The sequence below is a fragment of the Theropithecus gelada genome, chromosome 6 (genome assembly GCF_003255815.1).
Source record: "Theropithecus gelada isolate Dixy chromosome 6, Tgel_1.0, whole genome shotgun sequence".
NCBI lineage: Eukaryota > Metazoa > Chordata > Mammalia > Primates > Cercopithecidae > Theropithecus > Theropithecus gelada.
In genome coordinates this window covers 63,113,985-63,374,899 of record NC_037673.1, presented here as the reverse complement: position 1 = coordinate 63,374,899, position 260,915 = coordinate 63,113,985, and the positions used below count along the sequence as shown (strand labels likewise).

The 260,915-nt window shown below is 37.8% G+C and overlaps 1 protein-coding gene and 2 pseudogenes across 6 annotated transcripts; all 3 read right to left on the bottom strand.

The window, feature by feature from the left end:
- Nucleotides 1-64,932: 64,932 nt before the first annotated feature.
- Nucleotides 64,933-225,000, bottom strand: ERBIN (erbb2 interacting protein). 5 transcript variants are annotated; one of them, XM_025387460.1, is made up of 27 exons: nucleotides 224,973-225,000; nucleotides 215,609-215,852; nucleotides 156,108-156,155; nucleotides 151,783-151,980; nucleotides 149,443-149,560; nucleotides 132,788-132,866; nucleotides 131,268-131,357; nucleotides 130,183-130,239; nucleotides 123,668-123,731; nucleotides 121,384-121,458; nucleotides 120,611-120,755; nucleotides 119,498-119,570; nucleotides 119,072-119,201; nucleotides 118,297-118,412; nucleotides 116,411-116,480; nucleotides 100,393-100,492; nucleotides 95,616-95,737; nucleotides 94,497-94,673; nucleotides 92,342-92,527; nucleotides 90,147-90,261; nucleotides 88,327-88,510; nucleotides 84,382-85,924; nucleotides 76,468-76,611; nucleotides 70,374-70,580; nucleotides 69,040-69,132; nucleotides 68,493-68,567; nucleotides 64,933-67,022 (listed from the first exon to the last, which is right to left on the bottom strand). In XM_025387460.1, exons 4-27 carry the CDS (start codon nucleotides 151,969-151,971, stop codon nucleotides 66,915-66,917), a joined length of 4,260 nt encoding a protein of 1,419 aa, XP_025243245.1. In that variant the 5' UTR covers nucleotides 151,972-151,980; nucleotides 156,108-156,155; nucleotides 215,609-215,852; nucleotides 224,973-225,000; the 3' UTR covers nucleotides 64,933-66,914. The 5 variants fall into 5 exon arrangements, with proteins under 5 accessions (XP_025243245.1, XP_025243246.1, XP_025243248.1 ...); XM_025387461.1 differs by lacking the exons at nucleotides 76,468-76,611; nucleotides 224,973-225,000 and having other exon boundaries at nucleotides 64,935-67,022; nucleotides 215,609-215,851; XM_025387463.1 differs by lacking the exons at nucleotides 76,468-76,611; nucleotides 224,973-225,000 and having other exon boundaries at nucleotides 64,935-67,022; nucleotides 94,509-94,673; nucleotides 215,609-215,851.
- Nucleotides 160,590-160,978, bottom strand: LOC112625923 (annotated as a pseudogene).
- LOC112625924 lies at nucleotides 184,903-186,124 on the bottom strand (annotated as a pseudogene). The gene has a single exon (XR_003119801.1). The product of XR_003119801.1 is annotated as a U6 snRNA-associated Sm-like protein LSm8 pseudogene (transcript).
- Nucleotides 225,001-260,915: the final 35,915 nt, after the last annotated feature.

Sequence of the window (260,915 nt, the reverse complement as noted above, 5' to 3'; positions counted from 1 at the left end):
TATTCACTTCTGGGAATAGTTTCATGATAAATACTTGTCATTTATATGAGAGTCCCAAGGAGGACCCTGCCATATGACCAAAGCTCTAGAAAGATGAATTGTGGATTTAAATGACACAAATTACTCTCATTACTTGTCAAATTTTCTGTGATTTACAAATGAAGAAACCAAAGCACAGAGAGTTCTACTCAACTAACATGTGTTGAGCATAGAATGTGTCAGGCATTATTCTCAGTGCTAGGGACACACCAGAGAGCAAAACAGCCCCTGCCTTCATGGTAACATTCCAGCGAATTAAATTCCAGACGCTAAGAAGCTTGTCCAAGGTCACCTAGCCAGTGAGTGATTACTCCAGTCTGTTTGACCCCAAAACCCTTTTCATTTTTCCACAATGCCCCCTCAGTAACAACTCAGGTGGGAATGATGCTTTTCAGTATCAAGTGAACTTTCAACATTTCAACCTTACTTAATCCTCGGAAGAAATCCATGAAGTAGAAGTTTTAATGAAAGTTAATCTGAGGTATACTTGAGTAACTAGATCTTGAATTAGAAAAGTTGAATTAAAAAAAATTGCAAAGTAAATTTCATGTGGACTTTTCCCTTTGTACCCTAAGGGAAGCCAAACTATTCCACAAAACAAACTTAAGTTTCTCTACCTCTAGAGGCAAGAATGTATTTGTTTGAAGCAAAGAAAACCAAGTTAATCACTCTGGAAACAGAAATTCTATGTGAAGTTTTTAGACCTGAGTTTAATTAAGACCTAATTATTTTTAGCACCGAATTATCTAAGAGTTTTTAAAATAAGGAATCGAGATGGGGAATAGGAAAGAGCGGTGATGTTTCTTCTCTAAAAGCAACATTTATAGGCCAGGTGTGGTGGCTCACACCTGTAATGGTTTCACTTTGGGATGCCGAGGGGGAGGATCACTTGAGCCCAGGAGTTTGAGACCAACAGGGGCAATGTAGCGAGACCCTGTCTTCACACACACACACACACGCACAAATGCTGAGTGTGGTAGCACATGCCTGTGATCCCAGCTGTTTGAGAGGCTGAGGTGGAAGGATCACTTGAGCCCAGAAACATGAAGCTGTAGTGAGCCATGATCTAGCCTGAGCAACAGAGTGAGACTCTGTCGAAAAAAAAAAAAGAAAGAAAAGAAAGAAAGAAAACATTTATAAAGTCTGATTACAAAAGTAATATATCTTTGGGCCAGGCATGGTGGCTCACACCTGTAATCCCAGCACTTTCTGAGGCCAAGGAGGGAAAATTGCTTGAGCCTGGGAGTTTGAGACCAGCCTGGGCAACATAGTGAGATCCCATCTCTGAAAAAATAAAAAAGGTAATACATCTTTGATATTTTTAAAAATATACAGAAGCACAAAATAATTCATCTAATGTCTGACTACTCAGAAGATTTAACATTTTGTTGTATATACATTTAGTATTTTGTGTATGTGTATGTATATTTATATTATACATTTTATATATGTGATATATAAACAATACTGTGCCAGTCCCCTGGATTGGGTTTTGTCCTTAGTGCCCATCTTTCCTCTATTGTCTGTCTTAGCTTTCTCCCTCATTTTGCTAGAGTATATCCCTAGGTAACTTCCTAAAAGAATTTGTTTCACTAAAATTCCTGAGTCCTTATATATCCAAAAATGCTCTCTTTATTTGACAGCTTGATTGGTGCTTGATGGATTGCCTCGGTGGTACAGAAAATTATTCAAAATAATTTTGGAATCATTGCTCCTTTCTTTTCTTTTTTTTCTTTCCTTTTTTTTTTATGATCCAAAATGTAATTTATTTATTGAAGTAGTATGATGCATTTTAAAAGTCATAGACATGTAAATGAGATAATTATCATTTTTAAGTGACAGGACTAATTATTGATATTATGATGAATTTTATATTCAGAGTACATATACACCTGTAACAAAAGATTATCTTTCCTTGCAATAATGATTTTCACTTCCTTCTTTTTATTTATTTATTTATTATTATTATTATACTTTAAGTTCTAGGGTACATGTGCATAACGTGCAGGTTTGTTACATATGTATACTTGGGCCATGTTGGTGTGCTGCACCCATCAACTCGTCAGCACCCATCAACTCGTCCTTTACATCAGGTATAACTCCCAGTGCAATCCCTCCCCCCTCCCCCCTCCCCATGATAGGCCCCGGTGTGTGATGTTCCCCTTCCCAAGTCCAAGTGATCTCATTGTTCAGTTCCCACCTATGAGTGAGAACATGTGGTGTTTGGTTTTCTGTTCTTGTGATAGTTTGCTAAGAATGATGGTTTCCAGCTGCATCCGTGTCCCTACAAAGGACACAAACTCATCCTTTTTTATGGCTGCATAGTATTCCATGGTGTATATGTGCCACATTTTCTTAATCCAGTCTGTCACTGATGGACATTTGGGTTGATTCCAAGTCTTTGCTATTGTGAATAGTGCCGCAATAAACATACGTGTGCATGTGTCTTTGTAGCAGCATGATTTATAATCCTTTGGGTATATACCCAGTAATGGGATGGCTGGGTCATATGGTACATCTAGTTCTAGATCCTTGAGGAATCGCCATACTGTTTTCCATAATGGTTGAACGAGTTTACAATCCCACCAACAGTGTAAAAGTGTTCCTATTTCTCCACATCCTCTCCAGCACCTGTTGTTTCCTGACTTTTTAATGATTGCCATTCTAACTGGTGTGAGATGGTATCTCATTGTGGTTTTGATTTGCATTTCTCTGATGGCCAGTGATGATGAGCATTTTTTCATGTGTCTGTTGGCTGTATGAATGTTTTCTTTTGAGAAATGTCTGTTCATATCCTTTGCCCACTTTTTGATGGGGTTGTTTTTTTCCTGTAAATTTGTTTGAGTTCTTTGTAGGTTCTGGATATTAGCCCTTTGTCAGATGAGTAGATTGCAAAAATTTTCTCCCATTCTGTAGGTTGCCTGTTCACTCTGATGGTAGTTTCTTTTGCTGTGCAGAAGCTCTTTAGTTTAATGAGATCCCATTTGTCAATTTTGGCTTTTGCTGCCGTTGCTTTTGGTGTTTTAGACATGAAGTCTTTGCCCATGCCTATGTCCTGAATGGTACTACCTAGGTTTTCCTCTAGGATTTTTATGGTATTAAGTCTAACATTTAAGTCTCTAATCCATCTTGAATTAATTTTCGTATAAGGAGTAAGGAAAGGATCCAGTTTCAGCTTTCTACTTATGGCTAGCCAATTTTCCCAGCACCATTTATTAAATAGGGAATCCTTTCCCCATTTCTTGTTTCTCTCAGGCTTGTCAAAGATCAGATGGCTGTAGATGTGTGGTATTATTTCTGAGGACTCTGTTCTGTTCCATTGGTCTATATCTCTGTTTTGGTACCAGTACCATGCTGTTTTGGTTACTGTAGCCTTGTAGTATAGTTTGAAGTCAGGTAGCGTGATGCCTCCAGCTTTGTTCTTTTGACTTAGGATTGTCTTGGCAATGTGGGCTCTTTTTTGGTTCCATATGAACTTTAAAGCAGTTTTTTCCAATTCTATGAAGAAACTCATTGGTAGCTTGATGGGGATGGCATTGAATCTATAAATAACCTTGGGCAGTATGGCCATTTTCACGATATTGATTCTTCCTATCCATGAGCATGGTATGTTCTTCCATTTGTTTGTGTCCTCTTTTATTTCACTGAGCAGTGGTTTGTAGTTCTCCTTGAAGAGGTCCTTTACATCCCTTGTAAATTGGATTCCTAGGTATTTTATTCTCTTTGAAGCAATTGTGAATGGAAGTTCATTCATGATTTGGCTCTCTGTCTGTTACTGGTGTATAAGAATGCTTGTGATTTTTGCACATTAATTTTGTATCCTGAGACTTTGCTGAAGTTGCTTATCAGCTTAAGGAGATTTTGGGCTGAGACAGTGGGGTTTTCTAAATATACAATCATGTCATCTGCAAACAGGGACAATTTGAATGCTTCTTTTCCTAACTGAATACCCTTGATTTCTTTCTCTTGCCTGATTACCCTAGCCAGAACTTCCAACACTATGTTGAATAGGAGTGGTGAGAGAGGGCATCCCTGTCTTGTGCCAGTTTTCAAAGGGAATGCTTCCAGTTTTTGCCCATTCAGTATGATATTGGCTGTGGGTTTGTCATAAATAGCTCTTATGATTTTGAGGTACGTTCCATCAATACCGAATTTATTGAGCGTTTTTAGCATGAAGGGCTGTTGAATTTTGTCAAAAGCTTTTTCTGCATCTATTGAGATAATCATGTGGTCCTTGTCTTTGGTTCTGTTTATATGCTGGATTATGTTTATTGATTTGCGAATGTTGAACCAGCCTTGCATCCCAGGGATGAAGCCCACTTGATCATGGTGGATAAGCTTTTTGATGTGCTGTTGAATCCGGTTTGCCAGTATTTTATTGAGGATTTTTGCATCGATGTTCATCAGGGATATTGGTCTAAAATTCTCATTTTTTGTTGTGTCTCTGCCAGGCTTTGGTATCAGGATGATGTTGGCCTCATAAAATGAGTTAGGGAGGATTACCTTTTTTTCTAGTGATTGGAATAGTTTCAGAAGGAATGGTATCAGCTCCTCCTTGTACCTCTGGTAGAATTCAGCTGTGAATCCATCTGGTCCTGGACTTTTTTTGGTTGGTAGGCTATTAATTATTGCCTCAATTTCAGAGCCTACTATTGGTCTATTCAGGGATTCAACTTCTTCCTGGTTTAGTCTTGGAAGAGTGTAAGTGTCCAGGAAATTATCCATTTCTTCTAGATTTTCTAGTTTATTTGCGTAGAGGTGTTTATAGTATTCTCTGATGGTAGTTTTTATTTCTGTGGGGTCGGTGGTGATATCCCCTTTATCATTTTTAATTGTGTCGATTTGATTCTTCTCTCTTTTCTTCTTTATTAGTCTTGCTAGCGGTCTGTCAATTTTGTTGATCTTTTCAAAAAACCAACTCCTGGATTCATTGATTTTTTGGAGGGTTTTTTGTGTCTCTATCTCCTTCAGTTCTGCTCTGATCTTAGTTATTTCTTGCCTTCTGCTAACATTTGAATGTGTTTGCTCTTGCTTCTCTAGTTCTTTTAATTGTGATGTTAGAGTGTCAATTTTAGATCTTTCCTGCTTTCTCTTGTGTGCATTTAGTGCTATAAATTTCCCTCTACACACTGCTTTAAATGTGTCCCAGAGATTCTGGTATGTTGTATCTTTGTTCTCATTGGTTTCAAAGAACATCTTTATTTCTGCCTTCATTTCGTTATGTACCCAGTAGTCATTCAGGAGCAGGTTGTTCAGTTTCCATGTAGTTGAGTGATTTTGATTGAGTTTCTTAGTCCTGAGTTCTAGTTTGATTGCACTGTGGTCTGAGAGACAGTTTGTTATAATTTCTGTTCTTGTACATTTGCTGAGGAGTGTTTACTTCCAATTATGTGGTCAATTTTGGAGTAAGTGTGATGTGGTGCTGAGAAGAATGTATATTCTGTTGATTTGGGGTGGAGAGTTCTATAGATGTCTATTAGGTCTGCTTGCTGCAGAGATGAGTTCAATTCCTGGATATCCTTGTTAACTTTCTGTCTCGTTGCTCTGTCTAATGTTGACAGTGGAGTGTTGAAGTCTCCCATTATTATTGTATGGGAGTCTAAGTCTCTTTGTAAGTCTCTAAGGACTTGCTTTATGAATCTGGGTGCTCCTGTATTGGGTGCATATATATATAGGATAGTTAGCTCTTCCTGTTGAATTGATCCTTTTACCATTATGTAATGGCCTTCTTTGTCTCTTTTGATCTTTGATGGTTTAAAGTCTGTTTTATCAGAGACTAGTATTGCAACCCCCGCTTTTTTTTGTTCTCCATTTGCTTGGTAAATCTTCCTCCATCCCTTTATTTTGAGCCTATGTATGTCTCTGCGTGTGAGATGGGTCTCCTGAATACAGCAGACTGATGGGTCTTGACTCTTTATCCAGTTTGCCAGTCTGTGTCTTTTAATTGGAGCATTTAGTCCATTTACATTTAAGGTTAATATTGTTATGTGTGAACTTGATCCTGCCATTATGATATTAACTGGTTATTTTGCTCGTTAGTTGATGCAGTTTCTTCCTAGCCTAAATGGTCTTTACATTCTGGCATGGTTTTGCAATGGCTGGTACCAGTTGTTCCTTTCCATGTTTAGTGCTTCCTTCAGGGTCTCTTGTAAGGCAGGCCTAGTGGTGACAAAATCTCTAAGCATTTACTTATCTGTAAAGGACTTTATTTCTCCTTCACTGATGAAACTTAGCTTGGCTGGATATGAAATTCTGGGTTGAAAATTCTTTTCTTTAAGAATGTTGAATATTGGCCCCCACTCTCTTCTGGCTTGTAGAGTTTCTGCCGAGAGACCTGCTGTTAGTCTGATGGGCTTCCCTTTGTGGGTGACCCGACCTTTTTCTCTGGCTGCCCTTAAGATTTTTTCCTTCATTTCAACTTTGGTGAATCTGGCAGTTATGTGTCTTGGAGTTGCTCTTCTCGAGGAGTATCTTTGTGGTGTTCTCTGTATTTCCTGGATTTGAATGTTGGCCTGCCCTACTAGGTTGGGGAAGTTCTCCTGGATGATATCCTGAAGAGTGTTTTCTAACTTGGTTCCATTTTCCCCCTCACTTTCAGGCACCCTAATCAGACGTAGATTTGGTCTTTTTACATAATCCCATACTTCTTGCAGGCTTTGTTCATTTCTTTTTCTTCTTTTTTCTTTTGGTTTCTCTTCTTGCTTCATTTCGTTCATTTGATCCTCAATCGCTGGTACTCTTTCTTCCAGTTGATCGAGTCGGTTACTGAAGCTTGTGCATTTGTCACGTATTTCTCGTGTCATGGTTTTCATCTCTTTCATTTCGTTTATGACCTTCTCTGCATTAATTACTCTAGCCATCAATTCTTCCACTTTTTTTTCAAGATTTTTAGTTTCTTTGCACTGGGTACGTAATTCCTCCTTTAGCTCTGAGAAGTTTGATGGACTGAAGCCTTCTTCTCTCATCTCGTCAAAGTCGTTCTCCATCAAGCTTTGATCCGTTGCTGGCGATGAGCTGCGCTCCTTTGCCGGGGGAGATGCGCTCTTATTTTTTGAATTTCCAGCTTTTCTGCCCTGCTTTTTCCCCATCTTTGTGGTTTTATCTGCCTCTGGTCTTTGATGATGATGGTGACGTACTGATGGGGTTTTGGTGTAGGTGTCCTTCCTGTTTGATAGTTTTCCTTCTAACAGTGAGGACCCTCAGCTCCAGGTCTGTTGGAGATGGCTTGAGGTCCACTCCAGACCCTGTTTGCCTGGGTGTCAGCAGCAGAGGCTGCAGAAGATAGAATATTGCTGAACAGCGAGTGTACCTGTCTGATTCTTGCTTTGGAGTCTTCCTCTCAGGGGAGTACTCCACCCTGTGAGGTGTGGGGTATCAGACTGCCCCTAGTGGGGGATGTCTCCCAGTTAGGCTACTCAGGGGTCAGGGACCCACTTGAGCAGGCAGTCTGTCCCTTCTCAGATCTCAACCTCTGTGTTGGGAGATCCACTGCTCTCTTCAAAACTGTCAGACAGAGTCGTTTGCATCTGCAGAGGTTTCCGCTGCTTTTGTGGTTGTTTACTGTGCCCTGTCCCCAGAGGTGGACTCTACAGAGACAGGCAGGTTTCCTTGAGCTGCTGTGAGCTCCACCCAGTTCGAGCTTCCCAGCGGCTTTGTTTACCTACTTAAGCCTCAGCAATGGCAGGCGCCCCTCCCCCAGCCTCGCTGCTGCCTTGCTGTTAGATTGCAGACTGCTGTGCTAGCAATGAGGGAGGCTCTGTGGGCGTGGGACCCTCCCGGTCAGGTGTGGGATATAATCTCCTGGTGTGCCTGTTTGCTTAAAGCGCAGTATTTGGGTGGGAGTTACCCGATTTTCCAGGTGTTGTGTGTCTCAGTTCCCCTGGCTAGAGAAAGGGATTCCCTTTCCCCTTGTGCTTCCCAGGTGAGGTGATGCCTCGCCCTGCTTCAGCTCTCGCTGGTCGGGCTGCAGCAGCTGACCAGCACCAATTGTCCGGCACTCCCTAGTGAGATGAACCCAGTACCTCAGTTGAAAATGCAGAAATCACCGGTCTTCTGTGTCGCTCGTGCTGGGAGTTGGAGACTGCAGCTGTTCCTATTCGGCCATCTTGCTCCGCCCCCCCCTTTTTTTTTTTTTGAGACGGAGTCTCACTCTGTCGCCTAGGCTAGAGTGCAGTGGCAGCTCACTGCAAGCTCCACCTCCCAGGTTTACGCCATTCTCCTGCCTCAGCCTCCAGAGTAACTGGGACTACAGGCACCTGCCACCACGCCCGGCTAGTTTTTTTGTATTTTTTTTAGTAGAGACGGGGTTTCACCGTGTTAGCCAGGATGGTCTCGATCTCCTGACCTTGTGATCCGCCCGTCTCAGCCTCCCAAAGTGCTATAGTGTTGCTAAGGATGAGTCTGTTATCAGCATTCACAGCATTATCAGCGACCAGATTTTTCTCTATACAGGATTTTAGAATTCACTAAAAGGCATCTGAAGTTTTTTTTGTTTTGTTTTGTTTTGTTTTGGTTGGGGTGGGTGAGGGAGAGAAGAGGAAAGGCTTTTAAGTACAAACTAATAATTTAATAGTTATAGAAGTATTCAGATCTTATATTTTATATTTATATTTCTTCTTGGGCCAGTATTGCTAAGTCGTATATGTGTATGTGTTTTAGGAATTTGAACATTTATTAAGGTTTGAAAATTTGTTGGCATAGAGTTGTTCTTAATATCCCTTTATGATATATTTAACGTTTAAAAGATCTACAATGGTGTCCCTTTTTTTTTTTTTTTTTTTTTTTTTTGAGACGGAGTCTCGCTCTGTCGCCCAGGCTGGAGTGCAGTGGCCGGATCTCAGCTCACTGCAAGCTCCGCCTCCCGGGTTCACGCCATTCTCCTGCCTCAGCCTCCCGAGTAGCTGGGACTACAGGCGCCCGCCACCTCGCCCGGCTAGTTTTTTGTATTTTTTTAGTAGAGACGGGGTTTCACCGTGTTAGCCAGGATGGTCTCGATCTCCTGACCTCATGATCCGCCCGTCTCGGCCTCCCAAAGTGCTGGGATTACAGGCTTGAGCCACCGCGCCCGGCCTGGTGTCCCCTTTTTTGTGTCCAATATTGTAACTCTTCTCTTTTTCCCATGATCAGTCTCACAAAGAATGTTATAATTTGATTAGTTTTTCAAAATTTTTTTGTATTTGATGCTTCTCTATCTTAAATTTCCTTTCTCCTCTTTCTTTGGGTTTAATTTGTCTTTCTTTTTCTACTTTCTTCAGATGGATGCTTAAATTGATTTTTAGTTCTTTTTCTCCTCAATTATGTGAATTTCTTTTTTTTTTTTTTTTTTGAGATGGAGTCTCACTCTGTTGCCCAGGCTGGAGTGCAGTGGTGTGATCTCAGCTCACCGCAACCTCCACCTCCCAGGTTCCAGGTTCCAGCCATTCTCCTGCTTTAGCCTCTCGAGTAGCTGGGATTACAGGCATGTGCCACCATGCCCGGCTTTTATATATATATATATATTTAGTAGAGATGTGGTTTCACCATGTTGGCCAGGCTGGTCTTGAACTCCTGACCTCAGGTGATCTGCTTGTCTTGACCTCCCAAAGTGCTGGGATTACAGGCGTGAGCCAAGTGCTGGGATACAGACAAGACCCATCATGCCCAGCCTCAATTATGTGAATTCTTTTTTTTTTTTTTTTGAGACAGAATTTCACTCTTGTAGCCCAGGCTAGAGTGCAGTGGCATGATCTCAGCTCACTGCAACCTCTGCCTCCCAGGTTCAAGTGATTCTCCTGCCTCAGCCTCCCAGGTAGCTGGTATTACGGGCGCTCGCCACCACGCCCAGCTGATCTTTGTATTTTTAGTAGAGATGGGGTTTCACCATGTTGGTCAGGCTGGTCTCAAACTCCTGACCTCAGGTGATCCACCCACCTCGGCCTCCCAAAGTGCTGGGATTACAGGTATGAGCCACCACACCTGGCCATGAATTCTTATAACAACCTCTCAGAACAAGATATAAAATATATTCAGCATCCCAAAAAGCTACCTTATGTCTCTTCTACTTAATAATTCCCCAAAGGTAACCATAATTTTTACCTCTATCACCACAGATTAGTTTGGCCTCTTCTAGCTATTCATATAAAGGAAGTCATGCTGTTTTATGCTTAATATTGTGTTTTTGAGATCGATGCATTTTGTTGTGTTATAGGATAGATATATATCTAACTTTGAAAGAAACTACCGAAGAATTTTCCATTTGGTTGTACCATGTCATATCCAACAAACAATATTTGAGAACATTCATGGGCAAACAAGAAAGTCCTAGATGGAAAAGTTTTTATTTTTCTTGGGTAAATGCTTAGGAGCAGAATTTCTGGATCACATGGTTAATTCTTTAATTTTATAAGAGTCAAATTCAGAAGGTGGACATGTGAGTGTGGCAGTGTTTCTCTATCTCTCTGCTGCTTCTATTAACAAGCTGGTTATGGAGGCACAGAGTTGTTTGTTGTTTCCCTTTTCTTTTTTCTTTCTTTTCCTTCTCTTTCCCTTTCCCTTCTTTCCCTTTAACTTCCCTTTCTTTTCTTCCTTTCCTCCTTTCCTTTCCTTCTTTCTTTCTTTCCTTCCTTCCTTCCTTGCTTCCTTCCTTCCTTCCTCTCTCTCTCCCTCTCCCTTCCTTTCCTTTCCTTTCCTTTCCTTTCTTTCTCTGAGGTGGGGTCATGCTACGTTGCCCAGACCACTCTTGAACTCTTTGCCTCAAGCAATCCTCCTGCCTCAACCTCCCAAAGGGCTGGGATTACAGGTGTGAGCCACCACTCCCTGCCCATTGTTTGTTTTTGTAGCTGCATAAAACACCCCAAGGAACATGCTCCAAAGGTGTTGAGAAGAGGGACACAGGGTATTCATTTTTTTAAATGTAGATGGAGCAGGTGTAGCATGGCTCCATAAACGTTCTAGCAGCAGATTCCTGGTCCCTGGATTGTAGTTATGGTATTATAGTTTGTTCCTGGAGGTGGTAGGTTTTGTGGCAGTTCCAATGCCTAGAATACAGATAAGGTGGTGAATTTCTAGAGCCAAGAGCTGCAGGGGCAGCTTTCAGATCCAACAGCTCATTACCAGTTGTGTTAGAGACAGCACTTCCCCAAGTAGGCTAGTTTTGTTAGATTGTTTTGAGAGTCATTCCAGGGAGGTGTACCTTACAGCCTGATCCTCCAGCCCTTACAGAGATTTATAAGTGCTAAGGTCCCTGTACTGAATTCCTTTCTGCTGAAAATAATTACAACAGTTTCTAGTATCTGATAGATATATTAACTATATACTGAACATAAATAAAGTGACATAGAATGTCTAAAATAATAACGTTGGCTAAAGAAAAGCAGAGGTCATGATCTTTGTATTGGTTAAGGCTGAATGCAGAGCAAGAAGCAATAACAATGAAATAGAATTATTATATACCTCAAATATATAAAATCAGACTTGTTCAAAATTATAATGGAAATTACAAACTACAAGTTTACTTGGCACCTAATGAGATTCTTTTAGTGGGGAAGTTGTTGACCCAAATACCTTTGAAAATCTGAAGCACTGGGTTTGCCCTCAATCTTTGAATAGAAAATAAACAATTAATGTTAAAATATATTAAATTGTGTTTACTATAATTTTTTTTTTGAGATGGAGTTTTGCTCTTGTTGCCCAGGCTGGAATGCAATGGCGTGATCTCAGCTCACAGCAACCTCCACCTTCCGGGTTCAAGTGATTCTCCTGCCTCAGCCTCCCAAGTAGCTGGGATTACAGGCATGTGCCACCATGTCCGGCTAATTTTGTATTTTTAGTAGAGATGGGGTTTTTCCATGTTGGTCAGATTGGTCTCAAACTCCCGGCCTCAGGTGTGTTTACCACAAATTTTAAGTTAAACCTATAGTTGTTCTTTATTTGGCATCCAAAATTTAAGTTTCTAAATGATTTTACAAAAAAAAAAAAAAAAAAAAAAAAGCACTGAGAGCTTTCCTGTAATATTCAGAGGTTTGTGCCAATAAGTATTTTCCAAGGACTACTGACCTGCCCTTGGAGTTACGTAGATCCGTTATAGGTAGCCACATTTGTTAGTATGCTTGTTTAGTGAATTGTTTTGTTCACATACAGTTCTAAGTTTGTTGGCGTGAAGTTTTTTATATCTTTATTATTGTTATTTTATTTGATGGAGTTTTGCTCTTGTTGCCCAGGCTGGAGTGCAATGGTGTGATCTCAGCTCACTGCAACCTCTGCCTCCTGGGTTCAAGCAGTTCTCCTGCCTCAGCCTCCCAAGCTGCTGGGATTATAGGTGCCTGCCACCACGCCCAGCTAATTTTTGTTTTTTTTAGTAGAGACGGGGGGTTTCGCTATGTTGGCCAGGCTGGTCTCAAACTCCTGACCTCAGGTGATCCACCTGCCTCAGCCTCTCACAGTGCTGGGATTACAGGCGCGAACCACAGCACCTGGCTCAAAGTTGTTTATATCTTTATAATGCTTTAGGTATTTCTAAGATCTGTAATGATGTTCCATCTTTCATTTCTAATATTTTGCCTTCTGTCTTTTTTCCATAATCAATCTCACCAAATCCAAGAACTTAAAAACAAGGAAAAAAACAAGTAAAATGAAATGATAGCTACTCACATTGTAGTCAAATTACTGAAAAAGAATGATAGAAAAAGTAAAAGCAGAGACAAAAGACATCTTACACACAAAGGAACACTAACAAGAATAACGGCTGATTTCTCATCAAAATTAATGCAAATCAGAGAGAATGGGGGATATTATAGTATTGAAAGAAGAACAAATGACAACCCAGAATCTCATATCCTATAAAAATGATTATAAAATGAAGGTAAAATAAGACATTTTTATAGAAATGAAAGCTGAAGAAATTGTAGCCAGCAGACCTCATTCTTTAAAATACTTCCCTGAAGTATAGAATTCCATTCATACTGCTACTTTTTGGCTTCCATTTTGGCTGCTGAAAGTCAGCTGTCAGTCTGCTTATTACTTGCTTAATGATAACCTGTTGTGAGATTTTTTCTGGCTGCTTTTAATATCTTCCCTTTTATTTTTGTGTTCTAAAATTTTATTATTATTATTTTTCCTGCTTGCATTTCATTTGGTTTCTGAATCTGTAGATTTGTGTCCATACAGTTTACTTCCCTGAGTGCCCCTCCTCACTTTGGTTTTGGCCTGGGAGTTGAGTCCTTCTTTGCCAATTCATAGATGCATTTAGAATTTTTTTTAACTTTTATTTATTTATTTTTGAGACAGAGTCTCACTCCGTTGCCCAGGCTGCAGTTCAGTGGCACGATCTCAGCTTACTGCAACCTCCACCTCCTGGGTTCAAGCAATTCTCCTGCCTTAACCTCCCGAGTAGTTGGAACTACAGGTGCCCACCACCACACCCAGCTAATTTTTGTATTTGTAGTAGAGATGGGGTTTCACCATGTTGGCCAGGCTGATCTCAAACTCCTCACCTCAAGTGATACACCTGTCTTGGCCTCCCAAAGTGTTGGGATTACAGGCATGAACCACCATGCCTGGCCATAAATAATATTTTATCCAGAATTTTTTTTTGGCGACAGGGTCTTGCTCTGTTGCCCAGGCTGGAGTATAGTGGTGCAGTCATGGTTCACTGTAGCCTCAGCCTCCTGGGCCCAAGCTATCCTCCCACCTCAGCCTCCTGAATAGCTGGGATTACAGGCACTTGCCATCATACCAAGCTATTTTTAATTTTTTTGTAAGACAGTGTTTCAATATGTTGCCCAAGTTGGTCTCTTAACTCCTGGACTCAAGTGATCCTCCCCACTCACCCTCCCTAAGTGTTGGGATTATAGGCATGAGCCACCATGCCTGGCTCAGAATTTTTTTCATTATGAAAGTTTGACCAGGGACCTAATCTATTGCATTAACCCAGGTAGAGGTCTTCTTTGGATATTTAATTTCAGCAACCATATTTTAGATATCTTAAGATGATTTTTTGTTTTCTGTTCTTTTTATTATAGCATATCATTCTTTCTTTTCTTTCTTTCTTTTTTTTTTTTTTTTTTTTTTTGAGACAGAGTCTCACTCTGTTGCCAGGCTGCAGTACAGTGGTACAATCTTGACTCACTGCAACCGCTGCCTCCCAGTTCAAGCGATTCTCCTGCCTTAGCCTCCTGAGTAGCTGGGACTACAGGCAAACGCCACCACACTCAGCTAATTTTTGTATTTTTAGTAGAGATGGGGTTTCATCATGTTGGCCAGGCTGGTCTCAATCTCTTGACCTCGAGATCCACCTGCCTCGGCCTCCCAAAGTTCTGGGATTACAGGTGTGAGCCACCGTGCCCGGCCACATATCATTCTTTTATGGAAGCACATCTTCAAATAACTTAGAATTGTTAATTTATTTTCCTTTTATTGTTCTCCTTTTTATCTTTTCTTTCAGGGCGCTGGCATATATCTTGTAATTCTTTGTTGTCAATTTGTGTATGTGAATGAAAGACTAATGACTATTGTGATTTTCCTCAGGTGCTATGTAAGTAGGCCTGTTTCTTCACGGCTGTTTGCCCAGCTTAGAAAGTCAGCCTGGAGTTGTTGACCTACAGACAGACAGCATCACCTACAGACCTACAGACAGCATCACCTACAGACCAACGGACAGCATCACCTATAGACCTACAGACAGCATCACCTACAGACCTACAGACAGCATCACCTACAGACCTACAGACAGCATCACCCTGTAAGTTTTACTACTGTGAAAAAGCCGTGAGGCTGAATGCTAGAATGAAAAAACCTTTATGCCTAGAATAAATATGGAGCTACTGGCACTTGTGGCCCAAGAAGGGAATGGGGGTGAGATCAATTATTCAAGTAGAGACCTTCAGTTAATTTGGACCATCATGAGATGGTCTGATAATGTGTTGTTGCCATGGTAATCCGGCTCAGTACTCCAGGCGCAAACATTTGGTGTGTGTGCATGGCTAAGGAACCAATGGAGTGAAGCTGCCATCTGTGAGATTATAACTGAGTGCCTCTAGGTCAAAATCCTGCCTAGGTGAAACAATAGTATTTTCACTGACCAGATGAGACAGGGAGTTGCGTCCCGAAGGAATCTCATTCCTGATACTAAGTGCCTGGCTGCAGCAGCTGGACATGACCTGTTACATAGACAGTGCCAGACGGGAAGTTTGATTGGGACAGTACAACCATAAAACAGTAATGGAGGTGTCCTAAGGCAAGCTCAGGGAGGAGGGAAGACAGAAGCTTCCTTTGTTTGTATCATGAAAGAGCATTGGATTTTGTCAGATGCTTTTTTTCTGAATCAGTCGAGGTAATCATGTGGATCTTTCCCTTTATTCTGTTAATTCAGTGTATTCCATTGATTAATTTGTGTATGTTGGCATTTATTAACCTCTTTTCCATCTCTATAGCTTCGCCTTCTCCAGAATATCACATAAATGAAATCATCTAGTATATAGCATTTTGAGACTGGCATTTTAAATCTGATATAATGCTTTTGAGATTCACCCTTGTGTTCCTGGGGTAAATGTCACTGGGTCATGGTGTCAGATCTTTTTATTATGATGCTGGACTCAATTTGCTAATATTTTGTTTAGGATTTTTGCATCTACATTTATAATGATATGGGTCTATAGTTTTCTTATCTAACTGTTCTGTTCTCTATTTTTGAAAGAGTTTGAGAAGAATTAGTGTTAACTCTTCTTTAATCATTTGATAGGATTCATCAGTGAAGCTATCGGGTCCTTGGCTATTTTTCTTGCACATTTTTTGATTACTGATTCAATGTTTATTTGTCATAAGTCAAGATTTTCTAGTGACTTTTTTGTGTTAACTTTGTATCCTGCAACATTGCTATTATATAATCACTTATTAGTATCAGGAGGTTTTCTGTTGATTCTTTGGGATTTTCCATATAGACAGTCATGTAATCTATGAACAAAGACATATATTCTTGCTTTCTTCCTTTTCAATCTGTGTACCTATTCTTTTTCTTGTATTATTGCATTAGTATGACTTCTAGTGGTGAGAGGGAGGAACATCTTTGCCTTGTTCTTTTTTTTTTTTTTTTTTTTTTTTGAGACAATGTCTCCCTCTGCCACCCAGGCTGGAGTGCCTTGGTGCAATCTTGACTCACTGCAATCTCCGCCTCCTGGGTTCAAGTGATTCTCCTATCTCAGCTTCCCGAGTAGCTGGGATTACAGGCGTGTACCACCATGCCTGGCTAGTTTTTGTATTTTTAGTAGAGAAAAGGTTTTGCCATGTTGGCCAGGCTGGTCTGGAACTCCTGACCTCAAGTGATCCTCCTGCTTTGGCCTCCCAATGTGCTGGGATTACAGGCATGAGCTGGTGCTCCTGGCCTTTTACCTTGTTCTTGATCTTAGCAGAAAGGCATCTAATTTCTCATGATTAAGTATGATATTAGGTGTAGGTCTTTTATAGATGTTCTTTTAAAAAAATTTGTAGTGGAAAATTTCACACCTATACAAAGTAAACAGAATAGTATAGTTATCCTCCATGTACTTATTACCCAGCTTCAACTGTTATCTACATATTGCTATTCTTATTTCAGCTATATCTCCATTCATTTTCCTATCCAGCACTCAACTTGTGACTTTTCTAAAATTGTAATTTATTTTTATTTTACATAAGATGAAAATCACTTTTTGGTGTACAGATCTATGAGTTTTGACAAATGGAGAAAATGGAGTCATGTAACCGCACCCCAACCAACACACAAACCAAACCAGTTCCATGACCCAAAAAATCCTCTCATACTGCTCCTTTGTAATCAAGACCCCCCCACTCCCCAGTTCTTGGCATGCATTAATCTGTTTTCCATCTCTATAGTTTCACCTTCTCCAGAAGATCATATCAATGAAATTATCCGGTAGGTAGTATTTGAGACTGGCTTTTTAAATCTGGTATAATGCTTTCGAGGTTCACCTATATTATTGTGGGTAACAAGAGTTTCTTTTGTGTCTGGGCGGGGTGGCTCATGCCTGTAATTCCAACACTTTGAGAGCCCGAGGCAGGCGATCACTTGAGGTCAGGAGTTCCAGACCAGCCTGGTCAACATGGTGAAACCCCTACTCTACTAAAAATATAAAAATTAGCCCGCTGTCGTGGCACACTCATGTAATTCCAGCTACTTGGGAGGCTGAAGCATGAGAACTGTTTGAACCCAGGAGGCAGCGGTTGCAGTGAGCTGAGAGTGTGCCACTGCACTCCAGCCTGGGTGATGGAGTGAGACTCTGTCTCAAAAAAGTAAAAAAAAAAAAAAAAAAAAAAAGTTTTTTATTTCTGAGTATTCCTTTGTATGAATGTACTAGTTTGTTTATCCAACAGTTGAAGACTATTTGAGTTGTTTCCTATACTGTTATAAGTAAAGCCACTATAAACGTTTGCATACAGGGTTTTGTGTGAACGTAAGTTTTCATTTCTCTTACATTGATTTTCTTTTTTAATTTTAATTTTTAAGAGATGGGCTCTTGCACTGTCACCCATGTTGGAGTACAATGGTGCAATCATGGCTCACCGCAGCCTCAACTTCCTGGAATCCAGTGACCCTCCCATCTCAGCCTCCCAAGTAGCTAGGACTACAGACAAGTGCCGCCATGCCCAGATAATTTTTATTTTTTCTGTAGAGGGATCTCACTATATTGCCCAGGCTAGTCTTGAACTCCTGGCCTCAAGGAATCCTCCTGCTTTCACCTCCCAAAATGCTGGAATTACAAATGTGAGCCACTGCACCCAGCTTACATTGATCGATTTTCAAATGCTGAAATAGTCTTGCATTTCTGACATAACTTTCACTTGACTATCTTGTATAATCCTTTTTATATATTGTTGAATTTTTTCCTTAAGAATTGGGAATGTTTATCTGGTTCTTTGTATGTCAAATAATTTTAGATTACATCCTGGGTATTTTGAACATTATGTTGTGATTTGTGAAAGTGTTAAATCTGGAGTATGTGTGTGTGAAGTTTGGACTGCAAGTTATCTCTCACTTTCTATGAGTTTTGAGTCCAATGAGTTCAGTTTTCAGAGCCTTTGCTCTGCTGCACTGAATTTGTCCCATGCTTGTCCCACTCAGGGGTTAGGCTGGGACTCAGGCGTTCTTTTGTTGTTGTTGCTGCTGTTGCTTTTAAATCACAGTTCAGGTTTTGGGGGGTTTTTTGGGGGTTTTTTTTTTTTGAGACGGAGTCTCGCTCTGTCACCCAGGCTGGAGTGCAGTGGCCGGATCTCAGCTCACTGCAAGCTTCGCCTCCCGGGTTTACGCCATTCTCCTGCCTCAGCCTCCCGAGTAGCTGGGACTACAGGCGTCCGCCACCTCGCCCGGCTAGTTTTTTGCATTTTTTTTTTAGTAGAGATGCGGTTTCACCGTGTTAGCCAGGATGGTCTCGATCTCCTGACCCCGTGATCCGCCCGTCTCGGCCTCCCAAAATGCTGGGATTACAGGCGTGAACCACCACGCCCGGTCCACAGTTCAGGTTTTAAAGCCTTTGCTATCCCGCTTTGCATCAGTCTTGCTAGTGCATAACTCAGGAGTGGGGCCTGAGACTTGTGATTTCAGTCACAGAATTAAAGGGTCCCCTTCTCCAGCTCTTTCCTCTCCATGTTTTCCTCCACACTCTCCAGTCCCCAGAGCTCCACTTTGCTGGTCCTCTGGCTAGAAAGATGGGTTTCTCCTGGGGTTGTAGCTGTCTACACTGCCACGCAGACCTACATGACTAGAACCACCCTCAGAGTAATGAGAAAAAATGATTCCCTTCACACTTTTTGGACTCAGGATTCCCTTTCTCAGGTTTACCAGTTTCTCTGGTCATAAAGATGAGTTTTCCCTTGGAGTTTTAAGCCCCTGCACCTTCACCACCTCAGTGCAGCTCTGTGACTGGGGCCACCCTTGGCACAAAACTGAGAGAAGTAACAGGAAAAACAAAAACAAAAAAACAGCAATTGCCACACTCTCTCCAGCTTGCAGGGGTCCTGTTTTCCTTCCTCTGGACAGAATAACAGGGTTTCCCTCAGAGTTCTTGCTGCTTATGTTTGTTTCACATCAATCTGCCTTCAGGTTAAAGCTGGAAGATGGGAGTCAAGGAGGCAGGAATTGTGGGACTCATTTCTGTACAGGCCGTTCTTCAAATTTTGGCTACCCTCTTGTACTGCCTGGTGTTGCTAACTTTCCACAGAGCTTCTTTGTGTATTTCTCTCACTTTTTCTTCTTCTTCTTCTTCTTCCTCTCACTTCTTCTTCTCCTCCTCCTCCTCCTCCTTCTTCTTCCTTCTTTCTTCTTCTTCTTCTTCTTCTTCTTCTTCTTCTTCTTCTTCTTCTTCTTCTTCTTCTTCTTCTTCTTCTTCTTCTTCTTCTTCTTCTTCTTCTCCTCCTCCTCTTCTTCTTCTCCTTCTCCTTCTCCTTCTTCTCCTCCTTCTCCTCCTTCTTCTCCTTCTTCTCCTTCTTCTCCCCCTCCTTCCCCTCCTTCCCTTCTTCTCCTCCTCCTCCTCCTCCTCCCTTCTCCTCCCTTCTCCTCCCTTCTCCTTCTCTTTTTTTTTGAGGCGGATGTTATCTCCCTCTCTTACCTACCTACTGTCAGCACTCTTCATTTTACCTGTCCTTATCTGTCTTTAATTTTTATATTTATACTGAGATCTTCCGATGAGTATCTTCAGTCCAGACCCTGACCTTAGATGCTTTTTGTGTTTTCTTCAGTTTTTAGTTGTAATCTGCAATACAGACAGTCTGTAAACAGCTTACTCCATCTAAGCAATCATTCATGTGATTTTTTTTTTTTTTGAGACAGTCTTGCTCCATCACCCAGGCTGGAGTACAGTGTCATGATCTCGGCTCACTACAACCTCTGCCTCCTGGGTTCAAGCAATTCTCCTGCCTCAGGCTCCCAAGTAGCTGGTAATACAGGTGTGCACCACTAATTAGTGCCAGCCAATTTTTGTATTTTTGGTAGAGATGGGGTTTCACCATGTTGGTCAGGCTGGTCTCAAACTCCTGACCTCAGGTGATCCGCCTGCCTTGGCCTCTCAAAGTGCTAGGATTACAGGTGTGAGCCACCACACCTAGCTTTGTGTGATATTTTTATTCCACTTAATACTCAAGACAGAAATATTTCTTCTTAGTTTCTCTGGTCCTGTGGGCCAAGTTTTTCTAGTCCAGGAAGACAAGCATTTTGAAGCACTAGGCTCTCTACCAGGACATGGTTCTAGTTCCCTCGAATCCCATGGCTAGGGCCACATCTCCTGCCTGGTGAGGTTGTGGAATCCCCCTCTTGTCATTCTCAGGATCCTACAATTATTCACCACCATGGAGAGCCATGGTATTTGGCTACCCATAGCAGATTCCTCTGTCTTCATTTCTGTAAGATTTGTGTTCCTCATTCTTTTCTTTGTCTTTGACTATTCATTTGGGATCACTTTCTGTTTGAAAAAATCATTTAATTTTTTTTTTTTTTTGGGTCTCCTGATAGTGATTTTTTTTAAATTTTTGTTTGTTTGAAAATCTTTCTTCAAGTTATTTCTACTGACTATATGATCCTGTATTGACAATAATTTTCTTACAGCTCACTGAAACTATTATTCAACCGTCATAGCTTTCACTGTTTTGGTTGACACATCAGCTATATATTGAACTACAGCTCCTGTGAAGAGGTAACTTTTTCCTAGCTGATTTTAAGATTTTTATCTCCGTTTTCAGTTTTCTGCAGTTTCACTATAATGTGTTTAGCTGTGGATTTCTTTTTACCTATGCTCCCTGGAATTTGTTGGTTTCCTGAATCTGGATATTGGAGTCTTACTTTAGTTTTGAAAACTCCCAGCCATTATCTACTCAAATAGTGTACATACCTTATTTTCTTACTGGTTTTCTGTTCATCCTTTTGTTTCTGACACCTGTTGATTACTATTGCTTTCTTTGAGGTGGACTGTGTACTTATCATTTTAAAGTTTTTGTTGTTGTTTGTTTTTTAGGCAGAGTCTCACTCAGACGCCCAGGCTGGAGTGCAGTGGTGCAATGTCGGCTCCCTGCAACCTCTGCCTCCAGGATTCAAGCAATTATCCACCTCAGCCTCCCGAGTAGCTGAGATTACAGGTGCCCACCACCACGCCCAGCTAATTTTTGTATTTTTAGTAGAGATGGGGTTTCACCATCTTGGCCAGGCTGGTCTTGAACTCCTGACCTCGTGATCCACCCACCTCGGCCTCCCAAAGTGCTGGGATGACAGGCGTGAACCACTGCGCCTCGTTTAAAGTTTTTTATATAGAATTTCTAAGTGCTTGTAGCAGGAGGTTTTCAACTTTGACTTAGTTTGCAATCTTTCTAGAATTGGACCCCATTCACTTACCACTCACTACCACTGAACTTCAGCTCTCACTATATACAAAATGAGCTCTCAATTTCCCACTCTGATAGCTCTTTTTCAAATATGATCAGACATGGCCATACTGCAGGATTTAACACTGTGATTATTCTTTTTTTTTTTTTTTTTTTTTTAATTTTTTCTTCTTTTTTTAATTCAGAGAAACCACTCTTATTTAATTCTTTTTTCTTTTTTTTTTTCTTCCTTTTCTTGCGGGGGGGGGGGGGGGGTTTGAGGGGGCATCTCCCTCTCTTGCCTACCTAATGTTGACACTCTTTTCATTTTACCTACCCTTATCTGTCTTTAATTTTGACATTTATACTGAGATCTTCCAATCAGTATCTTCAATCCAGACCCCTGCCCTAAGTATATCTAACTGCTTCCTGGTCATCTCCCCTTGGATGTCTCATAAGATGTTCAAACTCAAAATGTCCAAAGGTGATCCATAATTATTCATGATCCCTATATCAAACCTGCTGCTCTTTTGCCCTTGTCAGCCTCTTCAGTTATATGCATCCCTCAAACCCTCACCTGCCATGCTTGCTATGCTCTAGCCTTGTTGGCTGCATTTAGTTCCTCTGAGGTGCCATACTATTATTACATTTTTTGCAGAATGACTTTTAAACTACACAAATGAATAAATGTCATTCACAGTTCATTGTCCCTGACTCATTCCTATGAGTCAATCAACAGTTGGCACTTACTGCTACACACAAAAGGAAAAGATTGATGGCCCCTATTCTTTCACTCCTGAATCCTGGCTAGAAGGCTATGTGGGGTCTGACAATTCTTTTGCAAGGGATATGGCTTTCAGGAGTTACAATGTTATTGGTGCCTTCTGGACTCCAACTTGGCCCCTCAGCCTAATCTCTCCCATCTCGGCAATAACTGGAGGAATGAGGTTGGACCTTAGGGCACCAGCCTACCAAGATGAACACAGTTCCAGCTGCAGCCACCCAGTGTGTGACTCCTACCCCACTTTCTGCTCATCAACTCTCTCCCCCAAAGTTGATGTATAAGAAATAGAGTAGTACCTCTCATACATATGTTTCCTCATATAACATGTAGGGAAATGAGGGGTCTTATTACTCATTAATTTACTTTATGTAGGGAGACAAGTTTAATAAACAAAAACTTTCTTCTAACTGGCTTATGATTACCAGGAGATATTTATATTTTGATTCATGATACATATTTGGCAGGAATGTAATTTTACCCCCAAACATTATTATAGCCTTAGCTTTTAAGAGTAGAAAAATATTTATAAAGAGATTTGCACCAGGTGTAGTGGCTCATGCCTGTAATCCCAGCACTTTGGGAGGCCGAGGCAGGTGGATCACCTGAGGTCAGGAGTTCGATACCAGCCTGATGACAACATGGTGAAACCCCATCCCTACTAAAAATACAAAAATTAGCTGGGTGTGGTGGCATGTGCCTGTAATCCCAGCTACTCAGGAGGCTGAGGCAGGAGAATCGCTTGAATCCTGGAGGCAGAAGTTGCAGTGAGCCGAGATCATGCCATTGCACTCCAGCCTGGGGTGACAGAACAAGACTCTGTCTCAAAAAAAAAAAAGAAAAAGAAAAAGAAATTTTCGCATTCAGGCTAATGCTTGCTTTATTTTTTCCTTCTAAAATTCCTGGGTTAGATAATCACAAAACAGAACTTTAATAAATAACTTCCATAGCTTTTTTTGCCTTGTTTTTACAATACTGTTTCCTTAATCTGGATGCTATATTAGTTTGCTATGGCTGCTGTAATAAAGTACCACAAACTAAGCAGCTTAAACAACAGAAACTTATGATCTCACAGTTCTGGAGGCTAGAAGCCTGAGAGCAAGGTATTAGCAGGGCGGTACTCCCTCTGAAGGCACGAAGAAAAGATCTGTTCCAGGCCTCACTCCTACCTTCTGGTAGTTCCTTGGCTTGTGACAGGATCCACAAGATCTTCAAATCCTCAGATGGTGCTGTCTCTGTCTCTGTCTCTGTCTCTCTCTCTCTCTCTCTCTCTCTCTCTGTCTCTCTCTCTCTCTGTGTGTGTGTGTGTGTGTGTGTGTGTGTGTGTTTGGGGGGGGAGTGGCTGTGTGTGTGTCCAAAGTTTCCCTTTTTATAAGGACACCAGTCATATTGGATATGGGACCAACCTAACTCCAGTATGACCTCATCTTAACTAAGTATATCTACAATGACCCTATTTCCAAATATGGTACCCATCTTGGGTTACTAGAGGTTAGTACTTCAAATGTGAATGTAGGGGGGTGGGGCATAGTTCAGTCCACAACAAATGTCTTCCTTCATTTGTTCACCTAGTGATTCCCGCTCTCCCTAGTTGTCTAGTAGTTAGGAAAGGAAAAAAAAGAAAATGCCTGTCCATTTTTCATGGTTCATGGCACCCTCTGAGATCTCCCAGAAATCACCAATGATTCCTTCCTTTGTGGCCACATTGGGCCCTGTCCTACCTCCATTGCATTTATTTACACACTCACCTTTCTTCCCTATTAGGGTATAAATTGCTTGTGGGAAAGGGCCTGTTTGCTTATTTTTGTATCCCTAGCATCCAGCAGACGGCACAGCACATGATTAATGATGAATAAATATTTGTAGATTTGGGTATAGGTCAATTTGAATATAGAAAAAAAAATAAGCTAACTCCCAAGCACTTGTTTCAAAAAAGAAGAGTACAGGGAACTTGTTTAATTAGGCTCAGCATTTGAGATAATCCTGCTATTCTTCAACACAAATAAAATCTTGCAGGCCTAGATCTTTATCTTCCAATATAGTTGCCACATGGGGCTATTTAAATTCAAACTCATTAACATGAAATATAATTAAAAATTCAATTCCTCAGTTGCATCAGCCATATTTCAATGTTCAATAACCACATGCAGCTATTAGCTACTGCACTGCACAGCACAGAGAACGTACCCATCATTTCAGTAAGTCCTATTGGATTGTGCTAGTCTAGATAGTAAACATTTGAGGAGACAATCAAAGATATAATTCAAGTTAACAATATTAATTAATAATATTACTTAATCCTTTCGTATAAGTAGATACCACATTTGGTATTGGCAAGAAACAAAAAACAAAGTTAACTCTGATATTCAGGAACTCCCCATTTATTACTTCACTAAATTTGTTTAAAAATATTTTGCTACAGAAAGTTTGTTACATTTGAGAAATCATCTACAAAAGTTAGAAAAGCTCAGAAAATGTCTTAGCAATGATACCTCAGGAAGTGGTTGTCACTGTCTCTCTCATTATTGGATTATCAAATAAACAACTTAAAAATGAAAATAGACTCCAGATACCCCAGACACTCGTGAAAGTTATGGCTATCATGCACACATGCTGATCACTGTGTTAGATATAGAGTAGGGCCATGTTCCCATCTAACCCACAGGTTCCTAATCTGAGTCTTCTTAGAATCAAACAGTTTTAGTATTAAGCTGTGGGAAGTACAATTAAATCAAACTAAATTACATTTCTTTTAGTTTAGAAACTGCCTTAGCAACGTTTTTCCTACAAACAATTGGGTCAGATAGGACCTAGAATCTAGTGGAAGTCAAGGGAAAAGCAACTTTCCAGTGACTTATGGCAAAACCCCCCTCAGGCTTACTGTTAGACCATAAGAAACCAAAGATCACCTTATGTGTCACAGAAGGTGTTTGTGCAAGCATTCAAGACGATCAAGTCGAATTTCAGAATGGACATATTAACTTACAGACTAAACATATTGGATAAATGAAATCATTTAGTATAAAAAATAACTGTCTTTCATGCACAGTACATTCGAAGACATATTTATAGAAATATTTCAATCCTTTTCAAAATAACTACTTCAGAAATCATATTTGGTTTTGAATTATACACAATTCCTGCTTTCAGACTTCTCCGCTAGTTGCTGGTGGCCAAATATTTTCTATTATATTTGTCTAGAAAGACAATGGTTACAAAAAGTTTTTATAACCTTCCATAACCTATTACTCCAGCCTTCACATAAATTTTCTGTGGTGGCAATCAGAGTATATATATTTTTATAAATTGTCTTTTCCATTTACCTTATGTTTATCATAAGCATTTTTTAATGTTGCCTTCCTACCTTCCTAGTTATCACTTTTACAATGTATACAATAAACAAAGTACTGTACTGGGTTCTTTTAATTAAGTATTCTCATATTATTGCATATTTGCATTGCTATCAGTTCTTTGTTTTTATATATAGTATCACCACAAACACTAAAAAACTTTCTAAGACTCAGTAACATCAAGAATCCTATTTTTGTCGTGATGACAATGAATTAAAAAATCAATATTCTAACGTGTGCCCTCTTTTATATTTAGCAGAATTTAAAACAAACTAGACAATATAGACTTTTTTAAACTGTTCAGAATGAAATATCTTAATTATCTTCTACTGTTACAGAAGGCTTCTATTTCTAGATTTTCAGGGTGATGGGAAATTTAGTAGATTTTTGTTGCTGACCAAAATAAAAGATGCCCAGAGACTATTAATTACAAATAAATGAACATTTGATTTTTCCTGTTATAGCAAACCTGTGGAATTCTTCCCTCTTTTTAAATGTTTCAACACAAATTGGCATTTGCCAATTTATTTTACATATTTTACCTATATATAATATATTTTAGCAATACATTTTATAATAAATGCTTGATAAATAAAAACCTTTAGCTTATTGGTAGGTTTCCTTTAAAATGAAAAGATTATGTACAACTGTATACCTTTTCTAGCACAGTAGCAAGAAGGTTTTCAAAAATATTTAGGTAAAAAAACTGCTGTTCTATACCCTAACACATGTATACAGTTACCTGGTGTATCCATAAATATTAATAATACTTGAAAAACTTAACCTGTTAAATCCAGTTCATTTAAAAACCATAAATAGGATACATTTAAAAACCATAAATAGGATAATTAAAGTAGACATGTTCTTGCCTTTGTTCCTAAAGATAATGAACATGCCATTGACTTGTGAAGAAACTGAGGATAGACAGCAGATGGGATTTTTGGCAAACATTAGGCAAGTGTGACTGCTGGCAGCAGGAACTGGCTAATGCTCTGGCAAACAGTGCTGATAATACCTCAGTCAATTAAAGAAGTGCTGTCCAGGATTTGCCAGTCAGAAGATATCTTAACTACTTTTTCCTAAAGCCAAGAGCAGCCCCTCTATAACCTCCTATGAGGCCAAGCAGCCAATTTAGGATTCACTTTTGACAGTCTGCTGATGTCAGTTTTCCAGTGAATGTACGTTCATGCCTAGAAATATTGCTAACATAGAACGCTACTGTTTTGTTTGAGAGTATATTACAATCTGAACAGCATACATATAATTTATTCATTGACCCACAAATATCTATTGAACTCCGGTGTTGAGTACTTTAATGTTTTTATTTGTATTTTTTGAGACAGAGTCTTGCTCTGTCACCAGGCTGGAGTGCAGTGGCGTGATCTCGGCTCACTGCAACCTCCGCCTCCCGGGTTCCACTGATTCTCCTGTCTCAGCCTGCCAAGTAGCTGGGACTACAGGCACACACCACTATGCCCAGCTAATTTTTGTATTTTTAGTAGAGATGGGGTTTCACCGTGTTAGCCAGGATGGTCTCAATCTCTTGACCTCGTGATCCCTCTTGACCTCGTGATCCGCCCACCTCGGTCTCCCAAAGTGCTGGGATTACAGGCATGAGCTCCTGTGCCCAGCTATTTTAATATATACATACCACATCTTCTGTTTTCTAAGTTGATTATGCTGCAAGTCAGCATGAGGCTTCCTATGAATGCCATAGCTCTTCTTCCTGCACATCTCTTCAAGGCCTTTTTCACTTTTTATACTCTCTCTTGCAGAGTAAAAGCCAAAGTTGTCCTTACAAAGGCCTAAGAGACCCTTTGCAAACAAACTTCCCTTATATATTGACACCATGACTTCTTTTCTCTCTATGTGTGTGTATGGGGTAGGAAGGTGAGATGTAAAATTCCATTGCAAGCTAGGCGTGGTGGCTTATGCCTGAAATCCCAGCACTTTGAGAGGCTGAGCAGACGGACGGATCACCTGAGGTCAGGAGTTCAAGACCAGCCTGCCCAACATGGTGAAACCACAGCTCTACTAAAAATACAAAAATTGGCCAGGCGTGGTGGTGTGTGCCTGTAGTCCCAGCTACTCAGGAGGCTGAGGCAGGAGAATTGCTTAAACCAGGTAGGTGGAGGTTGCAGTGAGCTGAGATTGCACCACTGCACTCCAGCCTGGGTGACAGAGCGAGATTCCATCTTTAAAAAAAAAAAAAAAATCCATTGCAGAAAAGCAAACAGTCCTTTTCACAGTGCTGACTACCTATTATATACTTCATACACCAGAGTGGATATAAAAGCCTCTTCCGTCAAGAGTTTCCCATAGTTCTTGAAAGGAAACTAACATACATGACAGTATGAGAATAAATAAGTTATTAATTTTAAATAACAAGGAATGGGAAAGTTCAAAGTTCAGAAATGGCATCATGAGGACTATCTTTTCATATCCAGTTATCATCATGACAACAATAAACTGAAGGCCTCCAAATCTTTATCTCTATCCCACTCCTTTCTCCTGAGTGCCAGGTGGGCATTTCTAAGTGCTCCAAATCAAGCAAGAGCAACACATAAATCATTATTCTTGATTTCAATTAGTACCACCACCTCAACTCCAGATACAACCTTGGAAGTCACCCCTAAGTCATCTTCAACACTATCTGAATTTTATTTGCCTGACACTTTCTAGGTATGCCTTACCTAGGAAGAGATCCCCTTCTCTCAACTCTCATTACCAGTACCTTAGCTGGAGCCAATATCATTTCTATACTGGGTTGTTAACAACAGTATTCTAACTATGTCACTAACTCTAAGCTTTGTACTCCAGTCACTGCCACACCAATTGATTTACATAGGGCAGATCAATCTTTCTATAATTCGGATCATTTCTGCCACCCACTATTATCCTCAGAATAAAACTCTGCATGACAGCAATGGTCCTCCTTGTAACACACCCTTTCCAGATGGCATTCTGGATACTGTTAGGTCTGATGGAAGGGAAGGGGGTGCTCTTCTAGCTACCAAATCTGTCAAAGTCTATGTCAGTCAAGGGTGTCTAATCTGAGGGAGTAAAGTGGGGTCTGAGAGGGATTTTGGAAATGTGGTTCTGGGTACAAAGCCAAGGTCAGGGTTTCAGGCTTTCAGTTAGGCTCTGCACTATCCCTGTTGGGTAGTTTTGGAGGAGTCAAGGGGAATGGAAGTAGATACTAAATCATGGCTAGTTGTATTCATTTTCTATTACTATGACTATAAATTTAGCATCTTAACACACACATATTATCTCACAGTTTCTGTGGATCAGAAGTCTAGGCATGGCTAGACTGCTCAAGGTCCCACCTGCTGCAGTCAAGATATTGGCTGGGCCACATTCTCATCTGGAGTTTGAGGTCCTCTTCCAAGTTCATTCCAGTTGTTTGCAGAATTCAATTCCTTGCAGTTGTACAGCTAAGGCCCTCAGCTCCTAGAGACTGTCCCTCTCCACAAGTGGTTCACAAGATGGCTGTTTGCTTCTTCAAGGTCAACAGGAGAACATCTCTCTTATTTCAAGTCTTTCTTTCAGAGAAGGCCTGGACTCACTCATTCTTTCTGTCTTACGTGGTCTCTCTCTCTTTAGCTTCTTCAGCTTTTTCCATTTTATTATTCTTTCTTCTCTGGTACTAGCTGTAAAAATGTATCACAAAAGGGGAGTTTTTCTTCCTTTTTTTTTTTTTGTAAGTTGTTGAATGATTACTGTCATCCAGTATCCTACCAACTAGGTACTATTACCATCCCTATTTCATATATGGGGAAATGAGGCACAGAAATATTCAAGAACTTGCCTAAGTTCACACAGCCAGTACTAGCTAAAGGGTGGATCTGGAATCCAAGACAGTTCGGGAGGAGACAATTAGGTAGTCTATGTCTGCTCACAAGGACCCTAAATGAAAAAGAATACAGAAGAAGGAGTAGCTGGAGACAGAAGTAGACTTTCTCTGCAGAGACAGGTATGTGGGTGTCAGGAGACAGGGCATTGAGAGTAATGTCAACCTGAAATGTAACTAAATCCCACTTGAGTCTGCCATCCAAACGGGGTCTACATCATAGAGATAATGAGATCAGATCTACTGTAAGGGTCTTGTTAAAATGAAGGGCCTATGAGTGTCTTTATCCCTTTGGAATGAAAGAGGGATAGAATGGAGGACAAAATTCACTGTACTTTCTAGTGACCCAGATGAAAACCAGAAGGCATATATATCATATTTGTGGATTGCAAAAAGTTAGAATAGCAGCTTCGTCAACTTGCAGAATAAGAATTTAGAAAGATATCATTAGGTAGGAATGATAAACTCCAGCTTACAAAGTGAAACTCAATAGTAACAAATGTTTAAGACTCTGCCTTTAGGTTTGACTTTCTTTTAAAAAGAAAATTGTGGTAAAAAACACCTAATATTAAATTTACTGTCTTAACCATTTTTAAGTGTACAGTTTACTAGTGCTAAGTACATTCACATTGTTGTTGTGCCACAGATCTCTAGAACTTTTTCATCTTGCAACACTGAAACTAAATCCACTAAAAACTAATTCCCCTTCCACCCCAGCCCCCCAGGCCTTGGTAACACTTTTCAACTTTATGTTTCTATTATTTTGACTACTTTAGATACTTAAAATGACTGGAATCATACAGTATTTATCCTTTTGTGACTGTCTTATTTCACTTAGCATGATGTCTTCAAGGTTCATCCATTGTTGTAACATGTTCCAGGATTTCCTTATATTTTAAAGCTGAATAATATTCCATTGTACATACATACCACATTTCATTTATTTATTTATCTGTCCATGGACACATTTGGGTTGCTTCTACCTCTTAGCTATTGTGAATAATGCTGTGATGAATATTGATGTACAAATATTTCTAAGAGATCCCACTTTGAATTCCTTTGGATATATACCAAGAAGTGGGATTGCTGGATCATATGGTAATTTTTACATTCCTACCAACAGTACACGAGGGTCCCAACTTCTCTGCATCCTCTCCAACACTTGTTATTTTCTTTTCTTTTGATAGTGGCCATCCAGATGGGTGTGGGGTGGTACCTTATTATGGTTTAGATTTGCATTTCCCCAATGATTGATGTTGACCGTATTTTCATGTGTTTATTTTCACTTGTATGTATTCTTTGGAGAAACATCTATTCAAGTTCTTTGCCCATTTTTAATTGGGTTATTTGATTTTTTTTCTAAGAGTCAAGGTCTCATTCTGTCACCCAGCTGGAGTGCAATGGTATTATAGCTCACTGTAGCCTTGAATGCCTGGACTCAAGCAATCCTCCCACCTCAGCCTCTGAAGGAGCTGGAAATGTAGGCATGCATGACCATGCACTACTTACTTATACTATGTTGGCCAGGCTGGTCTTGAACTCCTGGCCTCCAGCAATCCTCCTGCCTTGGCCTCACAGAATGCTGGGATTACAGGTGTGAGCCACTGTGCCTGGCCTAATTGGTTATTTGTCATAACGTTATTGGGTTATAGAAGTTCCTTATATATTCTGTATATTAACGCCTTATCAGGTATATGATTTGCAATTATTTTCTCCCATCCCATAAGTTGCCCATTTTATTGATTATTCCCTGTGACCACAGAAGTTTTTAAGTTGATGTAATTGGTTTTTTTTTTTTTTTGTTAAGAGATGGGGGTCTTACCGTGTTGCCCAGGCTGGTAGGCTGGTCTCAAACTCCTGAGCTCAAATGATGCTCCCGCCTCCGCCTCCCAAACTGCTGGGATTACATAGTGGGTCACTATGCCCAGCCATATTTATCTATTGTTGATCTTGTTGCTTTGGTGTCATATCCAAGAAATCATTGCCAAATCCAATGTCTTGAAGCTTTTCCCCTATGTTTTTTTCTAGGACTATTAGAGTTTAAACCTTTCATTCATTTTAACTTTTGTATATGGTGTAAGGAAATGGTGCAACTTCATTCTTTTGCATGTGGATATTCAGGTTTCCCAACACATTTGTTAAAGAGAATGTCCATTTTCCGTTGTGTAGTATTGGCACTCTTGTAAAAAATCATTTGGCCAAATATAGAATGGTTTATTTCTGGGCTCTCTATTCTGTTCTATTGGTCTATATATTTGTCTTCATTGATTTATTCTTATCTTCAGCAACCCCACATCTTATTTATCCTTGCTTTGTATTATGTTTTGAAATCAGGAAGTGTGAGTCCTGCAATTTTGTTCTTCTTTTTTAAGACTGTTTTGGTTATTTAAGGTCCCTTAAGATTGCATATAAAATTTAGGATGGTTTGTTCTATTTCTGCAAATAAATGTCATTGAGATTTTGATACAGATTGTATTGAAGCTGTAGATCCCTTGGACAGTGTGGACATTTAATATTAAGTCTTCCAAACCATGAGCACAGATGTCTTTCCTTTTGTATCTTTTTTTCCTTTTTTTTTCTAGGCAACGATTTGTGCTTTTCAGTGTACAAGTTTTCTCCACATTGGCCAAGTTTATTTCTAAGTATTTTATTGTTTATCATGCTATAATACATAGTATTGTTTTCTTAATTACCTTTACAGATTGTTCATTGGTAGTGGATAGAAATGCAACTGGTTTTTGTGTGTTGATTTTGTAAACTGCAACTTTGCTGAAATCGTTTATTAGTAGCAACAGTTTGTGTGTGTGTGTGCGCGTGCGCGCATGTGCACACATGCACACACACATATCTGTGTAATCATTAGGGTATTCTACACCTAAGATCATGTCATCTGCTAACAGAGTTAATTTTACTTCTTGTTTTCCAAGTTGGATGCTTTTTTTTTTTTGTCTAATTGCTTTGGCTAGAACTTCCGGTAATATGTTGAAGAGTAGTGGCAACAGTGGTTATTCTTGCCTTGTTCCTGATCTTAGAGGAAAAGCTTTCAGTCTTTTATTGTTGAGTATGATGTTAGCTATGGGATTTTCAAATATGGCTTTTATTATATTCAGGTAGTTTCCTTCAATTCTTAGTTATTGAATGTTTTTATCATAAAAAGATGTCAAATGCTTTTTCTGCATTGATTACAATAATCATGTGGTTTTTGTTTTTAATATCATTAAGGTGGTATATTATTTTCTTTTTTTCTTTCTTTTTTTTATTATACTTTAAGTTCTAGGGTACATGTGCACAACGTGCAGGTTTGTTACATATGTATACATGTGCTGTGTTGGTTAGCTGCACCCATTAGCTCATCATTTACATTAAGTATTTCTCCTAATGCTATCCCTCTCCCATCCCCCTACCCCATGACAGGCCCCCGTGTGTTATGTTCCCTACCCTGTGTCCAAGTGTTCTCATTGTTCAATTCCCACCTATGAGTGAGAACATGTGGTGTTTGGTTTTCTGTCCTTGCGATAGTTTGCTCAGAATGATAGGTTTCCAGCTTCAACCATGTCGCTACAAAAGACATGAACTCATCCTTTTTTGTGACTGCAGGGTATACCATGGTGTATATGGGCCACATTTTCTTAATCCAGTCTATCATTGATGGACATTTGCGTTGGTTCCAAGTCTTTGCTATTGTGGATAGTGCTGCAATAAATACACATGTGCATGTGTCTTTATAGCAGCATGCTTTATAATCCTTTGGGTATATACCCAGTAATGGGATCACTGGGTCAAATGGTATTTCTAGTTCTAGATCCTTGAGGAATTGCCATACTGTTTTCCACAATGGTTGAACTAGTTTACAGTCCTACCAACAGTGTAAAAGTGTTCCTATTTCTCCACATCCTCTCCAACACCTGTTATTTCCTGACTTTTTAATGATTGCCATTCTAACTGGTGTGAGATGATATCTCATTGAAGTTTTGATTTGCATTTCTCTGATGACCAGTAATGATGAGCATTTTTTCATGTGTCTGTTGGCTGCATAAATGTCTTCTTTTGAAAAGTGTCCGTTCATATCCTTTGCCCACTTTCTGATAGGGTTGTTTGATTTTTTCTTGTAAATTTCTTTAAGTTCTTTGTAGATTCTGGATATCAGTCGTTTGTCAGATGGGTGGATTGTAAAATTTTTCTCCCAATCTGTAGGTTGCCTGTTCACTCTGATGGTAGTTTCTTTTGCTGTGCAGAGGTTCTTTAGTTTAATTAGATCCCATTTGTCTATTTTGGCTTTTGTTACCATTGCTTTTGGTGTTTTAGTCATGAAGACCTTGCCCATGCCTATGTCCTGAATGGTATTGCCTAGGTTTTCTTCTAGGGTTTTTATGGTTTTAAATCTAACATTTAAGTCTTTAATCCATGTTGAATTAACTTTTGTATAAGGTGTAAGGAAGGGATCCAGTTTCAGCTTTCTACATATGGCTAGCCAGTTTTCCCAGCACCATTTATTAAATAGGGAATCCTTTCCCCATTTCTTGTTTTTGTCAGGTTTGTCAAAGATCAGATGGTTGTAGATGTGTGGTGTTATTTCTGAGGCCTCTGTTCTGTTTCATTGGTCTATATCTCTGTTTTGGTACCAGTACCATGCTGTTTTGGTTACTGCCACCTTGTAGTATAGTCTGTAATATAGTTTGAAGTCAGGTAGCATGATGCCTCCAGCTTTGTTCTTTTTGCTTAGGATTGTCTTGGAAATGTGGGCTCTTTTTTGTTTCCATATGAACTTCAAAGTAGTTTTTTCCAATTCTGTGAAGAAAGTCATTGATAGCTTGATGGGGATGGCATTGAATCTATAAATTACCTTGGGCAGTATGGCCATTTTCATGATATTGATTCTTCCTATCCATGAGCATGGAATGTTCTTCCATTTGTTTGTGTCCTCTTTTATTTCATTGAGCAGTGGTTTGTAGTTCTCCTTGTAAAGGTCCTTCACATCCCTTGTAAGTTGGATTCCTAGGTATGTTATTCTTTTTGTAGCAATTGTGAATGGGAGTTCACTCATGATTTGGCTCTCTGTTTGTTATTTGTGTATAAGAATGCTTGTGATTTTTGCACATTGATTCTGTATCCTGAGACTTTGCTGAAGTTGCTTATCAGCTTAAGGAGACTTTGGGCTGAGACAATGGGGTTTTCTAAATATACAATCATGTCATTTGCAAATAGGGACAATTTGACTTCCTCTTTTCCTAATTTAATACCCTTTATTTCTTTCTCTTACCTGATTTCCCTGGCCAGAACTTCCAACACTATGTTGAATAGGAGTGGTGAGAGAGGGCATCCCTGTCTTGTGCCAGTTTTGAAAGGGAATGCTTCCAGTTTTTCTCCATTCAGTATGATACTGGCTGTGGGTTTGTCATAAATAGCTCTTATTATTTTGAGATACGTTCCATCAATACCTAGTTTATTGGGAGTTTTTAGCATGAAGGGCTGTAGAATTTTGTCAAAGACCTTGTCTGTATCTATTGAGATAATCATGTGGTTTTTGTCATTGGTTCTGTTTATGTGGTGGATTACGTTTATTGATTTGCATTTGTTGAATCAGCCTTGCATCCCAGGGATGAAGCCAACTTGATCTTGGTGGATAAGCTTTTTGATGTGCTGCTGGATTTGGTTTGCCAGTATTTTATTGAGGACTTTTGCATCATTTTTCATCAGGGATATTGGTCTAAAATTCTCTTTTTTTATTGTGTCTCCACCAGGCTTTGGTATCAGGATGATGCTGGCCTCATATAATGAGTTAGGGAGGATTACCTCTTTTTCTAGTGATTGGAATAGTTTCAGAAGGAATGATACCAGCTCCTCTTTGTACTTCTGGTAGAATTTGGCTGTGAATCTGTCTGGTTCCAGACGTTTTTTGGTTGGTAGGCTATTAATTATTGCCTCAATTTCAGAGCCTGTTATTGGTCTATTCAGCAATTCAACTTCTTCCTCGTTTAGTCTTGGGAGGGTGTATGCGTACAGGAATTTATCCATTTCTTCTAGGTTTTCTCGTTTATTTGCATACAGGTGTTTATAGTATTCTCTGATGGTAGTTTGTATTTCTGTGGGACCGGGGGTGATATCCCCTTTATCATTTTTTATTGCGTCTATTTGATTCTTCTCTCTTTGCTTCTTTATTAGTCTTGTTAATGTTCTATCAATTTTGTTTATCTTTTCAAAAAACCAGCTCCTGGATTCACTGATTTTTTTGAAGGATTTTTTTTGTGTCTCTATCTCCTTCAGTTCTGCTCTGATCTTAGTTATTTCTTGTCTTCTGCTAGCTTTTCAATTTGTTTGCTCTTGCTTCTCTAGTTCTTTTAATTGTGATGTTAGGGTGTCGATTTTAGATCTTTCCTGCTTTCTCTTGTGGGCATTTAGTGCTATAAATTTCCCTCTACACACTGCTTTAAATGTGTCCCAGAGATTCTGGTACATTGTATCTTTGTTCTCATTGGTTTCAAAGAACATCTTTATTTCTGCCTTCATTATTTACCCAGTAGTCATTCAGGAGCAGGTTGTTCAGTTTCCATGTAGTTGTGTGGTTTTGAGTGAGATTCTTAATCCTGAGTTCTAATTTGATTGCACCGTGGTCTGAGAGACAGTTTGTTATGATTTCTGTTCTTTTACATTTGCTGAGGAGTGCTTTACTTCCAACTATGTGGTCAATTTTGGAATAAGTGCAATGTGGTGCTGAGAAGAATGTGTATTCTGTTGATTTGGGGCGGACAGTTATGTAAATGTCTGTTAGGTCTGCTTGGTACAGAGCTGAGTTCAAGTCCTGGATATCCTGTTAACCTTCTGTCTCTTTGATCTGTCTAATATTGACAGCGGGGTGTTAAAGTCTCCCATTATTATTGTGTAGGAGTCTAAGTCTCCTTTTAGGTCTCTAAGGACTTGCTTTATGAATCTGATTGCTCCTGTATTGATTGCATATATATTTAGGATAGTTAGTTCTTCTTGTTGAATTGATCCCTTTACCATTTAATAATGGCTTTCTTTGTCGCTTTTGATCTTTGCTGGTTTAAAGTTTGTTTTATCAGAGACTAGGATTGCAACCCCTGCTTTTTTTTGCCTTCCATTTGCTTGGTAGATCTTCCTCCATCCCTTTATTTGGGACTATGTGTGTCTGCTTGTGAGATGGCTCTCCTGAATACAGCACACTGATGGGTCTTGACTATCCAATTCTCCAGTCTGTATCTTTTATTATTATTATTATACTTTAAGTTCTAGGGTACATGTGCACAATGTGCAGTTTTGTTACATATGTATACATGTGCCATGTTGGTGCACCTATCAACTCGTCAGCGCCCTTCAACTCATCATTTACATCCGGTATAACTCCCAATGCCATCCCTCCCCCCTCCCCACTCCCTACAATAGGCCCCAGTGGGTGATGTTCCCCTTCCTGTGTCCAAGTGATTTCAATGTTCAATTCCCACCTATGAGTGAGAACATGCAGTGTTTGGTTTTCTGTTCTTGCAATAGTTTGCTGAGAATGATGGTTTCCAGCTGCATCCATGTCCCTACAAAGGACACGAACTCATCCTTTTTTGTGGCTGCATAGTATTCCGTGGTGTATATGTGCCACATTTTCTTAATCCAGTCTGTCACTGATGGACATTTGGGTTGATTCCAAGTCTTTGCTATTGTGAATAGTGCCACAATAAACATACGTGTGCACGTGTCTTTATAGCAGCATGATTTATAATCCTTTGGGTATATACCCAGTAATGGGATGGCTGGGTCATATGGTATTTCTAGTTGTAGATCTTTGAGGAATTGCCATACTGTTTTCCACAATGGTTGAACTAGTTTACAATCTCACCAACAGTGTAAAAGTGTTCCTATTTCTCCACATCCTCTCCAGCACCTGTTTCCTGACTTTTTAATGATTGCCATTCTAACTGGTGTGAGATGCTATCTCATTGTGGTTTTGATTCGCATTTATCTGATGGCAAGGGATGATGAGCATTTTTTCATGTGTCTGTTGGCTGTATGAATGTCTTCTTTTGAGAAATGCCTGTTCATATCCTTTGCCCACTTTTTGATGGGGTTGTTTGCTTTTTTCTTGTAAATTTGTTTCAGTCTGTATCTTTTAATTGGGGCATTTAGCCCACTTATATTTAAGGTTAATATTGTTATGTGTGAATCTGATCCTGTCATTATGGTGTTAGCTGGTTATTTTGCCCATTAGTTGAGGCAGTTTCTTCCTAGCATTGATGGTCTTTACAATTTGGCATGTTTTTGCAGTGGCTTGTACCAGTTGTTCCTTTCCATGTTTAGGGCTTCCTTCAAGAGCTCTTGTAAGGCAGGCCTGGTGGTAACAAAATCTCTCAGCATTTGCTTGTCTGCAAAGGATTTTATTTCTCCTTCACTTATGAAGCTTAGTTTGACTGGGTATGAAATTCTGGGTTGAACAGTCTTTTCTTTAAGAAGTTGAATATTGGCCCCACTCTATTCTGGCTTGTAGGGTTTCTGTCGAGAGATCTGCTGCTAGTCTGATGAGCTTCCCTTTGTGATTAACCGAACCTTTCTTTCTGGTTGCCCTTAGCCTTTTTTCCTTCATTTCAACCTTGGTGCATCTGACGATTATGTGTCTTGGTGTTGTTCTTCTCAAGGAGTATCTTTGTGGTGTTCTCTGTATTTCCTGAATTTGAATGTTGGCCTGCCTTGCTAGGTTGGGGAAGTTCTCCTGGATAATATCCTGAAGAGTGTTTTCCAGCTTGGTTCCATTCTCCCCGTCACTTTCAGGTACACCAATCAAATGTAGATTTGGTCTTTTCACATAGTACCATATTTCTTGGAGGCTTTGTTTGTTTCTTTTTACTCTTTATTCTCTAAACTTCTCTTCTCACTTCATTTCATTAATTTGATCTTCAATCAATGATACCCTTTCTTCCATTTGATCAAATTGGCTACTGAAGCTTGTACATGAGTCACGTAGTTCTTGTGCCATGGTTTTCAGCTCTATCAGGTCATTTAAGGTCTTCTCTACACTGTTTATTCTAGTTAGCCATTCACCTAATCTTTTTTCAAGGTTTTTAGCTTCCTTGCAATGGGTTCAAACATCCTCCTTTAGCTTGGAGAAGTTTGTTATTACTGACTCTCTGAAGCCTGCTTCTGTCAACTCATCAAAATCATTCTCCATCCTGCTTTGTTCTGTTGCTAGCAAGGAGCTGCAATCCTCTGGAGGAGAAGGAGTGCTCTGGTTTTTAGAATTTTCAGCTTTTCTGCTCTCGTTGCTCCCCATCTTTGTGGTTTTATCTACCTTTGGTCTTTGATGCTGGTGACCTACAGATGGGGTTTTGGTGTGGATGTCCTTTCTGTTGATGTTGATGCTATTCCTTTCTGTTTGTTAATTTTCCCTCTAACAGTCAGGTCCCTCAGTTGCAGGTCTGTTGGAGTTTGCTGGAGGTCCACTTCAGACCCCGTTTGCCTGGGTATCACCAGCAAAGTCTGCAGAACAGCAAATATTGCAGCACAGCAAATATTGCTGCCTGATCCTTCCTCTGGAAGGTTCATCTCAGAGGGGCACCCGGCTGTATGAGGTGTCAGTTGGCCCCTACTGGGAGGTGTCTCCAAGTTAGGCTACATGGGGGTCAGGGACCCACTTGAAAGGGCAGTCTGTCTGTTCTCAGAGCTCAAACACCGTGCTGGGAGAACCACTGCTCTCTTCAGAGCTGTCAGACAGGGACGTTTAAATCTGCAGAAACTTCTGCTGCCTTTTGTTCCACTATGCCCTGCCCCCAGAGGTGGAATCTACAGAGGCAGGCAGGCCTCATTGAGCTGTGGTGGGCTCCACCCAGTTCCAGCTTCCCAGCTGCTTTGTTTACCTACTCAAGCCTCAGCAATGGTGGATGTCCCTCCCCCAGCCAGGCTTGCTGCCTCGCAGTTTGGTCTTGGATTAGCAGTGAGCAAGTCTCTGTGGGCATGGAGCTGCTGAGCAAGGCGCAGGATATAATCTTCTGGTGTGCCGTTTGCTAAGAGACCTTTGGAAAAGCACAGCGTTTAGGTGGCAGTGCCCTGATTGAAAGTACAGTCTGTCATAGCTTCCCTCAACTAGGAAAGGGAAATCCCCTGACCCCTTGCTCTTCCCGGGTGAGGTGATGCCTTGCCCTGCTTCAGCTCGCTCTCCGTGGGCTGCACCCACTTCTTGACCAGTCCCAATGAGATGAACCAGATACCTCAGTTGGAAATGCAGAAATCACCCGTCTTCTGCATTGGTCATGCTGGGAGCTGCAGACCAGAGCTGTTCCTATTTGGCCATCTTGGAACGGAAGCCTTTTTTTCTTTTTTTTAGATGGAGTTTCACTCTTGTAACCCAAGCTGGAGTGTAGTGGCACAATCTCGGCTCACTGCAACCTCCACCTCCTGGGTTCAAGTGATTCTCCTGTCTCAGCCTCCCGACTATCTGGGACTACAGGCATGTGCCACCCACGCCTGGCTAATTTTTGTATTTTTAGTAGAGACAGGGTTTTACTATGTTGGCCAGGCTGGTCTTGAACTCCTGACCCGTGATCCACCTGCCTTGGCCTCCCAAAGTGCTGGGATTACAGGCGTGAGCCACCATGCCCGGCCCTGATTTATTTTCATATGTTAAACCACCATCCTTGAATTCCAGATATAAATACCACTTGTTCATAGTTTATAATCCTTTTAATGTCCTGTTGAATTTGGCTTGTTAGTATTTGTTTAGTATTTTTGCACCAAGGATATTGGTGTGTGTTTTCTTTGTCTTGTCTGGTTTTGGTATTAGGGTAATGTTGATCTCATAGACTGTGTTTGGAAGTATTTCTTACTCTTCAATTCTTTGGAAGAGTTTGAGGGAAGAGTTTGGTATTAATTCTTCCTTAAATGCTTGGTGGAATTCTGCAGTGAAACCAAGTGATCCTTGGCTCTCCTCTATTGGGAAATTTTTGATTACTAATTTAATTTCCTTACTAGTTAGATCTGTTCATATTTTTATTTCTTCATGATTAGTCTTAGAAGGTTGTTTATTTCTAGGAACTTATCCATTTCTTCTAGAATATCCCATCTGCTGGCATACAGTTCTTTCATGGTAGTCTCATAACCCTTTTTGTTTCTGTGATATCAGTTGTAATAACCCCTCTTTCATTACTAATTTCAACTATTTAAGTCTTCTTTTTTCCTTACTTAGTTTAGTTCAGAGTTGGTCAATTTTGTTGATTTAAAAATCAACTCTTAATTTGTTTTTTTCTGTTCTCTATTTTGTTTATCTCTGTTCTAATCTTCATTATTACTTTCCTTCTGCTAACATTGGGTTTATTCTTCTTTTTCTAGTTCTTAAGGTGTAAGATGAAGTTGCTGATTTGAGGTCTGTTTTCTTTCTTTCTGGTCTTCTTTCTTTCTTTCTTTCTTCTTTCTTTCTTTCTTTCTTTCTTTCTTTCTTTCTTTCTTTCTTTCTTTCTTTCTTTTTTTCTTTCTTTCTTTTTGGTCTGTTTTCTTTCTCTTTCTTTCTGGTTTTCTTTCTCTCTCTCTCTCTCTCTCTCTCTTTCTTTCTTTCTTTCTTGTTTTGGTATTAGGGTGATAACGGCTTCATAGAATGAATTAGGGAGGGTTCCTTCTTTCTCCATCTTGTGGAATAGTGTTAAAATGATTGGTACTAATTCTTTGAATGTCTGGTAGAATTCTGCTGTGAATCCGTCTGGTCCTGGACTTTTTTTTTGTTGGTAATCTTTAAATTACTGCTTCAATCTCGCTGCTTGTTATTGGTCTGTTCAGGGTATCTAATTCTGATTTAATCTAGAAAGGTTGTATTTTTCCAGGAGGTTATCCATCTCTTCTAGGTTTTCTAGTTTATGTGCATAAAGGTGTTCATTGTAGCCTCGAATGATATTTTGTATTTCAGTGGTGTCAGTTGTAATATCTCCTGTTTTGTTTCTCAGTGAGATTACTTGAATTTTCTCTCTTCTTTTCTTGGTTAATGTTGCTAATGATCTATCAATTTTTTTTTTTTTTTAGACAGAGTCTCACTCTGTTGCCCAGGCTGGAGTGCAGTGGCATAATCTTGGCTCACTGCAAGCTCCACCTCCTGGGTTCATGCCATTCTCCTGCCTCAGCCTACCGAGTAGCTGGGACTACAGGTGCCCGCCACCACCACGCCCAGCTAATTTTTTGTGTTTTTAGTAGAGATGGGATTTCACCATGTTAGCCAGGATGGTCTCGATCTCCTGACCTTGTGATCTGACAACCTCGGCCTCCCAAAGTGCTGGGATTACAGGTGTGAGCCACCGTGCCGGGCGTGGTCTATCAATTTCATCTATCTTTTCAAAGAACCAGCTTTTTGTTTTATTTATCTTTTGTATTTTTTTGTTTCTTTGTTTCAATTTCATTTAGTTCTGCTCTGATCTTGGTTATTTCCTTTCTTCTACTGGGTTTGGGTTTGGTTTGTTCTTGTTTCTCTAGTTCCTTGAGGTGTGACCTTAGGTTGTCTGTTTGTGCTCTTTCAGACTTTTTGATGTAGGCATTTAGGGCTATAAACTTTCCTCTTAGTACTGCCTTAGCTGTATCCCAGAGGTTTTGATAGGTTGTGTCGTTATTGTCATTGAGTTCAAAGAATTTTTATTCTTTGAAGATGGAAATTTTAAAATTCTTTGAACTCAATGACAATAGTGACACAACCTATCAAAATCTCTGGGATACAGCTAAGGCAGTGATGAGAGATTTCCATCTTGATTTTGTTTTTGAGCCAATGCTCATTCAAGAGCAGGTTATTTAATTTCCACGTATTTGCAAGGTTTTGAAGGTTCCTTTTGGAGTTGATTTCCAGTTTTATTCTACTGTGGTCAGTGCCTGATATAATTTCAATTTTCTTAAATTTATCAAGGCCCATTTTATGGCCTATCTTACGGTCTATCTTGGAGAAAGTTCCATGCACTGTTCAATAGAATGTATATTCTGTGGTTGTTGGATGAAATGTTCTGTATATATCTGTTAAGTCCACTTGTTTGAGGGTATTGTTTAAATCCACTGTTTGTTGACTTTCTGTCTTGATTGTGTGTCTAGTGCTATCAGTGGAGTATTGAAGTCCCCCACTATTATGGTGTTGCTGTCTATCTCATTTCTTAGGTCTATTAGTAATTGTTTTATAAATTTGGGAGTGTTAGGTGCATATATGTTTAGGATTATGATATTTTCCTGTTGGACAAGGCCTTTTCCCATTATATAATGTCCCTCTTTGTCTCTTTTACCTGCTGTTGCTTTTAAGTTTGTTTTGTCTGATATAGGAATAGCTAACCCTGCTTGTTTTTGGTGTCCATTTGCATGAAATGCCATTGCATTCATCATGCTGTTTAGTTTTGTTTTTTAACTTGTATTTTTGTTTTATAGGTCCTGTGTGATTTATGCTTTAAGGAGATTCTGTTTTGATGTATTTCCAGGATTTGTTTCAAGACTTAGAGCTGCTTTTAGCAGTTCTTGTAGTGGTGGCTTGGTAATGGCAAACTCGCTCAGCATTTGTCTGTAAATGAGTGTATCTTTCCTTCATATATGATGCTTAATTTTGCTGGATACAAAATTCTTGGCTGATAATTATTTTGTTAGAGGAGGCTGAAGATAGGGCCCCAATCCCTTCTAGCTTGTAGGGTTTCTGGTGATAAATCTGCTGTTAATCTGACAGGTTTTCCTTTGTAGGTTACCTGGTGCTTCTCTCTCACATCTCTTAAGATTTTTTCCTTTGTCTTAACTTTGGATAATCTGATGACAATGTGCTTAGGTGAAGATCTTTTTGCGATGAATTTCCCAGGTATTCTTTGTGCTTCTTGTATTTGCATGTCTAGGTCTGTAGCAAGGCCAGGGAAGTTTTCCTTGATTATTCCCCCAAATATGTTTTCCAGGTTTTTAGAATTGTCTTCTTCCTCAGGAACACCAATTATTCTTAATATAATCCCAGACTTCTTGGATTAACATAATCCCAGACTTCTTGGAGGCTTTGTTCATATTTTCTTATTGTCTTTTCTTTGTCTTTGTTCGATTGGGTTAATTCAAAGACTTGTCTTCAAGTTCTGAATTTATTTTTTCTACTTGTACTTGTTCAATTCTATTGCTGAGATTTTCCAGAGCATTTCACATATCTAAAAGTCTGTCCACAGTTTCCTGAATTTTTGATTGCTTTTTCTTTAACCTATTTATTTTGCTGAATATTTTTCCTTACACTTTTTTTTTTTTTTTTAAAGACGGAATCTCACTCTGTCACCAGGCTGGAGTGCAGTGGCATGACCTCAGCTCACTGTGATCTCTACTTCCCGGGCTCAAGTGATTCCCCTGCCTCAGCCTCCCAAGTAGCTGGGACTAGAGGCATGCACCACCACACCCAGCTAATTTTTTTGTATTTTAGTAGAGATGGGGTTTCACCATGTTGGCCAGGATGGTCTCAATCTCCTACCTCATGATCTGCCCGCCTTGGCCTCCCAAAGTGCTGGGATTACGGACGTGAGCCACCGCACCCAGCCTCTCCCTTCACTTCTTGTATCATTTTTTGGATTTCCTTGCATTGGCTTTGCCATTCTCTGGTCCCTCCCCGAATAGCTTAATAACTAACCTCCTGAATTCTTTTTTAGGTAAATCAGGGATTTCTTCCTGGTTTGGATCCATTGCTGCTAAATTAGTATAATTTTGGGGGGGGTGTTGATGAGTCTTGTTTTGTCATATTACCAGGGTTGGTCTTCTGGTTCCTCCTCATTTGGGTAGGCTCTGTCAGAGGGAAGGTCTAGGGCTGAAGGCTGTTGGTCAGGTTACTTTGTCCCACAGGGTGTTCCCTTGATGTTGTACTCTCCCCCTTTTCCTGTGAAAGTGGCTTCCTGTAAGCCAAACTGCAGTGACTGTTGTCTCTCTCTGGGTCTAGCCACCCAGCAAGTCTACCTGGCTCCAGGCTGGTACTGGGGGTTGTCCGCACAGAGCCCTGTGATGTGAACCATCTATGGGTCTCTCAGCCATGGATACCAGTGCCTGTTCCAGTGGAGGTGGCAGAGGGTGCAATGGACTCCATGAGGATCCTTAGTTCTATGGCTTAATGCTCTGTTTTTGTGCTGGTTGGCCTCCTGCCAGGAGGTGGTGCTTTCCAGAAAGCATCAGCCATAGTAGCGTGGAGAGGGGCCAACAGTGGGTGGGGCCCTAGAACACCAAAGATTATATGTCCTTTGTCTTCCACTACCAGGGTGGGTAGGGAAGGACCATCAGGTGGGGGCGGGGCTAGGCATGTCTGAGCTCAGGCTCTCCTTGGGTGGGTCTTGCTGCAGCTGCTGTGGGGGATGTGGATGAGATTCCCAGGTCACTGGAGTTGTGTAACTAGGAGGATGATGGCTGCCTCTGCAGAGTCATGCAGGTTGTCAGGGAAGTGGAGGAAAGCTGGCAATCACAGGCCTCATCTAGCTCCCACACAAACTGAAGGGCGAATCTCACTCCCACTTTGCCCCCAGCAACAGCTCCGAGTCTGTTTCCACACGGAGGGGGAATCAGGCTTGAAAACTTGTCTGAGGCTTTCTGCCTCCCAGCTGCAAAAGAAAAGGGCTTTAATTCTTTCCCCTCCCAACCACCCCAGGTGAAGTCCGCAAGCTGGATTCAGGTCCTCCCCTGAGTTCTGGCCGGGAAGCTTCTCGCCCAGTTCAAACTGTAACAAAGTTCAGCTAGGGAAGTCCTTCTCCCCATGGAGTTTTACCCCCTGCTCTTCTGGCCTCCCTCCTGATGGATCCCTGCAGTGCCAGGCAGGAATTAGCTGCTTGGGGATACAGCAAGCTCTCAGGGCCTCCCTGCTGCCTCCTCCAACCCTGAATTTCGCTTGACTCAGCCCTCTAACTTGACTCCACTCCAGGTAAAATTGGGAACTTCTCCTGAAAGCTGACCTACAGTTTCTCCAGTTGCGGGGGGTGTTCGGGAGAGGAGGGTCTCCCTTTCCCACTTCTGTGGTTGGGGCACTCACAGCATTTGGGGTGTCTCCTATGTCCTGCAGGTGCAGTCTGCTTCCTTCAGAAGGTCTGTGGGTCCTCTTGGGATTGCTGGTTTGTTCTTGTAGTCAATCTGGAGCTAAAATTCACAGTGCAAGTCTCCACATGCTGTTCTGTCCAGAGCTGCAGTCTAGTCCTGCCTCCCATCTGCCATGATCCTTCCCCTTCCTCTCCCCTAATTTCTGTCAATGTTTGCTACCTATATTTGGGAACTATAATCTTAGATGCATATGTTTATAATAATAAGTATAATTTATAATCAACAATATAATAAAGCTGTAATAAAATTATAAATGTAGTCATTTATACTTTTTTCTAGTGAATTCACACTTTTATCATTATATAATGTTCTTCTTTGTCTCTTTTGACAGTTTTTATCTTAAAGTCTATTTTAAGTCTTAAGGTTTAAGTATGGTTCTCATTTGGTTCTTATTTACATAGCATATCTTTTTTTACCCTTTCACTTTTAGCCTGTATGTGCCCATAGATTTAAAATGAGTCTCTTGTAGACAGAAAATAGTTGGATCTTGGTTTTTTAATATCCATTCAGCCAATTTATGTCTTTTAATTAATGTGTTTAATCCATTTACATTTAAAGTAATTGCTGATAGGGAAGAACTTACTATTGCCATTTTGTAAACTGTTTTCGGTGTGTCTTGTAGTTTTTTTGTCCCACCTTTCTTCCCTTGCTGCTTTCTTTTGTGTTTCATTGAGTGTTTTTGTAGTGACATGTTTTCATTCCCTTCTCATTTCCCTTTGTGCCTTATGCTATAAATGTTTTCTTTGTGGTTACCATTGCAATTACATAAAACATTTTAAAGTTATAACAATCTATTTTAAACTAAAAACAGCTTAACTTCAGCCATGTATTAAAACTCTACTCCTTTACATCTCTACCCTCCCCACTTAACATTGTTAATGATATAAATTACCTTTTTATATTGCATATTCATGAACATAATTTTATAATTACTTTTTATGCTTTTGGTTTTTAAATTCTTTACCACATTTGAAAGTGATTTACATGCCTACATTGTAATACTGTAGGATTCTATATTTATCTAAATATTTACCTTTACCAGTGAGTTCAATATTTTCATACGGTTTTGTGTTGCTGTTTATTACCCTTTTGCTTAACCTTGAAGAATTCCCTTCAGCATTTCTTATAGGATAGGTTAAGTGGTGATAAACTCCTTCAGGTTTTGTTTATCTAGGAAAAATCTTAATTTCTTCTTTATTTTTTGAAGAATAGTTTTGCCAGATATGGTATTTTTGGATGGCAGCTTTTTCCCCCCACTATTTTAAATATACCACCCCACTCCCTTCTAACCTGTAACTGCTGATACACTAATAGTTGCTACTTTCAAGATTTTCTCTTTGTCTGTGACTTTTGATTATGACACGTCTCAGCGTATGTCTCTTTAAATTTATCTTAGTTGGAGTTATCTGAGCTCCTGAATTTGCGTATCTATTCTGCTCCTCAGAGGTGGGTAGGTTTTGGCCTTTATTTCTTCAAATAAGTTCTCTGCCCCCTTTTTCTCTTTCTTCTTCTGCATGATGGAGAATATGCTAACACCAATGAATTCCATTAGTCTGGGACCATTGTTGCAATTCATTTGCTGTGAATTTACTTCCTTGATTAAAAGCAATGCTATATGGAGTATCGTGAAATTGGACAAGGCATTCTGCAAGTTCACACACAGTAGCTTTTGTAGAAGCATTGTGCATAGGGGAGATAAATCCATATCCACATGGTTTATTCCAGCAAGAATAAAGTACTGCCACTTCCATAATGGAAGTAGTCCATTACAATCAACCTGTCACCAGGTAGCTGGCTAAACACTTCACTACTGGTACCATAATCTTTATTAGTTTTCTATTGCTGCTAATAACAAATTGCCACAAATTTAATTGCTTAAAACAACATAAGTTTAGTATCTTACCTTGGTCAAAAGTCTAGCACAGGTCTCACTGGGCTAAAATTATGGTACTGGCAGGGTTGCATTTCTTCTGGAGGCTTTATAGGCGAATCCATGTCCTTACCTTTTCCAGCTTCCAGAGGCCACACACATCCTTTGACTCATGGCCCATTCCTCTATCTTCAAGTTGACTCAGATCCTTCTCATGCCAACATCTCTTTGGTTCTCTCTTCTGCCTCCTTCTTCCACTTATTAATGACCCTTTTTATTACACTGGGCTTTTCCCAATAGTCCATGAAAATCTCCGTATCTTAAAGTCATCTGATTAGCAACCTTAATTCCATCTGCAACCTTAATTCCTCTTGGGTGTGTAACCTAACATATTCAAAATTTCAGGAGATTAGGACATGTACATCTTTAGGGGGTGGTCATTACTCTGCCTATGACACTATTGCATTCAATATGTCATCTTATTTAGGGTGTTTCATGTGTGTATACTACTGAGATTGAGTTATTTTCTTTTTTGTTATTATAGTTAAATTTGAGAACCAGTGTTATTTTAGCTTGGCAAAATGAGCCAATTAGACTTCCATTCTTTTATATGTTTTGGGATTTGGGATTATTTATATAACTTGGGAATAATCTGCTTCTTAGAATTATTGAATTTTTGAAATTTCAGTAAACTCACCCATTAAATCAACTGGACCTGGTGTCTTTTTTTAAAAGGCTAAATATCTGACTCTGTTTTCAATTTCTTTTATAGTCTCTTAGGATTTCTTCTTCTTTCTGAGGTAATTTTGGTAATTAGTTTTTTTTAAGAAATCATGCTGTTTGTTTCAAATTTAGTATATAAAGAGCGACATAGTACACAGTTCTGTGTTGTCATTTCAAACGTATTTTTTCTTCTCCTTCCTCCATCTACTTCACTTGGTCATGGTTGCTATAAGTTTGCTTAGTTTATAGTCTGTTAGAAACCAATTTTTATTCTTTATCATTGACTAATTTTACTGGATATTTTTCCTGGTTTAATAATTTCTGATTTTACCTTTAATAATCCCTTCATTGTGCTTATTTAACCTTTATAAAACTTCACAAGTTAAAATTATATTTTGTTTCTAACATATATTGCTTTCTTAGAAATTCATTTAAAGCTATTAATTTTCCTTTGGGTCTCTTTTTACATAGGTTTTGATCTGAAGCATTCTCAGTATAAGTCACTTACACATTTTTTTCTTTCTTTCTTTTTTTTTTTTTGAGATGGAGTCTTGCTCTGTCCCGCAGGCTGGAGTGCAGCGGCTCAATCTCTGCTCGCTGCAGCCTCTGCCTCCCAGGTTCCAGTGATTCTCCTGCCTCAGCCTCCCAAGTAGTTGGGACGACAAGCATGCACCACTGGGTCCAGCTAATTGTTGTATTTTTAGTAGAGATGGGGTTTCACCATGCTAGCCAGGCTGGTCTCGAACTCCTGACCTCAGGCAATCTACCCACCTTGGCCTCCCAAAGTGTTGGGAGTACAGGCATGCGCCACCATGGCTGGCCTAAAATTTTTTTCTAATTAAATTTTTATTTCCACAACAACAACAACAGCAGGCGCTAATAGTTATTGAGTCAGAAATCAGGCCAAAACCTTAGGCATGCATTATTTAATTTAATCCTCAAAGCAATTTTGAGGCAGAGTCTATTACTATCCCTACATTAAAGATGAGGAAAGTATAAATCATGTAATCTCTGCATGACTTATTCTAGATCACAGAGCTAAAAAATAATTTTATTTGAATTCAGAAAGTATATGATTTCAGAACTTACAAACTTAACCACTTTATTATATTGTAGACAGCTATTTATAAAGGTGTTTGAGAATGTCTAGATAGATGGATTCTTTTATTTTTTTCTTGCTTATTTCTAATTTTACTGCATGTTGTGTATGCTTTCTAAATTGAAAGTTCTTTTGTGTTTTACTACAGGATTATTTTTTGTGGTAAATATTCCATATTTGAAATCAACTAATGTTCTTCAGTTTCATTGAGTATAATATCCACCTCCTCTTCTCTCTCGGTAGACAGATAATACATACATATGTTTTTAAGGTGTTTTTAAGGATCAAACTTGTAAACTGTGCTATTGAAATGCTTGCATTTTGTCTCTTTGACAGGTCTGTTTCTGAGAGAAGCATATTAAAGTCTCTTACTACGATAAATTTGTCAAATTATTCTTCTATTTTTGTTATTTCTTATAAAGGAACTACAGGATTTTTATAATTATATGATAACTAATTATAAAATTTTTATAACTACATGATAAGAAGTAACAGGATTTTTATAGTTACAGGATAAAAGAGAGGACCAAGAAAACTAAAAAAATAAAATTTTCTTTTCTTTTTTTTTTTTTTTTTATAGAGACGAGTATGCACTATGTTGCCCATGCTGGTCTCCAACTCCTGGGCTCAAGTGATCATCCCACCTTGGCTTCCCAAAGTGTTAGAATTACAGGTGTGGACCACCATGCCCAGCCAAAAATGAACATTTTAATAATGCATTATCTTTTGTAATTCTCACTAAGACTCTGATTAAATATTACTAGCTCCATGATTGTGATATTTACTTTAAAATCTAAATAATACAGAGATATAAAGAGCAAATCTGATAGTGCGCCATCACACCTTTCCCCCTCAAATATTTCCTGAGAAATATTATCAACATATCCTTCCAAATCTCTTTATTTTCCTCTTTTCCCAAGTTTTTAAAATTTAAAATCATTGGCCAGGTGCAGTGGCTCATGCCTGTAATCTCAGCACTTTGGGAGGCCAAGGCGGGCAGATCACCTGAGGTCAGGAGTTCGAGACCAGCCTGATCAATATGATGAAACCTTGTCACTATTAGAAATACAAAAATTAGCTGGACATGGTGGCATGCACCTGTAATCCCAGCTACTCAGGAGGCTGAGACAGGAGAATCGCCTGAACCCGGGAGGCCCTCAGAGGTTTCAGTGAGCCGAGATTGTGTCATTGCACTCCAGCCTGGGCAACAAGAGCGAAACTCCATCTAAAAAAAAAAAAAAAAATTAAAATCATTGTTATACTTTTCAATTATGAAAATGTGCATGTGTAATGTAAGTTCATACAATCAATTATTGATTGATTCAGCTTCACTATTATAAACAATGCTGCAAAACAATCTCTATTGTTTATAGACATCTACATGTTATAGCTTTGGCTATATTGGGCTGTTGGATAATAATTTCCACATATAGATTTATAGAAGTTGAACTATAGTCCTTTTTCACTATATATAAAGCCTATTAATTCTTTTCTTTGAATTACAAATCTCTACCCAATTGGCCTCTTCTTATGTCTCCAATCTCAATTTGCTTCCTTTCCCTCATTCTTACTTCTGGCCTTTGTACCAACTCTTCTCTCAGTTTAGAATGCTCTTTCCCTTGATTCTCACAAGATTGATTCTTCCTTGTAACTTAGATCCCAACTTAAATGTCACCTCCTCGGAGAAACATTTCCTGGCCACCAAATCTAAAGTGGTTCTCGGCCATGCACGGTGGCTCATACCTGTAATCCCAGCACTTTGGGAGGCCAAGGCAGTGGATCACCTGAGGTCAGGAGTTCGAGACTAGCCTCTCCAACATGGTGAAACCCCGTCTCTACTAAAAAATACAAAATTAGCCAGCTGTGGTGGTACACACCTGTAGTCCCAGCTACTCAGCAGGCTGAAACAGGAGAATCACTTGAACCTGGGAGGGGGAGGCTGCAGTGAGCCGATATCCCACCACTGTACTCCAGCCTGAGCAGGACAGAGTGAAACTTCATCTCAAAAAAAAAAAGTGGTTCTCTAGTTGTACTCTATTACTATACAATGCCTTTTATCAGTAAGTCAGTAAGAACTCTCTCTGTATTTTTTTAAAGCTTCATATTTGAGCTCTATTTGGTGTACTACTAATGTTAATATAACACTTTTTTATTCAACATTTACCAGGTATATCTTTTGACATCTTTTAATTTTCAATCTTCTTGTGCCATTTTAAACATGTATCACTTATAAACAAGATATATAAAGATCCAAGCTAAGAGATTAATTAAACCTTTCTCAATTATTGTGATTACTGACACTTAGAAGTATTTGAACAATTTCAAGTATTGGAAGAAAAATGACAGAATTTTCTAAAATTAAAAATGAGAAATCAGGGCCAGGTGCAGTGGCTCACACCTGTAATTCTGGTACTTTGGGAGGCTGAGGCAGGAGGATTGCTTGAGCCCAGGAGTTAAAGAGCAGGCTCAGCTCTTGGTGAGACCCTCTCTCTTAAAAAAAAAAAAAAAAAAAAAAAAAAATTAGCTGGGCATGGTGGCGTGCACCTGTAGTCCCAGCTACTTGGGCAGCTGAAGCTGGAGGATCACTGGAGCCCAGGCAGTAGAGGCTGCAGTGAGCCATGTTCATGCCACTACACTCCCTCTGGGCAACAGAGGGAGGCCCAGTTTCAAAAAATAAAAGGAATTCAGATTGAAAATGCACAAATTTTTAAAAGCACAAGATAAAAAAGAAAAACCCCATTCCTAGTCATATTATAGAAAGACTGAATTCAATCAAATAAAAAATTTTAATAACATGAAATGTAAATAAGTAATTATAAAAGCTTACAGAAATATCTGTTACATATAAAGGAACGAAGAATCTGAATCAGATTCTTATCAGATATCTCAAAAGTAACACTTTGATAAAAAAGATAATGAAGACTCCAAACAATAGGATGACACCAATAATATAACAGTAAACTCAACCATGCCCCCTAAGGTCCTAGACCCAACCAGCTAAACAAATCCCATACACTGCTAGGATTTACCTTTGAAAGCCAGGTGATTTTCTTCTTAAGATCCTGCTGACCTTTTCACTTGGTTTGAGATATTAATATGAGTAGAGCAAGTTGTATTAGCAATTGCCCGCACTGCTCTGGCCTGCAACGTGGAAGTCTAGGACAATTCTATCACCCATAATAACCCTGGCCATTGAGTTGAAGCTGACCTGAGTATTTCCAGGGTCAAGGTGATGTCATTGAAAATGTCAGCTAAATTCAAGAAGAAATATTATCTTTTCTAATTGAATAACTCTAATTGGGGATAACTGCCTGCATCAGCTGCACATATGTAATGAGTCAGTCATCCCATCAGGAAGTTCTCTTGAATATCCAATATTCGCAGTTTGAAGAGATAATTGCAATCACTTGAGGGATACATGATCTACTGGTGATGTTTCCGTAAACATTTGCAGGTCTCTCATTACCACCCCTAAAGTGCAAGTCACATTGTTTTCAGGAAGAAGGCAAGTTAATTGTCCAAGTGGCACTTACATATCAGTTGAGGGGCACAGATTGACAATGCCTCCAATGTGGCTTCCTGGCTGGCTTATGCAATGAAAGAGTCCCAGATCAGTTTAGATAAATAAGTCTACTCCTTATTTTGGAGGAGTTGCCTTAGGGTAGTGAATCCGATTTATCCTGTTTGTGTAAGCCACCAACTGGATGACATCTATTCACTCCACGGAATGACTGAATGACCATTGTGAGAATGGAGGTGGGAAGTAACATCTGAAATATACCATTACTATTTGACAAATGAGCATGTTGGACCCTTCCCACGTTGCTAGGTCATTGAGTCCCTATATAGGAATAATCTGGTACAGGCAAAAGAGTCACAAGGTCTCCATAGGTCAGTCATTCCCCAGTAGCAAGCTAATAGCTGCTTTTCAAAAAAGGTGTTCCCCGCAACAGGAGATGACAAGTTCAAAACCTCGGGGGCAGCCTCCCATTGCAAGAAACTCCAACTGGCAAAATCTTCAGTCATTGAGACTTATTGTTCAAAAATGTCATTAGGATTTGGGGGTCTTTAGGTAGAGAGGTTGCCACAGATGGCTTCATAGCAATCACAGAACCACTTACTGGTTTGTGGGACAGTCTATATAAAGGACAAAGTGTAATGCTCAAGTAAGGCACATACGGTCTCTAATATTAGACTCCACAGAGACCAATAAGGTGCTAGGCCTGTGTTTCTGTGGTGGGATGCTAAAGAGACAACAGCTCTTCCTTCACTTCCAGGAAGACTGAGCATTGTTAATGTGCCACATAGTCCCGAAACACTTAGTAGGCAGGCTCCTGAATTTTTTCAGTGTTTATCAGCCCATCCCTTCTGATGGAGGTGCTATAATTCTGCCTTCATGGCCATTAACACCAAGGCATCTGACTTTTCAACCAACATGATATCTTCTATACAGTGAAAGCCTACTGGAAGAAAGTGAGCAACCATTAAGTCACCATTCAGGTGACTTGTTTCAATCCTACCTTTGCTGCTCAGCCTCTAAACATTCACTAACAGGTAAGATGGTAGGGGATCCTTCTACCACCTTCTTCCAACCAGCTGGGTGAGATCACATGCTAGAAAATTTTCTCATTTCCTCTTACCTGCACCACTGGAACCCTTTCCTTTCTTTTCCAGAAAGTCAGGTCTCTGTCAGCATCCCATTTTTATCACCAAAAACTGTCAAGAACTGTGAAGAGTCTGGGAGTTTACCTTACTTGCAAGCCAATAGTTTAGACTGCCATAATATCATTAATACTGGTAAAAGACAACAGACCCTTCAGTCTGAGATAAAAGACTGTATTACCGACAGTATAGCAGGTATCATGTGTTTCATATATATGTTGGTTCCTCTCCCCCAACCCCAGGACCCATGGGAGTGACACAGAGCAGCCCAAGTTGATGGTGCATATGCAGTGGGTTTGCATCAAAGCTGAAGAACTCCAAGGTTAGGAAATCTAAAGCTTGTATAATGGGCTACAAGCAAACCAAGCTAACCTTTGCCCCAAAGGAAAACATTATCCTTATTATATTGAACAGTAAACAAACCTGCCCTCTGCTTCAGAGAGAGTCACTATCTCTATCTTACAAGATATCTTACAAAGATTTTGGAAAAGACAGTTCAGATCAAAGGTAACCAGTGCCTCACAAGATGTGCAGAAAAAAAGAAACTCAGGGACAGTCATCTTCCAACAATAAGTTCCATGAACACAAACACAAAATTATTTACCAAAATATTAACCAAATCTAGCAACATATAAGATGGGCAATATGTCATTACCTCATAGGAATTAACCCAATAATGCAAGATTATCCTTCAAAAATTAATCAATGGAATTTAACATATTAACACATGAACAAAGAAAACTCTATGATTGTCTCAATGAACACAGATAAAGCATTTAACAAATATCAACATCAATCTATGGTAAAAGTCTTAACAATCTAAGACTAGAAAGGAACTTCTACAATCTGATCAGAGGCATCTATCAAAAACAATAAAACAAAAAACCAGCAGCTAACATAATATTAAAAGACTGAATTCTTTCTTTTTAAAATCAGGAAAAGGCAAGTATGTTCTCATCACTTCTATTCAACATCGGACTAAATAGTTCAGCCAATGCAGTAAGGCAAGAAACATAAATGCATATATTTAGGATGAAAAATGGAAGAAATATGATAGTCTGTGTAAAAACTAGAACTGATACATTTAGTTAAGTTGCAAGATACAAGGTTAATATAAAGTCTCCAACTTGATGGTTCAACTTAATGATTTTCTGACTTTACAATGGTGTGAAAGTAACAAATATTCAGTAAAAACTGTACTTTAGTACGTTATTAAATAACCTACATGAAATATTCAACACTTTGTTATAAAATAGGCTTTGTGTTAGATAATTTTACCCAATTGTAGGCTAATGTAAGTATTCTGAGCACATTTAAGGTAAGCTAGCCTAAGCTATGATGTTCAGAAGGTTAGGTATATTAAGGCATTTTCCACTTATGATGGGTCTATTGAGATATAACCCCTATTGTAAGTCAAGATGCATCTGTATATAAAATCAGTTGTATTTCTACAGTTAGCAGTGAACAATCAGAAATTAAATTTTAAGAAACCATACCATTTGTAATAGCATCAAAATATGAACTACTTAGGGACACATTTATTAAAACATATGAGATCTGTACACCAAAATCTACAAAATATTACTGAGAGAAATAAAAGAGACCTCAAGTAATATCATGCTTTTGGATTGGAAAACCAGTATCATTAAGAAGTTAATGCTCCCCAAATTGATCAACAGATTCAATGTAATCCCAAGTAAAATCCAATTAAGCTTTATGTGTTGTAATTAATAAACTCATTCTAAAATGTATTCAGAAATGTAAAGGTCTTGGAATCACCAAAACAATTTTGAAAAAATAGAAAAATTTGGGAAGAATTACTCTACGTAATTTCAAGACTTACTGTAAATCTCAGTAATCAGGACAGGGTGGCACTGGCATAAAGATAGGCATACAGATCTATGAAACAGCATAAAGAATTCAGCTATGTACCTGTACGTACAAGGCCAATTTATTTGACAAAGCATCATGGCAATTCAATAGGGAAAGAACAATGTTTTAAATAAACAGTACTGGAACCAAAAAAATGAACCTCAACTTACATCTCATTCTATATATCAAAGTCAAGTACACTAAAAGTGATGACAAGGGCTTGGGGCTAGGTTCAGTTAGCTTTCTTTCTTTTTTTCTTTCTTTCTTCCTTTTTTTAAAGACAGAGTCTTACTCTGTTGCCCAGGCTGGAGTTCAGTGGCACAATTTTGACTCACTGCCTCCCAGGTTCAAGCGATTCTCATGCCTCAGCCTCCCAAGTAGCTGAGATTACAGGTATGCACCACCACACCTAGCTAATTTTTATATTTTTAGTAGAGGTGGGGTTCCACCCTGTTGCCCAGGCTGGTCTCAAACTCTGAGCTTCAAGTGATTCACCTGCCTTGACCTCCCACAGAGCTGGGATTACAGACGTGAGCCAGTGCACCTGGCCTCTTGCTAAAAGCCTATCTGAAGTCACTGCCTTTTAATTGAAATATTTAGACCATTTACATTTAATACAACTTTTGATATGGTTAAGCTTAAATCTACCATCTTACTCTTTGTTATCCCTTTGTCCCTATTGTCCCTGTCTTCACTTTTTCCTCTCTATATGCCTTCTTTTGGATTATTTTATGATTTCATTTATCTCCTTTGTTACATTATTAGCTACAACTCTTTGTATTTTGTTATTTTAGTGGGTTTTTTTTGTGGTTTACAGTATGTATGTTTAACTTATCACAGTTTACCTTTGAATGATATACTACTTCACATATAAGAACCTTATAATATACTTACATCTCTCCCCTCCTAACCTTTGTATTATTGTTGTTATTTTACATGTACATATATTATAGATCCCCCCCTACAATGATTGTTACTTTAGTTCTAACAGGTAAGATTTGAAGATATTTAAATAATGAAAAATTTTAAAAATATTTACCCATGTAATTACCAATTCTGGTGCTCTTCATTCCTTTGTGTCAATCCAGATTTCAATTTAGTATCATTTTCTTTCTGCCTAAAGTACTTCCTTTAACATTTCTTATAATGTGAGCTTGACGGTGATAAATTCTTTAAGTTTTTATATGTTATAAAAACTTTTTTTTCTCTTAATTATTTCAAAGATAGTCTTTGGTACATACAGAATTCTAAGCTGACAGTTTTTTTCTTTCGTTAGTTTAAAGGTGTTAGTCTATTGTCTTCTCACTTGCATTCTTTCAGACAAGAAATCTGCTATTACCTTTGTAATATATTGAAGACATTTAAATAATAAAAATTTTTTTAAATGTTTACCCATGTAATTACCAATTCTGGTGCTCTTCATTACTTTGTGTAAGTCCAGAGTTCAATCTAATATCATTTTCTTTCTGCGTGAAGTACTTCCTTTAATATTTCTCATAGTGTGAGCTTGATGGTGATAAATTCTTCAAGTTTTTATATGTCATAATTTTTTTTCTCTTTATTTTTTCAAAGATAGTATTTGGTACATACAGAATTCTAGGTTGACAGTTTTCTTCTTTCATTAGTTTAAGGGTGTTAGTCTATTGTCTTCTCACTTGCATTCTTTTAGGCAAAAAGTGTGCCATTACCTTTGTCTTTATTCTTCTGTGCATGTCCTTTTTCCTCTGGCTACTTTTAAGGTTTTCAGCTTATCACTGGTTTTGAGTAATTTGATTATAATATTCTTTGGTATAGTTTCCTACATGTTTCTTGTGCTTAGAGTTTGTTGAGTTTGTTGGGCCTTTGGGTTTTTAATTTTTATCAAATTTGGAAAATAATCAGTTATTAGTTTTCTTTCTGACCCCTCTTCTCTCCTTCAGAAAGTGTAATTACACATATATTAGTGAAATTCACCCATAATTTATAGTTATTGTTCATTTTTTAAATTCTCTAAAAATCTGAGCTTCATTTTGGAGTTCCTACTATTTTGTCTTCAAATTTAGTAATATTTCGTTCTCCAGTGTGTGATCTGCTGTTAATCTTATTCATTGTATTACATACCTCACACATTTCTAGTGTAGAATTCACTTCTACAAGTGTAGTTTTCATTTCTAAAAATTTAATTTGCATTTAAACATCTTTTATGTCTCTTAACTTTATGATTATCTGGAATATAGTTATAACCATATTGCCATTATATGAATTCTAACATATGTGTCAGCTTTGAGGTCAGTTTTGATTTATTTATCTCATTATGGGTCATATTTTTCTGCTTCTTTGCATATTTGGTAATTTTTTGTTGGATGACAGATACAGTGAATTTTATGTTGTGGGTGCTGGGTATTATTGTATGCCTATGAGTTTCTTGAGATTCATTCTGGTTTACAGTTATATTACAAGGAAACAGTATAATCCTTCCAGGTCTTGCTTTTAAGATGTATTAGGTGGGTTATTTATCTAGGGTTAATTTATTCCCCACCACTGATGCGGGATCATTTTGTATACCCTACCCTATCTTGTGAATCATGAGGTTTTCCAATCTTGCAGATAGGAATAGGTATTATTACCCATTGTGTGTGGGTACAGGGCACTGTTAACTGCAAGTGCAGGTTACTGTTAACTTCTAATCCTTTCAGGTAGTTCTTTCCCCAGCCTTGGGCACTTTTCTCACACACATGTGCTGCAGTACTTGGGTGAATTTACAAAGGCAACTCTATGCAGTTCTTTGGGGTTCTCTGTGTGCAGCCCTGTTTTCTCCATTATTCTGCCTTGTGAACTGTACCTTTGTTGGTTTCTCTGAACTCTTAGCTCCACTTCCTCAACATAAGGAGTGTGCCAAGCTCTGTGGGGTTTTGCCTTCCTGCTCCATGGCCTGGAAATTCTACCAAGGTAGTAATCTGGGGATAATCATAGTGCTCACCTTTTTTTTTCTCCATCCTTCAGGGGCCATGGTCCTTCATTTCTTGATGTCCAGTATTTTGAAAATCATTGCTTCAAATATTTTGTGTGCTTTTATTCATTTCGGGAGTTAGGGCAAATCCATCATGGCCAGGAAATAAATGCCAAAAAAACTTACTCTGAAATATATATGGAAAAAGCAGGAGCAAAGAAGGAAGACTCATCCTATAAGATGGTGATTCTCTGTTATCCTTAAACCATAAGCATCAGCATTACCTGAGAACTTGCTAGACATGTAAATTCTTGGGTTCCAACTCAGACTTAATTAAAAGCCATGTGGGTGGGGCCCCATACGCCCTCTAATTGACTCTGATATATACTGAAGATTGAGAATCACTGCTAATAAGATATTAAGATAGATACAAAGTTTTAGTTATAAAAATAACATGGTACATAAAAGCAAATATAGAAAAATGTTAATAGAAGAATGTGGATGATGACTGGTCATTATAAAACTTAAAACTTTGCTGAAACAGAAAATACAACACAGAGGCATGGACAGAAAAATAGACCAAAGAACATAATGGGGAGCTCAGAAACAGTCCTGCGGTATACATAGGTATGCAACTGTATTGATATACAGTAAAGTTTGCATCAGATTAATAGGAAAAAGTAGCCATCAGAAGAGAAAACTTGGAGCTGGATCACTACCTTCCATCATATTTAGTGGTAGACTCAAGATGAAAGATCGAAATGTTAAGTAAATCTAAGTAATTAATAGAAGTAAATGTGGGAGAAAACCTTTGTGACTCAGGAATGAAGAAAACTTTCTTAAGAACGATGAAGCGTAAATGATGGATCTGTCCTTATCCATGTTAATCTTTTTTTTTTTAAACAAACAAACAAGAGATACCATAAACAAAGAGAAAGAGAAACAGGCCATGGACTGGGAGAAGATATTTGGAATGTTTCAAATGACGAGTGTAATAACTGAAATAGACAATAAACTGGCCAGGCGCGGTGGCTCATGCCTGTACTCCCAGCACTTTGGAAGGCCAAGGCAGGTGGATCACCTGAGGTCAGGAGTTCAAGACCAGCCTGGCCAACATGGTGAAACCCCATCTCTACTAAAAATACAAAAATTAGTTGGGAGTGGTGGTGAGTGCCTGTAAGCCTAGCTAGTTGGGAGGTTGAGGCAGGAGAATTGCTTGAACCCGAGAGGTGGAGGTCGCAGTGATCTAAGATCGCACCACTGTACTCCAGCCTGGGTGACAGAGTGAGACTCCATCTCAAAACAAAAAAAGGAAGGAAAGAAAGAAAAGAAAATAGACAAAAAAAAAAAAAAAAAAAAAAACTGCTACCAATTAGTCTTTACAGAAAATGGGGAAAAAAGGAGATGAATGGGCAAAAAGAATAGGAAATTTACAGAATGTTAAACCTTAATAGCTGGGTAGTTGTCAAACACCCCAGTAATCAGAAAAATTGAATTCAAACCAATACCAAAATAAAATGTTACATCCACCAAATATGCCAAAGTTAGAAAGTCACATAACATTGTTTGCAAATATGTGAGGAAATGAGAATCTTCACATCTAGCTAGCGAGAATATAAACTAGTACAGATTTTTATGAATGTAATTTAGCAGAATTTACCGAAATTAAATAGCCCTGTGACTTAGCAACTATATTCCTAGGTGTATATGCTAGAGAAATTTTTGCACAGGTCCATAACATGACATGAATTAGGATACTCACCACTACATTTTCTATGGCAGCGGTGAAGTGGAGAAATTAGCAGTATCACAGGTGTCCATCACTAGAAAAATAGGTAAGATGCAATAGAGTCAAACTGTATGTATTTATATAAACAAAACAAACATAACACTAAATATTTATTGTTTCTGTAGTTATTATTCACCCAAGAATTCCAACTTAGATTTTTCTATACGCACTTAAAATTAACCAATCTGTAGTTTCTTTTAGAAAAAGTTATTTATGGCCGAGTGCAGCGGCTCACGCCTGTAATCCCAACACTTTGGGGGGCCAAGGCAGGCAGATCACCTGAGGTCGGGAGTTGAAGACCAGCCTGACCAATATGGAGAAATCCTGTCTCTACTAAAAATAACAAAATAATGCATGCCTGTAATCCCATCTACTCAGGAGGCTAAAGTAGGAGAATTGCTTGAACCCTGGAGGTGGAGGTTGCATTGAACCAAGATCGCACCATTGCACTTCAGCCTGGGCAACGAGAACAAAACTCTGTATCAAAAAAAAAAAAAAAAGAAATTCATTTGTTTGACTGGGCATAGTGGCTCACATCTGTAATCTCAGCACTTTGGGAGAAAAGTGAGAGGATTGTTTGAGGCTAGGAGTTCGAAACCAACCTGGGCAATACAGTGATACTATAAAAATAAATTTTTAAGTTGGATTCTTGTCTCACCTGTAGAAACCATCTAGTATTTTACTTCCATTCTTATTTTACTATCACTTCTAATTGCACTTATTTCTGTTCCACGACATGTGGTTTTGGTCAATATTATTTCTTAGATCCCAAATCTACTTTTAAGATTTATTTTTCATTTCATTGGAGTATTCCCTGGTACTTCTTATAGGGAGGTAAATTTTGAGCCCCTGAATTTCTGAAAATATCATTATTTTGCCCTCCAACTTGAATAACTTTTAAATTTTGGATGTATTGCTTTACTGTCTTCTTGTAACCAAATCGCTGGTGAAAATTCCAATGTCAATCTCATCCTGTTCACTTTGTAATCATTTCCTTTACATTTTGGAATCTTTTAAAGAGATGTTTTTTATTTTTTTAATTTTTTTGAGGCAGAGCCTCACTTTGTTGCCTAGGCTGGACTGTAGTGGCACAATTGTCGGCTCACTGCAACCTCCGACTCCTGGCCCAAGTGATCCTCCCATCTTACCCTCCCAAGTAGCTGGGACTACAGATGCGCATCACCACACCTAGCTGATTTTTGTATTTTTTCTAGAAACAGAGTTTCACCCTGTTGCCCAGGCTGGGCTTTTAACTCTTGGACTCAAGAGATCAGCCCACTTTGGCCTCCCAAAATGTGGGATTACAGGTGTGAGCCACCATGCCTTGCCAATGATGTTCTTTACACCTACTCTAAAATTTCATGAAGATGTATCTAGAAGTGTATGTTTATAGTTTTGCTTGGTACTAACTGGACTCATTCAGTCTGAGAACCTATGCTGTGCTTCATTCAGCTCTAGGAAAGCTTATTTTTTCCCCTTCATTGTTTCCTTTGAAGAAGGATTCATGTTGGAACATGAGGACTCCTCTTCCATGTCTCTTTTCACATTATTTCTTAGTTCATTTGCATTACTTTCTATGCAATCTAAACCTAAAGAGCTTTTTAATTTGCTCTATAGATGTCTCCTTTCTACTCTCCAGCCCAACTGTTGAATTTACTTTTGACGGTTCTATTTTACATTATAAACATCTAAATCCTTTCATTAACAGCTTGTTTTCTAAACTCAATATCCTTTATACCTCAGAAGATATCATTTTACATATTGATTTCTTTAGACGTTGGTACTTATGTTTGTTGACTCTCATGGTGTTACTATCTGCACTAATGGTGGGCAAAAGGAAGAACATGCCAATGGTCAGATCATGCTAGCTCAATAGAGCTATACTGGTTTTCCTTCTTAATCTAAGTACCCACACTCTTTGCTCCTGCTTTGAACCAGATGTCCTTTCTGCACACAGCTTGGCATATAAAAGGTGGTTGAACTAAACCAATTACTTATGATGCACTATCACCACCATTCTTGGTCCTTTATATTGTCTTCTGAGGCATCTGAAGCAAAATCCACATCTCATGGTAGAATCCTCTGGCTCTAGCCCTTCAAAGAATTTCTCAAAAATTATGGATCCAGTGTACTCCCTTCTTTACAAAACTGGCAAGATTATTACATAACACTTTTGCCTATCATAGTATTAATCTTTGCTGTCCCTTGTAGGTATGTGGACAGGATGAGATTGAAGCATGCTCCATTTTGCTACTTTGAATAATTTATCTGCGAATAATTCCTCCTGTTCTTGGGAGAATGAATGTTCCTTTGAGGGATGCTGCAGTGAGGGATGATCCAAATATGAGATGTTTAGTATGCATTCTGGACAGGCATTAGTTCTCAGTGTATTAGGTTCTTCCTTTCATGAAGATGAGGAAACTTAAAATCATCCATCCTAAAATCCATGCTCTCTGCTCATGCTTTAATTTTTTAAGAATTTGTGTTAGTTTTTCTTTTCTGACAAGGAAAAGTTTGAAAGAGCAACTGAAAGATCCTTCTAAAGCTATACCTTGGAGGAACACAATTAATTTGATTAGGTTTAAGGAAAGTCAGTATTTATAGGTTTGTTTTCTGAAAAATAAGCTTTATTGAATCCCTTGAGGGGAAAAGCATAATTTTATAGCTTAGGTTTCTTCCTTCCCCAGTGATATGTTTCTCAAATTTTATCCTGAAATAAAATTGTGGGCCGATTGAGAAGCTAGATGGGCAGATGCATGGCAGATCACCATTGTCCCTGGTTGTTACATTAGAAAAGAAAGTTGTAACAGAAGATTCTTTTTGTCAGCCTCTTTCCTAAAGATTCTATAGAAAGGTTCAGAAGTATTTTGATTGTTCTCTACAATAAAACCTAGGTTGTTCTCTTAAAAAAAAATTTCAGGTGTTTTCTCTAAACATTCTCTAACATTTTAGGCTTTCTCAGCTTAGGATGAGCTTCTCAGGTGGTTGGACATTAGGACTGTGTATTATAGCTGACCACAAATTCTAATCTTGAAAAACTGCTTCATGAGACTATAGAAGATAGCATTCTCTTAAGAACTTTCCAAAACTAAATGACTACTTACTATCCCCTGGGCTTATGAATTCTGTAAAGAATTAGCAGCTTTAGGTAGAATATGGCCAACTTTTTCTGAAGGTTCTTATTTAGAAACAAAGGAATACCTGAAGGTCTGAGTTGGCTGCCTGTCTAGATTACTTTTTTTTTTTTTTTTAAAAGAGGCATCTTGTTCACTTGTTCATCAATTAATGCTCTTGATGAATCATAATTTTTATTTCGATGTCTATTTCATAAGAAATCTATTCACTGAACATTAAAACAGAAGGCTGTATTAACAAAAAAGGCAACAGACTGAGTGAAAAAAATACCCTTCCAAACAGATTTCACGTGTCAATCTCCATCAGAGAAACATTTCCCATCTTAACGGCTCCCTTTAGAAGTAAATAATAATAATTTGAGATAAACTACACTTCTTCCACACCCAGATATACAGGTTTTTAATGCTCAAAAAAATTGTGTATTTTTCATGAGAATTTCTCTAACCCTGAATTTTGTAAATAAACCAGTTTAAACATCATTAGTTTATCGATCCTCTATGTGTTACCTCATCTAGATATATACAAAAATTTGGAATGGATAAATGTTGGTTGATAAAAATATTACATAGCTGCTAATGGGATTTTTTAAGTACAGCAAATTAATACTTAAAAGTGTAGTTCTGCTTATGGCAAGTTTTGTGTTTAAAATAATTAAGTATATATACATCTTCACATCCAGGCCAAAGAGGTCAGAAGAATATTTACAAAATAAATATGCAGGGAATTTTAGAATTTCATTGATTCAGATGAAATGATGATTCCTTAATTAGCATAAAGCTTTAGATTGTGTCAACTATTGTATACTGTGTAAATTACTCTGATCAGCATAATTTTTTACTGGTTTGAGTAAGAAATTTTAACCACTAAAAGACAGTTGTGGTTTTGATGAATTGCTATATACTACTTATTAAAATAAAGTTAGTTATGGGTATAGGCCTTAACTACAATTTACTCAACAATATATAAACTAAAAATGTCTTCTCCATTTCCTCAAAAAATTTATTCTTTTATTCAAATTTTGAAACTTAAGTTATTACTACAGCAAACTTCTAATTAAAAGTCCTTGTCATTTAATTTTAGTTTTCCAATACTTTCAAAGAAAACTTGGTATAATACTCCTCTTGGTTAAGTTTCTTACTCAACTTTGTGTTGCAAGAATACTATAAAATTTTAATTAACTACAGTAGAATAAAATACCAGTGCATATAACATCTGTTGCATTTATAATACTTCAATGTAATGTGCAGACAATGAAGTTAAGGTTTGCTAAAGATCCATTGTTCTGTGGGGCTTAATTCCTTTTCCAAAATTATAATCTATATATGTGGTTCAAGGTAAAGTAGTTGAAAACTTCACAATTATTAAATATTTCTGATTAAAAGTAGAATGTGACTGTGAAAATCTGAAATCAATAAAAGAAATGTTAACTATTTTAGAATGCCAAAATTAATATTTAAAAACAAACTAAGAATAAAGGGAACACCGAGACTTGTCTTAAAGAAGCTGTTTGTCATTCTTTTTTTTTTTTTTTAGATTACAACACACATACAGTAAGTGAATTTTATCAAAATACAGCACATTTCTTATACTATATCCATAAAAATCAATTCCTATGTAAATAGTACTGAAAATCAACTAAAATGAGTTAAAATTTACAAAGAGTTGTTAAAGGGTTTCAATCAAAATTATTAAAACTATACAGTACAATAACCAATTGATAACATCTTGAAAGAAGTGCAATATTTGAGTTCACATATTTTTAAAAGTGCTGCCTACTTTGACTAGCAAGAATGGAAAGTGAGTCCAACTCACTTTTGCTAATATAATGTGGCTTGGTGTTTTAAGCTAGTCTTATAAAAGTCTTAATTAAAATCAAGGTTGATAAACAAAGCATAACAGATTAAAAATTCCCAAATTGCATTTCTTAGTAAATAAAAATGAAGTGCAATAACCAAATATTGCTCTAATGAAAAGTTCCAGACTAGCCTCAACTAAACCGTTATTGGTCTTCTATGGCACTTTTTTCTGGTCCAAATAACCATGCATTAATCCTTACCATTACTTGTTACTCAAATTTTATTTGATTACATACAACAAAAACAAATAAAATTAATAGTCTGGATAAACAAAATTAATAAATCTCTATCATCACATATTTGTTACAGTAACTAGGAACAAAGAAAGGCAGTTGGTGGTAAAACACTATTACATTGATACACGTAGAAACCCTTTAAAGACTCTGAAGTGTTGAGTTCACATTTAATGTTAACCTGTAGAAACAGCCCTTTATTTGAACACCTTTACACAATGGCAGGCCTCAAGGACCCATCCCTTTGCTCTACAACTCTCCACAGCAATTCTCTATCACTGTGCCAGTTTCACAAACTTGCTTTGGTTTCCTAGCTCCATGCGTACTGTTTCCTTTTACTTTACCAAGGCAATGCAAGGCCAAACAAAAATCAAGAGGTTTTCCTAAACCTTCTTACATTTTGTGTTACAGGCAACACAATCTTAAAACTGGCCATTTTTGTTTCATTTGCTGCTTAAAATAAAAATTATAAATTAGATTTAAATGGAGCGCTGATTATAAAACAGATTGCAAGTACCACCATTTGCAAAAAAAAAAAAAAAATTGGGATTTCCATAACACAGAGAATGCATGGACATGCAACCACAGTAGAGTTAAAAATTTCCTGTGACTAAAAAATTAAAAACTGAATCACCAGTAGCAAATGTATAGTCAATGGCTATGACAAGAACAGATCCTGCCGAGCTCATAAAATGCAATTATTGTCTTTTTTGCTTTATAAAAAAGACATTACCTATTTTATTGCATTATTCTCTTAATAAAAACATACTACCACATAGTACCCCCCATCCCCATTCTTTGCTTCCAGATTTTTATAGAAAATAACTGTTTTAATCTGGCCTTGGAAAGTGAACCCACCAGCACCACCTTCACCTACTCACTCTTCAATTCAATATGCACATAGCAAAAGCCAACACTTCAAATCTCTTGCCCACAACAAAAAAAAGTAGTTTCAGGAGAAAAACATTAATACCAGTTGAATAAAAATAAGGGCATAAAAGCTATGAGAGAGATAGCTCTGCCATCTGTCTCTGGGCTAAAATCAAGGCTAACTATTGCCTTGCACACAGTTCAGTCATGTATATGAAATCCAAAAATAAACCTACAATCTATACAAAAACAACACAGGTTTGTTTTTGTAGCCTTGATTGCTATGTTTAAAAACCTAACAAGTTTTATATGGTATGAATTCAACAGTCTCCTTTATATTCTGTACAGTGGTTCTTTCCCTCTAACCACAAGTTCCATTACTTCATTAATGTACAAATTTGAACATAATTTTTTGAGTTCTTCTTTATATATAAAAATAGTCAAAATATTAATTTCCCCTGCAAGTATCTTCCAATAAATCTTGCTGTCTTCCCCCCTTTTTTTGTCCACAGTGCTTATGAGGAAACTTCTCGTACAATGATGAGTTCAACTGTATTCTGGAAAGTTTTTAGCAAGGACACTGCTTGTCCATGTTCAATATTTATAAAACTGTAGCCATTAGCCTGGAAGAAAGAGGAAAAATGTTTTTAGGAAAAACATTTTATAGTAATTTATTTGCATTTCTGCCAAGTAGTTCACAAACCTGTAAGAAAATAAGAATCACTTTGGCAACTTAGAATAACATATGGATTCACAGGCCCTACCCAAACCAAGGAATAAAGTCTCTGAAGATGGGGTCTAGAAATGTGTGTTTTGTCCAACTTTTCAGACAATTCTCATGTAGCAGTTCAATGTTAGGAATCACTAAGAAATAATGTCAGACATGGTGCTGTATAATGCTAATGTGCGTCTGAGGTGACCAAACTGTAGCACAGCAAGGGGCAAGGGCTAGCCTTCCGATTGTCTTGAAGCCATCACATCAAGACCACCATATTTCTTACAATTAAGGTTAATATTTACTGAGGTTCTACTGTGTACCAAACATACAATTCTAAGTGTGTAATATGAATTAGATCCTTTGAGTCTCATAATGCTCAAAAAAGATTCTTTCACCATCTTATTTTAGAGAAGAGAAAGCCCAGGCATGGAGAGGTAAAGTAACTTGCTCGGTCACAAATTGAAACTACAGATTCCCAAATGGTTCAGGAAAATAAACGCGTATAACTGTATGAGTGTATGAGTGAGTGTGACTCTCTCTCTCTCTCTCTGTGTGTGTGTGTGTGTGTGTGTGTGTGTGTGTGTGTAGACGGAGGGAGAAAAGCAGAAGAAAGAGGAGAATAAACACTAAAGACAATGTAGCAAATTATGAACAACTGGTGACCAAATGATGTAATACTGGTGTTTATTGTACTATTTTTGTGGCTTTTCTCTAAGCTTGAAATTATTTAAATTTTTTTTAAAATTAATTTTATTTTTAAAAAGTGTTGGAACCAGAATTTAAACTCAGGAAGTCTGGTTTTCAGAATCTGTACTTTCAGCTACTAGATATTAATGTCTCTCTCTTTTTTTTTTTCTTGGTTTGAGGGTTATTTTTTAGTTCTTTAGTTCTCAACTAAGAACAGTGATGGTAGGGGTAGAAAATGAGAGCTAGACTTGTGTCCTAGGCTTGTCTTCTTCTAAGACTGCAAGTGTTTACGTAAAATGAGTAGCTGAAAGAACAAAGAAAAGGAAGGGAAAAATGAGTTTCTCAGATTTAAAAATTTTCTTCTCCATTTCTGAAAGGCCAATAGCCCACATCCAAGAAGTAGTACTCTAATCCCCCTCAAATTAGTAAAAATTAACATTCCTGAGCTTAAACAAAATCCTATGATGTATCAAACTTTTTTTTTTTTTTGAGACTGAGTCTCGCTCTGTCGCCCAGGTTGGAGTGCAGTGGCGTGATCTCAGGTCACCGCAAGCTCCGCCTCCCAGGTTCATGCCATTCTCCTGCCTCAGCCTCCCACGATTTTCAAAGTTGAAGTGAAAACATTTTAAACTATGAAAACATTAGAGTGTTATAAAATGAAAAACAAATAAAGATTTATTTTAATTACCTGAATAATTTTATCACCTGGCTGCAGTAATTTTGATGCTGGTCCTTCAGGCTGTACCCTTGTTACAAATATACCCTTTAATAACAAAAAAATAATTGTTTATTTAACTAAAAACAGTATGTATAAATAACAGAGTACCAAGGAGCAACTTCTCCTCCACACCATGCAAATATTTCAATCATGGTACAAGTTTTCTCCCTGACTTCTCTGAGTAATACTGTAACAAACTAGCTATTTTTACCTCTAGTAATTCTGACTTCAGTGATTTCTCTTGAGAGTAATAAAATTGCTTTTATAGATGTGTGAAAAAGCAATAAGAAAATTAAAGATCACTTGATAATATCACAAACATTCATAGTTTTTGGTTAAATTGTTTTAACTTGAACTGATCAAATTACAAAACAAAAAGGTAAGCAATAGAGTGGGGAATCAAGGTGATGTCTACCTAGATTTACATAAACATCTACTAGATTTTCACTTACATATAAGTATTGAATCAGCAAATAAAACTTTATAGGTGTTTCAAGAATATACAAAGAAAACTTACATCATCATCAGGTCTGAATGGGTTTCCTCTACCCCCGACACCACCTGATATGCTAAATCCAAGTTCTGGATCCTTTTCAACCCTCACTCGAATCTGAGTTAATATGAAAATAAAGGAAACTTACTATTTCAGAAAAAGTTATAATGCCACAACATCTATATTTAAATACTGATGGGTTAAGTCCAAGCAAACATAAACATAAGAATTCATCAAAAATAAACATTTGGTCAGATGAAGTGAAATACAACATAGAATATTATGTTAATGAGTTAGTGAGTTAAAGGCAGAGCTGAGATTATATAAAGCATAGCTCCTAATTTTATTGCTTGTCTTATAAGGATAAGGAATCAATTAAAATTGACCCTGTTTTACTTTCTAGACATCATAGATTTTAATGCCATAGTATATAAACACAAAACATGTATATTATTATCAGTTTCCACTTGTGGGACATCTAAATTACACAGCATCTCTGTTTAGCGGCTTGTTTCATAAGATATCTAAATGATCCACTGGTGGTTTTGTGATACTAACTCTTCATTTACTGAATCTGTTTAAAGGCTTCAAAGGAGGTAGGATTTTAAAATATGACCAATTGATAGTTTTTATAACCAAGCTATAGAAAAAGATGCAAGAATTAAAACTTGTGTTATAAAACACTCCCTTTCACCACACAACCAAAATGAATAAAGCATTTGTTCTCTACCTTTCTAATATTGATCATTTTATTAATAACTATCAAGACATAAGAAATGTGTAGCTTGCTGACTTTTTAAGTAATTTTTAAGATTAAATACTCAAAGTAGTTTGAAGTCTGTAGTCAAATTTCAAAATCTAAGGAGTTAAGATTTTAAGTGTCACAGAACAATTTCAGCTTAATGGTCTCCTATTTATATTCTTTTTTTTTTTTTTTTTTGAGACGGAGTCTGGCTCTGTCGCCCAGGCTGGAGTGCAGTGGTGGGATCTCAGCTCACTGCAAGCTCCGCCTCCTGGGTTCACGCCATTCTCCCGCCTCAGCCTCCCGAGTAGCTGGGACCACAGGCGCCCGCCACCTCAAGGAATGTCTGACTACTGGAGTATCAACCAGTTGTGGAAAAGCAACTGTACCAGAATAAATAAATCATGCCCAAAATACTAAATCCTATGTTGTATGATCACAAAGTCAAATAAAAATCACCAAGTTTAATACCTTATAAACATAACATAAAAATAAAACTTTAAATGGTAACAACTATGTTAACATTCTATATGGATTTACTGCTAATAATTAAGTAACCTATAAAAATACATAAAAAGCTTAGTCCCATATTTCAAATAGTCTTGATTATTCTTACCTCTTGTTTTGCCAGTTCATGGCCTTGTCTAGGAGAACAATGGGGCTGTGTATATGGAGGCTGGTGGGCCACTTTCAGCATCAAGTAATCAATTAGTTGTTCTCTAGAGGGATGCCTTGCCACAGATGCCTGAGGGGGGTGATGTATTTGACTATAATTTGCCTGAGGCCTGAGAGGCTGGCCCATCTGTCCATTACTCAAAGGCATCTAAGAAAAACATGAAGTATCTTAAAATGACCAATAATAATGTCTTATTTCAAATATTTGGATTTCTTCTTGGAGCATTACAAAAGCACTAGAGTTTCACATTCCAATTAAGTCAAACAATACCATGCCACTTACTATTTTTCTATTAATTTTAAACCTTAAAAGAAATAAGCTATTAATGTCTTAATTCTAAAGTTTCCCGAGTGCTTGTTACATTCACTTTTTTAAGCTTTCAAATGGAAGTACATCATATCTATATTTTAAATTACTTGCTTTTTTGGGAGCTATATTTGTATTTTCTTAGATGTATCTGTATTATAGTAACCAAATGTTAAAATGGCACATAGTATACCAAAATTTTAAAATTTAAGCGTCTATGAGATGCTATCTTTTCCCATACTAAATCAAACACACATACACAAAAGGTACATTTGCTGATGTTTTTCTTCAGAAAAAAACTAATTTTGTGGTAAAATTCTTTCCAAATTTAAATATATTTTTCTACTTTTATTCCTTCTTTCCCAGAATTAACAAGTCAATTCAGCTATCTATGTAGAAAACTGATTTATTCCTTGTGTGTATGTTAGCAACTTTTACAATCTCTTAATATTAATTTCAGACTGTTAGCCACAAAAATTAAATGTTGACATTCTACCCTATTCATAAAGCAAAAAGCAAAAAAAAAAAAAAACAAAAACAAAAAAATAGAAATTATTAGTTTGTTGTTGTTAGAGAACTATCTTTGTTTTAATGTCTCTCATTTTTAGAGAATAAACCTGACTTAAAATCACCTTTGTAGAAATGTGGCTAATAGCTTATTCTGTTAGCATGAGTAATCTATCTTAAGGTGGGATGCAGTAGCTCATGCCTATAATCCCAGCACTTTGGGAGGCCTACACAGGAGGACTGCTTCAGGCCAGGAGTTCAAGATCAGCCTGGGAAAACAGCAAGACCCTATCTCTTAAAAAAAAAAAAAAAAAAAAAAATTGGCTGGGCATGGTGGTGCACACCTGTAGTCCCAGCTTCTTGGGAGGCTCAAGTAGGAGGATCATTTGAGCCCAGTAGTTTAAGGCTGCAGTGAGCTATGATTATGCCCCTGCACCCCAGCCTGGGTGACAGAGCAAGACTCCATCTCTATACACACACAAAAAAGGTTACAGTCATATTACAAATATTTGCATATAAAAAGATTTTTGTGTAGAAAAATATGGTTAAGCTATTAACTTATAATTTCCTTGTTGGTTAGTAACAGAAAGAAAATCTCATCGACAAGAAAATTACGGGAAAACTCTGAGGGAAATAGTTGAGGTCCAGTTCCCTAAATTAACCCAAAGTAGAAAAGTTTGGAGAAAGATATGGCAACAGTTTCAAAACTACATGCTTTTCTTGGTGAACCTTGCTGAAAGATATAAAGTAGTTTAGCTTTGGTAAAGATTTGTACTTTTTAAAAAAGGCATTCTATTTCACTGTTAAACTGCGTTGTACTTGAGAACTCAGTTAAATTCTGAAGTCTGGGAACACACATGGGTATTCTGTGACAGGACACAAGGATGTTACTGACAAATCTTATACTGGTTGGAGAGAAGGAAAATGAAGTGCTATATTAGCCCAACATTTTTAGGGAAAAAAACCTGTTTATTACTTGATCACTATAGATTTAATGCAACTGGTTTGCCCATGAGTAATTAACTGGTTCTGCTGTTGCTTTATTACTCACATACGATTCTGCAGATAGCCCATGATTTTCTCTACGTTTATACCATTTATTCCTACATGTAAATTCAGTATCTTTCTCCTGGGTAAAATCCAGGTGATAATTACTACTGACCTTAAGACTCCCTGACACCAGATATTTGGTCTTGCCTACATCAGTGTTAAACATACACATGGAATGTATTAAGCTACAATTAGCAGATGGCTCAGGAAATTAAAAAGTATTAAAACAAACTCAGTAACCCTAAACCACAAAATATATGTAATGAGAAAAAACTGGGTGACAAAGCTCAGTTAAAAGAAAAGAGGGTTAGAAACTTATGAACTTATGTATTAGATGAACTTAAGTATTAGATGACTGGGTAGCTACTACTCTGAAGGGCAACATAAAAGTTTTATGTCATAAATAACTATGCTTCATAATTATATCTGGTCATACTAGAGGGATGGAATCAGTTAAGAAAATAAGGAAAAATAGCTGAGGGAGGATAGTAAAAAATTATCTGCCTGGCACTGGCCATACATAGATAATTGCAACAAAAGTACTAAAAACTCAACCATCATCTATTCTGTCATATACAAAAATCTTTCAAGATGATTTCTAATTACATTTGAGGTAATTACATTTGACTTTGGTAACAGTAAAAGATCCTAGAATGAAGAATTTAACACAAGTTCATCTTCAATTCTCCAAATAGTTTTACTATCAGGAATACCAAAAAGGCCCTGATTCAAATGATAAAACAAATAGGTGTTACTATATAAGAGAAATCTAAATGCAAAAATAAAACAATTTCTCCAGGGTGGAAAAATCATGGAATGAATTGAGAAATAGTAGACAGGGTCAAATCCTATTTTGTATTTCTGATATTTTAAAAATCCTTACTAATAAAGGAGGGAAAGCCCTCAAAAAAGTATTTTCATCTAAAGCAAATATAATATCTAGTCCAAAAGCTGCAAAATATAGAAAGCTCACAGATACTACATTATGTTTTCCCAAGCACCCACTTTCATCAAGCTGTCTGGAGGAACATCTTTGTGACTAAGTGTGGCTGATGAGTAGCTCTGCTGTCCTGAAATCAATATACCATCTTGACAAGAATCTCCTGAACTGGATGTTTGGGTATGCTTCAAATGAGAAGGAAATAAAAGGTAAACAAATAATGTTCTTTAAGATGTGAAACCAAGGGGATGACACTTGAAAGACGATTAGGAAAAAGTACTGCCAAATAGTGCAAAGATGAAGACCCAAATCAAACACTGCCATCATTATTGCCATCAATTAGTATCTTTCACGTCTTCCAAAGGTACAGAGCAAGATGTTTTTGTATGTATGAAAAGCTTATATGAAAATATAATCTATTTATGTACAATACACACATGTAGAAGATGAATTCTGCATGTTATTTTCCTTTTAGTTTTACTTACAGCAATACCTAGCTTTTAAGACCTTTGAACAAATATAATTATTAATCAAAGTTCAGAGTCTCAAATTTTAAGACCAACTAAAACACACTCATGTTGAGCACTATAAAAAGATTTTTGGTAAAAATAAATAAATAACTGCTGTTCTTCTAATAGAACAGTCCCCATGGGATTTTTTTTCCCCTAAATTTTAATAAGCAGAACCAATACACTTATAGTCTTATAAAACTTACTTTATTGGGATAAGACTGGGGTGTGAAATGAATATAAAATTTGCTGTAGCTTAATTCTGCCACACTGAGTTCAACAGTTTCAAAAGTACTGATTTGGAGAAATGCTATTAAACCCAATTAACTGGTTAATATTATTCCTGTATTATAGTTTACCAAGCCGATAGCTTTAGGGGAAAAATAGACTCAATCTCATTATCCCTGAACATATATATACACACACGTATCTCTGTCTACATATACATATATATATACACACACACACACCTCTCTCTCTCTCTCTTTGGAGATAGAGTCTCACTTTGCCACCCAGGCTGTACTGTAGTAGTGTGATCATGGCTCACTACAGGGGGGTGGGGCAGGGCAGAGACAGGGTCTCCCTACATTGCCCTGGCTGGTGTCAAATTCCTGGGCTCAAGTGATCCTCTAGCCTCAGTATCCCAAAGTGCTGGGATTACAGGTGTGAGCCACTGCACAGAGCCCCTGAATATTTCTTATTATAAATATGCCAGGAAGCAAGACACATATGTTTTTCACTTCAATTTTAGTTCTAAGCACATCCCTATATATGTTTTAGAAAACAAAACAGATTGCGATAAATAGCACTATTGTTACGTTCAAAACAGCTTATGGCTAGCAACATAGAAATGCAGACTACATCATCATATTGAAAAATTAATCTAAAATCTACTTTGTTATGACATACTACAGCACACATGTAAAGTTAAGGATTTCAAATTTAATCTTAGAAATTATATCTGCAACAGATCTATCATGTGCAGTTAGTTCAAACCATGGCTTAGAATTTTTAGACATGATCTAATTTTGTGTATTTACGCAATGAATACTTTATTTTCCTTCTCCCTTTCTGATATGTGCTTTTAGAATACATAATAATGAATTTAGCTCTCAGCTTGAAATTTTAACTGAGGTGTGAATGTATAACTATGTTTACCTTTTAAAAGAACAAGGATACCATGAATGTAAAAGTCAATGGATTCAAAGGCTCCAAATTGAAAAAAAAACAAGCACAAAATGTTACTATAAAAGAATCTGGAAAATACAATTGCTCCAGGTGACTATAAATGGCAAAGATTACCCCTGAGTTAATAAAAGCCACCGATCTTTACCCCCATGGACTCTTGGAATGAGAGACTGATAGTTATCACCCTTCTCTCTTATCTTTTAAATTGAGAGGTTCCTGGCTGGGCACAGTGGATCACGCCTGTAATCCCAGCACTTTGTGAGGCCGAGGCAGGCAGCTCATCTGAGGTAAGGAGTTCAAGACCCCTGGCCAACATAGTGAAACCCCGTCTCTGATAAAAATGCAAAAATTAGCCAGGTGTGGTGGCGGGCACCTGTAATCCCAGCTACTTGGAAGGATGAGGCAGGAGACTCGCTTGAACTCGGGAGGCGGAGGTTGCAGTGAGCTGAGATCACGCCATTGCACTTCAGCCTGGGCGACAAGAACAAAACTCTGCCTCAAAATAAATAAATAAATATGTAGATAAGTAAGTAAACAAACTTGGGAGGTTTCAACATGACTACTGCCACTCAACAGCATAGGAATCACATGGTGGCAGGTGACAGAGGACAGTGTTTAGGTCAGGTACAGCCAGAGCCAAGAGAATCCAGGAGATTGCTCCTAATCTGTAACACCAGAGGAGAGTCAGGGATATATTAAAATAGGGGATACCATCGCTCAGGTAGAAGTAAAGGACCCAGAAGTAAGCAAATACTTCACATGGAAACAATGGGGAGGGGATAAAATAGGGTTATTAGAGAGAAAACAGTCTTTTCGGGATTGAAGGAGAGGGGCAGAAGGAAATATTTTAGAGGCCAAGCTACTACTTCAAGTTGTTATGCGAAAAAAATCTTAAAACAGGGCCACCCAGAGTTCTTCTTTCTCTTTCTCTGTGTTTTTATCCCCCAGACTTAATTTTGGTTAAAATGATAAACCTTTCTTCTTCACTACTAAGGAAATGTTTAGTAAAATGTGAGTAAGAAAGGATTTGTATTTTGTCTTTTCACTGATACTTATCACAATTTCTCCAGTCTCACAGCTAATCATGCTCAGTGAATTATGATTAACTTTAGTTCAGGGTAGTGCTTTCTCTCAGTCAATTCTCAATCACTGGAGTTAAAATTATTCTTCCTTGTAACAGGTCTATGGATTACATATAGCATAGCCTTAAAATCTTTAGTTAGGAACAGAAAAGTTTAATATTAAGAGAAAAAATACTATAAAGAATAGTTTTTAAAAACTCTCAGTTATTCCTATTGTACACTGCTTTTTGCTTTTTGCTGACTACATCATTAGTTTATGACCAAAGAAACTCAAGAGATAATGACTGTATCAGCTTTGAAGAAAGGTTTAGAACTAAGCCATGGAAGAACTCAGAGGAAATCAAGGCTTCTAGCCCAGAGTAAACATTTTTTTCCTGGAAACATTAAAACACTTAAAATTTGGGGTTTTCTCTTCTACAAACTAAAAGTATTGGTCTAGTGTAGGTACTCACTCGAAAAATGTGCCCACCAGAACCTCTTCCATCTGCAACACTCAAGGCAAGACTGCCTTGGCTGCTATGCAAATCCCTAGAGCTGCCATAGTGAAAACTGCTTACAGCAGTAAAATTGGAATTAAAGGACCTTGACAGCATGCTCTGAATAAAGAGGGGATAGATTTAACAGAGATTAGTGTAGCATGCAAAATCCACGAGACATGTTATATATGCAGACTTATTTTCAAGTAACCCCAAAACCAGAGAAGTATCATGCAACACTAATTTTCAGAGTCACTGAAAGAAATTGGAACCATTTACCATGTATTTACATGACAACATATACATATACACAAATTACATGTAAATACAACCATTCGCATGTTTAAGCAAAGGAAGTACAGACATATAACTGCTTTTAGAATGCTATTTCCTTTACTCCTAACACATCTTTTATGTCAGAAAATAGGAACTGACGCCATATGCAGATCTATGTGTATCTAAAGTCATACACAGAACAGAAATTAATTTATCTATATAAAGATAAATTTTACCAACACCCAATAATTCTAAGTCAAATGAATTTTTAGAGATCTACTTCATTTTATGCAAATTCTAATGTATTAAATAAACAGTGTTTAAATATACATAACACAAAATATATTTGCAAAAAATACCATTTCAATTTTTTTTTATTTTTTTAAGAGGTAGACTCCCAGTCTGGAGTACCATAGCATGCTCCTGGCTCACGGCAACCTCAAACTCCTGGGCTCAAATGATATTGCCTCCTGAGCAGACAGAACTACAGGTCCTCAACACCACACCTGACTAGTTGTTATTATTATTTTTTTTGTAGAGACAAGGTCTCACAACATTTGACCAGGGTGGTCTCAAACTCCTTCCTTCAAACAATCCTTTTGCCTCAGCCTCCTAAACTGCTGGGATTACAGGTGTGAGCCACTGTGCCCAACCACATTTCAATTTCTAAATGTTTAGATGTTTAGAAAAATATCTTGCATTACAGAACAGTTTTAACATACACAAACTTATGATATACTCTTTTTATTTTTTAAAGAGACAAGAGTCTTGCTATGTTACCCAGGCTGGCTTCAAATTCCTGGGGTCAAGCCATCCTCCTGCCTCAGGCTCCTGAGTAGCTGGGACCACAGGTGTGCACCACTGTGCCTGGCTAATTTTTTTTTATTTTTAATGGAGACAGGGTCTCACCATATTGCCCAGGCTGGCAAATATAACTTTTAAAATGCTCCTGCTGCTCTAAAATTACAACAAGAAGAAAACGAGAAAATGTGTGGCAAATTTTCCCCATTCAAATAAACTCGTATTAAAGATCACTGTATTTTAGGAGTTAGTGGTGGCCTTTGCTGCCTAAATTTAAAGAGCCATTGATGGAATCCTCTCACAAACTGAGTTCATATGAATACCTAATTGCTAATCCCAGAACCGCCTGAAGATGTACCTCAATAAACGCACTGCCTGATTCCTGCTGTTCCACTTGTTTATGAACTGCTGTTCTTTCATGTGAGTACCTTTAGTCATGTCCCTGATGAGGGCTTAACAGTCTAACTGGGGAAACCACATTTTGAGCATGGCTTATTATTAATACAGAAATATCATAACAAGCATTTCTGTATTACTCTTAGCAAATATATTCCTTCTCAAAATTTGAAGTTGACATCTGATGCCAAGAAACAATACAAGATTCCAGAAAGAAAAGGATCCATAAAATTACCATGTACACTTCCAGTTATTCTGTGAATTCTAACATAAAAGCTAAACTTATAGCCCAGACCTGCATCTTCCCAAACCATTTCACCAAGGATAAGATTTAGCAGAAGCAATTCGGAGGTTTCATAAACATTTGACTGGAATAAAAAAATAAATCATTCATACATACATAAATAACAGACACACACACATTTGCTGTGCAGAGAGCTTTAATGTGTTATTGACTCAAGTGGCCTGATTAACCCTTTACACAGATCTTGCAGCAAAGCCTTCTCTGAAGTCATCTCTAAACACATGAGCCTACTGTAAATATTTTACTGACGAATAAAGCTGAAGCTCAAAACAGGTCTGGTTTTAAATTCAGGTTTGTGCAGACATCCACATAAAACCGCTTCCTGTCACAACACATTGTGCAGTGCTCAATTAAATGCTAGGCATAATGTCCCAGGCAATGTTGTTCATTACATACTGATAGTTGTATAATAACAAGTGAACCTAACACTTACCATGCTGTGTTAATCATATTATGGTTTGGAATGCTTAATATCTGAGTTCTCATAAGGAATGTTAGTAAATGCTGATAGTAACCATTCACCTTTGAAATATAAAGTTCTTATTCCTTTTCAAATTTTGCTTATTAGTTTAATTAAGTAAATTTTGAAATTTTTAAGGTGACATCTACTACTTTACATCTTTGGATTCGAGGTAGGTTTTTTTGTTTGTTTTTTTGTTTTGTTTTGTTTTTGGCAGTGGGAGGTAAGAGGGGTGACTATTAAAAGGTTTAAAAACTAATTAAGTTTCAATAGATTATCTGTTATTACTAACTCTCGGCTGAGTAAAGTAGCAAATTTTAATTTGGGAACTGACCTCATGAGGTAGGCCAGACATTGTGAAAGCCACTAGGGAAACATTTTTACATGTCTACTTTGCCATTAGAATTAAGATGGTGGGTGTAGGGGAGTGAATGGAGATCCTCCATCATCTTCTACCACTTTGAATCAATGCTTTGAAGTCTGGAATCTAAATCCTGCTGCTATTAAAGTAGTTAATTAGTAATATATTTATGTAGCACTTTCAATCTGCTTCTAATGCCCATACATTCTGATTACACCATCTAATGAATAAGAGCATAAATGTAGCATAAAGTAGTTTCTATAAATAAAACAGGGACAATTTTCAAAATTATAAGATTTTAGAATGTTTTGAACATATGAAAAGAAAGCATCCCCACACTGAGACTTGCAGAGTATTGAGTAATTTGCCAGTGAAAATTAACTCTTTATTTCTGCAAGTCTCACAACTACTTTGTGATTTCAGTACTTTAGGTTATATAATGTTAGATATGGTTCTTTCGAGTTGTCTGAGAGTGGTTTAACGTGATTCTACCACCATTCTCCTAAAAATAATTTTATTCAGTAAAATAATCCTAAAGTACTATATCTGCTCAGGAAGTAACAGTGGCTTCACCTTATTTATTGTGTCAACTTGAAATGTTTCTGACCAGCTTTTAAAGTTGTTCCCCCTCCTTCACATAACATATATATCATCCTGGGAAAATTAATTAATCTGCACCTAAATTTCCTTACTGAAAAATGGGATAACGAATAAATGGATGCCGGTTCACATACAAAGCAAAACACACACACACACACACACACACAGAGGTCAAAATTAATCTGAAAATCTCTGAAATCACTCAGAATGTCCAGTTTTATTTATAGACCCTATATAGTAAAGTTGAAAACCACTTACCTAGGTTAAAGGAAGAACAAAGGTAAAATCTAGGTACAAATGTTTGGTTATTCAAATTCAGTATCTTCAAAACCAACTAAGTTATTTTTTTGCCAAACTTTTATATTATACCACAATGCTTTAAAGACTTCATTTCCCTAACTACCAGAACGTTAAAAAAAAAAAAAAAAAAAACTGATTTGGCAGGGCATGGTGGCTCACATCTGTAATCCCAGCACTTCGAGAGGCTGAAGTGAGAGGACTGCTTATCTGAGAGGCTGAAGCAAGAGGATTGCTTGAGGTCTGGAGTTTGAGACCAGCCTGGGCAACACAGCGAGACCCTGTCTCTATTTTTTAAAATTAATTAATTAATTAAGGTTGATAACCAAATATCCCAAATCAGAAACCCTGGCTACCTCTTCAATCTTTTTTCTCAATTCCTAAAACTAAGTAATTTTGACCCGTGTTTTTCAGACTCATCACCACGAGAGCCAAAATCCCAGATCAACTATCTCTCATTTGGCTGTTTAATTATTGAAACTGTTTCCTAAGCTACTTCTTATCAATTCATCCTGAACACTTTTGCCTAAGATGTCCTAAAGTACTCTATCTACTCAGGAAATAACAGTGGCTCTCTCTTGTTTATTGTGTCAACTTGAAATTCTTCTGATGGGCTTTTAAAGTTGTTTCTCTCCACTACGTAACACATACCATCCTGGGAAAATTACCTAACTATTCTGTGCCTAAATTTCCTTATGGTAAAATGAGATAATAAAAATATCACACACGACTCATGTGAAAATTGAGAAACATTTGTACAGCAAGGTAACTGTACAGTGATGGTAGTTTCTGGCACTTTGTAAGTACTAAATAAACTTTATATATTATGACTTTCTAATATCCATACTTTATTATCAAATGTTCTCAAAATAAATCCTTAATTCAACCAGGTTGAACTCCTTGTCTCTTTCTGCTTTCAGAATTCCTTCTTCATATATAATTTTTACCTTAATCTATTAAACTTAATCCTATTTATCAAAATTGTAAGTTTTTCAAAAAGCACTGTTTCTTGAATAATCCCATCTTCTGCGATTACTCTTGCATTTATCATTACCATTTTATCTTTCAAAATGAAAACATTTTAGAAATGTATCAAAAAGTCCCCAAATCTCACTGACAGATAATTACTAGCAGTACATTAACACATTTCATCTTTTGAACCAGTTATTTCCTAAACAATGAAGTAATCTTCTGAACTATATTTTCTGAAGAAGAGATGACTAATAATGAAATCATGAAGGAAATACCAAATTTCTATTGAAATTTCTATTTTTGTTAGTTTTATGTATGTATGTACGTATGTAAGTGTGTGAATGAATACAAATGTCTCTATTGACATTTTATTGGTATTGTTTCTGACAGGTAAGTATATATAACAGAAATATTATTCAAGATCATCATCCTTGATAAATAGGTATTTAAAACAAATTTTTGCAAGCTAAACATACAGAGACTATCTTCACTTTCTAAAAAGGCCTTAATCTTTGATATAATAAATCTGTTTATATTTTAAAATTACGAACTACATTTAAATTTTTAAGAAAAATAATTTTACCATCATAAAATAACCTATTGCACAGTATTTTGTTGTTTTAAAAAATAACTTTAATCAGCTGATAATTTCTTTATATTTAAAAGATGGTGATGATGAGGATGAAGATAATAGCAATAAACACTTATTTAGCACTTAGTTATATATGCCAGGTACCATTCTAAGTGCTTTGCATGTATTCACCCATTTAATTTTTAAGCAATCCTGGTAGTTCCTTTTATTGCACCTAATATACACATCAACCAAGGTAAGGAAAGTCAAAGTTACTTGTCCAAGTAGCTAACTGAGCAGCAGAGCTAGGATTCTGAACTGTTAAGACTAAAATGTCTCTCTAAAAGCTTTAAAAAAAATTTTTTTTAAGTAATTCTTTAAATTCTTTTAAAAATGTGGTTTATAAAACATGAATCCATTTAAGATAAAACTTTCACATATGTTAGATAAAAACAGTCTCACGTGTGAATACTTTTTAAGAACTGAAACAGGCAAACACAGCATACATTTAAGAAAGACATGGAGTCAGGCATGGTGGCTCATGCCTGTAATCCCAGCACTTTGGGAGGCCAAGGCGAGCGGATCACCTGAGGTCAGGAGTTCGAGACCAGCCTGACCAACATGGAGAAACCCTGTCTCTACTAAAAATACAAAATTAGCTGGGCGTGGTGGCACATGCCTGTAATCCCAGCTACTAGGGAGGCTGAGGCAGGAGATTTGCTTGAACCTGGAAGGTGGAGGTTGCAGTGAGCCGAGATGGTGCCACTGCACTCCAGCCTGGGCAACAAGAGCAAAACTCCGTCAAGGAAAGGAAAGGGAAAGGGAAAGGGAGACATGGAGAATAAAATACCCTAAAAGAAATGCAGTAGAGCTATGGTAATGGCAGGATATGTACTTTGGTATTTGCTAGAAATGCTTCCCAACTGATGAGCTAGAAGATACTACAGTGTAGTCAACCAGTGGTCCAAAACGCAGGAGTCTGGGCAAGCATATGATGAGAGAAGCACCCCATGTAACTTCAAAGTATGATATCCTTGAAAATGGGAGTCATCAGCTGCAGATTTGTGTTCACAGTTTGCCCTGTTTCTTTTCTTACAAGGCTTCTCTTTAGTTTCAATCAACTAATTCACACCTCTAAATAATTAGTGGAAACAACTAGGAAACTGGTGTCATATACTCTTCAAGAACCTGTACCGTGAATTTCAAAATATGTAAATATTTTAAGCAATTAAAAAAAAGCAGAGTGGCACACTGAACAATGAGATAGTTACTACTTGCTTCTTATGTACTAAAATCCAGGTATATCTCTGTCAGACAGGAGTAGGAGAACAGCCATATAAGATGTAAACTACACAGAACAGAAAAACCAAACTCATCTCATCTTCCAAATCTCCCAATCCTCCTCTGTGTTCAGTAATAGCTAAAGACATTGCCAACAACCAGTTATTCAAGGCACAATCTCAAGCTTTATCCCTTTTCCTTTCTGATTGATTACAGGAATATTCAATCAGAAGTAAACTCTTGTTAAAAGTCTATTTCAGAACTCTCTCTTGAACTCATTTGTCTTGACTGCACTGATAACACTTCACATTTCATTTCTTATCTAGATTACTAAATGGCATCACAACTCAATCTCTTTGACTACAGCCTCTTCCCCTAAAATCTAGTTTCACAATGTCACCAGAAATTTATTTATAAAACACACCTGTGTTACTCTTATGTTACTCTTCTGCTTAAGACATTTCCAAGTGCCTTAGAAAAAGCACAAAAGTTAAATAGCCTCAACAGTGTGTACAGAGTTACTAGATGAAATAAAATGGATAGATGAGAATGAAGTAGCCTAATGCTTGTGGATGTTTACCTATTTAAAGTTTATATAAAGTTGAGGACTGCACTAAAAAGAACAATTATAGGCTGAGATTTCATGTAAACTGATAAGAGGTACTAATCATATATTTTAGGCATTTCTGAAAATTTTACTTAAGGAATTTTAAAAAATGGCTAATTGAAGTTGTATGTTCACCTGTTTTTAAGAACACATTTATATTTAATAAAGAAAGAAAGATAATGCTTGCGTAAAATCTAGTGAGTAAACATAAAGTCAAATCTTAAAGATCATGTCTTGTACACTTGGGCCACATGACTATGGTACTCATATTGGTTTTACAAGGATATATATTTACATTTTTAACTCCTTTCAAAAGACGAACATCTACACATAAAATTATAAATTGAACATGAGCATCAGTTATTTAAGCAACTACTGCTAAGCCACACTAGAGCCACAGAAACACTTAACTGAGTTTAAGTAGGTCAGAAATGCAGAAATTCAGAAAAGTTAAGAATAAACGCCATGCCAGAAGCCATCTGTGTCAGTGACAATGTTAGTTCATATACTGTGGACTGGGGAAAAAATATTAGATGAAATATTTACATATGCAATACATTTTTTGTTATTCTGTTAACTATATAGTAAACTTTTTTATATTTAGATAATCAACAATTATTAATAGCAAAGTTCAGAAAATGCTAAAACAGAGATACATGTATTATTTTTAGTATATGTGCACAATCTCAAAGAGACAGACACATAAACATATAAAATTAATATTTTTGTTAGAAACAGTGGGGAGTAAAGGAGAGGATAGAAACACACATTATCATCCCAATTGTCCTGGCTGAGTTTAAATTTGGAACTCTATTCCCAGTACCAGAGAAAAACACCTAGAATATAAAGAGATAATCAGTAATTCAGAGACTCTTGTTTCATCTTGTTTAGAAAACAAAGAGTGCCAATTAAGGAAAATAATTAAGTTCATAAAGAAAAGAATGAAAAACTCACGTTCAATTACCTTTTCTAACTTTTTGGCTTCAATATGTCGAAGTACTTGTTCTCTCCAGTCATGAGGAACTTTACTTTTTCCTGGAGGATCTAATAAAGAATGCTCAGAACCAACCCTTGCATTTGGTCTTTTTGAAGGACTAGTCCGTGAATAATTGAAATCACTAACTGACATAGTTCTCTCTGGTATTTCATTAACAGAGGGTCGAGCACTCTGAGGTCTTGATGCATTTGGACCATCTATGCTGTATGTTCGTGCAGAAAGAGGTCTCTGTGATCCTGGCATCATTTGAGGAGTTCTTCCCACTGAGTGGAACTCTCTGTATGATAAATAATCTCCTTCAGGAATCTGGGCCCGCCTGGTAGAACCTGGATCACCAAGATTTACAGAGGCTGTGGAGGACACACTACTTTGTCGCTGAATTGTACTTCGAGTTACTGCAGGAGTAAGTCGGTCGTTTGGTGAGATGGCCCACATTTCCCCATGTCTCGCTGGGCCAAGTCTCTGATGTAAATGGTATGCAGTATTAGCTCGAACATTGTTATGGTTAGAGAAATTCAGATTGGCAGAATGTTTAGCATAACTTTGATTTTCTGTGCTCTCTGATCTAGGAAGGCGCTGAGGAGGAAAACTGGCATGATCTATTTGGGGATTTTGTTTGGAGTGCCACAAGGTGTCTTTGACTGCAGCACTGCTACTGTATTGGATATTATACTGTGGAGGACCATATATTTGAGGTGTAGATTGTGGGCCACTTGTGGGACCTCTTATTATATTTGGTTCTTCAGGATTATGATTTGAATCGAACTTGAAAATTGCCTTTGTTCCTGATATTAAATCAGAAGATGAAGAAGAACCAGTAAATACCTGCAATGGTTGATCATACAACAGTGTGGCAGACTTGCTCCTGACTATATTTTTTCCATCGACAGTAGATGTGATTTTAACGGTTGTACTTGGTTGCTGAGGTCCATTATCACTAAGAATATCATAGATTTTTAGCCCTCCAATCTCCATATTAGTTATGCTATGAGATTTCACAACAGATCCAACTGGACCACTTTTCTGAGGAGAGAGATCTTCAGTGCTTTTGGAAATACCTAAGTCAACAGAACAATCACTGTCATGTGGTTCAGTCCTATTAGGAGACTGTGAAGTTTCCTCAGAATGTCCATTTACCTTATTTACAGATTCCAAATTAGGATACTTGTTTCCATTTTCCAAGTGCTCAGTTTCCTCTTTAGAATTAATGCTTAAAAAGCTTGTTCCAAGCATGATATCCTGTGGTTTTGATCTTTCCATCTCTGGTTGAAACGTATCATTAGTTATAAGCTTATTAAGATTCATATTGATGTGATCTAATTTATGAGTGTCATCAGCTGTGGCTGTTGAGTCAACACTTTTCTCAATTAGAACTAATCGCTCTTCGATATTCAAATCATATTCAGGTAAGTTAAAATCTTTTTTATCATGAGCTTTGAACTTTTCCTCTGTTGAATTGTTTAAAATATCTCCATTTTGTAAAAGGCTGTTAAAATTTTCATCTTCTTGCCTAAAATAAAGATAATTTTATGAAAAACATAATAAAGCCAAACTTTCTTAGTAACAGGGAACATTAATAAATAAATTGCGTAGGTAGACAAGTTAAAAAACTTAATAAATTAAGTCAAAGACAAAAGGCATTTATTATCAAGTATGTAATTTAAAAATATTATCTTAATAGAGCTTTATATTCAGTTGCAGACAAGTAATACAATTAAGTTATAGATAAAACCAAGATTAATTTTCATCAATATGCTCAATCTAATTTGTCACAAAATTCAAAGGGCTGAACTATGAATAAAATTAGAATTTTTAATCTGCTGCATCTTTTCATGAATATGCTAAAAAAACAAAATGCTTGAAGGAGGGCAAATATATGGAAAGAAAACTAGTAACATGAATAGTGGAGTAAAGCGCACAGGACATTTTTACAGTTAATTTTGAAGCCTTACATTATTAACCAAATTAACCACAGTTAACGAAGTACACAGTTGTTATTACATTCAAATATACAGGTAAGAAAACTGTACAAAGCAAAGAACTGAATAATTGTCCAAAGTTTTATATCAAATATGTAAAAGGCATAAAAAGATACATGAAGTCTAATCACTCTTCTAAGTAGCTAGCTGTATTTGGCAAATACTTTTAAAAGTGTCACTCCAAAATTATAGAAAATATTTTATTTTTACCTGGTGGTATAAAGTATTTGTGTCCTCTTGAATACATATTCAAGTTATGTTTCCACAAAAATCCCCTAATACTGGGTCTTCCCATTACAAAAAAGAAAACTTTCATTACTAGAAACACAGCACAAAAAGGTGTTGCTGTATTCCTTGCTTAGGCTTTATTCATTATATTAAAAGCAGGATTTAGAAAATATACCACTTTCCCAACAATAAAAAAAATTTTATTATTCAACAAATTAATACGATAATATCTAGGAGGTTATAAAAATTAGTATTTTAAACAGTAGCTCATAGCCTCAAATTCAAAGAATAGAAATAAATGATTGATTGTAATTACACAATACCTTAACTCATTTTCAGGCATAAAATTCACGTCCCTTTTCCAACAATACACGTTAATATACAAATTTTACTTAAATACGCCTGAAATTTAAGAACAACTCTAAATGACTGTTAAAAATATCCATACATTAAGCTTTTGGTTTAGTAGTAACCCCAAGTAACCCTATTTTTTTTTTTTTTTTTGAGACAGGGTCTCAATTCTGTCACCCATGCTGGAGTGCAGTAGCCTGATCATGACTTGCTGCAGCCTAAACCTCCCAGGCTACAGAACCTCCCACCTTGGCCTCCTGAGTAGCTGGGACTACAGGCATGTGCCAACATACCTGGCTAATTTTTTTGTAGAGACATGGTTTCACCATGTTGCCCAAGCTGGTCTTGAACTCCTGGACACAAGCAATCTATAGTCTTAGTCTCAAAAATTGCTGGGATTACAGGTATTCTACCACATCCAGCCAACCCCAATCTCTTTTTTTTTTTTTTGAGACACGGTCTAGCTCTGTCACCCAAGCTGGAGTGTGGTGGTGTGATCACAGCTCACTGCAACTTCCGCCTCCTAGGCTCAAGTGATCCTTCTAACTCAGCCTCCCAGGTACCTGGGACTACAGGCACATGCCACCACACATGGCCAACTTTTGTACTTTTTTTGGTAGAGATGGGGTTTCACCATGTTGCCCAGGCTGGTCTTGAACTCCTGGACTCAAGCTATCCACCTGCTTCAGCCTCCCGAAGTGTACAGGTTTAAGCCACCACATCCAGCCCATCTTTCTAACAGAGTTTAGCTGATAGAATAACACTATGGTAGAATGGCAGGGCCTTACTCTGATAACCAAATTTATTTTTTTCTTTTCAAACCCACTGCCAACATTATAAACAACCAATTTCTCAAGAGCCTAAATAATAAAATGTGTTTTAGACTTCAGCTAAATTCCAGGCTATACAAATTAACATTTATCTCTCTCAGTGAGTGTGTCCTCCAAAATTAAGCCTAAGCCAAATATACACCACCAGTCAAGAGTATTTGAATGAATCCTTTAATGGCAGCCCCCAAAATGATTCTGCATTTCTAACTATAAAAATACTCCTTTCAATTTATATTACCTCAAATATGTTTATGTTGCCATATCTAAAAATATATAAATATTCAACTTTTTAACCAGGATATTGAGAATCTAGTCTATTCTTCCCCATTTGAAAATCTAATTTAAGATGGAAATGTATAAAAACTAAATAGAAAATCAGCAATAGAAATGGGGAAAGAAAACATATTGCTGGAACCACTTCTATAGTATTTATTTATTAAACCCTATATGTTTATATATTCGTTATCTGCCTTACTACTTCTATTTATTGTATAAATGAAAAACTGTAAAAGATGTTCACACACCTGATTTTGGAATTAGTATCAATATGAGTTTGTTTCACTGGAGAGCAGAGTGAGGTGTCCTGACTACTATCAGTATTAAGAGAAACTGAATCAGACATCCGAGATGGAGAAGAACAATTGCTGTTATTCTGATTGCTATTGTGTGTAACTTCATCTGATAAAGAATCTGTTTCCTTTGTATCATCTGAAACAAAACAAATTTAATATCAATGATAAATTCCCCAAGAATTGTGTGAAATGTTTTTCAGTGATGACAAATGGCAATTATACCGTCCTGGTTCTTAAGAAAATCGGAAGCACCCCAAAAATTCAGTCCTAATACAAAGACTAAATTTTTAGATGGTGATATAATTTTTTAAAAAGTAACCAATGTTGGGGTTACTAAGAATTTGATTTAGTTACTGACAAGGTGATATTATTATGTACTGCTTTCTAAGGTCAGTTAATTTCAGTGAATATGCTTTTCACCCATTTACAATTGGAAAAACTGATGATGGAAATATAATTTACAACCTTTTTGAACTTATCTGGGCAAGAAATTATGTCATACATATATGGAATTTTTTCCCCGTCCACTCTAATAAAAATAAGCAATTCAGTCAATCTACAAACATATAATTACCAAACAAATCAAGGAATTTTCAAAGGTCAGCTCTTCCTTAATGTTTTAAAAACGTTTCATAGACTTGTTTATGAATGGTAAACTCTCAATATGTGAGGTGGTTGTGTGTGTAGCAATTATATGAACAGAAACAGACAAGTGTTCATATTCCATAATGGGTAGTATAAAAAGTAGTATTTTTTCAAAGTAGTGCTAAAAAGGTTGTTTTTTTAACTAACTCAATTCTAGCCAAATCATGGAAATAGTGTATATAGACATATCCATAGAAGATTATATGAATTAAGGATATCTTTGATGTTCTGAGATCTTAGGAGCACAGCTCAAGTAGTCCGGATTGTATTTACAGTTAACAGTAGCAAATGGGACTCTAAGTTTGATCTCAGTGTGTTTAGGTTTTGAGCTCTTAACTTAACCGGTAAAATAGATGGTTGTTAGGTTCTTTCTTAGATACATTCCACTTCCTCCTCATCATGGGGGCTATTGTGACAATTAGATAATAACACGTAAAATATTTAGCACAGTAACTAAGCAATTAGTGCTCAACAAATTTTAGGTATCACTACTACAAGTATTATGAACCCAAGCTATCCAAGGGCCACCTTGATAATAAGTATCATTGATGCCATAAAGACAAACGGTTAAACATTTGAGGATGATGATGTAAAGATACTCAGGTGCTGGAGGGGAGGGGTGAGGGAAGGGATAGATACCCTTCAAGATCTCTGAGTCTAAGATTGTCTTATATGAAAGAATGGCTGGCAGAGGTTGGACAGCGTGTAAAAAATGTTTTGCAATAGAATGAATAAAAATAAGGTACTGTGCTGAAAGATATATTATCTAGCCTATTTGATGCAAAATTGTTCATTAGTCTCATTGTATGTCAAATCAGATATGTACACATGGATAAAATTAACTCAAGGCTCACACAGCAGATAAGTGGCAGATATGAAATTACAATCCAGGCTTATGTGTCGGTAAAGTCCATCCTTTATAAGTAAATTTGCATGAGGAGAAAGAAAAGACTATCAAGGCCTTTCACTAAAAATGAGAGGGAAAGAGAACCTTTCAGAAAGCCAACCTTAAAAATTTGTTTCTAAAATGTTTCAAATAACATAATATTGAATGAAATTTATTCCAAAAAAATTTATAAATTTATTGAGGCAATTTCTACTCTTAGTACTTTCCTTCAACATCTAACCTTTTTTGTTATTACTAAGTGCTACAACTTTTGGCTGGTTAATAGAGGTTTCAATTAACGGTGGTCGCATCTCCGCCATTTTCATCTCTTCATCAGAAGAAAGTTCTTCAGATTCCTAGTAAAAAGCGGGGAGGGGGATAAAAATTAAATTTTTGTTTCTTCAAATAAATATTAAGTCATAAGACTTTAAAGGGAAAACAAATATTATAAACATATATTAAACCTTTTCAAGATATTGCAATAAAACACAACTAGTCCTTCCAAGCCTGTTTGTACAATTTGCACCTCTATCCTTTTCATGGCATCATTATCCTAATCAAACATTAGGATACTGCTCTCTCTATTCCCTTTTTTATACTGAGATATTAACGTGCTGCATCTGCTATAATATTCTCACAACTATAATAACTTTCAACCACATATAGCTCTATGAATTAGAGTAACACTCTATTAAAAGCCTTTAGTGGCTCCTCAAGACAACAGAACATTAAGTCCAGACTTCTTAGCTTGGCTTTTCAGAGCCCTGTAATCAGGGCCCTATCTACTCTACCGATCTTATTTCATAATATTGCCTCTGACTCATTCAGTAACGTAAAATGTTATTTTCCATGTGTTCCAAATGCCATTCTTTTGCTCTCATAATTCCTTCCCCTTTCATTCCATTCTCCTGTATCTGTGAATTAAAATCTTCCAAAACACAGGTGAAATGCCCCCTTCTCAAGGCAGCCATAAATCTTCCTTCTAAATTTTTGCAACACTTAGTACTTTTTTAACACACTTAGCACAGTGTATCCTTAATTATATGCGCTTGCATTCATTTAAATCCCTATATCCACTTATCCATTCTGCCACCTTACCTCCAAACACAGTGCCTTACACATAAAAATTACACTAAATGAGTCATAAGTTCACTGTAACAAACCTAATAATTTTTTCACAGCCTATGTTACATTAGCTTCAGTACATACCATAGTGTATTGAGTGATATTAACCATCCTTTTTTTTAAAAAAAAATTATTCCTGTTGTAAATGACAGCTCACGGATAACCAGGAAAAGAGATGGTGTGCTTGAATGCACTTTGAAATTTTAGGGATGAAGATGTCTTAACTTAAATAGCCACTTGTAGCTAGTATACACTGCAGTGAACAATGCAGCTATAAATCAGAAACACTTCAGATATTCATATTAAAAAGTTACAGCTTCACTATTTTACATTACCATTAGCAGCGTATGAAGGGAATATAAAATGGTGCAATCATTTTTTATTCATGAAAATATATATCCACACAAAAACCTGTACACAAAAATTCACTGCAGACTTACTCATTACAGCCAAGAAGTGGAAATAATTCAAGTGTCCATTAATTGAAGAATGGATAAACAAAGGGTGGATATACACAATGTAATATTATTCAGTCATAAAAATGGATGCTGTGTTGATATATGCTATAACATAGATAAACAAACACATTATGCTAAGTGAAACAAACCAGGCACAAAAGACCACATATTGTGTGATTCCACTTAAATGAAATGTCAAGGATAGACAAATTTATAGCGGCATATAAAGTAGATTTTTGGTTGCCTAGCGCTGAAGGGGATAAAGAGTGAGGAGTAACAGGTAAGGAGTAGGGGATTTCTTTCTGGGGTGAGAAACATGTTCTAAAAGTGATTGTAGTAATGGCTGCACAATTTGGTAAATATACTAAAAGCCACTGAATTGAATACTTTAAATGAGTGATTTGTATGGTATGTGAGTTGTATCTCACATAAAGCTGTTTAAAAAAAAAGGTTCCAGGTCTTATTGATCCACTAGAAGAAACTCCACATCTAAAACTGTCTCAGACATTCAACCAAAAAACCTTTCACATTCAAGGATAAATGCATAAATAAGTTAAATAACTGGGTATGCTTATAGTAGTCTTTTCATTTTTAAGCTACAGAAATAAAAGCAATTATGTATTTTACAGTAGCCTCGACTACCTATAATCTAATTCGCATAAACATCTGAATACAAAGGGCATAATAATTTGTAAGTTTAAAGTGACAAATGAGTGATATTTTTGCAGATATGAAATTTCTCAATGATGAATGCATTAATATACTTTCTACAATCAATATCAGGTCTTTAGCAACAATAAAATATTAAATTGAAAGTTCTTATGATTGCTCCAAAATAATCATAAAATCATACCTCAAAAACATCATCATGGTTAACAATATGCTTCAAGTCCTCAGAGGCTTTCATATTTGCAGTCACTGGTAAACTCCCAGGACTAATCTCAGCTTCAGGTTCATTGATCTTCTGTATAGAGTTTCCTATCATATATTTTTCTCTTTCATCAACTTTGCTTTTTACTGTAGTAGTACTTTCTGAGGTCTAAGTAAAAGAAAATATAAAGAGTTCATATTCTTTTAAGTTTTATATGTATTTTAAAGGTTCAGATAAAAATTTGTAAGCAATTTGCCAACTTCCAATTCTGGGACTAATCTCAAACACGAAAACTTTAAACATAGAAACCTGTGACAGTCACAGATAAAATGCTCATTTTAGGATCACGTGGCCCCCAAAGATCCATGAGCCACATTAAAATTTAAAAGTGAGCCAAGGTTACTTTCCTCTTAGAAACTGCAAGGCTTGTAAGTGTGGACAACTGAGTCACTTAGCTCAGCATACTCAACTCCGGATGGTTAAAATTGTTTTCTGCTCATTGTGGACTGAAGAGTAACTCTAATGACATGTAAAACTTTTGTTTCTGTGATACAATGATGTGTGTGTGGCAAAGTCCTAAAGGAATATACCATTTAGGAATTTGTGAAAGTTTTTGAAACATCCCAAGGAAATGAATGCCAACTGTCTGTCATTGCAATTACATTTAAAATGAGAATGGGGCAAAATGGATCAATATTACTGGGGGAAAAAAATTTCCATCATAATAATTTTTCTGGCATTCATTATGTTCTTTGTTCAGACAATGATTTTTTTAAAGGTTACGCTGACGCTACACTGCCAATTGGACATTCTATAGCCAGAGACCGGTAATGACAGTAATTATGGACTTCACTGATTATTACAGTTTCCCAGTTCAGGTAGCTGAGAACAAAACCTTAAACTGGCAAGTGCAGTCATGTGGCACTTTACAACAGTGGTATGTTCGGAGAAATTTGTTAGGTGATTTTTTTTTACTCTGTGAACATCATAGAGTGTACTTACACAAACCTAGATGGTATAGCTTACTACACAAATAGGTTATACGTTATATAGCCTATGGCCCCGAGGCTACAAACCTGTATAACATGTTACTGTACTGAACACTATAGGCAATTCTGACACAATAGAAAGTATGTGTGTATGCAAACATATCTGAATATAGAAAAGTTGTGTTATGATGTCATTAGGCAATAGGAGTGTTTCAGCTCCATTGTATGTTTTTTCTTTTTTTGAGACAGTGTCTCGCTCTGTCACCCATGCTGGAGTGCTGTGGCATGATCACAGCTCACTGCAGCCTTGAATTCCTAGGCTCAAGGGATCCTCTCACCTCAAGTCTCCCAAGTAGCTATGACTACAGGAGCATGCCACCATGCCCAGTTAATTTTTAAATTTTTTGTAGAGACAGGTTGTCTTGCTATGTTGCCCACGCTGGTCTTGAACTCCTGGCCTCCAGTGATCCTCCTGCCTAAGCCTCCCAAATAGCTAGGACAACAGGCACACATCACCAAGCACAGCATTTTTTTTTTTAACTTTCTGTAGAAACAGTCTCACCACGTTCATCAGGCTGGTCTCAAACTCCTGGGTGTAAGCGACCATCCCACCTCAAGTCTCCCAAAGTGCTGGGATTACAGGGGTGAGCCCCCATGGCCAGCCATCTCCCTTATATTCTTATTTTTTGTTTTTGAGACAGAGTGTTGCTCTGTTACTCAGGCTGGAGCACAGTGGTGTGATCTCAGCTCACTGCAACCCCTGCCTCATGGTTCAAGCGATTCTCCTGCCTCAGCCTCCTAAGTAGCTGGGATTACAGGTGCCCACCACCACGTCCAGCTAATTTTTGTACTTTTAGTTGAGATGGGGTTTTACCATGTTGGCCCAGGCTGGTCTCAAACTCCTGACCTCAAGTGATCTGCCTGCCTTGGCGTCCCAAAGTGCTGGGATTACAGGCGTGAGCCACTGCGTCCAGCCCCTTATACTCTTACAGGACCACCATCATACGTATGTGAGCATGTTGGCTGAAATACCATTCTGTGGTGCATAACTGAACATTTAGAGTACGTGAAAAGGGTCACTATATCAACTGCCATTTAAAAATAAGAACTTGAAATAGGCTTTGGTTAATCCTTTTGAATTTTCTAACCTTCACACCCACATCTTTATTTGTATCTTGTTGGTCTTCATGTGGTTTCAAATCTCTGGTTCCAGAGTCTTCATTGGTCTCTTCATCTTTTAATCTATGTACAATGGTTTGAACGGTTTTGACCATATTCTTAAGCTCATCTGGATATGGTGTTGGATATCTTTTTAAATTTCCCTCCTAGAGAAATAAAATAAGTGAAATATGAAGTACAAATATTTCTAATGTCAATCTCAAACAAAATTTAACCTACAATCCATCTGAATTACATTAGATATTAAGCTCATAGAGATAACTGTGAAGACAGATAATAGACTTTGAAGGCATTTTAGGCTTAATAAAAATATGGTTTTATAACAAAACAGTAAGACTTCACAGTAAATTTCAATGTTTTAAAAGTTTTATCAGACTCAAATATTTCCATTTAGAGACATACAGTATGAATATTGCCAAAAATTGTGCCACTTAGCTTTGAAACAGATACACATTTTTCAGCTAGATATTCATCTACGTATATATAAAATTCAGATATTCATCTATTTATGTCTCACATACCAAGAGCCATATTTTTCCAAGGTCAGCCTGTCATTTTCTGAGATTCAGCTAAGCTTGTATAAGGGGCAAATAATTACATTCATAAGTAACTCAAAAATATGTATTTACTACTCCTATCACTGTGATATGTTTTCAATTCCATAAAGAAACAAAATGTTCATAACAAAGAGTTCTTTATCTCTAAGATGTATAAAAATGAATCATTAAAGAAAGGGAAAGTGGAGAAAATCATCATTACAAATATGGTGGGGGGAAGTCAGCTAAACTGAAGTTAAACATAAAGGGCACTAATTTGAAATAAAGTGTTAGTCCACTTCTCTAGCCTATAATAACGTTTTCCTCTTATAGTTATATATACTATGAAATTTAGTTTTAAATCACACAGTTTTATATTGTTCCCACGTTCTTTCATGTCTGAATATTTGGAATCAATAACACTTCAAGTAACTTGAGGACAAGGAATAAATCTAATACTTTTTTATATCCCCAAACATCATAGTATATATAGTACCAACTTAAATATCAGCAGACTTGTTTCAAATTTTAAAGAATAAAGAACAGACTCACCCGGGGAGGTGCCTCCCTTTCATCTTTGTCTTCATCACATTCAAATGCAACTTGAGCCCGCTGTTTCCTCTGTTCCTCCCACAATGAAGGGTTAAAACTTTCATTATCTGATATAAACATAACTAGAGAAAAGTAAAAAACAAACAAAAACCTACTATATTTTACTGTAATTATGGAAAACTATCACTTGCTCATAATTTCTGTACGAGTTACGTTCATTACAATAAGTCTAAAATAGTTAAGAATGGTCAATGCAAGAAATTAGAAATCCTAATGCATAGGCTGATTCTTGATAATGTCAATGTAAGATTTCTTTATAATGTCAATCACATATCCTTTCTTCCCTGAAGCTGATTCATCTTGTATTTTTACCAGAAGGGTTCCTGAAGAGAATCTACCAATGAAAACACCACAGATACATGGTTTTGGGCAGTGCTCTAAAAGGTGCTATGGTAGAAATGCAATTTCAACACTGTATTAAACATTATACATAACATGGATTATATACTAAGTAAAGTTCTTACAATATATTTTCTATATCAAAATGTAAAAAAATGGAAATTTTAAGGTAAACCCAACACTTGTATATTCTATCAGATATATAGGGTGAACATCCCTAATCCAAAAAATCCAAAATGCAAAAAACTCTAATGAGCATTTCCTTTGAGCATTGTGTCAGCACTCCAAAACGTTTGGATTTTGGCACAGTTTGAATTTTGGGTTAGAGAGGTTCAACTGATATGAATTCTGCAAATATTCCAAAGTCAAAAAAAAATCAAAACCTGAAACACTTCTGGTCTCAAGCATTTTGGATAAGAGATACTCAACCTGTAACATCAAAAGCAAAGATTTAACAACTCTCAGTTTTTTGTTATTATTAGGCATCTAAAAAATACATAAGGCTTAAAAATTAATTCATTCAGCTATTATATATCATTCCATAGAAGTTGTGCAATACAAAATAAAATCACAATTTTTTTGCCCATTAAAAGAAAATGATTATCCCCTACTCAAAACAGAGATTATGAGTATCCAAAATGAGCTTTAAAGAACCCCAGAAACTCCTGGAATACCCAAATATGGTCAATTAGAATATTTCCACAAAAATAACATAATACAAAAACTTCTAATTATCATTTTTATTAAGCCTGTATTTGGGGCTTGCTTAACCTTTTAAAATCTCATATCCCAACTAAGGATGTCATGAAACCAAGTCTTACCAATGGGAATGAAATTCTTTAATTTAGCCTCTTCTTTGTTTTCATTACTCCATTCAAGATTTTTTTTTCCTTATAATTGCTTTTTTTAATTGCTTAACACATACTCAATGAAGTAATGTATTTGTTTTCGTTCAAAACAAATGTGGAATGTGATTCAGATTCCTATTGACATACTTTTGTGGTATCATTGGAAAGGCAAGGACAGCCCAGCAGTTTCCAACAAAGTCTATTTTTTAACTCATATAATTCCCTCTCCCTTGTAATTTCAATCACCAGCTTGGCCCAGAGATTCCAATTAGTGTTAGATTATGTCTAAAGCAATTTTACACCAGAACTTATTCAGAAGCCCAAGGTAAGTTAACTTTTACCATGCTTCTCATTCTTGTCAAATTCTGGTCACTCACACTTTCTACTCTTTTTTATAAATCTCACATCTTTGAAGATTCAGGACATCAGATAGTATCACTTTCTATCCATTCTAGAGGCTACTCAAACTGATCACCCAGGTATAGACTTACTGAGGACTCTAGTATTTTGGCTACAGATTTTTCTCTCCACCTAAGACCTGCTAAAATCCTGAATGATGTCAATATGGGATGATAAGCCACCACCTCAACACTACAACTTTATATTCCTTGATGTCCTCAATCCCAATGTCCCTATGCATATCAGCTAAATGATTCACAACCACAGTCATACTCAGGACTTTTCCACCTCTTTGACCACGATGCCTGTTCTTCCAAATCACTCAATTCCTTATTACTGCTGGTAAACTTTCAGTTCCTTAACTACCTTTCTTTTGCTCCTTGTAAAATCACTCTAGGTTTTACTTCCTTCTCTATTAAGCTTAGATTTTATGATACATTAATTACTACGACTTCCCTGAAATGCCCTTACCCCAACTTCCAGAGGCAACTTCCACTTCATTGTAAAAAGAAATGCAATAAAAATCCTCAGACTCATATTTCCACTAATATCCTGCTTTCTTAGCTACAAATGTATTGTTACAAGAAGGCATACTTCCTTTTCTCTCTGATTAAGACTGATTCCTCTACCTAGGCCCAAGATCTCACCCCTACTCTTGCACATTTATTCATCACTATCTACCTTTAGAATCTTTCTTTTTTCCTTCTTCTTTTTTTAAATCTTCCCACCTTCAGAATCTTGAAGGCAAGAATTTTTGCCTTTACTTAGCTCTAGCACAATACCTGTCACAAAGGTGGGATGAAAAACAGAATTAATTGTGAACAGTGTCTACTTCTCTCAAATTGGTATAAAACCCAAACACAAATACGTAATATTTTTTGACTCATCTATTTCTTGGAGGCACTAGGATAAAGACAAAAGCCTTTCTTATAGTTGAAAGGAAATTCATTCACCTTGTTTAGTACTCTGTGTATAATATCCATGAGACACTTTAGGTGACAAATGAACTCTAAGAGGACCCAGAATATCATAATTGATACTGTATTTCAAACTTTTCTATTAGAAACTCTTCAAACAAATCTCAAAATCAAAAATTAGTAGTGGCAAGATTTTGCTACTTCTATTCTTCCTATCAGAAATAAATGTTTTACCTGAATTGTGATCTCTTTTCAAATTAAACAGGAAGGGAATAAATTACAATAGAATAGAAAAAGAAGGCAAGGTAGATTTGAATCATTAGTAGATTCAGTATGAGTAGAAATCAGTATGAGAAGTATGAGAAATCAGTATGAGAAGTATGAGAAATCAGTATGAGAAGAAATCAAGGCACGAATATACCTATGATTCTGACAGTTTAGAGGCAGAATGAGTAAACTTTTTCTATAAAGGGTCAGATAAATATTTTAAGCTTTGGGAGAGGCAACTAATGATAACAGCATCTATTTTGGAAGATTGTAAAGATGAGAAGTTATGGATATATAAAGTGCTTAGCATCGTGTCTGACTCAAATTGGCTATTATTTTTACATTGCTATAGCAGGTTTAGCTTTGAATTACTGAAATGGAATAAAAACTTATTTAACTTATATTCCAGAACTAGTGCTAAACTATTAGAAAACTCTTTACTTTCTATAGGATAATTATTTCTTGCTCTCTGCCAGAAGCAATAAAAGACTTGCTTTGATAAGTTATTATTTCATGGGTATAATCTGATGACTTGTATTTATATGTAGCAAAACCTGTTCAGCTTTCTAATCCAATTAGAAGATTTGTGAGATAACTAACGTAAAGAGCTTCATTCACTGGAGGTTCTACAGTTAAAGCTTTGAGAATAGGTTTACAAAGAATCTCTCTTCTATGTATTTAAATTCACCCATAATCTCCAAATTTAGCAATACAATAAAATATGGAAGTATGTTTCCATAACAAAATATAGTATACTTAATATTAAGCTGTCAATAGTGATCACTGTTTTATGTGAACAATAATTTCATGAATTAGAAATTAAGTTAAAAATAGAAATGCAAACTCTGCTTATGCTGTAAGCAGTGCCATGTGGGGAATTACAATAAATACTCGAATGCATCAGTAGCTAAGTTTTTTTGTTTTATTCACTAAAACTTATGTCTCAATTTCCTACTTTTCTTTGTCTCTGAAGATGATTTCTGGAAAACAGGAAGTAAGGGTAAGCATCCTCTAAATAATGTTATAATCAGCTATGCAATATACTAGATAATTGTTCTTTTACATGAGAGGACAGAATACTAGCATAAGTATCCCTTATCTGAAATGCTTGGTTCCAGAGTGTTTTGTAGTGAACGAATGTGGATGTGCTCCAAAAGAACTATTATCATCATTTCAAGATAAGGAAACTGAAGTTCAATAATCTATTTAACTTGCCTGTGGTATAGTTTATAAATTAAGACTGATGATTGAAATGACTGATTTACATTTTTTCTTCAGTGTTTCTATGTATTAAGAATTAATTTATAAATAATTTCAAACGACAGGTATTTTCACTGGTGTCAGAAAAAAGATACATAAAAATTACAGTTACTTTAAGTGTAATATAATAAACACACACACACACACGCAGAGAGTAAAACATATACTAGAAACAATTTGCTCGTTAGTCTAAAAGGTTGTCGCACCATAATCTATAAAAAACATCTGTGCCCAGTAGTAAAAGGTATATTCCCCCTTGTCAGGCAAAATAAAAGAATTTAAGAGTAGCATTTATAGTCAAAGAGTTCAACAGATTATGCTGATCCAGTGTAGATCCAAGTGTAATATTAAGTTCACGAGTGAAGAAAATATTTCCTGGTTTAATAATTCTTATCACATAACACTTAACATTTATTCCTAGCATACAGCTAAATGTTTTTAAGTTACCAATTTTAACACTGTGGTTTAATTTAAAAGAATCATTTAAGGAAGCATATGCTACACTTATACCTCTAAATTCAACCCCTGAAATCGTGCCCTATTTTTCCATTATTTTGAAATGAACTTTTTTGGTCAATTCTCTAAAGTCCCATCAAACTAGTAAAAGTCTTCGAGACTTAAAGTTCACTTCACACCTTTTAAATTAGTATGTGTTTTTAACAAGAAAATAGATTATGAAATTCCTACCATCCTCAGTCCTTGGCTGTTGAGGGAACATGTAGTTGGTAAGCACCATTTTCTGGGTCTCTGAATCAGTTTCTTTTTGAAGAGGTATCAGGGGTTTGGACTAGAGAAGGAAAATAAATGCTTAATTTTCAATAACCCTAAAGCAAATACATATTCAGCAATTCCTCTGCATAAGTACATACCACTTTTTCTATAAAATATCAATGTGTAGGTTACAAACAAATCTAACTATATACAATAATACTTTAGGCATTGATTTGAAACCATATTAAAATCTAACAAATAAAATTTAGTTTTTAGTATAAAGTAAGTAAATCAAGTTAATGAAATATCAAGGTTTAAAAGATTTCATATACTAAGTTTACCCACAGTCCATTACTTATTTACACAGTGATATATTTAATAAAGTTATAAAATAAGCCTTTCCATTGTATATTATTTTGCCCTCTCTAGTATTCCCGTTCACTAAAATGCTTTTGGAAAAAATTACTTGGAAGGGTTAGTCTGGTTATCTAAATGTTTATTCTAGTTAGCAGCTGAAAAGAGAAAGATGAAAACAATTCATCACTGAGGAAAAGAGAATGATGATTCTCTTCATGAAAATCATTGTTTTCATCATGAAAACAATGATGAAAAGAGAATGATGAAAAAAAGCTTCTCTTTCTTCCTCTTGTGCACTCGTGTATCCCATCTACAGTAATGACACCAGTAAGTCACTCAGTGGTGGAGCCCCCCAGGAAATTTGGACCTTCTTTTTTCTTATGATTTTTTCCTTAACTAGTTAACAAATGTTATCCATCTATTTTTTAATATAATTAATTCTTTTTGCTATTCACCTAAAATCCTACCAATAAAAGCCTTGGCTGACTCCAGACGGACAGAGAACTACGCAATTCTCCCCTCACATGCGACCCTATTACTTAATTCTTTGCACCTACTCCTGTGAAAACCTTCCAGCTAGTTAATTCCATCCTGTAATCTTACTCCCATTCAAACATTCCCCTCTGCTCCTCAGCAAACAAAAACTGCCCTACATTTCAAATTCCTGGACAATTTCCTTGACCCTCAGATAATGGAAATGGTAGCTCTACTCCCTTCTCAAAGACAGTGCTTCCCTCAGGCCTCAAATATAGGGGTTAATTTATTCTCTCCTACCTCATCCGCCCCAAGTCAGGAGGTGAGGGTAGCACTTACAATGCTGTGACATCATTCCTCCCCTATCCTCAGATTTAAATTCCTGTTCCTTTGAGGCATTTATAACCCGTACCTTCCATAGTCAATCTCCTGTCCTATTATCTACTGGCCTCTTGGTGGTACTCATCTATTCTTGGCTCTTTTACACCAAATTTTTCCAAAGTCATGGGTAATTCAACATATACAAAACACAGATGACATTTCCATACTTCTGGCTTCTCAGAAGATGAACAATGTGTGAGAAGAAAAAATAAGTCCCCTTAGATGAGCATTTAAAAATTATCTGGAAGGCTTTTAAAAACTTATCGCCCTGAAAATCTTCTAAAACTGTTATAATTGTTGCGTAACTCTGTGACTATACTAAAGATCACTGAATTGTATCCTTTAAAAGGGGTTCATTGTATGGTACATGAATTACATGTCAACAAAGATGTAATAAGAAACCTAGTCACCTGTTATTTATGAGGCACAGAGACAGAAAAAGGAATTGAGAACAGTGTATCTGGCCTCTCAGTTCCCTGAGCACCCAACTTCAGAGATCTTTAATCCGATTTCATTTCAGATATTCTATTCCTATGCCACAATTCCTAAAATATCACCTGTAAATATTCTTCTCTGAAATATAAAAATGACTCATTCAATGAATATTTACTAAGAGCCTTTTATATTGCAAAGCACTATGACAGGCTCTGTGTACAGAGTGGTAAGCAAAGCATGTTATCTTTACTGACTTTGTAGAGTTTATGAGAGGAAGAATACAGGTAACAAAATAGGCAACTGCAATTGTAATTTCAAGTGTAATTACAGAGTAGACAGGGTATAGTATGCAGGGAGAACATATAGGAGGAGAAATTCACTTCCCATTATCTTGAATGATTAGCAAAGCATTCCTGAAAGAAAGTCTAAGGTGAGGATAAGACGGTAAGAAGCCAGGTAAGAAAGAGAAGGAAGAATTTTCCAAGAAAGCAGGACTGATTTGGAGAAATGAGAATGAATGTGTACGAGATAGAGACAAAGCCACAAGACGAGCAGGCTCTAGAGGCATATAATATAAAGAAAAAAGAAACAATGAAAAGGTTTTTAAGTAGGTTAGTGCTGGGATCAGATTAAAGAATCACTCAAATTACAATGTGGTTCAGAATGGGTAATAAGGGATTGGAACTGGGAGCAACACTGGAGGCAGAGACCTATTAGGAAGTTAGCTCAACACTGTCAGCACTGTTCGAAAGAACTGTAAGATAAGACAAAAATGAGAACCACAGATTATTTATAATTTTCTTTTTCTTTTCCTTTTTTTTTTTTTTAAAGAGAATCTTGCTCTGTCACCCAGGCTGGAGTGCAGTGGCATGATCATAGCTCACTGTAAACTAGAACTTCTGGGCTGAAGCAATCTTCCTGCCTCAGCCTCCCAAGCAGCTGGTACTACAGGTATGTGCCACCATGACTGGCTATATATATATATCTTTTAAGAGATGGGGTCTTGTTACATCACCCAGGCAGGTCTCAAACTCCTGGCCTCAAGTAAGCCTCCTGCCTTGACTTCTCAAAGTGCTAGGATTACAGATGTGAGCCACCACGCCCAGTCTGATCACTTTAGAATCCTTTAGTAGCCACATATTTTAAAATGGCAAAAAAAGATGAAATTTTGATAATGCATTTAACTTTACATATTCAAAATATCATTTTAACATATAATCAAAAAAATTATGAACATGATCATATATATTCTCTGTTAATACTAAGGCTACAGATACCAGTGTGTATCTTACACTCACACCAAATCTCAATTTGGACCAGTCCCTTGACACTAGTGGCTATGGTACTGGACAGTGCAAGTCTTAAGTGAAAGATGATGGTGAACAGTATTTAAGGGAGTGGCAGTAGGGATAAAGCAAAATACACAAACACTTGAAGATGTTTAAGATTCAATAGGGCTTGTCTATGAACTGGACTGAAGTACAGGGAAAAACAGTAGTTAAGGGTTGTATTTCCAGGCCTCTGCCTCCATCAAGTATTATTTACCAAGCTAAAGAAGCTGGGGGGTGTGGGGGAAATATATTTGGGGCAGAAGATGGGGCAGAAGATGGTATACTCAATTTTGGGCTTATTGAATTGGAGACATTTAGGTGGCAATGTTAAGCAGGAATTGAGCTATATGAATGTGAAGCTCTGGCACAAGAACTGGGCTGCAGATACTGTTAGGAATAATGAGGATACAGATAGCAATTTCAAGACAAAGTATGGAGAAATTAAAGCAGAGCCTAGGGTAACCATGAGGAGCACAAACATGTAAGGCACAGGCAGAACAAATATGTCTGAAAAGGAGACTGAGGAGCAGTCAGGCAAAAGGACAACCAGCAGAGTATGGTAACACAGACATCATGCAGCCCTCCCACTCCGCTGCTCTCACAGTACTTGCTGATCACCCTCAGCAAGACTACTAATACCCTGACCTTTTAACATTCTTCCCACCCTTTACTCCGTCTTTGACTACCCTTTTGTACCACACTGTATCTTAAACCACTTTCTTGCCACAAACCAAGATCTCCTCACTGCATTATTCTTTTCTTGCACCTGTCTTGGCAAAACTACAGCCCAAAATCCTTCCAGTTGTGTGCTTTCTCTATATTACATTGCTGAGCAAATTAGTATCACCACAAACTTGTGGAGTGATTATTAATTTGTACTCATATTAGTGTACTGATACTAATAATACTTCAACCAGGCTCTACATGCTACCTAAAAATCCTTCTATGTTTCCTAAATTATACTCTGAAAATATCTTCCCTAAAAAACAAACAAACAAACAAAAAACAAGGATTCAAGAACAGCTACGAGGTTGTGCGGGGTGGCTCACGCCTGTAATCTCAGCACTTCGGGAGGCCGAGGTGGGTGGATCACGTGAAATCAGGAGTTTGAGAACAGCCTGGCCAACATGGTGAAACCCCGTCTCTACTAAAAATACAAAAAGCTAGGTGTGGTGGCAGGCCTGTAGTCCCAACTACTCAAGAGGCTGAGGCAGGAGAATTGCCTGGACCCGGGAGGAGGAGGTTGCAGTGAGCCAAGATGGAGCCACTGCACCCCAGCCTGGGAGACAGAGTGAGATACTGTCTCAAAAAAAAAAAAAAAAAAAAAAAAAAAAAAAGGACAGCTCTGAGTATGGAAAATTCTATATTCTAAGAGTATTATAACGTACACTATTTCCTCTCCTCCCTTTCACAAACATCACACCCAACTCCCTCCAACAGGCTGAGAATTCCTGTCATAGCTTTTCTATCATTTTCTACCCATTATCCAACTGCTTCTCTCTTTTTTTTTTTTTTTTTTGAGACAGAGTCTTGCTCTGTCACCCAGGCTGGAGTGTGGAGTGCAGTGGAGTGATCTCGGCTCACTGCAACGTCCACCTCCCGGGTTCAATCAATTCTCCTGTCTCAGCCTCCTGAGTAGTTGAGACTACAGGCACATGCCACCATGCCCAGCTAATTTTTGTATTTTTAGTAGAGACGGGGTTTCACCATATTGATCAGGCTGGTCTTGAACTCCCGATCTCAGGTGATCCAACCGCCTAGGCCTCCCAAAGTATTGGGATTACAGGCATGAGCCACCGCACTTGGCCCTCATATTCTTAATCTTACTCGTCACACAGCTTCTTTCCAACAACCTGTAAACATGTTCTCCAATATTAAAGGATCCCTGCACTTTTCCTGCTGCTAGCTACCAATTGCTTTACGTTCCATTCCATTTTCTTCTCATCCAACCTTCTTAAAGAGTAATCGGAACTGGGTAGAGCTCACAGCAGCTCAAGGAGTCCTGCCTGTCTCTGTAGACTCCACCTCTGGGGACAGGGCACAGCTAAACAACAACAACAACAACAAAGCAGCTGAAACCTCTGCAGACGCAAACGACTCTGTCTGACAGTTTTGAAGAGAGCGGTGGATCTCCCAACACGGAGGCTGAGATCTGAGAACGAACAGACTGCCTGCTCAAGTGGGTCCCTGACCCCTGAGTAGCCTAACTGGGAGACATCCCCCACTAGGGGCAGACCGACACCCCACACCTCACACGGTGGAGTACACCCCTGAGAGGAAGCTTCCAAAGCAAGAATCAAACAGGCACACTCGCTGTTCAGCAATATTCTATCTTCTGCAGCCTCTGCTGCTGATACCCAGGCAAACAGGGTCTGGAGTGGACCTCAAGCAATCTCCAACAGACCTACAGCTGAGGGTCCTGACTGTTAGAAGGAAAACTAACAAACAGGAAGGACACCTACACCAAAACCCCATCAGTACGTCACCATCATCAAAGACCAGAGGCAGATAAAACCACAAAGATGGGGAAAAAGCAGGGCAGAAAAGCTGGAAATTCAAAAAATAAGAGCACATCGCCCCCTGCAAAGGAACGCAGCTCATCGCCAGCAATGGATCAAAGTTGGACGGAGAATGACTTTGACCAGATGAGAGAAGGCAGCTCCAGTCCATCAAACTTCTCAGAGCTAAAGGAGAAATTACGTACCCAGTGCAAAGAAACTAAAAATCTTGAAAAAAGAGTGGAAGAATTGATAACTAGAATAATTAATGCAGAGAAGGCCATAAACGAACTGACAGAGATGAAAACCATGACACAAGAAATACGTGATAAATGCACAAGCTTCAGTAACCGACTCGATCAACTGGAAGAAAGAGTATCAGCGATTGAGGATCAAATGAATGAAATGAAGCGAGAAGAGAAATCTAAAGAAAAAAGAAGAAAAAGAAATGAACAAAGCCTGCAAGAAGTATGGGATTATGTAAAAAGACCAAATCTACGTCTGATTAGGGTGCCTGAAAGTGAGGAAGAAAATGGAACCAACTTGGAAAACACTCTTCAGGATATCATCCAGGAGAACTTCCCCAACCTAGTAGGGCAGGCCAACATTCAAATTCAGGAAATACAGAGAACGCCACAAAGATACTCCTCGAGAAGAGCAACTCCAAGACACATAATTGCCAGATTCACCAAAGTTGAAATGAAGGAAAAAATCTTAAGGGCAGCCAGAGAGAAAGGTCGGGTTACCCACAAAGGGAAGCCCATCAGACTAATAGCAGATCTCTCGGCAGAAACTCTACAAGCCAGAAGAGAGTGGGGGCCAATATTCAACATTCTTAAAGAAAAGAATTTTCAACCCAGAATTTCATATACAGCCAAACTAAGTTTCATAAGTGAAGGAGAAATAAAGTCCTTTACAGATAAGTAAATGCTTAGAGATTTTGTCACCACCAGGCCTGACTTACAAGAGACCCTGAAGGAAGCACTAAACATGGAAAGGAACAACTGGTACCAGCCATTGCAAAAACATGCCAAAATGTAAAGATCATCGAGGCTAGGAAGAAACTGCATCAACTAACGAGCAAAATAACCAGTTAATATCATAATGGCAGGATCAAGTTCACACATAACAATATTAAATTTAAACGTAAATGGACTAAATGCTCCAATTAAAAGACACAGACTGGCAAACTGGATAAAGAGTCAAGACCCATCAGTTTCCTGTATTCAGGAGACCCATCTCACATGCAGAGACATACATAGGCTCAAAATAAAGGAATGGAGGAAGATCTACCAAGCAAATGGAGAACAAAAAAAAGCAGGGGTTGCACTACTAGTCTCTGATAAAACAGACTTTAAACCAGCAAAGATCAAAAGAGACAAAGAAGGCCATTACATAATGGTAAAGGGATCAATTCAACAGGAAGAGCTAACTATCCTAAATATATATGCACCCAATACAGGAGCACCCAGATTCATAAAGCAAGTCCTTAGAGACTTACAAAGAGACTTAGACTCCCATACAATAATAATGGGAGACTTCAACACCCCACTGTCAATATTAGACAGATCAACAAGACAGAAAGTCAACAAGGATATCCAGGAATTGAACTCCTCTCTGCAGCAAGCAGACCTAATAGACATCTACAGAACTCTCCACCCCAAATCAACAGAATATACATTCTTCTCAGCACCACATCACACTTATTCCAAAATTGACCATAATTGGAAGTAAAACACTCCTCAGCAAATGTACAAGAACAGAAATTATAACAAACTGTCTCTCAGACCACAGTGCAATCAAACTAGAACTCAGGACTAAGAAACTCAATCAAAACCGCTCAACTACATGGAAACTGAATAACCTGCTCCTGAATGACTACTGGGTACATAATGAAATGAAGGCAGAAATAAAGATCCTCTTTGAAACCAATGAGAACAGAGATACAACATACCAAAATCTCTAGGACACATTTAAAGCATTGTGTAGCGGGAAATTTATAGCACTAAATGCCACCAGAGAAAGCTGGAAAGATCTAAAATTGACACTCTAACATCACAATTAAAAGAACTAGAGAAGCAAGAACAAACACATTCAAAAGCTAGCAGAAGGCAAGAAATAACTAAGATCAGAGCAGAACTGAAGGAGATAGAGACACAAAAAACCCTCCAAAAATCAATGAATCCAGGAGTTGGTTTTTTGAAAAGATCAACAAAATTGATAGACCGCTAGCAAGACTAACAAAGAAGAAAAGAGAGAAGAATGAAATAGACGCAATAAAAAATGATAAAGGGGATATCACCACCGACCCCACAGAAATACAAACTACCATCAGAGAATACTATAAACACCTCTACGCAAATAAATTAGAAAATCTAGAAGAAATGGATAATTTCCTGGACACTTACACTCTCCCAAGACTAAACTAGGAAAAAGCTGAATTCCTGAATAGACCAATACCAGGCTCTGAAATTGAGGCAATAATAAATAGCCTACCAACCAAAAAAAGTCCAGGACCAGATGGATTCACAGCTGAATTCTACCAGAGGTACAAGGAGGAGCTGGTACCATTCCTTCTGAAACTATTCCAATCAATAGAAAAAGAGGTAATCCTCCCTAACTCATTTTATGAGGCCAACATCATCCTGTTACCAAAGCCTGGTGGAGACACAACAAAAAAAGAGAATTTTAGACCAATATCCCTGATGAACATCGATGCAAAAATCCTCAATAAAATACTGGCAAACCGGATCCAGCAGCACATCAAAAAGCTTATCCACCATGATCAAGTGGGCTTCATCCCTGGGATGCAAAGCTGGTTCAACATACGCAAATCAATAAACATAATCCAGCATATAAACAGAACCAAAGACAAAAACCGCATGATTATCTCAATAGATGCAGAAAAGGCCTTTGACAAAATTCAACAGCCCTTCATGCTAAAAATGCTCAATAAATTCGGTATTGATGGAACGTATCTCAAAATAGTAAGAGCTATTTATGACAAACCCACAGCCAATATCATACTGAATGGGCAAAAACTGGAAGCATTCCCTTTGAAAACTGGCACAAGACAGGGATGCCCTCTCTCACCACTCCTATTCAACATAGTGTTGGAAGTTCTGGCTAGGGCAGTCAGGCAAGAGAAAGAAATCAAGGGTATTCAGTTAGGAAAAGAAGAAGTCAAATTGTCCCTGTTTGCAGATGACATGATTGTATATTTAGAAAACCCCACTGTCTCAGCCCAAAATCTCCTTAAGCCGATAAGAAACTTCAGCAAAGTCTCAGGATACAAAATCACTGTGCAAAAATCACAAGCATTCTTATACACCAGTAACAGACAAACAGAGAGCCAAATCAGGAATGAACTTCCATTCACAATTGCTTCAAAGAGAATAAAATACCTAGGAATCCAACTTACAAGGGATGTACAAAGGACCTCTTCAAGGAGAACTACAAACCACTGCTCAGTGAAATAAAAGAACACACAAACAAATGGAAGAACATACCATGCTCATGGATAGGAAGAATCAATATTGTGAAAATGGCCATACTGCCCAAGGTAATTTATAGATTCAATGCCATCCCCATCAAGCTACCAATGAGCTTCTTCACAGAATTGGAAAAAACTGCTTTAAAGTTCATATGGAACCAAAAAAGAGCCCACATTGCCAAGACAATCCTAAGTCAAAAGAACAAAGCTGGAGGCATCACGCTACCTGACTTCAAACTATACTACAAGGCTACAGTAACCAAAACAGCATGGTACTGGTACCAAAACAGAGATATAGACCAACGGAAGAGAACAGAGTCCTCAGAAATAATACCACACATCTACAGACATCTGATCTTTGACAAACCTGAGAGAAACAAGAAATGGGGAAAGGATTCCCTATTTAATAAATGGTGCTGGGAAAATTGGCTAGCCATAAGTAGAAAGCTGAAACTGGATCCTTTCCTTACTCCTTATACGAAAATTAATTCAAGATGGATTAGAGACTTAAATGTTAGACTTAATACCATAAAAACCCTAGAAGAAAACCTAGGTAATACCATTCAGGACATAAGCATGGGCAAGGACTTCATGTCTAAAACACCAAAAGCAACGGCAACAAAAGCCAAAATTGACAACTGCGATCTAATTAAACTAAAGAGCTTCTGCACAGCAAAAGAAACTACCATCAGAGTGAACAGGCAACCTACAGAATGGGAGAAAATTTTTGCAATCTACTCATCTGACAAAGGGCTAATATCCAGAACCTACAAAGAACTCAAACAAATTTACAAGAAAAGAACAAACAACCCCATCAAAAAGTGGGCAAAAGATATGAACAGACATTTCTCAAAAGAAGACATTCATACAGCCAACAGACACATGAAAAAATGCTCGTCATTACTGGCCATCAGAGAAATGCAAATTAAAACCACAATGAGATACCATCTCACACCAGTTAGAATGGCAATCATTAAAAAGTCAGGAAACAACAGGTGCTGGAGAGGATGTGGAGAAATAGGAACACTTTTACACTGTTGGTGGGACTGTAAACTAGTTCAACCATTATGGAAAACAGTATGGCGATTCCTCAAGGATCTAGAACTAGAAGTACCATATGACCCAGCCATCCCATTACTGGGTATATACCCAAAGGATTATAAATCATGCTGCTATAAAGACACATGCACACGTATGTTTACTGCGGCACTATTCACAATAGCAAAGACTTGGAATCAACCCAAATGTCCATCAGTGACAGACTGGATTAAGAAAATGTGGCACATATACACCATGGAATACTATGCAGCCATAAAAAAGGATGAGTTTGTGTCCTTTGTAGGGACATGGATGCAGCTGGAAACCATCATTCTCAGCAAACTATCGCAAGAACAGAAAACCAAACACCACATGTTCTCATTCATAGGTGGGAACTGAGCAATGAGATCACTTGGACTCGGGAAGCGGAACATCACACACTGGGGCCTATCATGGGGAGGAGGGAGGGGTGAGGGATTGCATTGGATACCTGATGTAAATGACGAGTTGATGGGTGCTGACGAGTTGATGGGTGCAGCACACCAACATGGCACAAGTATACATATGTAACAAACCTGCTCATTATGCACATGTACCTTAGAACTGAAGGTATAATAATAATAATAATAAATTTTTTTTAAAAAAAGAGTAATCAACATTATGTGATTCCATTTCATCATCTATTTATTCCTTAAACTTCTTCAATCTGGGTTTTGACATATACCTCTATAATTACTTTAGCTAATTGCCACATATAATGGATATTTTTCAGATTTAATCTGAACTGACTTCTCAACAGCATTTATCTTATTAACAATAACTTGTTAACTTCTTTCTTCAGGCCAGTTTCTTCACTCTTAATTGAGACCATCATCATTCAGTTCTCCTTCTACTTCTATGGCTACTCTCTTTAAGCCTCTTAGTCTACTGCCATTCAAATGTTGGTTTTCCTCAGGATTCATCCATCACTAACATTTTAAAAGTTTTTTAAATATAATTTTATATAATTCCTTTTGAGAAACAACAAAAGCTATGAAACCATTCCCTAGAAAAAGTTAATTAAGATCATAGGCTGAACACCAATGTGTATTTCTTCTTGTGCCACAAATCTTTTTAAATAAAGAATACATTTTTACAAATAAGCACAAAGAATAAACCTATAATAGTACTGAAAAAAGAAAATGAGGACTTCAGGAGCAATTTTGAGAAATTTCTGAAGGTTAGAAATTTTTAAATGGAGAAACCAAGAGCACAGAAACCATACAGAAGAAAATGAAGTCAGGTTCATGGTCACCAGCGTGTTCTATACATAGCTACTTGGATATACCAAAGGTACTTCTAAATCAACATGTTTAACTAGAACTTAACATCGTCCCATAAACATATTTCTTCATTTGTGGTTAGTTTTCCTGGGTGTGGCAGCATTATCCACCTAGTCACTGAAGTCAAATCTCTGGCCCTCATCTTTGCTTTTACTCTCTTTTCACATACATGCATTCTTCATGCTCTATTGATGCAACCTTTTAAATTATTCCTCAAAAATACCTGCTCTTCCCTCAGCTCTGTTTCATTACTTTAGTTCAAGGCAACGTATTCTGTTGCCCAGAGTATGACAATGTCCTCCAACTCAGTCTCCCCTGCCTTCATGCTTGGCACTAACCCCTGATGAATCCATCTTCCACCATGCAGCCAAAAAGGCCTTTCTAAAATATCAATGAGATCAGACTATTTGCCTGTTCAACATTACACTGGTTCCCGTATTATCCTATATGTGTCATAAAAATCACTTCTTTTATACTGATGGCAGATATGAATAATTGATCATGACTAGAACGATCGAATGTCCATTTTGCCTGAGACAGACACAATTTACACATGTTGTTCTCATGTATTTATCAATGGAGCCCCTTTCACTCCCCCAAAAGTGTCCTATTAGGGACAATAAATTACACAGCCACCCAAATCACAGCAATTTTCCACTAGCTTGAATTTAAGTCAGAATCTGCAACACAATTTTTCAGGAAGCCACTCATAATTGATAAGAGAACAAGATTTTTAAAAATCTTATTTGCCATCCTTGAGATATAATACAAGTTTCTCTGCATGGCATACAAGATCCTCCACCAACTGATCTCTTTCTGCCTTTGTAGCCTCGTTTTCTACCTTTTCCTTCTCACTGTTATACTCTTGTCACAATGACCTGCTTGTAGAGTTATGGAATATACTACGCTGCTTTGCACCTAAATGCTTATGCTCATGATATTCTTCCAAACCAGAACACTGTTCTCTTTTTTTTCTTTAAATCCTACACCTAGTTGGTCATGGTGGTGCAGGTCTATAATCCCAGATACTCAGAAGGCTGGGGTGGGAAGATCACTTGAGCCTGGAAGTTTGAGATCAGACTCGGCAACACATGAAAACCCAATCTTAAGGGGGAAAAAATAGACAAAAAATCCTATTCCTCTTTTTATTTAAAAAAGCTTTATCTTACAGATAGAATCTTGCTCTGTTGCCCATGCTGGATTACAGTGGCAGGCTCACAGCTCACTGTAACCTTGAACTCCTGGGCTCAAAGGATCCTCCAGCCTCAGCCTCCTGAGTAGCTTGGACTTGTACAGGCATGTGCTACCCCACCTGGCTAATGTTTTAATTTTTTTGCAGAGATGGGATGTTGCTATGTTGCCCAGGTTGGTCTCAAACTCCTGGCTTCAAAAGATTCTCCCACCTCAGCCTCCCAAAGCTCTGGGATTAGAGGTGTGAATCACCATACCCAGCCCCATTCCTCTTTTGAGAGATAATTCAGGCATTGCAGGCATTTCCTCCTCTTCAGAAATTCGCCTTTACATCCCTCGGTTATCTTCCCCATCTTTGATCCTAAAGCTTAGTCCTATTAAGTCTCTTAACCACATTGTATTAAAGTAACTTTCTAAATATTGTTCTTCCCACCTTAAACTTCCTGGCACAAAGCAGTTGTTCAATAAATGGTTCTTGAGAATCACAAAATGGATGAGGGAATTAATAAATAATTGTTCTGCTCACGCCTTCAGCAACTCATGAAAATTATATTACTGCATGTACTGTTCTACATACCAGAGCAATTTATTTTCATAAACATTAAATAGTAGAACAGTTTATTTTTATAATTCACAACCAAACCTCTGTATACCTTCTCCTCTACATGTCATTCTTTCACAGCAAAATTATTGCTTCATATGGTAAGGGTAAGGGAAATTTTCTAGCCATACCTGATTTGTTTTACTCAATATTCTGTCAAACTTTGAAGAACAAAGACTCCTACATATAATTTTTGTTTTAAATCAATTGGAGAAGTGTAAATAGAATGAAAGAACACTGTAAATATGAAGAAACTGTAGCAGATACTTGGTTAATTTCATTAAAATGAATCATCTGGTATAATTTGCTGGCATTAATTTATCCACAAAAGTGCTACTGCAGGCCAGGCACGGTGGTTAACACCTGTAGTCCCAGCACTGTGGGAGGCTGAGGCAGGGGGATGGCTTGAGTCCAGGAGTTCGAGACTAGTCTGGGCAATATCATGAGATCTTGTCACTACTAAAAACGTTTAAAAAAAAAAATTTAGCTGGGCGTGGTGATATGCACTTGTGGTCCCCCAGCTACTTGGGATGCTGAGGCAGGAGGACTGCTTGACCCCAGGAGTTGAAGATTCCACTGAATCTTAATTATACCAGTGTACTCTAGCCTAGATGACAGAGCAAGACCCCGCCTCAAAAAAAAAAAAAAAAAAAAAAAAAGTGCTACTCTACTTAGAATTAGTCTAAGAGTTCCTCAAGATCAGGAGGTACATCTCATTCATTGTGAAGTTAGTAAATGGCATAAGATGGGGTCCAGCAAATGTTTTCTGAATCTAGTCGCAAAATTTCAAATCAAGTTTAAACATATACTATTCAATTAAGAGAAATCAGTTCCACATATAATAGATACAGTAATTGCCTGTGTTAAAAAGCTCCAATAAGGCCGGGCATGGTGGCTCACACCTGTAATCCCAGCACTTTGGGAGGCTGAGGTGGGCGGATTACCTGAGGTCAGGAGTTTGAGACCAGCCTGGCCAACATGGTGAAACCCCGTCTCTACTAAAAAAATACAAAAATTAGCCAGGCATGGTGGCACACGCCTGTAATCCCAGCTACTCTGGAGGCTGAGGCAGGAGAATTGCTTGAGCCCGGGGGACAGAGGTTGTAGTGAGCCAACATCATGCCACTGCACTCCAGCCTGGGTGACAGAGCAAGACTCTGTCAAAAAACAAAAACAAACAAACAAACAAAAACCTCTAATAACGGCAATGTATCATCATTTTAACATTCTCTCTAAATTTGCAAAGCAGGTAAATAATACAGTCTTATTCATAACCATAGATTAACATAAATTTAAGGCTTTTGGGATAACAGTAAGGGCTAGGTAAGAAACGGGCCCCAAGGCAGGGTGTGGTGGCTCACGCCTGTAATCCCAGCACTTTTGGGAGGCTGAGGCCGGCGGATCATGAGGTCAAGAGATTGAGACCATCCTGGCCAACATGGTGAAACCCCATCTCTACTAAAAATACAAAAATTAGCTGGGAGTGGTGGCACATGCCTGTAGTCCCAGCTACTCAGGAGGCCGAGGCAGGAGAATTGCTTGAACCCGGGAGGTGGAGGGTGCAGTGAGCTGAGATCACGCCACTGCACTCCAGCCTGGCAGCAGAGAGAGACTCTGTCTCAAAAACAAAAAAAAAAAAAAAGAAAGAAAAGTACAGCATGGAACAAGACAGAACAGAACAGAGAAGGATACCCAGTTAAAAAGTTATGAAGAATCCTTGTGGGTTTCTTTACTGTATTAACACCTCAGGGTGGTTAATATAATCCAGAATTAGAATACAATATAGTTTCCCAAGAAAATTTGGCTGCAGAGTTCATAAGTATCATATGAGACCAGTGTATCCAACACTGGGAAAATAGAGCTTTAAATAAATTATTATAAAGTATTGCCCAACATTAAATAACAAGCATTAATTTTTTAATTAAGAAGATCAGTAAATTGTATATTCTATTTTGTTATAACAACTTACAAGGAATCCTTACACACTGTTGGTGGGAATATATTATGGAGGTTCCTCAAAATATTAAAAATGGAACTATCATACAATCCAGCAATCTCATTACTGGATATATATTCAAAAGAAATAAAATCAGTATGTTGAAGAGATGTCTGCACTCCCATGTTCACTGCAGCAGAATTCACAATAGCAAATCAGAATAAGTGCCCATGAACGGATGAATGAAAAAAGAAAATGTAGTGTGTGTACACAAATACACATACAATCACAATGGAATACTATTCAGGAAATCCTGTCACTTGCAACAACATGGATGAACCTAGAGGACATTATGTTAAGTGAAATAAGCAGGAACAAGAAGATAAATGTCACACATTTTCACTTATATGAGGAATCTAAAAAAGATAAACTCAAAGAAACTAAGAGTAAAATGGTGGGTTTCGGAGCTGGCAGGGGTGGGCTGGAGCATGGATTGGGATATACTGGTCAAACGGTACAAAAGTCAAGTTAGGAGGAATAAGTTCAAGAGCTCTACTGTACAACGTGGTGACTACAGTTAATAACACTGTTATAGTCTTGAAATTACCAAGTAGACTTTAAGTGTTCTCACTATAAAATATGACAAGTGTATGAGATAATGCTATTAAAGTCAGAGTTTGAGTCTGACTTCCTAATCTCTCAATATTTTCACAGATTTAGGAGAAATCAGGCAAGTCCAACAGAATTCATTACTTATAAATCGATACCTATTTTATAAAAAGTTATGTCCTTCTAAATAGAGATTTTTCTTATATAAAAGATACATTTACACGTGTACCACCGTATAGCTGCTCTTAAATGACCCTATGTAAATCACAGTGCAAAACTATATAACACAAATAGGAACTCCATTAACTTATAAAATCAGAATGCCCACCTGATTATCTGAGAGCCACATAGCTGTCAATTGCTGTAGCTTTGTAAAGCTAAAGGGCAAATTCTTTAATCTGTAGGAAAAAATACAAACAAAAATTAAACTTTAAAATTTGAGAAGATTTAAAATGAATGAGGGCTCAAAGGTTTTCTGAAAAATGCTATATAGTTGCACATGAAAATAGGAAAAAAAAATCTAGAAAAGTCCCATATAATTATTTGTACAGGACATAAGACAAAATATCTAGTCTTACAAGAATTCGTTTCAAAAATATTAATTCTTCAATTGAATCAATTCACCTGGCAAGAAAATGGACAACAGAATAACCTTTAAAAATAACAGTTAATTGTCCCTGCCTTAGAGGAAAGAACACATTAAGGAATGTCTCATAAAACTGCTTTGGTTTATTTGTACTCAGAACAAACTGTTATAGGAAGCACTCTTAGTGATAGTTTGATATAAAAACTGCACTGCTCTCTATTTGTGAGCCAGCAGTTATGTAATCTAGAAGACTATCCTAAGATGATAATGAGTAAAAACAAAGTGCAGTCATTCATCAGTATCTGTGGAAGACTGGTTCCAGGATCTCCCTCAGACACCAAAATCTGCAGATGCTCAATCCCTTATATAAAATTGTATAGTATTTGCATATAACCTATGTACATCCCCCCCATATATTTTAAATCATTTCTAGAGTACTTATAATACCTATTAGAATACAAATGCTATGTAAACAGTTGGTATACCGTACTGTTTAGGGAATAACAATGGGAATGTTGGTACACGTTCAGTACTGACACAATTTTCTTCCAAATATTTTCGATCTGAAGTTGTTTGAATCCACACTTGCAGAATCAACTATAAATACTCATTAGAATACTAAACGAAAATATCCTATTTAAGAGGGAATTATCCACTTCAGCCTTGCTATCTTATGCCTAACTAGTCTTCCATGGCTTTCTTTCAAGGTAATTTGCACAACCTACTGTGAGTTGTAGGAATTAAAGGGTGAAACACTGACTTAAGAAAGCAGTGGTTCTTTTAAATAAAACAGAAGTTAGAATAACATAATTAGTCAAAAAATTGAGTTTAAATTAAAGCTCTACCTTATAAGCTATGTGAGTCACCTTAAATCTGAGTCTTAAAACCCTCCTACATAAAATGGGAATACTATTATACTATTTCATAGAGCTGTTTTGAAGACTTCACAAGACACTATGAAAGCAAAAAGTGAAAACACTCTACAAATGCAGTTGAATCATCATTAGTATGTTTACCTCAGGAAAAAGTATGGACATTCTGTTTTTAACTTAAACATTGTTCCAATTTACAACCCTAGTGATCAATTTGCTCTGCATCTGTCCAGAAAAATATTAGCAACAGACTAGATACATTCCAAAGTTGTTTTGTTAAATAGCAATATTAAGGTGAAGATGTGACTTTAGGAATAAAAGGTAACTGTAAGGAGAGAATAAGGAATATATAGCTAAGTCAACCCACAATGAACAGTAACAACCACCGTATGATAAATTAACATCAGAAAAATTAGACCACTCCTTGTATTTAAAGAAAAAACAAAAATACACACTTAAGACCTCATTTAATGTTACTGATAAGTTCCTGGAAACCACAGCTTTTGCAAAACTGTGTATGGCAGGTCCTCAAATAATGTCATTTTCTTAAAACACTGATGAACGAAAGAAGTGATTTCATTATATGTTGTTTCACTGAAAGTCACACTTTCCAAGAGCCTATCAGTAACATTGAGGACTTACTATGTATATTTAAAGAGAAACAAGCACTAGTTATTCTATTATATATCATATGAAACTTAATTTCATCTAACCAACATCTCCTATAAACCAACTGATGAATATAGTATCACAAACCTATTGTCACTTAAATTAATGACTTTTAATTTTTGCATATCACCCATTTCCTCTGGAAGTGTCTCAAGTTTATTGGAATGGAGAAACAGCACAGTTACATTTTTCCAGCTTCCAATCTGAAAGAGAAATATAAACTGAGGATCAAAAAATTTGGCCTACAGGTTGATCAACACATAAAAACATCATTTTTGAAAGTTATGGGCCGGGCGCGGTGGCTCAAGCCTGTAATCCCAGCACTTTGGGAGGCCGAGACGGGTGGATCACGAGGTCAGGAGATCGAGACCATCCTGGCTAACATGGTGAAACCCCGTCTCTACTAAGAAATACAAAAAACTAGCCGGGCGAGGTGGCGGGCGCCTGTAGTCCCAGCTACTCGGGAGGCTGAGGCCGGAGAATGGCGTGAACCCGGGAGGCGGAGCTTGCAGTGAGCTGAGATCCGGCCACTGCACTCTAGCCTGGGCTACAGAGCGAGACTCCGTCTCAAAAAAAAAAAAAAAAAAAAAAAAAAAAAAAAAAAAAAAAAAAAGAAAGTTATGAAATATACTCCATATTTATAAAAAAAATAATGATTAGACTTTCTAATTATTAACTTTTATGTACATAAAGCATTTAGGAACCTCTTCTAAATTAACATAGCTAATTATTATTCAGAAAATAAATAACTTGATAAACTATTTTAGAAAGAAAATAAATGAAGCCACACTAAATAGCTATAATGAAGATAATCAGAAAAAAATGAAAAGACAAAAATCTAGATAAATCTAAAATACATTACCTCTGGGGGCAACTGTTGTAAGTAATTATGATCAGCAGCAAAAGTTCTTATGTTAGTAAGCTGCCCAATAGATGAAGGCAAAGCTTCAACTTCATTGAAACTACAATCCAGTTCTTCTACTGATATTAACCTTTAATTTAAAAAAGGAAATATATATTATTTTTTAAAGGTTTCCTATATAATCCAAAATTTCAGAACATACAAACATTTGAACTCAACTTTGAAAACCTAGTGAAACCATTTCACAAAGCTAAACTTCACCAATAATAAGCAGGTCTGACTATCAAACACACACTCAACCTGTATACTAATTACTTAAATGTTTACAAAATCTTTAGGTCATTTATGCAAATATCTGAAAATATGTATGGCATGCTGAACTGAAAGTAAAATCTTTGAGGGTGTATACATTCACAAAAAACTTACCCTCCTATAGAGTCTGGCAGATACATTAACTGGTTTTCATCTATTTTAAGAGTTGTTATATTCTTCAACGAACCTGAGGGAAGAAACAACATACAATTTTTCAGCTTAAAAAAGAAGCAAGTCCACCAACAGTCATTGTGAGACATATTACATCTGACAAGAATTAGAAACAACTTTCCTAATAAACTTATCTAAAAGAGATACCACTCCCAATCCCAACATTCTATTCCCTTATCCTGTACTTTCAATCTTCATCCACATCACTATTTAACACAGTGTACATCTGTTTATTAACTCCCACTAAAATATAAGCTTTACTGATAGTAGCAACTTTTTCTCTTCCTTGTTCACTGTTGTAGATATGCTTCTAAAAACAATGTCATGGCACAGAAAAAACAGACAATACAAACTTGTTGAATTAACAGACTAAAGAAATGGTAGTATGAAGGTAGTTCATAACAGGTGTATAACAAACTATTCCATATATCCTAATACTAAAACAGTAAAACATTTTTTAAGTTTAAGAAGTGTTGACTAAATAACAGTAGAATCGTAACGAACTTACAAAAATGTAGTTTAGCTAAAACCACCATGTGATTTAACTGAGAAAGATACAAAAATATTTTTGGTTTTTATATTAAAACATCAAAAAGATGTCAAGATTGAAGTTTTGGGTCCTTTCATCAAAATAATTCAATTCCATTGACATATCATTGAACAAGCAACAACACAGACTCAATTATAGATCTCTCATAATCTGTTCAACTGATCTGTTTTCTTGTCTGTCCATAATGAAACAGGAATGAAAAAAGTTACCAAAATAAAAGCTATGACAACAAAAGCTAACAGTTAAGCCAAATTTGGATAAATTAACTTATTTCAAAGAATTTAAATATATTAGAAATAAAAATGAGATTTCCTTAGAGTAAATAAAAAACAGTAATATCAACAAAGGAGCAAACTGTACGACTGATCATACCAGGAAAAATTCAAATAAAATCTGTTCCTGTGGTAATGCAGTATAATTACCTCATAACAAGTGAAATTTGAGATTATGTGGAAGCCTTGCATTTATTTTGATAAAAATTGCATGAATTTGAAAGCAATACAAACCTATAGTCTCAGGCAGCTGCTGAAGTGAATTGCTTGATAATAGGAGGTCTTGAAGGTTTTCACATGCTGAAATTCCTTCTTCAACCATTTCAATATTATTTTTAGAAACATCCAAATATGTAAGCTGTTTCAAACTACCAATAAACTGTAAGTAAAAAAAGAAAATCTAATGACTCTATTAAGATTAGTAATTTGTAAAAAGTTTAAGCAATGAACTTGACACCAAGTTTTAATTCAAAATTAAATGTTAATACAAGAAAGAAGACTCTCAGGTAGTTTTTAAAATGCCATTAGAAATGTATTCAGTAATAAAGCTAAGACGTTCTACTAATCGTAGCATAGCAGAAGTGACAAAGGACATATTCTTTGGGAAGTCAGTTGTCGATTACCTCCTAAGGAGATAGCATATATGGGGATTCTTGTGGTTTTTTCATGGGAGTAAACAATTTGTCAGTTGTTAAAACAGAAAGCTCAGGAAAATATCCGAGTTTACCAATTCCTTGGGTAAAGCAAATAGGGACATAAGTTCAAGTGATACCACTGGAAAGGACACACTCAACAGTATTAAAAGGAGACTTACAAATGTTTATTATGAGAATTCTTAGATTATAATCAAGAACGTGCTCATGGAAAAAAATGTAATTTGCTTCTGTTTAATAAAGAATAATCCAATTTCTTTTTATTAATTAAAAGTAATTATAAAAGATATAATTCACAAAACTGCAAAGGAGAGCCAGAAATAAGTGATGCCATTTAAATTTTCATATACATACCCCTGGAATAAAAGTCAGTCTATTAGCATCCATCCAAAACTCTTTCAATCCACTTAGTTGCTCAAGTACTTCAGGCTGTTGGGATTAGGGTAGGGGATAGCAGTAATTCAATTAATTTATATGAATGTCTTTATCTGGCAAAAGAAGCCCTGGGAATTTCTAATAACCTTTAGTTTCAAATCATTAAATAAAAGGAGCCAGGAGAAGGAAAAAAAAAAAAAAAAAAAAGAAGAGCCAGGATGTGAGCCTTTCCACTGCATTATACGGACTACAGTAAAATTATTAATGGAGAAATCGAAGAGGCATTCCATAGAAGTAGATTACAAAAAACACATTTAAGCTTTGGATTACACAATAGGGTCAAGTTTTTATATAATTAGTAAAGAAATAAAAAATAGGACTCACTGCTTAGAAGTATAAAATAACAACATGCACTCATTCATTATCAGTAAGAAGATACAGCCTTTTAGAAAATAGAAAAACTACAAATGTTCCCTGGTGACATTCATTAAGAGGGAGATAAAAGACAACATACAGGCCGGGCGCGGTGGCTCAAGCCTGTAATCCCAGCACTTTGGGAGGCCGAGACGGGCGGATCACGAGGTCAGGAGATCGAGACCATCCTGGCTAACACGGTGAAACCCCGTCTCTACTAAAAATTACAAAAAACTAGCCGGGCGAGGTGGCGGGTGCCTGTAGTCCCAGCTACTCGGGAGGCTGAGGCAGGAGAATGGCGTGAACCCGGGAGGCGGAGCTTGCAGTGAGCCGAGATCCGGCCACTGCACTCCAGCCTGGGTGACAAGAGCAAGACTCCGTCTCAAAAAAAAAAAAAAAAAGACAACATGCATCCTAAATGTCCATAGTCAGGGAAAGGTACATAGACAAAGTCATAACCACATGATACAAATATACTGTAATTTAAACCTCTAGTAAAAACTTCTAATTACATGGTGGAAAATTCTTTATAATATGGTGTTGAGGACATCAAAATTAATCCAAGTGTTGTGGCAGACCTTCATATCCATGCAAAATTTGCTCCTGGGCATTGTCCCTTCAAAGCTGCCCTCTTCAAAGTTATTTCTATCACCTCACAAAGCCACGTGCAATCAACGATCATGTGATGGCACAGAGTACCATCATATCTAATAACCATAGTTAACAGTCATACATAAAAGGCATGTCAACCAGATTTACTGTTAACCTATACATATAGATAAGAATCCTAGATGTAACTTGGATTAAAAGAAATTTCCTTTTGTGCATTCTTGTAATAATTCTACTGTAAGTTTTAAAAAGTGTATAATGTTAGAAGACCAAAATGGTACAAAAACTAATGATGATTTTGAAAGCCTGTTGGATTCTTAAACTGAACAAATGAGAATTTTGAAATAGTCAATATGCAAACAGATTAATTCATACAGAACAAATACTGAGAAAGGACATAATAGATAAATAATTTGGGAAGCACAGCATGTATTTTAGAGAATGAGGTACTCCAAACTACCATGTTCCTCCTCAAACCTCAGCTGAAATTTATAATATTAATACAATAGCCACAGGGCAATACTATAGCAAACAGTTTTAAGAAATTCCTATGCTTAAAACCATCATTTGTGAGCTACCCCAATTTTAAACAACAAACTTGTAAACTAATTTAAAAGCAATAATGATACTCAGCTGGATATGTTCCTCTTCAAAAAAAAAAATCTAGCTTATTTTCTGAGTTCTTTTGGAAAACTCACTAGAGACAAAAGCTACTTAAACACTACTCCTTTCCTTTTGGATTCAGCATCATAGTGCACTTGGCATACAAAGTACAAACAAAAAGGTTCTCATTACTACTTCAAAAATAACAGTTGTTTCACTCAATGATTTTCCCCTTAGCTATTAAGTAACATAGAGAAGTATCTTATTACTGAATAAATTCACAAGCCATACCCCATGGAGCTATCTCTGATTCAGAACTACTTTCACCTGCTGCATTCCAGACTGATGTTTCTCACTTATAATCACTCAAATTTTCTGCTTCCTATGCTAAAAATTGTTTAGGTATCTCTTCCATGGACTTCTCATTGCTTTTACATTTTATGCTCATCTGTCTGGTTAATTTTTCTATCTGTCTGGAAAGTTCTGGCTACGAACTTCCATATCTTATAACTAAAAAAAAAAAAAAAAAAAAAAAGGCAAACCTTTATCCAATTTTTAAAAGAAATACATTAATTTTCACATTTTGTTCTTCATCAAATATAAGAACTTAGGGAAAGTGAGACTGATGAGAACTTACCACTTCCGTGAATTCGTTACTTCCCAAATCCAGTCTTTCCAGCTGGGTCAGTCTGTTCATGGTTCTGTTCATAATGGAGTAATGAAAAATTAACTACAAAAATATCAATTACATGGAAGCTTTCAAAACATAGTCTAAAACATTCTTATGAAATATGTAATTATTTATAGGCTTTCTATGTTGACAAAATAAAAATATTAATTTTCTAAAAAATTTTAAAAGTTAGATTTCTAGATAAAATAGATGATCAGTTATTATCTTACTTTGTCTTCTCATTGGTATTTTCATTTCTATTTTTAAGAAGCAACTGCAACAAATTTAAACCCACAAGCCAGAATACGAATAATGAGTTTCTATTTTTTCACATAATAAATTTTCATATAGTACAAGTCAGCTAATAAATTTTGGCAGATGCCTAGTAATTACTACCATAATTACAAAAATTCTTTTTCAAAACTGCTCATATATTTGTAAGACTTTAAGATAACTGTAACTCTGAAAATTAATATTCAAAATGCTAACAGTACATGTATTATTACTCCCCACATGTTCAAATTAAATCTAATACAATTCAAAATAAAGTTATATTATATGAATCACAAATTAGTAGTTGACATTTATTTTAAATAAAAGCAATAATACACCATTCTTAACTTCCAACTTAACATCAACACTTCACTGAAACTACAGGAACTTGAAAGATGTACAAACCAGTTTTGTAATGAAATAAACTATGTTGCACTTTTATCCTTTATCTCTCCTTTTACAAAGGTACCTTTTGAAACTAATTCAAACAAATATTTATGCTCTTAAGTTGCTATTTTTGTATAACCTCTATTATTTAATATAGAGATGCTACCAGTTACCCAGATAAGAAATCCTGTATTAAGGATTTTGTAGGATATGACAAAATGAGAGCAAAATATAGTTACAATCACAATATCAGTATATTACATTAATGTTAATACTTTGAAAATGAGTATCATTTAAAATCCACAGGCGCTTCAAATTATGGCACGAAAAACAAACTATTCCTATCTTTTCTGGAATTTTAACAAAAATAAGTGGTAAGTAAAATAAAACTCAGTTGCAACATTTCTCCATCTTTTTAGTTAAAAAATATAAGAACAAACACCATCATTGTAATGAAACTGTCATTGGTCTACATTAGAAGCGAATTTTCCCTTTACATTTTAAATATGCCATTCTGTCATCAACCCTTCAATTCATCTCATAATGCCAATTTTTATAAAACTGCTTTCACTTAGATTTACTAAGTGCCTATTCTCAGGTACTATAATTCTACTTCCTTACTCATATCTTTCCCCAGAAAACCTGTAAGTTCTAGCTTCCTTCATAACAAGCGAAAGGTTGTTTCCAGGATCTTTCTCCAGATGTATAAAGCCACATGCTATGATAGTAATTTCCTATATTCAAATAACTATACCAGGTGGAGATTTGCAAAAAGTAAAGAGGATTGTGAGGAGAAAGAGAAGACTGAAAGAACAAAACATAATCTTACATTTCTTGCTTCAGTATTGTTATGACAAGATAACAGAAAATTCACATGCAACTATTGAGCACATAATGTCAATGGCGTAACAGTTTTAGAATAGGGTACAAAAATGAAAAGCAGTGCATTGGAAAAATTCAATTACAGATGATGGCCTGGAAAAGTTAAATTTTAAAACAATTTTAGGAAAATGTGAGTGATACAGATATGTAATAGAAAAGAAAATATATTGTCATGTCAAAAAGTGTCTCAATCTCAACTCTCTGTAGTTAATAATGACAACTGTGGCTATACTCAAACACTTTAGAAATCTCAGAAGTAAAACTGCATCCTAGATTAAGATCTAGCCGCCTATCTCAAGGAGAAAACATAAACAATATTCCTCAGATTTTCTCCCATCTGTTTCTAAAACTCATCTGTATTGAACTCATTTTACTTTCTCCTCTCCTCAAAGGAAAAGTAAAACATCTTTTGTGTTCTTGGTACTAGTTCTCTCCAATATTCTTTAGGTAGCATTAAATTTCACTTAACTATGTATCTAAAACAACAGCTCTTTCCATTGCTCTAATCTTTGATATAGTCATATAACCTAAATGCACATTACTTTGTAATATTTACAACTATATCCTCTTGTTTGTGAGGTCTCAAAAGTTATAATCACGCAAAAACAATTAGGAAAGAGAAAGAAAGAGCATCCAAATTGGAAAATAAGAAGTCAAAATTAGCCTTGTTCACAGACAACATGATCTTATACCTAGAAAAATCTAATGACTCCATCAAAAAACTGTTAGAACTGATAAACAAATTAAGTAAAGTTGAAGGATACAAAATCAACATGTGAAAATCAGGAGGATTTACATATGCCAACAGCAAACAATCTGAAAAATCAAGAAAGCATTCCCATTTATAGTAGTTACAAAAAATATAAAATACCAGCCAGGTGCAGTGGCTCACGCCTGTAATCCCAGCACTTTGGGAGGCCTAGGCAGGCGCATCACGAGGTCAGGAGATAGAGACCATCCTGGCTAACATGGTGAAACCCTGTCTCTACTAAAAACACAAAAATTAGCCGGGTGTGGTGGTGGGCGCCTGTAGCCCCAACTACTCAGGAGACTGAGGCAGGAGAATGGCATGAATTTGGGAGATAGAGTTTGCACTGAGCCAAGATTATGCCACTGCACTCCAGCCTGGGCGACAGAGCGAGATTCCATCTCAAAAATATATTTATATATATGTGTGTGTGTGTGTGTATATGTATGTGTATATAGTTATATATGTGTATGTGTATATATATATATACACACACCTAAGAATCAGTCTAAAGACATGAAAGATCTATACAAGAAAAACTGTAAAACTCTGACGTAAGAAATTAAAGAGGACACAAAAAAATGGAAAGATACTCCATGCTCATGGATTAGGATAGTTAAAACAACAATACTACCCAAAGCAATGTACAGATTCAATGTCATCCCCATCAAAACACTGACATTCTTAACAGAAATATTTTTAAAATCCTAAAATGTATACAGAACCACAACAAAAGACTCCAAATAACCACAGTGATGCTGAGCAAAAAGAACAAAGTTGAAGGTATCACACTACTAGACTTCAAAATATACTACAAAGCCATAGTAATCAAAACAGCATAGTACATAGGCACATAGACCAACGGAAAGGAATTGAGAACCGAGATATAAATCCATGCATTTACAGCCAACTCATCCTAGGAAAAGGTGCCAAGAAGATAAAATGGGGAAAAGACAGTTTCTTCAATAATTGATGCTGGGAAACTGGATAACTATATGCAGAAAAATAAAACTAGACCTCTATCTCTCACCATACACACAAAGTAACTCACAATGGGTCAAAGACTTAAATCTGAGACCTGAAACTATGAAACTACCAGAAGAAAACACTGGAGAATGTTAATTCCCAATATCAGTATCAAGGATACTGGTTTGGGCAATGAATTTTTTGTGTAAGACCTCAAAAGCACAGGCAATCAAAGCAACAAAAATAGACAAATGGGATTACAGCAAGCGAAAAAACCGCACAGCAAAGGAAACTATCAACAAAATGAACAAACCACAGAATGGGAGAAATATTTGCAAAGTATCCATCTGACAGGAATTAATAATTAGAATACATAAGAAGCTTCAACAAATCAATAGCAAAAAAAAAAAATTATATTGTAAAATACACCAAAGATCTGAATAGACATTTCTCAAAAGACGACATACAAATGACAAACAGGTATATGAAAAAATGATCATCACTAATCAGAGAAAACTACAATGAGATATCATCTTGCCCTACTTAAAATGGCTTACATTAAAAAGATAGGCAATAACAGACGCTAGCAGGGATGTGGACAAAGAGGAATCTCTGAACACTGTTGGTGGGAATATAAATTAACACAGCCACTATGGAGAACAGTACAGAAGTTCCTAAAAAAAAAATTAAAAATGGAACCATCCCACAATCCAGCAATTCCACTATTGGGTATATATACAAAAGTAACGAAATCAGTATACTGAAGGGTTATCTGAACTGCTATGTCTATGGCAGCACTATTCGCAATAGCCAAAATATGGAATCAATTTAAGTAACCATCAACAGATGAATGGATAAAGAAAATATGGTACATGTACAAGATGGAATATTATTCAGCCATAAAAGAGGCTGCCTACAGTAACATGGGTTGATCAGGAGGCCATTACATTAAGTGAAATAAGCCAAGCATGTACTCACTCATATGTGCGAGCTAAAAAAAGTAGATCCCAGGCCGGGTGTGGGGGCTCACGCCTGTAATCCCAGCACTGCGGGAAGCTGAAGAGGGCAGGTCATTTGAGGCCAGGAGTTCAAGACCAGTCTGACCAACATAGCAAAACCCCGTCTCTACTAAAAATACAAAAAATTAGCCAGATGTGGTAGTACATGCTTGTAGTCCCAGCCACTCTGGAGGCTGAGGAACAAGAATCACTTTAACTCGGGAGGCGGAGGGCGCAGTGAACTGAGATCATACCACTGCACTCAAGCCTGGTCGACAGAGACTGACTCCGTCTCAAAAAAAACAAAACAAAAAATGAAAAACAGATCTCATGAAGATAAGAGTAGAATGGTGATTACCAGAGGCTGAGGAGCGCAGTGGGGAGGAAGGAATGAAGGGGAAAGAATATAAATGTATTTATTACCACTGAACTGTACACATAAAAATGGTAAAGACAGTAAATTTTAAACATATTTTACCTCAGTAAAAATGTATTTATAAGGCTACAATCATATCTTAAAAGGAGAAAAGAATATCTGCAAATTCACTGAGAGTCTAATTTGAATCTCTAAAAGGTGTTAAAATCAGTTAATTACCTATGATATCACATAGTAATTGCAGGCTTAGCTATTACAGTAGACAATTTACATCTTGTTATTCAAATCTCTTAGAAACCAGTCACGTTTTTAGCTAAGGAATTATCAATGAGAGTGTCAAATCTGCAATATATATATATATTTTTGAATTTTAATATGGATTATAATTTGACTTTAACTTATACTCACAATCATCACTATAAACATTCATCCCTGCATAAAACAATTACTCAAAACATTGTCTTTTGGAATAAAAAATAAGACACAGTCTCTGTCCTCACAGATAATCATGGGAAACCAAGGGGAAAGATATACATGCACATACATGCATGTTATATGCTGGTCAGGGAAGAAGAGAGTGACATACAATAAAAATAGATCGAGCAAATACTGTTAACAGATATAAATATGTTAACATTATCCAGCAAATACTGTAACAGATATAAATATGTCATAGAAGCTGAGTAAACAGAACATCTCCTGGGGTAACTGGAGATGTTTTCCTTCTCAAGAGGTGAGAAGTTTGTTGTTTGTTTTGAGACAGTCTCACTCTGTTCTTACGCAGTGGTGCAATCATTGCACACTACAAGTGCAAATTCCTAGACTCAAGAGATCCTCACTCCTCAGCCTCCAGAGTAGCTGGGACTATAGTTACATGCTACCGTGCCCAGCTAATTTTTTAATTTTCTGTAGAGATGGGGGTCTTGCTTTGTGGCCCAGGCTGGGTGGGCAAATCTTGATGATCCAATTTCAACATGAGTTGACAGATTTTTTCCATAAAGGGCCAGAGAGTAAATATTTTAGGTCCTGTACACCTAAAAAAGTTTAGAGCCTACAGTGATAGAGCAGTGACAACCACTCTAACACCAACAACAGATGCATACAGTAGTGACAACTACTTTATCACTGTAAAGCAAAAGCAGTCACAGACAATACGTACATGAATGCATGTGGTTGTGTTCCAATGAAACTTTTGTTTACAAAACCTGACAGTGGACTAGATTTAATCACAGACTGCAGCTTGCCAACCCTTAAAATGTAACACTATAGCAATGCATTCATAGTGTTTTAAGATATTTGGTCAACGAATGGCCACAGACTACAGTGCATTTTGAGTTTGTAGACCTGTTTCTTTTATAATTAAATCTTTTTATTTGCTCCTGGATTGCCATTTCTTGTTGTTAGCTTACCATTAGGGAACCAATCATCCCATTTCTAATTTACAACACACTAGAAAGCCAGAAAATCAAGTTCTACTGTTACCAGGCTTCACGTGAAGATCCTATGGATCTTTCTAATGAGCAATATGTGTATGAACTTTAGTAGACAAATCTGGGATTTCTACTCAGTATTGAGGTGGGCTTTACATACTTATTATTTTGACTTTTACGTCACACACAAGACTGCATTTCAGAGAGCTATAAATCATTACCAACACAGTACCACGTTAAACACCAACAACAGACACATACATTTCAATATTTTAACACCACTAATTAAAATATGATGACCACACAGTCAAGATTTACAAATAATTTACACCACATTTTAGGTAATAAAAATTTACATTTTTAAAGACTTAATCATTAAAAATTATAAATTAAGTTTTTTAAAGAACAGCACCTTTACTTACTTAGGCAACATTTTTAACTGGTTTTCTCTAAGCTCTAATATTTGGAGTTTAGTTAATCTGCAATACAAAAAACAAATCACGTATCTAGAACAAAGACAATGAATTTAATAAATTAATGTTATATTCTAATGTTTTAAAGGAAGCAATATAATTGTGTAATTACTATATGCAAAGTAATATATTAGAAATTACAGAATACAACATAAAATACAAAGAAAGAAAAGACTATTTTTGCTCCTCAAAATTATGGTCAGAGGAAAAGGGTTAGCACTTCTACACATTTTCAAAGTGACAAAGTGATTATCCCCAAGAATCAATCCTCCGGAATTTCATACCTTTTACCAAAAATGCTCACAAAAATTGTTAACTCTTGGTAGATTCAAAAACAATAATGCAACTCTAAAGTGCTGCCCTGAGAAGAAATAAAGAAACAAAACGAGGAGGAGAAATCCTCTGGCACTTCATTGATGTACATTCCACTAAAACTAGAGAGAAAATGAACAGACTAAGTGATGCAAATGCCAGATACAGAAGAGGAATCTGACAAGAACATCAATGATTTTTACATAAAAGATGGCTACAAAATTAACATTTAGTTGACTAGCATTTTCTCTAGTAGTTAAACTCAGTAATAACTTCATATCTATTATTCATTCATCTGTTTAAAAAATTACTCAGAGATTTGAGGGTGGCAGGGAGATGATGAGGTCACCCCCAGAAACAGATTCCCTTTTCTCAAGAATTTTGATTACAGCAGGGAAGACAGATAAATCAATTATTAGATCATTTTAGAATGCTAAGAATACAGCTTTCAGTATCTCAAGCATACAGAAATTACCCCCATTGAAACGTTGTTTTGGCCACCTAAAAAAACATTTTCTTTTTCCTTCAAACTCTCACTGATTATTGTTTACTAGGAAAAATTAATTCAAAGCCACCAAAGAGACTATTAAAGTCACAATGCTTGGGAATAATTTAAAAAGAGCCTATGAAACTGTAATTAGTAGTACTACCAAAGCAGCTTATAGTTTTGTAAACTTTATAAGAGCTAATAATAAAAGGTTTTAGAAGAAACCATAATTTACCTGCCAAAATTAGCTGGCAAGAACTCAAGAAAAGCATCATTCAGATACAACTGGGTTAGGTTTAACAGCTGAGAAAATCCATCAGGAAGCCTACATAAAATACCAGAATTTAAATTAAGTTCATGTAAGAAATTCAGTCTTTTACTAAAATCTAAGACTCTCATATTTTTCCAACAGACAGAAAACAGTCACTTCTTTACTTTTATAAGAGCCCCTTCAAAGATTTGCCTTTTATAATAACCTACTTGTTTCAATGTATCTTCATCACATTGTAAACAGAAAATGAGGCAATATTTGTTTTAATAATGTAAAATCTGAACAAAACACTCATCTATGAACGAGCCACAATACATAAAAATGTATTTAGGGTACAACTCTGAAATCAGCAGGCACTCTTGAAATCTGTCTTATCTACTCTCAATCAAAAGGACTATCAAAAGGACTAGATAAGAATTTCTAAACCTTGGCAGAGAAATTTTGGGCTGAATTTTGTTGTACCTAGGCTGTCCTGTGCACTGTAGAATGTTTAGCTACAACACTGATCCCTACAAACTAGATGCCAATAGTGTGCATGCACGCACACACATATCCCACTATGAAAACCAAAAATGTGTCCAGAAACTGCCAAAAGTCTCCTGGGGCACAATAGCCCCCAGCTGAGAACCACTGGTTGAGATTACTTTCAATTTCAATATTTGGCTCCTGAACAATTTTAAGACTATATTATTTTATAATAAGCAAACGAAAAGAAATAACATTTAAAGCTAAATGACGTTAGGGCCATGTAACAATCTACATGTGTTAGCTTTACTTCTATTTTTTGTTGATTATGAAACAAGTAAAGATCTAGAATTTGATGCTAGAGCAATATTTTCAAATGAAGAGACTATGCATAATCTTTACATGTTGGTTCTGGATTGCTATGCTTCTTTCATCTTTTGCTTCACCGTTCCATTTTTGCAAAATTTAACAGCCTTGGTGCCAGGAAAACTTTCTGTTTACAGTCATCACTGTCATAAGTGGACATTCACAATCTCTGATACACTGCAACCAATCATATATTGTTGTTGTTGTTGTAGTTATTGTTTTGTTTATGTTTCCTGTTGTTTTGCCTTCTATTAAAATTGTGAAGAAACTTTTGGTTTCCTTTACTGTTTTCAAAAGTTTGAAGGTACCACACACCTGATTTGAAGGCCAAGACACTCTTCTAGGGTGTAAATAACACAGAGTGAGGGAATGTGGATTCTACTCTCATTTCTGACATTATCTGTGAGACTTGGAGCAAAACACTCTCACTATCTTTTTGGGATCACAATTTTACGTTAGTAGTATATGGGGTTAGAGAGATTATTTAAAAGATTCCTTTTAAACTCTAAAATTGAAATTTTTTGTATAGACTTAAGACTGATAAAAAATTTTTGTTAAAATATGTACAATAATATCTACTACTGTTTCATAATTGTTTTATTCACAAAAGTAATTTATAATTCACCTAAGAACTTACTAAAAAAAGAACTTACTTGGAAATAGGGTTTACACTGGCCTCCACAACTGTCAAAACTTTACAATTTTTTATATTTTCTGGAAACTCCTGTATGCCTAGAAAACAAACAAAGATCAAATTAAAAGATTACAAAGGCCAAAAATAACACTAACAATAATACATACCTTCCAGATTCTAAAGTAATATACCAATTAACAAGTAGATGAACTGACAACATCAATGTGAACTAAACAATGACCTCCACAACAATTTCTTTATCTTTCCTCCTCGTTTTATTTGCCTCTTTATAACTGCTAATTACATACTGCTAAAAAACTGATTTTTACCTTTCCTTCTTTCTTCTGAAAATTAGTGCCTTCTCCATGTGATGTTAAGGACCTAAACTGTAGAACATTTAACATTCTTTCTGTTTCTCTCATTTTTTTAAAAAAAAGGACTCTTTTTTATCATTTTTATTTGTTTTTAAGAGGGAGTCTTTATCTGTTGCCCAGGCTGGAGTGCAGTGGGGCGAACTAGGCTCAGTGCAACTTCTGCCTCCTGGGTTCAAGCAATTCTCCTGCCTCAGTCTCCTGAATAGCTGAGATTACAGGCACCCACCACCATGCCCAGCTAATTTTTGTATTTTAGTAGAGACGGAGTTTCACCATGTTGGTCAGACCAGTCTCGAACTCCTGACCTCAGGTGACCCACAAACCTCGATCTCCCCAAGTGCTGGGATTACAGGCATGAGCCACCCCACAGGCCAAGAATTGTTTTTTAAATGCTGGGCTCTTGATTGAGCTGGTTCCTAACATACATAAGCAAAACTGAAAATAAAGCTGCAGATAGAAGAGGAAGACAATCTACATCAGATATGCCAGTGGATATATTGCCTGAAGGCAGCACTGTCCACCGTAAGATAATGAAACACTTTCTCTTTCCTGCACCTATCCTATTTTTCCTAACTATATTTATATTCCCCTTTTCTCAACCTTTCCCCTTCACATAACCCAGTGTCATGCCAAAAATATTAACTGCTTTAAAATGCAGTGATTTCTTAATACTATGATAGATATATTCAATAGATCTATTAGACATTTCAGCTTTGGAGTATCCTAGACGAGTGCTTTTCAAGCCAAAAGAGGTAAAGGATCATGGTTTTTAAATTTTCCAATCTGTTGTGGACCAATACATTTACAAAACACTGTACAACTGGAATAATATCAAACTGCAGTGAAAGATTCTGAGCATTTCCTCATTCCCTGACATTATCACAGCCAAAATAAAGTAATAAATAATTTGTGGACTACCATTGGTCCACAGATCAACTTTAAAAAGTACTGTTCTAATCTAAATTAAAGGAATGCTAATTAATAACATTTAAGACATTCCAAAAATGAATTTTACATAGTCTGTGTTTGTAAGATCCATTGCTCCATTAACATGATATGATTAACAGGATTGTCATTAGAGAACCATTTCAGACCCTTTCGACTTCATCACTACATGATTTTAAGTAAACAAGTTTACCACAATATCATATATAGAATGTCAGGTGATGAAAAATGAATGATGCAAAACCACCAAATAGGAAATGACACAGTAGTAACTGTTTCAGTCAAAACTCATCAATGGATGCTAAAAATTGTGGGTAAAAGTATGATGAAAAACAGGGTATTAATAGAGACTCAAAAGATTATTTCCACACGACACTTAGCAATTAAAAGGGAAAATTCACTTCACAGTAGAGAAATCTGACAAGCACCACCTTAACCTTCAAAATTGCTTGAAAGTTGGCATTATCAGTTATCATCATCATAGTGTGGCAACTAATCTGAGATGTACTTGAGAAACAATATCATATCACTTTGGACATACACTTGCCAAAAACACACAACCTGAATTTAATCATAAGCAAGCACCAAACTAATCCAAATTAAGTAAATTCTGTCAAATAAATGGCCAATAACTTTCAAAACTATCAAGGTCAAAAAAAGACAAAGGAAGACTAAGGACCCATGAGACCTAACAAATAAATGTAATATGTGAAAGTAGCAAGTGTTTGTGAGGATGTCAAGAAACTGGGAACTACACACATTGCTGGTAAGAATGCAAACTGATATACCCACTATGGAAAACAGTTTGGTAGTTGCTCGAAATGCTAAACACAGAATTTTTAACTGGCACTTTTTTTGACTACTAATTCAATTTAATGTTGCATTCCCTGGCCTTTTCAGTTTTCTACTTCTTACACTGATTTTGGTAATTTATTTTTCACTTAATCTAAGTTTTAAAATTTAGTAGCTTTGTATCATTCATTCTTCCCCTGTTGAGTGGAAAAAAAGTCATTTTTAATAAAAAGACGATAAAATAGGAATGTGGGAGATTTTTTTTTGGAGATAGGAGACAGGGAAATTTTCTTACTGGTAAAACAAACTTGGCAATCCTATTCCAAGCCTCCAAATTAATACTCATTTACAAGACATTCTTTTTACTTAGAATGCTCTTCCTCCCAGCAAAACCAGTAGGATCTTCTGAAAGCCTATCCTGATCTCTAAACTCAATGAAATTTAACTCTCTAAAAAGTTCAATTATGCATTTTATGGCATTTTTACAATTGTTTACTTTGTACTAGTTGTGTATTCTTTGTATTACTGCTAGGTTTTATTTCGATTGACTCAATTCTCCACTTTAAGTACATGTTACTATTTAGTACATTGTATCTTTGTACAACAAATGCTTGCTGAATTTCACTTACCTACCATCTTTTCTCTCATTCATTTACATACAAAATACTTAACATTATTGCGTTTTTCCTTAGGAGTGAAATCTTTATTAGTTCTTCGACGAACAATTGTCTTTAAGAGATCACTCCACTGAGGATGCATTAAAATGATGCTCCTAATATATTACAAGAGCATCCCTTTGCTGAACTGACTAAATATTTTTTAAATGAAAGGGCAGTGTCTGCTGCTGCAGAGCCTAAGGAGAGCATGTAGCAGTCCCTGGTGGCAGTGGGGCTAGAATTCTAGGGTACGTGTGGTGCTCAGGGACCAATGTGGAGTTACAGAGGAAGCAGAGGCAGTTTTGAATTACTATGAAAAAGTTGCACTGAAAATTTCTGTATTTTTTTAAAGTCATTCTGTGGAAATGTTTGCATTTCTCTTGGGTAAATATCTAAGACTGGAACTGCTGAGTTAATTATGTGTCTACTGATGTGGTGGATTACACTGATTTTCAAGTAATGATCCAACCTTGAATACATGGAATGGATTTGGTTGTGGTGCACAATTCTTAATATTTTTTAAAAGTAAAACATTCCATGTTTGGGTGGAGCAAGAAAACATTCTATAAAGTTCTCACTGGCATTCAAACTCATTTTAAAATTTAGCTAAATAACTCAACTTTATTGGTTGTTATTAAAATCTATAAAGTATTTTGAAATAACAAAGTAAAAGATATTATTTCTAGGAGTTATAGTATTTTTAGTACATGACAAAGTCTATCTAAAGAGAAAAAGACCTAAGACTATATAATACGTTCTACTGATCTAAAATATCATATGGAGAATAATTTCAAGTTTTAAATTATAAATATTGTGTTTAATTCCTATAAAAATGTATTTATTAGTTTAATATTATTTAGTGGAAATTAATACTTGGATCATCTCCCACAAATACAAATGAATACTTCATATTTATTTATTCATTTATTTGAGATGGAGTCTCACACTGTTGCCCAGGCTGGAGTGCAGTGGCACAATCTCAGCTCACTGCAAGCTCCGCCTCCTGTGTTCACACCATCCTCCTGCCTTAGCCTCCCAAGAAGCTGGGACTACAGGCATCCGCCACCATGTCCAGCTAATTTTTTGTATTTTTTAGTAGAGACAGGGTTTTACCATGTTAGCCAGGATGGTCTCAATCTCCTGACCTCGTGATCCACCCGCCTTGGCCTCCCAAAGTGTTGGGATTACAGGCGTGAGCCACCATGACCAGCCCTGAATACTTCATACTTTTTATATTTTAAAGTACTTTATTTCATAGCATGTGGTTTATAAAAAGTACTCCACAAATGCCTGTGAAATTACAAAATCTAAATTATTATTGGCTTTCAGATACATAGTAGTAATTTTGCCCTAAGCAAATAGTTTTGAAACACTGGTTTTCTACTTTTGAAAATTGCTAGCAATGTGTTTAGTCTGACTTCAATTCCTACCATATACATTTGTAGGTTCTAAATCTGTATCTCTAGTTCCCACCTCCCTCCTTAGCCGCTGCTAAGAATTTTCAAATGCCCATTAGATTTTGTTCACAAGCCTCAAACTCAACCTATCCCAAGCTGAAATTACCTATCTTCAAAGTTATTCAGCAAATATTAGTATCAGACACTATGCTATATACCACAGATATTTAAGGCATAGTCCTTTTTCATGAGAAGCTAAAATGCAGTAAGGAAAAGAAACATTTTCACTTGACTAGCTTCTCCCCCCTACATTAGCAGTGCTCCTTCTCAGTAGCTTTTGTATCTTCTCTTCCGCCAGATCTGTTAAACGTTGGGGTCCAACCAGGGCTCATTCTTTAGCCGCCTTTTATCGACAGTCATGCCCTTGGCAAATGCATCTAATCTCAGGCTTTAAATATCCATATGGTGACAACTCCCAAATATTTATCTCTAGCACAGTTTTTCTCTTGACTAAACTCCAGACCCCTATGAACAACTAGAACTCAAAAAAACTGAGCTCCTGATTTGTTCTATTAAAAATTACAACTCTCACAGATTTCCACATCTCAGCTGATGGCAACTGTCCTTCCAAGGGCATGACCAAAATCACTGACGGCATCCTTGACTCTTCTCTCACATCCCACATCCCATCCATCATGAACTGCTGTCAATTCCACCTTCAAGCATATCCAGGGGCTGTCCTCATCTCACTATGTCCATCACTATCACCTCAGATGACTGAAACAGCATTTGAACTGGTTGTTTGTCACCCATATGCTCACAGTCCCTGTCTATATATATAGCCAGATTAAACTTACACACAAGTCATATCATGCTCTGAATTACCTATTCAAAACTTTCTAAGCGACTCTATTTTACTGACAGTAAATGTCAAAGTGCATACAAATGCCTCCGAGGCCCTTCAATAGCAGCTCCTTCAAATCGCCACCTCCCTGGTTTCTATTCCTATTGCACTCCCATCTTGCTCACACTGTTTTAGTTACCCAGGGAACAGTCCTCACACATGCTGTAGACACTCGCACCTTACAAAATAGCTTCTCAAACATCCTTACCTTAGTTATTCACATGGCTTCTTCAAGTTCTTGCTCAAGGCCTACCCTCAACAACTGTGTTACCTACTCTCCAAAGATGGCTCATTTTATCCTTTCAGATAAAGTATACAGGGACAGGGCACAGTGGCTCATGCATGTAATACCAGCACTTTGGAAGGCTGAGGTGGGCAGATCATTTGAGATCAGGATTTTGAGGCCAGCCTGGCCAACATGGAGAAAACCCGTGCAAATTAAAAATACCAAAACAAATTAAGCCGGATGTGGTGGCCTGCACCTGTAGTTTCAGCTACTCAGGAGGCTGAGGCACGAGAATCGCTTGAACCTCGGAAGTGGAGACTGCAGTGCGCTGAGATTGCACCACTGTACTCCAGCCTGGGCGTTGGAGATTCTGTCTCAACTCACACATACATACATACACACGCACACACACACAACTGAATTTTATCACAATTTACTTCTTAATTCTCTAACAGCGCCAACTATCTGTTCTTTTCTAATTACTGTGACTTCAATAAATAATGCTGCTTCTTTGACGTATACTTTTTTAGTAAGAAAATTCTGCCGGCCAGGCATGGTGGCTCACACCTGCATTCCCACCACTTTGGGAGGCCAAGGTATTGGGAGTATTGTTTGAGGCCAAAGAGTTCAAGACCAGCCTGGGCAACATGGCAAAACCCCATCTCTACAACAACAACAACAACAACAACAAAAATTAAAAATAGCCAAGCATGATGGTGCACACCTGCGGTCCCTGCTACTCAGGACGATGAGGGGGAAGGCTCCCTTGAGCCCAGGAGTTCAGGATGCAGTGAGCTATGATCATGCCACTGTACTCCAGCCTGGGCAACAAACAGAGTGAGATGCTGCCTCTTAAAAAAAAAAAAAGACTGCTGCTCAAATGTAAAATGAAGCTCTAGATTAGATATCATAAAACACAATTGTCTTCTCCAAATCACTCTCACTTAGTTACAGAGGAACTCTCTCTCTTAACTTCCGAGAATGAGAAAATCCCTCCTGACGCCTAGGAGCTGGCCTGGTACTATCACTAGTTCTTGGTCTTAATACAAACAAGCCCTGGCATTCAGATGGAGGCCTCAGTGTTCTCCTGCTGAATAAAACTATTTCACAGAACATCAATATCACATCAAGTCATTCTGTAACCATGATATATCAAGACAAAAACAAATTTATAATCATGTCTGAAAAAAGACAAAACATGATATTGTCCAAGCCAAAATATACCATACAGCACCTTTTCCCAGACAGTGACTGATTACAGCTTTAGTTGTACTCTAATCAACTTCCCTATAGAAAACATTAAGACACCCAATTGAAGACTGCGAAGAAGGCATCAAGCCCAGACGGCGGTGGAAAGGCTGGAGGACACACCTAAACATGTGGAATCCCAATGCTGGGCAGCCAGGGCCAAATCCATATACCCCCAACATCGGGTGCCCTGGAGGTTCCAATCCTGCCCACCCACCAACTATTAACCCACTCTTTCCCCCAGGCCCTGTCCTCCTCCCCTAGGAGCACCCCAGAGCAATCCAGCTTTCCCCCCAGGCAATAAGCATTCCTCCTCCTCTTCCAGCAGTGATTCTGACTGAATACAGGCCCTGGACCCTTCCCTTAAGTCTCACTAGTTCTGCTCTCCCATCAAGCTTCAGATGCCATGTTGTACTGGGGAAAAGTAGCCCTTGTGCTCCCCACCCCCTACCTCCACCTGAGCCTCACCCTGCTGTTAGAGGAAATGGGAAGAGGATTGCCATGGCCTGGCCATCTTGTTTCTGCTTGGATAGATCACATAGCTAATGAATTAGGCAAGGGAGCTATTTTTTGAAGATGATGAACTAAATGATGAAGACAAGTTTGAGATCTGTAAAATGTAATTTTTTACTTCCTGTGATTGGGGAGGTTTGTGGAAATTTAATTATGATGAAAAACCTCTATCTTTTTTGTAATGTTGGCATAGTTGAGGAATTTAGTGGCAAATACATTCCCCAGCAGGCCTTTTGTTGGTTGCACTAACTGCAAGGTTGCTGGGAAGTAGAGTCTGCTTGGTCGATGAGCTGTGACTGCCGTTTTGGAACATTACCTCTCCTCCTTAGCCCAATATGCTGTCTCAGGTCCTATTCAAATAAAGTTACTTCTCCTAGTAAAAAAAAAAAAAAAAAATACCCAATCATAGAATTATTACCCCACTTCTTGGCAGCATCCCATCCAGGGCAAACCATTATTTTCTGAAACCTTCCCAATATCACCAAACAAAAGCCCAAATCCTGTAATTTTTTTTACACCTTCTGCAACCCTCATGAATCCCAATAATATGAGTTTTTGCTCACTATGAAGTAATAAACCCAAACTGTTCAACTGCAAGTGAGTCCCTGGTGGTCTGTGACACGCAGATGTCAACATCCCACTGTCCCAACTTTAAATTAAAGTTGTTTAATTTAAGTCAATAGGAGTCCCTTACTGTTCCTGCACTCTAAAGGCAATGATTACCATACTACAGAATAAAACACTCGAGTTCTGGTCAAAACTAACCGGAAATTGCAAACTCAAATGATAGTTTCCAGAGGATAACAGATGTATGATTTGGACCAGATATAACACAACGAATAATAATGCCTATGCTATGGTAGGCCACAAATGAGGGCACACTCTAGTTAACAGTCTCCATTTATCAAAAGTCTTGGCAGTGGCCAGAAATCACCAGTCTAAACATGGACAGTGTAAAACATGATTTTCTTTCTTTCATTATCTTAAATAAAGTGATTTATTAAAACAGCTGAGCTCAAGCATCAACTACAACGCAGAATGGCAATTTTGGAAATTTAAAACACAAGAGCAAAATACCATAACTTCCCCATCAATCTGTAATATTCTCTTAATTTAACTTCTTTTAGCTTAATGTGAAAAGGCTTTTCCACTAATTTGTCCCCAGTCATCGGATTTTCTCAAGTTAAAAGAAGCTTTCTGCTTTGACCACAAACTTTCAATTCACTCTTCCTGGGCTTTTTAATTCAACTAAAGAGAAATTCCTTGGTTAACCTTGCTAGTATTGCCATATTAGACAGAAAGATCTGAGCTACTCTTTCTGGTTTCTCTGCCTTGTAATCCCTGGCATTTTATTCAGTATGTTCATACAAGACAATTAATAGCTACACGTTTTTCTTTTATCTCCCCTCCCCACCAGCTTTCCCCATCCACCACTTTGACAGAATGTTTTAACCACATCATCCCAGTCTTCCCTACAAGAAAAGTCATTTGAATGCAACAGCAGATCATTTCTCTAATACTGGTTGCTATTTGCATCGGCTGGGATAGCACCTGAGAGAACTTTTTATAACTTTAAAAAGTGTACACGCACATGTATGTTTATTGCAGCACTATTTACAATAGCAAAAACTTAGAACCTACTCAAATGCCCATCAATGACAGACTGGATAAAGAAAATGTGGCACATAATACATCACAGAATACTATGCAGCCATAAAAAAGAAGGGGTTCATGTCCTTTGCCAGGACATGGATAAAGCTGGAAACCATCATCCTCACCAAACTAACACAGGAACAGAAAATCAAACACCGCATGTTCTTGCTCCTAAGTGGGAGGTGAACAATGAGAACACATGGACGCAGGGAGGTGAACATCACACACTGGGGCCTGATGCGGAGTGAAGGGAAAGCAGAGGGATAGCATTAGGACAATGCATGTGAAGCTTAAAACCTAGATGACAGGTTGATAGGCGCAGCAAACCACCATCGCATGTGTATGTCTATGTAACCTGCACGTTCAGCACATGTATCCCAGAACTTAAAGTAAAATTAAATTAAATTAAAAGCATACAGTAAACACAACTCGAGAAAAGAAAGAGAAGAGCAAATTAAGACTCAGAACAAATTAACATTCCAGTTTTATCACAGACTGTAAAAGAAAAAACTGAATTTGTTGATAAATACAAATATTAAATCCCTTAAAATTACGTATTTCCTAGACTGATCCATTTCATGTGTTTAACAAGCTACAGATGAACTAACAAATTTAGATTAAGTCCCCAGTGTAACAACCAGATCAAGCAGAGAAGCAAAGAACAGGGGCCATTTCTTTTTATTCCTAAACCACGCTAACTCAACAAATGAAAAACACTGATAAGAACTACATAAAAAATCAGAAACTGGTCAGGCGTGGTGGCTCACGCCTGTAATCCCAGCACTTTGGGAGGCTGAGGTGGGCAGATCACGAGGTCAGGAGATCGAGACCATTCTAACACAGTGAAACCTTGTCTCTAATAAAAATACAAAAAATTAGCCGCGCATGGTGGTGGGCATCTGTAAGTCCCAGCTACTGGGGAGGCTGAAGCAGGAGAATGGCGTGAACCTGGGAGGCGGGGCTTGCAGTGAGCCAAGATTGCACCACTGCACTCCAGCCTGTGTGACAGAGCGAGATTCCGTCTCAAAAAAAAAAAAAAAAATCAGAAACTATGACAGCCTGAAAGTCAGAATCCTAAAAGCAAGTGCTTTTAAAGAAATACAGTTTGATGATAGGATGAATAACAAAGTATGCCACAAGTTTCCTGCCTCCTTCCAAACAGTGCACAACAGCTAATGAATCTGAAAACTGTACCTAGCATATTATGATAAACTTAAATATTAGACTGAAATGACATAAAAACCTTAAAGGGGAAAACACTAGAGCTTAAATATAAGTAAAACAGTAATAGCTTAAATTGTATTATTACATTTTAATAATTTCAAAATGTTACACTTGTTTAAATGTACTAACCTTTCTTTTAGGCAGTCTATTACCAAATCAAAAATGCAACAAAATTTGAATTTCTCACATCCAGCCACATCAACCTAATATGCATGCTAATATGCAACCTAATATGTGTGCTTTATTAATTTTCTTTTCAACACACCAGAGCTATACAAAAGCATATATATTAGGGTTGAATACTACAGGCTGATTAATATTCGCTCTCTAAAAGTAAAATGGGTTAAACATACCACTTACGACGAATATAAGATAAGGAATTAAAATAACTAGAATTTTTACTTGGCAAGGTAATTTCTGACACTATGATAGTCTCTTGTCTCCTTTCAGCTAGCCTTGTTATGAACAATGAAGTGAAGTTTCACTTAGACATCAAGACTAAAAGGAGAGAAAATACAAGTAACAAGTAAAATGTAAGGGCCGGGCACGGTGGCTCAAGCCTGTAATCCCAGCACTTTGGGAGGCTGAGACGGGCAGATCACGAGGTCAGGAGATCGAGACCATCCTGGCTAACATAGTGAAACACCATCTCTACTAAAAATACAAAAAAATTCACCAAGGGTGGTGGCACGTGCCTGTAATACCAGCTACTTCGGAGGCTGAGGCAGGAGAATGGCATGAACCCGGTAGACAGAGCTTGCAGTGAGCTGAGATCCGGCCACTGCACTCCAGCCTAGGCAACAGAGCGAGACTCTGTCTAAAAAAAAAAAAAAAAAAAAACAAGTAAAATGCAAAAAACTGATTCTGCAAGTTAAATAATAGATGTGGCCCTTTCTATGTGAGGAATCATATAAAAATAACAGACCAATTTAATTTTTAGTCAAATAAACTAAGTCTTATTGGCAACAATAAGTAATAAGTAATGTCATTCCTCCTCGAGGTAGAACACTTAAGTACTTATCCTAAATCTTTTGATCACATAAAGATTATCTCCAATGCCTCAAAAACACTCACAGGTTGAAATAATTGTTTAAAAGTTTTCAGTATAGTAGAAGCAACAACAAAATGCTAAACTAGAAAGGTAAAAGAGCTACTCTGCAGTCTAATAGGTTGCCATAACTCTACGACATGTAATTCTTTAAATAGTTATACAAAAGCCTAGGATATTAATTTAATGACGCTGTAGGGTTAGAACATAGCCATAATTCCACTATTCTCATTTTAGAGTAATAAACATGAGGTTAATCCATTTTCATGAAGCACATATGCAAGTATTTTCATTACTGAGCCAAGCAATATTTCTATATCATAAAGAACGTTAGCAAAGTTTACCCAATACATACAATTCCAAATGCGTAAGATTTTAAATCAATACCCAAATTATCGAGTCCCTTTCCTTATACCTTAACAACTCCCATTTAAAAAGACCAGAAAGATACTCCTTTATGATGAAAAGGTAGATGTGATGACTTCTAAAGTGACAATAATTCTAGAATTCTGTAATACTCTGGATTAATTTATCTGTCAACATATGTAGAGATACTCCTTTAGGATGAAAAGGTAGACGTGATGACAACTAAAGTGACAATAATCCTAGAATTCTATAATACTCTGGATTATCTGTCAACATCCGTAGAGATCTCATGGTAATCCAGTTTATTTACTTTGGAATGTATCAGGCACCACCAGGCACTATACTAAGTACTAGGGATGGAAACACAAATTTCACACTGCCCTCAAGGAAAGGTCTGAAACGGCAGACATTCAGCCTGAATAAAATAATGAGGGGAAAAGTCACACAAATCAAAAGCCAACTGATCTAAACTCTTCAAAAATGGAAACTTTCATGAAAATCATCAGCAAACTGTTCCTGATTTAAAAGCACCAGAGACACAACAACTATAGGCTTTACATGATCTTTAACTTGAGAGGAGGGATATGGAGAAGGGGCCTAAAGAATTTAAAAGAGCATTATTAGGCAACAGGGGAAATATGATGTTAAATTTCTCGAGAGTGATGATGATGATGTGGTTATTCTGATTCCCCTGTTCTTAGGGGATGTATATTCAAACATTTAGGAGTGAAGACAAGATGCCTCCAACTTAAATTTAAATAAGCTTAGCAAAAAGACTTTTGCTGTTTTTATTTATTCATTTATTTATTTATTTATTTATTTATTTATTTATTGAGACAGAGTCTCACTCTTGTCCCCCAGGCTGGAGTGCAATGGCAAGATCTCGGCTCACTGCCACCTCTGCCTCCCAAGCTCAAGCAATTCTCCTGCCTCAGACTCCCGAGTAGCTGGGATCATAGGTGTCTGCCACCACGCCTGGCTAATTTTTTGCATTTTTAGTAGAGACGGGGTTTCACCACATTCACCAGGCTGGTCACAAACTTCTGACCTCAGGTGATCTGCTCACCCTGGCCTCCCAAAATGCTGGGATTACAGGGGTGAGCCACTGCGCACAGCCAAAAAGACATTTTATATAAGCAATGATACGCATATATCTTTTTCCTGAACATATTTAAATTCATATAAATGAAAAAGAGAAGTAAGACAAAAGTAACAAAATGCTAACAACTGGTGAAGCCATGCACGTTCTTTCAGCTTTTACATAGGTTTCTTATTTGAGCACAATTTTTTTTTTTTTTTGAAACAGGGTCTTGCTCTATTTTCCAGGCTGGAGTGCCATGGCATGATTACAGCTTACCACAGTCTTGACTTCCCAGGCTCAAACAATCCTCCCACAACAGCCTGAAGTAGTCGGAACCACAGGCACATGCCACCATGCGCAGCTAAGTTGATGATTTTTGGTAGAAACAAGGTTTTGCTATGTTGCCCAGGCTGGTCTCAAACTCCTGAGCTCAAGAGATCCTTCCACCTTGACCTCCCAAAGTGCTGGGATTACAGATGTGAGCCACTGGGCCTGGCCAAAAATTTTTAAGATAGCTAGATAAAAAGCAGGACACCACTATGAATGAATCCAATCTAAATAAAAATTAAACAATAAATTTATTAAAAATACAAATAGCCCTAAAGTTAAACAGCTCAATAACAAAAGGTAAAATAAAATACAGTACTATCTTTAAAGGTAAAGTTTATTAGTTATTGTGAACTGAAGGTCAGTACAGCACTAACCACTATAACCTTCACTTTAACCTAGAATGAATATAATAAATAAATCCTTAAAACAGATTTTATTCCTTAAAACAGAAGTCCTGATTTTATCATAATCCTATAAAACATACATTTTGATGATCTGCAACTAAAATAAATAGAATTTAATAAGTGGAGACATATATATATATATATATATATATATTTTTTTTTTTTTTTTTGGAGAGTCTTGCTGTGTCGCCCAAGCTAGAGTACAGTAGCACAATCTTGGCTCACTGTAACCTCCGCCTCCTGGGGTTCAAGTGATTCTCATGCCTCAGTCTCCAACTAGCTAGGACTACAGGCACACGCCACCACAACTGGCTAATTTTTGCATTTTTGGTAGAGACAGGGTTTCACCATGTTGGCTAGGCTGGTCTTGAACTCCTGACCTCAAGTGATCTGCCCGCCTCAGCCTCCCAAAGCGCTGAGATTACAAGTGTGAGCCAACATAACTTTGTGTGTGTGTGTGTGTGTGTGTGTGTGTGTGTGTAGACAGACCCCTGGTTAATTAGCTTGCCAAAGTTAACTGTTAATTATGAAAACAGGATGACTTCTAATAAGCCCTAAATGCTTCATAGTAAGTCCTAAAATCTAGGAAAACTTACAGGAGAAGGATTACTTCTGGATACTCATATCATTAGGACAAAGCTAAAAGCTGTGGAATATGATTACTACAAAACTGCTGGCACTGTTGCACTAACTTGGTGGGACTTGTTTATAAACTTTATTTCCCCAATTCGTATTAAGAAGTATTATATGACAGTATTTAGTGTTTGTGAAAGTCCTGTATTTGGTCAGACCATTTAAAATTTATCCTCGGGTGATTCTTTTTTGTAATTATAAAAGAAACACACGCTCATTCTAAAAATTTCAAGGGCTGATTTTTCTCTCCTTCTGAGGTAATAAGGACTTAACATTTTAGAATATATCTTCCATACTTAGTATCAAACTAAACATACTAAATAAGATACTTGGCCTTGTTAATAATTTCAACATATATATAAATGTGATATATCATATTAACAAAATGAAGGAAAAAAAGCTCTCAAAGGATGCAGAAAAAGCATTTGACAAAATTCAATGTCCTTTGATAATAAACTCTCAACAAATCAGGTATAGACGGAAAGCACCTCAACACAATAAAGGCCATATGTGACAAATCCACAGCTCACATCATACTTAACAACGAAAAGTTAAAAGCTTTTCCTCTAAGATCTGGGACAAGGTAAGGATGCCTATTCCTGCCACTTCTTTTCAACGTTGTACTTAAGTCCTACCCAGAGAAAGAAATAAAAGGATTCCAAATTAGAATAGGAGAAACTGAAATGTCCCTATCTGCAGACAATATAACCTGATATATAGAAAACCCTAAAGACTCCAACCAAAATACTGGTAGAATTCAGTAAACTTGCAGGATACAAAAATCAACATACAAAAATCAGTAGCATTTTTATATACTAACAAACTATATGAAAAGGTTATTAAGAAAACAATCCCATTTATAATAGCTACCAAAAAAATAAAATACTTAGGAATAAATTTAACAAAATAGGTAAATGACACACACACTGAAAACTACAGAACATTCGATGAAAAAAATTGAAGCAGCACAATAAATGGAAAGAAATCTTGTGTTCAATGGACTTGAAAATTAATATTGTTAAAATGTCCATACTACCCAAAGTGGTCTACAGATTCAACCCAATCCCTACCAAAATTCCAATGACATTTTTCATAGACAAAGAAAAAAACAATCCTACGATTCATATGGAGCCACAAAAGACTGAATACCCAAAGCAACGGTGAACAAAAAGAACTAAACTGCAGGCATCACACCTGACTTCAAAATATGCTACAAAGCAACCATAATCAAAGCAGCATGGTAATGACATGAATACAGACAGACCAATGGAATGAAATAGACAGTCCAAAAATAAATCCATGTATTTTGTCAATTATTTTTTGACAAGGGTGCCAAGAACACATACATAATGGGTAAAGGACAGTCTCTTCAATAAATAAAGGACAGTGTTGGGACAACTGGACATCCACATGTGGAATGAAATTATACTCTTATCTTACACCGTATAAAAAATCAACTCAAAATGGATTAAAGACTTAACTGTAACACCTGAAAGTATTAAAAAAAAAACCACTAGAAAAAAATATAGGAGAAAAGCTCCATGACATTCCAGAGCCTGGCAATGGGTTAAACAATTTTTTTAATATCACCCCAAAAGCACAGGCATAAAAAGCAAAAACAGACAAATGGGATCACACCACACAGAACAGCTCCTGTACAGCCAAAGAAACAACAGAGTAAAGAAACAGCCTATGGAGTGGGAGAAAATGTTTGCAAGCTATACATCTGAGAAGGGGTTAGTATTTAAAATATGTAAGAAACTGAAAAACCTCAATAACAAGAAAACAAGTAATCTGACTTAAAAATCAGCAAATGACCTGAATAGATGGTTTTCAACAAAAGACATACAAATGACCAACAGGTAAATGAAAAATGTTCAACATCATTAATCACCAGGGAAATGCAGATTAAATCTACAGTGAGATACGACCTCACACTTGTTAGAATGAGTAAAAAGACCAAAGATAAGTGCTGATGAGGAAGTTGAGAAAAGGGAATGCTTGCACACTGTTGGTGGGGATGTAAATTAGTATAGCCACTATGGAAAACAGTATGGAGGGTTCTCAAAAAATTAGAACTACCACAAGATCCAGCAATCCCACTACTGGATATGTATCAAAGTGAATGAAATCAGTATGCTGAAGAAATATTTAGACTCCTATGTTCATTACAGCCCTATTCACAATAGCCAAGACAGGGAATCAACCTAAGTGTCCATCAATGGATGAATGAATAAAGAAAATATGATATACACAATGGAATACTATTCAGCCTTTAAAAAGAAGAAAATCCTGTTAATTTGCAGTAACATGGATAAACCTGGAGGACATTATGTTAAGTAAAACAAGCCAGGAACAGAAAAAAAAAAAATACCACATAAGCTCACTTACATATGGCATCTTGCAGAGGCAGAGGCAGAGTAGCATGGTGGTTACCAGGGGCTGGGGATGGGGAAGCAGGGATGGAGGATTGGAATATGTTGTTCAAAGGATATAAAATTTCAGTTTGACAGGAGAAATAAGTACAAGAGATCTATCCTGCAACATGATGACCACAATTAAAAATGTAAAAACAAACCAAAAAAACCCCTTACATTTATTCTCCACGTGCTTTAAGCTATGACAGATTTTATGTATACATATTAAACAAATTCTAAGCCAAGGCTATAACATTTAATTTTACTGTATTTGATACAAAACAGGTGGCAAAACTTGTAAAGTGGGGCAACTATCTTTACATAAAATATTCTTAGATGAAGTTCATATTAATATATTAGATTTAACTTATTTTTATATTCTTATTTTTGAAAACTCAATAGAAATCTTAGTAATGAAACATGTTCCCAAGTGCAAAAAATTATGGGCAAAAAAACCCCTTACCATTCTTGCTGACATCCAGTTCCCTGAGATTAATAAGGTTTGCAATGGATGCTGGTAACGTTGTTAAATCATTGTCTGGCAAACTCAGTTTGTGTAAAGACTGACAGTTAAAAAGTTGCTATTGAAAAAAGGGAGGAAAGAATGTCAATTATATATATCTTTAACTATTTCATGAACTTTTATACATATAAATAATATCAGCCATATTAAAACTGAATGAGTTTTAACTTATACTAATACCAGGAAAGATGTCTCCTTGTTCTCGTTACGCTATTATAGATATGAATACAACTGAACCATTCACATTAATTTATATCTTCATACTTCTACCTTAAGCAAAATGCACTTAGTGAGAGTAAGTATATAGCTGTATTCTCTGTTGAGTTAGTACAAAAAATAAGTGGCTATTAAATGTGATCAACTCTGGAGCTTGTCTTTCAAGCAATCTTATTCCAAAATGAAAGTCCTATTTAAGAAGAATATTCTTCTAAAAATGTAAAAGTGTTAGGTATGATAAGATATAAATGATTCAGTTATTTGCACTGTTGTAGCAAAACTTTCCCTTTCCAACAAAACCCCTAAACCAAGACTCTACTGGTGGTGATCAGAGGAGGAGACAAATTTTGGTCTTCCATATTCTCTAGAACTAGCTACGGAAGATAAACTGCCTGCTGAAGAACAACATATAAAGAAGAACAGTGAATTACCCTACCACAACCTAGGTTTCTAGTTCATAAATATGTGACCAACAACCTTTAATTTTTATCCACAGCCATATAAAGATTTCTCTGTAAGATAACCCCTAGGATAGCAGTGGCTTTCAAAATGTTCTTACTGACCACCAGAAAAAAACCTGTTGCGTACCATCATCCAGTATGTATATACACACAAATCTAAAATATTTTCATGAAACAATGGCTATATACAACACACTCTGTTCTCTATTTTTTATAATGAAGGCTGCAAGAATACATATAAGATGTTCATTAAATTTGAATTTCAGATAAATAATTTTTTAGCACAAGTATATCCCACAATTATATGGAACACACTTACACTAACAAATTATTCCTTGTTTATTTGAAAATTCTAATTTATTTATTTATTTATTTATTTATTTATTTTTTTGAGACGGAGTTTCGCTCTGTCGCCCAGGCTGGAGTGCAGTGGCCAGATCTCAGCTCACTACAAGCTCCGCCTCCCGGGTTCACGCCATTCTCCTGCCTCAGCCTCCCGAGTAGCTGGGACTACAGGCACCTGCCACCTCGCCCGGCTAGTTTTTTGTACTTTTTAGTAGAGACGGGGTTTCACCATATTAACCAGGATGGTCTCGATCTCCTGACCTCGTGATCCGCCCGTCTCGGCCTCCCAAAGTGCTGGGATTACAGGCTTGAGCCACCGCGCCCGGCCAAAAATTCTAATTTAATTGTCCTATATTTCCTAATTCTCACAGTCCAAATTTATGGTTCTTTTTTCAAAATGCTACCCATACATACTAAATTGATTTTATGAGCTACCAATGGGTCTCTACATAGTTTTAAAAACACTGCTGTTTGGGTGGCAAAATTATAGCAATTTAATTGGTATAGGATAATAAGAGGAGAAATTGATATAGGATAATAAGAGACTGGGATTTAAGAAGAAAAAGTACACTGAAAAAAGTTTGGTGAAAAAAAAACAAGGTGATAACTTGAGAAGGTGTTTCATGGCAACAAACTTTCTCCTTTCAGTTGTTACTAGACTTCAGAAATTTAAGTCCTCCAAAACCTTTTCAAACAAATTATAAATGGAGGAAAACAATAACTGTATGAACCCAAAAAAAGCTGTTTAACAATAAAATTATGATATGGTAAAAGGACAATTACCCTCAATTATAACAATGCACATTAACGTCTTACGAAAAGTCGAAAAAGACAGCATTAATTTCAATTATTGGTCTAGTCAAATCTACTGACTCCAGAAATTATTTAGTCTCATTATTTACCTCAATGGCTACAATGCAACTAAAATTAAATACAAAATTTTACGTTATCTGCACAAGTATAAAAGCAATTAACTTGAAGAAATACAAGTTTAAAAATCGACTTTTAAAAATATGAATTGTGCGGCATACTCTAAGATACAATTAAACCAAAAAATTCAAACACCACACAAACATATTGGCAACTTTATAGCAATATTAGGAATATCATATTTCTAGGTATAAAATAAGATACAATTAAACCAAAAAATTCAAACACCACACAAACATATTGGCAACTTTATAGCAATATTAGGAATATCATATTTCTAGGTATAAAAATAACCAAAGGTAATTCTTGAAAGAAAGTATTAGCATACCTTTGGAAGCTCTTCAATCTGATTAGCATCTAAATAGAGCTCCTCCAAGGTTTTTTCAAAAGTAAAAATCTCTTTCGGAACTTGCTCTAAGCTGCAGTGAGAATAATCAAGAGTAGTGACAGTCTCCTCTTCCCCTCGTAGACAGCGACATGGTACCAACCGCACAAACAAACTTCGTTTTGTAGTCATTTTTAGACACTGCAATATTCGAATAAAAAGAAATTAAAAACATACATACTACAATGGTTTTTCAGAACAAATCATTCCCATTTATCACAATTCATATGTCACAGATAAACACTTCTCCCGCCACTATACAAGCACAATGGAACCCATTTAACATTGCTTTAATACCCACATTTATAGCTACTGGATTTCAAATTAAACTCAAGCTCTATAGTACTTCACAAAACAATCCATGAAGTAGCCATTTACATGCTTCTTCAAAAACTGTGCTTTGAGGCCGGGCGCAGTGGCTCACGCCTGTAATCCCAGCACTTGGGAAAGCTGAGGCAGGCAGAACACAGGTCAGAAGATCGAGACCATCCCGGCTAACACGGTGAAACCCCATCTCTACTAAAAATACAAAAAATTAGCTGGGCAAGGTGGTGGGCGCCTGTAGTCCCAGCTACTCGGGAGGTTGAGGCAGGAGAATGGCGTGAACCCAGGAGGCGGACCGTGTAGTAAGCTAAGATCATGCTACTGTACTCCAGCCTGGGCAACAGAGTGAGACTCCGTCTCAAAAAAACAAACAAACAAAACTGTGCTTTGAGTCTGCTTCTTACTTCTCAACAAAAAAAACTCTAATAAGACAAAGATTTTTTATTTAATTTTACTTAATTTCTGACTCTAAGAGTTCTACGTGTCTTCATTAAGGACTTGATTAAGTGCAGTTCTGAGTAGGAAGTGGGAATGCAAAGATACTTTCAGGTCTTCTTAAACAGCCATCAGGGATCAATCACCCTATAACCTTCCCATGAAAAGTCAAAGTTTCCACATGAAAATTCCCACCTACTCCAAGTATATTTTGCTTAAATTAAATATGGGCCCTATAGTTTTTCTAAAGAACTTACATGTCTGAAATGTGTTTAAGGTTACACACTGGTGCAAAACTTGCTTAAATAAATAACAGATTTCAAATTAATTGAGGGAAAAGGCCAATTCTGAATTAGTGAACATTCTCAGGGCCAACTTTATTAAGTACACAATGTATATACATAGGTTAATTCTAACTACGCTAAGATTATATTAGCAAAGTAAGATTATATTTGCACAAGTAATAAAGCAATTAACTTGAAGAAATAAAAGTTTAAAAATCAACTTTTAAAAATTTGAATTGTGCGGCATACTCTAAGATAAAATTAAACCAAAAAATTCAAACACCACACAAATATACTGGCAACTTTATAGCAATATTAGGAGTAAATAAAATAAATAAAAATGATAATTAGTGTTATCAATTCTTTCTATGTAAAACAATCTATTCTTGCTGTAGTCAGAAGATTCCATTAGAGTATTAGATTACCTCTAACCAGGACCAAGACTAGGTTAAGGCCAGTGAGGTCTCAGGCACAAAATATAAGGAGGTATCAAAAAATTCAGTAATCAAGATAAATACAATATCTTAATATAATGTTTTAAAAATACAGATTACTGAAAAAGAATCCATGTATAAACCAAATGTCCAATGTTAAAACAAAAACGGGATCTGGTATTAGCGATTTTTCCTTTTGCCTCAAGCTGTAACAGGGATCTGCAAGGCACTGCTTCTAATTCGTCTGCTTCATATTATACGGTATTTTAGAAGTGACAAAGAGTAAGATATGTATTTCCCTTGCAATCTTTTTAAAAAATTGGCTATTCTAGGCCGGGCCACCGCAGTGGCTCACACGTGTAATCCTAACACTTTGGGAGACCAAGGCAGGCGGATCACTTGAGGTCAGGAGTTTGAAACCAGCCTGGCCAACATGGCGAAACCCCATCTTTACACAAAAAAATTAGCCGGGCGTGGTGGCACATGCCTGTAATCCCAGCTAGGGAGGCTGAGGCAGGATAACTGCTTGAACCCGGGAGGCGGAGGCTGCAGTGAGCCGAGATGGTGCCACTGCACTCCAGCGCAAGCAGCACAAGACTCCGCCGCAAAAAAAAAAAAAAAAAAAAAAAAAAAAATTTTTTTTTAAACTATACTTAATCACTCTATACCAGGCACTGTGCTAAGTTCTTTAGATAAACTATATGCAGACTCTCATTTCATTGTCACTACAACTTTCTTTTTCTTTTTTTTTTTTTTTGAGACGGAGTCTCCCTCTGTCGCCCAGGCTGGAGTGCAGTGGCCGGATCTCGGCTCACTACAAGCTCCGCCTCCCGGGTTCACGTCATTCTCCTGCCTCAGCCTCCTGAGTAGCTGGGATTACAGGAGCCTGCCACCACGCCCGGCTAATTTTTTTGTATTTTTAGTAGACGGGGTTTCACCGCGTTAGCCAGGAGAGTCTCAATCTCCTGACCTCGTGATCCGCCTGTCTTGGCCTCCCAAAGTGCTGGGATTATAAGCGTGAGCCACCGCGCCCAGCCTACTTACTCAATCACTCCATACCAGGCACTGTGCTAAGTTCTTTAGATAAACTATATGCAGACTCTCATTTCATCGTCACTACAACTTTCTAAGATATGTACTGTTATCTGCATTTTTCCATGAAAAAATTGAGTCTGTGCTCTTCCATACCATAATAATACATACTTGAAAGGAGGTGCTTTTTTTTTTTTTTTTTTTTTTTTTGAGACGGAATCTCACTCTGTCGCCCAGGCTGGAGTGCAGTAGCTGGATCTCAGCTCACTGCAAGCTCCCAAGTATCAGTAAATCTTCGCTACATACTCCTCCTTCAGAATTTAAAAAAAGAAACTAAGATGTCAAACATTAAATGTTTCCATCTAAAATCTTTGTCAACAAATAAATATCCATAAAAGTTTACTACTTAGTAACAATCTGTTTATATTAAGGCATATTTTATCAATAAGAATAAACAGTTCATCTAATAAGAAGATTTTAATTGCCAGAAGAGAATTTAGATTTTTACCTATGTACTTGAGATCATTTAAAAAATTCCAAAAATGAATACAAAATTTCTTGTTCTAAACATTTTAATACAACTGATACTGAGTTAGGAGGACACTTAAGAATGGGAAAGAATTCTATCTGCTAGGTCCAGTATGGTAGCCACTAGACACATGTGGCTATTTAAACTTACTATTAAAAGCTAAATCAAATAAAATTTAAAATTCAGTTTATTAGTCACACGTTTAAATGCTTAATGGCCACTGGACCATACTGGGTCCAAATATATAAAGATAACATATAAAGATGTAGGGCACTTGAGGTATAAGGCAATTTATAGGGTCAAGTAATTGTTAATGGAGATATAACAATTTCCAAGTTTTTTTCTGTAGAGCTAATCATGTTGCAGACAGACAAACAGAAATTGTAGAACTTCTCTGAAAGGAGAACTAACTCAGAAAAGGAAGATTAGATGTTGGGGTCTAGGAAGCTAAATAGAGCTTACGTCTCAAAGGAAAACTTTCTGTGAACAGAGACTACAAAGAGAGCAATTTAGACCTCAGATGAAATTCAGTGGGCCTGGTGCCAATATAAAAATGAGCGCCAAATCTAGATAGGCCTGCAAGTGCAAGTGGTATAGACTAAGAACTGCTGACTGATAAGAAAGGTTGAAAACCTTAATTCTTGAGGGCAGAGGAGGAAAGTAACCTATGAAAGAGAAGTAAATCAGTAACAGTACCCAGAGAGTGATTCTCCTTTACAGAATAACACAAGGAAGTAATCCAAAAGGAAGAAAGCCTAGCCTGATCGGAACTGAATTGATCAACATGGGAACTGCTAATTAGAATTTCAGGTATGTCATAAGGAAGAGCCACTTTATAAATCAGAAGTAATACTGTATATATAAGAATCTTCTAATCACAATGGAGAAGAAAGTGTCGACCCAGAATAATAAGCTTTTTTTTTTTTTTGGCAACAGGGTCACACTCTGTCACCCAGACTGGAGTGCAGTGGTGTGATCTTGGCTCACTGCAGCCTCGATCTCCCAGGCTCAAGCGATCCTCCCACCTCAGCCTCCCAAGGGTACTACCATGCCACCAGCCACCACACCCAGCTAATTTTTGTAATTTCTACAGAGATGGGGGTTTCGCCATGTTGCCCAGGCTGGTCTCAAACTCCTGCACTGACCTCCCAAAAGTGCTGAGATTAGAGGCGTGTGCCACTGTAACTGGCTGCTGAAAACTTTCTACCAAAAGAAATTGAAGTTACTTACCACCGGGTTGAATTTATCTCCCTGATGTTTCTTAATTGAGCCAACATTCTATGGAAAGCCAAAAAAAAAAAAAAAAATTAACAATAAAAATGGATCCTTATGACTTTAAGGAACATCTCTTTTAATACCTCATTTATATAAAAGTTAAATTAAACTTCTCAAAAATTAACCTCTGTAAACTGAAAATAGTTAAGACCAAATAGTCACACCAAAATATTAGCCTCTTAAAAACACACACACAAGTGTATGCACACACATACACATATTTACTAGCTTCTAAATAAATGACTAGCTTTTTTTTTTTAAGAGACTGGGTCTCACTCTGTCACCTAGGCTGGAGCCCAGTGACACAAACATGGCTCACTGCAGCTTCAAACTCCTGGGCTCAATCAATCCTCCCACCTCAGCCTCCTGAGTAGCTAGGACTACAGGTATACACCACCATACCCAGCTAATTTTAAAATTATTTTTAGAGACAGAGTCTCACTATGTTGACCATGCTGGTCTTGAACTCCTGGCCTTAAGCAATTCTTCCACCTCAGTCTCCCAACGTGCTGGGATTACAAACGTGAGACACTGCACCCAGCCAAATGGCTATCTTTACAGTGGATAGTCTTCATACATTTATAAACTATTGAGAGGCCTCATTATATAAATAAATACTCTTTCACCTACCACTAAAATGCCATTAATTTGAACTTACTGGGAAATAATTTTCCAAGCAAATAAACTCGGCCAATTATATCTTAGTAATTTTTCATAGTTCTATGTGGCAGGCACTGTTAACTGTTCATGGATTTATTTCCCCTTCTAATTTTTTTTTTTTTTTTTTTTTTTTGAGACGTATCACTCTGTTGCCCCGGATGGAGTACAGTGGTGCAATCTCAGCTCACTGCAACATCTGCTTCCTGGGTTCAAGCAACTCTCCTGCCTCAGCCTGCCGAGTAGCTGGGATTACAGGTGTGCGCCACAGCTGGCTAACTCTTTTTTTAGTATAGACGGGGTTTTGCCACGTTGGCCACGCTGGTCTCAAACTCCTGACCTCAAGTGATCCACCTGCCTTGGCCTCCCAAAGTGCTGGGGTTACAGGCGTGAGCCACCATGCCTGGACTTTTTTTTTTGAGACAGGATCTTGTTCTGTCACCCAGGCTAGAATGCAGTGGCACAATCATGGCTCACTTCAGTGTCGACCTCCTGGGCTCAAAGGATCCTCCAGCCTTAGACTCTTGAGTGGGTGGGACTACAAGCATCCACCACCACAGCCAGGTACCCTTTTTTTCTTTTCTTTTTTTCTTTTGTGTGTGTGTGTGTGTGTAGAGACAGAGTCTAACTATGTTGCCCAGGCTGGTCTCAAACTCCTGGCTCAAGCAATCCTTCCACCCACCTCAGCCTCCCAAAGTGCTGGGTTTACAGGTGTGATCTGGCCTTCCTTTCAAGACTCTAGATTATTCAGGGCAGTAAGGGGCCCAGCTCAATTACCACTTTTGAGCTTTCCATGCCTGGAGGGGTCACCAAGAAATGGGTAACACAGTGAAAATCAAAGGCTTATATTCTGAAGTCTGCTTTGGTGGTGAAATGCGGGTTCATTCTGGAAAAACATTTGCTTTCCTGATAAATCAGAGCAAATATGTCTGACACCACCACTCTCCCATTTTTCTAGCCTTGTATGTGTTCACAGTATCTAGTGCTGTAACAACCATCCTATTACCATAAGTCAACAAGCATGAGGATTAATAAATAACCAGCCAATAAATAAGACTGACAGAGGAAAAAAACAAAACAAGCTGGAGTTTCAAATAGCACTGCTGAGCAGCTGAATTAATGCTAACTATTCTCTATTTCTGGATTTCTTGGTATGTGGGAAAACTAATTCCCTTATTTGCTTAAATTATTGCTATGTTTTCTGTACTTGCAGCCAACACATTCCAAAGTGAGACAGCTTAATAAATAATACTCTTAATAAAAAGTGCATACATCATAAATCATCTTTTTCTTAAAAACTCAAGAGTGATATCCATTTATGTGTTTCAGAATTTCAGAATTGCCCTAAATACATCAAACTATTTGTCGCTATGCCAAATGGTATAGGACTAACGTGTTTAACGTGTGTGTTTAACGTTCTCTAAGAATTCTACATATACTGCATGCCACAAAAAATAACAACAGCAACGACGAAGCTGTGTGTACAGCAAGCAAAGTTTGCCACCAAGTCTTCTGTCACTCATACATACTCCCAGATATGACAGTCTGGTGGAATGGAGCTGCCAGTAAACTGAAATGGAATAAGACCATGGTAGGAGCAGGGCAGAGAGAAGAGAGATGCTTGTATTCAAAAACTTTAGTTTGAAATACTTGAAAGATATCTGAGTAGGACATTGAGTAAGCAGCTAGATACAGGCATTCAGAGATGTGGGAAGAGATCCAAGCTGTGGATATAAATTTGAAAGTCATCTGCTTATAGATGATATTTAAAGCAATGAAATTAGATGAGATCATCAAGGGCATGAGGGCAGACAGAAAAGAGAATAGGTTCAATGGTTGAGCCCCAAAACATTATAGACCAGCAAAGGACACTGAAGAGAAGCAGTCAAGTGAAGCAAAAGAGACACTCTACTCCGACAGAAAAAGTGTGATATTCTAAAAGCCAGGTGGAAAAAAAAAAATGTTTCAAGGAGGAAGATGTTATCACCTCTGTTAATAAGGACTTAGAATGGCCATTGTGTATTAATGTGAAAGTCATCGATTATCTTGACAAAATCACCTCTAGTTGGTGGGGCAAAACACTACTTGGAAGGGATTCAAGAAAGAGCAGAAGAACTAGAACAGACAACTCAGGTAGTTTTGCTATATAAAACATTAGAAAAATAAAGTAGTCGCCAGACCCGAATATGAATGAAGAGCTACAACAGTAGATTTGTAGGCAGATAGATAGAAATAATCTAGTAGAGAAAAAGAGGAGCTCATTGATAATTTTCATAAGCAGGATTTGGGCAACCATTCATAGACTGCCCTAGTAAACTCTGCCACCAATTTAAAAAGCTGCTCATGAGGAAGAAAAACAAATCTTGGCTGTAACTGCAACTAGCTACTTAATATTCACTCATTGTTTTTGAAAAATACAGATACTATACCCTCTCCCTAGAGATTCTGATTTACTAAATTAGGTACAGTATAAAACTCAAAATTCTTTGTCTTAAACAAAATGTTGGGCCGGGTGTGGTGGCTCACGCCTGTAATCCCAGCACTTCGGGAAGCTGAGGCAGGTGGATCACGAAGTCAGGAGATTGAAACCAGCCTGGCCAACATGGTGAAACCCCATCTCTACTAAAAATACAAAAATTAACTGGGTGTGGTGGTACACACCTGTAATCCCAGCTACTCAGGAAGCTGAGGCGAGAGAATTGCTTGAACCCGGGAGGCGGAGGCTGGAATGAGCCAAGGTCGCGCCACTGTACTACAGCCTGGGCAACAGAGACTCCATCTCAAAACAACAACAACAACAAAATGTCATGTGATTCCTTTTTCCAACACAGTTTCAACAATAATCAATGCATGGTCAATCTTATTTCATTTATACCATAGCCACTATCATTTAGCCTTCCCCATCCTCTGCTTGAGATTATTTTGACAAAAGTCTCAGTTTGAGAATTACTATAAAAATTGAAAAGTAAAATCACTATAAAGATTTTTTTTTTTTAATACAGCACATTTTCTATTTACCTAAAGAGATCACAAGATATACCTGGCTATGTATTTTTTTTTTTCGGTGAGCAATAAAGTTTAATTAACCAGTACTGCGAGGTCACCTTCATGAATTAGCATCCTGCTCTGGGCTGAAGGACGGAACAAGCAGAAGCAGAGGCCAAACCCATCCCTCCATGCTCCCCATTGTGCAGATGGACTCGCTGAGGCTCCAGCACACACTGCTTGCTCAGCACTTCATCTATTTCAGGCCAAAGTGTCAGCAGAACTGATACCCACAGGGCATCCAAGTCCACATCCAGACCCAGTTCCCTCTGTGGCCATCTCTTAAACCAAGCCACTGACTGCTGATGGTGAGTTTCCAATCATGGGCTGCACTGAGGGTGCCAGAGGCCTGGCTGGGTATGCAGCCTAGTGGGTATGGAGTGAAGGAGATTTGGGAGTGGCATCTAGAATATCAGCATGAGGGGCAGAGAGGAGAAAGAGAACCCATGGCTTGCAGCCAGCAGGGGAAACGGGCCCAGTGCACAGACGGAGCCCCTAGTGAAGCCCATCCAGGCCAAGCGCCCTCAGTACAGATCTGAGTGGAACAGGACAAGACTGATAAGTAAAGAAAATGAGAGAAGCTGAGCAGGCAGGGGCCCCACTGCCTCCTGCCTGCAAGGAGGCCATGCTGGATGTGCAAACGGAATAGCAGGTACACAAAGATCCTCACTGAGGGGGCCCGAAGAGACATGAGGCCAGAGGAGTCAGGGCAAGCAGGGCGCGCCACTCCCAATGTCAGTCATTCCTTGCTGGCCAATATGTTAGGACCAGCTGCTCCATGGAAACGATCTGGTCCACTATTTCCCAGAAACTGGAATTTGCTGCTTGGTACCTCCTCCTGGGGTAGAGCTGCCACACGGGGAGCAGTTGGGAGAAGAGCAGCTGGCTGGGGGACAAGTGGCTCTGGGGTGTGCACTGGCATCAGCCACATGTGCACCGTGATGCTGGGTTCATATGTGCTGCCCTGGGAGCTCAAGCCCCCGGGCCATTCTCTGTTCAGGGGACTGAGTCGTATAACCACGGTCACCCAGGTCCTCCCCTCGTCATCCTCATAGATGCCAGGCCTCCAGATCCACAGAGAGTTAGGGGGGCGCCCTGAGATGCAGAGAAGCTTCGGAGGCCATGGCAAGGCTGCACTCCGGGGTCGCCTCGAGGCGCACGCGTATACTCAACTGGATTTAAGAGCAATCTTATGTGGTGCAATATTTCATTTAGTAAAAATGTAAAACAAAGCCTCCTCAGGCATTCCCACACCTATCAGATGATATTTAGTGGTTGTGTAAGATCATTTAGTTTAATCATAGTTATCACAATGTTGCTAATCTGTATTTGGTATATTTGTGCTTAGTTCCAAGGCATTTTATGAACATTATTAACCCCTTACTGATAAGTACATAAATAAACAATTAAAATAATAATATGAAAAAGAATAAAGATAGAAGGTAGAAGAGTAAAAAAAAGTTTTTAAACTACTTAAGTAATGAAAAAATTATAAACGCTGTGTAAGAGTAATTCTGAAGGACAACAGTCAAAAACTAAATATATATAAAATGTGATACGCCTATAACATATACAAGAAACAAAGAAAAGATGCTGATGGCTAGATCATACTTATAACTAGAAGATCAACATCAGTGTCTGGTCCCATTAGCCTAATTCTAATCAAGAAGAAAGCTGGGTGTTTTTTCAATATGAACAGTGTTAAAATTTAACAGTGTTAAAATCAAACTATGGTTAACCTAAACATGTCTGAAAATGTATTAGTGTGCAATTAAATGGTAGACATACACACTGAATTACCAGGGAATCCGTACATCTGCAAAATTTTCCATTTTTATATTTTTAGATACAATTTACACAATGAACACATTCTAAGAGTATAGATGGTAGAGAGATACAATCATATAACCAGCAGGAATCAAGACATGTTAACATTTCCATCACCCTAAAAGGTTCACACTTGCCCCTTCCCAGTCAACACCTGACCAAGGCAGCCTGTCCTGAATAAAAGTACATTTGTGTACAAGTGTTAATAAGAACACAGGCTTCTGTTCTCATGGGTAAAGATATGCGAATGAAACTGCTGGGTCATAGTCTGTAAGCTATTTAATTCTATTCAAAACTATTGTCTTACAAAGTGGTTTTATTATTTAACACTCCCAGAAAAGAGAATTACAATTACATTCTCAGCAACACTTGGTATTTTCAGTCTTCCTTAATTTTGCATTTTTCTAATTACAAATGGCATTGAGAAGCCTTATCTGTATCTAGATCTCATTTTGATGAGACAGATCAACAAGTCTCATACTTTAATGGAATAATGCTTTCGGAGAAGAGAGATCAAATTTTGTATATGAGAGGAAGGCAAATTATTGTGATCGAGAGTACACTGTGTTGAAAGAAAATTCTCCATAAACATTTCACATTCCTGCATGTTCTCGGTCCTCTGAGTAATGTTATTTACATAAGGTGTTTGTATAGAGACATTGTAGGATAGTAACACTAAGCAAGATTCAGAGTCCACCTTCCCCTCTCCAGAAAAGACTTGCTTACACTCCAGAGGAGAGGATGGACAGGTTACCAGTGGTCCTAAATAAGATCAGGTTTTCTATTTTGGGGTTCTTCTCCTATAACGTACACTACTGCATGAGCAGGTACTATAGGACTCTCAGTATGTCACCCTGTGAAGAACTGACACAAGACATTGCTCTAGTTACTGCTTTTGTGGTAATAATCTCTCTGTCTCTAATCTGAAGGTATTCTGTTTTCTGGCAGGCTTAACTTTTTAGCTTATAAATAGGGTAAAATCTCAGACTTCACTATTTCTGACTTAACCACTGTAGACTGAAAAACACGGCCAGAATGTTTTACACCACCTAAAATAATGAGATAGAATATTTCCCCAACCCCATGAATTTGGGCAGGCCTTGTGACTTGTTTACATCAACTCAATGCAGCATAAGTTTTGTTAGGCAAGTGACAGTCCCTATGCCTCATGATTTGCAAAGTCCACCTTTACCTTCTTTGAATGTTGCCCTGAGAATACAATGCCACAAAGAAGCCTGGGATAAAAGACCACATGCTGATTCACATAATTCAGAGAAACAGTCAACTGCTGTTGTTTTAAGCCACCAAGTGGTGGAGAGATTCTTAACACAGAAACAGATACCTAAAACAATTGGTTTTGGTTGTTTAAAAATAACAAACAAAAGTTTTAAATAGTTATTTCCTTTTTATCCTTCTAACAGCTATAGAATCTGTACCATAAGCACCCCTCCATTTTCTATATCAGTAATCTGCGGATTTTTTTATTCCCCTCAGTCAATCTTGCTACAGGTTTATCTACTGGATTATCTTTTCAAAGAGGAAATGTTATATTTTGTTCATTTTCTTAGAGTATGCTTTCTATTTCATTGATTTCTGCTTTCTTCTCTATATTTTCTGCCTTTCACTTATTCTGAATTTCTTTTTCTGTCCTTAGAATAAAACTTTCTAATCCTTATTTCTTCATTAAACTTTAAAGATACAAATTATCCAAGTACTACTTTAATAATTTAAGCACACATTTAATAATTTTGATGTTGTCTTTTGCTGAATATATTTAATGTCCTTTCTAATTTTCCATCTGATTTATTATTTTACTGATGGGTTATTCAAAACTGACTTCCTTAATTTCAAAATATTTGGTAATCTACCAAACCTCACTTTGTTACTGATTTCTATGTAATTCCAATGCAGTCAACAGAACAGTACTATCATTTCAAGTCTTTGAAATATGTTGAGACTTTCGATGGTCCCACATAATTCTTAGTGAGAGGTTCCATGTGTACATGAATGTCACATACTACATCTCTTGGGTATAATGTTCTATAAATGTCAATTAGATAAAATTGGTTGACAGTTGTGTTCAAATCTTCTATAGCCTTACCAATTTATGGCTTTCTTTTTCTGTAAGTTATCGAAAAGTATAGGCATCTCTTAACTACAGTTGTAAATCTGTCTATTCTTTTATTTTTATTTCATGTATGTTGGAGGTCCACTATACCGTGAATAGATATTTAGGGCTCATACCTCCTTGGTGAATGGATCCTTCTAACATTATGAGGTTTTTTTCCCTGTTAGTAATCCTTGTCTTTTAATATTTTGCCTGATGTCACGATAGTCCTATAGGAGCTTTCTCTTGATTAGTGTTAATGTGGTATATATTTTCCATCCATTACTTTTAACTAAACGTCTTTACATTTCAAGTACCCATTTGTAGGAAGCATAATGTTGGGTCTTTTTAGAAATCAAATTTGACAATTTCTATGTTTTAATGGTGGGCTTAGATCTTTCATATTTTATGTAATTATTGCCACGACAGAACTTAAAACTATCACATTATGATTTCTTTTTTTTTTTGAGACGGCGTCTTGCTCTGTCACCCAGGCTGGAGTGCAGTGGCACGATCTCAGCTCACTGTAACCTCCACCTCCCAGGTTCACGCGATTCTTCTGCCTCAGCCTCCCGAGTAGCTTGGACTACAGGCGCCCGACACCGTGCCCGACACCAGGTAGTTTTTGTACTTTTAGTAGAGACAGGGTTTCCCCATGTTGGCCAGGCTGGTCTCAAACTCCTGACCTCAAGTGATCCCCACCGCCTTGGCCTCCCAAAGCACTGGGATTACAGGTGTGAGCCACCACACCCAGCCTCATATTTATTTTCTATTCGTTCTTTGTTCATCTTTTCTTACCTTCTAATAAAGTTTTCCTTTTATTACATTTTATCTCCTTTTATGGACTTTTAGCTATCCTACATTTTTGGTTGCTCTAGAAATTACAATATGCATTCTTCATTCAATATAGCCCATTTTCAAATGATATACCATTTCACATATAATCTAAGTACTATAAAAGAGTATGCGTATATTTACTTCCATCTTTTGTGCTGTCTTATATTTTACTGACACATACTATAAATTCTACAATACATTGTTATTTTTGGCTTTGTGCTATCCACTGTCATTTATATAAATTTAAAAACCAGAAAATAAACTTTCGTATTTATTCACATTTACCATTTCCTTCTGTCTTTATTTCTTATCATAGATCTGCTATTAAGGCTATTTGATCAATTTTTTAAATTTAAGATATTCTATTTTTCAGTTCCAGAATATGCATTTGGTTTTTTGGCATTTCCATTACTCACCTGAAATACTCAATCCCCCATATATTATCCTGCCAATTGCCTTAATGTTCTTTTCTCCTAATTCCAATAACTGGGTCATCTATAAGCCTATACAATCACCCTTTTCCATGTCTTTGTATATTTCATATATTTTATAATATTCTAGACACTATAAGGTAATAGTCAGAAATTCAGTATAATTTTATTCATTTGGTTTTGGGGCTTTTTTTCAGACAGGGTCTCAGTCACCCAGGCTGGAGTGCACTGGCACAATCTCAGCTCACTGTAGCCTCAACCTCCCAGGGTTCAAGTAATCCCCAATCTCAGTCTCCCAAATAGCTGGGACTATAGGCATGTACCACCACCACAGTCAGCAATTTTTTATTTTTTGTGGAGACAGGGTCCTACTATGTTGCCCAGGCTGGTATTGAACTCCTGGGCTAAAGCAATCCTCCTGCTTCCACCTCTCAAAGTGCTAGGGTTACAGGCATAAGCCACTACGCCCCACTATAATATTGTTTTAAGTGTTATTTCCCAGGGAGTGTAAGGTCCTTCTACTTCTCCCAGGATAAAGGTTGGAAATTCAGATTTCTAGTAGAGTCCATTTCAGCTGGGACTGGCAGCAGCTTTAATTAGACTGAATTCATCTGTAATAAGCCCAAATCCCAACCTCCCCATCACTGACCCAAAGTCACCTTTTCGATCTTGTCAAATCTGAGGTAGTAGAAGTTTGGGTTGCAGTTCCAAATATTTTTTCTTTCAGTTTACCTTTAGATTCAAGTCCAACAGGGCCCCAAATTCCAAGCACTCTTTGAATTTGCAGGACTACATGATTTCTCTATGCTTTCAATCCTCTCCTATCCTGCGACTTCTTGGCAAAATGTAACGGGAAGACAGAACCAAAGTATCATGCTTAATTATTTGATTTTTGTCTTTGAGGCTCTGTCAGAGTCCCACATCTCCCTTAAAGCCCCCACTGTCATTCAAGGATCCTAATTCTCGAATGCCTTTATCCTATAACTTCAATGTCTCTCCATATTATCCACCTATACTGATACCAGACACTTGCCCCCAGGCAGGCAAACCGCCACATTCACCTACACAGAACTCTTGTTAACTCTGAAATTCAGATCACTAAGGCTTCTTTGAGTCCACCAATTTTTGTTAGCCCTATTTTATAAGTGTAGGTCAAGGTAGAAGAATCTGTGGAATTCTCTTCCATCTCAGTGTAGCAGGACTGACATAACTTAGGAAACAAGAAAGCCTCAATTTTTTTTCAACAGAAAAACTCGCTCATTCCACAATTAGACATATGACTACAAATGCAAACATCTCAGACAGAATTAACTATGAAAAGCTGACATAAGACCATTCTATAATCTGAAGGAAGAAGTGGGAGAGAACAAGGAAAGAAAACAGCTCAATATGGCTCATAACAATACTTGGAAAAGGTGAAACTGCATAAAATAAAGACTGGAAGTCTGTGGGTAAATTTCACCTGTTCCTAGCATAGAGTTGACTTGGCTATTTTCAACAATAGGTCAACAAAAGGTGTGCAAAAAGACATTTGTGACAATACGGATTACAAATATGTATATTCACAAAGCTGTTGCTTAATATGACAGGGAAATTAAATCATGGCATTGTTTCAAACCTAGAAATAGCTTTCTTGTCTAATCTTTCTTTTTTTGTGTGAGACAGTCTCATTCTGTCACCCAGGCTGGAGTACAGTGGCGCGATCTCAGCTCACTGCAACCTCTGCCTCCCGGGTTCAAGCAATTATCATGCTTCAGCCTCCACAGTAGCTGGGATTACAAGTGTACGCCACTACACATAGTTAATTTTTGTAATTTTAGTAGAGATGGGGTTTCACCATGTTGGCCAGGATGCTGGCCTCAAGTGATTCAAGCACCTCAGCTTCCCAAAGTGCTGGGATTATAGGTGTGAGCTACTGTGCCCAGCCTCTCATACAGTCTTGACTAGATTCTAAACTCTTCCCCATAAGATGCAATCCTGTAGCAGGATTAATTTCCCCACATGTATTTTATCACTTCTCTTCACTTCCTCATGTTTATGTCTACGCCAGAGTAATTCCCAATCACCTTTGTTTCTCCTAGTAATTTGTAATAACTTCTTTTCCTCCATGAATTCATTATGCATGACTTAGGGAGCCCTAAATGGAAACAGAAAAAGGCAGTCAAATTCACTAGAAAGAACCCTAATTATGATGGGGAATATTAAGTCTATCCTTACAAAGAGAAACAGTCTAAAATACTCTAAACTGATTGTGACCACACACAGCAATATGCTATACCAAGCAGGTGTATTTTTTCTCTCATCTTAAAAAGAATCTCTCCTGAAACCACATCTCTCTCTACAGCTACCAACCCATTACTCTGCTGTCTTTTACAGAAAAATTCCTCAAACAAGTTGTCCACATGCAGTGACTTCAATTATTCTATCAAGTGTTCCTATATCCACTCCAATGACACTTTTGTCCCTATCGTTTCAAGAAAAACTGTTCTTAAAACATCTAAAGTCAATAGACAATCTGGCCAGGCACAGTGGCTCACACCTGTAATCCCAGCACTTTGGGAGGCGCCACGGCAGGCGGATCACTTGAAGCCAGGAGTTCGCGACCAGCCTGGCCAACATGGTGAAAGCCCATTTCTACTAAAAATGCAAAAATTAGCCAGGCATGGTGCAGGGCACCTGTAATTCCAGCTATTCAGGAGGCTGAGGCAAGAGAATCGCTTGAATCTGGGAGGCAGAGGTTGCAGTGAGCTGAGATTGTGCCACTGCACTACAGCCTGGGTGACAGAGTGAGACTCCATTGCGAAAAATAAAAAAATAAAAAAATACAGCTGGATGTGGTGGCTCACACCTGTAATCCCAGCACTTTGGAAGGTCGAGGCAGGCAGATCACTTGAGGTCAGGAGTTCGAGACCAGCCTGGCCAACATAGTGAAATCCTGTCTCTACTAATAACACAAAAATCAGCTGGGCATCGTGGCACATGCCTGCAATCCCAGCTACTCGAGAGGCTGAGGCAGAAGAATCACTTGAACCCAGGAGGCAAAGGTTGCAGTGGGCCAAGATCCCGCCACTGCAATCCAGCCTGGGCGACAGAGCGAGACTCTGCCTCAAAAATAAACAAACAAATAAATAAATAAAATAAATTCAATAGACAATCTAAATTCATTTCTCCCCCTTGCTTTCTTAGCAGCATCGCTTCCCCTTACTTTCCAAGTTTTCTTCATTTAGCTTCCAACACACCACACATTCTCCTAGTTTTGTTTCTATACCACTGGTCAAACCTCAGTTTCCTTTGCTAGTTGCTCCTCTTTATGCCAACCTCTTAACTCATTCCTAATGATACAAAGAACACAGATCTTGGCCTTCTTTTCTATATATACTCACACATTTGGTGCTCATCCAGTCTCAATTCCTGAACTCTTATCTACCTTTTAAATACTAAGTACTCTAATGATTGCTATCTTAGTTTGGGTTCTCCCAAAGGCAATGACTGAGGTAAGAACCTGAGTAAAAGTAGTTTGTCTAGAGAATGACCTACGGGAACAGGAAGAGTAAGACAGGGATGGAAGAAAAGCCAATATAAGGAATAGTATACTATCAATGTCATCCCTAAAGATAACAGGGGATCAATCTACTTAAACCTCCCAAGAAGCATATAGATGGTCTCTCAAAATTCTCTCCAGATAGAATGAGACGTGACCTTTTATCCATCCAGTATGATACAGGAACAGCACTGCCTCTATAGGCATTACCTCTGCCTCACTACCAATCTATGCTTACTTTCTAATCTTTTTGGCCTCCCACAGAAAAGAAATCACTGGGGCCAAAAAATGAAGAGTGTGTTTGCAGCAGGAAGCTCAGCCTGAGGAGAGTCTAAGCTTTCATAGTATTATTTCCTGCAGGAGGGGTTAAAAATCAGAGGTGAGCCAAGAGAACTGTGATGCAGGACACCAGAAATGCCTGCTTTACTGAAGCCTGGACCACTCTCCTAAACCTCAGACTTGTATATCCAACTCCCCATCCAATGTCTCCATTCAGTGAAGGGATTTAAAGAAAAAAGCAGGAATTAATTATTTAGAAAAGAGAAACAGTAAAAATGACTAAATCCATCAGCTAGTTCTGTTTTTGGTAGAAGCAGAGAAACATAAAGAACAGACAATTTCCCAGCAGATCTAAAGAAATAAAACATACGAGTAGGAATCAGAATGGTAATTTAACAATACAGATAAGTATTTTTAGGCAAGGTGCAGGTGGGAGGATCATTTGGGGCCCATAGTTAAGAGACCCGCCTGCACAACATAGTGAGCTCTTGTCTCTACAAAAAAATTACAAAATTAGCTGGGCATGGTGACACATGCCTATAGCCCCAGCTGCTCAGGAGGATAGCATGAGTCCAGGATTTTGAGGCTATCAGGCTACAGTAAGCTATGATTATGCCACTGCACTCCAGCCTGGGTAACAGGGCGAGGCCCTGCCTCAAAAATAAACAAACAAAAAAGTATTTTAAAAAATAAAAAATTACTAAGCTCAGTGACGTGCTTTACAATACATGACTTTATATAAAAATATAAATTATAAGAATTTTCTCAAGAAATAGAAAATCACAGATGAAATTAAGGGTGAAGTTTGTCAAAACTACTACTGTAAAGGACAACATGAACCCAGTGCTTGCTTGCAAACTTTCAGGAGGTGAAATTTGCAAGGTTCAGGGTTCACAACAAAGAAGGAAGATTCAATATAACTGTGATACCAACACCTCTCAAAGTCAGTATAAAGCAACCATTTAGTTGCTTCTGTATAATTTAGGATTTTCTGAAGTATTCTTGAATCTAACATTTAGATCTAACATTAGAATTTAACATTTAGATTCAAGAACAAAAATGTTATATTTAGATTAAAGAATACTTCAAAAAATCCTAACTTATACGAAAGCAACTCAAATGCAACAGTAATAGTAAAACATGACTAAGGAGAATTGATTCTAGGAATGCCAAGACGATTTTTCTCTACGTGAGAACAATCTACTGACAATACCTCATCATACAATGAGACAAAAGGGGGAATACCAAAAGGTAATAAATCTAAATAAAAGTCAACATCTATTCTTGACAAAATTCTTAGTATATTAGAAACAGTGTATTTCCTCAATAGGAAACTAACCATCAGTGTCCAGAATAAAACACTAGAGATATTCCTATTAAAATAAAAAATATGAGTATTACCAATAAAGTACAAAGACAAACCACAGAATGGGAGAAAATATCTGTAAATCATATATCTGATAATGAACTTTTAGCTAGAATAGATAAAGAACTCTTAAAACTAAACAAAAAGACAAAAAACAAAACTTTAAAAAGGGCAAAGGATTTGAACAGGCATTTCTCCTAAAGATAAAACAAATGCCACAAAAAGCCCATAAAGATGCTAATATTACTAGTCATTTGGGTAATACAAATCAAAACCACAATGATATTACCATTTTATACTCACTAGGATGGCTGTAATCGAGACAGGCAATAACATACTGGGAGGATGTGGAGAAACTGGAATTTCAAAGACAGCTGATGGGAATACAAAATGGTGTGGTCACTTTGAAAAATAGGCTGGCAGTCCCTCCGAAAAGTTAAACACAATTATCATATGATACAACAATTTCACTCCTAGGTATCCAAAAGAACTGAAAACACATGTTCTTGGAAAAATTTGTAACTAATGTTCATAACAGCGTTATTCAGTGACCAAAAAGTAAAAACAACTCAAATGTCCATCAGCCAATGAATAAACAAAATGTCATCTATCCCTACAGTGGAGTATTATTCAGCTATAAAAAGGATGAAGTACTGATACATGATACAACATGTATGAACTTTGGAAACATTATGCTATGTTAAACCAGACACAAAAGGCCACATGTTGTATGATTTGATTTTTATCAAATATCAGGAATACTCAAGTCGACAGAGGCAAAGTAGATTAGTGGTTGCCATGATCTGGGGACAGACAAGAATGAGGAGTGCGTGCCAAGGAGTATGGGTTTTGTTTTGGTTTGGTTTGAAGCCCCAATGAAATGTTTTGGAATTAGATAGTGATAATGGGTACACAACTTGTAAAAATACTAAAAACTATTGAACTGTATACTTTAAAAGGGTAAACTGTATGTGAATTATACCTCAATTTAAAAATATATTTAAAAGAAAAATATTAGGACATCAGTTAATGTCACTTTTATGCATTTTCTTTTCTTTGAGACACTGCCTCTCTCCTCTGTCACCTAAGCTGAGGGGCAATGGCACAATCAACCTCTTAGGCTCAAAGCGATCCTCCCACCTTGGCCTCTCAAGTAGCTGGGACTACATGTGTGCACCACCACATCTGGGTAATTTTTTTAGTTTTTATTTGGTAGAGACGGAGTGTCGCTATGTTGCCCAGGCTGGTCTCAAACTCCTTGGCCTCAAGCAATCCCCCAGCCTTACCCTCCCAAAGTGCTGGAATTACAGGCATTAAGTCACCATGCCTGGCCTCAGCCCACTTTTATGTATTAGCACCATAGATTCCAAACTGATTCCCTAATTCTATTTAGTCAGCACCTATTTTTTTTCCTTAAAATCATTTATTTTACTATCTCCCTTTCCACTTTAAAAACCTAAAATACATTACTTAATCCCCAAACCTCCTTAATCTACTCCCAATTTGCCTTTATACAACTTTACTACTGAATCAAATCCTTTGTTCAGGTGAGGCCTTTTGCCTTACTACTGACTCCTCATTCCACCTACCCAATTCAATATACTAATTACTTCTTTGGTTCTTCAAGTGGTATTTTAAGAGAAACTCACTATAAATAAAATGTTTTTATGCAGTGTGTCTACTGCCCTAGAAACTAAACCAGACCTGTTGAAAAGCATGACCTGATTTGAGAATCTTAGATGTGAGTGCCACAGTGCATGAAATTCCACCATTAGTTATTTCTTCTGGTCCCTCCTCATACATCCTTTAGTAAAATGCAAACAAATCTGGAAGAGACACGTTCCTAATTTCTTAAGGTGAATTTCTTTGTAAGTTTATTCTTTCCCCTAAACTGAACAGAAATAAAAGAACCAAAAAGAAACAGAAAAAAAGGTAGGAATTGGCAAAACAATGAGAGGTCAGGTTGAAGTTCTCATTTTCCTTGGGGTTAATTTAGGCTGGGAATGATTAGGAACATCAAAAACCTTCCAAAGAAAGCTAGATCACTCTCAACACCTTATTACAGCAGGATTTTCAAAGGTTAATTATTACCACTTATAAGCAAAGCTTTAAAATACCACCACTTGATGAAAATCTTATCTTTAAAAAGTTTCACTTTCAGTAGCATTCAGATTTATTTTAGGAATAAAATCCATAATCCTGTAAAACTATCCCAAACATCCCTTAGGGCTGAAGATTTATTTTGTAAGTGAAATAGTACAACAGATATGGAGAGGAAAAGAAGAAAAACAAAAATTTAAGCTTCTACTTAACCAAACATAATTTTAAGTAACAAATATTCTTTAAATTTTTCTGTAGAAACTATGGGGTGCTTAGTGCCAAGTTCATTCACATACATGGCACTCCAAAACCCTCTAAAGTATTTTATGCATGTTGAAATATAATCAAAGGTCACAGGACAAATAAGAAGTCTTAGATGCAAAGTTTAATAGCATTTGCATAACATCAGTGGTTCTCAATGAGTGTGAGGACACCTCAGCAGGTCCACAAATGTCAAAGCCCCACATTATAGTAAGTCCACTATCAATATTCCTATTGAGAAAACACATATACATACAGATTTTTGTTTTTGCTGCAATAAAACTCCATGGCCCAAGGGTGAGAGCCAATCTAATAATTCAGTGCTAAGAGTTTGGCAATACTAAGATGGACAATAAATACCCACAAAAAATGACTATTGGAATAGCCTCTTGGAATAGCCCCCCAATTCACAATGACTCCTCCTTTCTCTGAGAAAAGGTTACCACAAATCCATAAAGCACCTTTGTACAAATTTTAAAACTGCAGCCCTTATAGGTATACAGCTTGGCAAGCAGCATGTGGAATAAGCAACCTGCACTATAATATAGAAGCCCTGTTGTGAGGGCTATTCTCCCATTTGAAAGGGGTGGCCCTCTAACATCTATTTTGGTACCAGGTAACACTGCCCTCCTAGATGGAGCAGACTGGAAAGGGGACGGGCACCTGACTCAAGCCAGTCAATCATTTCTCTCTCCCCAGGATATGTAAGTGGGACGGAAAGACAGCAAGTCTATCTCTGCATTTAACGGAACTGTAACATCTGAAGCCATAAGCTATGGAGCTGCTGCCTTCTACCATATGGACACAGAAACAGAATGCTCATCTGAAGAGAGAAAAATATAAAAGAGTGATGGTTCTGGATTCCTGATGGCCTTCCAGTTACTTGTTCTAATTCCTTTCTGAGACTAACTGCATTCTAGCCCTTGAGTATCCATAAGAAACTATTACATCCTTATTATCTTATTTTTACTGGTTTCGGTTACTTTCATGCAATGGGTCTTATTAATATACTTTACTTATACCAAAGCTTTTGAGCTGAAATCTGAAAGTTCAAGTAAGTGAAAATTCAAATATAAATATGATTCTCAATTATTTTGCAAATCAGTCTGTCTCTGTCTTTCTACCCACACTCAAGGACTCAATACCCATTCTTCTAAAAACGGAACTTTGTGTTCCAAAGTTAGGAAATCTAAACCTGAAAACCTGATGTAACACAGGCTTTGAACACTGAAAAAAAAAAAAAAAAAAAAGCATGCACAAACAAGATAAATCTGCAACTGTCACAGTCACTTCTAGACAACTGACTCCCTTTTTCATTACACCTCAACCAATTTAGATTTATCATCAAAAAGACTAGACTTCATGGGCACAAAAAGGTCAAACCTAAACACTTTGGTAGCAATTCTGGACTAAAATAACAAATGGAATCAGTAAAATTAATGCTGAATGACCATATTTGGCTTTCTGATGCTAAATACAACAAATACAAATATGACAAATACGTCAGAAAGAAAACAAACATTTGCTGAGTTACTACTAGGTGCTGAACACTGAAGATACAAAGATAAATGGTCCCGGCCTCAAGGAGTTTCCAATTTTAGATAAAACATGATAGCCACCCAGCCCAGTGGCTCACACCTGTAATCCCAGCTGAGGCAGGAGTTGAGACCAGGAGTTCAAGACCAGCCTGGGCAACACAACACCACCCTGTCTCTAAAAATAAAAATAAAATTAGCCAGGCATGGTGGTGTATGTCTGTAGCCCCAGTTACTTAGGAAGCTGAGGCAGGAGAATTGCTTGACAAGCCCAGGAGTTTAAGGCCACGATGAGCTATGACTGCACGACTGTACTCAACTCTGAGCAAAAGAGCAAGAACACGTCTTAAAAAGAATATTAAAAAGTTACAAATGTGGGGGAAAGGAGACCAAATAGTCTGGTGGTAAGGGAAACAGACTAACAGGACAGAATAAAATAGAATATATAAACCAAAGTGTAGAATATCTGTACATACAGAAAAAAAGTAGTTAGTGTTGCCAGCGGACAAACTTAGGTAGGATAGACTTTGAAATATATAGGAATGACGTTAGTCAGCAGGGGGCCAGAACTTAAAAGCTTTAAATACCATACTAAGTAATATAAACTTTGACGGGTAAGCAGCAGTTTTTAAGACTTAAGGCAAAGGAGGGACATAGTCTAATTTAAGATTTAGATAGATCACTCGGTTAGCAATGCAGAACTAAAAACAATCCTGATACTATTTAGCCAATAATATAACTTACAAAATATGAGGTGAATGTCCCTATACCATCTCTTTCACTGTTTGGTTTAATAAATAAAAGTCATTAATACTTTAACAGTGTAGTCTTCATACTTCACCAGATTATGTAATTTGATGTAGACAATTAAAATGTCATGCATTCTTCTGTTGCTGATTCAATTACTTTGGGGCAAGGTAAGAAAAGTGAAACCACTCAATATATGAGAACCCGGTCTTTAAAAACAGGAACATCTGAAGTTTATCATGCTTAATATTTAAAAACAATTAATAGTAATTCCCTAAACAAAAATGGCAAAACAACTATATGTGATTATTGAAAAATAACAATATATGGCCACCTTGGAACAAATAGAACTGAAAAGCTAGGATATTTGAACAATTTAGGAGGCAGTATCTGAAACTACTGTTCCTAGAAAGCTATGTTTATATGTGGTTTTTGTTTTTGCTCCCTGGGGAAGCAGGGGATGGTTTAAAAGTGACACAAAATCAAGCTGTGTCAATGCAACTAGTTAAAACCTGCATATTTCAAAACTTGACAATATAATTTTAATAGAAGGAATTCCCAGATAACAAAAAGCCTACCAATAAATCACTGAAAATTCAAGAAACAATATAGCTGAACATAAAAGTAGCTGGCTTTGGAAAAATACTGTTTTACATTTGAGTCCAGATTCCACCATTTACCATTCTGTAATCCTGAACACATTAACTCTTCAATCTCAGATTCTTTATGTCAAAAAACAAAGGGCATAAAAACTACATTTTCGTTAGCTGTTCTAAGAAATCCAAATGTCCAACACAAAGCCATATTGAGTGGCTTTTCTTGTGCTACGTTTCCCAAAAGTAACTGAATCAGCAACAGAAAACATAATTATACATAAGTTGAATAAATAATAGTTTTTCCTTTCTATTGAGGATACATAAGAGTAATTTGTTTCTTTGAAAATATTTTATTTATACTATTCATCCTCACAGGTACTTTTTGTGTTTGCCTCTTTACCTGTTTTATTGGGTGTGGGGTGACCATGGCTGGCTGGCATGCTTGTTCTCACATAAGCATTTTTTTCTTTTTGCTTTATCCTCCGAAAGTTGCCACATTAGCATTTTTTAATTGACATATATCACAGTAGCTTAAGGTCGATACTAACTCTCATTCACTTATATGCCCTTAAACACTGTACTGCATTATTTTTACTATAAGAAGGGAAGAGACCACTCAATCATATTTCCCTTCTCATTTGAAACAAATATTTAGGAAAAGAAAGTAGTTGCATCATTCATATATTTATTTATGAATTGAGCTATATAATTTCTCCAAACTAAATTTTAAAATAAAAGTAATAGGCCGGGCGCAGTGGCTCATGCCTGTAATCCCAACACTTTGGGAGGTCGAGGCAGGTGGATCACCTGAGGTCAGGATTTTTGAGACCAGCCTTACCAACACAGGGAACCCTGTCTCTACTAAAAATACAAAAATTAGTAGGGCATGATGGCAGGCGCCTGTAGTCCCAGCTACTCAGGAGGCTGAGACAGGAGAACTGCTTGAACCCGGGAGGCAGAGGTTGCAGTGAGCTGAGATTGGGCCACTGCACTCCAGCCTGGGCAATGAAGCGAGACATCGTCTCAAATAAATAAATAAATAAAATTAAAATTAAATAAAAGTAATAATGCAAGTAATTCTGCCTATCTTCTTTATTCAATAAATGTAGGTCTTGTAATGAGTTTGACAGTGATGTCAATTTTCTTTTCCACAGAGCTTCTCAAAGTCTGATAACTGCACTTTGCTAAATGTTACTCTAGTACTTAATTATATTTTCCATACAAGAGAGGCACTGAACACAAGCCAAATATATCCTATTTGATATTCAGTGGAAGAAACAGTGACTTTTTCTTGAACCTATAGAAAATCCTCACCATGCTGGACAAAGATGTATAACGGTCTCCCCATCATGATACCTTCCATTTACACTGACTTTAGAACTTAATCCCTAACCAACAAGATGCCACTATTTTGCAGAATGAGGTCTGTGGTAGGCATAACATTTTCCACAAATTCTTTTACACTTCTCCCCTCAAGAGGTAAAATCTTCTTCCCCAACACTGGAATAAGAGCTGGTCTTAGTGACGTGCTTCTTAAAAACAAAATACAACAGAAGTGATGCTATACGACATCCAAGGCTAGGATAAAAAGGCTAATACAGTTGCCACTTAGGCTTTTGCCCTTTTCCTTTCATCCACTTGCCCTCTGAAACCAGCCACTTGCTGTAAGGAAACTCAAGTCTTACTGAGAAGCCACATGCAGGTGCTCTGGCTCATGGCCCCTGGCAACCATCTAACTGCAACCACATAAGAACTTGAGCAAGAACCAACTAGCTAAGCCAAGATAAGCCCTAGACCCATGATAGGTAATAATGATGACTCTTCTCGGTTTATAATATCACTAAGTTTCAGATGGTTTATTTCAGAATAAATAATCGGTATAAGGTCTGATTAACCAAAAGCACCTTTGTTGGAAGAAACAATCATGCACTGCTTGACAGAATATGTTCTAAGAAATGCACTGTTTGGCAATTTCATCATTGTACAAACACCACAGAGTCTACTTACGGAAACCCAGATGGTATAACCTACTACACATCTAGGCTATATGGTGTAGCCTATTGCCACTAGACTAAGAACATGTACCACATGCTGATGTAGTGAATATAGCAGGCAACTATGACACAATGGTATTTGTGTATTTAAACGTACCTAAACATAGAAAAAGTACAGCAAAAATATGGTATAAAAGATTACAAAAAAAAAAAAAAAACTAGTACACCTATCATAAATGGAGCTTGCAGGGCTGGAAACTGCTCTGGGTCAGTAGTGAGTGAATGTGAAGGTCTAGGACATTAATATGTACACTACTGCAGACTTTATAAACACTTTACGTAAATTTATTTAAAAAATTTTTTCTTTAATAATAAACCTTAGATTATAACTTTATAAACTTTTTCTTTTTAAAAAAATCTTAACTTTTGTAATAACACGGTGTAAAACACAAACACACTGTACAGCTAACCAGAATATTTTTTCTTTTTCTTAAGAGATGGAATCTCACTATGCTATCCAGGCTGGACTCAAACTCCTGGGCTCAAGCCTCCTAAGTAGTTGGGACTACCAGGCACACACTACCACACCCAGCTCCTATATCCTTATAAGTTTTTTTCTTTCTATTAAAAAAAATATTTTTTTAACTTTTTAAACTTTCTTGTTAAAAACGAAAACACAAACACACACATTAGCCTAGGCCTACCCAGGGTCAGGATCATTACTATCCGTCTTCCACCTCCATATCTTGTCCCACTGGAAGGTCTTCAGGGACAACAACACAACTGGAACTGTCATCTCCTATGATAACAATGCCTTCTTCTGGAATACTTCCTGAAAGACCTGTCATGGGATGATTTATAGTTACCTTTTTTTTTTTTTTTGACACAGAGTTTCACTCTTGCTGCCCAGGCTAGAGTGCAATGGTGCGATCTTGGCTCACCGCAGCCTCTGCTTCCCGGGTTCAAGCGATTCTCCTGCCTTAGTCTCCCGAATAGCTCGGATTACAGGCATGCGCCACCATGTCCAGTTAATTTAGTATTTTTAGTAGAGATGGTGTTTCTCCATGTTGGTCAGGCTGGTCTCGATCTCCCGACCTCAGGTGATCCGCCCGCCTCGGCCTCCCAAAGTGCTAGGATTATAGGCGTGAGCTGCCATGGCCGGCCTACCTTTTTATATGGAGGAGCACACTCTAAGATAATAAAAGGTATCATACAGTAAATACATAAACCAGTAACAACTGTTTACTGTCATTGTGAAGTACTGTGTACTGCACATAACTGTACTATACTTTTATACAACTGGCAGTGCAGAAAGTTTGTTTACACAAACATCAACACAAACCCATGAGTCATGTAATATACTATAAAATAAGTATATACCAGCTATACCACTAAGGAATATTTTTCAGCTCCATATAATGTTATGAAACCAATATTGTTTATATAGTCTATTACTGACCAAAATGTCATTATGTGGCACATGACTATATATTAAACAATTTTACAGAAAATGTTCAACTCGAACGTAATTTCACATGAGAACATATACAGAAAAAGCCTAACATACCTTGTTATAGTAGAGGTTAACTGCATCGTCATTTTATTTGCATGTGATGATGCTTCAAGGGACACTATTTGATCCCATGGATTTATCAAGAGGATACAAGCATGAATATATACAAGATATATGGGCTTAATGAGCTTACATTCCAAGAAGGAAAAAACAATAGTAAATGATAAGAAAAATTCAGACTGTGTTAAGTGCCATGAACTAAAAACATATTAAGGGGAGAAGAATCAGAGGAAGAACAATTTCAGACAGAGTGAACAAGAGAAATCTCACTGAAGGTTAAATCTGATAAGAACTGGGCCAGGTGCAGTGGTTCACACCTGTAACCCCAGCACTTCAGGAGGCTGAGATGGGCAAATCACTTGAACTTAGAAGTTCAAGACTAGCCTGGCCAACATGGTGAAACCCACCTCTACTAAAAGCACAAAACTTAGCCAGGCATGGTGGCACATGCCTGTAGTCCCAGCTACTTGAGAGGCTGAGGCAGGAGAATCACTTGAACCCAGGAGGCAAAGGGTGCAGTGAGCCAAGATTGCCCACTGTACTCCAGCTTGGGCAAAAGAGTGAGACTCCACCTCAAAAAAAAAAAAAACAAAAAACAAATCTGGTAAGAACAGCCTGTCACAGATCGGGAGAAAAGCAATCCAACCAAAGGAGAAGGTATAAATGCCTGGACGTGGCAACAAACACCAGCGTGACCACAGCATAATGAACACAGAAAGAATCATGTAAGATGACATCACAGAACCCAACCAGACCAAGTACCCACCTTATAAATCATAATAAGCAGTTTACATTTTATTGTAATCACAATGAGAATTCATTAGAGGGTTTTAAACAAGAAGAGTAATATCTAATTTAAGTTTTTAAAAGATTGTTCTGGCCAGGCACAGGGGCTCACGCCTGTAATCCCAGCATTTTGGGAGGCCAAGGCGGAAGGATCACTCAAGGTCAAGAGTTCAAAACCAGACTGGCCAACATAGTGAAACCCCATCTCTACTAAAAAAAAAAAAAAAAAAAAAAAACTATATACACACACACACACACACACACACACACACATTAGCTGTGCGTGGTGGCCTGCGCCTGTAGTCCCAGCTACTTGGGAAGCTGAGGCAGAATTGCTTGAACCTGGAAGGCAGAGGTTGCAGTCAGCGGAGACTGTACCACTGCACTCTAGTCTGGGTGACAGGGTGAGACTCCATCTCAAAAAAAAAAAAAAGATTGCTCTGGCTGCTATATTGAGAAAGTGCTATAGAGAGGCAATATTAGTGCAAATGTCTACAGTACCTGAAAATCAATGCTTCTGCATAGGATAAGTGCCCTACAAACCTTGGCTATCATTATTATTGCTGTCATCATACACAACCCACGTTGTTGCACGTATATAGTTTTCCTTCCTCTGACAAAGTATATATTCCTTGAGGATAGAACTTCAGTAATCTTATATAAATGAGTATATCAGAATTAGAGATTTTACCAAACTACACTGTGTGTCCTCCAACCAGCAGGATTCTGCCCCAAAAGGCCTGGGACATAGTCAAGGCATGTACACGTTATGGGCTCCCCAGGGGATTCCAATATTGTGCCTTAAAACCACTAGTCAGCGCCATTCCTCTTCTACATCATCCTCTGATACAACGCAAAATCAATGTTTAACAGATTTCTAGAATTAATGACACACATGTTCAATTACGAAGTAGCTGCTTTGAAGCAAATGTAGTAAGAGGTTCACTACTGCTTAATTAGTTATATTTCAGGCCTCAAACAACCAGAGGTATTAACCTTCACCGAAATCCATCTAATATTAGAGTTTCATGGAACCCGACTTTCAACTTGAAAGAAAATACTCACACTGGCCAGGCGCAGTGGCTCACACCTGTAATCCCAACACTATGGGAGGCCGAGGCAGGCGGATCACAAGGTCAGGAGACTGAGACCATCCTGGCTAACACGGTGAAACCAAGTCTCTACTAAAAATACAAAAAATTAGACAGGCGTGGTGGCGGGCACCTGTAGTCCCAGCTACTTAGGAGGCTGAGGCAGGAGAATGGCTTTTGTATTTAATACTCCATGAGGCAGAGCTTGCAGTGAGCTGAGATCCCACCACTGCACTCCAGCCTGCGCCACAGAGCGAGACTCCATCTCAAAAAAAAAAAAAGAAAGAAAAGAAAAGAAAAGAGAAAATAATCACACCAAAAATGCAAATCACTTATAAAAAAATAAAATTTGTCTATATTAAAATTTCACTACCAAATACAACTTAGCAGTGGTAAAGTAACATGGTAAAGTAGTAAAGTATACAACTTAGCATTGGTAAAGTAACAGCACATTCTCATTTATTTTCCCTAAGAATTTCATGTAAAGTAGTTTTTTTTGTTTCTTTTTGAGATCGAGTTTCCCTCTTGTCACCCAGGCTGGAGTGCAATGGCACCATCTCGGCTCACTGCAACCTCCACCTCCCGGGTTCAAGCGATTCTCCTGCCACAGTCTCCCGAGTAGCTGGGATTACAGGTGCCTGCCACCATGCCCAGCTAATTTTTTCGTATTTTTAGTAGAGACGGGGTTTCACCGTGTTGGCCGGGCTGTCACGTAAAGTTTTTAAAGCTCAAAAGCAAACTCTAGATATAGCTGACAGAGTGATAACTTGAGAATTCCATTTGTTTGGTTGTATCCTACTCAAAGTTGCCAATTTAATATTATTCAGTTAATAGTTTCCAAATAATAACAACCAACGCATACAGGAAACTACTTTAGAAAGGAACAAAAGAATAAAAAACTAATTTATTCACCTTTATTTGGATGGATCTATGAGAATTATTGCTATGCAATAAAAAGCAATTCTAGGCCGGGCGCGGTGGCTCAAGCCTGTAATCCCAGCACTTTGGGAGGCCGAGACGGGCGGATCACGAGGTCAGGAGATCGAGACCATCCTGGCTAACATGGTGAAACCCCGTCTCTACTAAAAAATACAGAAAACTAGCCGGGCGCGGTGGCGGGCGCTTGTAGTCCCAGCTACTCGGGAAGGCTGAGGCAGGAGAATGGCGTAAACCCGGGAGGCGGAGCTTGCAGTGAGCTGAGATCCGGCCATTGCACTCCAGCCTGGGCTACAGAGCGAGACTCCGTCTCAAAAAAAAAAAAAAAAAAAAAAAAAGCAATTCTAAAGTAGTTATTTTAACTAATTCCATCAAAAATTTATCTTTTAAAAAGTAATCAATCACATGATGAAACTTCTATGAATAATGGAATTATGACCTGATACTCAAATGAGACAAATGTATATTTTGTTGTTTTAAAAAATTAATCTCGGGACAGACAGATCATCTGGAAAACAAAAAAACCTTTAACTGGAAAAGATAATATCCTATGAACAACCACTGTAAGAATTACAAATCAGACGCATTAGACTAAATTAAACAATCCTAATTTTCAAAGTTTTAAATTTTAGAACCATTCTTAATTAGTATTACTAAACCAAACTGTTCATTGATTAACAATATCAGATTTAAAGGCTTTAATTAGAAGTGCATAGTTACACAGAGAATATTACAGTCATGGAAAAATAATTTTGCCAGTTCGAGTATTACTTGTTTACCTTTCTAACCTCACGATGAACCATATGTTTGAAGAAAACTGTGGGCCCTGATGAAAATTACTAAAAAAGGGGGAAAATAATTTAAGATACTTAACTCCTCAGTATTAAATATAAAAGCAGGAATATGAAACACCTTCATTTATGAAATGTCTAAATATAAATATACCATCATTTAACACAATATATTATAGTAAAAAGCTATGGAGGTTTAGGCAGAACCACTGTGTACAAATTCATTGTTTCTTCTCTCACCCTGCATAAGTCCTATTATTTGGTTTTAGTTATTCCACACCCAAATTACACACACACACACACACACACACACACATATCTATAAACCTGTATTTTAAACTATGAAGCCTTACGGATGGATTCTGACATTTTTCTAGTAGCTCAATAGCCAATTTCTCCAATTTTCCAATAAAATTTCATAGTGGCAATTTAAGAAGAAAACAAGAAATGCTGAATCAAACACATTTTATATACATTTTGGGACACAAGTCAGGAAGGAAATCACTGACCTATAGAACTTTTGCATTCAAATGTAGAAACACTCACTCTTGATTCTCTTTATTCAGATATCATCTTTAATATACATTATACATTTACAAACAACAATTGCTCTTCCATCCACATAGCTTTAAAAAATGTGACATAGTCAAGCACTTTAGTAATTACTCTAACAGGCATTTCTTTCAGATATTAACTTAAAATATATACAACTTATAAGAAATCTTACTTGGTTTTACAACTCTCTGGTAAAACGTCAGACAACTAGCTTTCTGCAGCACCAAAAAGACACAGTACTATGTAAGGCACCTCATTAGTGACTCATCTGTATACTCCCATGATACCAGCACAGGAATCATCTCAGTCAAATTGACCACTTACTCTCAAAACCAAAAAGTACCCTCCCCACCAAAGATACCTAAAATTCATCATCACACATTCTCTACCTCAAATGCAAAAGAACTAGACTACAGAATAAGAGAACTGACAAAAAAAAAGTTATCAATAGTCACACTTAATATTATAAAATAAAGCTGGAATTTCCTAATGGAAATAAGCCTGGATGCTCTTTATTAGACTCCCAAGCCCCTCAAAAACAGCATTTTCACTAACTTTAACTGCTAGCTAATGTTAACTTACAAGTCCATGGATCAACCCCAAATTAAAAACTCCTGCTCTTAATAATTACAACTAATACATTTACATTGGCAATAGAGATCTACAGTCCCTTATTCAAACTCTTCAGGCCAGTAGATGTGCTTCAGAACTGAGAATCTGGAAAATACTGCTGCAGAGAAGTATAATTTATAAATATTAACTCTCATGGGAAAATGATATAAATAAACACCAATATTAGCCTCACATCGCAGTTCAGTGTAAGTCATATTTTATCAACCAAATGAATTAGGGAAAAAAGTTCATGCCCAGGGGTGAGGCTACAGTATCAGAACACTTGCTTGTGCATAACTAAGGCGACCTGCCCTCTTCAAGCAGCCCTTTTAACTGGGAGCAAAGCAAAGACAGCAAAAAAAGAGAAAAGTTCAATTTTCAGGAATTTCTGAATTTCAGAATTGCACAGAAGGAATTGTGGACCTAAAATTGGGATGTTTTAAGAAGGTTTTTATCAAATGTTTAAAATGTTTCCCTATTAATGGAAATTAAACACATATGGATGGGAAGGTTTAGGTAATTGAGACTGTCAGTAGTTGTCAAAAGAGTCATTTTGAAAATACATGAGAACATTTTCATTGTCACAATGAATGGACTTGCCAAAGGCCAGTGATGGTTAATATCCTGTACCAACTTTTAAATGTCCTCCAGCCCTGAAGCTGAAAAAAATTTTACAATTATCTAAGCCTAGAACCTAACTGTACACATATAAAGACAAAGGGATGGAGTTTTTTTACACAGTAGTTTAATAGACTGTAAATTAAGGGAAGATTAAACTTGTTTGAAATTTTCCCAAGTGTTGTCTCTCCACTTGAAAAAATCTTGTCAAGGATAAGCAGTATCTTTTTTTTTTTTCCCACAAGGATGTAAATATTTTTCTGTTTTCTTCTCATCACAAAGATACACACTTTGGCCTATACATGAGTTGATCAGAAATTTTGTGGACTAGCCTGGATATCTAAACACTACTTACAACATTGTTTCTATCAATTATTTAAAAAACTAAGTTGATGTCTTCTGAAATCAGGTTTATGGATAATGAATCACGGAAAATTGCTGACAATAATAGCTAGCACTACTTCAATATAAACTTAATTTACTCACATTTATAAACACTAATATTACAATTCTTAAAAATTAAAAATTGAAGACTACATGGAATCTATTTTTTTCACATAATATACTGTCTGTAAAATTCAACATTAATGTGTTCGTATTACTTTCATACCTAATCAATTGGGCATCAAGAGACTTTACCAATTATCTCTGTCAATTCTACCACTGCTAGTAATTCTTAATACTCAAGTTGGAATTTTGGGCCAATCTATTAAAACCTTGTTAGCATTTTTGTTTTCTCAAGCAAACACGTTTTTACCTACCCACACCTCTCAGTGCTAGAGAGCAACTTTTAGAAGCACTAGCAAACCACCACCACTGGAATCGGATAAACGCCGGTGATTCAGATAACTCCAGGAAAGATTTACCCTCCTGTGATTTTCCTAAATATCAGGCAAAGAAAACACATATATCCTATACTACTAATGTTATTTGAATGCTTGGTTTACATAGCACACTAATTTCTCTTTTCCACTAGTTTCCATAAATACTAAAGTATCAAAAAGTACTACTTTTGGCTAAAAGTTTTCAAAACAACCATTATATTTTCACACTATTTAATTAAAAAAAGAAACCAAGCTACCAAACTTATATTCAGGCAAAAAAAAAAGAGTTTTTCTTTCCCCAATAAAATGTAGAAATATTTTAATTTACATATTACAATGAATCAATAACGAGTCAAAATCCAGTTACACATTCATAAAAATTCCATATATCATCCTCAGAATAATCAGTTTCTGTACAAAGATTTACAGGTGTCCAAGTATGTAGTTTTTCCTCAGTGTGCTAGAGAATTTAAAGGCTCTGCTCGAATATTCCCCAAATCAAGCACAGAATCTGTTTCTTCATCAATTTCTCCAATGACTGCAACGTTGTCACCTCTTACAATGTATAATCCCAGTACCACTTGCTTTACCCCTTGTGAAGAGCTGAATACTCGCTCATGGCTTTCATCCAAAATCAAATTAATGGTCTGGTCAAAACCTTTCAGTGTTCCCACAATCATTCTCCCATCAGATGTAATAACGGCAACAGTTCGGTCGAGGTAGTTCTCCAAGGCGGAGGTCATGCTGCTCCGCCCGGCAGTTCGGGGTAACGCAGGGGTGCCGGCGACAAGCAGAACTGAAAGGGCGCGCCAGAACCCGGCAGCGGTTCGCGCCTGCGGGCCGCAGCAAATATCGTGAGAGTTACTGCTTACAGCAATGCCTCTCTTAATTATAATTTGGTTGCCAATCTGCATGAGTAGCAGTTGCATTCATGATGAGCCTACATCCAAGGACAAAAGCATCATTCTCAACTCTGGCTGCACATGAGAACTATCTATGCCCAGGCCAACACCCTTAACCAATTAAATTAGAATCTCTAGAAGGCAGGACATAGGCATCAGTATTTTTGCTCTGTTTCATTGTTTGTTTTTGAGGTAAAGTTTATGTATAGTGAAATGCAGAGGTCTTAAGTCTACAACTCTATTGGAGTAACAAACACCCCAATCAAGATACAGGACATTTCCCCTACTCAGAAAGTACCCTCCTGCCCTACATCCAGTCAGTGCCCCCACTTTCCATAAGCAATCATTCCTCATATTTCTAATGCTATAGCTTCATTTCTAAACTTCATATAAACATAATCCATCACATAGTGTGTACTCTTCTGTACCTGACTTCTTTCACTAAACACACTGTTTCAGAGATTCATTCATATTCATTTCATCAAGAAAAAAGTACTTCATTCTTTTTGACTGCAGAGTAGTATTCCAGTGTATGAACACACTGCAATTTGTTTATCTGTTCCTTCTGTTGACCAACAGCGGAGTTGTTTTAATTTGTGGACTATTAAAGCTGTTATAAATCTCCCTATACATTTTGGGGACATGTTTTCACCTCTCTCAAGCAAATACCTAGGAGTGGAACTGGTGCAGCTGTATGTTTAATTTTAAAAGAAACAGGCATCAACTTTTTTTTACGGTTCCAGGTAACTCCAATGCAAAAAGCCTTTATGTTTTCTAATGTGGTCATGGCAAAGTATTCTAACATTTTTGTCTGTCCCATGTTTTCTGTTCCAGTCAAGAAAAAATTATGTTGCATTTTCTTTTTAAATCCTTTGTATGGGTTGGAAGATTATACTACCTATGAATTTCACTTGAAACAGAAAAAAGGGGCATTTAAATATATACGCTGTATAAAAGGGGGCACAGAGTCATAAGAGTCATATGATTTGAGAACCAGATGAATTTGACTGAATCTGTCACCAGAAAAATAAAAATTTATGTATAATTCCAATGTCGTATTCCATTTGTATTTGAGAACTATGAAGTCCATCCTCAGAATACTTACAAGTCCACAGACCAACCCCAAATTAAAATCTCCTGCTCTTACATTAAATTCTATGAGTCTTGACTTCACTGTGTGTAAGATGACCAAAGATAGAAATCATAAAATATATTAAACTACATAAAACATATGACAAAGGACACTATCAATTGTGTTATTAAAAGTTATGAAATTAAAGAATCTAAATATTAAGACTTCTTCTAAATGAATAAGAAAAAGATGGCCTCCACAGAAAAACGAAAAAAAGGGCAATAAACACATGACTCCTAAAATGAAATAAAACCAGCCAGAATATTTAAGATGCTCACCTCATTACATGAATTTTTAAGTGATCAAATTACCATTATTTCCATCAGATTGACAATTAAAAAAAAAAAAAACTCGTAACACCACGTGTTAGCTAGCATTATATAGACACATCTATTATCACACTCTTAGTGGAGGCATACAATAGTATAAATGTCCTTGATGACAATTTGACAACATGTATACATAAAGTTAATGTCTATACGCAATGTCTACTTTTAAAAATTTCTCCTTAGAAAGTACAGATGCTCCTTGACTTATGATGGGAGTTACATACCGATAAAATAATTTCAACTTATAATAGGTTTAAGTAAAAAATGCATTTAATACACGTAACCTACCAAACATCATAGCTTACTCTAGCCTACTTTAAGCACGCTCAGAACACTTACATTAGCTGCAGTTGGGCAGAATCACTAAACACAAAGTCTATTTTATAAGAAAGTGTTGAACATATCATGTACTCTACTGAATACTGTATTGAAAATGAAAAACTGAATGGTTGTATTGGTACTCAAAGTAGGATTTCCATTGAACATGTATTGCTTCACACCACCATAAAGTCAAAAAATCCTAAACTGAACCATCCAAAATTGGGGACAATCTGTACTAAAAAATCAACTAGACATATGTACCAGAGTTTCACAAAAAGGGTTAAATTATAATAGCAAAAAATAATGGGAGAGGGTGCTAAATAAATATACCTTAGTAGTGGTTGGTTAAATATAGTCTGACTCATCCAAGCAACTACATTCTAAGCTGCTTGTAATATTATTACCATACACAAAGAGCAGCATGGTTATACTACCTTGAAGAAGGCCAGGCATGATGGCTCACACTTGTAATCCCAGCACTTTTCAAAATCCCCGTTTTAGGTGTATTGTGAAGATCACTGGTGATATGACAATGTCATTTCCAAGTGGAATTATTAAAGTCTTCACCAGAAATTCAACTCCAGCTATGTTGTGCTTCAGGGTGAAAAAATATCAGCAGACTAGAGCAGATTTTTCCAAATGCACAACTTGTGTTCAGGTTTATACACCTTTTGTTTTGAAGGTTGAAATTTCTTTTTAAGAAATTTTTTCCTGCCAGGGGCAGTGGCTCACCCCTGTAATCTCAACACTTTGGGAGTCTGAGGCAGGTGGATCACTGGAGCCTAGGAATTCGAAACCAGCTAGGCAACATGGCTAAACACCACCTGTACCAAAAAAAAAAAAAAGTACAAAAATTAGCTGGGCGTGGTGGCACGTGTCTGTAGTCCCAGGCTGAGGTGGGAGAATCGCTTGAGCCTGGGAGGCAAAGGTTGCAGTAAGCTGAGATTGCGCCACCACTGCACTCCAGTTTGGTGACAGAGCGAGACTCCATCTCAAAAAAAAAAAAAAAAAATCATCTTAAATGCTGTATGATTATTAATCACCCCAGTTCAGTGAAAAGATAAGTAAATGAATGCATGCATGCATGCTATATGGGCATTTAAAAAACATCACCACTACCACCACACACACACACACACCCACCCAAAGGGCCTTCATTTCTGATCCCCAACTACCACAGGATTCAATAATGTAGTAGACACTCTACCACAGAAGGCACTCCTAATATCTAACAACAGCCACATTCTAACATAACATTAGACATATGTGAACTCTTCTTGCTATACAGTGGTCTCCCCTTGTTAGGGGGTGAATACATTCCAGATCCCTCAGAATACACCTGAAACCACAGATAGTGTTGAACTCTATATATACCATGTATTGTTGCTCTAATAACTGAAACAGCTACTACTAAGTGACTAATGGGCGGGTATCATATATGGATATGCTAAACAAAGGGATAATTCACATCTTGCCCTGGATGGTGCAAGATGGCACAAGATTTCATCACTCTACTCAGAACAGCATGCAATTTCAAACTTATGAATTATTTCTGGAATTTTCCATTTAATATTTTTGGACTGTAGTTGACTGCGGGTAACTGAAATTGCAGAAGGCAAAGCGTCATGTAAGGGAAAACCATTGTAGTTGTCACTGAATTCTAACAACTTACTGACCTGAAGTTACCTCTTGTCCGATAGCCAAAATCACCTGGGATATGAGAAAATTTTCTCAAAAAACACATATATCAATCTATATTCTGATGTTTTTTTTTTTCTCGGTTTTGTTTTGTTTTTTTTGAGATGGAGTCTGTCGCCCAGGCTGGAGTGCAATGGCACAATCTTGGCTCACTACAACCTCTGCCTCCCAGATTCAAGTGATTCTCCTGCCTCGGCCTCCCAAGTGGCTGGGATTATAGGCATCCACCACTGTGCCCAGTTAATTTTTCTATTTTTAGTAAAAATGGGGTTTCACCATGTTGGCCAGGCTGATCTTGAACTCCTGACCTCAAGTGATCCACCCACCTCGGCCTCCCAAAGGGCTGGGATTACAGGTATGAGCCATCATCCCTGGTCCCCCAGAGTTGATTTTCTTTTCAAGAAGCAGATTACAACAATTGAGAAGCAATGCCAAAAGCTAAAAAATTCAATGTTGCTAATTCAGCACATACTTTGTAGACACAAAAATTCCTAAATATTCTCAGTGGCCCCCATATTTGCTACACAATTGGTTGGCATTTTTTTAAAATCCGAACCATTTTAAAACATTTTTTAACATAAAAGTCCTAAGAATCTATGGTGCACTTTTTGTTTTGTTTTGTTTTTATAAGATGGAATCTCACTCTGTTACCCAAGCTATAGTGCAAGAGGGGCAATTTCAGCTCACTGCAACCTCTGCCTCCCGAGTTCAAGCGATTCTCCTGCCTCAGCCTCCTGAGTAGCTGGGATTACAGGCGCCCACCACCATGCCTGGCTAATTATTGTATTTTTAGTAGAGAAGGGGTTTCACCATGTTGCCCAGGCTGGTCTCAAACTCCTGACCTCAAGTGATCCCCCCACCTCAGCCTCCCAAAGTGCTGAGATTACGGGTGTTAGCCACTGCACCTGGCCCACAATGCGTATTTTTTTTTCAGTTCTGAAAACCCTCATTCTTTGAGCAAAGATATTCCTGCTAAAACTGTTTCACATTCAATTATTAAACTTTTGTGGGACATGCCAACCTCAATAAATAATCACATTTGTAGTATATTTATCAAGATAAGTGCTATATATTCATAAAAGCAAATTAACACAAAAAAGAAACAGTATGAAGTAGTATTTACAGGACTATGAAAAAAATCAAACTAAAATGTTACAATGTTTATCATTTTCATTAAATTGAATCCTCAAATGTGATGTACTCAGGTCCATATGTAACCAAAACTGGACTGGCAAGATTAAGTCTGACATGTAACAAAGGGCTCCCTCACTTTCTAATACAGTATAGTACTCTCATCTGTTACTCTCATCTCTTGTACAACATACTTTCCCAAGAGTCAATGCACAGACTAAAATGACTAATTTTCATTTCACCAATTCCTACATTTTTCAAGCACAGGACACAACCTCTGCAACAGGAGTTGCAGCTCAGCTTTTCCTCCTCCTCCTCTCCGCCACAGATTATTTTCAAAATTTATTGAAAATAATCGAGAACAATCTGAGGTGAGAGTAGAACAATCTGGGGGCGGGAGGGTAGATTACATGCACTTTTAATATATCATCTCAATCAAAGACAAGCTGATTCCCTCCACACATCATTATTACCCAACTGTCAGTCAGCAAACTAAACCCAACTTGCAGCTACTGTGTTCTTTGGTCACCACAGTTTTAAAAGGAGTAGCTGGTAGGGAAGTAAAGAGTGTAGGGAAACCAACATTCTGAAATCAGTAAGTTTTACATTTTAAAAAAGAATCCAGGTCTATAATGTCTGGGGGGGGGGGGGTCTAATTTCATGTACAGGCACAAAAGAATGTCAAATTAATGTTCTACAATCCCCCACAGACTAAACATTCCTAGCTTATATGCAATATGAGACGTGTTGGCTTTTGAATGTGCCACCTCTGCTTTATAGCAAAGGACTGACAACCAAAAACTATTCCCAGATAATCCATGTCTTAATATCAGTAAGCTTCTAGTTTCAAAACAACTGGAAAGAAAAAATTCACTTGGGTGGCTGAGTAAAGTAGAACTATCAAGAAAAGCTTAGGAAATAACTGAAATCAAATCTCCCCACAATGTTTGTATTATATTTTTTTTTAAAAGCATAATAAATCCCAGTTGAATTTTCCCAAGGTAGAGTATTGTGACTTGGATGACCATTGTAGTTTTCAAGAAACAGAAACGTAGCAACATGAATCCCTTAGACCTAAACAACAGTGGCTCCAGCCCTGGATTCCTTGAGTTACGGGGTACCACTCCAGCTATACAACCCTCCCCATGAAGCAAGGAGTCTATTGCGCCAAGAGGACTTGTCTAACTGGAGCACATGTTTCATCCCCTAACGCTACATCATTCTATGGGTATGCAGGAACCTAAAATATCTGCCCAGACAGCCCTCAACAAGCTTCCAAAGCCTCTTTCACCAGATCAGTCCTCCAGAAAGAAAACTATACCAACTAGACTCTTGTATCCTTAGGCTTTAAGGCTACCAAGAGGCAACTGTATGCAGAGGGTGTGAACAGAGTTGAACATGTTGCTTGGGATGTCTATATAGGTCTGCCCAAATACTCAATTGTGGTAACAAGCAGTGAAGAAGGGAGAAGCAGAGAGGGCTGTGGACCAGAAGCCAGACAGTAACTTTCTACCACCACAGTTTGACACGAGGAACTCCAAAGAGTTTGAAAACACTAAATTCTAACCTGGCCTCCCAGGGTCTTATTATGGTATACTTATGAAGGAAGGAGGACGAAACTTTTTTTTTTTTTGGCAAGTTCTTTCTTAAGATTGATTTATAACTTTTAAATCAGACGTACAGTATATGAGACTTCATTTGTACTCTTGTTCCTAGACCCACAAAAGCTAAGGGCAAGCATGTCTGAAAGGCTTATTTCTCTGAATCACCTCAATCTAAATAAAGCACTTAGATAAGATCCTTTAAGATAATAGTATTCACTAAACTGTAAACCACAAGTTCTATGAGTTTCAAATTAAGATAAATTAATACACAAGGTATCTGTAAAGTCAAGAAGCATAAAAAAATTTAAAGTATGCTAGCTACATATTCATATAACATGCTCATTATGTTTTTCTTCTATTTCCATATACCTTTTCAGGGAAAGTATCTCTAAGTTTAAAGCAGTAAGTCCAATTGTTAATCTAGGAAAAAAAAAAAAGTAAAACAAATACACAAGCCAGGAGCAGTGGCGCCAACCCATGGTCTCATTATAGTCCCAGCTACTTGGCAGGCTGAGGTGGTAAGATTACTTAGGGCCAGGAGTTTGAAGCTGCAATGCACCATGATCATGCCTATGAATAGCCACTGAACTTGTGCCTGGGAAACACAGTGAGAGCCCCTCTCTTTAAAAACTAAAAATAAAAATTACAATACAGTATTTAACCTGTTATTCCAGGCTTTGTGGACTCTCTGTAGTGTATCTATTGTGCTTCCCCCCGCCCAGATTAATAGAATATACTGCTTCAAATTCAGCACCAGTGAAGGGGTCTGGAAGTGGGGGGGGAGGGGGAAAGCTAATGATTCTTTATGTGAAAATATAACAGATATAAAAACAAGAGTATCCTGTGTTTTCTGACTTTTCAGGTATATTGTACAACTACACTTAGGGCCATCTGTCTGGGAGTCATCCCACAGAACATGAGTCCTAATGTCTGAAATGTATTTACATCCTATTGGGAAAATCACACAAGTAGAAAATCTATAAATGCAGATTCAAGCTTGCAAAGGTAAATCCATGATGACATGTAGTCCAAAACTTGCGACAGTTCCAAGAGAAAGACAGGAAAATTAACATCATAAGGCACTTAACAGCATACATGTGTCAAACACAAATGAATCAGTCTTGATACAACCTCCAATTAAATTTCAGCAAAACATCACTTTTTATATGAATTTGGTATTAATGAAAATTTAAATGTTATAGTTTATATATAATTAACTTGTGCTGTTATAATTGTACACAGTCTAAAACAAGGATTTTATACATAGCTTTATGAATGGAGATATTTAAGTACCATTATTTTGAAAATTCAACATTGAGGTGGTATTCCTTGATTTTTTGTTTTTCATTTAATTGAGGTCAAAAGTTTACAAAAGTTATAAAAGTTTAGGGAAAATTAAAATAGTTATGGTGACTAAGCCTACTGAATTACCACTCATTGCAAGGGTCTCTGCAGAGGACCTAAAAATACACAATATTTCTAACTTCAAAATTACAGAAGTTATTTAACTGAACGTATAAAGGCCTCATGCCAGATGTATCATTCAACTGAAATTCTTTATCTTAATATTATTTTTTCATTCACATAACAAATACTTATTGAGCACTTATTATGTGCCAGATACTGCTCAAGGTTGTGAGGTAGAGAACAAAGCTAAAATTCCTACCCTCATGAAACTTATTTCTAATGCAAGAGAGAGATACGCAATAGTCTAACTAGTCTAAATAACTAAATAAGGTAAACTGCCGGAGAGGGAAAAAGATGTGAAAAATACTTAAGAGGCCAGCAGTCTTTAGAATTAGCATATTCCTCATCATACCAATTTTATGTTCACTTGAAAAATTCACTAATGGGGTTAAACTGAGGGCTTCCACTGGCGTGTCACCAGCATTTAGTCTCTATATAAAATCCAGCTACAGTCAAGCACACACTTGATTGGTAATCAGTACCTTCACAAAATCTACCTTCTAATGTAACAGCACAGCAAGAATCGGGATCCAGAACCATCTTACAGATCAAATGAATTTCAAAAGTGTAAAGTGACTGTATTTCATTGCCCCTTTTTACTATTCTTTAATGGCTTAAGTTTTTACATGAACTAGATATAAGCCCTCTTACTATGCCATATTCTCTTTCATATGTCAATGACATACTCCTTAAAAGACAACTGATCCTACAGGAAAAAAAATTACATATGAATGCTAAAATTACTAGTCAAACCTTTAGGGAGAAATAGTATTAAAATATCTCCCCGAAAATATCTATGTGGTGGTTTAAACATGCCTGCAAATTATTTGGTACTTCTCTCTCAGGAAGGCAGAGTTTAGTTCCCCTCACCCTAAGGGTGAGCTGGGCTTCTAACAGATACATTACGGAAAGGTAAAAATAGTAACAGTGGAGAAACCTGGCAGACACCACCTTACCCAAGTGACCAAAGTTCAAATCACCAGTAATAAATAATGTTAATATCATATACTCTTCTTGATATGGTAAGAAGAGCACTTCCCTTGTGTGATATTCTTCCTAAAAATCCACAATCTAGTATAATCAAGAAAAAAATCAGAAAAACCCAAACTTAGGAACATTCTACAAAATATCCAACCAGTACTCTTCAAAAATCAAAGTCATGAAAAACCAGGAAACACTAAGAAATTGTCAGATTGGAGGAAACTGAAGACCTGAGGCCGGGCGTGGTGGCTCACGCCTGTAATCCCAGCACTTTGGGAGGCCAAGGCGGGCGGATCACAAGGTCAGGAGATCAAGACCATCCTGGCTAACACGGTGAAACCCTGTCTCTACTAAACATACAAAAAATTAGCCAGGCGTGGTGGCAAACGCCTGTAGTCCCAGCTACTCGAGAGGTTGAGGCAGGAGAATAGCTTGAATCTGGAAGGTAGAGGGTGCAGTGAGCTGAGATCGCGCCACTGCACTCCAGCCTGGGTGACAGAACAAAACTCCATCTCAGGGGAGGGGGGGAAACACCTGAAAACTGGGCTGGGCAGACATTTTAAGTTCCTGCATATTTTAGTGGCTCATGCCTGTAATCCCAACACCTTGGGAGACCTAGGCAGGAGGATCATTTGAGGCCAGGAGTTTGAGACTAGCCTGAGCAAGATAGCAAAACCCTGTCTCCACAAAAACGAAAATTAAAAAAATAAAAAACATAAAACTAAATACAACATGGTCTCTTACACTGGATCCCAAAATAGCAAGAGGACATTTGTGGAAAACTTGATGAAATTCAATAAAACTCTGTAGTTTAATTAATAGTATTTTATCAAGGTTAATTTCTTAGTTTTGATAAATGTACCATGTCTATATAAGATGTTGATACATAAGAATCCTCTGGACTATTTAGCAGTTCTTCTAGAAACATATAATCACTTCAAAATAAACTTTTTCTAAAGGACAACTAATCCAGGTATTTAACTTATTGTGAAAAAGGAATGGCTGAACATTAGCTGGAGGAATTATGTCTGACAGCGGCACTCATATCCCAACATTCAACCATTTAGTGTCAAACAACACTTCACCTCCTTCAATGACCAGAAAGTGGGGTTTTCTGCTTGTTGTTTAGCTAGTACAGTCAAACAAAGTGAGACACTACTCTGCTCGACATTAAATATTTCCTGGAACTAGGACTGAGACTCAGTATTTTTTTTACAGCACAGATGTGACTGGTAACTATTAGAAAGCCTGAAAATCTCCTCATATTCTTTGGTGTTTCAGGGGTCTTCAAAGCACTTGCATTAAGTGCCAGGAATAGATCTATACCTGACTCCTGAATAAACTATAAACTTCATAATAGCAAGTAGCCCTTGTGGAGAAGAAAGGGACTTCTACATAAATATAAATTATTTCTCAACTTTCTTAATATGATACTAAACATACCATTTCCTCAACTGATTTTGCATCAAGAAGCAAAACATGGCCAGGCACGGTGGCTCACACCTGTAATCCTAGAGCTCTGGGAGGTCAAGGCAGATGGATCACCTGAGGTCAGGAGTTGGAGACCAGCCTCGCCAACATGGTGAAACCCCATCTCTACCAAAAATACAAAAATTAACCTGGCATGGTGGAAAATGCCTCTAATCACAGCTACTTGAGAGGCTGAGGCAGGAGAATTGCTTGAACCTGGGAGGTGGAGGTCGCAGTGAGCTGAAATGGGGCCAGTGAACTCCAGCCTAAGTGACAGAACAAGACTCCGTCTCAAAAAAAAAAAAAAAAAGCAAAAACAGAATTCCAGTATGTCATCCTCTCAGTAGGAAGTAAAGTCCTGAAATTGTCTGTTACTCAGGTAGCAAAAATCAAAATTAGAATGATGATGTTTAGAGGGGTAAGCAATACTGTTTCCATAAATGGCTATGTCTATGTTATCTTTAGGTCAAGTTAGAAACAAAAAAAATCTACCCTTGTAAACTTCATTAGCCTATCTTCACATATAATTTATCTTCTCGGAGTGTTTTGTATATTTTACCCTTCTCTTTTTATTTAAATAGAAAAAAAATCAGCTGGATGCAGTTGCTCACACCTTTAAAGTCCAGCACTTTGGGACGCTGAGGCAGGAGAATCATTTGAACTCAGGAGTTCGAGACCTGCCTGGGCAACATAGTGAGACCTTGTCTCCACTTAAAAAAAAAAAATTAGCCAGTCACTGTAGCCCGCACTTGTAGTCCCAGCTACTCGGGAGGCTGAGGCAGGAAGATTGCTTGAGCCTGGGATACCCAGGCTGCAGTGATCAACCCACTGCATTCCAGCCTCGGACACAGAGCAACATCCTGTCTTTAAAAAAAAAAAAAAAAAAAAAACTCACAAAAAAGACCTTGACAGCTATAGAATATGTGCTGTAAAATCGTTCTCAACAACACTGCCCATTCATTACTCAATAGCTCTTACATAAACAATGCGCACTTTAGAAATTATTTAAGTTTTTTTTTTTTTTTGAGATAGAGTTTCACTCTTGTTGCCCAGGCTGGAGTGGAATGGCGTGATTATGGTTCACTGCAACCTTCACCTCCGAGGTTCAAGTGATTCTTCTGCCTCAGCCTCCTGAGTAGCTGGGATTATAGGCGCCTGCCACCATGCCTGGCTAATTTTTGTATTTTTAGTAGAGACGAGGTTTTGCCATGTTGGCCAGGTTGGTTTCAAACTCCTGACCTCACATGATCCACCCACCTCGGCCTCCCAAAATGCTGGAATTACAGGCGTGAGCCACCACACCCAGTTTATTTAAGATTTAATGCAAGAAAAATATTTGTCTTTTCTGGAGAATTTGTGACATATTTCTTCATTTAGGGTAATGAAAACTCTGGCTCCCAGGAAGCTTAGCTAAATTTGATGTTTTATCACAGCAACTTAATTACTTAAAAGTGATACATTTCTTCACTTCTTTCCTTGGATCTGATTTTCTACTTCTATTAACTATGTGTTTACATCCTATTAAGTGTCACCTCAAATCTCATCTGTAAGGAGAAATGTTAAAAATAATAATGAAATTGAACATACAGGGATCCTATTTTAAATGATTCTACTGAAAATACAAAAATTATCCAGGCATGTGGTGGCATGTGCCTGTAGTCCCAGCTACTCAGGAGTCGGAGGCAGGAGAATCGCTTGAACCAGGAAGGTGGAGGTTGCAGTGAGCCAAGATGGCGCCACTGCACTCCAGCCTGGATAACAGAGACGCCATCTCAAAAAACATGGATCACAGGCGGAAATGCAAAACTATAAAACTTTCAGAAAAATGCGTAAGGGAAACTTTTCAGGATACAAAAATAGCCAAAAAGTTCTGGACTTCACAACAGAAGCACAATCCATAAAAGAATAATAAATGGGATTTCATCAAAATTTAAAAACTTTTGTTCTGCAAAAGATGCTGTCAGAATTAAAAGACAAGGTATGGAATGGGAGAAAATACCTGCAAACTATATATCCAACAAAGGATCCATATAAAGAACTCTCAAAATTCATTACAAACAAACAAAAAAAAAATCCAGTTAGAAAATGGGCAAAAGATACGAAGAGAATATACAGATGTTGAATAGCACCGGAAAAGATGTTCAACATATTAGCCATTAGGAAAAGGCTACCATGAAATACCATATATTCCTTCTCTATAAGAATAGTTTTTAAAACAGTCAAAACAAAACAAAAAAACAACCAATTGCTGGCTAGGATGTGGAAAAACTAGATCCCTCATACACTGCTGGTGGAAATGCAAAATAGTACAGCCACTGTGGAAAACACTCTGGCAGTTTGTATCCCATACAACGCAGCAATCATCATACTCATACTTTTATCCCAGTGAAAACTGGGATGTTCACAAAAACCTCTACATGAATATTCACAGCAGCTTTGTTTCTAATAGACAAAAATTGACAACAATCCAGATGACCTTCAACATGAAATTATTCAACAAATTGGTAGTACACGGATGCCATGGAGTACTACTCAATAAAAATGAACAAATTATAGCTATAAGCAACAACTCTGGAATCTTCCAAGTAAAAAGCCAGTCCCAAAAGTCACACACTATATGATTCCATTCACTCCTTCATTTATTCATTCATTTATGAAACTGAGTCTTGCTCTGTCACCCAGGCTGGAGTGCAGTGGTGTAATCTCAGCTCACTGCAGCCTCGACTTCCTGGGATCAAGCAATATCCCCATCTTAGCCTCCTGAGTAGCTGAAACTGCGGGCACACACCACCACACCCACCTGATTTTTGTATTTTTGTAGAGACAATGTTTCACCATGTTGCCCAGGCTGGTCTTGAACTCTTGAGCTCAAGTGATCTGCCCGTCTCAGCCTCCCAAAGTGCTGGGATTACAGGCATGAGCTACCATGCCCAGCCTGATTCAATTTATATAACATTTTTGAAAAGACAAAATGCAAGGGGTAAAGGGAATATAGGAGGGAGATGGGTGTAGTAGCAAAAACAAACAAACAAACAAACAAAAAAAAAGGTGATCCTTGGGATGATGGAACTATTCTGTATCTGACTACCAAAATTCCAATATCCTGGTTGTGAAATTATACTATAATTCTGCAAGATATTACCACTTGGGGTAACTGGATAAAAGAGACACAAGACCTCACTGTAGTAGTTCTTAAAACTGTATGTGAATTTATAGTTATCTCAAAATAAAAACTTAATTTCAATGAGAAATCTGAAGTGAAACATATTTATAAACTGGTAGTAGAGAGATTTGAATTTTAACTTTATTTTTATTTTAAAACGAAAATTAGCTAAGGCAACTAAAATATCCAATAACAATTAGAAAACTACATAAAACAGTTTCTATATTTAAGTTTTAAACTGAATGGCTAAGCAGTTTTTAAATTATAAATCCAAAGACACTTTTTGAGAGAGGAGAAAAAGGGTGCAGTGTTTGAAATATGGCAGGCAACATGGACCCAAAACAAATTACCAGCACCATAAAGGAGCTCCTAGATCTCCATCAGGCTCATCCTGGATGAAGAAATTTATGTGAAAATGAGAAATGGCCAAGAACTTAAAAGCAGATTACAGGCATATGATCAACATTTAAATGACGTTGGAAGAAACTGTGACTACTATAGAAACTGATGAAGAAACAGATAAAGAGATATATAAATCAATGAATATTCCAACATTCTTTGTCCATGGAGATGGTGTTATAGTAGTTGCCTTCCACTGACAGCCGGCTGAAACAAGGAATTTATCCTGTATAAAAAATACAAGACTTGGTACAATGGCCTATTTAAATGTGTAAGACATTCAAAAGAGAAACCTGCATACATTTTGAAATAAATGATTCCAGGATTCTTCCACTTCTGAACTGAGAAGATCTGCAGATAACTCACAACTTCCTAAGCTAAGAGGTATTTTTATTTTTCTCCAACAATTCCAATAAATGTGACCAAGATACCGAATTTTTTCAGTTCATTTGCTCCACCGATCTTACAATTTCTTTTTTTCTTTAAATTTGATGTTTGCTTTTTGATTTAAAAAAAAAAAAAAAACTATCAAGAGAGTAAAAATAAAACCCATAGAATGGGAGAAAATATTTGCAAATCATGTATCTAATAACAGACTAGTATTGAAAATTCAACAACTAAAAAACAACCCAATTCAAAAACAATGAAAGAATTTGAATAGTCATTTCTCCAAAGATATACAAATAGCCAACAAGGACATATGAAGATACTCAACATCTCTAATCATCAAGGAAATGCTAATCAAAACCATAATGAGGCCAGGTGCAGTGGATCACACCTGTAATCCCAAGACTCTGGGAGGCCAAGGTGGATCACATGAGCCCAAGAGTTCGAGACCAGCCTGGCAAACATTGTGAAACTCCATCTCTACTAAAAATACAAAAATTAGCACGGTGGTACAGGCCTATAGTCCCAGCTACTTGGGAGGCTGAGGTGGGTGGATTGCTTGAGCGTGGGAGGAAGAGGAGATTGCAGTGAGCCGAGACTGCACCACTGCACTCCGGCCTGGGTGATAGAGCAAACTCTGCCTCAAAAAAAGAAAAGCAAAAACCAACAACCACCATGATGAGATACCACCTCACACCCATTAGGACTGTTATTATCCAGGAAACAAAATAGCAAATGTTGGTGAGGATGTAGAGAAACTGGAACTCTTGTATACTTTTGGTGGAAATATACAATAGTATAGCCACTGTGGAAAACAATATGGTGGTTCCTAAAAATATATATATATATATACACACACACACACACACACACAGATACACTAAACATAGAATTACCATATGAGCCAGCAATTCCGCTTCTGTGTATATATCCAAAAGAAGTGAAAGCTAGGTCTCAAGGAGATATTTATCGACCCATGTTCATACAGCATTATTCACAATGGCTAAAATGTGGCATTCACCCAAGTGTCTACCCACAGATGAATGGATAAGCAAAATGTGGTATATACATACAATGGAGTATTATTTGACCTTAGGAAGGAAATTCTGACATATGCTAAAACACAGATGAACCTTGAGGACATTATGCTAAGTGATTTACGAGGTACTTAGAGTAGTCAAAATAATAGACACAGAAAGTTAAATGGTAGCTGCCAGGGGCTAGGAGGCTTTGGGAGTTATTATTTAATGTGTATAGAGTTAAAGTTTTGCAAAATGAAAAGAGTTCTGGAGATGAATAGTGGTGAAGGGTATACAATATGAATGTACTTAATACCAGTGAAAAATTCACTTAAAAATGGTTAAGATATCTTATTTATATTGTATCGCAATAAAAAAGCTCAGAAGAAAAATATATAAATCCAAAGAAGGGAAATTTTAAACATTGCGGGGAAGCTTTAGTGGAAATAATGGTACTTAAGTTGGACTTGCTGGATGAATAGGATGTATAGAAAGAGGCCAACTAAGAGCTGTAGAACAATGACTTTAAAAAAGTAATGATGGGAGACCTTCTACTTTCATTTAAATCATTTCTCAGAATAAAAACACACCTACATTCAAATTTCAGTTTTCCAGAAATTGTGAACATGGATTACCAAATGTTGATAAACATTTTTAAAGAAGTGATAACTTTAAAAATCTGCTTCCAAAAATTCAATATGGGTAATTTCAACAACAGTAATACATTATTCCCACATATGTTGTCAGTAAAAAAGTAATCTGATCTCAGGTAATGCAAGTGCCTGATTAGAGTATTCCCAATTCCTCTTTCTCATCCCTTCTAACATTCCTGTCATTCATTTCACTCATCCATAAGCTATAATCACTGAACAGATTGTTGCCATTATCAGCAACAATCATGTATACATTTATCAAAACCCACAGAATGTACAACACAAAGAGTGAAGCCTAATATAAACAATGGACTTTAGCTAATAATAATGTATCACTACTGGCTCATCAATTCTAACAAATATACTGCATGAATGCAAGATGTTAGTAATAGGGGAAATGGAGAAGGAGGAGGGTATGGGAATTTTTTACACTTCTTAATTTTTCTGTAAACCTGAAACTACTCAAAAAACGTAAAGTCTATTTTTTTTTTTTTTTTTTTTGAGACAGAGTCTCGCTCTGTCACCCAGGCTGGAGTGCAGTGGCGTGACCTCAGCTCGCTGAAGCCTCCGCCTCCTGAGTTCAAGCCTCCCGAGTAGGCAGGATTACAGGCATGCGCAATCACACCCGGCTAATTTTTGTATTTTTAGTAGACACAGGGTTTCACCACGTTGGCCAAGCTGGTCTTGAACTCCTGACCTCAAGTGATTCGCCTGCCTCAGCCTCCCAAAGTGCTGGCATTACACGCATGAGCCACCACACCCAGCCTTAAGTCTATTTTTTAAAAACTTGAGATCAGGAAGAATTACACACTACTCTAAGGATAAATCTTTCTCTGCAACTTCTTGGCTCAAATATTGATGTAAACTTTTTTTGTAAATTAAGCTGTATCCAGTTATTTCTAAACTAAAAAATAATTATCTGTAACAAACTGGTGTCCCCCAAAAAGAGGGTGGAAAAACAGGTCTATCAACCCAGAATTTCCTCACTTACATGAGCCCAAAATTCTTTTTTTCTCTAACACCTATTAAAAATCTTTGGGAAATAGTATTACTCTAAAGAAACTGTATTCTTCAGAACATACCTAGGAAAATGCTGGTATAACAAAAAAAGAAAAAAAGAAAAACCCCAACAGAGTCAGGAAATTTGGATTTGTTTTTCTAATCTGAGTTATGTCATTAATAAGCTAAATTACCTCCATATTTCATTTCTCCAACTGGTCTAACAGCTTCCTATTGTACTAATTAAAAAGAAAAAAAAAAGAGAGGGTACTCCAGTCTAGTCATAATGCAGTGATACAGTGAGTATGAGGAAAACATCAGTATTCTGGGGAGCACACCTATCATTTACACAAAATTATCTGTTAAATATATTACAAGAAAGAGGGCCGGATGTGGTGGCTCACGCCTATAATCCCAGCACTTTGGGAGGCCCAGGCGGACGCACCACGAGGTCAGGAGATCAAGACCACCCTGGCTAACACAGTGAAACCCCATCTCTACTAAAAATACGAAAAATCAGCCGGACGTGGCAGCGGGCGCCTGTGCCCCAGCTACTCGGGAGGCTGAGGCAGGAGAATGGCTTGAACCCAGGAGGCGGAGCTTGCAGTGAGCAGAGATCGTGCCACTGCACTCCAGCCTGGGCAACAGAGAGACACTCTGTCTCAAAAAATATATCTTACAAGAAAGGGTAAGGTTAAGGTCAATGAAACACATGGGACAAAAATAAACCTTTGGGTATAAGTAGTGACAAAGATCCTTTTCCTTGTCACACATTTACATGTTTATCATACATGTAAATTATATAGAGGTTACTATAATAATCAAATAAAGGCCCAAAATAACTGTCATTTAATGATATACATAATTACAGTCATCCCTCAGTATCTATGGGGGATTAGTTTCAGAACCCTCACATATACCAAAATCTGAGGATGCTCCAAGTATCCCTCACATAAAATGGCGTTGTATTTGTATATAACCTATGCACATATATACCTTAAATCATTTCTCCCATATACCTTAAATCATCTCTAAATTACTTATAATGCCTGAAACAATATAAATGCTATATAAATAATTGCTATATTGTTGTTTATTTGTATTATTCTTTATTGGTTTTTGTTTGTTAGTTTTGGAGATGGAGTCTCACCTTGTTGCCCAGGCTGGAGTGCCGTGATGTAGTCTCAGTTCACTGCAACCTCTGCCCCCCAGGTTCAAGTGATTCTTCTGCCTCAGCCTCCCAAGTAGCTAGGGACTATTATTAGCCACCACACCCGGCTAATTTTTGTATTTTTAGTAGAGATGGGGATTCACCATATTGGCCAGGCTGGTCTCAAGCACCTGACCTCGTGATCTACCCGCCTCAGCCTCTCCAAACGCCAGGATTACAGGCGTGAGCCACCATGCCCAGCTATTGTATTTTTTTAATTGATTTTCTTCTCAAATTATTTTCAATTCATGATTGGTTGAATTCATGAGTACAAAATCCGTACATATGTAACCTATGGATAAAGTGGGCCAGCTATGTTACTGTACATCACACTAAATACTAAGCAGTTCAAAGAAAATGTTTATAATTAGTATTAATTTCTTAGAGATAAATAAACTAGTTCAGGAACAACAAGGTTCAAAAGGCCGTTCTCATATGACTGATGACACCTTCAAGGGGCAGAAGAAGAGTAAAAGGGAGCAATTTCCACTTAAAGAATCAGTTCTGGGCGGGCGCGGAGGCTCACGCCTGTAATCCCAGCACTTTGGGAGGCCGAGGCGGGAAGATTACAAGGTCAGGAGTTCGACATCAGCCTGGCCAATATGGTGAAACTCCGTCTCTACTAAAAATACAAAAACTAGCCAGGCATGATGGTGTGCACCTATAGTACCAGCTACTTGGGAGGCTGAGGCAGAAGAATCGCTTGAACCCAGGAGGCGGAGGTTGCAATAAGCCCAGATCGTACCACTGCACTCTAGCCCGGGCAACAAAGCAAGACTCCATCTCAAAAAAAAAAAAAACAGAATCAGTCCTATCCAGCGCAACAGTGAGACCACATCCTGTGATCGCACCACTGACTCCAGCCTGAGTGACAGAGCAAGACCTGTCTCAAAAAAAAAAAAAAAAAGATGTATTCCTGCTCATGAATCTATCACTATACACCCAGAAAATACAAGCATATCAACTAAAATACTAAAAGCAATTTTTCAAAAGTCATCACTAGAGTACAGTAGATAATAAATATGAAACTCAACTGCTTCCTTTAAATAACCAGATAATACAATTGATGAAATAGCCTCATAAAAACAGAAGCTCTTTCCCTCCCTCCAAAATGTTTTTAGAAATAAATATAACAAAAATATAAGTTTCTTAAAAATAACAAATATGCGTATCAACAAGAAACACAGATATGACAAGATGAAAATCATAAATGCCACTAAAGGGCATCAAACATCAAATAAATGGGAAATCTATCTTCCTAGAAAGAGATATGCTATTGCAAAGTTATCAATTATCTTCTAAATTAGTCTACAAATGCAGACCCTCTCAATCAACATACCACCAAGAATTATTTTTAGAAGTTGACAAAAATGATTCATGTCCACTTGGAAAATTCCTTTAGAAGTAGAGTAACAAAGCAGCACTTCCAGGTATTAAATATACAATGAAGGGGAGGGAGGTCAAAATAGCATAGTATCATAAAAAACACAACAAATAAAAAAAGAAAATCCTGACATAGTATAAATATATTTGGGGATTTACTACGATAAAGGCAGTTTTTTAGAGGTAAAATGATTATATATGAAAACCACAGCTGGGCGCAGCGGCTCACACCTGTAATCCTAGTACTTTGGGAGATTCGAGGTGGAAGGATCACTCAAGCCCAGGAGCTGGAGACCAATCCTGGCAACATAGTAAGACCTCTATTTCTATAAAAAATAGAAAAATTAGCTGGGCGTGGTGGCATATGCCTGTACTCTTAGCTACTCAGGAGGCTGACGTGAAAGGATTGACTGAGGCCAGGAGCTCAAAGCTGCAGTGCAGTGATCATGCCACTGCACTGCATGGGCTGTGACAGAGCGAGACCCTTCTCCAAAAAAGAATAAAAAAGAAAAACACAACTGCGTCAAAATCACTGCACTCATACTGAAATTGAGCAATTACCTCCACAAATAACTTGTCCAATGTAAATAATAAAAATACTGGATTTCTTCCATCCCCCTTTCACAGCTGCCTCAAGAATTACTAAGGAATGAAACATTTCACCTAAATGTACTTTATCACGGAATTAAAACTTGCCCTTTTACAGTTTGGAATTTTATCCCTTTAGAAATACTTCAGAAATTAATTGAACTGCAGAGACTTCTGGCTCAAAATGTTTGAACAAATGTTTACCTTAACTTCCTCACATACATAACATATGGAAACAAAACTAGTTCTCACTGTTAGAGATAAGTTACAAGTATGGAAAGGAAGGGGAATAAAAAAACAAGAGTGAACCTTGTGGTTCATTAGAATTGCATAATAGAAATATGCAGATGCTCCTCGATTTACAATGGATTTACATTTGGACAAACCCATTATTTAAGTCAAAAGTATCATAGGCTGAAAATGCACTTAGTACCCCAATAAAACTCCTGGTAAAGTCAAAGTAGTATAAATCAGGGACCATTGTATATATTTATAGATATACAAATAAAAATAGATGTAAATATGTGTAAGTACATAAAAATATTTCCTAGCTTTACGTATGAAGAGGGCCTGAGAGTAGCAATACCCGAAGAGCAACAATGAACACAAGCCCCCAGATCTTGGCTTCTAAGTACCATTTTCCACTAAAAACAATCAGGAAAAGTAGAAGATATGTTAGAACATCTAATTGTGCTAAAAGAAAAAAAAAAAAAAGCAGTGCTCAAAAAAGGAAGACATATCAAAAACAAAAAAGAAAATAAGCCAGGGGATTCTCATTGGCCAATCAAGAACAATTTGAGCACCAAAATAAATAATAATGGATTGTGTCCCTGTGAAGATAAACCTAGGTACATGCAAATAAGTGAATTCAAAATATGACAAAACAAAATATTTACATAGTTTCAAAGCACCTACCACAAAATATTAATTAATTACAAACAGGGAATGAATACCTTAAAAAGGGCAAGTCTGGCAGCCACAACTTTAATCACATAAAGTGAATACCATAACAGGACAAACTGAAATTGCCTGCCACCTGATAAGATGTAATAAGAAGAATGCAGCATCACTTTTATGATAGCCCTGCCGAAGATCTAATCATAAAAATCTAATCAAAGATCTAATCATGAAAAATATCGCACAAATGAAAATTGAGGGGTATTCTACAGAATAACTAGACCTGTTATCTTCAGATCTTCAAAAGTGCCAAGGCCTTGAAAGAAAAGAGAAAGAAATTATTCCAGATTGAAGGAGAATGAAGAGATGACAACAAAATGTAACACATGATTCTAAATTGGAATAGTTTGCTGTAAAAAACATTATTGGGATAATTAATGAGGTTCAGATGTTAGTAATATATTCATGTTAACTTTCTGATTTTGATAGTAATTATGTCATTATATGCAAGAGGATGTCCTTGTTTGTAAGAAATAAACATTAAAATATTTAGGGGTGACGGGCTGGGTGCGGTGGCTCACACCTGTGATCCCAGCACTTTGGGAGGCTGAGGCAGGGGGATCATGAGGTCAAGAGATCAAGACCATCCCAGCTAACACAGTGAAACCCCGTTTCTACTAAAAATACAAAAACTCAGCCAGGCATGGTGGCAGGCGCCTATAGTCCCAGCTACTCGGGAGGCTGAGGCAGAAGAATGGTGTGAACCTAGGAGGCGGAGCTTGCAGTGAGCCAAGATGGCACCACTGCACTCCAGTCTGGGTGACAGAGTAAGACTCTGTGTCAAAAAAAAAAAAAAAAAAATGTAGGGGTGATGACAGGGCATCGTGTTAGCAACTTAGTCAAATGGTTCAGGTGAAAAAAAAGTTCAAACTTTTCCATATGTTGGTCATTGTTTCAGAAATTAAAATTTAATTTAAAAATATCTATAGCAGTGCTGAAAACCTGGGAAGGGTATACCTACAGATAAGAACAGAAAGGAATTTATAAAGAATACAAAGTAGATTGGGGTCGGGGAAATAACAAAATGCAATATACTTGAGGAACCAGATACCCAAAACAAGAAAGTGGCATCTCCAAAAAAGATGAGTTTTCTTAGCAAGAAGGATTAAGACAAGTATATACTAAGCAGTCAGCCAGAGAGTAAAACCATAGTAGAACACTGTGTAGCTAAAGCCTCTAGTACAGCTCTATGTACGTAGGAGGTGTGACACTTGGACAGCCTGAGTATGAAAAAAGAAGACTGCCTCCTGAGGAACAGTACACACCTGTACCAGAAAGTCAAGCTATCCACATACCTTCAAAGAGAAACTCATTAAATATTTCTCCCTTTCCTCTTCTAAGCAATCACCAAAGCCAGAAGAAGGATTCATTGGGCTGGGAACATACATTTAAATAACCAATACAGTGGAGACTAGGTCATCAAATAAAACTTTGACTACCGGCCGGGCGTGGTGGCTCAAGCCTGTAATCCCAGCACTTTGGGAGGCCGAGACGGGCGGATCATGAGGTCAGGAGATCGAGACCATCCTGGCTAATACGGTGAAACCCCGTCTCTACTAAAAAATACAAAAAAAAACTAGCCGGGCGAAGTGGCGGGTGCCTGTAGTCCCAGCTACTCGGAAGGCTGAGGCAGGAGAATGGCGTGAACCCGAGAGGAGGAGCTTGCAGTGAGCTGAGATCCGGCCACTGCACTCCAGCCTGGGTGACAGAGCAAGACTCCATCTCAAAAAAAAAAAAAAAAAAAAAAAAAAAAAAAAAAAAAAAAAAAAACCTTTGACTAACATGAAAATCTAGTATTGGAAGAAAACACAAAAAGCATGACAGATACACCAAAAGCACAGTAAGATCAAATTTTCTGTACTATTAGTAGAATAAACAAAAGACAATGTTAAAAGAACATCTCAGAGATTAAAGGTTACATGTAGACCAAAAATAAAGCTAAAAAAACAAAACTGGGCCAGGTGCAGTGGTTCATGCCTATAATCCCAGCACTTTGGGAGACCAAGGAGGGAGGACTGCTTGAGACCAGGAGTTTAAGACCAGCCTGAGCAACAAAGCAAGAACCCATCTCCACAATAAAATAAAAACATCAGCTGGACATAGCGGTGCATGCCTGTAGTCTCGGCTGAAGGTGAGGTGACAGGACAGCTTGAGCCCAGGAGTTCAAGGCTGCAGTGAGCTGTGAGTATGCCACTGCACTCCACCCTGGGCAACACAGTGAGATCCTGTCTCAAAAAAATAAAAATAAAAATCAACTTCTATGAATAACAAGAATTCTTAGAAACTCCATTCCAAAAACAAGTAACAAAATAACTGAAAACAAATGAAAATCAAGTAAGTGGGCTAAAAGATCAAGCTTCAACACTCTCCCAGAATCCAATACGAACAGACAAGAAAAAAATTAATTAATGAAAGTTCCATAAATCCCAACTTCCACCTAAGTTCTTGAAGTGCAGTTCGTAGGCCCTGGAAGTCCACAGTCTCTAGAAGTCCCTGAGACACTTTCAAGGAATCTTCCAGGTCAAAACTGTGTTTATAATAATATTGAGATGACATTTTTCCCTTTTCCATTATATTTACATTTTACACTGATGTTGCAAAACCAATGGTGGATAAAACAGCTAACACCTTTACAAGAATAAAGGCAATGCCTTCAAGCTGCACTAGCACCACTACATATTCCCAGGTTTATTTTTTATTTATTTATTTTTTTTTTTTTTTGAGACACAGTCTTGGCTCTGCCGCCAGGCTGGAGTGCAGAGGCGTGATCTCAGCTCACTGCAACCTCTGCCTCCCGAGCTGAAGCAGTCCTCCTGCCCCTGCCTCCTGAGTAGCTGAGATTACAGGCGCCCGCCACCATGCCCAGCTAATTTTTTGTATTTTAGTAGAGACAGGGTTTCACCATGTTGTCCATGGTCTCGATCTCTTAACCTCATAATCTGCCCACCTCCCCCTCCCAATGTGCTGGGATTACAGGCGTAAGCCACCGTGCCCGGCCATTCCCAGGTTTATTTCTAAATGCCACTTATATCTTTAATAAAGATATTTTGTTTCTGTATGCTACTGTATAATGAAATATGTCAACATTTCTTAAATATGTTTAACTCAATGAACCCATATTTTCCAAATGATCAAATGCACACTGTTACAAAATCATGAATGGGTAAAAGATTTATCCAAAGTACAAGATAAACTAATGCATTTTAAGGTAACAACAAGAAATAAAAAATTCACCGACATGGTCTCAGATTCAACACTGCCACAAACCTTTAAAAAAGTTACTGGTTACCAAATTTTGACATAACTACTTGTCAAATTTTGGTCTCAAAGAGTATCTACAATTATCTAAAAAGAGTATGAAAATATTCCTCCCTTAGGCTGGGGAGGCCGAGGCGGGCAGATCACCTGAGGTCAGGAGTTCAAGACCAGTCTGACCAATACGGAGAAACCGCGTCTCTACCAAAAACACAAAATTAGCCGGGTGTGGTGGCCCATGCCTGTAATCCCAGCTACTCAGGAGGCGGAGGCAAGAGAATCGCTTGAACCCGGGAGGTGGAGGCTGCGGTGAGCGGAGATTGCATCACTGCACTCCAGCCTGGGTAACAACAGCAAACTCCCTCACAAAAAAAAAAAAAAAAAAGAAAATCTTCCTCCCTTTTCCAACCAAATACCTGTATAAGACTGGATTTTGTTCATACACTTCAACCAAAAGAACATATTGTAACAGATGGAGTGAAGAAGCAGATTTGAGAATCGAGCTGTTTTCTATTAAGCCAAACATAAGAGACTTGCAAAAATATAAATCATTGCCACTCTTTTTGCTAAATATTTTAGAGAACAATTATATTTTTATTAAAACAATGTTACATTAACGTGCAATAGCTTAGTATTTTCAAATAAATTAATTTTTTTTAATTTCTGTTTTGAGTCAAACCAAAGTTTGAGAACAGCTGCCTTAGGGCTATTACTATTTCTTGTAATTATGCCATATTACAACAGAGTGAACCCTCCTACAGACAAATGAAATGTACAAGGCACTTAGCCTCAAAGTAAGTTGTCCCAGATTACTTTCTAAGTTATTCAGTCGTCTTTCCATTTTTCTATTGCTTCACTGTAACATCACAGGTCATAACTTCACAATGCTGTAAATGTACCTTTCTCACCCCTTCTGGGACACCAAAGAACCAAAAACAGCTCATTATGTACATAAGTAAATGGGCTCTGAATAATAATGGCCCTAAAAGTGAAGTCCCCAGACTCTGTTATACCTGTTTTGATTAAGGAGGTAAGTTTTTACTTTCTAGTTTTTCTACTACATTCAATATGCTTTTAAAGCTATAATAACCTCCAGATAAGTAGAGTCTTATTAAGTGAATTTTTATCTATTCTTCTTTTCTATTGTCTTCCACACTATCACTGAAAACCTGGGAAGGACTTCATTCGATGGTATCTGAAACAAAATTTGAAGTGACAAAAATAGAGTGATAGTAGTACCACTGTGCTTATTTCATGAAATCAAAGAAAGATAATTTCACATTTTTAGGGATTCTGCGACAGAAAAGACATCTAACTTGAAAGGTAGGACAGAGAGGAAAGTACAGAGAAGAAGGAACAGAGAAATAAATCTGTATGTTTTCAGAGGCCAAAAGTATAATAAAACAAGAAGATAGAGAGGATTACAAAGTCTTAATACATAAGAAGAAATAACAACCTGGTATTATCTTAACAGTTAATTTTGAGAACACTAAAGAGAAAATGGAAAACTGAGAAAACAAAGTATAAAACAAAGCAATGACCAGGCAGGGTGGCTCATGCCTGTAATTCCAGCACTTTGGGAGGCCGAGACGGGCGGATCACGAGGTCAGGAGCTCGAGACCATCCTGGCTAACACGGTGAAACTCCGTCTCTACTAAAAATATAAAAAATTAGCTGGGCATGGTGGTGGGCGCCTGTAGTCACAGCTACTCGGGAGGCTGAGGCAGGAGAATGGCGTGAACACGGGGAAGGCGGAGCTTGCAGTGAGCCAAAAACTTACCACTGCACTCCAGCCTGGGCAAAAGAGCAAGAGTATGTCTCAAAAAAACAAAACAAAACAAACAAACGCACGCAATATACTGATGAATATAAAGTTAAAATACTGGCATGTACACTTAGTTGAAATGCAAGGGGGATATTCAGAATTAAATGGGCTGTTAAAATAAGATCCCATAAATTTTTTCTACTGTATGTTTTGAACAGTTTTTTGAGGTGATAAACATAGACTAACACAGTTTGAAAAAGAGGGAAATGGCAAAATATAATTAAGAACGACCAGTTGAACACAGAAAAAATAGGCTAGGTAAATGAAGCTAACTATAAATATAGGAAGCTAAGGAATCAGAAGAGAAAGCTGAATAGTAGCTAGGTTTCTTTTTTACAATTAGGAAACCTAAGAAGAGGCAGCTAAAAGGTGAATCTGAAAAATGGGAGTTATCCATAAACCGGGCTCAGTGGCTCACGCCTCTAATCCCAGCACTTCAGGAGGCCGAGGTGGGCGGATCACCTGAGGTCGGGAGTTTGAGACCAGCCTGGCCAACATGACAAAACATGTCTCTACTAAAAATACAAAAATTAGCTAGGCGCAATGGCGCGCACCTGTAATACCAGCTACTCGAGAGGCAGAGGCAGGAGAATCCCTGGAACCTGGGAGGTGGAGGTTGTGGAGAGTCAAGATTGTGCCACTGCACTCCAGCCTGGGCGGCAGAGCGAGACTCTCGAAGAAAAAAAAAAAAAAGGAAAGGAAAAGACAAAGACATCTTTAGACGTTTACAATAGAGATGTATTCCCAGAAAAAGAAAACGCAAGCAAGCATGTAACAGATTCGAGAAATGAATGAGCAAGGCAAAGTGTCAAAATGCAGGCAGCCAAGTAGGGTTTATAAGGAGAATCTGGATAAGCAGCAATTACGAAAAAAAAAAAAAAAAAAAAGAAATTGCTACCCAGCATCACTAAAATTCTGCATAATCCCAAATACTCTGTAAGTACTGCCATAATCTATTTCCAAAACAAAAGCAGCTTAAAGTCTAAATCATATTATCCATAAGCAATTATTTCAAATAAGTAATTTTGAAATACATACCTATTTTCTGAAACTTTTAAGCATATTTCTTAGAGGGTACTATTTACTACTAATAGTTCAATACCAACAATGTCTAAAATAATCAATTTTAGAGATTTACCAACGATATATGTGAAATGTATCCATAGTTATCACTTCATTAAGAGCATACAACAAAAATTTGGTTTCCATGTTTGTACCTCTATAAGTTTTTTATACATAAAGTTTACAAGAGTTTGATCTCAAATGGCAAGGAGACTTCACAACAGTACTACTTGAATCAGTCGAAGTCCTGAAAATTCATGATTACCTTTAATAAACAGAGCCTTTAAGTGTGCATTTTGTGCAACATACACTTTGGAAGTACTATTTGCCAATTTAATCTTAGAAAATCCACACCATACTAAAGAATATCCAAATTTTGAAGCCATTTAAAAATATTTTAACTGATGACTGTTCTTTTAACCTCTTTTCAAACCTTTGTCACAGTTTAAACAAGGCTTCGAAAATACTTACAGTTTGACAGTAGTATAAAACCTAAAATTTAAGTTAATTCAGTGATAAACTAACAGAATTCCAAGAAAACTACAAGTACTTTATGCCTTGTTGAGGAGAAAAAAAGAAACACAAAGGTCAACACCGCACTTTATAAAATGTGTTGTCTGCATCGAAAAAAAAATCAAGGACTAAATCTAAAATTAGAGGTTTAAAGTCATTTTCAAGTGCTACAATACTGTTTTTATACAAAATTTACTAATAAATAACCATCTTCATAAAGCGATAATTCTCTATAAAGGACTTGCTCTATTAAGGTTTTGTTGCTTTTAAAGCCAAGTATAAGCCATATAAGGAAACTGAAGTTCAATGCCATTTATTTTGTTCAGTTCTTTCAGACGCCCAAGAATAAACTCTTTTGCAGCCTAATGATACGTTCCAAAATCATAAAGTATACGAGTTATGCACTTCAAATTCTTTGATAAAGCTAGTTTGACTTAACAGGAATTACTCGATGGTTCATAAATCTTAACAACAATGAAAAAAATAATCTCCTGAGACCATGCCCTGGGGAGGAAAAAAAAAAATCAAAACTACTGTAATTAATAAAAGACTGCCTTTGGAGATGTACTTAATGAAGCTGAAGTAGCAAAGAACAAATTGTGAAATAATTTGATCCTGATCTTTAAAACCTATTTTTTCTCTTTGAACTAAAGAAAATCAACTCTCTCTTCGGGTTTCCGGTCATTACGTGAGACAGTACAGGCGATCTAAACATCAATATATATTCAGGATATACCTACCAACAGGTTACCAAATTTATTCAATATATATTCAGAACTACAGTATTGTATTTCACCTCCCTGCACCAAAAAGCTAAACAGAAAAAGACTAAAACACCACTGAAAAAAGCTTTGGGTTTGCTGCTATCAAAACTAGTCCCCATTGGTTCAGAAGTGTTCACAGCTCTGACTGGTGGAATGTCTGCCATGCTTCATGAATCCTGCCCCCACAGATGTAGGCAGAACCTATCACTATTTATGCAGAACCGACCAAAAACATTTGGGCCAACACAAAAATGTAAATACCATACTACTCAAAAAGCACAGCTTTTTATCACAATCACTGTGATTCCCTTGAAAATCGTTTCAAGCGTTTTACTTCCCTTCCCATATAGTCTGTTCTGAACTGCACAGAAGTCCTATCAAACGTCTTACAGGTTGTTGTTATTGTTGTTTAATTATGTCTCTCTCTTTATTATTAGTCCTTACTCCTTTTTTCTTCGTAATGGATCAGTTACAAGAAAAGTCTAGTCGATACTTGCTTTCAATTAATTAAATAAGTTATACAGCGCTAAACGTCTGAAAAAAAACAATTACACACAACTAAAGAAATATATTACCCTGAAAAACAACTAAGAATGGCAAGACTTTTTGGTTTCTAAAATCTAACTAAATATACTGATCAGAGTTGGAAATAAAACAATAAAAACCTCTATATACGATTAACGCAAGCGCCAATATAATCGGTAGGAGTATAAACAAACGCGGCAGCCATCTCAATAACAGCAAATCACTCGCTGCAGCGACCAAACTTTCTTCTCAAACAGAAGGTGCCAGGCTGAGCAACTTAATATACACTCTATACGTTCCAGAAAGCCAAAACTTCTGGCCCCTGTGAACAAAGGCACTCCTTCTTCGGATTGCTGAAAACTTTTTGTCCCACCGCATTCTTACAACCTCTTCCAAAAAATCCAAAGTCCAGATGGTGGGGCGGGGAGGGGGGAGAGGGGAGACAGGAGGGTTGCAGTTCGATTATTTAGCCTCTCAATTATTATCCGCTTCGATATGAAAAGAGGAGGATTTAGGGTAACTTGGAGAAAAACACTAAAAGATCATCTCTTTTCCAAGTCACAAAGTCCCATGAACTTTGTGACTCAGAGACACTTTTCGTGAAAATTACCTTTCGGCGGGACAGCGTCTCAGGGCAGCTTTTTCAAGGCTTCGCTTGACATGATTTCCTTGCCTTCATTAGTCACTTTGGATCCAGCTGAATTTCTCTCTCGGGTGAGAGCGGATGTGGACTGGCCTCCCGCAGAAGAGTAGGTGGCTTTGGTGGGGGTTGGGGTGCGGGCTGGCTTCCTGGTCTCTAGTTTTGCAGGAGTTTCCCAGCCCCAACTAGGATCTCCGCCGAAAAAAAAAAAAAACTTTTCACTCGTGACACTGCCCGGAATTGCAGTGCGAAACTCACTTCCTGCCTTGGCGAGAAGCACAATCCAGCTCCGTCCAGGGGAACCCGGAAAACCAGCTCAACGCGCACCGGGGAGGGGGAGGGGAAGGGACAGCCGCCGGGAGCCTCGGGCTCCGGGCCACCGGCGCGCCCCGCACACCGGACGGCAACGGCACCCGGCCGGCGGGGGCGAGGACGCTGCCCGGGCGCTCGGCGAGCCTCGGCTGCGCTAGGCCGCCACCGCTTCCTCTCTGCCGCCCCCAGAGCCGGGCGGCAGGGTTATTGTCTCGATAGAGCTTGCCGCGCCCTTCGTCCGCGACGCCGCTGCCGCCGCCACCCGGAGCCGGAGCGGAGGAGTCGGGCAGGCTCAATGGCGGCCCCCTGCCCGGGCCGTCCGTCGGGCCGTCCGTCCTTCCGTCCGTCCCTCCCCGCTTTCCCTACTCGCCCTCGAACCCTCTTCTCCCTCTCCCGTTTTCCCGCCGCCGTCCCTCCGCTGCCCTGCTCGTTCTCCTTCCCCAGCGGCGGTGGCTCTCCGAGACGCGCAGGGGGCGGGAGCAGGCGGCAGCTCTGTCTCCTCACGAGCTTGCGGGGCCGCGGCAGGGGCCGAGGCTGCGTCCCGCGCCGCCGCGCCACATTCACTCGGGCGAGAGACCGCGAGGGGAGGGAGGATGGAGGGAGCGGAGAGAAAGGAGGAGGAATGGGGCAGGGGCGGAGGGGAGTTACTGCCTCACAAGCCGCGGCGGCAACAGCGCCACCGCCCCGGCCGCGACGGGTGAAGAGGCTGCGCGCCGCGGCTCCGCGGCGGGGGCGGGGGCGGGGCGGTCTCCCGCCGGCTTCGCCCCAACCGCCAACAGCCGGGCAGGAGGCCGGCGCGGGCCAGTCAGCGCGCGGGGGCGGTGCGGGCAGACGTCGGCGGCGGGGGGCGGGGGGCCGGGGGCTGTGGGAGGGGCAGCCGGCGGCCGTGGGTTCCCGTGAAAGGCGAGCCGTGAGGCCCACTCTGGCCCAGGCTACCCGAGGCCTGTCTCCCGCCCGCTCCCCGACCCCGCACTCCCCCACTTCTGAGCCCCCCAAGGTGGGGAACGCTGGCGACGCCGACCCTGCTGTCTGCTAGCGGCCCCGCGCCCAGCCAGGGAGATAGCCCACAGGCCTCCGCCGCCCCGGCCGATGGAGTTTCTTTGTACGACAGTAATCGGTGCACAGGGGTTGTTGGAGTCCAGCCCTGATTTGAAGGCAGCAGGTATCTCTTGCAGCTGCAGCACTCCACCTTCCTCTAATGGCACGCTCAGGTCGCAGGAAACCACAGCGGCAGCGCGGCGCAGCTTCCCACGCCCGCCCTTCGAGCTTGTTCCCCAACGGCGCAGCTCAGCCTCCTCCAAGTCCCAGCCTGACACCGGCGGGGAGACAAAGCTGGCGCTGGGAGGGGAAAAAGGGCCCGCGAAATGGCCTCAAGATCGTGCCTTTGTTAGAGGAAACATGGGTACGCTCCGATGCGACGCAGGCTTCCAACCCCAGCGGTTCGGTGGTGGTGCAGTCGTTGAATTGCGCTGGCCCTAATAATTCAGCCTGGCAGGGTTTGCGTTTATTGCGGAGAGAGACTCTTAAGCATTCTGTCAACACATATGGCAAATAGAAAGCCTCAACCATAACATTGTACAGTTTTTGCAGTTCTTGCTTTAAATATGTTCACAGAAAAGACGGCCTTGTTTTACCCAGAGAAGGAGCGTATTGCGGAGCAAACCATTCGCCACCCCCATTCTCTGCTGTACTTAACTGTGTACAGTGATGATAATTAGCCTGTGGGTCCCTGAAGTCCCTGGTTCAGTTCTTCCGTCTGTATTCCAGAGATAATTATTTATTACCAAGTTTGAATAAAGAGCCATATCCCCTACAGACCTTTTTTTTTTTTTTTTTTTTTTTTGGCTTGCCAATGGAAAAAGTTCGTAAATTCCACCAAGTAATTATTTATCAAAATGAGTTGACATTAGTTACAAACACTTGAAATAACGCCGAAGATATTCAAGTTATTTTATTCAGATTGGGAGCATTTTTAACTACTTGAAGAACTGCTGGAATTAATACAGGTATTAGGTTATTTAGCATAGAGCAGAAGTTGAAGATTTACAGGTAGTACTGAAGTGTTCAGATATATTCAGTGCTGAATTAGAGGTAAGAGTATTCGCTGGAAGCTAGGAAATGACAGCAGCTATGCCAGTGTTACCAAGCTGGATATCTATTTTATGTGAAAATGAATCTTAACCATTGCATAAAAAGCTAAAGTTAACATATTGTACAAGCTATTTGTAATCATCGCTAGGAAGATTTCTTGCTCCATTTTCAAAAACCGCTTTGTGTCTGATCAGAACTCAGTGGCATAGCTCTGAACTGAAAGGGTCACTCTCCTAAGGCATCCCAGGATGGAATATCTCCTATACTAGTGGAAAACCAGCTAGATTCTGGGATTCCAGTGTTGCCTCTAATTTCAGGTTGATTCAAGACCCCTTTAAATGTGATGCCATAGATTCGAGTAAACCTAACCCTCCTCTGAAAACTTAAACAACTGATCAGGCCACTGCTTTAGGCTAAGACTTGCCCTGGTCCTAACGTTTTTAAAATTTAAACTCATACTCAGGACCAAGCTGGCAGACTACCATCCACGCTAGAAAAGTACCTATAACTAAAAACCCTCCAACTCACCTGAAATTCTGCCATTAGAGTTTTATCCCTTTAAGCAGTTTTTTTCTCTAGCACAAAACCATAATCCTGGGAAAAGTAATATTTTAAGCCTTGTTAGTCATTTACACCTAATTCATCAGATTTTTTCCCTAAAACAGCTTTTGCTGGAAGGGAAAAATAGAGATAACATGTGCTGAGGCTGAGTTGGTAGGAGAGGGAAATGTAGTCTCATTCCTTGGAGCGATATATAGAGAATAGAGGATTACTGATGGCTAAATAAGTCCTGCTTACTCATACTGTGAGAATGAGCCCCCTAATACACTGGCCTTAAGAAGATGGAATCTGGCTGGTTGCAGTGGCTCACACCTGTAATCCCAGCACTTTGGAGGCTGAGGCGGGAGGATTGCTTGAGCCGGGAGGTTCAAGATCAGCCTGGACAACATGGCGAGACCTTGTCTCTACAAAAAAAAAAAAAAAAAGAGGATGGAATCCAGGATACATTTGTCGATATGGTTGACCTTTGAATAATATGGAATTTAGGGGCACCGGCCAACTATGTGAGCATATAACATTTGACTCTTCCAAAACTGAACAACTGCTAATAAGCCCACTACTGACCAGAAGCCTAACTATAACATAAAACAGTTGATAAACACATTTCTTGTATCTTATATGTATTATTTACTGTCTTCTTACTGTAAGTAGAGAAATAAATGTTATTAAGAAAATCATAAGGAAGAGAAACTACATTCACAGTAATGTCAATACCATAAGTTTACATTGTCTCTTTACAAGATGAATTGTCTGAAATAGCAGACCTCAGTCTATGGTACATATCAAGCAGTTCAACTTTTTCTTGTACTGTCATGACTTTGCTTCATGGGAACACTTCCAGCATCACCAGTGGCACTTCGTATGGAAGCCATAGTGTTATTAAAGTTTTGCAGTATTGCACTAAACATGATGGAAAATATGTGAGAACCATGAGAGATAACTTTTTACTGCAATATGCAATTTACTGGAGAGATGAACTGCTCACTCAGAGATGATTAGCATTACACAGCTTAAAGCAAATACTGGCAACACTTAAGTTTGCTACAATAGCACCAAGAGGTGGCTACGAAATTATTATAGCAGTACAGTTTGTATGACAGTTAATTTTATGCAGTTATGATTTAATACTGTATCTTTACATTTGTTTACATTTCTCCCCGCTACAAATAGCACCATGTTTGGTCTGTAAGTGTGTGCCTACATTTTGATAAATTTTAACTTTTTATGATAGGTTTGTTTATATTTTATGGTAGTAAATGATAAAAATAGACTAGTGTCTACATATATTTATGCATTCGTGACATACATAACTTTAAAAAAATTCAGTGTTTCTAGGCTACACAGTTTGCAAGTTTTTCAAATTGTTGCAAATCTTCAAAAAAAAGTCCAATGTATTTATTTTAAAAATTTGCGTTGAACCATGCAGTCAACCCTGTGAGGTCAAAGGTCAACTGTAGTAATTTATTTTGTCAAATATTTCTTTGATAATCTATACAGTATTTTCTCTGGAATTTTGCATCTGTGCGCATATGGAAGGGTGAAATGGCAGGTATATAATCAGAGTATTCAGCAATCACAAACAACAATTCATCTTTGTTATTAATCACTGAGTACTTTTGTTTCATATAAGCAGCACACACAGAGTCAAATCTTCCATTTATTCTAGAAGGTACTCTCATTCCACGCTTTACAGATTAGTTTCCTTTGAAAATCCTCCCGCAGGACGTTACACTAAGATGGACTTAACTTTTCAGTTATGATTAAAGAAAAAATAAAACCCCACCTTAAACAAGGCTGCCTGTGATTCTGCAACAATTAACTGAATTCCAAGACCACCTTAGAGAGTAAGTTAACTAATGTTTATTGATAGTATAGCTTCAAGTTCCCTGTTGTGATTCTCTGAATGATTCTCTGTGAAAGGCAGAAAATCTTTTCTTTGGGATTCCCCTTCCCAATGGCTGGGCTCAGAAAAGGAATTACTGTCTGCTAGAGATAAGCCATTTCAACTGAAGGAAAGCCTTAAGGCCTTAAGCATTCCAGGGAATGTACATAGCATTCATAGGGGGAAAAAGCTGCTTTAAGAGAGAGCCCATCCACTGTTTTAAAAAGGATACCCCATCACTTCCCCATACCAGCCAAGCACCTGCATAAGAGCATTGAGGAGACAAAAATAGAGGACAAGGACAAATTTGGGATGATAATTCTTCTTTTCTCCTTTACCAGACCCCTAGTAAAGAACTGGTTACCTTAAACAGTTTTTAGTAGAGTAGTGTTTGAGAAAAGTGAATCTTCAGGCTAGAATAGGGTTAGATTTTAATGAAGTCTAGAAGCATTGGATCAGTTACGTCAAAATGCACTATAACGTGTATTTTTGATAGGCATTTGACTTCTCCCTTTTTACTTCCACCTTAGTGTCTTGATAGAGAGGCCAGGAGGTTAGGGTGGCAAGTCTGCAGGAAAGAAGTTCTTTGGCTCAAAAGAGGCTGTACATGCAAGAACCAATATTATGGATTCTGTAATACTTTGAGAATGGAATCACCTCTCCCATAACGTGTTTCGACATTTCAAGCATATTTTTTAAAAATATTTTATGCATTGCATGGAAAGTCTGCCTTTATTTGTGAAAAGCTTTTGGAAAACTTTTGATGTTTTTTTCCCTCTTGTATATACTTAATAATCTTTTTTTCTATGCTATATATTTTGTAAATTATCAAAGTTGAATTTCTTTCAGATGTATTATGAAGTTTTTTAATGTGGGGAGAGAAATAAATAATGCATTGTGATGATTTGGGTGGCTTCTGAAACAAGACTGCTTGAATTAGAAACTTGGCTACTTGAGTGACCTTGGGCAAGTTCCTGAATATCTATAAACATAAACTTGAGCTTGCTCTTCTCTAGAAAGGGGATTATAATGCTACCTTACAGATTATTAGGAAAACTAAATGGGACAATGCTCATAAAGTATTTAACGCAGTATCACAGTGTTTGGCAGACTCAAAAGTATTAGCTATCACTAGTACTACACTGTTTTTTTAGAGACAAAGGTTTCACTATGTTGCCCCAAGCTGAACTGCAGTGGCTCTTCACAGGCACAGTCATAGCACACTGTGGCTTAGAACCCCTGGGCTCCAGCGGTTGTCCCACCTCAGCTTCCTGAGTTACTGAGACTAGTAACTACTGGGCCAATCCTGGCCTAGTAATGTACTTTTAAAGGCACCAATAATATGTACTATGCTTCCATTATTTCTAAGGTGACCATATAGTCTGTCATCCAAACTAAGACACTTTGAGAGTGAACGAAGACATTATTAATAATTACACAGGGGTGGGGCTTAGTGACTCATGCCTATAATCCCAGCTCTTTTGGAGGCCAAGGTGAGCAGATCGCTTGAATCCAGGAGTTCGAGACCAGCCTGCGCAACATAGTGAAACCCCATATCTTCAGAAAATACAAAAATTAGCTGGATACAGGGTGGGTGCCTATAGTCCCAGCTACTTGGTAGGCTGAGGTGGGAGGATTTGAGCCCAGAAGTCAGAGGTTGCAATGAACTGAGATTGTGCCACTGTACTCCAGTCTGGGTGACAGAGTGAGATCCTATCTCAAAATAATAATAACAATAAAAAATAATTACACAGGCACAACAAATGTAAAACCAAGACTGTCCTGGATCAACTGAGGCAAATGATCAAACTAATAATTTTCAACTTTGTGCCTTCTTCTGATTTACTTCTCCTCTCCAGTCCTCCCTAGTATGAATCATAATCTATTTCTATCATATTACAATATGCATACGTCTTTCCAAATCAGAGCAGTATTAAATCAACAAAAGAAGTTTATTTAGACTTCTACTTAAGCTTCTGTTAGACTGCTTATCACCCTTCAACACAGGTTTCCACTTAATATTATCTTTCTTTGGGTAATGAAATTGCTCTTTTCCTGACTTATTCCCACATTTAATAAATTTAAATTTTTCTATAGTATTTTATTTTAGAAAACTGTTTAGCATCAAAAATGCCATGAAAATAACCAGTAAATTGGTATTGAATATAATTCGAGGTGTAGTAAGATGCTTAACTGCCGTGTTCAAAAATGCCAACTATGTTACATAAAAACTGTATTTACTAGTTAAGCATCACATCATTCCTATTTTAAAGTCAGAGTAGGCCAGGCGCGGGTGGCTCACACCTGTAATCCCAGCATTAGGGAGGCTGAGGCGGCTGGATCACGGGGTCAAGAGATCGAGGCCATCCTGTCCAATATGGTGAAACCCCGTCTCTACTAAAAATACATAAATTAGCTGGGTGTGGTGGCACGCGCCTGTAGTCCCAGTTACTTGGGAGACTGAGGCAGGAGAATCTCTTGAACCCGGGAGGCGGAGGTTGCAGTGAGCCGAGATCACGCCACTGCACTCCAGCCTGGTGACAGAGCGAGACTTTGTCTGAAATAAATAAATAAATAGTAAGAGTAAATTCTCTCTGTATTGTCGAAAACTACTGTATCATAAGCAGACTATTCGACAAATCTCACCTACATCTGATTTAATCAGTATTGGAAAATGGTATTTTTCCATTGAATTTTCTAAAATAATTCTGAATATACTTTGGCACACATACTTTATTCCCTTGGGATGAAATTTATTTTTCTTGGAAGTGACTATAAATGCTGTCAATTTCCTTCAAAAATGCTGATCTAAATTATAACATATTTTTAAATATTTCCTCTCCCTTCTGTTTTTCTCTAGCTTCAGATCTATTATTTTAGTTTTCTTAGCATTTTTCCCAGGCTAGAGTGTAGTGTCATGATCATAGCTCACTGTAGTCTCACACTCCTGGGCTCAAGTGATTCTCCCACCTTAGCCTCCCAAAGTGCTGGGATTACAGGTGTGAGCCACCATGCCTGGCTCTCGTTTCCTTAGTTTTTAATTACTTTCAATCCTCTTGTTCTTTTAGTTTTACTCTAAGATGAATGGTTCTCTAAGATGGATGGTTTTTCAATTCTAATTTACTTTCAATTCTTTTGTTCTTCTAGTTTTTCTCTAAGATGGATGGTTCTTTCTACCTCTTGAAATTCCCTCTGAGGCTTTTTGTTTTCTTATACAAAACTGTATATAGTATATCTGTCGTATTTCCTGGTATGTAGCATACCAAGCTATTAATAGAAATACTTTTTATTCTTGATATTTTATTTCATTTACCTATATCTGACCACTCTACCTTGTAGATAACTGATATTTCTATTTGTCTTCTGTAGTAATTAAACCTAACCAATACATTTTTTCTCATCAATATTACCATCTTTAAGAAAAGCATGGGTGGCTGGGCGCGATGGCTCATGCCTGTAATCCTAGCACTTTGGAAGGCCAAAGGCGGGTGAATCACCTCGAGGTTGGGAGTTCAAGACCAGCCTGACCAACATGGAGAAACCCTATCTCCACTAAAAATACAAAATTAGCTGGGAGTGGTGGCGGACACCTGTAATCCCAGCTACTCAGGAGGCTGAGGCAGGAGAATTGCTTGAACCCGGGAGGCGGAGGTTGTGGTGAGCCGAGATTGCACCACTGTACTCCAGTCTGAGCAACAAGATTGAAATTCTGTCTCAAAAAAAGGAAGGAATGAAGGAAGGAAAGAAGGAAGGAAGGAGGGAGGGAGGGAGGGAGGGGAGAAGGAAAGAAAGAGAGAAAAGTATGGGCACTGACATTAGCATTTACTGGCTGGTGACTTTGGATAAATCATTTAATCTCTTTGTGTAATGCTTCATGATTTATAAAATAGAATAAGTCCTCTAATCTTTATCATAGGATTATTGTGGGCACCAAACGAGATGATGAACATGAAAGCACACTATCAACACTACACAAATAAAAGCTATCCTTTTTTTCTTGTATCAAGAGGACTACAATTCATTATCATCAATAAAATATAATAAGCCATATTAAATGTCCATTGGCTTAGTTGCTCCATAATATACATGTTTTAGATTACATATTAAATGCAGTATCTATTCTCTATAAAGCCTATGCTATAACCAGTAAGAGAAAACAAGCATAAACTCACCAAATTTTATACAAAAATTTATTATTAATCCAGATGCCAAAAATTCAGAAATTTTGATAATTCTGACACTAGCTAGATTTTACACTATGAAAATGTCAGTAGGCAAATGAGAAATGTTCGTTTCAGGGAGAATGATTGGCCTACTTAAAGAAAATAAGCTTTTAAAACTCTAGAATCTGAGAATGTTCAGTAGTGGATGAATAAGCAGGAAGAAACCTCAGAGGTCATCTTGTTTCTACTTCAAGTGCATTTTATAGCTGAGCGAACACAGGTTTGAAGACTTGCCCAAAGTCACTCTACTGGTTAGTGGCAAAACCATAATTAGAACTCCGTTCTCTCTCACCTCAGTACATGTTCAACCATGCCACATTGTTACCACATAGCAATCCAAACACGGAGCAACCCAGAAGCCACCAAAGAAAAAGTTTGACAGAACTATGTTTAAAACTTCTGTTGGCAAAAGACACCAAACAAAGTTAAAACATTAGAAACAATGTAAGAAACAATTTAATATCCATATATACAAAGAGCTCTTGTAAGTCTGGAAGAAAATAACAATCCAGTTGAACTATTTACAAAATCCAATTAAACTATTTACAAAAGACATTTTGAAAGTTTACAAAAAACATACATAAAGAGCCAATCAATATTTGAAAACGTATAGGGGCTTTAAAAACCTAGGTGAGGAATAAGCCCATTTGAAATGAAATGATAATGAAACTCTAGCCAGCTTCAGCTGTTATTATTGTATTTGGGGTGGTGATTGTTTTTCAGTTCTCTCAAGCAAAAAGAACTCCACTGGACTATAATTAAAGGGTGCTCCCATGACCTGAACAGAGAGGGAAGTGAACTAATCTGATGATCGTGGGCTGGAATTAAACCGGTTTAAACACGGTCCCTGAAACTAGACAAGAGTCTTTCTGGTGCCACTCTCCATGAATGTCAGTAGGGAAGTTCATGGAACTTTTTGAGGAAGCACCATCTCAAAAGGGTCAGACCTGGGCATATCCTAGTGAACCCCTCCTTGAGCATATTCCTCTAGGCAGACCACCAGTCTTCTGGGTGTGTATCTGCCATAGTTTGCCCAAATTCCAATAATTATATACTTTCCCCAATTCCAATAATTGTGTACTTTGGAAACCATGAATTTTTAAATAAGGACTGAACAGTGTGAGATGGCAGCAAATTGTTCTGGCAAATCAAAAGTGCTGTTTGTGTAATGGATTTAAGGCCGTGAAGGGAATTAACTCTCAAATTCTCCCAGGTTAAGTGGATTAAGGTTCTATTTGGACTAAAGAATACTGTGGAAGGATCTAAGAAGGCTAGTGCAGGAATAGCTGCAGGAGTCAGGGAGAGAGAGAGGAAGAAAATCTTCTCTTTCTGCCTCCATTTATAATATTGACTTTATCCACTCTTCACACTTCCTTGAATTTCTTCCTGTCAGCTATTATAAAGACAAGTAATAGAGAAAAAATACGGGCTCAGGTAGAAGGGAAAAAATTAGGCTCAACATAATCTTTTTTTTTTTTTTTCTAGGTGGAGACCCACTCTGTCGCCCAGGCTGGACTGTAGTGGCCCAGTCGCAGCTTACTGCAACCTCCAACTCCCAGGTTACAGTGATTCTCTTGACTCAGCCTCCCAAGCAGCTGGGATTACAGGTGCCCGCCCCACCATGCCCAGCTAATTTTTTTGTATTTTTATTACAGACAGGGTTTCGCAATGTTGGCCAGGCTGGTCTCGAACTCCTGACCTCAGGTTATGTGCTCACCTCAGCTTCCCAAAGTGCTGGGATTACAGGCGTGAGCCACCACATCCAGCAACATAAATTTTTAAAAGACTAAAACAGGCTGGGCAAGGTGGCTCAGGCCTGTAATCCCAGCACTCTGGGAGGCCGAGATAGGTGGATCACTGAAGGTCAGGAGTTCAAGACCAGCATGATCAACATGGTGAAAGCCCGTCACTAGTTAAAATATAAAAATTAGCTGATGTGTTAGCCTAGCATGGTGGCAGGCACCTGTAATCTCAGCTACTTGGGAGGCTGAGGCAGGAGAATCACTTGAACCTGGGAGGCAAAGATTGCAGTGAGCAGAGATCATGCCACTGCACTCCAGCCTGGGCAACAGAACAAAACTCCATCTCAAAAAATAAATCAATAAAAATTTTTAAAAAAAGGATTAAAACAGACCTAAAACTAGGAATTGAAATAACATCTTTTTAAAAGATTGAAATGTTTGTAGAAAACAAGATGAGAGAGAGATGTGAGAGTTAAAATTGTGAAAAAGAGCAAGTAGAGGAAAAAAAGATTTAGGGTTAAATTTTCATGAAAGCCAGAACATAAAATGGATTTCAATATAATGTATACGTAAGAAAAATTTTAGATAAATATTTTTAAATGAATGGCATTAACATTAAAAGATGTATGGATTTAAAACTTTTAAATCTATAACATAAAAAATAATAAAACAGTAACAAGTTCTGAATTAGTTAAAAAGAAAGAAAACTGCTAGAGGCCATGCAGTTCCTGAGTGAGTCTGATTTCCCCTGGAAAGAGGATCCTGCAGCACCAGGAGCCTCCTGGGTAGAGAATTAATGAAACAGAAGGCCATTCTGAAGCTGCCCTGGGACCCTGAAGCTCATGGTTCCCAAGTGTCCTTCTCAGCTACCTGTGCAAGCAAGCATCTGATGCCTGAGAGCCCAAGCCTCTACAGCTGAGCCCAAGCCTCTACAGCTGATCCAACCAACACAGCTCAGCGTCTGTAAACTTCTCCCAAGCCTTCCATTCCTTCCTCCTCTTCAATACATTCCTATCAGAATAATAAATTAGGATGCTGGTTAATAGATAACCTGCCTGTACAAGACTATGTAGCTAGGAAGTTGCAGAGCTGGAATATGAACCCAGCAACCTGAAAGACCAGAGCATAAACACCAACCATAAACTATATGTAAACCTGTAACTATGTTTAATGCCTGAAACAGCAGATTTCTCACACCATGTATAAGCCAACATTTTCACTTTTAATCACTGGGGTTTGCTTTTTTTAAAAATCCACAATCTTCTGTCAAATAAAAACAAAAAGTTTTAATTTCAACTTGAAATACTTCCTGTTTTTTCATCTTCCTCTTCTTCTGCTCCTTTCAAACAAAAGCTGATACCTTTCTTCTATTATTTCCTCTCCATAAGGGCAATATGTATGTGCTATAGAAAAAAAAAAGCATTTACAAAGTATACAAAGGAGGACAAATAATTCCACTGAATACCAACAGCTAAAAATAAGACCCTGATTATGTTGTTATTGAAGTGCCTGAGTATAACTATATAGACTGGGTGATTTCAAGGCCTTTGCTCCAGAACATAATACTCATTTTTGAGTAGCAGCAATACGTGATTATGCTAGATCCATAACTAGAGTCACGTCTTTTTTTGTGAGATTGAGTGGAAAATGAGCCACTCTAGTTTGGTTCTGCAGTATCTTACCTTGTGGTAAAAACATGTGTTTTTTGTTAACTTTATTTATAATCATACCATCTTATTTTACCAAAAAACAATTGTATTGGGATCTTGCTGGTAACCATTCTTTATATGTGTGTAATGGAATATAACAAAAACAGAGTGAACATAGCTCACTCAGCGCTGATTTTCAATACTGATATACTAAGTGGTCTCTAAGATCTTGGTATTCTTCCCTTTTCCTTTAATGTAAATAGGACTTATTGATGCTTCTCAGGCACGAGTGGAGAAGATAGTATAAAAATCATTCCCAACAGAAGGTTCCATTCACAGATTCTACCTTTTACTTTCTCACACCACCTCATTTCAAGTCTTTTGTGTTTAAAAGTATGTAATAGCTCTAAAAGAAAGTATTATGTGTTTCATCTGTTGCCCCAGAAGAAGTGAAAAACCAGACTATTAACCTGCTGTGTAATCCCAGCACGGACCACAACGCCTTTCAGTGGGAAGTCAGGCTCTGCCAAGAGCAGGGAGGATTGCAGTTTAAACATTGCAGGGTCAAGTTCAACATTTGTTCGATTCGCAGAACTCCCACTGACATCAATGGGAGTTTTGTGCAGAGTAGAACTTCTTCCTCAGTTAAGTGATTTCTGTAATGCCTTCTATTTTTCCAGAACATATTCCACAAAGAATGTAATAAAGTATATGTAGTACTTCTCTTTTTTTCAGGCCTATTATTAATTTTCATAAAATTCCATTTAAAAAAGCAATTTTCTTATAGAACATGATTTAGAAGGTCATTTTGCAGAGAATGTGAAGAGACTTTCATATAGTTCTAGAGTCATCTGTTTGCAATTTTTGAGATTTTTTTGGTATGTGTGATATAAAAAGCACAGTTGAATTCAGTCAACAGCCTTTGAACCTGTGAAATTTTGTGCCCTATGATACATGATAATTGACTGATTGGGTACACAGAGTTCTTGAGCTTCTTAGATCAAGATACGTGGAGCTAGATATCAATTCCACAAATATTCTGAGGTAAATAAAAGTCACTAAATAGGAAAAGTAAAAGCACTGAAATTTATGTAATTGTTGGCAACGTGTATTAGTGAAGAGTTAGAACACTATGTTGTAATTTTATTAGGTAATGTAGTAGCATCAATTACAATTGATGAGTATTTTAATAAATAAACACACATAATTTATAATTACCCATGGTTTATGTGACTTGTAATTTTAAGGGAACTTCTACTTTAGTATAATATTAGATTTTCTTTCTTTGAATATCTATAGGTATTATCTAACATTTCTGTCAGTTTGGGAAATTACACACTAATTTATATTACAAAATGAGTTAGTGTGTCTAACACCATAACTTAAAGTCATTTTTGACATTTCAGACTTAACAGAAAATCTGAGGTTACTTATAAGCCAAAGGAATACCCTAGATTCAAAAATCTGGTGTACGTTTTGCTTAATCTTCAGAAATATTTTTAAACAGACTGGATTCTAACCATCATTAGTATTCTTTGAAAAGCTTTGGCATGACACATTGATACTTCACGTAAGGGAGATTCTCCTTTTTTTCTGTTGCTCAGGAGAGTTTTTCAAAAGGCAATCTGTGGCAAAAGAAAGCTGATAGAAAGTAAAAATAGAGGCTGAGGAAGGAGGATCGCTTGAGGGCAGGAGTTCAACACCAGCATAGTCAACATAGCAAGATCCTATCTCTACAAAAAATTTTTTAAAAATTAGCCACGTATGGCAGCATGCACCTGTAATCTCAGTTACTCTGGAGCCTGAGGTGCGAAGATTGCTTTAGCCCAGGAGTTCAAGGTTCAAGTAAGCCATGATCACACCACTGCACTCCCATTTGAGTGACAGAGTAAGACCCTATCTCAGAAAAAAAAACAGAAAAATGGCACTTTTCTGGTCTACCCACTCTCTGTTATCACTAAACATCAGCCAACTGCAACATTTTATACTGAATTTTAGTTTTCTAGAGGTCCATTCTTCTTTCAAACTGTAACTCCGTCAAGTCTTTCAGAAAATCATGAGATCACACAAACTACTATTTATTAATAGTGTGCTCAATCAGTAAAAACTTCTGAGGAATTTAAACAAGTGTCAGCTATCATCAATATTTACAGAGTGTCTATTATGGACCAAGTACTAGGCTGGGCGTTTCACATGTGATAAGTCATAAAGTAACTTAAAAGATATCAAGTTATGATGTTTTAGATAAATCCATGTGGTATATGCAATTCTAAGAGGAATTGTTTGTTCCATGGGCCTGGGAATCAGAAAAGTCCCTACTTGTAAGTAACCATGATATGTAGACTGTCCATTCTTTTGTGGCCTTTTGAGTTGGGTACTGTTGTGAGGTTTTTAAGGATGCTATGGCTGGCAGTTTAAAAATCTGTCCACAAATTCTTTGACATTACTCTCACCGAGAGGTGCAATCTGTGAACCCTCTCCTTGAAAATGGGCTGGTTTTTAATTCTGTTTCAACCAATAGAGTACAGAGGAAATAATATTGTGTGACTTCCCAGGTGAGGGCATAAAAGGCAATACAGCCTCCACCTTGTTCACTGGAATACTTGCTCTCAAAGACATCAGCTGCTAAGTGAGCATTCTGACTGCCCTGAGGGTGCCATGTATGGGGAAGGCCAAACTAGCCCACATGGAAAGACCACTTGGAGAGGCCCTGTGATTACATACAGGAAATGAGAGACAAAGAGAGAGAGCTGCCTGGCCAGCCTCCAGCTGCCCCACCCTCCCTTCCCCCCAATTGTTCGGCTCCAGCCATAAGATGTATATTATATAGTTTGGCCATATAAATCACATAAATGTTTTATATGTAAAATACAATTTTGTTTATTTACTGATTTAGAAACAGGATTTCCCTCTGTTGCCGAGGCTGGAGTGCAGTGATGTGATCATGGCGTACTGCAGTCTCCACCATCTTATAATATATCTCTGACTACATAGATATATATGTAATACAATATATGTATGTAATTACATATATATGTAATATGTATATAATATATACAACTATATAATAACATAAATAATAATTAGATAATAAAATCTCATTTCATTCTTTCTTCCACTATCCTGTTCCCTCTTTCTATTAGTTTTGTTTTGTGTTATATTTTTTAAAGATTTTCATTCGTTTATGTTCCTTTTGAGACACCATGAAGGATGACAATTAGGCTTTAGGCCAAATTGCTACAGTAATTTTTAGGAACATGACAGTTGTAGATTGAGGAAGAATTAGTCTTCCGATGAAATGGTATTCATGAAAACAGGTCATTTGGGTTTTTATCCCCTCACTGCTTCCTCATCAAAGTCTTTTTAAAATGGAGAAGTAGTTCTCTGCCTCTCTTCCTCATGGTTATTTACCTACCACATCTACTAAAATGTGCTTATCTAGTTAAAAGATTTTTTAAATGGTTAGAAAGTAGAATTCATGATAGGATTTCATTTTACATATATAGATGTTTGCAAGAGGAAAACTAGTGACAGCTATATCACAAAAATTTTTTTCCAGGGCACTGGGATAGTTTATTCAAGTCAGTATTTCATATCAATTTAGGTTTGTGAGGTTGACAAGCTTTCCCTGAGTTGGTCAAGGCCTAATAAATTTGGTATGATATCTCTGGTTTCAGCTCCACACCTCCAATCTCATTCTTTTTTTTTTTTTTCCACAAGACTTTATTTATTTTTATTTCCATAGGTTTTGGGGGAACAGGTGGTGTTTGGTTGCATGAATAAGTTTTTTAATAGTGATTTCCGAGATTTTCATGCACCCATCACTGGAGCAGTATACACTGTCCCCTACTGTACTCTCTTATCCCTCCCTCTCCTCTCACCCTTTCCCCCTAGTCCCCAATGTCCATTGTATCATTCTTATGCCTTTGCATCTCATAGCTTAGCTCCCACATATCACAAAATATTGAAGCTAGTTATTTGTGGAGAGTGAAATTTAAAGTGATTTCACTTTCATTTGTTTTTATCTCTATTTTCTCATTTTCTATGTGATAATATACTCAAATAATGCTACAAAGGTAGTTTTCTTTCCTTTACATAAAAAGATAAAATATTATTTTAAAATGACCACTCAAATGTGGAATTGCTGTTTCATGGGTGTAGTTTCTGTTCGGGATGATGAAAAAGTTCTAGAAATGCATAGTGATTGTTTCATAACCTTGTCAATGTACTTAATGCCACTGAATTGTACAATTTATAATAGTTAAAATAATGTGTTTTATGCATATTATACCACAATTTAAAAACTACATAAAGGAGTTAAAAATATTACTCCAGATGGGCTGGGTACGGTGGCTCACGCCTATAATCCCAGCACTTTGGGAGGCCAAGGCGGGTGGATCACTAGGTCGGGAGATCAAGACCATCCTAGCTAACACAGTGAAACCCCGTCTCTACTAAAAATACAAAAAACTAGCCGGGCGAGGTGGCGGGCGCCGGTAGTCCCAGCTACTCGGGAGGCTGAGGCAGAATGGCGTGAACCCGGGAGGCGGATCTTGCAGTGAGCCGAGATTGCGCCACTGAACTCCAGTCTGGGCGACAGAGCGAGACTCCGTCTCAAAATAAAATAAAATAAAATAAAATAAAATAAAATAAAAAAATATATATATATCTACAGATGATCCCTAGAATTAAATGAAACTTCTTGTGGACCATGATCTTGCTATACTTTACTTATGTTCTTTAGACTAGTATCCAAAACATTATTACTTGCTTGGTGTATAACAGTAAAAAATATAAATTAATATTTATTGAAAGGCTCAGTTTTTCTTTTTTCTTTTTTCTCCCACAAGCCTACGAAGTTGATGCTTTTCTTTTCTTTTTTCTTTTTATTTCTTTTTGTTTGAGACAGGTTCTCACTTTGTCTCCCAGGCTGGAGTGCAGTGGTATGATCTCTGCCCACTGCAACCTCCGCCTCCTGAGTTCAAGCAATTCTCCCGCCTCAGCCTCCCAAGTAGCTAAGACTACAAGCAGCCCCACCAGGCCCGGCTAATTTTTGTATTTTTTCTAGAGATGGAGTTTCGCCATGTTGCCCAGGCTGTTCTCATACTCTTGGGCTCAAGTGACCCTCCTGCCTTGGCCTCCCAAAGTGCTGGGATTATAAGCGTGTGCTACCATCCCTGACCTCATTTTTTTAAATATATGTATTTTTTTCACATAGAGGGGCTGAGTTTTTAAACATAAAATGTGTATACATTTTACACACAGTAAGTCATTTAATAGTCCCCAAAGTCTATGAGATAAATACCATTATTATCTCCATTTTGAATATGAAGAAACTGAGGCTAAGAAAGTTTAAGGCCCCTCAGCTGTGAAGTGTCAAAACCAGGGTCTGATTTAAGGTCTATTTGACATCAAATCACTGCTCTTCACCTCCTTGTCACAGCAATTTGACTACACCAGCTCTATACAGTGTTGTCATATAGAAACTTGTTACACAGCATCCCCATGGTTATAAAAAATTCTTTCCTAACTTTCCAGCTATGAGTTTACTTAAGAAGTCTGCCATGTTTACTTTTAAACTTTTGTGTTTCCACTGTATTTTAAAAACTGATTAGGCCAGGCACAGTGGCTTACACCTGTAATCCCTGCACTTTGGGAGCCCAAGGCGGGCAGATCACGAGGTCAAGAGATTGAGACCATCCTGGCCAACATACTGAAACCTCGTCTCTACTAAAAATATGTAAATTAGCTAGGTGTGGTGGCGCACGCCTATAATCCCAGCTACTCAGGAGGCTGAGGCAGGAGAATCACTTGAACCCGGGAGGTGGAGGTTGCAGTGAGTTGAGATCGTGCCACTGCACTCCAGCCTGGCAACAGAGTGAGACTCCATCAAAAACAAACAAACAAAAAAAACAAAAAAACCTGATTAACAGAGTTTTCACGGAAATCATTCACATGATTATTATTCTTATTAACTTTATCATCATGCTAAAAATGATCATTATGGTACATTTACTTTGGTTAGAGACAAAGTCAACAAGAAGATGCAACTTAACATGCATTTTGAACACATTTTTCTGAAGCAAGGTTAGCAGCTTTTTGGAAATGATGTAGAAAGGAATCACCCAATTACCTTTCTAAATCCATCGATTCAGAGTCTATAGGGTCCAAGGAGAGAACCAAAGTTTGGTCCTGAGTTTAGAAAACAGAGTTGGCTCACACATTCTTTTTCCAATTTGGAAGCTTAAATTTTATCCTTTGCTAGCATACTGGAAGGGCAGCACATTAATTAGTTCTACAACCCACCCCTTACTTCTTCCTCATACTCCAAAGTTCTTAGGAGTGAGTGCTGGTTAAGGGTTGGTAGAATTTATACCCACTAGGATCTTCTGGCATGGCTCAGAGTTCCTGCAAGGAACCTAGAATGAGTTCACTCCCTTAGATGCTATTATGAGTTTCAATTTTGAACCAGACCTGTGACTCACTCTTAGATGAGCAATTAATAGGAACACGTTTCTTTGAGACCCTTGGACTGATCCTTTGGATACTGAAGGCTCAAGTTTGGGATGCAGTAAGCTACGTAGAGTTTGAAGTTCAGATGAGCAATGAAATGAAACCGTGTACAGGAAGCCTGCTGATAACTTTGCACTGCATTGACTTAATTTCCCCAAATAAAATATAATAATGAATTCATTTAAAATAAGCAATTTTGAGAGCTGTCAACACAAATGGAAATTTGGGAGCTTTGCAAACTCACTACTGAAAGAAATATGAAAAACAATTAAAATTATCAATATTAACCATGCTTTTAGTGTGAGGATGAAAAAGTAAACTTCATGCCAAGAATTTGTTCAGCCATGCAGAACTGAAGTCTGAGCATGCAAGTGACTCAATCAGAATCAAAGGAGGATAATGAAATAGGCCTTTGAAACATATAAAGAACATACAAAAATTGGATAAACATGCAGAAATTTAAAAAAAAAAAAAACCCACAGGCTTGACCCTCATAGAGTCCAAAATATTTGACACTGAGAATATCTTCCAGAATCCTTGTTAAGCCCCTATAAGAAGTTCTTTACATGAATTTCTACTGCCCATAAATGTGCCCCAGCCATTGAACAAATGATCAGCATTAAACTTTCTTATTTGGAGTCAGGCACGGTGGCTCATACCTATAATCTCATCACTTTGTGAGGCTGAGGCAGGAGGATTGCTGGAGTCCAAGGGTTCGAGTCTACAGTGAGCTATGATGGTGCCACTGCATTCCAGCCTGAATGAGACCCTGTCTCTTAAAAAAAAATAAATAAATAAAAAATAAAAAAGTCTTTTGAAAAGAAGACATTTTTACACCCTAATTCAAAGGCTACAAAGTTAAATAACCATTGAAAGGCATGCACAAGAAATAATAAATATGTATTAAATGTCCATTACCCTTGTTCATGAGGGAAGCTGTGAAATAGAGAATCCAAAACAAAGGTTAACCTCCAAATCACTCGTACTTCAATTTGAAGTGTATTTGTTAATTGTAAATTGTTTCCCTATTTTATCTTTACTTAGGTGAGGGCTTCTCAACTTCAACACTATTGACATTTTAGACTGGATAAGTCTTTGCTGTAGGGGCTGTTTTGTGCATTGTAGGATGTTACTAGCATCCCTGGCTTCTACCAATAGATAACAAAAGCACCCCATATTTGTGGCAACCAAACATGTTTACAGACATTGCCAAGTGTCCCCTTTGGAGCCAAAATACCTCCCAGTTGGAAACCACTGATTTACACCGATATAAAGATTAGTTCACCTTTTCTGCTGGGCACACACCAGCTGGACAATAGGGAAAGTGATCTAGGAGAGAATAAGATGAAGCCGGCCCAAGACAAAGAAAATTTATTGAAGATAACCTGCAGTGTGGATAATCAACAAGTAATTCATTGGAATTAAATATATGGTTGGGAGCATCTTATTAGAGTCAATTGGTAGACAGTGAATGATTGAGGTTGATATAAATACCGGACATAGTTATAATCACCTTCCAGCTGCCCGACTCTGGCTGCTGAAGATCAAATCAAGTATTCCTTTTATAGAACTGCATGACTTGATACACATTGTGCAATTGAGAGCTTGCTTGTTTTTCAGTCATTGACAGCTGGTCTAGCAGAAAGGCTGCCAGACACTTGGGTCATGCAACCAATCTCAAAATGCATATTGGGCCTGAGAAGATATGGAGGTGATGATTAAGGATTTTAAGAAAGAAGAAGTAATCATTTCTAACTTAAATGTAAATTTGACGGTGTTTCTGCCATTTAGGGAAAATGTGTTTTAGCCCCCTGTATGTATTTGTGTATATTTTATGGACAAAAATTTTATTTTTATGAGAAAGTCTGAAGTTATGACAACAGGATGGTTCATGAATTGGTACTCCGAAGACCACTACCGCAAAATAAAGGCTAAATCTCATGCCCCCTTCCAGTCACTACCTCCCACTTCCCCGCTAGACCAACTTCTAACAGTATAAACTTTTGCCTGTTTTTGTACTTTATATAAGTGGAATACTATGTGTATTTTTATGTCTGTCTTCTTTCACTTGACATTGTTTTGTGAGATTCATCCAGATTGTTGTGATTTGCTGCTTTTCATTGCTAGCTGTTATTCCAATGAGTTCATATACCACAATTAATGTCTCTACTGTTGGGTTATTTTCAGTTTTAGATATTAAAAATTGTTATTTTCTGAAAAAAATAGGCTAAAAAGTTACATTCATCAGGAAAACATGTATGTCGACTATGTTTTTTTGTGTGTGTGTTTTTCTATTAATCATACTGACTGGGTCCTGAGCTGTTTTGTTTTCCCAATGTGAGACATTTAATAAAAAAAGGTATACAGATGTGCCCATGGACTGGAAAATAGTTTACTCGGTTGTATTTATTTATTTATTTTTATTTTGAGACAGAGTCTCACTCCCTGCCCAGGCTGGAGTGAAGTGGAGTGATCTCGGCTCACCACAACCTCTGCCTCCCGGGTTCAAGCGATTCTCCTGCTTCAGCCTCCCTTATTCTCCTGAGTACCTGGGATTACAGGCATGTGCCACCATGCCTGACTAATTTTTGTACTTTTAAGTAGAGACAGGATTCCATCACATTGGCCAGGCTGGTCTCAAACTCCTGACCTCAAGTGATCCACCCGCCTCGGCCTCCCAGAGTGCTGGGGTTACAGGCATGAGCCACCATGCCCGGCCTACTCAGTTGTATTTATATCAGGTTCAACAATCATACTCTCTGCATTTCGTGTGTGTGTGTGTGTGTGTGTGTGTGTGTGTGGAGGTGGAGTTTCATTCTTGTTGCCCAGGCTAGAGTGCAGTGGCATGATCTTGGCTCACTGCAACCTCCATCTCCCAGGTTCGAGCGATTCTCATGGCTCAGCCTCCCAAGTAGCTGGGATTACAGGCACCTGCCACCACGCCCAGCTAATTTTTGTATTTTTAGTAGAGACAAGCTTTCACCATGTTGGCCAGACTGGTCTTGAACTTCTGACCTCAGGTGATCTGACTTCCTCAGCCTCCCAAAGTGCTGGGATTACAGGCATGAGCCACCATGCCCGGCCTCTGCATTTTCATTAATAGATTTCTATCTACTCACTCACTTAGAGAAAAAGCTACAGTTAAGAGATGTGTCCAGGGGCTGATCCTTGAATTCTGTTTGTAAAACAATTTTATTAGTGAACTTAAGACCCCAGAGAAGGCATTTACTGCATATCTAACACACTGCCTGGCACTTAGAAGGCATGTATTTGTTGAATGAATGAGTAAATAAGTTGATAGATGGAAAAATGACTATTGGGGCAAAATCAATACGATTAATTTTTTTTTAATGTTATTTAAGCAAATAATGTTAAAAGGAGTTTCCCAAATGCAGACAGCCAAAAGATGAATGAGCTGAGTTATAATCTCAGACTAACTCCAAAGCATTTAACCTCTAAACTAGGTGGAATACTCAGAAAAGAAACGCTAATGGGTAAATGTAAATTCCTGCCCTAAAGAGGCAAAAATAAGTTTCACAAGTGCAGAATTGTGTATTGTTAATGGCCTCTGCTCATATAAAAGAGACCTCATGGCTTTGGTTGACCACAATGTCAGCTGAGCCCACAGTGTGATACACCATTAAAAAAGTGAATTCTGTCTGAAGCTACATTAATCAACATATTAAAGCAGTAAAAGTCTTTTTCAACCCAGCTCAGCACCTTTTACTTTTATCTCCTTGACCAATGTCTGGGACAGGATGTTGTAAAAATATTCAGTTCCTTGTCCTCGTGTTTTACTATCACCGGAAATATGCAGGTTTCACTTTGTACAGAAAAGTAACCAAGAACAGATGAAGACTTTTCCCTTTTTTTTTTTTTTTTTTTTTTTTGAGATAGACTCTCACTCTGCTGCCCAGGCTGGAGTGCAGTGGCGCAATCTCAGCTCACTGCGACCTCCACCTTCTGGGTTCAAGAGATTGTCATGCCTCACACCTGAATAACTGGGATTACAGATGGGCATCACCACACCTGGCTGATGTTTATATTTTTAGTGCAGACAGGGTCTTGCCATGTTGGCCAGGCTGGTCTTAAACTCCTGGCCTCATATGCTCTGCCTTGGCCTCCCAAATTTCTGGGATTACATGTGTGGGTCACCGCACCCGGCCAAGACTTTCCAATTGCAATCATTCTTGATTACCAATTCTTTGTTTCAGGTACGATTCCTGCCCTCTGTTCCCCTTATTTGGCATTTTGGATTGTCCCTTACTTCTGGCCTATCCTTACTTGGTGTGTTAGTCAGGGTTCTCCAGAGAGACTGAAGAAATAGGATAGATAGATAGATAGATAGATAGATAGATAGATAGATAGAAAGATAGATAGATAATAGATAGACAGATAAATAGACAGACAGACAGATGATAGAGAATTTACTAGGGTAATGGTTCACACAATTATAGAGGCCAAGAAGTCCCACAAGCCATCTGCAAACTGGAGACCATGGGATGCTGCTAGAATGGCTCTGTCCTAGTCTGAAAGCCTCAGAACCAGGGAAGCCAAGCTCCAAGAACCTGGGGGGCTCAGGGGAAGTGGTGCTTGTGTAAGTTTTGAAGTCCAAAGGCTGGGAAGTCTGGAGTTCTGATGTCCAAGGGCAAGAGAGGAAGAGTGTATCCCAGCTCTCACAGATAGATCAATACAGTCGCCTTTTCACTGTTTCTGTGCTCTCAGGGGCCCCCGCTAATTCAGTGGTACCCACCCACATTGAGGGCAGATGTTCCTCACTTCCTCCACTCAGACTCACATGCTGATCTTCTCTGGAAACACCCTCACAGACACACCCAAAAATGATGCTTTACCAAGTTTCCAGGTATTCCTGAATTCAGTCAAATTGACACCTAAAATTAATTATCACACTTGGGAAATGGCTACCGTCATTGCTTTGTGCTCAAGAGACCCAAGCCAGCAATGTCCACTCAATCTTAGTTTACTCTCTGATAGAACATTTTGTTTGGTTATGGGAATCTTATTGAGACAGACATTGTTAAGCTAAGGGCAGCCAAGACGATGAAATACCTAGAAATTGTACCGTATGTACACATTTGATCTTAGCTAAAAGACTGAGAAAGACTATGTTACACAAGGAAAAGCTGGTGAAACTACAGGAGTTTAACCTGGACAAGAAAAGGCAATGATGTGTAGTTGGTACAACTGTATTATTCTGTACGTGAACAGCTGTTCTGCAGAAAAGGTAATAGTCTTAATCTCATTTTATAAGTAGGAAATATAAATGAGTGAAAGCTTTAGGGGGCCTTTTTGGGTCTGGTGGGAGGGAGAACCTAGCCATAAAAAAGTATCTGTATTAGTAATGTTGCAAGTCAATTCAAACCAGTTTATAGATTGAAGAGAATGTATTGTCTTTTGAAACTGAAAGATTCAAAGGGATGACTGGCTTCAGATTTGGAGGAAAAATGGGGTAATATACAGCAAGGATAAGGAATTCATAACATTCTCGAGTTATCCCAAATTATCTCCAAAGGTTGGAGAGTTTTAGGGTTAATCTCTTAGGAGAGGTTGGTTTTTAAAATATTTTGAGGAATAGAATGGACATGATTTTCAGGGAAACAATAAAAAATTGTTCTAGGCCATACAGCTGGGATTGAGAAAAGAGAATAATGGGCATAGTAAGAGGTTCTCTGTTTAACTAGACTAGAACAAGAAATATGCAGAAGAATGAATCAGAAATTTGAGATAATGGCAGAACCATTGATGACTGAGTCTCATTCAGGCTCTTATGGTATTTACAAAACACATTAGGTCATGTACTCCTATAAGTTCTTAAATGTTTATTTAAATTTAAAATGAGATCTGCTTATCTGGAAAAGAATTATTACATTATTTATAAAAATGAATTGACATGGTATTAGAATATCGCATATCTTTGGATAATTTACTGTCTATGACAATAGTTATAAACTTGACATTTGTAAAGAAAATATCAAAGTAGGATATGAAGTATCAAGATACAATACTTTAACGTATAATTCTGTATTCACGATATATCTTTGGAAGAAGACACAAGAAATTGGTATTAATTGCCTCTAGGAAGGAGACCTAAATGGCAGGAGTTGGGATGTAACATGGTTTGGATCTATGTTCCCACCCAAATTTCATATTCAGTTGTAATTCTCAGTGTTGGAGGTGGGGCCTGGTGGGGGGTGATTTGATCATGGGGGCAGTTTTCTCATGAATAGTTTAGCACCATCCACTTGGTGCTGTTCCTGTGATAGTTCTCAAAAGATACTGGTTGTTTAAAAGCGTGTAGCACCTCCCCACTCTGTCTTCCTTCTGCTCCAGCCATGTGACGTGCTTTGCACCCCCTTTGCCTTCTGCCATGATTGGAAGCTTCCTGAGGCCTCCCCAGAAGCAGAAGCCACAATGCTTCCTGTACAGCCTGCAGAACTGTAAGCCAATTAAACCTCTTTTCTTTAAAAATTACCCAGGCTCAGGTATTTCTTTATAGCAGTGCAAGAACAGACTTATACTGGGTATGAGGGAGAATTTTCATTTCAAACCTTTTGGTACTGTTTGGGATTTTATATCATATGTATTTTGTATTCAGCATTAGCTAAATAATTAATAAAAATATTAAGCTTGTATTCCTGTTTGGGTCAATATCAAAGTTTGAAAGACTCTGTGCCTTTTTCCATTGATCTGACTGTTGCTTTAATTCCTCTCATTTTCTACATAATTTGGATCTTTTTTTAACATCATTGACCAAAATAGCTAATTGATCTACTGTGTTGTTTGAAGACAAGATCTTAAGCCAGATATGTCTTCTTTTCCTTGCTATTGGTGATTGTGGCACCTTGATAGGAAAATTCCTGAGGCAGAAATGGTGAGAAGTAATTTAAATGATAACCTCTCCAATATGTTCGATTTTCTCCATTCTTGCTGCTACTAATTTGACCTGGGACATTAATATGCTGTCTCCTGGCTACCTTCACAGCCTCCTTAATGACCTCTCTCTTTAGTCCTATTTCCCTTTAATTCTTTCTCCACATTGTGGCCGGCAATCTAATCATGTCTCTCCCACTTAAAACCTTTGGATAGTTCTTCACTGGACTCAGGGAAAAGCCTAGACTCCTTTATACACTTGCAAGTCCTTTCAGGATGTGGCTCCTGCCTCCTCATCTTCTCTTGCCACCCTCTCCTTCTGTGCTCCAGTTTTTCCATTCTTGGAACTCACCATGCCGTCTCTTGTTCCTGGAACAGTCTGCTACCCCGGTTTTGCCTGGCTAACTCCTAATCATCCTTGAATTCACTTAGATATCATATTCCCTGGAAATCCCTGCAGTCTTCAAAATCTGAGTTTTAAAAACCCTCTTCTGTGCTTCCAAAGCACCCTGTGCTTCCTTTCATTGTCTGCTACTTCTCTGCATTATACTTTACTTCCCTGATTCCTACACAAGACTCTCAGCTCCATGAAGACAGGGACCTTATCTATGTGCTCAGTTATATCACCAGAACTTAGCACCGGCTCTGGAATGGGTAACCACTTAAATCAATTAGAGATATACTCTGGAAAAAGAACTATGCTTTCTTTTGTGGTGAAAAATAGGATTGTCACATTGGGTAATGGCGGAACCATGGAAAACAAGAATCTTATCAGCTTAATTTATTAAATTGTGTTAATATAGTTTTGTTCGTGAATATTGTTCTTTGCTGAATTCCTGGAAGGAAGGCATTAGAATGTTTCCTTTGGGTTGAGAGTATATTTATGTCCAGGACACACATTAAAAGGGCTTGCTCTGATGTTAGAATATTTCATAGCATATAAGTATACCTGGACATCTAATGTCATCGGATGAGGCCTTTAAATTTTCTTGAAAGTCATCTTTTACTCGCCACCGCTCTTTCTCTTTCTTATAGTTCCTACCTCTGCAGAAAATACTTCTAAATAACCTCTTTCCAGCTTATAATATTTTATCCTAATATAAACACATTGCTTTACCTCTGAATAAAATGATAAGAACTTTAATTTTTAGAAAATTATACATTGTAGTTCCACAATTCTCAGATGCCATTTTTTTCCTTTTCAGGGAAAAAACAAATATGAAACTAAATGTGTTAGTGCAGTGGCTCACACCTGTCATCTCAGCACTTTGGGAGGCTGAGGCTGGTGGATCATATGAGGTCAGGAGTTCGAGACCAGCCTGGCCAGCATGGCGAAACCCTGTCTCTACTAAAAATACAAAAATTAGCTGGGCATGGTGGTACATGCCTGTAATCCCAGCTACTCGGGAGACTGAGGCAGGAGAATCAGGGGGCAGAGGTTGCAGTGAGCTGAGATGGGACCACTGCACTCCAGCCTGGGCAACAGAGTGAAACTCTGTCTCAAAAAAAGAAAAAGAAATTAAATGTGTCAAGACCCCAAATTAGGTAACAACAGAAGAAGAAGAAGAGAAGGAAGAAGAAGGAGAAGAAGAAGAAGGAGGAGGAGAAGGAGGAGGAGGAGGAGGAGGAAGAAGGAGGAGGAGGAGGAGGAAAAGAAAAGAAGCCAACAATTGTAAGGCTCAGTGCAATTTCCAATACATTATAATATGAAAGAATGTGTGTCTTAAATACACACATATGCACACACTTATATTTGGAGAACAAATGTCAGGAAATACAGCGAAATATTAAGGTTTGTGTGATGTGGGATTATGATTAATTTTTCCTTTATTCTTCATATTTTCTATAATGTTTCTTCAAGGAGAGGATCTGTATTTTGGCATCATCAAGAAAGATTAATAAACTCTAAAAATAGGCATGACATATTTAACATGTATTTTGCTTCTCTTCCATATTCTTGAGGTCCCTGAGTTCTCAGTTTATGAAATGAGTTAACACACTCTTGGCTTAACTTGGGGCTACATGCCCTATTCATTTGATCCAAGTATTAATAATGGCTTCACTTCTTTTTTCCCCCCCGCCCCCACAGAAATGCTGTTCTTCCTTCTGGATGCAATTCCATGAAAAGCTTTTGCAGTCCTCAGCTCATTATTCCTTGTGTGGCTGCGAATTTCGGTCTTCATTGACACTTGCATGCTTTAGGACGTTCAGAAAATGAGTTAGGGCCTCTGACATACCAATAAATACGGGACATTACAGAAATCAGTTTCCGAGAGTTGCAGGCAATATTAGATTTTGTGACTATTGGATTAAGTTAGTTACTAATGGATAAAGTGCATACCAGGTGTTCCGTAAAGACTCCTTCTCGTCCTCATGATCCCTGAGAAAAGAACAAAGCAGTTCAAGAACTTTTTTTAAAAATTTTTTTCCTTTCTTCTGCTTGCAGCTTTTCTTTTTTCTTTTCTTTTCTTTTCTTTTCTTCTCTTCTCTTCGCTTCTCTTTTCTTTTCTTCTCTTCTCTTCTTATTTCTTGACATGGAGTCTTGTTCTGTTGCCTAGGCCGGAACACAGTCATGCAATCTCACTGCAACCTCCTCCTCCTAGGTTCAAGTGATCCTCCCACCTCAGCCTCCCATGTAGCTGGGACCACAAGTGCCCACCACCATGCCTGGCTAATTTTTGTATCTTTTTGTAGAAACAGGGTTTCACCACATTGCCCAGGCTGGTCTTGAACTCCTAGGCTCAAGCAATCCATACGACTTGGCCTCCCAAAGTGCTAGGATTACAGGCGTGAGCCACCACATCTGACTGCCTGTAGCATTTCTTTCTTTCTTTCTTTCTTTTTTTTTTTTTTTTGAGACAAGAGTTTCATTCTGTTGCCCAGGCTGGAGTGCAGTGGTGCCATCTCAGCTCACCACAACTTCTGCCCACCTGATTCTCCTGCCTCAGCCTCCTGAGTAGCTGGGATTACAGGCATGTGCCGCCACGCCTGGCTGATTTTTGTATTTTTAGTAGAGACGGGGTTTTACATGTTGGCCAGGGTGGTCTCGACCTCCTGACCTCAGGTGATCCACCTACCTCAGCCTCCAAAAGTGCTGGGATTATAGGCGTGAACCACGGCACCCAGCCTGCCTATAGCATTTCCTATCCAAACAAAAAGTTTAGCTCTTTTGTGAATCCTCTTCCTTTGTAAAAATTTAAAGGAGTGTAGCTTGGAAAATGGCACTTCCCATGCTATAAAGCTAATTTCATGTCTTGACAGTTAGCCTGAAAGCTGCTACACTGGTTCACAGGGACAGGACAGAGGCATTACCTTGGAGAAATAACCAGTGCAATCAGCAATTATGCATCTCAAAGCACTCTTTAGAAAGCTCTTTAGGTAGAAGAATCATGGGAAAAAACATGAGCTCCCTCAAGTAGTGGTGTAGCCCCACACCACCCTGCCAAAAATGTTCTTAGCTACCCATACCTTGTTCATTCAAACTTTTGAGCCCTCTTGGGCACTCTGAATTCTGATAGCAATAATGATATATGGCTTCAGTGCTGTCCTTTGTCTTTTTGACAGCATATTTCTAGTCTACTTTTGCTATTCTTATTGAAGAAATCAATTCCTTTTAAAAAAAAAAAAAATGAATTGATTGTTTTTTCCAACATGCCGCATGTCAGTTGTATCCACTCCCACAGCTCCAGTTATCATTTCTATGCCAGTGGCTCCCAGTTTTACATCTTTTGCCCAATCCCCTGTTCTGAACCTTAGATGAACAACTGTAAGCTAAATATCTCAATTTGGATGTACAGAGGCATCTCATGTGCTACATATTCAAAACTTACTTTCCCCCCATATTCTCCTCTCAATTTCCTAGCTAGAGGAAGGCCTCACTGTCTACCTACTTTCCCAAGCCAACAACCTGTCATCTTTGGACCTATCCCCGTTCATCATCCCCTCCATCCAAATGCCAAGTCTTATTGATTATACTTCCTAAACATATTTCAAATCCTCTCTCTCTATCACCACTGCTACTAACAGTCCAGGTCACTATCATTTCTTGCCTCAATTACTCCAAAAGGCTTCTTAATCACCTCCTTGACTTCAGTCTTTGTCCTTGGAGATCCAAGCTACAGATTGCAGTTGGAGTGATTATTCTAAATCACCAACTTAATCATGTCACTCTGCTACTACCAAATTTTCAGGATTAAGTCCAAATTTCTCAACATGGTTTTATAAGACTTTCATGATTTGGTCCCTACTTGTTTTAACTCCCTTTCTCTCCCCCTTCCCCAAACCTTGCTATAGCCACAGTGAGCTGCTTTCTGTGTGTTCTAGTGTTTCACAGTCTTTGCATATACTAGACACCACTTGGAACACTCTGGCTTCTCTGCATCACCTGATACTGCTTATCAACTACACTCAGTTTCAGATCTCAGTGTAGATGCCACATGCCCTGGAAAGCTTCTCAGCATGAGTCCTGCCCTTGGCTGAGTAAGGCACCCCCTCTACACTCCCATAGCACCCCCTACTTACTCTTGTCAGAGTATATTGCACACTGTTTTCTAATTTTTTATTTACCTGTATGTCCCCCCTTACTAGATCGTTAACTCCCTAAGGACATACAGTGTCTCATTTACTTTTAACTCTCATGTAAAATGACCCTGTAAAGGTCTTGTAATGATCCTAGTAAAGTCTTGGAATCAGTAAGCTCTCAATGACCATTGGTTGAACTAATGAATGAAGTTGTAGAAGTGATAGGTTCCCTGGCTGCCAGAACACTTACAAATGAAGCTCAAGTTACTCTAATTGTTTGGATTAGCAAGTAAATCTTCAGGTCTAGGCCAGATTGGTGGAAATCAGGACTCCTACTTTTGATGGAGGGCCTGGCCTGGACAGTAGACTCCACAGCCAGCTATTTCCTTACGAATGTGAGTCATGTAAATTGTAAAAAGCCCTTAATTCCTATTTTTTTTTTTTTGGAGATGAAGTCTAGCTCTGTCACCCAAGCTGGAGTGCAGTGGCACAATCTTGGCTCACCGCAACCTCTGCCTCCTGGGTTCAGATGATTCTCATGCCTCAGGCTTCCCAAGTAGCTGGGACTACAGACATGTGCCACCGCACCTGGATAATTTTTGTACTTTTAGTAGAGATGAGATTTCACCATTTTGGCCAGGGTGGTCTCAAACTCCTGACCTTAGGTGATCCCCCTGCCTTGGCCTCCCAAAGTGCTAGGATTACAGGAGTGAGGCAGTGTGCCCAACCCCTAATCCCTAATTCTAATAGAAGTAACTTCATCTTCCAAGTTGAGTTATATATTAGGCAAAGTGAATTTTCTATCTTTTCTTCCTTTATGCATTCATCTAGGGATTAGATGATCTCAACCTTAGATCCCAGAAAAATAGATAGGCACAAGAAGATAGATTAGTGCTAGAGAGTAATGCAGGGACAGAGCTTTCGAAAGAATGGGTTGCATAGTTGGAATACTTTTATGGTAATATACAGAAACAAAGGTGAACATGAGACAATGCCTCTGCTGTGTAGAAGGGAAGCATCAGACAACAAGCAAGCAAATAAATCAACAAGATAAAATCAGAAGGTAATAAATACTATGATGTCAAAACAAGGTGATGTGATAGAGGGTGGGGGTGGGGAAGTAGCTGCTTATCATAGGGGGTCAGGGAAGGCCTCTTTGAAGATTTGAGCTGAGACCTGAATGAGGAAAAGGAGACAGGCATGTGAAGAAATGTTTAAAAAAAAAAAAAGCCAGGAATGGTAGCTCACACCTGTAATCCCAGCACTTTGGGAGGCCGAGGCAGGCGGATCACTTAAGACCAGCCTAGACAACATGATGAAACCCCGTCTCTACAATCAATACAAAAAGATTAGCAAGGTATGGTGGGGCGTGCCTGTAGTCTCAGCCACCCGGGGGCCTGAGGCAGGAGAATCTCTTGAGCCCCAGAGGTCGAGGCTGTAGCCAGCCATGATCACACCACTGCATTCCAGCCTGGCGACAGAGCAAGACCCTGTCTCCAAAAATAATTAAATAAATAAGAAAGAGAGAAAGAATAATCCCACTGGAAGGGAAGAATAGCAAGCGCAAAGAAAAAATTTACAAGTTTGAAGAACAGCAAAAAGAGTGGTGCGAACAAGGGGAGCGTAGTTGCATGTTATGGAGAAAGGGAGGGGTGCCTACATGTTTACACTCTGGGGAGTTGGGGCTTAACAATCAGTGCACTGGGAAGCCTTTGGAGGGTTCTGAGCAAGTAATTGACTTTATCTAAATATCCTTGAATTTATAGACTGAGCAGGTAGAGGGTAAAGTGGGGAAAAGAGAATTTTTTTTAACCTTTCCTACTTAAACTAAAACTGCATATTTGTGCTTTCCAGCGTTTTTGTACTCAGAATAAATTGCTGACCTGTTAAAACACATTGATTATACATTTTATTTCCTAATAAATTGTAGTTCTTCCTAAATTGAAGAACTTAGAAACATCACTGCCATTCGTGGTTCTAGGTAAAGAACGAACACTTCTTGCACATTGTAATTTTTTTAGTGTCCCTACCCAATAGGAGATTAGAAAGTAATTTTGTTTAAGATCTAAAATTAAAGCAGTCACTAATTTTAAACTATTCTGCTCCCATGTGGTTATCGCAATTAAAATCAGAACTTCTAACAGTCACATCCAACCAGAAGTCAGTTTTAAACCTTTCATTCTAGACCTTTAAGTGAATAGCTGAAATCTTGCATATCTTCTCTGTTTAATTGCAATTCACACAGCCTTTCTAGTGAAACTGTGAGGTTTAAAGGTGAATTGAATCTGAGTGTAATTTAAAAATTATTTGGACAGTGTTCCTTGCTGGAAATATTATCTATGTAGATATTACACTATGTAGTGTTTGTTAATTATTATAAAGCTGGGTTTATTATCTATAATTTAGAAACTTTATGTGGTTCTCTGTCAAAATAAAAATGTAATATACTGTAGTACTGAAAAAATATTGCTTTTCCAGAGGAGGTCAAAGCATTTCACTGATGTTTTCTCTTTAGTCCTCACCATTTCCCCAAGGTAAGTAGATGGAAAGTGTTATGCACATTTAATAGTTGGGGAACAAGGCCAAGAGAAATGAATGAACATGCCCAAGGACATATAATACGTCAGTGGCAGGGAAGGGATGAATCTCAGGTCTTCTCATTCTCAGAGATCTGGCATTTTATAATGTTGGGCAGGTACCAAACCAGTTCTTGTTTGGCTTGGTACCTTTGAGTCTTCATGTAAACAGTTACAATGAACTAATAAGACATCTGTTCAAGGTCATATCTCTGTTTGCTGTTTACATTGGCAATGATTCTTAACTATTATTTTTAAATGAAGGTGTTTGAGGGGTTTAAACAGTGCAGTGAGATTAAAACATTTCATCTCATGTATTGCATGTGGTTGCCTGTCTAGGAACTTCTACGTCAATAGAAACTTTATTATTTTGCTAAAGATTAGACTTACTGCCTGCTGTTTAAGAAATTAGAACCATAGGCTTGGAACAGTGGCTTATGCCTGTAATCCCAGCACTTTGACATGCTGAAATGAGGAGGATCACTTGAGGCCAAGAGTTCAAGACCAGCGTGGGCAACATGGTGAGACTGTTTCTACAAAAAAAATTTTTTTAATTAGTCAGGTGTGGCGGCATGCACCTGTGGTCCAGCTACTTGTGAGGCTGAGGCAGGAGGATAGCTTGAGCCCAGGACGCCAACGCTGCAGTGAGCCATAGTCATCCCACTGTACTCCACCCTGGGTGACAGAGCAAGAGCCTGTCTCAAAAAAGAAAACCCAGGAATTAGAAACAGGCTGGGTACAGTGGCTCACACCTGTAATCCCAGCACTTTGGCAGGCCAGATTTTACCAAACACATTTCATATGCAGGCAGGAGGATCACTTGAGGCCAGGAGTTTGAGACCAACCTGGGCAACATAGCAAGACCCCATCTCTACAAAAAAATACAAAATTCAACCAGGCATGATGGCATTCACCTATAGACCCAGCTACTTGGGAGGCTGAGGTGAAAGGATCCCTTAAGCTAGGAGGTGGAGGTTGCAGTGAGCTGTGATTGCACCACTGTACTCCAGCCTGAGTGACAGGGTGAGACTCTGTCTCAAAAAAAAAAAAAAAGGAAAAAAATACACACACACACACACACACACACACACATTCATTGTATCATTTTCCTATTGAATGCTTTTTCTTCATAATAGGATATTTGAAACCTGTAGGCTCCTGTAAAAAGTTATAGTTGTTTAAGCTTTGGTTCTTGGGTTGTAGAGTGCTTAATGTCCTACCATATTAGTATATGTTCTTGCTTTTTTGCCTTCTCTTCTCACTCTTATGCCTGAATTGTTATTATAAACAATTCCAAACACACGCAGGCATACCAAGAATGTTCCAATAAACCTCTATATACCTATCACCCTGATGGTAATTACATGCAATTATAATTACATAATTATGAAGATTTTACAAAACATGTTTCATTTGTCCCTCTTTTTGCATTTGCCAAACTTTAAAAAAAAAAAATTCCTGGACATCAGGTAATCTCATCTTGTATACTTGACCTATGTATGAGTCTATAAAAATAAGAACTTTTAACTCATAGTCATAATGCCATTATCCCCCGCCCCAAAATTTAACAATGTCTTTATATCATCTAAAATTCACGCCTGGCTGGGTACAGTGGCTCACGCTTATAATCCCAGCACTTTGGGAGGCTGAGGCAGGAGAATTGCTTGAGGCCAGGATTTCAAGACCAACCTGGGCAACATGACAAGACCCCATTTCTACAAAAAAAAAAAAAAAAAAAAATCGTTTTAATTTGCCAGGCATTGGCGTGCCTATAATCCTAGCTAGTGGGAGACTGAGGCAGGAGGGTTCCTTGAGCCCAGGTGTTGGAGATTATAGTGAACTATGATCCCATCACTGCAATCCAGCCTGGGTGGCAGAGTGAGACCCTTTCTCTAAAAAATAAAATGAAACAAAATCCATTCCTTAATAAAATTCCTCAGATCGTTTTTAGAAAAACAGTATTTTCATAGTTGGGGTATTCAAATAGGAAACCAAAGGTGGCATTTGGTTACCATGTCACTCTGGCACTCTGGCACAGTTCTCTCCGTTTTTCATCTCATACCCTGCTGTTGACTAGTTGTAGAAACCAGGTAAGTTGCCCTGAAGAATGTCCCAGATTTTGAAATTATCTGTTTGCTTCTTTACGGTATCACTTGTTTCTTTATTTCTCATATTTTCTATGAATGGAAGTTAGCTCTAGAGACTTGATTAGGTTCAAGTTAAACCATTTTTTAAATTGTTATTGCAAGAACACTTCATAGGAGGTGCTTGTGAGCTTCCTGTTACCTCATATGTAAAGGCCCAGAGTGTCTGGTTGTTCCACTCTTAGTGATGCTAACATTGATCAGAGGGTTAGTGTAGTGACAGCTTGATCCCTCCATTGTAATGTTTCCCACCAGACTTTTAACTAAGGGTATCGGTCATTCATTATCTTTTCTTGAATCACTTATTTCAGAGGTCTCAAATCATTATTTTCTAATCTTTTTATTCCTTCTGCATTTATTAGCTGGAATGCTTCTGTGAAGAGAAACTTTCCTTATCAACTAAGCCTAGTTGGTTTAAGAGAGAATAAATGCCTAATTATTTCTTTTTATTTGACAAGGAATTGATATCCTAGTTACACCCGTGGTATCAAATGAAGAAGGTTTCAATCAATTGCATTCATGATTCTTCTTGAGACTCAAATTCCTGCTGACTTCTTACTTCTATCAACGATATGTAATGCAAGAATCTAACACAGGTTGAGTATTTGCTACACATTGATTTTTGAGGAAAGCACACGGTCTCTTCTCTCTTGTATCTCCTCATCTGAACTGAATCTTTTCTTCTGTTTCCTTTAGCTTTACTCCTTAGTGGGTATGAACAAGATATAGAACCAAAGAGATGGAAAAAGAGAATAAAAGGCCATGTGGTTCATTGTCTGAAACCAAGCATTGTGGGAGAAAAAAAATTAAACACTTATTTCAAAGGAACCAAAAAATACTTCTACATTATCCCCAGCCTTGAAGACAAGGAACAAACCACAAAAAGTTCCTTATGTCTTTGTTCACGGCATATAACACTGAGCTTTTTCAGACTTTTACCTTAATAATTCTATAATTAATTGGTGAGGGTAGCAAAAATGGGGATGAGTTAATGACCAGGACTTCTTGCCAAATCTTTCATGTTTCACATCAGAACAAGATCACTAAGGAGAAGTATTCTTATAAACCCAAATGCCAAGGTGGCTTATGCTTTTGGAAACCCTATGAGCTCACAAGGTTTATAGGATCCTAACATTAACAGGGAGCATGGTCCTGCTAATGCAGCCACCACAGGCCTAATTGGTTGGATAACTTCTAATAACAATCCTTTATTTAACAACAATATATTTTTATTGTAGTTGTCAGAAATAATTTCATTCTTTACTCATGCACAAAATGAGTTTGGGATATCAGCTTTCAGCAATAAAATGTGTAGCAACATTTTAATATTTCTTAATGTTATAGAGAATACAAGCATCATTACTACAAAATGAGAGCGGTTTTCCAAAGTCTTGTTTCCTTTGTGGAAAGTAAAAAGGTAAAGTTAATCTACAATTAAAAAAAAAAATTGGCATGTTGCCCAGGCTGGTCTCAAATTTCTGGGCTCAAGTGATCCTCCCACCTTGGCCTCCCAAAGTGCTGGGATTACAAGCATTAGCCACCATGCCTGACCTATAATATTTTTTGAATGGTCCAAAAATTCATGTGGAAAATAATAGCTCAGGATAAGAAGGTTTTGCCTCCCATTGACCTTCCTGTAATGGATACTGACCCCTCAAGGTGTAAATTTTTCTCTGCCCTGCCAAGTTACACATTCTAAAAATAAAGTTTTACAATACAGCCTGATATTCTTCAGAGACAAACAATAATAGGGATAGAGGTTTTAGAATATTTGAAGACAAAATGGAAGTAATAAATTACTAACATTTTATAGAGAACAGGTTTAAATGGTGTCTTTTTCTAAAAACAAATGAAAAGAATCTTAACACTCGATTCTGCTACCAAGTTAGTGGTGGTCTTTGTGGGGAAAAGTCACCCAAAAGTTACACTGGGGAACTCAGAATAATGAGTACCCGGAGACCAAGGTGGAATAATTGGTGTTGGGTGTCTTGACAGTATTTCTCATTGAGTAGCATATGTATTTGTGTATGGATGTATGAAAGTGGGCATGAAGTATGAAGATCTTTGTATCACACAGTAATACCCACCAGAGACAATCGACCATGAAAGAGGTACTAAAAAGCCAAATAAACAAAAATGACTTGGCTGGCTGATGTCAATCAGACTATGTTATTGGCCACCCAGTGCTGGCATGATGGTCACATGAACAGAGACTTGTGGAAAGATGGAGGCTGTGCATTAGCCGGGTTACATGGGCTACCACTTACCAAATCTGCCCTATCTAGTGCCGTTGCCAGATGTCCAACATGGCAGTAACAGAAACCAATGTTGCGCCACCACTGCAACACCATCCCCAAGAGACCAAACAGCTACTTGATAAGAAGTTGAATAGAGTGGGCCTCTTCCACTCAATTTTTTCAGACAGTAATAGATAAATATTTTGGTTATATGTTAGCTTTTCCTGCTTACAGAGCCTCTGCCAGCACTACCATCAAGAGCTTATGGAGCATTTGATCCTCAACTGAATTACACATAATATCCATCTGACGAGAAGACCCTTTTTTTTTTTCTTGAGATGGAGTCTTGGTCTGTCGCCCATGCTGGAGTACAGTGGTGTGATCTCCGCTCACTGTAACCCCTACCTCCCAGATTCAAGCAATTCTCCTGCCTCAGCCTCCTGAGTAGCTGAGATTGCAGGTGCTGCCACCACACCCAGCTAATTTTTTTGGACTTTTAGTAGAGGCGGGGTTTCACCATGTTGGTCAGGCTGGTCTTGAGCTCCTGACCTCGTGATCCACCCACCTCGGCCTCCCAAAGTGCTGGGATTACAGGCGTGAGCCACCGCGCCCGGCCCAGAACACATCCCCTTTTTACAGTAAAGGAGATGTGACAGTGGGCCCAAGACCTTGGGATTTCCCTGGTCTTTATCACATACCGAACCAACCCGAAGCTACTAGCCAGATAGATAATTGGAATGGTTTGCTGAAAACATGCTTAAGCACCAGTTCAAAGCCAATACTTTGTAAGGATGGGGCATTATCCTCCAGGGTGCAGTGTCCCAGTAGGAAGAATCATGAGACTGAGAACCAAGGGGCAGAAGCAGGAATGATCCTACTTACTATCACTCCCAATGAACCATCTGGGGACTTTATGCTGCTCATCTGCATTGCATTAGGCTCTGCAGGGTTAGAGATTCTGATCCCCACAGGAAGAACACTGCCTTCAGGAAACACAGTAAGAGTCCTGTTGAACCATAAGCAGGTTGTCCCTGAGCACTTCGAGCTCCTTGCATTGAGGCACCAGCAGACGAGAGAGGAGTCACTCTCTAGGCAAAGATAATTGACTGATTATCAGAAAGGGGCTGGGCTGCTAGTACACAATAGGACATGGAGGACTATGTTGTGCAACTCAGGTAATCTACTTGGGTATCCTTGTTACATCCTTGCCAAAAGGTGATGGAAATAGACAAAGGAAGTGTCCCTTGCCTGAGAAGGACATGGAGACCATGGGCCCATTCCCTCTAGGAATGAGAATCTGGGTCATGCCACCAGGTAAGCCACCAAAACCAGTAGAGATGTTAGCTGAGGGCCCAAGGATTTTAGAATGGTTAAGAGAAGAGATAAAGTGAGTACCAGTTGCAGCCCCAAGACCAGTCACAGCAGCAGGTGTAGTTTGTTCCACCAACCTTCCCCTTCTAGGGAAGAGGGCCCCTTTCATACATGAAGCAATGAATCCAAGTGCCACATGGGGTAGTCTATGCTGAACATGGAGATGATCTGCCCAGAACCCCCTGTGAGGAAAGATTTGCTGTCTCAGCTGCTGGGAATGCAACTGACGGACAGCCTTCAACTGTCAGTTCTTGTAGAAATTGTCTCAGCTGCAGAAATCCCCCCTACCAAGGTTACATCCCTCTGGAGGTAGTCCTTATCCAATGACTGGAGTGAGAGTACAAAGGTCTGGCTATTTTGGCTCACTGTGGGATAACCCTGAGGAGGCATTTCAGCTCCAGAGCTCCCCTTAGAACTGGTTGAAGCTGCCAGGCTGGCATTACAGCTTGACTTCTCCCTCCGCCTGATTCTTCCTTCTCTTCTTTCCTAATAAATATCCCAAACACTAAGCTGTGTTTTGGAGTCTGCCTCCCAGGGCACCCAAAACGCAAGTAGAGAATCCTGTTTCCCAGAGTTTCCCTCATCTGCCAATTTCTTCGGTTAGTGACGCCCATGTGAGGTCTATAGGTTGCGTTGTGCAGAGCTGGCGCCTCACCCATCTGAGCCACCACAACTCTGCATTTATTCCTTTCATTACAGCACTCACCACATCACATTGAATTGTCATCTATGTTATTGTTAGTCTTTTCCTCTGAATGATTCGTCTCATTCAGGAAACCAGGGACCCTTTCCTCACCAACCTTTGTGTTCCCAGCACCTACTGCCTATTCAGTGCTTAAACGATATTGTTGAATAGTAATGAGTGATGGGAGAAGCTTTAGCCTTAAACGAGGCTTTTTATTTGACTTATGGAAGTTCTAAGCCTTTGTATAAAAAAGTGAAGATCTTTATTAGATTATTTGCTAAATTTGGCTCTGCATCAAAAACAGTCATACTGATCGCATCAGAATTTATTTTCCCTTTGTGTTTGGGTATGAATCAAGTGGTAAGTGGCTACCAGCAGCAAAGGATTTTCCAAGCAGGAGTGAAGGGTGAATATCCTGCAAGTCAGTGCCTTCCTGGTGACATAGCGGTTGTCATTTACTAAGAAGTTGCTGTGCTCCAGGCATAATGCTCAGCCCATGAGTCAGAGAGAGAGAGAGAGAGAGAGAAGACCATCCTACCCTAGGAAGGCTAATCTAATGAGGAAGACAGGTAAGTAATAACTTGCATGTAGATGAACCATGTTCTTCCTCAAACATCTGTGACGGCATCAGTACCCGGATGAGAGTGAAATGTGAAGCAGCAAGGATTCTTTGAAATGAGATAATAAAAGCCAACAATAACCTGACTTTCACTGGACACACACACACACACACACACACACATATTATGTAGGCCAAGTGCATTGGCCAGTTTACCCCTGAGTTCCCCTTCCTCAGGCAGTGTAGGAAGGAGCAATCTTGCGTTTCCCCTAGTGGTAAGGGTGCCACGAAAGTAGTGGCACAGAACATAGTCCCAGGCCAGAGTGCTGGGTACATGGGTGGAACTTTATTTCCTGAAATTTGGGAGTGGAGTGGGCAAGTCTGGAGCCCTAAAGGAAAGGAGGAATTACAGGGGTAAGATTAGGAACTGACAAGACTTGCCACGCCAAAGCGACACACCACATGGGAGGCCTGGGTTCCGTCCCTAACCTGTTTAAAAAAAAAAAAAAAAAGGGCCAGCAATGGTAGCTCATGCCTGTAATTTTAGCATTTTGGGAAGCTGAGGCCAGTGGATCACTTGAGGTCAGGGTTCAAGACCAGCCTGGTCAACAGGGTAAAACCCTGTCTCTGCTAAAAATACAAAAATTTTTAGCCAGGCATGGTCATGCGCACCTGTAATCCCAGCTACTCAGGAGGCTGAGACATGAGAATAGCTTGAACCCAAGAAGGCGGAAGTTGCAGTGAGCTGAGATTGTGCCACTGCACTCCAGTCTGGGTGACAAAGCAAGACTCCATCTCAAAAAAAAAAAAAAAAAAGAGAAAGAAAGAAAGACTTGGCCACAAAAGCAAAGCCAGAGTCCTTTCCTGCCTGGAAGGACCAGAAGCAGCAATGATTTTGCTGAACACCATGGAGCGAATAGCCCTGGATCTGTGACTCTCCTGGTCTAAGAATGAGCTCTGTGCTGGGATTCAACTACAGGTAAGGATTGTTGTGTGACCCTGTTTTATAAAAGGAGCCAGAGCAATCCATTAGAACTACCACCTGAGGCCATAGAAACCAAGGGAAACCAGCTGTCATCAAGGAAGTAGCCCGAAGCCTTAAACTAGTTTTCATTGTATTTTTTTTTTTTTTTAGTTTTTAAATTGAAACATAGTAATTTTACATATTTGTGGGGTATACGTGGTATTTTGATACATACATATGATGTGTAATGATCAAATCAAGGTAGGTAGTATATTTATCACTTCAAACATTTGTCATTTCTTTGTGTTGGGAACATTTCAAATCTTCTCTTCTAGCTATTTTGGAATATATGATATACTGTTGTTAACTATAGTCACTCCACTGTGCTATCAAATACTTACTCCTTTTATCTAACTATATTTTTGCACCCATTAACTAACTTTTCTTCATCTCCTACCACCTGCCCCACCCTTTCCAGTCTCTAGTAACCATCATTCTACTCTCTACCACCATGAGATCAGCTTCTTACTTCCACATATAAGTGAGTACATATTTGTCTTCCTGCGCCTGGCTTACTTCACTTAACATAATGATCTCCAGTTCCATTCAGGTACATTTGCATCATATTTTAATCTAATGTTCCACAAAGAGGTAAGAGGCACTAAAAACAAATCTAATACTGAATCTTCTCAGGATATAAGACCTTGTCTATTACCTGCATGACTTTCAACTTTGTGATAAATATAACATGTCACTGGCATAGTGACACATAATGGAATGGCAGGATGGAGTCTCTCATGGCAATCAGTAGATTCATGAATATAAGCATGGCTTGTCTAAGATCAGACATAGATGCTATTGTAATCAGAAAGACAGAGTGGCTCTCCATGCAGTCATTTAAGGATAACATTAACCATTTTATCATGCAAAGACAACAATGCAGTCATAAACAACAGCTGCATCTGAGAATACATTGTAGTCATCAGAGACCAGCATCAAACTGGGCAATCAAATGGAAGTCCAGTAATTAATTAAGTTTGGAGGATCTTTCCAAGCTAGCTACTGGTCCTATTCGCCAATGCCATTTATTAGAAGTATTTTGTTTTTCAGTCAGGACTAAAGCATATATTGATCAAGGTGAAAATGCTACTCCCAGGGACAGGAAGGACGCTGGATTCACCTTCCAGAAACACCTCTTCTAGTATGCTCCTCCTCTGCTTGAAACCATTCGTGGTTATTCTCTCTGATGTAGCAAATGTGCATCACTTTAATTGGCTTTCAAGGCAATCCATTATCTGGCCTCATTCTATGTAGTAAAAATTCTGTCTACTTGCATGGATCCTACTCTGGCCACTCTAGAAAGCTTTTACTGTGCTGTTCCACTTATCTATATCACCCTCTCAGATTCCTTCCCACCTCTTCAAACTCCAGAGCCCATTCTAGACTCCCCGTTCACAGATATGCAACTGTCCTTGATCCAATCAACCTTCGGTGAGCTCATGTGCAGTCCCTCAGTACTTAGCTTCCCCAGACAATTTTCTCATTTTATAGGAATGCTCTTCTCTCTTTTTTTGTTGCTGTTTGAAGTTTTTAGTCTTTTCTAGTACCTTCGAAGCCCCAATATCTCTCCATCTTGATGACATCCTCATCCCTCCACCCAAGAAGAACTGCCACTATGAATTTGGTGTGAGAGTTTCTCTAGATTGTATACCCAAGAGTGGAAATTTACATTGTAAGCTATATGCATCTTCAACTTTTTTTTTTTAAGAGATGGGGTCTCGCTACATTGCCCAAGCTGGACTCAACTCCTGGGTTCAGGTAGTCCTCCCACTTCAGCTCCTTGGTGCATACCACCTTGCCTGGCTTATATTTTACACTTTACCAGGCAATTCCAAACTATTTTATAATGTGCTTATATCAATTTATATTCCTACAAGCAGGAGATGTGTTGCAAGGAGCACTCCCCCAGGGAAGTAGACTCTGAGACAGAGATTAGCATACAGAAGGTTTATTAGGGAGTGCTCTTGGGGTCAACAGTTGTGAAGGGACAGGGAATGAAGCAGGACTGGGCTGTGAGACAAGTTGGACTGTGATGCAATCTCAAGGAAAGCCTCAGCTCACCCCACAAAGAGCTCTGAAGCTGAGATAGCCCTCTATAGTTGTCCCTATTTAGGATGAAGAGGAGGCTAGGTCCCATGTGACCAGTCATTGGATGCAGGCTGCTCCCAGGAAGGGTGCATACCTTGGGCAAGACAATTCTCTTCAGCTGATTCCATAATGTTTCTAGGCTTTTCAGTCTGTTCCACTGGTCTATTTGTTTATCCTTCTACCAATAACACACTATCATATACCTTTGTTGTAGCTACGGATCAATTTTTTGAGAATTGGTATTTATAAAATATTGAGTCTACCTATCTATGAAGATGGTTTATCTCTCTAGATATTGAAGTCTCCTTTAATGTCATTCAATAAAGTTTATAATAATCTCCATACACGTCTTGCACATGTTTTATTAGATTTATTCCCAGGTACTTTACACTTCGTGTTGCTGTTATAACTGGTATTTTCCAACAGCTTGTTGCAAATTTTAGAAATACAATGAATCTTTATTTTTAATCCAACCATCTTACTAAATTCTTACATTAATTCTAATTTTTTTAATAAATTATTTTCAGTTTGCCAATGATCATAGTATCTATTTCATATTAACAAATGGACAACAACGTGCTTGTATAATGATTCACTACAATACAAAGATGTCTAAAAACAAAACTATTTTCTTCCTCCCCATCACATTCCAGATTCCATGTCTTCACATTTACTTCATGTTTGCTATTATTAATAGCCTTCCACACTTTTCTCCTTGTTCATTTAGTATATATATAAATATGCAAAGTGTTGGTTTGTTGCTTTACCAGAACAAGACTAGACTAAACACATCATTCTGCAACCTGCTTTTTTTACTTGCTTATTATCATGACGTTCCCTAACTCTATCTTTTCTCTAGTATCTTTATATGTTTTACATAAATGAACTCATATCATACATGCTGGTTAGTTTTTTTGGTTGGTCAGTTTGAGTGCCTCACTCTTAAAAAAGAGACAAACAAAACAAAAACCAAAAAGGCCAGGCATGGTGGCTCACACTTGTAATCCCAGCACTTTGGGAGGCTGAGGTGGGAGGATCACTTGAGGCTAAGAGTTCAAGACCAGCCTGATCAACATAGTGAGACCCTATCTCTACTTAAAAACAACAACAACTGGATAACCAGGAGACTAAAGATGAAGGCTTTGACCCTCCTCCAAAGATTGCTGAGTTACTTACATTTATAAGTTTAAATAAAATAGGTAAGGTATCTATTATCTTTTCTTAATGATTCACACTTTGACATTTTTGACTAAAGAACAAGGTGTTGACCCTACTGAAGACAGAGTTAAAGTTAGACACACAGTGCTGAGGAACCAAGTCTGTTAACCTATAAAGTAGTATATGGACACACAAACCAAAAAAGAAGAAGCTATGCTCAGCAAAATATTTGTTAGGCCTCCAAAGATAAAATAACAATCTGACTTTCTTTATCCTAGAGTAATGTACTGTATCAGGTAACTCCAGTTGTTTCAATGGCACTGTGCCAGCACACACAGATCATGCCTGTCCGGTGGGATTAAGTGAGAACAGAAACTGTTCCAATCAGCCTGCCAATAATGTTACTGAGATTTTAAAACTATAACTAGTGGTGATTTTAAACTAGAAAAATGTGAGGAACTAAACATATCGAGACTTGGTCATTCTTGCTATGATTGTTGCAGTAGAGCACTCTATTTCTATGGCTGCATATAAAGTCCCATATGTCAAAACTCTAGAACACATGGAGTCTTCTACTGAAGTATGGTGTGTTATCTGCCAAAAATATATTAAATAAACCAAACTCATCTGGTGTTTTCTGTAAATACTTCACTATACTTGTCCAGCATCTTGTAAGTGTCAACTGTGTTTATGAAAATAGAATTCTGAAAATGACTTATCCTATATTCTGTAATTTCACCAAAGAAAGAGCATATTGTTTTATTTGAATATTTTAGGGCAGCAATGTTTTAGTATTATAATTTCCTGTTGATACAGGCATACCTTGGAGATATTGCAGGTTCAGTTTCAGACCACTGCAATAAAGCAAATATCACAAAAAAAGTAAGTCACATGAATTTTTTTGCTTCTCAGCCCATATAAAAGTTGTGTTTACACCATAATCTTTATTTATTTATTTATTTATTTGGGATGAAGTCTCATTCTGTTGCTCAGGCTGGAGTACAGTGGTGCAGTCTCAGCCCACTGCAAACTCCGCCTCCTGGGCTCAAG

Excerpts from the sequence above, each read along its gene's own strand:
- ERBIN (XM_025387460.1), bottom strand. The coding sequence starts at position 151,971 with ATGACTACAAAACGAAGTTTGTTTGTGCGGTTGGTACCATGTCGCTGT. Across the intron at positions 132,867-149,442 it reads ACTGGATGTCAGCAAGAATG|GCATACAGGAGTTTCCAGAA; the intron begins GTAAGGGGTTTT and ends TTTGTTTTCTAG. Across the intron at positions 119,571-120,610 it reads GCAGCTGCCTGAGACTATAG|GTTCGTTGAAGAATATAACA; the intron begins GTTTGTATTGCT and ends TTCTTCCCTCAG.